Here is a 288,358-nt window from a genome sequence, read left to right as displayed (position 1 = left end):
TTTCTAATGGCATTTTCATTACAGATAACTGTTGTGTTCCAGATTAGATTAGATTAATTTTTCGTTCCATAGATCCGTACTCAGGAGATCCTCGTGGATGTGGAACATGTCAATATTTTTTTTTTTAAGCTGAAATAACAATACTAATAGTATGAATATATACAATACATCATTTGTTTCTACTAAAAAAATTCGTCAGTGGAGTAGAAGCAGTTGGTCACTAGTAAGTCTTCAGGCTCCTTTTAAACTGATCTTTATTTGTAACTAAATTTTTTATGTTTGCTGGAAAATTATTGAAGATAAGTGTTCCTGAGTAGTGGACACCTTTTTGAACTAAAGTAAGTGTTTTAAGTCCCTATGCAGATCATTTTTGTTCCTGGTATTGTATGTATGAACTGAGCTGTTTGTTGGAAAGAGATATATATTATTTAGGACAAATTTCATTGAGGAGTATACTGAGAGGCAGAAGTTAGTATACCCAGTTCTTTGAAGAGGTTTCTACAGGACATCCGTGAATTTGCTCCACAAATAATACGTATTAGACGCTTTTGGACACTGAAAACTATTGTTTGACTTGAAGAGTTACCTCAAAATATTATACCGTATGGCATTAAGGAATGAAAGTAGGCAAAGTATGCAAGCTTTTTCATTTTTATGTCGCCTATATCAGCTAACACTCGAATTGCAAATACAGATTTGTTAAGGCGTTTCTGCAGTTCTGTGGTGTGCTCCTCCCAACTGAATTTATTATCAAGTTGCAATCCCAGGAATTTAAGACTGTCAACCTCTTCTGTCTGCTCTTCTTCATACTTTATGCATATGCTGGGTGGAAACCTCTTACAAGTTCTGAATTGCATATAGTGAGTCTTTTCGAAGTTTAATGTCAGTGAGATGGCTTCAAACCATTTATTAATATCCATGAAAATATCATTAGCAGATCTTTATAGAACTACACTCGACATACTATTTATTGCAATACTTGTGTCATCTGCAAACAAAATGAACTCTGCTTCTGGCAGTGTAACTGATGAGAGATCATTAATGTACACAAGAAAAAGCAATGGCCCTAAGATGGATCCTTGTGGGACACCACATATAATTTCTTCCCGTTCTGATGACGACTGATGACTTAATTCACTAGACTCTTGCACTGACACCCTTTGTTTCCTGTTAGCGAGGTATGACTTGAGCCATTTTGCAGCACTGCCCGTGACACCATAGAATTCTAATTTATTTAAAAGGATGTTGTGGTTCACACATGCCTTTGACAAATCACAGAAAATACCTGGTGCTTGTAATTTGTTATTTAATGAATTAAGTACATTTTCACTGAAGGTGTAAATAGCCTTCTCGATATCAGAGCCCTTCAGAAATCCAAACTGTGTTCTTGATAATATGTTATTTGTGGTCAGATGGTTGAGATACTGCCTGTACATTACTTTTTCTAAAAAATTTGAGAATGCTGGCAAAAGTGAAATCGGTCTGTAGTTTGATGGTATCTTTTTATCCCCTTTCCTGAATAGAGGCTTAATATCTGCTTTTTTTAGCCAGTCAGGAAATGTCGCAGTTATAATTGACTGGTTACACAAGTAACTTGGAGTTGTACTAAACTCACAAGAACATGCCTTAATTAACTTAATTAACTCCAGTGGCAGTGCTCCTATTATTTGATGAATTCAAGCTTAGATGGTATATGAGCGGAACACCGTCTACATCTACATATATACTCCGCTAGCCACCAAGCGGGGTGTGGCGGAGGGCACAATTCGCGCCAAAGTCATATCCCCCCCCACCTCTCTGTTCCGCTCGCGGATCGTGCGATTGAAAATCGACTGTCTGAACGCCTCAGTACGAGCTTTAATTTCCCTTATCTTCAAATGGTGATCATTGGGCGATTTGAAAGCTGGTGGTAATAATATATGCTCTACATCCTCGGCGAAGATCGGATTTCGGAATTTAGTGAGCAGCTCCGTCCGTTTAGCGCGTCGTCTATCTGCAAGTGTGTCCCACTTCAAGCTTTCTATGAGATTTGTAACGCTCTCGCGATGGCTAAATGTACCAGTCAAGAATCTTGCCGCTCTTCTTTGGACCTTTTCAAGCTCTTGAATCGGACCCAACTGGTAAGGGTCCTATAGAGACGAACAATACTCTAAGACTAGACGAACTAACGTATTGTAAGCAATTTCCTTTGCTGAACGACTGCATCGCTTCAGGATTCTACAAATAAATCGCAATCTAGAGTTCGCTTTGCCCATTACTTGTGTAATCTGATCATTCCATTTGAGATCCTTTCGAATAGTCACACCCAGATGCTTGACGGATGTTAGGTCTACCGCTTGTACTTGTACATTAATGGGGATTTTCGCCTTGTTATACGCAGTAGGTTACACTTACTAATATTAAGTCATTACACCACACATTTATTTTCTACAAATCCTCGTTGATTTATTCACAACTTTCGTCTGATACTACCAGATCGTTTACGTAAAAAAAAAAAAAAAAAAAAAAAAAAAAAAAAAAAAAAAAAAAAAAAAAAGGCGTGTGACGATGAGCTCCCGTCGCATAGACCGCTCGCCTGGTGCAAGTCTTTCGATTTGACGCCACTTTGGCGACCTGCGCATCGATGGGGATGAAATGATAATGATTAGGGCAACACCCAGTCCCTGAGCGGATAAAACGTCCGACCCAGCCGCGAATCGAACCCTGGCCCTTGGGATTGACAATCTGTCAAAAAATGGCTCTGAGCACTATGTGGGACTTAACATCTTAGGTCATCAGTCCCCTAGAACTTAGAACTACTTAAACCTAACCAACCTAAAAACATTACACACATCCATGCCTGAGGCAGGATTCGAACCTGCGACCGTAGCGTGCTGACCACTCAGCTACCAGGGGTGGACGGTAAAATGTATAAAGCAGCGGACCTATTACGCTACCATGGGGTACACCTGAAGTTACGCTCGTTTCTGTTGAAGTCACCCCATTCAGGACGACATATTGCTCTCTCTCTGTTAGAAAACTTTCTATCCAATCTCATATATCATCGGACAGACTGTAAGCGCGCACTTTTTGGACCAAGCGACAGTGCGGAACTGAGTCGAACGCCTTTCGAAAGTCGAGAAATATGATATGGCATCAACCTGTGAGACGGTATCTAGAGCCTGTTGTATATCGTGCACAAAGAGGGCCAGCTGTGTCTCACGTGACCACTGTTTCCTAAAACCGTGCTGGTTTCTGCAGATGAGCTTATCAGAGTCTAGAAAGGCCATTATGTCTGAATACAAAATATGTTCCATGATTCTACAACAAATCGAGTCAGTGAAATTGTCCAGAAATTATGTGCATCCGATTTTCTACCCTTTTAATAGATTGCTATGGCCTGGGCCTTCTTCCAGTCCCGTGGAACATTCCACTGTTCCAATGATCTCTGATAGATGATGCATAAGTATGGTGCTATATTTGTAGCATAGTCAACAGATAATCTTACGGGGATACCGTCTGGGCCAGAAGCCTTCCTGTCGTCTAAGGATCTTAACTGTTTTACAATATCCAGATACCACTACATATTGTACTGCTGACTGTGAACTGTGGCAGATTAGTGTGGACTTAGCATGATTCACTGAAAGATCATATTTTACCCCCCACTAAATGTAAGTACCAAGCACATGAAAATTGTGACAGAGAGTACATAAGCAAATAATAAAAAAATGTTACAAAATTAAGTCCTGCATCATCCAAAGTATGCAGGTTAACTTTTGCTCATGTTAAGCAACATTAAGAAACAGACTACTCCATTAAAAAATCAGTTACATTCAGCAGGTGTCATCAGACCGATACAGTTTAAAGTTTTTTAGAATGTTTTTAATGATTGCTCATTGTATTGTATTAAATAAATGTGTGTGCTTTTACTGGATAACCTGGAGCTATATATTGTATGTGTGAAAACTGATGTTTTTATCTTTTATATTGATTATGATGCTGCAGTCAGTTTCAAAATATTTTCTCTTTGGTGTGAAAACTTTTTCATAATATAGAGATTAAAATGCGAAAGATTTGTATTTCATCATATGGTTGTAACTGGTCCTCCACCTGTAGTCTCCACAACGTACTGTTTGAAGTGTGTATTTCACAAGCAGGTTGACATGTGCTTAGTGATGAATCACTTCCTACACTATCCAACACATTTGCCACAAATTCTACTCTGTGAATAGTTCTTTTGAGAACTGTGGCCAATTCTTTCTGGCTTGAATGGTATACTGTCTCATAGGTTGCTGTCTAGTGGTATTTTTCTAAGTAAGATAACACCTGTTTGAAAATTTTTCACTATATATATTAATTTGAATTCCTAGTACTACATTCTGATAAACTTAATGTGTAATCCTTCAGGTTGGACAAAGTTCAGTTCCAAAGTTGACACACTAAAAACAATTATATATTGATTTTTGAGGTAGTGCAAACAGTGGAAATAAAACAGGAAATTTATTATAAAACAAAAGCAGTTTTCAAACACATTCCTCACAGTATTGCTCATTCAAGACTTCCTATTGTCTGTAATCTTTATCAGTGATGACTAGTTCTGTATCTAAAAATATTTTGTTCAGGGCACTCCATCACCCTAAAAATTTTGGCCAATCTGTATAAGGGTCTTTATTTTAACTTCAGACAAATATCTCAAAAACTGACACATTGTATGAAAAAAAACCTTATAGGCAACAAGTCAATATTAGCAAAGGGGACATCTGTTTGTGCTACAACTGAATACCTCCTAGGCACCCCCTCCTGCATGGGTAGGAGTCAACTTCACATTTTCAAATGAGAGCCCCCCATTTTTATTGCATATTCAGATTCTATGCCAAAAAATACATACTGTTTACTCAAACCACTGTTTCCCAATCATGGAAAATGGCACTGTATTTGACAACTATCAAGTGTGCCTGTTTTGCAAATATCAACTTACGCATTTGATTCTACAGTTCATTTACAATATGAATGTGAACCTTTGTGTTTTACTGGTTGATATTTATGTTTGAAATGTACTTTAGTGTTGCAAAATTTGATTGTACAGTAAGACATGGTAAATTTCTGGTTAGAATCTACATCTATTGTGATCCAAGGACAACAATGTGCATGCAATGGGTTTGTGTTTCCATTGGGAAGTATGATATTAGTGAGTTGCCTTGTTCCTCGCCACTGGAGTGCTTGTATTTGGTGAGTCCCCTTACCCCTCACCACTGGGGTGCTTCATTTTGGTGCATTTCCATGGCAGGTGCACCTGTAACGATCACTTCATGGGCATTTTATCTTATTACAATGGTTGTGGTTTGTGTTGTGCCAGTAGTTGTGTAGCAGCCAGTGTGAGAGTTATGGGAGCTGGATGGAAACACGCACAAAATCAGCCATCCTGATGGTGGGGTTCAAGGGCAGCAATGAAAAAACAAGCATTGTGATGGTTTGAGAACTCACTGCAAAACTATGTTACCATACAGCTACCTTATATGCCAGAACTGCCAATGGCTAGCCATATTATTTGTACTGTACAATCACATTTCCAACATGCAAGTAATGTTTGAGCATCAAAATCAACTGTTATAACACTAAGCTTTACATTTATATCATAAATGAACTATAGAATCAAATATGTTAGTTATTAATTGTAAAAACAGGTATACTTGAAATTTGTCAACTACAGTGTCATCTGTCATGAGTGGGAAACAATGGTTTGAGTAAACGATATGTATTTTTTGACACAGAATCTGAACATGCAACAAAAATGAGGGGGGGTCTCCCATTTGAAAATACAATGTTGATCCTACCCATGCATGGGGGCTGTTTAGGAGGTATCCAGTTTTAGCATACACTGATGTCTCCTTAACTAATATTAACTTTTCACCTACAACACTTTTTTGTACAGTGTTTTGTTTATTTTGAGTATTTAGTTATCTCAAGTTAAAACAAACACCAGGTACAAGACAGTCATTTCTATATCCTGCTGACTTCTTTGAGAGCTCGGCATCATGACAGCAAACATAGCTTAGATTTTATCCAAGTTATGTATAATACACTCCTGGAAATTAAAATAAGAACACCGTGAATTCATTGTCCCAGGAAGGGGTAACTTTATTGACACATTCCTGGGGTCAGATACATCACATGATCACACTGACAGAACCACAGGCACATAGACACAGGCAACAGAGCATGCACAATGTCGGCACTAGTACAGTGTATATCCACCTTTCGCAGCAATGCAGGCTGCTATTCTCCCATGGAGACGATCGTAGAGATGCTGGATGTAGTCCTGTGGAACGGCTTGCCATGCCATTTCCACCTGGCGCCTCAGTTGGACCAGCGTTCGTGCTGGACGTGCAGACCGCGTGAGACGACGCTTCATCCAGTCCCAAACATGCTCAATGGGGGACAGATCCGGAGATCTTGCTGGCCAGGGTAGTTGACTTACACCTTCTAGAGCACGTTGGGTGGCACGGGATACATGCGGACGTGCATTGTCCTGTTGGAACAGCAAGTTCCCTTGCCGGTCTAGGAATGGTAGAACCATGGGTTCGATGACGGTTTGGATGTACCGTGCACTATTCAGTGTCCCCTCGACGATCACCAGTGGTGTACGGCCAGTGTAGGAGATTGCTCCCCACACCATGATGCCGGGTATTGGCCCTGTGTGCTTCGGTCGTATGCAGTCCTGATTGTGGCGCTCACCTACACGGCGCCAAACACGCATACGACCATCATTGGCACCAAGGCAGAAGCGACTCTCATCGCTGAAGACGACACGTCTCCATTCGTCCCTCCATTCACGCCTGTCGCGACACCACTGGAGGCGGGCTGCACGATGTTGGGGCGTGAGCGGAAGACGGCCTAACGGTGTGCGGGACCGTAGCCCAGCTTCATGGAGATGGTTGCGAATGGTCCTCGCCGATACCCCAGGAGCAACAGTGTCCCTAATTTGCTGGGAAGTGGCGGTGCGGTCCCCTACGGCACTGCGTAGGATCCTACGGTCTTGGCGTGCATCCGTGCGTCGCTGCGGTCCGGTCCCAGGTCGACGGGCACGTGCACCTTCCGCCGACCACTGGCGACAACATCGATGTACTGTGGAGACCTCACGCCCCACGTGTTGAGCAATTCGGCGGTACGGCCACCCGGCCTCCCGCATGCCCACTATACGCCCTCGCTCAAAGTCCGTCAACTGCACATACGGTTCATGTCCACGGTGTCGCGGCATGCTACCAGTGTTAAAGACTGTGATGGAGCTCCGTATGCCACGGCAAACTGGTTGACACTGACGGCGGCGGTGCACAAATGCTGCGCAGCTAGCGCCATTCGACGGCCAACACCGCGGTTCCTGGTGTGTCCGCTGTGCCGTGCGTGTGATCATTGCTTGTACAGCCCTCTCGCAGTGTCCGGAGCAAGTATGGTGGGTCTGACACACCGGTGTCAATGTGTTCTTTTTTCCATTTCCAGGAGTGTATGTATTGACAAGTCATCAATGTCACAATTTTTATGACTGTATGAGACATTTAATGTGACAGCACAGACTTGATTTTGTATTAAACACAATGAAGGTGTGTAATCAGTATTCAATTAAGGTGCGTTTTATGGGACTCAAAAGTCAGCAGAGGCTATTTATATTTTCGACACAATCATGGATAACTGAAGACAATTGCTTTAATGTCTCTGTATAGTATTACCAAGGAATAAACCATCATGAGAGACACTTTTACATTTAAACAGACCTGACCAATTTGTTGAAGGGACCTTATATGTTGTGCAGGTTCATTATTAGGTGGTCGTAAATCTGGAAGGGGTCAACTTCTGGCTGGACCAGATGCAGCTAGGGCCTAATCATCACTTATGATCAGGATTTTCAAAGTGCTAGCGTATCATTGGATAAAACAGACAGTAATTGTCGAATTATTCTCTGACGATTTTGCCATAGAGTTCTAAACAGTGCATAATGAAATAGTAGATCACAGGTAATTTTTTTCTTTTCTTTTAGTAGTTGCATACCTTTATGTGGTATTCTACAGCAATTTCACTGTGGCATTTAATCAATTATCAGTCCGTCACCTCTGTAATTGGACAGATAATATCAGTAAATAACTGATAAACAATCAAGCTAATTTATTAATAAGACAGGAAAGAGTAGGCTGATTATACAATAGAACAAAGTTAACTTAAGTTTGTGCTTCTCAGTTTAGTAAACATTAAGTAATCTGTGTAACAAGTCATTTATCAGTGGAAAAATTTCTTAATGGTTGAAATATACTGCAGTTAAGCCTTTGTTTAAGAAAGAAGATAAAGAAGTACCATCAAATCTATCCAATGTCACCTATGCAAGCATTCTCATATTTCTAAAGAGCCCTGATAGTGAGAAAGCTATCTGCACCTACAATGAACTTAATTCATCTGACAATAAATTAAAGGCTGCTGGTATATTCCGTGAAGAGCATGTGGGGTATCAGACCAATTGTGTGATTGGATTGAAGAGTTCCTAGATAACAGAACGCAGCATGTCATTCTCAATGGAGAGAAGTCTTCCGGAGTAAGAGTGATTTCAGGTGTGCCGCAGGGGAGTGTCGTAGGACCATTGCTATTTACAGTATACATAAATGACCTTGTGGATGACATCGGAAGTTCACTGAGGCTTTTTGCAGATGATGCTGTGGTATATCGAGAGGTTGTAACATTGGAAAATTGTACTGAAATGCAGGAGGATCTGCAGCGAATTGACACATGGTGCAGGGAATGGCAATTGAATCTCAATGTAGACAAGTGTAATGTGTTGCGAAGACATAGAAAGATAGATCCCTTATCATTTAGGTACAACATAGCAGGTCAGCAACTGGAAGTAGTTAATTTCATAAATTATCTGGGAGTACGCATTAGGAGTGATTTAAAATGGAATGATCATATAAAGTTGATTGTTGGTAAAGCAGATGCCAGACTGAGATTCATTGGAAGAATCCTAAGGAAATGCAATCCGAAAACAAAGGAAGTAGGCTACAGTACGCTTGTTCACCCACTGCTTGAATACTGCTCAGCAGTGTGGGATCCGTATCAGATAGGGTTGATAGAAGAGATAGAGAAGATCCAATGGAGAGCAGCGCGCTTCATTACAGGATCATTTAGTAATCGCGAAAGCATTACGGAGATGACAGATAAACTCCAGTGGAATACTCTGCAGGAGAGACGCTCAGTAGCTCAGTACGGGCTTTTGTTGAAGTTTCGAGAACATACCTTCACCGAAGAGTCAAGCAGTATATTGCTTCCTCCTACGTATATCTCCCGAAGAGACCATGAGGATAAAATCAGAGAGATTAGAGCCCACACAGAAGCATACCGACAATCCTTCTTTCCACGACCAATATGAGACTGGAATAGAAGGGAGAACCGATAGAGGTACCCAAGGTACCCTCCGCCACACACCGTCAGGTGGCTTGCGGAGTATGGATGTAGATGTAGATGTAGAACCACCAAAAACATCTGACACTGTAATTCACAATATACTTTTAAGTAGATTTGAATATTATAGTGTCTCAGTAAACCCAGCAAAATGGTTCAAATACAGTATCTCTGACAGGAAAAAAAGGTTTAATTAGGAAAGACATATGTCTTATACTATCAGGCATCAAGCAACTGGAAACTAATTACACTTGGCGTTCAACAAGCTTCCATGTCAGGGCTCTTACTTTTTTTGTAAATAATAATGACTTTTCATTAGAGAAAAAGATCATATGGCACTGATGGCCAGGAGTCTCCAGCTGGGAAAGTTAGACTGCTAAGTTGCAAGTCTTTTCAGTTGTTGCCATTCTGGGTGACTAGCATGATTACGATGTTGAAATGAGAATGAGGGCAACACAATATCCAGATATCCAGTCCCCAAACGGAGAAAATCTCTGACCACTCTGCGAATCTAACCTAGGCTTGCTGTATGACAGTCAGATGCACTTTCAACTCAGATAATGGGGCAGACTACCTTTCATTAGTAACATTACCAGATTCCAAGTTTGTTTTGTTTGCAGATGATACAAACATAGGAATAAATAGCAAATAAAATGTAGTCATAGAAAGATTGGTTAATGAAATTGTTATGGAGATCAATAAATGTTTCCTAGGCAATTCTTCGCCCCGAAACTTTTAGAGAACACACTACATGCAGTTCAGAACTTGTAAGAAGTTTCCCACCAGTATATACGTAAAATACAATGACAAACAGATAGAAATAGTGGACAGTGTTAAATTCTTGGTATTACAGCTTGATAATAAACTTAGCTGGGAGCAGTACACCACAGAACTTCTGAAGCATCTAAAAAAATCTATATTTGCAATGTAAATGTTTTCAGATGCTTGGGGTGCAAAAAAGCAAAAGCTGGCATACTATGCTTAGTTTCATTCCATAATGTCATATGGAATTGTTTACCTGGTTTAAAAACATGTATTAACAATTGTTTGTGGCATGAACTTTAGAACATCCTACAGACCATTTTTTAAGGAACTAGGGATGTTAAATACTGCTGCACAATATATTTATTCATCAATGAAAATTGTCATTGAAAACGTATCTATTTTTCAAACAAACAGTTCAGTTCATGGAATCAGAACCAAAAATAAGAATAATCTTCAGAAACATTTAAAGTCACTTACTTTGGTGGAAAAAGGTGGCCATTATCAGAAACACAGATTTTCCATAACTTGCCAGCAGCCATACAATTTTTAACTACATGTAACTTTCAGTTTAAGAGGAGCCTAAGGAATTTCTTGGTGGCGTGGCCACCCACTACAACACTGATGAATTTCTTACCAAAACCAACTGGCATGTGCTTGTGTGTTACTAATAATATTAAATTAATGTGAGTATTAGTACATACTGACTTCTGTACACATTCAGTGCCATAATACAATTATTGTAAATAACCATTGTAAAATGATTTTTATATTTAGTGTTTATTACTCCATAAATGAAAATAAGTTTACAATTTTTTTGACTTATTCCACATTCATGACAATCTCTCCAGTTTTAATCTGTGGAAGGTACATTAGCATATTTCTTTTTCATTCTATATATTTATTGTGTATTCTTGTTTTTCTGACATTTTCTAAATTCTGAAGGAACCCCTCACTATGGATCAGTTGGAACAAAAAGTACATCTAATTTAATCTAACAAAACACAGACAACAAAGGAGTCTGTTAGTACTAAATTGACTTCAAAATTGGAACTGACCAGGATTTTTTTTATATTATAGAAAATTACAGTACAGCTCTGTTCATAATTAAACAATGAAAGATAAACAATGAAAGATAAACACATTTTATGTTTCAGCTTTAGACAAACTAAATATAGACGTTTTCTTAGACAGAAAAAAGAACTTATTGATAGAAATGTAGCCAAATTCAGACATAAGATGTAGAGTCTCATTATTATTAATAGTGTAATGGTTAAGCTGCCACTGTTTATGACAAGGAACAAAACCTCAGAGTTTTACAAACTCTTTCCACAATATATATCAAGTATTCTTAAATAAATATAATACAGAACAATAGTATTTTTATTTGACTTACCACATACTCAGAGACAACTGCTCTCAGTTTATTCCCTAAGAAAAACAGAAGAAAGACTATTAAATAATGTACTCAAATACATAACTGTGTGAATGAAATGTGTCAGTCCATATTGAAGGACATATTGTAGTATGCAACTGTTATTATCATTTTCAAAATATCAGCACTACAGAAATACAAGACTGACTTTAGGTTCAGTATATAGTTCTAAAGGTAATTCACCAAGAAGGATTTACTGCAATATACAGTTATTGTTATTATCAGTTCCAAAATGTCAACACTACAGAATTACATGGGTGACTTTAGGTTCAGTATATAGTTGTAGAGGTGATATTTGATCATTTCCAAACTGCACACTTTATTAGTTAAGACAGGGAAACTAGGTTCTTTCAATCAGCTGCTCTGAAGTCAGTTGAGGCAAAGACTGGTATTGTTGTTGTGCTCTTGAAACAAAAGATTTGTTTCATGCACCTCTCCATGCTAGTCTATCCAGTGAAACCCACTTCATAGCTGCAGAACTAAAGCAACCTACTTCCATTTCAGTGTGCTGACTGTAGCAGAGCCTTGGTCTCCCTCTATAATTTTTACCCCCAGCCCCATTTCCAAATTAACTATTCATCGATGCCTTAGGGTGTGTCATATTAACCAATCCTTTCTTGTAGTCACATTATGCCATAAATTTCTTTTCACAAAATTAAATTCATTATCTTCTCGTTCATATTCTGCTCTGCCCATCTAATTTTTAGCATTATTCTGCAGCAACACACCTCAAAAGCATCTATTCTCTTCTTTTCAGGACTGTTTATCATCCATGTTTCTCTTCCTATGGGGGCTAGAGTCCAGATAAGCACTTCTAACAGAGGTTTCCTGATTCTTAAACTTGTGTTTTAATGTTCACAAATTTCTCATTTTTAAAAATACTATTTTTTTTGCTACTCGCAGCCTACATTTTGTATCCTCTCTACTTTGGCCATCATCAGTTATTGTGTTTCCAGAATAGCAAGACTTGTCTACTACTTCTGGTCTCATTTACTATCTAATTTCCTTAGTGACACCTGATTTAATTCGACTACATTCCATTGCTTTTTTTGACATTCATCTTATAACCTCTCTGTAAGACACTAACCATGCCATCCAACTGGTCTACAAAATTATTTGATGTCTCTGACAGAACTGCAATATAATAAGCAAATGCATAAGTTTTTATATCTTCTCCTGAGCATTAGTTTCTTTTACTTCTTGATAAAAGTATAAATTAAAGATCACTGAGCATAGTCAACAGCACTGTCTCACTCCTTCCCCAGAGACTGCTTCCCTTTCATGCCCTTCAACTCTTTGACTCTGGTTAGTGTACAAGTTGCATATATATATCTCTTTGCTCCCTGTACTTGTTCTCCTCCTCCTACTATCATAATTTCAAAGATGGTATTCTAGTCAACACTGTCAAAAACATGCTCAAATTTGCTAATGGTATAAGCCAAATGTAGTTTTTCCTTCCTTCTGTCTATTTCCTAAAATAAGTCATAGTCTCAGAATTTCCTCACATGTACCTACTTTTCTTTGAAATCCAAACTGGTCTTTCCTGAGGTCAGCTTCTACCAGTTTTCTCATTCACCTGCAAATAATTCATGTCAGCAATTTACAACCATGATTCATCAGATAGGTAATTCAATAATATTCACATTTGGTATCACGTGCCTCCTCTGGAACTGGAATTATTACATTCCTCTTGAAGTGTTTGTCTTTCACCTCTCTCATGTATCTTGAGTACCAAATTTGATGGTTAAATCCTGTTATGTTCTTTCAAGGACCTCAGTAATTCTGAGGCAATGTGGTTTACTCCAGTGGCCTTATTTCAGTGTCATTCAGTGCTCTGTCAAATTCTTCTCACAGTATTGTATCTCTCACATAATCTTTATGTACTTCCTTTTTTATTTCCATAATATTGCCTTTAAGTTTGTTTCCTTTGTATATCCCTTCTATATATTCCTTCCAGCTTACAGCCATCCCGTCTTTGCTTAACACTGGCTTACCAATTGAGGTCTTAATACTGATACAGGCCATTCTCTTTTCATCAAATGGTTATTTAATTTGCTTATATGTGGTAGCTATGTTACCCACAGGCATGTCTGCTTCTCCATGTTCCTCTAGTTATTCCTGCTTTGCCATTTTTTACTTTCAGCTAATGTCATTGTTTACATGTGTGTATTCCCATTTACCTTCTTCATTTATTACATTCCTTTTCCCAGTACATCTTCTATTATTTCTCTTCTCTCTGTTTTCCTTCTTTCAAATACCAGTTCACCACCACAGTGAAATTTTGCTCTCCCTTAACAATTGTCAAAGATTATAGTTACAGATATTTCTTTAGACTGTGCCTGTGTCAGAGAAACAAAGTTGATGATTTCCTGGTCCTATTGCATGATCTACTACTGCTGCTTTATCCATCTTGCCAATGTGACATTTATTGTTGTGTTCCTTAAGGTGGGTGTTAATGCTTATTTATAGTTGATTTGTACACTTGGACACAATTTAAAGGGATTGTATATGCTTATGCAAGCAGCAAAGGAAGGCCCTTTCCAACGTTCAAATATTCACACTTCTTTCTTGTTGGTTTAAGTACTGTATCAATACTGTGTTTTCTGAGGACTTTTATGATGCGATATGCAAAATTTTTTGTAAATGGTCAGATAACTTTCCCTTAGCTTGATTATGTTTCATTAGAAGCACTAGAGTTTTTAGGATATGCTACCCTGTATATCTCTTTTTTAGAGTAGCCGTTTCTTCTGAAGGCAGTAGCCCAGTCCACTAATGTTTTAATCACCACTCTTTTCTCATTGGAGCAGCAGTTAGGATTTTTGCAAAGGCCTTTCAAACAATGAAGAAGAAACCCTCATGTTGACTACTGTATGTGGATGATACTTTTGTTATATCTGAATTTCTAAATTTTCTACATAATAATAATTCTATAGTGCAAAGTTCACTTTGGAATAAAAAAAAGATGATTAAATTTCATTTTCAGATGTACAAGCAATTAGAAAGTGTAACAGATCTTTATAATAAAAAGTATACAGCAAGCCCACTCACATGGAATGATACTGCACAAGAATTCCAGTCACCATCCCAAGCAGAAAAGAAGAGTGACCAAAACATTAGTGAACCAGGCTAAAAGATTCTGTGAACTGCACTACTTGGTGGATGACCTTGGTCATGTAAGGACTGTCTGCAGAAGAAATGGCTACTCTGACAAACAGATAAATATGGCACCACACCCTAAAAGGTCTAGAGCTCCTAATGAAAAATAACCAACTAAAGGGAAATGCTGCCTTCCATTTGTAAAAACTCTCATACATCACAACAAGAAAGTACTCAGTAAACATGGTGTTTATACAATGTTTAAACTAACAAAAAAGTATCACAAATATTTGAACACTACAAAGAACCTACATTTGCCACTTGCCACAGCAGGGGTATATAAAATCCCTTGCATTTGCGGCCAAGCATACAGAGGAATTACAAAGAAGCATTAACACCCACCTTAAGAAACACAAAAGCATATGTCACCTTGGTGAGATGGATAAATCAGCTACAGGATATCATGCACTAGGACTGGGAAACCATCAAATTCTTTTCTCTGACACTGGGGTTTTGGCAAGATCTAATAATTACTATGCCAGGAAGTACACAGGGCTGTAGAAATTAAAAAGTACTGGAGCAGTTTCAACAGAAAAGAAGAACTGACATTATGCTAGTTGTGGCACATGGTGTTAAATAAAACAAAGAGCACCAACTCTTCCAAACTACAAGCACTGTGCTTGTTAGCGCAGCTCTCTGATCATAGACAGCTGTCTGATGGTGTCATGAACCAACTTCTGCATGGATACATATAAAGAGCCAACTCTGTTGGGCTTGCTTGAGTTTGTAACAGCTTTCTGAGTTGTTAAGGCCTCTGATGATGTCTCCGGCAGTGGAATACAAAACATTATCCAGAGAATTAGGCTCTTGACCATACCCTTATGCTCAAAAATTTAATACCACCAGATAGTTGACAATCATAACATAGAAAATATGGCAAATGTTCCGGTACTAATGTTTATAGAGGCTGAATGTGACAGCTCTAAAGGAAATTCTTCAAACTTTCTTCAGTCATTCCTTCTACACAATCATTATCTTTATTCATAACTTACTCTGGTGGTTCCAAGGACCCGGCAAACAGAAACATACAACAAGGGAAACAAAAGACTTATAAGCACTTTCCTTGGATGGGTAAATTCTAATTAGCTTTCAAATGTGGACCTTTAGTTCATAATAATAATTTCATGACCATTTATGACAGAATGCAGATAATTAGGCCAATGCACCATTACAAGTCAACTGGCTCTCCATGTTCACTTGGGTTTAGTCAGTTTGTAACACCACTTGCAACCATAATTGTCATTAACATTGATGGTATGGCAATCATGTGTAATGGTGAATGGATTACTGTAGTATATGATGTACATCACTGTTAGTTTATACAGCACTACTTTATATTTCCTTACAAAAACAGTTGGTGTATTAACCTTCAACTTATGCTCTTGGGTGGACACATCATCTGACTTACTCTTTTCACAAGTAAAGGTATGGACTTATTTAAAATACATTAACCAGCAGTCTGAGGTTGTTAGTAGAAGAATAACATCACCTAATACCTAACTGTACAATTTGTTGGGTTATGCATCAGATTTCTCTAAACAAAGATTCTGAATCCACATAATATGTCAACTGATCTGTTTAGTCGTCATCTATTTCACAATCATTTTTATGATGAAACTAACATTTCAGTTTGTAGTTAAAGTAATTTTTCAAAATGTGCTGAATGGTGTTGATAAAATTATCATGGTCAATAGTTAATTTTGGTGCAAGAACCATTGTAATGGTTGCAAGTCTGGTAGGGAACAAAAACAAATGTTTGTATGGTAAGCAATTTACCTTACTTCTCAACATAATCTCCTTTGATGGATATACACTTGGTCCACCTGTCCTCCAGTTTTTTCATCCCACTGGAAAAATAGGCTTTGTCAAACTTTGTAAAGTACTCATTGACTGCAACTATCACTTCCTCGTTTGATGAAAATTTCATCCCAGAAAGCCCAAGATTCAAGTTAGTGAATGGGAAGAAGTTATTTGGGGCTCCATCTTGTGAACAGAGTGGATCATGAACCAATTCAAAACCCAGTTCATGCACTGTCACCATTGTTGCCACTGTCGTGTGGTGTGATGCAACATCCTGGTGAAAGATTACTTTTTTCATTTCAATCTTGGTCTTTTTTCAGCCACTGCAGGTATCAAAAGATTCAACAACGAAGCACAGTATGATCTACTTATGGTTTCACCTTTTACCAAGTAATTTTTGGAGATCATTCCTTGAGAAACCAAAAAACAGAGGTCATCATCTTACCAGCTGAAATAATGGTCTTTGTCTTCGTTGGTGTACTTTCACCAGCTTTTGTCCATGGTTCTACTGCCATTTGGACTCCAGTGTGTAATTACGGACCCAGATTTCATCGCAGCCACAAATTGGTAGAGGCAAAAGTTCTACAGATTGCCATTAAACATAGCCAGACATTGTACTGAAATGAATGTGCCAGAGCACTTTTGGTTGACTGTGAGCAGTCGTGGCACCCATCTTGCACACAGCTTCATCATAGCCAATTCTCTGTGCACGATATTGTGCCCAGACTAAGATGAGATGTCTAAAATCCCAACAATCTTACTAATTTTTATTCAGCAGTCTTACATTATTATATTATGGATTTTGGCAATGGTTTCCTTTGTGGTGACTGAAGCACATTATACAATATTGCAATGCCTGTGTTATCCTGATGATGATGGAAAGGCCCTAGGCACAGTGGTGACATCAGTAATGAAACATATCAAATGAAGTTGCAACTGCGAATAAGGATTACCATCAGCTGTATAATGGAATGAAAACAATGAAAGTTTGTGCCGGGTTAGGACTCGAACCTGGATTTCCTGCTTATCGTGAGCGGTTACAGACACATGGTGGGTGACATATGGAAATCTGGGTCTGACCATGAGTCATGCATGGATAGCCAAATGGTAAGGCAACCACTTGCAATAAGTGGGAAATCCGGGTTCGAGTTCTGGTCCAGCACAAATTTTTGTTGTCATCATTCCATTCTACAGCTGATGGTAGTCCTTATTTGCAATTGCGAATTCATTTGGTATGAAGCACATTATGGTCACCAAAAACATTGGTACACTAAATAGCCAGGGTGCTGTCTAGTAAAATACTTGGAACTTGGTGAGAGGAATTTTTTCTGGGGGTGATCAACATTTCAAACACTGAAACAGTGTACATGTACTCTTGATCTACAGTCACACAAATGCCAATGAAGTATGAAGTGATATGCTTCATAATTATTGCTGTGTGGAATTGAAGCCTGTTTGATTCATATCTCATTCATGAACAGGCTGAAGGAATCTGAAGTATTGTACCATCAAATGTTAAAAAGTCATTGACATAACATGTACCCTGTGACAAAGTACATCACCATGTTGGTAAAATCTTGCTGTTATAACCACCATAAAATTAAAATTAAAAAAAAAAAAAAACAATGTGCATTAACAAAGGATCTTGAATATAGAGGTATATGATTGTGAAAACTAATCATCATGCAAAGGCAGGAAGGGAAAAATGGGCATGTACAGATACAGTTTTATTATTAAAGACTCTCAGGTGGTGCATCAATTCTAGAGACACATTGCCAACTTCAAAAGAAAATCTGAAAACTAAAAGGGATATTGTATTATTGTCGCCATTCTTCTGTTGATGACCTTTAATACAATATATGAAGGCTACTGACAGGAAAGTGAAATATTTGTGCACACATATACATATTGCCATCACAATATGACAAGCAGATGGGAAGAATAGTAAGGCAATATTATGTTAAAGCCATTTGTCCTGTAACATAAATGAAAAACACACATATTAATAACAAAGTTTCAAACTGGTAATTGTATGGATTGTTAACTGACGTTTTTAATTTCCTGAACTGGCTCATTCTTGGTGCAAGCAACTGTAGTTTGTGCCACTTTTCTATGTAGGTGGATGTGCATGCACATTATAACACTTCATTTATCAATATTGATGGTGAGGGAAGGAAGATGTTGAAACCTGGGGCTAGGACATACCCTACTTATCTCTAAAAATACTGATGTTCCCAACTGGCAGACAACTGACCGTGAACAATGTTCCATGCCCTCACTTCATAACACCCTGTAGAGAGATTTGAAATTTAATCCATGTGCACAGCCTAATGATCTAGAACTGTACACTAGCCTGCCTCTTTTCCATGTCAGACAAATTTTGGAGATGAAATTTGTCTTTTCCACCCGCATTAAAACTCTCTATCTCTGGGCAGAGTGGCACAGCACAAGTTCGCCATAGTAAATGAAGCTTAATAATCAAATGTGATAAAAAAAATACAGGCACCAACCTGTAAAGAAAATACAGACACCAAACCAGAAAAATGGGCATATTCATTGCTATAATCATGGTTCAGCATGAGCAGAGAAACCTGAAAGTTAGAGCACAATCTTAACAGTTGAATGTCAGAGTTACTTTCTTAGTGTCCTGAATGTGTATTTGTGCTTAATAGGTTCCCAAATTGACAAATCTCCGAAACCAATATTGAATGTTCATGAGAGAATGGTACATCCTACAAAGTTAAGTAGTATTACTGTAAGACAAGGTAAGTCAAATGAGAACAACAGTACTGTGGAAAACACAATCTGCTAATTTAATGAGTAAAGTGTGACTAAAAGAGAAAACTGACTAAAAGAGAAAACTGCTTTCAGTGTGTTACATTTAGATGCAACAATCAGACAACTCACAGAGCTACCAAATTCCAGGAACTCCATCCACACAAATTATTACAGTTGTTAGCACCCAAATCAGACATTGGACTGAAATATAAACAGCTTTTCTGTAAAAAGGGAGTATTAAGAAGATTTATCTGCTCATCTCAATATGACAGAGTGTTAAGTAATGTAATACAATCTAGTGCAGGCACTTCTATTTGACACCAAGTTAATTCACAGTATTGCAGTCCAATACTTTCCTATAATAATGCTGACTGGAAAATGCAAACAATAATATGAAGCTGTACCAAAATCTAACATCCATACTTTAAACCCATTTCTATAAATACTTTCATTCTTTAAATAATTGCAAGATATTTTAATGAATGGATTTATGCCTGCAATATAAAAAGGGAGTTTTTCTCTGACATACGGTTTTATACTTTTATTAAGCTTTATATGTAGGAAATACATGTTAGCCCTAAGTATAGATATTAATGGCTGCTCAACAGCTAAATTAAGCTTATATGCAATTTCAGAAATCTGCACCTACATCTACATGAATGGTTTGCAGTTCACACATATGTGCCTGGCAGAGAATTCATTCACCCATCTTCACAATATTTCTCTACTGTTCCACACTTTAACAGTGCGCTGGAAGAACAAATACTTAATTTTTTCTGTGTGAACTCCGATTTCTCTTATTTTATTGTGATTATCACTTCTGCCTTGCTAGGTGAGTTTCGCCAAAAATTTGTACATTCAGAGGAAAATTTTTGTGGTTGAAATTTCATGAAATCATCCTACTGCAATGAAAAATGCCTTTGCTTTAATGACTGCCACACCCCACTCATGTATCCCATGTGTGATACTCCCTCCTCTGTTGTGTAACACAAAAGAAGACGCCTTTTTTTGAACATTTTTAATGTCCTCCATCAATTCTATGTGGTAAGGGTCCCACATCACACAGCAGTACTCCAGAAGAGGATGCACAAGTGAAGTTTATGCAGAAGAATTCTCGCGTCTTGTAACAGTGTGGCCAATAAAACGCTGTCTATTGTTTGTCTTTGAACAACATTACCTATGTGACTCTTTCTATTTAAGCTGTTTGTAATTGTAATTCCTTGATACTGGTGCCCTTCTAATTCATATTCCAATTGGATTTGGTCCTTTTACGACTTTACAAGATTGTAAATGACAGCGTCATCTGCAAATAGTCTAGAGTGTTGCTAAGACTATCTATAAACAATTTATTCAGATAAGGAACAGCAGAGGGCCTATAAAACTTCCTTGGGGAACACCAGATATCAGTCCTGTTTTACTAGATGATTTTTTATTGACTACTATGAATTGGACAGAAAATTAAAAATCCAGTCCCACAACTAAGACAATATCACATGGACACATAATTTGATTAGAAGCCAGTTGTGAGGAATAGTGTCAAAAGCCTGTTAAAAACCTAAAAATATGGACTTATCTGAGATCCTCTGTTGATAGCAATAATTAATTCATGTGAATAAGGAGCTAGCTGTGTTTCACAAAAGGAACCTGACGTGGATCTGAATTTGGTGGAGTTAGATGGTATAGAAAACGCAAAAGAGGTACTAACCAGCGGTACCTATTATAGTGATGAAGGTGATGATGTTTCAGGTGATGTTGTGACGCCGAAAGTTGTTAAGGAGGGTAATAAGGACGGTGTAGCATTAGTCTTGTCAGCTATTGATGAATTTGTGTGTGTGTCGGCTGATATTGGTGAATTACTTTTGAAGGAAGGTAGTAATGATGTTTTATGTGATGAAGTTACGAAAGTTGAAGCTGCTAGAATTGATACTTCAGAGAGGTAGGAGTAATGCCATGCACATATTGTCTATAAGGAGAGTATACAGAAGGTTTCTCATTCAGAAATGGTGACTGAGAGATGGTCATGTCATGCCTTATGTAAGAAGAAGAAACGTCTACCAGCATATGTCAGAATTCAACTGTAGCAGGGTTGTGGCCTATTGAGACTGCATTTTATCGTTCTTCAATATCTGCTCATGTTGTTTTGTAATTTATGTCTGTTTCCCAAAGGGAAGTGCTTAATTGGCCCCCTCAACTAGCCCCTGAGAGAACAGACATATTGTGTATCCAGCCATGCAGCACTGTACAGTTAGGCGACATACCTTGTGTCAGGAAATGGACTATCCAGGTGGACTGTGTATGATGTATCGACTGCAATGGACTGATAGCACTGCCACCATTGTTGCAGTTATCTTTGATGTAGAAGCAGCTAGAGGATAGCTGACAGTGATGCACCCAGTGACAACACAGGACACAGAAATGGCACCATGTGTCTTCTCAGATGAGCTCCATTTCTATGTAATCCATTGTGATGGATTTATCCATGTGCAGAACTTTTAAGGGGAATGAAAACTGCCAGACTACATTTATAATCAATATACATGCACAGCACCTGACATAACAATGTGGCATGCCACTTGGTGCACAACGTGATCATAGGGCTGTATGCATTGCTTGTGTACATTCAATACTAAAGTACGGTACCATTTTCTGGGGAAATGCACACCAGGCCAAAACAGTTTTCAGGAAACAAAAGGCAATTATAAGAATAATGAAACAAGTGAGCAGCAGAAAATCACGCAAACCTTTCTTTAAAGATCCAAAGATCTTACCCCTTCCCTGCATTTATATCCTGGAAGCAGCCATGCATGTCAAAAAAAAAGTATGCTGAGAAAAGAAAAGCTTTTTCCTCAAAACAAAAGTGTCCATGATTACATTACTAGGTCAGACAGTGAATACATGTCAGTCATTGGAACACTACATTATGCCAAAAAGGAGTATATCATGAAGGGAAAAAACTATACAACAGATTACCAAGACCTATAAAATCTCTTCCTGAACTACAGAGCTTTAAAAAGTCTGTGACAGCCTACCTTCTGAAAAACTGCTACTATTCAATGTCACAGAATCTTATGCAAGAAATAATGGGTTTTGTATCTTTAATTGTAGAAATAAGTTATAAATATACAGTGTTTAATAACATTTGTAACTATTAGCTGCATAGATCAAATTTGTTATAAAAATTTAAATGATATACCGTATGTTTGATGTTTGTAAAACCAATAGGCAAAAAGGTTTCTGTCCAATAAACTTTGTACTATATATGTACTCAGAAAGAGATTTACATGGACAAACAAATAAATAAATAATGAAGAGTGCATTTTTTCCATGTCCACTTGTTTTTATAATTACAGTTTTAGCACCTTTCACAGCAACAGTTCAGTTACTCGGCATCAGATGCCAGAGGAGTTTCGCCCATATTTACTACTTGGCTTAGTTCCATACTGGTTTTCTTTAGGTGTTGAATGATAAAGCAATGGAAAGATAATATTTTCTCTTCATACTCTTGTGGCTTTTTCTGGGATATTTTGGTTCTGGTTTGAATGCTACGTCTACAATGTTTCATAAACCTGCAGCACCAACCAACTCCACCATTAAAGTCTGTTAAGTTCCACTGCAGCACTAGCTTACAGGCATGTATTTGAATCATTTTTGTATTAATTCCAATGCCTTTTGTCAGTGTCCTTGAACCCACTTCACTACATCATCTTCTAGTTTTGCCCATTTTACATTCAATCATCTATTTGCACATTTAGTCTTCCTCATTTTTTTCAGTTTTTCTTTACTAGCTGGCCAATCGCTAATGGTTTTTTCTGCTGGTGGAGGGCTGAAATGCCACTCAGTTGCTCTGTTTCCATATTCTTCTGCATATGTTATTACTTTTAATTTATAGACTGCATCACATGAATATCTTTTATTTCATTATGAAACCATCTACTAACAAAAATATTGTACTGTTACCAATAACATAGATCACTTTCAATTAAAGTGCACTGGCACCACAGACTGCCATGATGCATTATAGACTAGACAGCATTCTGTGTTTATGATGGCAGGACAGGAGGGAGACAATGTTAGCAAGCTTATGAATCCCCACAACTCATGTTCATCGCATCAGTGCACTTCTGTTGCCAGCTGTATCCATTGTTGTCAGATAGAGATGGGTTTCTGCAGCATGAGTGTATGACCAATTTAAAACAGGTGGGAATTTTATATCAAACACTGGACATTTCTATATTTATTTCAAGTATAAGACTTAACTGAATTTTGAAGGCAATTTTTCTGAGAAAAAAATGCGCATTACAGTCTGCAAAATACAGTAGTTTAGCATATGATAGTGCCAATGCACCTAGCTGCAGCACAGATTTGTTTATATGTAATGGAAAGTAATTATGAGTGACAATACAATTGGCCTTGGTGAACAGGAAATAACTCGTAGATATGCAGTCAATCAGGCATTGGGGAAGGTTGTGCTCAGTGACAGCAAGGCCATGGGAATTGGAGATTTTAGTGTAGTGGGATGTGGCATACCATCTGTGATGAGGAGGATGCAAGGAAGATCATGCTGGTTTTCTGGAATGGGGTCACTCTGGCAGTACTTATAGGTGTACATGTTTGACAGCTGCTGAAGACCATTAGCCAGGTTCATATTCACAGTGATGGAGCCTTTGTTGGCAGGTAAGATTGTTTCGTCAGGATCAGTTTTTAGGTGATGAATTGTACTTATTTCTAATGATGTGATGCTGTTTTCCTTGTTGAGGGATTTGGTGAATAATGGTGAGACACGGTTTGAGGTTAGGAACTTCTGGAAAGTTACCAGAGAATGATTCAGTAGAAGTAGGGGTGGATAACAGTTAGATGGAGCAGTATACTGAGTAAGGGAAGGTTCAGCAGCATTGGTTTTAGGTCGAGTCTGATTGTTAAGGTTGGAGAAAAAAACATGATTTCACTGTAGGACAAAATGGGAAGGATATGCAATTAAAAAGCCCAGCATGACTGAATTTTGGGGTGGACCAAGCAGTGAGGGCTTTGGAAAGGACTGATACCGCAGAGGGATACGCTATAATTATAATGCTGATTCAAAGTCACAGTGGGTCATATACAGAAATTATCATTGTTTTACTTGGATATAATGTGCATAAAAGTTTTGTTTTTGGTAATATTAATACTAACGTGGATAATTCTAAAGTTAGCCTTCAGTTACATACTTTGAGATGATCAGTTTCTACTGGCTGAACAGTATATCATCAGGGCAGAAAGGATACTTACATCATGTTATCTCAACCATTTAGCTGAGAGGGTGTGTGTTTGAATGTTGTGAAACCTATGCTGTCAGATCATGGTGGCATATATCTGAATCTAATTGGGCTTCATAATGACCATGGGCAAACAACACAATCCTAGGCTATGAGGTAGATAAATGATACGGACAATAAAATCTTCATTCAGATTTATTAATATGTGTAAGTATTTCACTGCTATGGAAAAATCATGCAAATACTGAAGCATTTAATTGTTTCCTAGATCTTTAATTAATGCTGTCCACTGAAGCCAAAATTAAATCAGTTGCATGGCAAGAAGCAAAAGATATCTGTTGTCCACTTGTTTACACCCTACTTTCATAATCCAAAGATTTCACTAAGTAATTAATTCCTTTTGTTGCTGCTTGGCAGGGCAATGTTATGCTTAGAAATAAAAGATCAAAAATTTTGATGTTTTACAGTATTCAGTAAGTTAGTTAACAAGTTCTAATCCTACAAGGCAATCATCAGACAATAACTGTCACCATCAAAGAGGATACAGTACTCATGAATAACTTTGAAAATGATAATACATGTGGAGGCTGAGATGTTAGAACGGAGTGAATGTTGTCGTTGATAGTGCAGTTGTAATATAATTGAAAGAACTGTGCTAAACAGTAAGAAATAAATGTGATGTGAACATATCAGAAAACAGTAATACTGGTTCAGATATGTAGAATATGTACCATACACATATATTGTACTACAACACAGTTCAACACAATTTTTTATTACATGAGCAGTCAACATCCAAACATTAGTTCAAAATATAGACTGACAGTAAACACACGAACTTGCTACATATTGATGTTGACATCAGTTAACAAAGAGGTTGTCTCAAAGCATACAGAGAAACTGCAACAGCCAACATAACAGCCTGCCTTCTTGCTCTCAATAGCCAATGGTACACAAATGTGCAACTTTCCATTTAAGATGACAGGCAGTCTGGCTGGAATGACTGAAGTTAGCAGTCACATGCATGTGAGGTGTGCTAGTCTGTGTGAATGTATGTGCATTTCTCTTTCTGAAGAAAGCTTTGGCTGAGAGCTTATATGTGCCTGTCTGCAACTCAACGTGTCATCTTTACTGTGAGTAGCAATTTGTCTTTTGCATAATGTTGTTCATATTACAACCTGAACTTTCCATTATTTGAGTCAGCTTTCTATTTACAATGCTAACAACCTCATTTCTGTTCCATAGTACAAATAATATTTCCAAGCAGAGTTAGAGACCATGACATTTATTACCTCCACAAATGCCAATAGCACAGTTCCAACTGACCACATCTTACAGAAAAGAAAACCACAAATTGAAAATTATACCCCTCCTGTATTGTCTTTCTGCTCTTCCTTTCAATGTTTCCAGAAAGTGGAGTGGTGCACTATCTCTTACCAAGCACAGATTATCAGAGTATGTAGCCAAAACATTGAAATTCTGCAACTATAAAACATCATACCTTGTGAGGGACACCATAGCACAGTAAACTTCTATCACCAAGAATAAGACTCAGTTACTAGACAACATGTTGTATACTTGTCTTGACTTACAATACATTTCATATTTGCATATCAGGCGGAGGAACAGGAGCTACATTGGCTGAACATGAACATAGCTGTAAGCTGCAGAATTCTATCTCCATATGTCCTGAACATCCACAGTACCAGGTTCTCCATGTGTTAAACATAGGGAGGAAACGGAATGTGTTGCAAGTGCTGGAGGTTGATGAAAATCTGCCATGCAGTTTTTGTTTAATGTTAAATAATAAACTCAGATTAGTGCTTCCCCTCTCTTAAACTTCATTTAAGCTCTAAATATCTCTAATTCTGTCAGCAATGTCTTTTCTTTCCCTTTTACTCTAGTTTACCTCACACCTTATTATAAATTTTATTGCTACTGTTAATGTATTTCAAACTGTTATGTAGTCTGTTGCCTGATAATATAGACATATTTCCTATAGTAAATAGCAATCCTTGATGATTACTGACATGCAGTTTAGCTTATGTATTTCCAGCTGTATTACAGTTGTTAAGATATTCTCTACTTTACTTCTGTATTACCTTTCTTATATAATACTTTTTCAAGCTATTCTCTGGTACTCAAGAGCATGTATCTTATCCTTATCTCATTTCGATTCTTAGTTTACTTTAAATTTTTAGATATTCTGTTATTTTACTATTCCTTTTGTTGACTGTAAATCTTCATAGTTTCAAATTTAAATATCATTTATGAAATACCTATAAGAGTTACAAAGTTAAAGAGTTACACACAGGTGTAGTGTGATTTTTCCTCATGTTTTCCTCATGTTGTCCTCCCTTCCTTTCACCTCAGCCTACTGACCATACACAGGTTTTTCAGTTTTTAGTCATAATGTTTTCTGGTATGTTCCCTTCTAAACTATTTACTGTTTAGTTTATGTATTTTGGATTATGTTATAGCTGCACTGTGAGAGACACATATGCTTGGAAATATTTCTGTCAAAAACCCTCTACCCCAAGTATATAACAGATATTGCTGGTATCAACAAACTGAGCACCTCAAGAAAAGGATGTCTATAGTTTCTCTAAGTTTATCCTCAAAAGTGAGTTGGGTACCATCAGTCATCCCCCAATTTTAGTTACAAGTAGGATATCTAGAGGAAGCACATTTCCTGACTGCTTGCCTCTGTACCAAAAAGAAGACAGACATAATAATCTTGGTAGCTGTAGAACATCCAGGTGGCATTTTTCTTAGTTTGAAAATTACACTTAGTTTTTGAAAAGTTCTCCTTCTAGAAACAACTTTTTCTGTTTCTTAGCGTTTATTCTTTTTTAACTCCATTGCTACCTGTTATCATAGGTTTTCATTAACAAAACCATTTAATGGATACTTCTGGCATCACACTCATTGAGAACTGTAAATGATGCAGTTTTATAAATAATAAAATAAGGTTACTCTTAGGTATCAACACATGTAGGATTAAAGAAGGAAAATATAGTGTTGCAGAAGATAGTTCTTAAAAACCAAATTTAGGAGATAGAAACTCACAAAAAACCTACAGCCCTACTGCAATATTAAAAACTGTTGAAGCTACAAGTAAAAGAACTAACTAAATTATATCTGTTAAACAAAGCTCTATTATTGGTGTTAAAAAGGACTATCTAGAGTTAACCCACACCACTCTAATGAACAAGAGTAAAACATCTGACTGGTACTGCTACTACTGCTACACATATAACTACTAAATCTAGTACCTAGAACACAATGGCCTGTAAAAAACTCAGGCTGAACTTTAAAAAGACTCAGTTCTCAAATGAAAATATACAAAGGTGTCCTGTTTACAGAAGATGTCAATGTTAGTAGTGAAGGACAGATTTATCATAAATGATATGTTAATAAGACAATAGTTCTGTGCACTCAGTCCTTAGTTATGGAATCACATTTTAAGATTCAGCTGACCAAAACTAGGGCAAAATTTCTTAACTGTATCACACAGGAAAAGAAAAAAAACTGTACAATTAATGCAGCTCAAAGAAAATATATATTACAGAACAGTAGATGTTAATTGCATCATGTGACTACATTACCTAATCTGTTGTGGACATAAAAATGTGTTTCTTACAATAATCACTGTCTCCATTATAATATGAACAGAGGCACATTTAGATTCCACAAAATTATAAAGAAAAAACTTAATTCAATATAAAACAATCTGTCCATAGTACACAGTAAAGCATTTAATAAAATCTATTATTTGAAAGTTTGGCCTATATCTTCAAAGTATAATTCATATTGTTGGTATCCCTACTGCCCTAGATCTGGGATGGATAATACCAAATTCCTGTCACCTTTCAAATTTCAACATTACTTTCATATTTCGATGGTTCCCATTTCAATGTTTCAAATAGAAATATGTGACCGCGAAGGGAATGTAATGGAAGGTTGTGAATATCATCATGGTTGTTGAATGTGTGTGTGTGTGTGTGTGTGTGTGTGTGTGTGTGTGTGTGTGTGTGTGTGTGTACATGTACGTGAGTGGAAATGTGTAGTGACTAATTATGAGATACAAGCGAACAATATAACATAGTTAGGGAATTATTTGTTGGATTGTTTGCAAGTATGTATGTAAGGAGCAAAACGTTGCCCACAATATATAATTATTTTTGAAAGTAGACTGCACAAGCAATCATGTGCAATAATATGTGAATTACTTACTCTTTAATTATGTTTCACCTTTGTACGGTACCAACCAGCCCAAAATGACAAACATTTTCGATTAAATTTCTTAGACGAAAAAAATGACTAAAATCGAAACGCGTGAGAGAACTTTTAAGAAGAAAATAGGAAGAATAAGTGAATACCAAGTAATCATAATAGTGCTGGGGAAAACAAGACTGGATGGATTTCATGAATGCATTAATAACTGTATTAACTTGTGTTACATTTTAAGCTTGAACTTCAAAAATGACAAGAAACTACGTTGTCTATCACTTAGGTGCAGTGTAAAGATATTTCCCAAAAAAATATTATTGTGTGTTAAGGTGATTAAATTACTAAAATTCAAAACGTGAGCAAGTGTAGATGAGCTACCAGCACCACTCGTAAATAAAGCCATTTCATAAGTCGCAAAGTCCTTAGTACATAAGTTACTGATACTTATCATCCTGAGATGAAGTCTTCCAAACTTTACAAAATTCAGAAATAATACTGTTATTCGAAAGCAGAAACAGATAAAACATTGAAAAACACTGACTCATACTATTTTCCCAACATTCTCCACAGTACCTATGTGTTAGACTGATAAAACGATGCATCGCAAAATTCTTCAGTGACTGTAAGTTACTGAACCGTAATCTTCATGGTTACTGAGTATGTCGAACTGTGTGAGAAAACAGTATCAGATAACACTTACGAAAACTATATAAACCAAGTAAAAAGAGAAGTAGTAGCATACTGATGTCTCAAAAGCCCTCAGTGCTGTTAATTGGTTGTGGAAGTCACATCAACTCATTCTAATCACAAAGTCAGATTGGTACCTGATAACAATTATGCACCTTAGAGATGGTTGTGTTAATGGTCTGATGCAACGGAAACAAAAACAGTGTACCATGTGCCTCTTTGCTCAACAACAGCACATTCTAACCATAAAGCGAGACTTGTGTTTGATCATGATCATCTGCATTACTGAGACATGGAATGATACAGTGAAAGTTGGGAGATTAATCCAATATAACAGTGTACTTGGTACTTTGCTGCTTTTCACTTACACACACATACAAATGTATTTTGATGATACGAGCAAAACATTACAGGTTCTTATCGAAATCGTAATTAAAATGCAGACATATGCACAGCACTCGATACAAAACCAATGCACACAATCTGAATTCAGGGTATGTGAATCTCACTAAAATCATGTTTGTCAGTACACTGCCAATTTACATGAAAGAGTGGTAGAGGAAACATAGTTTGGATCAGAAATATAAAAAACATTTAGTACATTGGTACACACATTTTAATACCTTGAAAGTGCTATACTAGTCCCTTATGGATTTTGGCGGGCACATTTATATTTTATTGTATCTGCGTTTTATCTCTTCTGTGTCTGCTTCATACACTCTCACCTAAAACGGTATCTTGCCAGAAAAAACATGGCAGAGATATGGTCATGAAACTTTGTAAATGAAATGGTCTGGAGTGTGTGTGTGTGTGTGTATATGGGTGAGTGATTTTTTAAAGTTTTGTAGAGTGATGCTCAAATATCTTTGTTAGAGTAACTGTAATAATGTCATTAGATACAAAACACAAGATCGCAAAAAACAAGAATGGGATGTGTCCTTTGGTTAGTAACCGTCTCAGCATTCCTCTTAATTTAGGAAAGGTTCAGGAAAGCTAAATCTGCATGGCCAAATTGAGATTTGAATCCCACTCCTTCTCTTTCTGAAAGTTTGTGGCAGCAATTTATTCATGACATAAATTATTAACGATCCCTGTATGAATTCTAAAATATTTTCAAAACAGATGACAAAAACTTGGATGTATGTGATGTATATATATAATAAATTCACGTATCACCAGTCAGATTTTAGTATTTAGGAATACTGGGTTTATGAGACAGATTACAAGTTCCTTTACAAATTTCAAGATGGAGGACCGAAACTTTGCAGAACCAATGCAAGTGTGTCGCTTTTATCCCACGTCTACTTTAAAGGGTATGAAGTTAAGATATACAAGAAGGAACATTCTATCAAGCCACCTACCGTTACGCATGAATACGATAGTAGTCCGTGACATTATATTTTTCGGCGGAAACTAAGGCGATGGTATCACTTGTTCTCTCTAGCGTTTGGCGCCAAATTACAAATTGAAAAAAGAAGCTACTCTTCCTAAGAACTTTGAGGGTAACGGTAATGCAGACGATGTCACTTACATCACCGACAGCACGTTTCGAAGATTAGGGAGGCAATGGTCCATTTCATACACATCCTTTTAAATCCTATAAAGAACGAAACAGCAGAGACATTCCTAACTGAACAGAGTGCGCACAACATAAGGAAACGGTATACAAATCTGTCTGAACCACCATCGCTGCTCTGCACTGGGGAACGCCAGAAATCACTTCTGTTTTACTCGACGACTTTCCGTCAATTACTACGAACTGTGACGTCTCTGACAGGAAATCACAAATCTAGTCACATAGCTGAGACGATATTCCATAAGCACACAGTTTGACTACGAGCCGCTTGTGTGGTACAGTGTCAAAAGCCCTCCGGAAATCCAGAAATACGGAATCGATCTGAGATCCCTTGTCAGTAGCACTCAACACTTCATGTGAATAAAGAGCTAGTTGTGTTTCACAGGATCGATGTTTTCTAAACCAATGTTGACTGTGTGTCAATAGACCGTTTTCTTCGTGGTAATTCATAATGTTGGAACACAATATATCTTCTAAAATCCTGCTGCATAGCGACGTTAACGATAAGGGTCTGTAATTTAGTGGATTACTCCTACTCCCTTTCTTGAATATAGGTGTGACCTGTGCAACTTTATAGTCTTTAGGAACGGAACTTTCGTCGAGCGAACGGTTGTACATGATTGTTAAGTATGGAGCAAATCCAGCAACATACTCCGAAAGGAACCTAACTGGTATACAGTTTGGACCAGAAGACTTGCTTTTATTAAGTGATTTAAGTTGCTTCACTACTCCGAGGATATTTACTTCTACGTTACTCATGTTGACAGCTGTTCTCGATTCGAATTCTGGAATACTTACTTCGCCTTCTTTAGTGAAGGCATTTCGGAAGACTGTGTTTAGTAACTCTGCTTTTGCAGCACTGTCTTCGATAGTATCTCCATTGCTATCGCGCAGAGAAGGCATTGATTGTTTCTTGCCGCTAACATACTTGACTTACGACAAGAATCTCTTTGGATTTTCTGCCAGGCTTCGAGACAAAGTTTCGTTGCGTAAACTGTTATAAGCATCTCGCATTGAAGTCCGCGTTAAATTTCGAGCTTCTGTAAAAGATCGCCAATCTTGGGAATTTTGCGTCTGTTTCAATTTGGCATGTTTGTTTCGTTGTTTCTGCAACAGTGTTCTAACCCGTTTTGTGTACCAAGGAGGATCAGCTCCGTCGTTTGTTAATTTATTTGGTATCAGTCTCTCAAGTGCTGTCAATACTATTTCTTTGAATTTAAGCCACATCTGGTCTACACTTATATTATTAATTTGGAATGAGTGGAGATTGTCTCTTAGAAAGGCGTCAAGTGAATTTTTATCTGATTTTTTTGAGTAGGTACAGTTTTCGCACATTTTTATAGGATATGGGGATTACAATATTCAGTCTCGCTACGACAACTCTGTGTTCACTAATCCCTGAATCAGTTTTGATGCTCGTTATTAACTCAGGATTATTTGTTGCTAAGAGGTCAAGTGTGTTTTCACAACCGTTTATATTCGCTCGAAATAATTTTCAGATAATGCTTTTAGCACAATTTCGTGTGATATTTTATGCGTACCTCCGGAATTAAATACATATTTTCGCCAACATATCGAGGGTAAATTAAAGTCACCACCAACTGTTATCACATGAGTCGGGTACGTGTTTGAAATCAAACTCAAGTTTTCTTTGAACCTTTCAGCAACTGTATCATCTGTATTGGGAGGTCGGTAAAAGGATCCAATTATTGTTTTATTACGGTTGCCAACAATGATCTCTGCCCATACTAACTCACAGGAAGTATCTACTTCAATTTCGCAACAATAAACTACTTCTGACAGCAACAAACACACCACCGCCAATCGTGTTTAGCACACCGTTAGGTTCTTCGCAAAAATTTCGGCTGAGCTTATATCCGGCTTTAGCCAGCTTTCAGTGCCTATACCGATTTGAGCATCAGTGCTTTCTATTAGCGCTTGGAGCTCTGGTACTTTCCCAACACAGCTACTACAATTTACCACTGTTATACCAATGGTTCCTGTATCTACGTTCTTCCTGTGTTCAGCCTGCACCCTTTGTGACTGAAGCCCTTCTTGTGTTTTCCCGAGACCCTCTAACCTAAAAATTCGCCCAGTTCACCCCACACAGCCCCTACCCGTGTAGCCACCTCCTGCGTATAGTCGACACCTGACCTATTCAGCGGAACCCGAAACCCAACCACCTTTTGGCGCAAGTCGAGGAATCTGCAGCCTAAACGGTCGGAGAACCGTCTGAGCCTCTGATTCAGACCCTCCACTCGGCTCTGTAGCAGAGGTCCGCAATCAGTCCTGTCGACTATGCTGCAAATGGTCAGCTCTGCTTTCATCTTGCAAGCAAGACTGGCAGCCTTTACCAGTTCTGTTAGCCGCTCGAAACCAGAGAGAATCTCTTCTGATCCAAAGTGACACACATCATTGATACCGACGTGAGCAACCACCTGCAGTTGGCTGGAGCCTATGTTCTTCATGGCATCCTTTGGGATGGGATCCTTTCCTCATCTGGAATGACTCCACCCGGTATGTACACAGAGTGTACATTGGTTTTTTTACCCTTGTCAGCCAAGTCCATAAGGGGCCCCATAACGTGCCTAACATTGAAGCTCCCAGCTACCAACAATCCCACCCCCTGCGATTGCCCAGATCTTGCAGGCTGAGTGGTTTCCTCCGAAACAGGACAGGCGACAGCACCGGGCTCAGTGACAGTGTCAGCCACACACAGAACCTGGAACCTGTTGGTCAGACAAACCGAGGAGGCCTTACGTGTGGCTGCCTGGGAAGTCTTCCGCCACCTGCTTCGCCCTGGGGCGACCTCCGACTCGACCACAGGTGAAGGGTCAGCTTCAGTGCAAGCAGTAACTGGGTTGGCCACCGGTGAGGACCGATCAGAGGACTCTGACGTGCTGGACGTCCGTTGGATCCCCACGGCTGTCCCACAACAGTGGTGCCCATCCATTGCAGCCTCAAGCTGTGTAACCGAAGCCATCACAGCCTGAAGCTAAGAGTGAAGTGTCACCAACTCGGCTTGCATCCGCACACAACAATCGCAGTCCCTGTCCATACTAAATATGGTGGAAAGCTGAACAACGTAATAATTAGTAAATGAAATCAAATTAAGTAGCGTCTTATCAAAAACCAATTACAAGTTCAACACAATTTCAAATAGGAGCTATTGGAAACTAACAGAAATTTCCAGACAGGTAAATTGCTAAGTCATTAAAGAAACTCGGCTCATCTGCAAGTACTACATATTCCATGCTAAAAGGCATGCACGATGGACGAATTATGGCTTAACATTAGATAAACAATTCTAAAAATGTATAGCATTTTACTCACCGCCAAATTCTGCAACTGAAGATATAACAATATATTCCAAGTAACCTTAATTTGTTATACATTACTTAAATGTACAGAACGCGAAATATGTGCAAACGTTGCAGAAAATACAACCTCATGACGAACAACAATAAATAGTGTAGAAAACTGCTTATGGAGGTCTCTAGTGCACATTCCTTCATGTGATTCTAAAATCAGTCACTAGACTAAAGTACCAAAGAAAAAGTATTACGTGTGATAAGGTACACTACCTCCTAGATACAACAACAGAAGGATGGGCGAACTGGTAGCAGCCGACGTGAGAGATCAGTTTGAGTACAGCAGAAATGTAGGATCCGAACCTACGAATTGTTTTAGAAGATAAGCTGAAGCAAGACAAACGTACCTACAATTACAGGAACTCGTGAGAAAATGCTCGTTCTACAACTTGTCTTAGAAGACTGGTTTATTTCATTCACAAATTTATAACAAAAGTTTGTGATAACTTGGCTCGAATACACTGTTAGAAACTATGAAGTTATCAGGAATAAATTACAGCGACCAGAAGGTCTTCAATTTTTAAAGACCAGACTGCAGTTCAAAGGGTCGAATGACATGAAGGGGAAGCAGGGCTAAGAAGGGAGTAAGACACGGTTGTAGTCTAACCGTGACATTGTTCATTGTGTACCTTAAGGAAATAGTTAACAAAGCACGGAGAAATTTAGAAAGGTACTTAAAGTACAGGTAGAAAAAAAACTTCAAGATTTCCCGATGATGCTGCAATTCTGTCAGAGGCGGCAAACTTGTCTGAAGGCCTGTTGAACAGAATGGATAGTGTCTTTATGAAAAGAGGCTATAAAATAAAGAATATGAGAAGTAAAAAAAGATGATGGAATTTCACTGAGTTAAGTCAGTTGATGATGAGGGAAGTACGAATACTAATACTGACGCTGACAGAAGTACGATGACAAGTAGAAGAGTTCTGCTATCTTTGAACAAGGTAAGAAGATATGAGATGTAGACTAGAGAGAGTATTTTTTCAGAGGAATGCTGAAGAATGGGTGGGTATGTTGGATTACTAATCAAGAGATTCTGAGTTGAATCCGGAGGAAAAGATATTAGTAGCACTAGTTAACTAAAAGAGTGAGGTGGGTTGGATACTTGGTACGAGTCACACTGAGGCATCAGAGAATAGCTAATTTGGTGATGGAAGGAAATGTGAGGGATCAAAATCGGAGACGGAGTCCAGCACTTTATAACAGTGGCCAGCTTTTACTAGTTATGCGTAGATGAATGACCTGCACAAGGTAGACGAGTATTAGGACTGTACATGAAACAACAGTACACGAGGACGGTTGACAACAGTATCAGTAACCTCTGTACAGATGTTACTGTTCAGTGCCTTGCCGTGTTACATGCGTTTTGTGATCGTAAGTTGTACGTCACTGCAGTGCTTGTCAATCGATTAGCTAAAGCAGCACCATAACTGATGAAAATCCTTCTCCTGTATCTGATCCTCCTTTCATGAGTAACTGGCTGTTGTTAAAACATTCATACTGAACAATTTCCTCATATCTTACGCAGTAACGTTTAGTAATTTCGCGAATCGGAGTCTACTACTAATACGCTGTTTGTCACGGAAATTGCAAAGACACACGACATACTGGCATGAAATGAAGTGTTCCACATTCTATGCAGATGATTAGCAGAACGGCTGGCAACTGATGGACCGCAGTCGGTATTCATAAAGCGGAAGGCTGAAAACTGTGCCAGGAATAAATGTTTTAAAATCTAAATTCAAGAGGTCGTTGTCTCTCGTTGCGCGTGCCGTTAAGTCCTTTCACAATAGCAATAGTACTACTGAACAGAAGGCGCAACAGCTTTTTAGAGTAGACTCGTAACTCTGTCTTACACTAGCATGATGACATGTCTAAACTCAACAACGCTGCCAGGCGGCTGTCTGTCGACTAGTCAATTGTATGTTGCCTTATTGCTATGACACATCTAGCGGAGAGCAGATCACAGCATGCTTGAGCATATTTCTATGTGGCGTACGGGTGCTCGAGCATACCAAGATTCGAACTGATGTCGCAGATAAATTTCAACATTGCTAACGTTGAAATAAAGTAAAGTAAATTACTCGCAGAAAAAAAAAAAAATCTGTGCGTGCATTCTCGAGCATCGCCTTTGATGCGCTAGGAGACCAGGATTCATTGTTTACTTTCCTTCAAAGTCAGCAATGTTTCAGTTTGTTTGGCAGCGAAAACTACGCTGCTAGGATCCCCGCCAGGTGTGTTTGCACCCTTGTCGCCGAAAGCGTGTGTTGCAATGTGGATACTAGCAGGCCGGGGGCCTGGAGAGGCCGGAGAGGATGACATTCATCGACGAGACCTCATGCGACGCGGACGTTCGTTTGGCTCTTTTATTGACGTGTACTAATAATATTTTATGCATCAATAAATAAGTATCCAAAATAGCCTAATGTCGACAGTGAAAATAGAAAGTTTCTGACTGCCTGAGCCAAACAGTAATATTTTACACTGCCTGATAACGCCAAAACAGTTCCAGTTTACCTCACATGCAACAAAGCCTCGCCCTTGTTAAAAATACTAATTTAATGCTATACTACAAAACAGATCCTCACAAGTTCCACAAAAACTTTCCTCCTGACAGTGTAGGGCGTGAAGATAAACTTCAAGCATATTTAAAATCTCAGAAAAATTGCAAGACCATTCTAGCTTGGTGCAGGAGCGATCAAGAAAGCACCGCAGGATGCGAGCTGAAAGTTTAATGAGAACCAGAAAGCATTTTCAGACTTTGACATAGTAAAAAAATGTTATGTTGGAGGTGACCACTGCACTTCATGGGGAAAAAGAAAACATTGTCACCCCTATGCAAGGTGTTCCGTTGTCTGCAAGAAACAATACAAGAAGAACATTAAATTTGGCTGCTGTCAACAAAAGCAACTTGCTCGAACTTTTACAAAAGACAAATGCTAGCCCATTGCTTTACAAGAATATATGACATTGTTGTTAATGAAGCATATCAGTTTTTGTGCGATTTTTTGATATTAAAGATAAGGTACTTAAGGATGAATTGCTAGGATGGCTCTGAGCACTATGGGACTTAACTTCTAAGGTCATCAGTCGTCTAGAACTTAGAACTACTTAAACCTAAGAAAATCACACACATCGATGGCCGAGACACGATTCGAACCTGCGACCGTAGCGGTCGCGCGGTTCCAGGCTGTAGCGCCTAGAACCGCTCTGCCACTTCGGCCGGCCAATTGCTAGGATTATTGTGGTTTCAGGCAAGGCTCACGAAGAAGACTTGATAAAGACTTTTTATGAATTCATTATAAAATTAAACATTAGTTATGGTAAATTTACTTTCCCTACAACTGACATTGCCTTGGCGACGATGGGCAAAGGAAAACGCTTGGTAGAGAATATCAGGGATAGGAATTCTTACCAGTGCATAAACGATCAGACAGTGCTTTGTGGCAAACTCGGTATTACGGTGGATGGGGTAATGGACAGCTTGGTCAAGTTGGTCAACTTTATGAGTTCTCGTTTTGCTCGTCAGCACAGACATTTCAGTGGGTTCCTGTCTGAATGTGATTCGGATTATTCTCACTTACTGTAACACAAAAAGGTTCATTGGCTAAGGGCCGAGCGGTTCTAGGCGCTAGTCTGGAACCGTGCGACCGCTACGGTCGCAGGTTCGAATCCTGCCTCGGGCATGGATGTGTGTGATGTCCTTAGGTTAGTTAGGTTTAAGTAGTTCTAAGTTCTAGGGGACTGATGACCTCAGAAGTTAAGTCCCATAGTGTTCAGAGCCATTTGAACCGATTTTTTTCATTAGCTAAGCAAAGGACAAGCAGTACGACGTTCCTGGAACATAAAATAACAATGAATCTCAATCTTCGAAAACTTATGAAACACAATAAGCAAGTGAATATCCGCAATCCATAGCAAACGAGGGCAATATGCTGGATGTGGCTTTCCTGAAAGACATTCTCCAATATTTAAATGCACTAACTATCGATATATATGGAAACGGGAAGTAAATATGTGATCTTATACAAAGTGCGCCTGCTTTCCGTCACACAATAAATATCGTTGAAAACGATGTGAAAATCAAGAATATACTGATTTTGTCACAATACTTAAACACAAGAGGAAGATTTACTAAATAGACAGTGCAGTAGTTTTAACTTTTATAACAGATCTAGGCAGGAAAGTTTGAGGAGTCCAATACTTTGCAGAAATAGGGAAGCTTAAAATCGCCACATGGTGTTTCTTAGTCAGCACGTTGGACTGATGTGCCTACAAAGTTGTTCTATTTCCCAAAGCATTCGCTTCACTTCACTTCACTTGGACAAAGATATTTCCAAGAAAATGTACAAAACTGTATATAGTAAAGAGTTTGGGAGCAAACATCTTTCCCGAAGTATGAAAATTGCAAAAGACTGACTACTTACATTGCTTCTATGTCTGGCTCTACCGGTATTTGAAACAATGTTTTGGAAAATAAATTGGATTCAAAGTTGACGAACGTCCATTGTGAAGACACTCTTCACATGAGTTGCTCTCCTAGAGAACGGAACTATAAAAACTAATAAAAAATTGGCCCAAGACAGCAAATGGAAGTTTTCATACTAATTTGTAAATCAATCCTATCTTATTTTTAAAAGTAAAAATAAAAACTAAAAACCTATCTGTACCTATAATATGAGTTTCTGTAAGGAAATCATAACCTTCTTAAAAACGAAAATTTGTCAGTATTTTATTTCTCGTTATTCTCGGAAAGTTGATAGAATTTCACAAAAGCGTGCGGATTCCTCTAAAATTTACTTGTTATCCCATGTATTAACCCCGAGTAAGGAGGCGTAGTGGTTAGCTCACGATGGCTCAGATGTCCATCCTGCCATCCAGATTTAGGTTTTCCTTGTTTTCCCTAAATCATGTGAGGCAAATGCAAGAATAATACCTCTGCAAGGGCCAGAATGGTTTGTGCCCCTTCTCTAATGCCTCGCTGTCAACGGGACGTTACATTCTAATCTTCCTTCTTCCCCCCTGCCTGAATTTACATTCAGAGCAGCGGTACGATGTAGACAGGCGTAACGTCAGTAATATTCTGTATATAAGGTCAGATTACGCAACGCTTTACTCATTCAGATGTCGCAGTGGAATGTTGTTTGTTTGTGTAAAGACTGTGACTGTGATATAGCTCGTATAAGAAGAAGAAATGTCTATTTGTACCAATATATGTTGGTAGAATAGTGACGTATCGAGAATAGGGTTTATCGTTCTGCGATATTGCTCCTCGTACTGGCCGAGATCTCGCGACCGTCTTGTGATCGTGGAATCATTGGGTTCAGGAGGGCCAACTTCAACAACATGTAGGATTTCAACAGCCTACGCGATTAGTAGTAGTTGTTGTTATTTTAGTAGTGCCCACGTATCGTTGAGCGTTAATTGAAGCACTGTGTTCCAGAAAGTCAAAGAGCAGAGGGCCATCACAGTCAAAGAGAAAGGTCATCATGAGTTTTACGGAGCGGGTGTAACTGTTATTTCTACGACGATGCAGAAGTTTCTCTGGGAAGCCCTTACACATACAGTTCCGATCTCTCCCCATGCGATTTCCATATTTTTGGAGCTTTGAGCCTTGAATAAAGACAGTCATAAACGTCGAAGAGGTGTACATCTGAGTACAATCATCGTTCCCTAGGCAACTGTAAACATTTTTCCCCATGAAGGTACTGACCGTCTTGTCTAACAGCGGGATAAATGTAGGAGTAGTTTCGGTGATTACTTTTGGATTAATAATACCCCCGCCCCCCGCTTCCCTACTTCCCTCAGCTACAGAACTGACGATTTCTTGATGCCTCAGTACGTGTCCCGTCAACTGATTCCTTCTTTTAGTCAGGTTGTGCCATAAATTTCGTTTCTCCCTGGTGTCACTGCTGCGAGTGGCGCGTCATAACTCCTCTACAACCTAGCAACGCATGTTGCACGCCACAGCCTAAATGCCAAGCTGAGCCGGCCGCTGTGGCCGAGCGGTTCTAGGCGATTCAGTCCAGAACCGCGCTGTTGCTACGGTCGAAGTTTCGAATCCTGCCTCGGGCATGGATGTGTGTGATGTCCTTAGGTTAGTTAGATTTAAGTAGTTCTAAGTCCAGGGGACTGATGACATCAGATGTTAAGTCCCATAGTGCTTAGAGCCTTTTGAACCATTTTTGAATATATGTCTATTTGCATTAAGCACCTCCACAGCAGTGACATACATGTCACTTAATACGATGGAATCAGAAATCTGTCATATAACATAGTATGAAGGTTGTCATGTATGTTACTGCTGTCAAATCTTAGACAGTGACAATTCTTGATAACATTTGACATAGCTGTCATATAGTGTAAAGATGGAACTGGCAGGTCAAAGGGACTACAATACCTGTCTTTTGGTATTTCTAAGATCATATATAGACATCTGCGACATTTATTCATACGTATAAATTACTGTTTTACGACAATTGGCATATGAAGGATTAGTATACAAAAGATATAAAATTGCAAAGTAATCCAACATATCACGTCAAATTAGACAACTTTACATGTAGGATTTAGACTCCAAATCAAACTTATTTACTTAAACCATTTTTGAAATTTTGCATGTACATCTTATTGCATAACTCTCTTTGTTCATTAAGTACGCTGTCCAGTTGTTTTATCATATGGCTGTATATATCAGTTTGTCCTAGAATATTTAATAACCTGTCTTTGATCATGGAGAATGGTGATGTTTTTGTCAGTGTCATTAGCTGAAAGTTTGTGTTCTCTTCAATGAGCGCTGAATGCTGAGTGACTGGTTGCACTAACATTAATTTATTCGCCAAATCTAGTTTTGGAGTTCCTCCCTGTTTGTCCAACATAAAATTGAAAACATTTACTACATGTTGTTTGTTTGGTTCTTATCCATCTCGTGTATAAGACGTGATCTTACATTGCTCTCCGCTCTGAAGCCAGTTTACGGCCTCGATATTCCAAACAAAAGACTTATTTTGTCAGAAATGTGACCCCAGTATGGTAATATTATCTACGTATCTTTTTGTACTTGCTTCCTCTTTTCTAATAATATCTGATTTCTATTGATCTGATTTCTATTCTTACTACGTTCTTTCTGTTTTTCCTCTATAATATCATAACTAATATTGGGTCATAGCCATTGTATGATGCTACCTTCTCCCGTGTGTGTAATTCAGTATTAACATTTGCCTAGTCTGAAGGGTATTCGATTAACTTGTTAATCGCTGTGTGGAAATACACTGAAAAGCCAAAGAAACTAGTACACCTGTCAAATATCGTGTAGGGCTCTTGCGAGCACGTAGAAGTGCCTCAATACGACGTGGCAGGGACTCGACTAATGTCTGAAGTAGTGCTGGAGGAAACTGACACCATGAATTCTGTAGGGCTATCCATAAATCCGTAAGAGTACGAAGGATGGAGATCTCTTTTGAATAGCACCTTGCAAGGCATCCCAGATATTCCTAATAATGTTCATGTCTGGGGAGTTTGGTGGCCAGCGGAAGTGTTTAAACTCAGAAGAGTGTTCCTGGAGCCACTCTGTAGCAATTCCGGAGGAGTGGAGTGTTGCATTGTACTGCAGAACTGCCGAAGTCCGTCGGAATGCACAATGGACATGAATTGATGCAGGTGATCAGACGGGATGCTTACGTACGTGTCATCTGTCAGAGTCGTACCTAGACGCATCAGGGGTCCCAAATCACTCCAATTGCACACGCCCCACACCATTACAGAGTCTCTAACAGCTGGAACAGTCCCCTGTTGACATGAAGGGTCCACGGATTCGTGAGGCTGTCTCCACACCCGTACATGTCCATCCGCTCAATACAATTTGAAACTAGACTCGTTCGACCAGGCAACATCTTTGCAATCATCAACAGTCCAATGACGGTGTTGACGGGCCCAGGCGAAGTGTAAAGCTTCATGACGTGCAGTCATCAAGGGCACACGAGTGGGTCTGAAAGGCGTTTCGTTGAATGGTTTGCACGCTGACACTTGATGGCCCAGCACTGATCTCTGCAGCAATTTGCGGAAGGGCTGCACTTCTGTCACGTCGAACGATTCTCTTCAGACGTCGTTGGTCTCGTTCTTGTAGGATCTTTTTCTGGCTGCAGCGATGTCGGAGATTTGATGTTTTACAGGATTTCTGATATCCACGATACACTCTGAAATGCTCCTACGGGAAAATCCCTTCATGGCTACCTCGGAGATAATGTGTCCCACCACTCGTGCGCCAACTACAACACAGAGTTCAAACTCACTTAAATCTTGATAACCTGCTATTGTAGCAGCAGTAACCGATCTAACAACTGCGACAGACACTTTTTGTCTTATATAGGCGTCGGCGACCGCAGCGCCGTATTCTGCCTGTTTGCATATCTCTGTATTTGAATACGCATACCTATACCAGTTTCTCTGGCGCTGCAGTATATGACTATTTATGTACTTGTGGATGGCAAGAACTCCTGCGGATTCTGCAATCAGATGTGGTGAGTTTCCGGAATATGTTTGAAAAGTGGCTACCTCTCTCTTTTAACTGACAGGTCCAACAACTAAATACTCTCATTTTATTTATGTTCTGCGATAAAACTGATGTTCGTATGTAACTGATTAAATTGTTGGTGACATGTATTACCTCCGTCAAGAGTGCCATCGAACAAGAATGTATCATCTAGGTAATGGCTATAGTGTATGTCTTCCCTAGTTAGGTCATCGGAATTTAAAGAAATTGTTTTCGATAGGATCTAAATTAGATGACCACATTGAATCAGTTTTATCTACGAACAGCTTAATCTTCAGTGAACACACATATGAATAAAAAGAAGGTCTAGCTATGGGGAAGTGCCTGTCAGGGACAATTGAAAATATGTTAGGTGGTTATAATCAAAGTGCAGTTACTCACAAATGTCTAGTGTTGGTTGTAACTGTAGTACGGCAGCAAAACTTGGTAGTTATTCTAAAGCGTTAATGAGGAACTGCTTTACACTTGAAAATAATTATTGTAAATTTGGACATCAGGTACATATCTGGCGCTGTGAATGCGAGAAAGACATACAGGTATAGAAACGTTTCCATATGTAATGATTTAGGAAAGGGACGTGGGTAGAAAAGGCCAAACAAGTGAGAAACGCAGAATGTTGATTTTATTATTAACCACCACTTACATAATTTATTCAGTGAACACTGGAGACGTCGACGAGATGCTGTACAGTGACAAATTTGCACCTGCTGGCCAAAATGATAACTAATTTTTTTCTGGTGTAAATCGTTTCCGGATTAGCATATCAACCACTTTCGCCGTTATGCAGATGATACGCAAGCGTTTTCCGGTGATATTCTTGGCGAAGCTAATACATGTTACCCAAGATTTAATCAGTTACAAGAGAATATCAGCTTCACCATAGAATTTGAGGAAAATGGGAGTATTAACTTTTTGGGCCTGACAGTTAAAAGAGACGTATTCCGGAAACCTACCATAACTGACTGCATCATTCACAGCAGTTCTCGTCATCCACGATCCAATAAATAGGCATATTTCCGTTGAGTAATCGATAGGTTAATCAAATACATTTTAAATGAGATGAATATCAGCGCCGAATTACGTACATACACTGGAACGTAGCATCACTACAGTTGCGCTCTGCCAAAACTACGGTTCAGTGGTTCTGGCACAGGTATATAAATGGCGTAGTAAATGGTAGGATTCCTGTAGTATTGGTAGCATGGGTAGGGAAAGACACACAAATGAATGTGTAAGAGAAAAAATGGGAACCGATGACATCTCATTTTTTGTTCGGTTGTTGGTTTTGCACGTAATTAGAACCATACATGATTTAGTGATAGTTTGTTGTGTATTTTATGTCCTTACACAATATAATTTGCATTTGATGAGTAATGGTTTAGGAAAGGGGCGTGCGTAGAAAAGGCCAAACAAGTGAGAAACTCAGAACGTTGATTTTATTATTAACCGCCGCTTGTTTAATTTGTTCAATGAGCACTGCAGACGTCGACGAGATGCTGTACAGCGACACATTTGCACCTGCTGGCTAAAATGATAACTAATTTTTTTCCTGGCCTAAATCGGTTCCGGATCGAGTTAAGTCGGGTGATGCTGAGGGTATTAGATTAGGAAATGAGACGCTTAAAGTAGTGAAGGAGTTTTGCTATTTGGGGAGCAAAATAACTGATGACGGTGGAAGTAGAGAGGATATAAAGTGTAGACTGGCAATGGCAAGGAAAGCGTTTCTGAAGAAGAGAAACTTGTTAACATCGAGTATAGATTTAAGTGTCAAGAAGTCGTTTCTGAAAGTATTTGTATGGATTGTAGCCATGTATGGAAGTGAAACAAGGACCATAAATAGTTTAGACAAGAAGAGAATAGAAGCTTTCGAAATGTGGTGCTACAGAAGAATGATGAAGATTAGATGGGTAGATCACATAACTAATGGTTCAAATGGTTCTGAGCACTATGGGACTTAACATCTGTGGTCCTCAGTCCTCTAGAACTTAGAACTACTTAAACCTAACTAAACTAAGGACATCACACACATCCATGCCCGAGGCAGGATTCGAACCTGCGACCGTAGCAGTCGCGCGGTTCCGGACTGAGCGCCTGAACCGCTAGACCATCACGGCCGGCGCCATAACTAATGAGGAGGTATTGAATAGAATTGGGGAGAAGAGGAGTTTGTGGCACAACTTGACTAGAAGAAGGGATCGTTTGGCAGGACATGCTCTGAGGCATCAAGGGATCACCAATTTAGTATTGGAGGGCAGCGTGGAGGGTTAAAAAAAATGGTTCAAATGGCTCTGAGCACTATGGGACTCAACTGCTGAGGTCATTAGTCTCCTAGAACTTAGAACTAGTTAAACTTAACTAACCTAAGAACATCACAAACATCCATGCCCGAGGCAGGATTCGAACCTGCGACCGTAGCGGTCTTGCGGTTCCAGGCTGCAGCGCCGGCGGGTAAAAACCGTAGAGGGAGACCGAGAGATGAATACACCAAGCAGATTCAGAAGGATGTAGGCTGCAGTAGGTACTGGGAGATGAAGAAGCTTGCACAGGATAGAGTAGCATGGAGAGCTGCATCAAACCAGTCTCAGGACTGAAGACCACAACAACAACAAGTAATAAAAATTAGGTGATGGCGTAACTTCTGCAATAGCGAATTTTGACATAAGTTTAAGAAATTTTATTGTTTTCCCTCTGTAACTAGAGTGATACTGTGTAGTTGCACTGCAGCTGTAATATTAGATCTAACAGACCTTGGACGAGGATTATTCGCCAAGGAATAGGAGACAGTTGTCACAAATATAGTGTCGTGTTATGTGAGCATACGAGATTAAAGTAGAAAGTTCATCTGCTAAATGTTTTACTGTAAGAGTAAGCAATTTTAGTTATCTATAGACACAGGACTGCATTAAAGAGGACTGAGACCGGTCTGTGCCTCAAAGGTGACAGCTGCGCTTAATATGCGTCTAGAGAATCGTATCAACGAAACGCGTGAGACAATACTGCAGAAAGCATAAATTCATGGTAGTGCTGCTGTCAGACCTCTTAAAACCACGTGAACGAAATGAGAATACTTCAGCAGCGCTAGAAGAATGAATCTTAGTATGCTGACCAATGAAAATACGCTATAGAAGAAAAAGAAGACGTACCACGAAGGAATTATCCGAGTGGGATTGAAATCAGTAGATGTGATGTACATATACAGACAAACAAATAATTACAATTTGAGAAAAAAATTGGATGATTTATTCAAGGGAAAGCGCTGCACAAATCGCACAAGTGAATAATGTGTTGGTCTACTTCTGGCCCTTATGCAAGCTAGTTATTCGGCTTGGCCTTGATTGATAGAGTCGTTGGATGTCTCGCTATGTGCAGGCAGGTATTACCTTGCTGAAATGTAAGCTCAGAATGGCATGCAATGAAGGGCAACAAACAGTGCATAGAATATCTTCGATGTACTGCTGTACTGTAACTGTGCCGCAGATCACAAGCAAATTGGTCCTGTTATGAAAAGCGGACTATCACTTTTTGTTGTCGGGCCATATGGCAGATTTGTACCCCACTGCTCTCCTGGGCATCTCCAGACACGTCTTCGCGCTGATCAGGGCTCAGATCTAAATGAGACTCCTCACTGAAGACAATTGTATTCCAGTCAATGAGATTCCACGCCGAAGATGGTCTGGAGACGCCATGGACAGCTGTGGGATCCAAGCTAACTCTCTCTCACTATACAGTCTGCCAACCAGGAGTGATGGGCTGGGGTGCCATTTCTTTTCTTACCAAGATCCTTTGGTTATCATCAGCGGCACCTTAACAGCGCAGCAGTACTTTGGAGATATTCTACTCCACGTTTTGTTGACCTTCATCACAAAGCATCGTGGACTTGCATTTCAGCAAGATAATGCTCGCCTGCAAACGGAGAGAGTTGCTTCTGCCCGTCTTCATGCTTTACAAACTCTCCCTGGGCCGGGAAGGTCACCAGATCTCTCCCCAATTGAGAAAGTTTGGGGTATTATGGGCAGGGGCCGCCAACCAGCTCGGGCTTTTAACGATCTAATCCGATAATCGGACGGAATTTGGAACGACATTCCCCAGGAGGACATCCCACAACTCTGTCAATTACTGCCAAGACGAATAGCTGCTTGTATAATGGCCAGAAGTGGAGCACCATGTTACTGACTTCCTCAATTTTTTTCGACTGAACATATCACACATTTTTTTCTAAAATTGCATTCGTTTGTCTTTCTTTTCATGCACATCACATTTACCGATTTCCGTCCCAATCAGATAATTTCTTGGTGGTGGGTGTTTTCTTTTTCTTTCTTTCGGTCTCAAAATGGATTTCATTTCGTCTAGCAACTATTCCTCAACACAGGACGGGTTTGGATATTATTTTGGGTGGCTGTTCATTCAGTATCACAAGATTTGTCACATAAGCGATTAATATGCCCACGACTGAAATTATTGGAGATTTGATAGTTGATTGTGAGGATGACACAATACACGTTTTCTGGACTGCAGAACTATAACTTTTGAATATGAACAGGCCATTGCGGTGTCTAGTGTAACAGTAATGACTGGCCTAACACCGTCATCTCTAAAGTAATTCGGCTAGTTCCTTTCCGAGCCGGGGTAAAAGAATCACATGACGTATACCTAAAATGTGTGCAATTCGAGCCACAGGACAATTCCGGTTGTTCTGTCCGCCAAAGAGGGTTCTACAAAATATAATGTGGGTGTTAATATTGTCTTCTGTAACCACTGTATATGCATATAAGTGTAATCACTAAGAGATAACTACGTAACTTTCAGTTTTGACACATCCATTTTACTTATTGTAAATTACACAGCAGGCACGGGTTATAAAAATGACATATCTTTGTAACGTAAACCTACTGTGTTTCACTTTCAATAAGGACTCTAAAGTTGGTTTGCTGAAATCGAATACGGTGCAGTTACATTTTATTCATTACGCGCATCAGAAAAAATTTTAAGTTCCTGTACCATAACACAACACCTTGCAGTAGGCTGAACCAAATTTAGTCGTTCTTGACGACTACAGTATTGCCGCAAAAACGGCCCCATAATGGGAGAAAATTCATTCTTAGTGTAGTCGATATTACCATTGTCAGTAGCAAGACTCCATGTTTTCCGATAACACTCTAGCTGAATTTCAGTGTAAGTCTTTAAGTTTTTACCAATTTAGCAAACAAATGGCTCTTAAATGCAGTTATTCCATCAGTTTCTAGACTCTGCAAATTGCATTTACGGTGATAGTTGCACAATGTCGGGAGATCCATTGTACCCATCCTTTATAAAGCAGTCTACAACAATATGTTATTCTATTATTCGTGAATCATTTCGTTTTCTACTGCCTGTGTGAGCCCCATGTCCTGCTAATGGTCGCATCAATCTGTTACACAGTGGGCATTCAGGCTGCTATTTGCTGGGTCTATAGTAAGGAGGATCTGTGTAATGAACATTAAACATAAACTTCTCGGTTCTAGTGTAAAATATATAGCCAATATAGCCTTCTGTAACATGCTCCACACACATTACTGTACGTCTGTGGAAACAATGATACATCTAGTGTAATCCAGATGTTCTTTCGTTATTTTGTTTAGACTTTACAAAATTGAATTGTTTTTATTCCTATTAGCTGTTAGAAGAATACTCGGTTTGAACAAATTTTGTGGCTTTATACTATAATCGCATTTTTCAATCAATATTCCGTTCAAAAAGCCTTTCGCCAATTTAATACCGGCAGCATTTTAATTACTTTTGCCGATCCTGTGTCACCTGCTGTGTACATGCTTTTCAGTTACCGTACCAAGCAGTAGCGACTACCAACTAGTGTTTGTATTTCGCTGAAAATACGAATACTTGAAAGGTTATCGGTATTTATGATATATGCGATCGTCGCCAGAATTTTCTAACAGTATCGTATTACTCTCAAGAGCCAAAGAAACCAGTACATCTGCCTAATATCGTGTAGGGCCCCCGCGAACACGAAGAAGAGCACGTGGCATGGACTTGACTAAAGTCTGAAGTAGTGTTTGAGGGAAATGACACCATGAAAAGTGCAGGGCCATCCATAAATCCGAAAGAGTACGAGGGGGTGGAGGTCTCTTTTGAACAGCACGTTGCAAGCCACCCCAGATATGCTCAACAATGTCTGGGGAGTTTGGTGGCCAGCGGAAATGCTTAAACTCAGAAGAATGTTCCTGGAGCCACTCTGTAGCAATTCTGGGCGTGTGGAGCGTCGCATTGTCCTACTGGTATTGACCAAGTTCGTCGGAATGCACAGAGTCGGATGCAAGTGATCAGACAGGATGATTATGTACATGTTACCTGTCAGAGTCGTATTTAGACATATCAGAGGTCCCATATCACTCCAACTGCTCACGTCCCACACCATTACAGGGCACCCACCAGCTTGAAGAGTCTTCTGATGACATGCAAGGTCCATGGATTCGTGAGGTTATCTCCATACCTGTACAAGCCAATCCACTTGATACAACTTGAAACAAGACTTTTCCGACCAGGTAACATGTTTCTAGTCATCAACAGTCCAATGTCGGTGTTGACAGGCCCAGGCAGGGTGTGAAGCTTTGTGTCGTACAGTCATCAAGGGTATATGAGTGGGCCTTCAGCTTCGAAAGCCCATATCAATAATGTTTCATTGAATGGTTTGCACACTGAAGCTTGTTGATGGCCCAGCACTGAAATCTGCAGCAATTTGCGGAAGGGTTACATTTCTGTCACTTTGAACGACTCTCTTCAGTCGTCATTGGTCCCATTCTTGCTGCAGCTTTTTCTGGCTGCAGCAATGCCGGAGATTTGATGTTTCACCATATTCCTGATATTCACAGTACACTCGTGAAATGGTCACATGGGAATATCCGTACTTCATCGCTACCTCGGAGACGCTGTGTCCCATCGCTTATGCATAGACTATAATACCACGTTCAAACTCACTTAAATCTAGATAAATTACCATTGTAGCAGCAGTAAGCTATCTAACAGCTGCGCGAGGCACTTGTTGTTTTATATAGACATTGCCGACTACAGCGCCGTATTCTGCCTGTTCACATGTCACTGTATGGTTCAAATGGCTCTGAGTACTATGGGACTTAACAGCTATGGTCATCAGTCCCGTAGAACTTACAACTACTTAAACCTAACTAACCTAAGGACATCACACAACACCCAGTCATCACGTATCTGGATATGCATGCCTATACCAGTTTCTTTGGCGCTTCACTGTATTATATTGGATATTTACTTACACTTTCCCTCAAAAGTTCTGTTGCTATCTAAAACTAAACTAAACGCCGCCCAGACAGGCCATGAACGCCCGATGGTACTGATCGGCCGCCATGTCATTCTCAGCCCACAGGCTTCACTGGATGCCGATATGGAGGGGCATGTAGTCAGCACATAGCTACTGTGTTTTTTATATCCCCCTTTTTTCGCCCTTTTTATGTATGAGTTCCCATTTTTATATTTTTTGAAAAGCCAGTCGGCTGAAGCGTGGCGGACTGTGCCACTGCAAGCCCTCCCCTACCCATATGAGGCAGGGCGGTGAAATTACAATAAAGGAAAAGAAGAAAATCAGCACACGGTTCTCCCGGCCATATGTCAGTTTACCAGACCGTCAGTTGCTACCTACATGAGGTTATTTTGTGTTATGTAACCTGCTACAAAGAAAAACAGAACACTAACGATTTTAAGTGAAGTATCGTGGCTTGCATGATTAAGTTATGTAGACTGATTTATTCTAAGCAAATTATAAGACATATGCGGTTAATCTAAGTAAAAATCAGTATCAGTAGCGTATTTTCACACCAGAAACTAAAGAACTTCTACAATTGTCCTTGACAAGTATTCTAGCATGGCTGATGGAAGCGGCAGGAAATGCATTTCCCATTTACTGTCGCCCCCATCAGCCACCGTACCGCGTGTCAACTTAGTTTGTGCGTACAACACATATAGGCTTTTTTGCTGCCATTTTACGCTTTGGAAATTCATAAACTGCTAAATATTCAGAAAGCATTCTTTTTCACTAACATTTCTGTCATGATACATAAATATGTTGTATTTTTAAATTACAGTAATCGATATATGTTTCATGTTAGTCTTAACATAAGGAAACGTGTTATCTTGTGTAGTTATAGTGCTCTGTCTCCTAGTACTATAACACCAACATATAAGTGTACAAACTCTAGATAGAAATTCTGCTTTTTAGTTCTCATTTCTCTAATTTCCATCTAACAATTTTACACTTTTTTTTAATAGTAATGACCTGCACATTCTATTAGATTTATAGGCACTATGTGTGGATTAATGGCTGTGGTCTTTTCTATGTGTAAGGGTTCAATGGTAAGACAGGGAGCTGGCATTCTCCATCTCTCCATCGTGCCTGCAGTCAATGCCATTTTGTGTTACATGTAAAACAAATAAATGCCTTTTGTGTTGCTATAATCCAGTCAGCTGCTCTATATAAAAGGGGATACGCCTAGCAAAATTAAAGTTCCTGATTTGCTTCTAAAACGTCTTTCTCCACTTAGAGACACTCACTCTTAAGATTTTCATATTGAAAATCACTCTATCAATATACTGAGTCAAGTGGTATGGAGCACACCTTGGCAGTAGAGCCTGATAGTTCAATGAAATCTCGTTGTCCCTGGGCCAGTGAATACTAAAGGACACCTAGCGTTGGCGAACATTTTGCCTCTAATAAAAGTTGTTCTCCATGATGTGATCTATCGCACCTGTAAGTTTGATGCAAAGTCTTTGAAACACCCTGTGCATTTTGTATCTCCTCTTTTAACATGTACCTGTTTCAAGTACAACCTATTTACAATAGATCTATGGAAACAAAAATTTACCGGTACAGTACAGAATCATACTGGTACATACTTCACAAATATGAAACAGTTCACCGTTTCCTATAATTTCTGAGAATGCGTATCGGTTTGAATAGAAATTTTAAATTTCGTGCTGTAGGCCCTAATCTCCCTTAGTGAAAGGAATACTGCCAGCATCCCTACAGTATGAATATAACATGTGTATTGATTCCTCCAAGATCGCATTGATACGAAATAGAGATGATCCAAACAAAATAAGTGCGCTTTGCCACAGGTCCATTTATGAAGCGCGAATGTCGTGGAGATTCTCGCCCATCCTGAGTGCCAGGCATTACAAGTAAAGGGTTGTGTATTTTTGGGTTTTTCTGAAGTAGGAGGATCTTGAATAACTTTCAGCTGGGTATTCAACTGACTGAATGGCTGACAATTATTCAAGACCATTGAGCATCATAGCGTGGCTTCTTGTTAAAATTCTGAATGTGTCTGTTCCTAGAAGAGTCAACCAATAAGCACCAGTTACGACTGGAGCAGCAAAGGTGAGCTGGGGTGGGGGAGGGGGGATTTTGGGGGGAAATGGCTGATCAAGTACTTTCAACCAGAGACCATAAAGCAGTTTGCAGGGTTTGGGCGTCATTATAGATAAGACACAGATATATGCCATCTTGTCCGAGTATGTTGTATTACTTCCATCGTATTTTTTATTTAGATAGCATTTACTTTCATTAAATTCCGGCAGAGACATAAAATTTTGCCATAATCTATACAAATATCAGTAGTATATCTGTGCGCCAGAGATAAGGAGCTGTTATAAGTGTCCATAGATGGTATTGCTTTTTACTGCGGCACTGGTTCCGGCCTAAAATTTCAGGAAAAAAGGCGCGCTGTGCAATTGTGTGTAAGTGGAATTATATGATCTTTTCTCGTTTAGTCGACGTACTGCGGTTTTGTGGAACAGCGAGACTCACAAGCCGTAACAGTAAGGTTTTATTTCCTTCTTGTTAAACCTTTTTCAATTCACAAATTTTTCAAAATTCATAAAGAATTCCACTTGAATAAACAGCGGCTAAAAATGTGTGATGATCCTTAAACCTAAAGACGTTCTATGTTTAAATTACAATAACTAATGCAATTTTTTCGTGTTAGTGTTGCAGCAAAAAAGTTACTATTAGTTTTAGTGTTCTTTTGTCTAGTATTCTAGTAGTGTCACACAACTGAGTTTTCATCTGACTAATTTTCACCCAACATTTTTCAGCCGTGTTTATTAACTTTAATTTGTGCTGTTGCATTAGAGATAGGCCTATAGATTTTTCTTTTTTTTTTTTTGGTGGAAGCACATTATGCAGTGTGTGGATAGATGTAGCCGTTACGATGTGTAAGGATTTCAGATATAGGGTGAGAAACTAGCGTTCTCCAAACAGCTTGCAGTTAATAGCATTTTATGTATGGTGTTAGACAAACGCGGCATTCTGTCAGTTTCGTCTCTTTGCAACCATTGCAATGCTGTATTTCACTTGCACTTTCAACCTAATACGAGTTCCAGTACTGAGTAAAAGCACAAAGGCTTCGCAAAATCTTCGCTTTATAGTTTGTTGCGTTCATTGTGATTTTTGTAACCTCATGATCAACTTCAATACTACGTGAAAGTTTTCAGCTAAGCAGTTACTTTTCGCGACGCTTGTAACTGCTCGAGAAATGGTACCGGTACTCAGTCCGTCACTTTAGCGCCTAAGTTTTGATCCTTCTACTTGACTGCACTTAGACACAGATATCTGTTGGACCACTTCTCAGAATCTCTATCCCTACAAGATATAGCGTTTCAGTGACCTTTTTCAATCGTTTTTCCTCCATATTTTGTGAGGTATTCCTACCTTTATTGTCTAACATTATTTCATTCTAGCACAAAAAGAGTTTTGTGCAAGACTTAAAATTGTTATCTTCTTTGAGTACAAGCACATCTTAAATAATGAGAACAGTACTTACTGTGAAATGTTGAGTAGTGCTCTGCTGTATATTCACATAATTAAACTGGCTGTAGAATTTGTTACTTAGGAGTTGCAAATTACATTGCCTGACAAAAAAGTGAAGCAACCAGAAGACATGCTCGGATGTCAATGTAACTTTGCACACATGCACAGTGTGTATATAAATGATTAAGAGTTGTAATTTTTTGTGACACGTAGCTCAGCTACAAGAGCGCGTTAGTGCTGTTTTCATTTAAAATTGTTTCCAACCGTGGTGGGGTGTATAAAAGACGTAAAGAGTTTTGATGTCTAACCGTAGCTAAAAAACACATGGAGATGCCTCATAATTATCTGAGACAGCATCAGTAGCACTTGACATTGTTTGTAAGAGACCACAGTGTGCGTCTCCATTTGGCTGGCTGATCGAATTATGCAATATCCACGTTTGTAGGACATTTGGATTTAGAGTGGCCTGATGTTGGACTCCCTGGGAACATGTTGCAAGGATTCTCATTTCCAAGTTTCTGGTTGATCAGTGTGACCAGCACAAGCTAGGATTGACATTTTATGTACCAAGCACACTCAAACCGTTCACATCTGTGCTGGCCACTGCAGATCAAGTGATGAACCCCCTACAACATCCTGTGTTACCCTGCAGCATGAAAGTGAGCCTAGTTGGATCAGGAGTAGGGAATTACCTTCCAATGTGTAGGCTTCTCTTAGCACTACAACACAAACAGCTGTGTTGGGAGTGGTGCCATGACTGGAATCCACGGACTGCTGATGAACAGTATCACATTGTGTTCAGCGATGAATCACTGTTCTGCATTACCCCAGATGACTATTGTCTGTGAGTATGGCAGCGACCTGAGGAGAGCTCCTATTCTTATAATGTTTGGATGTCACTCTTGGTGGCATGGTTGTGGTAGCAATTGGGTGTGACTTCAGGTCATGGTTGTAGTGACTGAGAAGTCTCAATGGTACAACAGTATTTTACAAATTTCCTGTATCCTCAAGAGTTAGCTCTCATGTGAAAGTATAGTGATGCATTTTTCAACAGAACAGTCCTCTTGCATACATGGCACCTGTTTCCATGAAACGTCTACCTGATGTTGTTTTATTCCTGTGGCTGCTATTATATCCACATCTGTCCCCAACAGAGTATATGTGGGACCAGGTAAGACATCAGCTCTGCTAATAATATCCAGGGTATGAATTTCCAGTTGTTGGCAAATTTGCCTAAGAGAGGATGCAATGGCCAACGTAATCAGTGAATGCATCCATGCCAAGCATCTTACTGATAAGTGGGCTCATACAGTCATGTTCTTGGCTAATTTGATTCGATTTTGTAATCACTGTAATATGATCACATACACTCTATTTTCATTCCACCTCCCATTCTGGAAGCATACCTCATTTGTTTAACAGTTGGATAGCGGCTTACTTTGTTTGCCTGTGAAGTGTAGTGTTCGTGTTTATGAAAGCTCTTATGTGTAATGTGAAAAGTTCTCTTAGGCAGCAATTGGTTTTATGAGAAAATATCACTCTGTGTGGTATATGAAACTGAAAATAGCCTAAGTATCCGTGTTTCTCACCTTCTGAGATGCAAACTTACTTATTTCTTTCTTTTTTAGTTGCATGGATCCTTGCTGTGAGGTTTAGCTATGATGTAGAACGTTTCAGATAATTTCAGTACTAATCACATGTAAATGGTCATGAGGCTTTCAATCTAAACCTTATGTAAACAGATACTTGAACTTCAAGTGTTCAGTTGATAATACAGATCACAGTAGCAGAATTGGTTACACAAATTATAGGGCTTACATTCTAATTCACACACAAAGGTCGCTGTCAAAAAAGGATATACCGGGGCTATACAGTTATTTCTTATAGGAATGTTTAAAATTAAACACATTGCATTAAGTATTACATGTTTTCAAAAATATCATATAAAGAATAGAAAGAACTATTCAAAAGATAAAATTTTACATGTTTTTTGAATTTAGTGTTATTTAACATGAACTGGAAGTTTGTTGTATACTTTTCTGCTTGAATAATGTCCCCATTTCTATACCATGCTAAGACATTTATTTTGTTTCAAGATCATGTTTACTTCTTGTATCATGCTCATGATATTCATAGTTTGTTCTGTAAATTGTATGATTATTATTCACTAAGCACATGAGTGGAGCAATGTACAGGCATAATAGCATGGTGAGGATCTCCAGTTTCTTGAATAAATTTCTGCAAGAGGATCTAGGGTACACTCTACCCATATTTCTGATTACTCTCTTCTGTGCAATAAGACTTTATTTACTCCTGACTCGTCTGCCCAGGACATGATGCGACATGTCATAAGTGAATGAAAACATCCAAACTATGAAACTTGGATTGTTTTCAAGTCACAAGCAGATTAAAGTGAGCTGCTGAATTCATTCCTTTATGTAGATTCATGTGATGAACTGACCGAATTAGAGAACTGTTAATGTGCAATCCCAGGAATTTGGAAGACTCAACTCTCAATATTTCTTTGTCACCACATTTTATTTCAGTAGTTTGCAGTTCTTTGTTTGTAGTTTGAAACTGAATGGAATGACTCTTGTTAACATAGAGGGACAGATCATTTGCAGTGAACCAATCTAAAGTTTCTTAGAATATAGTGGTTGCAGAGCTCTCTGGAGTTTCGTTTGGTACTTTGTCTGTCATAATGGTTGTGTCTTCTGCCAATAGGGTGAGGTGTGCTTTTTGTGTCATGGCAGATCATTGATAGAATTTAAGAAAAGGGGGGGGGGAGGGGGGGACCAAACTCTGAGCCCTGTAGTATTCCACATTTCACTGTGCTCCTGTCAGAGCATTCAGGTGCCACTGCAGAATTATCCAGTACTACCTTCCACCTTCCGTCATCTAGATATGATTCAAACCACATCTCTACTTTACCATGTAAGTTATAATGCCTTTGTAAGTAGAATTCTGTGATCTACACTACTGAATACTTTATTTAGACAGATCACACAAGATTTGAAGTGGTGTCATTTTATTGTTTGTGGACTTGAGGATTTGGTTGACAAATGAGAAAATGGCATGTTCAGCTGAATTACCCTATTGGAGCCGACTGATTTTTTATAAGGATGTTATGTTTATTAAAATGATCAATGATTCTCTTGGACATAAGTTTCTCTAGGATTTTAGAAGGACTTGCTATCAGTGAAACTGGCCAGTAGTTGGAAACTTCAACTTTATCACCTTTTTTGAATGGTGGTTTAACAATTGCATATTTGAGTCTTTTAGGGACACTCCCTTGATTTGTAGTCTCATTAAATATGTGACAGAGAACTTTAAGAATAAATTTGCAGCAGTGCTTCATTACTTTCATACAGAATTATCCACACCAGTAAAATTATTATTGTTCATTTGGCTTATTACCTTCTCAGTCTCATCTATTGTAATGTAGGGTATATGTGTCTGACTAATTTTGTTCTGCACTGCATTTTAACAAAGGTTGATGGTTTCAACCACAGATCTTTTAGAACCAATTTGATCCTCTACTGTCAAGAATGGTTGAGCAAGCCTAAAAATGTTGATCAACACAGTAATTCTTTTTATCTATATATTGTTTGGAACACACATTTAGGATTGCCACAGGTTCTGGAAATTAGGGAAATCAGGGAATATGAGGGAATTTCAAATATGTCAGGGAAATCAGGGATATTTGAGAAATACACTGGAAAAATCTTTTTTTTGTCTCTGTAGATGAAATGGTTTGTGGTTGCATCATCACTGGTTGGGTGCAGCTGAGCACATGCTTCACTTCCCTACCACTCCCCTCATCTTGCAGTCAGCGCTGTCACCACTAGCCTAGCAGCTGCTGATGAGAGGCTGGGAGGCATGAGAAGTGGTTTGTTGGATCTGATTCTCAGAGACTGTGGACGCAATGGCTGGAGACAGCAGTGGTGTGTGCATGAGTTGTGTCTGTGTGATTGTGTGTGTTCTCTCATTTCCTGACCATGGCTATAGCTGAAAATTTAGTTGTGCGAGTGTGATTGTCTTTCCTACATGCCTGTCTACAGCTCAGCAATCATCTTTATGGTGAGTTGCTACCTTTCCTCATTATTATTGATTCTTGTAGTATTTGCTCAAGTTATCTGTTGCATGGATTGATCACCGTGGTCACATTTCATCAACATGCTGCCTGTGACTCCTGAATAGCTGACCAAACGACTGGGTTTCCACCCCAAGCCAAAATCACAGGCCATTTCTGCGGATATCTCTAACAGATCGGGACTGCCGATCTGAAGCCCTTTGTTTCCCACTATTGTGCAGGTCTCGTCTATCAGATCTATATTCACTGAACTGCCTGCAGAATGGTTCTGTTGCTGGGTGGTGTTATGCAGTGGATTTTCGTGTTTTATCCATGAATCAAGGACTGCAGTGCTCCTGGGAAGGCCAAAGGTCACAGATGTTGGATTTCAGAAACTGCAACTGTCTCACTGCAAGTATGTTGTATAGTGTGATGTTTTATAAACTTTTTATTTATTCTGGTACATTTTGACTCTTGGAAAGTAGTTTATTAGCAGAAAGTATGGATGATAAGAAGAAGAAAATTGTGGCAGTTCCTGGTGGTTTGTACTGACTGTAATGAATATAGTAGAATCAAAATATTATAGGCGGTCACATATATTGTTGACTTACACAACTCCTCCTCATCTTGTACATTTCTTTCAAGAGGCCTATCTCTTTCTGAGTTTATTTCTGATATTGGTGAAGGTATTTTAACCTTGTTTGTGACTGCAAGGGAATGTGTATTTTAGCCACCAAATGCATGTTTTTTTTTTTTTTTTTTTGAATAAAATAACGTGAGTGGTCTTAATGAAACACGTACACCATTTGACATACCTTCTCCTTCTAAAATCAGTTCATTAAAAAAGATTTTGATGTTAGTACTTAAGATTTTTTGCTCACATTAGGAAACACTGTCTGCTTGCAATTTTTTTTAGTTTTTTTCTTGTTTGGCACTAATGTGGCAACCTTGACATTATTACTCCACCTCAACCCATTGTATTCCTAGTGTGAGAAGCTGCTAAGCTGTATTTGTATACCTGCATCGTTTCAATCCCTTCCTTCAGATGATGTTCAGTAATACATAATAAATAGGTATTGTTTATTGCAGTGTTGTCATTAATGCAATTAACTGGTCCAGTTTGTTTGTTGGACTCTGTTGCGAAATACAAAGTATGCTACTTCCTAAACTCTTTGCTATGATGTCACTGTAAATTACAATTAGAGGTCATAGGTAATGTATCGGCTGGTTTATGACTTACGTTGGTACTGGAAACGAGGCCATGTACCAAACATTCTGTAAAGTTTTGCATTTACTGGTTCTTGTGCTTCTTCTGCTTGCCTTATTATTGCTGAACATGGTGGAGACTCACGGCTGAAGATTGTAGGGGACTAATACTAACGAAAGGTCTTGAGCCACTGATGGAAGGTCAACAGCATGTGAAGTTTCTGACACTGCTGCTTATGAATGCAGGGAGACAGTATTAGTATGTTTGATGGCTATGTTTTAAGATTACAAGATCACTGTTGCTGCAGTTGAAGTTTGTGGTAGTGTTCCTGTTGATTCTTGAACTGTTTGCACAGGCTGTAAAGTTACTTACTGATATAAAATTGTAGGATCCAAATAAGGTTTCCAGAACACTTTTTGGTATCAGAATCCTTCAGAGAATCTGCAATGAAGTCACTGCAAGCTATTAACTGCTTGCTGCTGTCTGACCTATAGAACAGTAAGGAATCCAGATACTTCATAAACCATTCATAATGTCCCACTGCTGGTCTATATATAGTTAGTCAAAAGTGAACTACTTTTCGCTATTAATTCACAAGCACAAACTTCTATGTGCTGTTCACTACAAAAACTATATGTTTCAGTGGCTTTGAACTTATGTTCTCTCTTAACATATGTTACAACTTCTTGTTTTCCCATATTAATTCTGCATGTATAAGCTGCTTTTATATGTGACTTGTCTAACACTGTGGTCATGTGGTGCTCAGATATGCAGGGAAAGTCTATCTTTTAAGTCTAAGTTTTCCAAACAGACAAGAAGCTCTTCTACTTAATTACTGAACCCACTAATATTTTGATGAAATAAATTAACCTTAATTTTCTGTGCAGTCTTAAGCATTTTGTGCAGCTCTTCTGTTATTTTGGCTTCTTTCAAAACAAGGTAACTGAATCCTGATTCTAAACTAAAAAAGATGGCTATCTGACACCAGTAACTACCAAGGGATCCAGGATTATGTAACGGTGCCCCCCCCCCTCCCCCCATATATTATTGCAAGAAGCTCAGCTATTCTACGTTTCCCTCTGCTGTTCAGACATAAACTCTGTCTAGTCTAGTACATCCCCGTCTCCCAATTGCAGTAACAAGCAGTGCTCCAAGAACTGCCTTTAGTTTGGAAACAGTTCCAACAAGTGAAAATGGAGTATCAAAACTAATTAAAAAGCTGAAACACAAATTGGCAACCTTTGTAAATGAAGTACTAGTTTTACTTCTAATTAAAATAAGTCACTAGCTGTAATTACCTTGATAACCATTCCTAATTTGTTACATTTTGTAGGAGAGTTTCCTACATATTAAAAATTTCAAAAGTAATTCATTCTTTAAACGTAGGAACATGTACAAATTTTAGACCACCACTACATATTCATTACATTACAAATGGCTCTGAGCACTATCGGACTTAACCGCTGGGGTCATCAGTCTCATTACATTACAGTTTCAACAAACTGGAATGGTTTGTATTCAAATCATTTCATGTGGTTGCATCTGTACTGTTTTCATCCTCATTAATACATTTATATCATTTCAGTTCATATAATTCACTGCATGTGTGCCCCTGGTGGCAAGGGTAAGCTATGTTCCTATACTGACTCTGATAACCCTGTGATGGTATTCTCACATACCTCATGGCAAAAAATCTGGTAGTAATGTTAAGAAATCATTGATGGAAACATCTGTGCTAAGTCTATGCCAAGTCTGAGACAGGCAAGGAGGCATGCTCCCACAGCTTAATGGCTAAAAAAGTGCTCATGACCAGGGAGAAATCTGGGTTTGAGTCTGCTCATGACCAGGAAGACCTCTGCGTTTGAATCCTGTCTTGGCACGAGTTTTCAGTTCTTCTTACATATCAAAAACTCTAGTTCAGAATATGTGACTGGTTTGCAATCACTTTATTTTGTGTGACTGCATCTTCACTGATTTCATTCCTATCAAGTCATTAATTTCATTTCTGTGAATTTAACACATTTCACAAAAGGAAAGAGTCTAACAGTCAGGAAAAAAAGTTTTCTTTATTCTGCTATATGACATAAGATAACAGTAAAGCAAATTAAAATTCCACACTCTTCAACAATCTAACAAATTTTTTTAAGCCTAATGTAGGCTCAGTCTATGAGAAGTTACCTTTGTGCGATATAAGGCCAATATTTTGACAACAGACTGAATTGGCATTGCCAGTTGTTATGGTCTGATTACATCATGTTGGACCAGTCATACTTCATACATGCTGATGTCCTTGATTTCTTAAATGCAATGTGACAGCAGTATAGAAGTTATATTGTAGTATTACTCATCACACTGCAATTGGCTTACAGTCACTCGGAGCAGCCACCTGAGTATTTCTACAGCCATCTGTGTTTGATACTTGTACCATGGTCATTACCTTGACTGCCTGTTAAACACTTGTAAATCAGATCCTGCATCTTACTTATATATGCTCTCAGTCATCGGTAATAAGTGACTGAAATTTCGATGAACCCTATCATGTAACCTTCTGCCAGGCTGGATCACATACATTATGGAAAAGCATTATGCTGGTGCATATTTCTGTTACCTACAGAAACTGGGTTGCTCCCAAGTAGTGCAAATGATGACCTGACTCTGAAAGGAATATATATATATCAGAGTCCTTGTCTGCGCCCGGTATTATAGTACTGCAAAATAGAACTGTGGAGAACTGTATTAACCAGCAGCTGGACATATGACAATCTGACAAGTCAGCTTTCATGGAGTTCAGAATGGTGATTGGACATTTGATGGATTTGTAACAAAGAGTAATGTAAGATCTAAAACTGAATGACAACCATCAACATGCTAAAAGAATGGTGAAAACTAACACTGTAAATCAATTGGATAGATAAAATGACATGGTAATAATGATATTGGGAGTAGTTTACTAAGAAACATGAGGTGGCCAGTGCTGCTTCAGAGTACTACATTAGAATAGATATTTGTATAATGAAATAATAAGCAATAAGTTGTATAAAGGAAATTTAATTTCTTTACCAGTTTTGGGCATATACCGCCCTTCTTCAGACTGTTACACCTATCGCATTATTTGTGAGTGTGAATGATAAAGTGCTTACAGCAAAAATGACATGGTCCAAAAAATGTATGCAGGTGTGATAAATAATACATACTAAATCTGTTAACACAATAGCAGCTTTCAGATGCCTTCATGTAGTTCACAGTGTCTGTGAACTACAGATGCCTAGATTATTTGATGAATGTGTCTTGGTAGAAAAATAGCTACTTGGAGAAATGCCACTATTCACCTGCTGCTGCCTTTGCTTACTTTAAAAAATGTATTTATGTAATTTTACACAGTTGACTATTTGCTGCCTTTTTTTGCTGGCAAATCGGTGTCTATCTTATATAAATATTGAATTTACGCAGACTTCACACTGCTGTGTCCAGATATTCTGACATATTACTGATGGATTGATAATGAGATATTCTTTTGCTTTAATTTTAAATACTGAACTCTAAAAAGAGATGTGTAGTTTATACGGAAATTATTTCTACATCTACTATTTTCATTTTGAATGTTTGAGTTTTTCCTCAATTCACACTTAACTATTAACCACGTACCAGTAGGATGTATACCCATTGACACATAAGTGTAAGAAACTGTAGACCCCTGAAGAGGCTTCTGCAAGATTTTCAGTTAACACAGTATTCTTACTGTTTGCTTCTGTAGAGCAAATACTTGTTTTGCATTAGTTGCAGTGCTCCAGAAGATTATGTCATAGAACAGAACAGAATGAAAGTGTATAAAGTGTGCTAGCAGTCCTGTCTACAGGTCAACGCAGTGAGAGAGATTTATGAGTATAAAGTAGGTGGAACTGTGGGTCGTGGTAATCTTATTCACATGCTGGTGTCAGACCTAGTTTGTTATCCATCTGGATGCTGACTAGCTTCAAACATAGAGTCTGATCTAGAGGATGCGCAGTGATCTGTGCTTTTGGTACTTGTAAGTCACTGTCTTCAGTTTCAAGTTGCACAATAAGAGTTTTTGTGAGATTTATTATTAATAAGTGCCACTGAACCAGTTGTAAGACTGTTCCATTGTTCTTCTGGTTATGTGTTGTAGTGGTGTGCTTGGGCCCTTTATCAATATACTTGCGTTATAATGGAGAAGTCCAGTTTTTCAAGAGTCCTCCAGTATCCCAATGATTCACTTACGTAGAGTGAGAACAGGAGCAGGCAGAGCACTGAAGCTCAATATTATTCCTGACATATCATTTGCTCACGCAAGCCTCTTGTTTTCTATTATTCAGGTTTGACTCCATCCATGCAGGATTTTGTGATCTAGACAACCAAAGGCCTTATGAAGTTCAAAAAAAATCCTTGCCCAATAATTTTTATTGTTTGGATCTATTATAATTGTGTTTATGATATGATTCATAGCCTGCACAATAGGTAAGCCTTTACAGAAGTCAAGCTGAACTATTGTCAAAGGGTTATTCTCAGGAAGATAGTTCAGTATTCTTTTGTAAGCCAGTTTTCCAAAAAACTTTGACAACACAGAAAGTAGGGAGAATGGTCTATAATTAGAGGTAGTCACTTACCCACACATTGTATGTCACTTTTACTACTGCTTACTTCAATCTTTCACCAAATAATCATTTACTCACGGACTGGTTACAAAGGTAACTCAAATGTGGCACTACCAAGTCAACATACCATTTTAGTTCTTTAGCTGAGATACCATGGTACCCAGAGGAGTTCCCATTTTTTACTGACCTAATGATGAGTTAGGAAAGCTCATGTATAATGGTCAAGGATATGTTGTCCGTCTCAGTAAGTTTACTGCATTTGTTTTCAGTGCACCACTTTAACCCACGTTTTCAGCTACTGTTAGTTAGAATACATTGAATTTGGTAGCCAATGATTTGACTTTCTTATCATTTGTCTTGTTGATATTGTCATTTGGGATTTTAGTATAATTTTCCACACCTAGTTTATACATTTCATCTCTATTAATACTCCAAATTTTCATGACATTGGTTGCATAATTTCGTCTTTTTCTGGCATAGTGCGTGGTTTTCACATTTTTGATGATGTGACGAAGATTTTTGAACAAATGCTTCTAATGCATTTTTGAGTCTCTTGCATTAAATAAGTCTCTGTGCTCCTAGTATAAGATAATTCAATCCAATATATTAGCCATCTGTTTTCTTGGCTGGCACTATAAATGTCACTGACCAGTGTTAAACAAAAACTTGATTCATATAGTTTTTTGTTTTTCTAATGATTGTTGCAACAAAGTCTATGGTTATCTGGCATATTTGTCTTTCAGAAACTTTTACCTAAAAAAGGCTTAGAGAAAATATTGTAAATCACAGGGACTCGACACACACCACTCTGGTTACACAAAATGCTTCTGAATATTAGTCACTCAAGTAACCTTGTACCAGAACTATTAACATGTAGACCATACCATGGGTTGTGTGACCATGTGACAAGTGACACATTAGTCACACCACTGTTTGATTACTCTTTTGAGCTACTCTTGAAGCTCTGCATTTATGTGTTCAACAGATCATTTCAGCCATGGCTTATTAGCTTGCTAAAAGAATGAAATAATCTTCACTTTTCTGTTAGGAGCATTCCCAGCAATATGCCTAATATCATCCTTAACTGTTCAGTTGAAGTTATGGTCAAAACTGTTGTTGGCACCCTCAGTAACCACCACACAATATGTTTCACCTAGAGCTTTTCCCAGGAAATTTAAATGCAAAACGCAAAATGACGTCATGGAGTCCAGCACCTGGGATGAGCATGTCTGCCACAGTAATTTACTTTCAAAATGAGAAAAATCATTGCATAGAATGTTACATGAAAAATGTTTAAGTGCAATATGAATGGTAAAGGAACATATTGAACATCAGCAGTGTAGATTGGTATAAAACAAACTGGAAGCTGGCAACATAGAATTTACATACTTACCATAAAGCACAAAACAAGTTTCTCCCTTTCCATGCATGGCATGCAAGGTTTTTATTTAGTGGGGATATACATGGACCAACTCACCACAGTCATGAGTTAAAAGAACATACACATGTGCCACTCCTATTAAAAAGCATCTTGGTACTGAACAAAATGAAAGCTAGCAAATGCTTACAGTCCATACTGTCATAAACTATCAATTAATACACAGCAGCAATAGCACTAAAGCAACACATTAAACGTGTGATCAGTGTAAAACCTGCTAACTAAAAGCCGACAACTAACCAAGGCTTACATAAGATTAGACCTAACACAAATTTTACATCAAGAAAGATGGATAAATTTTAAATTAGTGAGGACACAGATAATGATGCACAACAATGTGCCATAGTCATAGAACAAAAAATGAAAAATATGCAAACTTCTATGAAAAGAGGACATTTTACAGCTATGTAAAATAAACTGTGTAGACCTTGCAGACCTCACTACAGGAGAATAATTCAAATTGAGAATGGATGAGATAGTAGTTCCATGTTCTTCTTCCCATCAAAAAATGACAGCACGTTTGTCACTCGGGTTTACCAGTTTGCTTCCCCCTTCATGTACGCCACTTCATGCTCTGTGCATTCTGTACTCATTCACTGTGGTGCTCAGGGTCACTGCACAAAGTGTAAGTGTCCTGGTGTTCATTGCATATTTCTTTACACAGGCAGCCATCTGTAGCACTATCTGGTGCTACTTTGCCATTGACTTAGGTTTTACCACAACTAGCCTGACTGCTGATTTCTAAAGAGTTATATGATACTTGTTTTTTCTATGTGTAAAAGCTATTATTAGCTCTGGTCCAGTATAACACCTGGTGATGGGCATATAAGAGCCTGAAACTGGCCATGTTTTAGATAAAAAAAAACTTTCAACTGAAGTGGCATTTTCAAACTCTGCTTCCTGCTGTTGTTGTCCTGTTTATTCTTGGTGACTCACTGCTGACAATTTCAGCCAGTCAGTCAGCTTCTGCTGGTTCTTAAGTCATTCCTGGCCTTGTTAGATTCCTGTTAATATAGTTGTCTTAACATTTTGGTTTGTTGCCCTTGAAATAACAATCTAACTTCACACTGTTTTCTGTAATCTCCCTTTCTCTGTGTTGCATTCTATTCCATAACTTCAACCCCATGTTTGATAGCACCGTATGTAACACACATAACCAGCGCTATTGCGCCAGAGCAAGTTCTCTCAGTAGCTATGTTGCATGAAACTCCTGTACTTGTTCCTTGGCTAATTTATGTAAATGGCAAAACTGTGCTGCAATCAGTCATTACATGGCATTAATGTTACATATTATAGGTAATAATATATGCATCAATTGGTTTTGCAAAGAAATTCGTAACAGGAGTAAAGGAGAAAGTCAACAATAAGTCCTCTAAGCTTCACTTTAACTATACATTATTATTGTCAAAAGTATGTATGGTTTCTGACAAGTTAGTTGAAAATGAGTATTTCTGAATAATGGACACTTCTCTGAGCAAAATTGTTCCTCAGCATTATGACATTAATTTGATAGGCTTCTCAAAGAAGTATTATGTAGAATGCATATACTGAAGGTTAGGAGTTCATTGAGAAGCGAAATCCCAAAGCCCAGCTATAGTTGGGAAAACAGTACTGCCTGTACCATTAATAAGAAACACAATATATTCTGTATCTTAAGGGTTTGCAGAATGTTTTAATTGTATAGTTTATCATGAATACATTTTGGAGATCAAAACCAGAGCAATACTGCCCCTATATATTGGAACATCTGCAGTAAACATATGGAGCTTACCTGATGCCACTTGCGTATGTTGTTAAGAGGGGCATTCAATAAGTAATGCAACACATATTTTTCTCAGGCAATTTTCGTTGAAAAAATGTGGAATTTGTTGTGGGACACCATGGATTATTCCTGCTTCAGCCACTGCAGTTTCAAGAAGTTCTGGTAGGTGGCACTGCTATATGTAGTATTGAAAGTGACACCTGTAGCAGAGGTGTGTTCCTAGCAGAGAGCTGGCATTCAGTTTCTTTTGGTGGAAAACCAGAGCATCACAGATATTAATAAGCTCTTGCAGAATGTCTATGGAGATGTGCCTGTGAACAAAAGCACGGGTGGGGTACATGGTTAATCATTGGGCAAGGTGTCTGTCATCTTCGCAACAAGGTCACGCGAACCTGTCCAGCCTTCCTCATGCCAAACAGCTGGACGCAGCTGTGACTCCTCCAATGATGGAATGTGCGGACATTCCCATTCCAGGTGATCAATGGATCCCAGTCAAATACCCAGCTGCACAACTCTGTTGGTAGTGCTGTCACATTCATCCACCAGTTGGGGCACACAAAGGTATTTGGCCACTGTGTTCCTTGTTGCCTAACAGAAAACCAGCAAGAGCAACAAAGGACAAGCTTCGCAGAACTGCTTGTACATTAAGAGGCTGACTGTGATAATTTTTTGGTAAACACTGTCACAGTCATTGATACATGTGTTCATCATATGGAACCAAAAACAAAACTGCAGTTAATGGAGTGATACCACACCAATGCTTCTCTGAAGAAAATGCCGGTAAAGTCATGGTGAAAGTCTTCTGGGACTCTGATCAGGTTATTCTATTGGATGTCCTCCTTCATGGTACAATAATCAACTCAGAAGTTCATTGCACTACACTCAGGAAATTGAAGAAACGATGTCAGTGTGTTCATCACCACAAAAATGTAAATGAACTACTCCTACTTCATGATGATGTAAGGCCTGACAACGGTCTGCACAAGTGAGTGGAGCTCACAAAACTGCATTGCACTGACTGTCACACCTTCAGACTTCCGTATTTTTGGCCCAATGAAGAATGCAGCAAGTGGGAAGCAGTACAGTGATGATGGGGGTCACTGATGCAGCAAGATGTTCACTCCAACATCAATCAGTAGAGTGGTACTATGTGGCCACATGTGCTCTATCAGTAGGGTGTCATTTGGCAGTCATGTTCAACAGAGATTATATTGAAAAATGGGGCTTTGTAGGCAAACAAGTGGGGAACAATATGGTGAACTGGAATCTTGAACAAAACCGTTCTGCTCTCAGAAAAAAAAGTGTTGCATTACTTACTGAATGTCCTTCGTATTTGCAGTTCTTCATACTTTCTTTCATTGTAGCTTGAATGTCAAAGTAAAGTGGACAGTTGAAGTATCTTTTGTTTCCCATTTTATAATCATACAGATATTACCTATCTTAATGAATCTTTGATAATTATGTATGTTAAATGGGTGACAGCATTCCTGATCTTATCTAACTGTTTGACTGTTAATCCAAAGGTGTCAGGATTTCCATTCCTTCAATATTAGTGACAAAATTTAGGTTGGTATAGATATATTGAATAAAACTTATATTTCAGGTACACTTTCTGCTCTGCTTCTCCAGTAGCACATTCCTGTCTGTGTGACTAAATGCTTTCAAATAAACAGTGTATTATTGATATGTCTCCAAATTCAGTGCCATTTTTTTCTTGAGTTGTTTGTTTCACATACAAAACATTGTTATTAAAGGCTTTACCTTACAAGAATCCTACTAGCTGTTCGGTGCAAGTATTGTCAGAGGTAATTCTGAGCTTTACACTTACCAATTTTCATATACACAGTCCAGTCACATTAACGTAACCACTTTCTATGTTCAGCATGAATGTGAGAAAACCACTAACAGATGACAGGGGCAGCATTAGCAGCAGAGGGAATATAATGTGTATTGGGGGATGCAGATAATAGTGCACAAGCTTTCGGGCCTAGGATGGAAGCAGTTCCCAATGGTTAAATTTGTAAACTGTTTGTGTGCCACAGTGGTTGATATATACAGTTCATGGCAAAATGGCACTATCCAAAACTGGTACCGAGACATCTGTGGTACACCAGGGACTATAGATGACGAGGGTGAATGACAGTTGTGAATATGTGTATGGGCGAATACACATGGGACAGATTTTGAACAGTTGACCATCCAGATGAACCCAGGGGCTACCAGCAGCATGTGCAAACAACTATTCAGCAAACATTGCTGCATATGAGCCTCCACAGCAGACTCCTGGGCCTCCACAGTGGACACCTGGTTGATGCACCTATGCCGACTGGCCGCTGTGGTTAAAGAGTTCTGTGCATGCAAAATGGAACCTTCCAAAACTGTTGCTGAGGAATTTGTGCTGCACTACGATCCATAGATGACAGTGGTGAATGATAGCTGCAGATATGTGTACAGGCAAATAGATGTGTAGCTGTTGCACAATTGATCACCCAGATAAATGAAGGGGCTAACAACAGTTTGTGGTTCAAGATTATTGAGCGAATGTTGCTATCTGTGGGCCTCCACAGCAGGCACCGGGTTCATGTATCCATGCTGACTGCTGTTCACTGGAGATGGATGCTGGCATTTGCATGTTGGTACCACAGATGGATGTCCACTGAGTTCTAATGGGGGGGGGGGGGGGGGGCATTTTCAGACGAATCATGTTTTATACTCTATCAGACAGATGGCAGTCGCCTATACAGCATGAAACATCTAAAATCAAACACCCTGCTACATTCGTTAAATGGTTCCCACTGGAAGGGGAAGCATTATGGTCTGGGCAATGCTTTTGTGCCATTTACTGAGTGATCTCATTATTCTGAAGTCACAGGGGATCACCGAAAGTATGCATCTGCCCTTGGGGACTGCATCCACTGCTAAATGCATTTTGTTTTTCCTTGGCAGTATGGCATCTACCAGCAGGGCAATTCAATGTGTCACACAGCTCACAGTGGTTTGAAGAGCATCAAAATGTGTTTACCATAGTCCCCTGACTACCAAACTCCCAGGATTTAGACTGAATCCAGGAAATGTGGGACCACCTCGATTGGGCTGTTCGTGCCATGGATCTTCAACCAAAAAATGTAGTGCAGCTGTCCACAGCAATGCAGTCTGGATGACTTGACACCCTTGTCAGTATCTTTCAGAACCCCAGTGACTCTCTTCCTGCATCTCCTGCAGTGGCCTGCATTGCTACGGGTGGTTATTTAGACTTTTGACAGGTATTGACTGGACAGTGTATTTTACACTCTACATTCAGAAAAGAAATATCTTTGAAGTGAATGTCATCATTGAGGTCAGCTCTTAAAAAATAGTAGTTTTGCTGTCCCACGTTTTACACATATGTCATGTCTTCCCTTGTAATTTTTATGCAGAAGTAAAATACTATGTTTTAAGAATGAAGCTTCATACATAATGAAATGGGTCCTTATTCCATCTAAACTAGAACCATTCTATTCTTTGTCTTAGCCAGAGTCTTGTATAACTACGTCATCTGAATGGTTTCTGTTTCTCCTAGGGTTTCCATATCTGGCACATTCTGTGCACCTTTCATGTTTCATAACTCTCTTTATTGTGTCATCTATTTTCTTTCAGATATGAAACCTTTAGTTAGTTACGTTCCCCTGCAACAGTTTAGGTGCCTTATTAGCTTATAAGCTGTTTGTTGTTATACATGTGCATCCTTCCATATTTTACTTGTAAATGTACACCATGTGGAATTTTTGAAAATGTTGGCACCATTGCACTATAACTGGTGGCAAAATTGCATTTGGCCCATATACTTCCAGAATTTCACTGTGAATTTGTGTACAATGTAGGCTTTTGCCCACGAGAATCATTCTGTCCCACATATTTTAACTTTGGAGTACAGTTCCTGGTGCCACATAATTTCAATTGCATGCTGCAATGCATCTTGTTATCCAGACTGTAATAGAAGTAAGTACTCCTTTCTAACAATTCCCCACTCCTGTTGGGTAATAGTCTTACCTAGGGATGACATGTATACCATATATTCTAAAGTCCTTATATATTTGTAATTACTGTGTTGAGAGCATGACGAGTTTTCCTGCCTTCCTGATTTTGTATCTCTGTTATTTACATAACTGTTTTCATGCAAATGCCTGGATGGTCACCACTAGAAGTTCATGGCTCACTACCTGTCCCATAGCTGTGAAAGTATACCTATAAGTAATGAAATGTTTGTGTATATATGAGTTATGTTTTTGTTTTAATCTGAATACTTCACCATGCCCAATTCATATATGAGTGAATACAACAGCTGCTACAACAGCAAATACTACTACTACTACTGCTACTGCTACAAAATACAGTAAAATATGTTGATGACACAGTGTACATCACATCATGTAATGATGTGAATACTATGACACAAATAAATAACCCCATGATGGAAAAGACAGATCAAATGATTAGAGAAAAATGTGTTATTATGAAGCACCAAAAAAATCTGAACACATCGTCTTTTGCCATATAAATACTGAGAACGGACAAAATTACCTCAAAAACATTTATCTTGACATAAAATAATACTGGAAGTACCACAAAGGAAAGCCTGACATTAAGTTAGCAACAGTGTTGTACTACCTAAGTAAACTGAAAAATTGTCTGTGGATATCATGCCTTTCTCCATACCCATGTATTCTACAGAATACTACTTTGAGAACTGGAGCAATGAAAGTTCATCTGTGGCATCAGAAAGGCTCAAGATATGTTTTGTGTTTTAGTAGCTCAAATTCTTGTAGACAAGACGTTGCTGAGGACAACTCCCTTACAGCCTTCAGTCTACAAACTCAGAGTACTGATACATCCCAACCAGTCTGTTCACATGTATGAAATTAGGTTAGATGCTCGTTCATGTGAAACCAGGAATAGAAACTTACTCCCCATGCCAGGTTTAGTAAAGCATTTTTGATTTTTTTAACACGACAACATGTTTTTCAGCCAGTTACTGCATGGAAAAGGGAACTGCATGATGGAAAATTAAAAACAGTGGTAGTGTTTGGTTAAAAGGAAAATTGTTAATGGTAGTATTTTGTAATGAGTACTACTCCATTTTACTGATATTTCTGACTATGTCCCACAACACCTAAAAGAACGTTTTGTAGTTAAAAGAAACCCATTTGGACTATCCACAGTTATCATTTAAAACAGATGATATGTCTTAATAGATATTTAATGAAGAGCAGATGTTAAGAGTGCATAAATATTGAATAATAATACAGCCTGAGGAAAACTGTGGGTGACAGTAGTAGAAGTAGTCGTAGTAGTAGTAATTTCATTCAACCATAGTTCACTTTTAGAAAGGTGCTGGATGTGTCATAGTATTGGAATTTAAGAACAAATAAAGTAACACAATTCATATGTAGTGGCTTTTACATGACCTACATGCAGATAATGGTCTGAATGGTGATAAGACCCTACATCTACATCTACATCTAGCTCTACATCTGCATCTATACTCTGCAAACCACTGTGAAGGGCAAGGTAGAGGGTATGTGCCATTGTACTAGTTGTTAGGGCTTTCTCCTTTTCCATTCATGTGTGGATTGATGATGGAAAATTGGTTGTTTAAATGTCTTAATGTGTAGTACAATTAGTATAATCCTATCTTTGTGATCAGTGTGGGAGTGATATGAGCGTGAGTCAAATGAAAACCTTAAATTTGTAACAGCAAATCGAAATTTCGAGCCGTTATCCTGTAAGTTGGTAAGCGTGCTACAAACAGCATGCAGTATGGCCTGTAGGTGGCAGCATAATGCAGATGCACACATACCATCACAGTATCAGTATAAAGATGGCCGCCCAACTTGCGACTTGCACCAGGGAAGAACAGCATTCTGCTGTTCTGTTTCTGCATAGTGAAGGTGTGAAACCTATTGAAATTCATCGACAAATGAAGGTTCGGTATGGTGATGCATGTTTGTCACAGCAGCAAGTCAATGAATGGGGTAGGAAGTTCGCAAATGGTGTGACTTCAGTGGAAGATGCTGTTCGTCCAGGTCAGGCACGAGTTGTGACTCCACAGAACATTGCAGCAGTTGAAGCCATAGTGAAGGAAACCCACCGAGTGACACTGAATGACATTGCAGCATGTTTACAGATTAGTCATGGGTCAGCACATTACATTGTGCATGATATGCTCCAGTTTCACAAAGTGTCTGCAAGATGGGTGCCACTGCACTTGACTCCTGAAATGAGAGAACGACGTGTTGATGCTTGTGAAGAACTTCTTCGACACTTTGAACGAGAAGGTGATGGCTTCCTTGAAAGAATCGTTACTGGGGACGAGACCTGGGTTCACTTCCACCAACCAGAAACGAAGAGAGTGAGCAAGAAATGGTGCCATTCCTCATCACCAAGTGATTTCCATATGTTTGGACCACTCAAAGACACAATTGGGAAAAAGAAGTTCCATTGTGATGAAGATGTATGCCACACAGTGCATGAGTGATTGCACGGACTACCAAAAGAATTTTTTTCTAAAGGAAATTATACACTTCGTAAGTGCTGGAGGACTTGCATTGAACATGGGGGAGATTATGTTGAAAAGTGGTACACCTTTGTACCACTTCTGCACAATAAATAATATTAAAAAAAAATTAAGGATTTTCATTTGACTAACCCTTGTATGAAGCAGGTTTTAATGTATTACTAGATTAAACACTTATTGGCTATAAAAACTTTCTACATAGGTTTTCATGGGATATTTCATGTCTATCTTCAAGTGCCTGCCAGCTCAGTTCTTTCAGCATCATCGTGACACTCTCCCATGGGTCAAACAATGCTGTGACCATTTGTGCTGCTCTTCTTTGTATGTGTTGCCCAAGTGTAGTATGTATTTATTTGGCAACAGACTGCCTATTTCTTTAAAAACTTTTATGAACATCATACATTTGACAATAAATATCAGAGTGCACCTGATTGTTAAAAAACTGTCCAGTCAGTGAGATACTATAGTTCTTCCACAAAGAAGAAGGAACTTCCTGGTTGAAACAATTTAAATATATATGTGTATGCTTTTAAAGAGAACGGGGTAATACACATAATCTGTATGGCTGTGCAACTGTTCCTGGTTAATACACCTGCTAATTTATAAGGGAAAGGTTATACCTTTTGATAAATTGAGAGACATGTAAATGATTTTCCCTATTAATTAGTGTCTTCTCCAATTTACGTCATTGATGGTACCATATATGTTATTGAGATGGATGTTTACTGATATCATTAGAACCTTAATAGCAAATGGAGATTTGGTAGGTGTTCAAATGTCTGATTGTAGACCGTTACTTTGTCTACATATGTAATGTCATGAATGAACACTATAATTAGCATTACACTTATGATCTAAAGTAATACACTGAAATGCTTCCTGCAAACTACTCACCTGGAAAGTATGAGGACGGCCCATAAATTCTAGTGTCTGTAGTTAAGTTTCTTCTTGACAATGTCCAGTGAAAGCACTTGTAAGTCTCCTCTGGATGTGATAAAAGTTAGTTGGTAAGTGTTAGGGAATTTCAGTGGTTGTTAGGGTTAAAAGGAATGTTGGAATAACATTGCTAGTGGTGACAAGAATGTGTCATTTCAATCCTTTGCTACAGCAGGTCCTACTGGATTTATTAAATTTCATCAAGATTGTATGTCTTATTGATTCTTTGTTAGACAGTTCAAAAATCTCAAATGTTCAATACAAAATGAAGTAAATGTAGGCAGATTACATTTATAAAGAAGACTTTCATTCCTTAGCTGAACAAGTCTCAGATAGTCACTATTATGATCTCTACCTCTTTATTTCATCTGTTGCTATTTATAACACTGAAACCATTTGGTTTCTCATCCAGTTCAGCATGTGCTGCAAGAGCTAGCAGCGTCTATCCCCCTTATGTGAAAGTAAATGTTCTGTATACTGTGCAATATTGGATCATAACTTGTTTTTATGCTTGGTTGGATTTAGCCATGTTGAAAATAATCTAAATAACCCTAACATTGTGAACAATTACAGGGAACTGATTGACAGTTTGTGAGTATTGAAATTTTATTTTCTGTATATTTAATTAACATGTAATACAAAACTAGGACATAATAAATCAGAAAATTCTAAATGCAATCTAACTGAGCAAAGCAATCATTTTACTGTGTTGTCTAAGTTTTGAAATGTAATCTTAATTGTCTACTAAAAAAAGAAACAAAAAGGAACCAAACATTTTAAAACTACCCTAAGATGACAAAAGTCATGGGATACCTCCCGATACCATGTGGGATCTACTTTTGCCAAGTGTAGTGTAGCAACATGACACAGGATGGAGTCAACAAGTTTTGGGACTCCTTTGAAGAAATATGGAACCATGCTCTCTCCATGGTGGTCCATAATTACAAAAGTGTTGCTGGTGCAGTAGTTTGTGCATGAGCTGACCTCTCTATTATCTCCCATAAATATTCACTGGAATCCATGTTGGGCGATATGGGGGGCCAAATCATTTGCGTGAAGTACTGAGCATGTTCTTCAAGCCATGACTCATTGTGATGTGGTGACATAATGCATTGTCACTTATAAAACTTCTGCTTTCGTTTTGGAACATGAAGTCCATGAATAGCAGCAGATGGTGTCCAAGTAGCCTAACATTACCATTTCCAGTCACTGATTGGTTTAGTTCCACTAGACACAATTAGAAAGCCACCACCTTCTCCCACAGTGCCTGGTTCACAACTTGGGCCCATGGCTTTGTTGGGTGTCTGCCACACTAGAGCCCTACTATCAGCTCTTACTAGCTGAAATTGGGATTCATCTAAATGTTCAAATGTGTATGAATTCCTAAGGGACCAAACTGCTTAGGACATCAGTCCCTAGACTTACACACAACTTAAACTAACTTATGCAGTGAACAACACACAGTCCCATGCCCGAGGGAGGACCCGAACCTCCGGCGGGTTGGGCCGCGTAGTCTGTGACATGATGCCACAAACCGTGTGGCCACTCAGTGCGGCTGGGATTCATCTGACCAGGCTACAGTTCTGCAGTCATCTAGAGTCAATCTTATACAGTCACAAGCTGAAGAGATGCACTGCAGGTGATGTCATGATATTATCAAATGTATGTGCATCAGTTGTCTTGTGCCATAGGCCACTAACAGCAAATTTCACTGCACTGTCCTAAAGATATGTTGACCACACAGCACACATTGATTTCTGTGGTTTTTCATGCAGTGCTACTTGCCTGATAACAGACAAAACTCTAAGAATATGCCATTGCTCTTGATTGATAAGTGGAGGCTGTCAACCACTCTGTTGTTTGTGGTGATAGGTGAGGCCTGAAACTTGCTTGTTGTGACACTGCGGACATTGGAATATTATGTAAATTCCCTAAAGATATCTGAAATAGATTGTCTCATATGTATACATGCAACTATCATTCCACGTTCTAAGTCTGTTAATTCCCATAATCCCATCAGAAACATTTTCACATGTATCATCTGACCCCTGCCAATGCACTGCTTTTATATACCTTGTTGGTGCAATACTTCTACCACCTTTATACTCACACCAAAAAAGGCTTGCATCATCCCGGTTCCCAGAACTCCTAAAGATGAATGTTGACTGTGGATATTGTATCACAGACACAGTCCCTTTGACTGTTCAGAGATGGCATTAAACCCGCCCAAAGAAGTAAACAACCATGCATGAGCAGTGCCTATTAGATGGAGGGGTCTGACAGCCGATCAGTTCCAGTCATTCCACCAGGAAGGAGGTGCACGGCTCGTGTTGTCTGTAGTTCACCCATGCCTAGATGGTCAATACCATGGTTCTATCTTGTCCGCATTGTTACTTTGTGCCAAGAAGGGCTTTCAACAATGTAAGTGTCCAGGTGTCTCGGAGTGAACCAAAGCGATGTTGTTCAGACATGGAGGAGATACAGAGAGACAGGAACTGTTGATGTCATACATTGCTCAGGCTTCCCAAGGGCTACTACTGCAGTGGATGACTGCTACCTATGGATTATGGCTCAGAGGAACCCTGACATCAACGCCACCCCATTGAATAATGCTTTTTGTGCAGCCACAAACTGTCATGTTATGACTCAAACTGTGCACAATAGGCTGAATGATGTTCAACTTCACTCCCATGTCCATGGCGAGGTCCATCCTTGCAACCACAACACAATGCAGCGTGGTACAGATAGGCTCAACAACATGCCGATTGGACCGCTCAGGGTTGGCATCATGTTATCTTCACGAATGAGTGTCGCATATGCCTTCAACCAGACAATCGTCGGAGAAGTGTTTGGAGGCTACCCAGTCAGGCTGAATACCCTAGAGACACTGTCCAGCGAGTGCATCAGGGTGGATGTTTCCTGCTGTTTTGGGATGGCACTATGTGGGGCCGACGTACACTGCTGGTGGTCATGGAAGGTGCCGTAATGGCTGTATGATATGTGAATGCCGTCCTCTGACTGATAGTGCAACCATATTGGCAGCATATTGGCGAGAAATTGGTCTTCATGGATGACAATTCATGCCCCCATCATGCACTTCTTGTGAATGACTTCCTTCAGGATAATGACATCGATTGACTAAAGTGGCCAGCATGTTTTCCAGGCATGAACCCCATCATACATGCCTGGAATATATTGAAAAGGGTTTTTATGGATGACGTGCCCCACCAGCCACTCTGAGGAATTTACCCTGAATCACCGTCGAGAAGTGAGTCAATTTGGACCAACATGGCCTTGATGAACTTGTGGATAGTATGCCACAATGAATACAAGTATGCATCAATGCAAGAGGTCGTGCTATTTGGTATTAGAGGTACCGGTGTGTACAGCAGTCTGGACTACCACCTCTGAAGGCCTCACTGTATGGTGGTACAATATGCAGTGTGTTGTTCTCATGAGCAATAAAAAGGGTGGAAATGATTTTATATTGATCTCTATTCCAATTATCTGTACAGGTTCCAGAACTCTCGGAACCGAGGTAATGCAAAACTTTTTTTTATGTGTGTATGTGTATATCACTATCACATAACTTTAGTCTGCTTAGTGTAAATTGCTTTTAAGTACATGTAAGGAACTTTTTCCTTATTTTCATGTTAACGTGTAACATATAAAGCTGGTCATGTCACTGCACTCTTAGTCTATGCTTCCTTCACTGCCACACATATATATGGAAATATTTATCTTCGATATCAGTTAGCCTTTATTATCATATTTTTAGTAGTTGTAGCTTAATGAATCTGAAGTAATCCTGAAGTCACCATCTGTTAATGTTGTGGAGTAGCCTTCCTAAATGCCCTACACATGTTGATGTCTCCCAGGTCTTCTGTACAATGTAGGAGCAGGACTTTTCTTCTGTGATAGTACTTTAGAACTCCACACTGTTGTGGAGTTTTGCTTTTGCTGTTTCCAGCAGTACTGGAATTGGTACATCTATCATGTTTTTGAACAACTGTGATATGATTATTGAATTCTGATATACATCTCTGTTGTCCTGCAATTACACGGAAGGGTATGTTGTGTGCCATATTCTCTCTGTATTTAATAGGAATTTCAGTAAGTTTCATTACAGTAGATTTTTTTTATCATAAATTTGCAGACCATAGAGTTTTGCATTTGTACTTTGACTGGTATAAAAAGTATGAAATATTCGGCTTGGAAGCAAAATTTCATGACTGCCAACTTCTGGAGCTGTCTGGTATGTACATACATACATCTGAAGTTCAGTACATTACTCTTTTGTGGCTCAGACATCAGGGTTGTCCTATGACATGTGATACATGTATGGAATCTTTTATATTTCGAACTTTCAAAGACTCAGACAAACATCTCAATTATCCAAACGAAATCAAATTTCGCTGGATGGGAGGAATGCAAGTGGATTTGCACTGTTTAGTATGTGTCCAGCATATGTAAACAGATGTGCTATTGTATACCATATTTGTGTCACATAACAAGCATCTGTGTGCAATATGTATATGGGCATGGCCTTCTGGACAAGACGCTGTGTGTTATTAAATATTTAAGATGTGACAAACGTTTATAACATGCTGAGCTTTAACCACTTGACATCTTGTGCATGAGGTCCAGAGTAAAATGAACATGTTTTATTAGCAAAAATGTTTAAGACCTGAAGATTACAGTTAAGAGTGTTGAAACTGGTTGCCTTGAGCAAAAAAATATATATTTTTATGTTATGGCTTTTGAATGGTTTTTGACATTTAAAACTGATTGTCCTCCAGTACTCTCATAACGAAAAAATTCAATCAAAATCTGATTAGCCATGACATAAGGTACCATCTAAGTAAGGTCTGGAAACATGTCCTTCAACTGATTAATGAACAGCAGTAGTCTATATCAGAAGTTGATCACTGAATAAAGGATGTTTAACAACAAGAAGGATCTAGGAAATCAGTGAGTAAAGGTCTGAATGACCAGTATGAATGAGCAAAATTTAACAATTACTTCTACACTGCCGTAACAGTGTGTGGAGGAAGTGGATGCAACTGAGAAGTATAAAACTGATGCTTCCCAGGCCACTGGTATCACTCCTCCATTGTGTCTCTTAAAGAAAACTTAATCTGTTCTCGAAGTTTTGTGCATGTGTGGCTCAATGAACTTCCATATTTTTGAGAGCTTGCATAAAGTGATCTTATGTATGGCAATATCTGAGTGCAAGTGATTTCTTTAAAATTATGGCTTACATTTCCAAATATATGAAGATCATATAACACCTTGAATTGCTTTTCAAATTCTTACAGGTATTTGTCATCATGTGGAATTGTTTTTAAGGACATTTTTATTCCCGAGTGTGAAATTGTCTTCTTTCTATCTGTAATGATGAAAGAGGATGCATATAGTCATCTTTCAAATGTAGTTTTGTGTCTGTTGATGTCACAGATTAGCTAAACCAATAAACTTTGCTTTTAACTTCATTGGGCATCTAATGTACTAGTTGTGATGTTAACCTTTAAATACTTCTTGAAGATAGAAATACATTATTACTAGTTCCACAGCTTGCTATCACAATCGATACATCAACAGTAAAAATCTTACCATTTTTCACAGCTTATCCAGACTATTGTTATATATGAAGACATCTACACTCATGTTCAGAAAAAACAGAGCACCTGGAAGAACTAGAGATAGGACATTCATATTCATGGGACGTGTACACTAGTATGTTCTGCAGAAATGATTATCGTTTCAATCACCTTGATTCAGCATGTGTCCTGTTGCATAGGCACCGGATCCGCCATGGGGCCTGACAACTTGTTCCATGCATGATGGCATTGATGCCTATGGTGATGTGGCATAGTTAACCATGCTGCATTCATTTGGTTCCAAAGTTCACCGGTGGTGGTCAGCGTTGGGTCACAGTGCTGTACCCGGCTTTTAATAATGTTCCACACATTTTTGAAAGGCGGCAAGTCTGATGGTCTGGTGGGACAGGGTAAAAAAGGCTGACGCACTGTGACATCAAGAAGGCAGATGTTCTTGCAGCAGCCTGTGTTCATGCATTGTCTTGTTGAAAAATGGAGTCTGGGGTGTTGTGCAGAAAGGGTAAGGCTATGGTTTACAGGATGTCATTCATTTAGGTCGCACTGGGCACAGTGTTAAGAACATGCACTACGTGTGATTTGTGGTTATACCTAGTAGCACCTCACACCATAAGGCCTTGATTTGGTGCTGTATATCTTGAGCAAATGCAGTCACTGTGATTCTGGTCCCATTGTCTGCCGCATATCAAAATGTGGAATGAACAGAACCTGGATTGGTCCAGAAACACTATATGACACCATTCCTGCCCCAGTGAGGTTTTTCCATACACCATTGGCATCTAGCATATTTCTGCATATTAGTCAAAGGTGGACAATGCGCATGTAACCCAAGCCTTAATAAACTGTAACGTGCTCTCACCCCTAATAATATACGATGTGTTACAGCCTTCTGCTGTTGCCCCAGAGATGAAGAGGATGCGTATCTCTTCCACTGCCATTTCAATGAGGTGTCAGTTTCCTTGGGGGATGGTCTGGGTGGTGCCACCTGATCCATCTCATCATGTTGTACTGCCTTCTGTTAACCATTCTCCAAAACCCTGTTGCACTGCTGAAACACTTCATCTCACAGGAGCAGCAGTTTCCCTGATGGATGCATCACATTTTCTCATGTCAATAATACACCCTCTTTTAGACTCACTGACGAGACAGCATGGGTCATGCATGCATCTGTGAGGCATCCTGCACATGGCGAGAACCATGGTGGCATATGGATTACCCAAGGCATTAAAGTTTCATGTAAAACAAAAAGAGAATTGTAGGTGTCAGCCAGATTGTCTAACAATACTGAAATGATGAGGCATTATAAAGTGTACTCTAAGATATTAAGGGAAGTGATAAATAATTCAAAAAGCGTCTACTTAAAAGAGGAAATTGATAAATCTGATGAGAAAATGAAAATCGTATGGGAATATGTGAAAGGTGAGACTGGGAAAAGATCTAAACGAAGACAAATTATGTTCTTTTTTCCCGTAGTACAAATGTTACCAATGAAATGAATCAAAAAATGGGTGAACACGAGATTCTAAATGTTGAGTCCACCATATTCTTGGATCTGCATATAGACAGCAAACATAAGTGGCACTACCATCACATTCGAGATCTGTGCAAACATTTGCCTTGAGAATTATAGCAGACAGGAGGGAGATGACCATAATAAAAACAGCATACTTTGGTTATTTACATCAACTTATGGCCTATGGTGTAATATTCTCGGCAAATCAACCAATAGCAAGAAAAACATTCCATGCACAGAAGTGACCCCTAAGAATTATGTCTGGAGTACATTCCAGACACTCAATCAGAAATCTATTTAGAGATCTTCAAATATTTACAACATCTGATCTATATATTTTTCCCCGATGTGCTTTGTTTGAAAAAATAGCAACTTACCTAAAGCTAATAGTTTGTACCATAATTGTAACAGCAGAAGGAAACTTGATATTCATAATGATCTAACAACAAAGAGCGTGCTGCTAATGAGGGTTTTATACAGTGGTACACAGATTTCTAATGCCCTTCCACCAATAATTAAAGAACTGGTTGGAAACATACCCAAGTGTAAAGAAAAGCTGAATCTGTTCCTTCTAGATGGATATTATTATAGTATAGACAAATTTCTAAGCAAAACTGCATAATACCTACTGAGTATGCTTTAATCTATCTTAGTGGCCTTATGGTCTAATCATCATTCTTTGTCTATCTTACGTAATTTAAAACTGAAATATATGTATATCTGTATATTCATACAGAAGTCAAGTATGATAACTCATATGTAAGATTATGTGTTAGCTTATCTGTTCCCCCATCACCTCCCTCACCCCAATACCTTTAAATACAGCTTGCCATCATCATCAATTATAATGTGCTACATATGCATAGGATATTAATAATAACAATGAAATTTGTAAAATGTTTTAATAGAATAATAATTTTTACATTGGAGCTTAATACATACCTTAAGCATAACTTCCAAAAAATTACACTTAAGAGAAATATGCTTGAAAAACATTTGTTGAAAAATCTAAGAGGTATGTGTGTCACAAAATTGCTTCAAGAAGTTTCATAGCATTAAACTCTCATCAATCTGACATCACCACAATCTAAACAATAGAAAATCTTAACTGTGTGCTCACCATTGCCAGTATTTGAGATGGCACTGTAGGCATTACACAGGTCTACAGACAATGTCTATAGGATTATTTACTGGGGGAATCCAATTCCCTTCAGTTCTCTCTGCCTATGTTTCAGAGGGTCAGTCTTTCAGTTATATCTTTCTAAGTGGACCGTCGTTCCCTCTCCTTATTGCCTATTCAACTTCCTGTTGTTTCCCCATAGCAAGTAGTTGTGATCGTGATTTTTATTGGTCCCATACATTAACTTTTGTACAGGTTTGAACTTATAATATAGGATATGTCATTTTGCTTGTATCTATACTATATAATATAATAGGCTAGACAGTAATAACACACAATTGCGTGCAAAGTATGTGCATAAAGCTAAATGATTTACATCAGAGTTATAAATATGTTTTTATGAATGTTACATTGTACATGAATAGTTTTTATTCTAGTTAAGCTCCTTACACTAATTTGTAATTATAGTATCTCAATATCGTACACGACGTGTGTTATTCACAGTATGAACTTTTCCTCACTGTCTGGTCATATACTTTTGCTTTGTGTCATTCTTCTTCTTTCAAAAACATTATTAGGGTTGCCAGTAAAATCTTCTCAGTTTTGAGGTTTTGTAAGTCCCTTGGAGGTGCTTGTATTAATTTTATACAAGCATATTGAGGCCCTTTTTCTAAAATCTGAAGTCTGTGTGAAATGGACTGCAATTGTTTCTTGTTCCTTGTGTTATGAAGATGAACAACCAGGTCTTTGAAACAGTTGCAATAAGATTCTTTTTGCTTCTTTTTCAGTATAATTGGAATGGCTTTCTTCTGTATTGTGGATAGTCTTTTCAGTCAAGTGATGGTTGCGTTCTGCCATGCTGTGATATCATATTGCACGAATGGTTCAAAATGTCCGTGATAGACAATGCACAAGAGGTCTTGTTGTGTATATTGAGTCAGTTGTTTCATTATAAATATCACTGAGCTTAGCTTGTTGGATACCCTATTTTTTCTGCTACTTCCAGTTTAGCTCACGGTCTGATCTTGAGTGTAAAACTTCAACTGAGGTTACTCCTTCCTGTTCCTTTTCACTTAGAAAAACGTCTATGTGTCCTTCCTTTTGTTTAATGTTGAAAACCATGCACATAGTTTTTTTTTTCAAATTAATAATTAACTCACAGTCTATGTGCTATGTTGTTGACGTGACATGAAAGTGCTTTCTCAAGTGCTTCACTGTTGTTGGAAACATTCAGCACAATCATATTATCTACATAGAGTAACTTATTTTTATTTTCGTACATTTGTACATTATTTACAAATAAATTGAAGAGGATAGGTCCTATATCAGATTCTTGACGTACATTATACTTAATGCCGCTAACTTCTGATGTACTGGTATTTGAGTTGTTCATGGTTACATATACACTACTGGCCATTAAAATTGCTACACCACAAAGATGACGTGCTACAGACATGAAATTTAACTGACAGGAAGAAGATGCTGTGATATGCAAATGATTAGCTTATCAGAGCACTCACACGAGGTTGGCGCCGGTGGGGGACACCTACAACGTGCTGACATGAGGAAAGTTTCCAACCGATTTCTCATACACAAACAGCAGTTCACCGGAGTTGCCTGGTGAAACGTTGTTGTGATGCCTCCTGTAAGGAGGAGAAATGCGTACCATCACATTTCCGACTTTGATAAAGGTCGGATTGAGGGCCTATCACGGTTGCGGTTTATCGTATCGTGACATTGCTGCTCGCGTCGGTCGAGATCCAGTGACTGTTACAGAATACGGAATCAGTGAGTTCAGGAGGGTAATACGGAACACCGTGCTGGATCCCAACGGCCTCGTATCACTAGCAGCCGAGATGACTGGCATCTTATCCGCATGGCTGTAACGGATCGTGCAGCCACGTCTCGATCCCTGAGTCAACAGACGGGGATGTTTGCAGGACAACAACCATCTGCGTGAACAGTTCAACGACGTTTGCAGCAGCATGGACTATCAGCTCGGAGACCATGGCTGCAGTTACCCTTGATGCTGCATCACAGACAGGAACGCCTGCAATGGTGTACTCAACGACGAACCTGGGTGTACGAATGGCAAAACGTCATTTTTTCGGATGAATCCAGGTTCGGTTTACAGCATCATGATAGTCGCATCTGTGTTTGGCGACATCACGGTGAACGCACACTGGAAGCGTGTATTCCTTATCGCCATACTGGCGCACCACGTGGTGTGATGGTATGGGGTGCCATTGGTTACATGTCTTGGTCACCTCTTGTTTGCATTGATGGCACTTTGAACAGTGGATGTTACATTTCAGATGTGTTACGACCCATGGCTCTACCCTTCATTCGATCCATGCAAAACTGTACATTTCAGCAGGAATATGCACAACCACATGTTGCAGGTCCTGTAGGGGCCTTTCTGGATACAGAAATGTTCGACTGCTGCCCTGGCCAGCACATTCTCCATATCTCTCACCAATTGAGAACGTCTTGTTAATGGTGGCCGAGCAACTGGCTCATCACAACACGCCAGTCACTACTCTTGATGAGCTGTGGTATCGTGTTGAAGCTGCATGGGCAGCTGTATCTGCACATGCCATCCAAACTCTGTTTGACTCAATGCCCAGGCGTATCGAGGCCGTTATTACGGCCAGAGGTGGTTGTTCTGGGTACTGATTTCTCAGGATCTATGCACCCAAATTGCGTGAAAATGTAATCACATGTCAGTCCTAGTATAATTTATTTGTCCAATGAATACCCGTTTATCAACTGCATTTCTTCTTTGTGTAGTAATTTTAATTGACAGTAGCATAGCTTCCACTTTGTTACTGAGATATGATGTTATCCTACTTGCAGCTTGTCCATGAAACTACATGATTAATTATGTCGAAAGATTTGGATAAGTCAAGAAAAACAAAGACAGTTGTCTAAGGCCTGTACAATAAACTCTGTTTATGGTTCAGTTAGACTTGCACCAGGTTAGCGGTCTACCCGACGGGAGGCCCTCGTTATTACTGTTCTTGGTGATTTCCCTTTCTGGTATCCATGCTGTGCTGAAGTTAGAATAATATGCTTTTACAGATAAGCAGTTAGTCAGTTGAGCATAAGCATTTGTAATATTTTGAGAAACCTTGATACTAAAGATACTGCTCTGTAATTGTTAGGATCATCATCTTTTCCCTTTTTGTATACTGGCACTGCTTTAATTAATTTAAGTTGATCAGGAATTATTCCTTCTTGGAATAGCAGTTGATAGTATCCAACAGTGAAGTAATTATTTCTACTGTCTCCTGCTTGATCAGGTAGTCTGATACTTCATCATGTCCAGCACAGATATTTCCCTTACCATTTTTTACAATCTTCGTCACTTCTTCTTTAGATAACAGTTTCAGGAACATTGAGTGGCTTGGCTTAACTTTCACTGTGGCCTGATGACTTCCTTGGTTATTGCTTGCATGCTTTAGATTTTCCACTGTTTCTATGCAACTATTATGCTGAATGTTGGCAGTTTCTGTTTGTCTGTAATGACTTAATTATTCACTTTCATTTGTTTTCTGCATGTATTTTTCATGGCTCCTGAGAGTTAATTATATCCCAGGCAGTTTTCAGTATATTTGTTGATTTTGAAATAATTTCGTTTATTGATTTGGGTTTCCCTTATGTTATCAGCTTCTGTACTTCCTCTGATGATGTTTGTAGGTTTCAGTACTTTCCCTCTGTTTCATCGCTTTAAGGTAGCCTTCAGCCCTTTTATTTCTTTTATGATCCACTGCTTGTTCTGGAGGATTTTTCTTTCCATCTTGGTTTTTGGAAATGCTATAGTGAAGTAATGTTTTAAGGTTTCTTAAAGAGAACTGTATTTTTCATCTGTTCCTTAAGCTTGAAGAATGTTTGTCCAGTGTTCATTTCTCAATATTGCTTTAAAAATGTTGATGTTTTGTTGGCTGGAAAACGTAATATCTCTTTCTATGTTTTTGTCTTCTGTTTGTGAGTGTAGATTTCCATATACTTCACATAGTTCTCCAAAATGATGAAAAAGTCCTGTTTATAGAACCCTTGTCGTATATTCATTGCTGTCTATATTAGTGATAATATCAATAATTGACTCAGTTTCTAAAGTTATTCTTGTAGGTTCCATTACAGTTGCTTTCATGTTGTACTGTATTAGCATCTCCACAAATTTTTCTCTCTTTGTAATTTCATAACCTTTTCTTTATCCATGGCCAAATTTTTGTATATATCATTCATACTGCTAAGTAATTCTCAGCTGTTTTAACAAATATTGCTACTAATCCACTATTATGCAGATTTCTGCAGAAATAGTTTGCAATAATATGATCGTTTATAGTAGACGTGCATATTTCATTTTCATTTATTCCACGTTCACTTATATACATTATAACTGGGTATGTTTCATTTATGAGTACTTCTACTTCCAACTTTTTTATTGCTCATGTATTGTATATTTTGATGCTGGGATTCCAAGCATAATTTCTTTTTCCGTAATGATAAAGCTGTCATTCTCTGTTTTTTCCTTTGCACAACTGCTTCTTGCTGCTGCTCATCAGATGGTTGGTTTTGTTTTTTGGACTTAGTGCCAGTAACATATGCTCTTGTTCTGCAGAGGATTCTTTAGTTTCATTTATTGTCTTCATTTCTATTGAGGAAAATGTTACAATTGCACTCCGCCTTATTAGGCCTAGCTATATCTTACTGCTCTTCATCACTGGGTTTGTCTATTACATTAATTTGCAGTGATATTGTTTGTTCTTCTGCAACAGAGTTTGGATTTTGGTTTGGTTTCTGCATTTATACTAAGAAGATCTCATAGTTCAGACCTTTATTCTCAGATAAATGGTTGATAGCTCTTTAGGCTTCCACAGATATGTTTGTTACTCTTGATGATGAAGATTTCTCTGTCTCACTTATCAGTTGCACTTTCAGTCTGCTACACAAAGCTATTTTTCCTTTTAACACCATTGCACCAATATGGGTCAATGTGTTATATAACTGCAAATGTTTGGCTATGGAACAGCCACCAGTTTCAGTATGAAATATTGTCCTAATTACTGCAAATGTGTTTGAAGTGTGAACTTTTTAATCAAGTATCTGCCTAATAAGTCACAGATTTAACCACATACCTATATTAACAAGAAATACAATACTCCATCAGCACATCCTATGTGGCAATTTAATGGTGAAGTTTCTTTACATATAATATACAACTTCAGTGTTTGAACATTAAGTTATGTTTAACGTGCCAGTATAAAATGAGATAATTTTTTTGTATTTCTGTGAAATTCTTCAAATGGACAGTGAAGTAATTTGCAAATTTTATAGTTAAAAGTTGTATTATGAAGTGAAAAATAGTATTTCCTATCTTTCCATTCAGTTTAACAGATAGCACTTTTTTTTATTGAAGCTAGAACATTACAATGGGTCTAGTTCTTTCTGATTTTATTAAAAGCTTTTAAAGATTCCAGGAATTACTGTGCCTTCTTCCTTATTTTAAGTCTTCAGCACTAGAATAAGATTTAGAAATTCATTTCTGTTACAGAGGAATGTCTCCTTAGTACTCACGTAAAAATCAAAAAGACCAATTTTTGTGGTCACTACAGTCCAATTTCTTTATGAAGATCTTACCAAGAGCCCAAGGATAGACAACTAATGTATTGGGGGAGGGAGGGGCAAATGATTTGTTCCTTGTGTGAGTTAATATTCTGTCAACCACAGCAGCCGACTGGGCATACTCAGTGACAGGCCAGATGTGTCGATAGCCACAGTCTCCAAGAAATGTTTATTTCTTATGTAGGTAGTGGTGTGGTTTGTGGTGTCATTGCCACTTTTGTGAAGAAAACTGAGATATCAGTGAAATAAATAAGAGCACATGTGAATGTGCTGTCACTCATAGGATGTTACCATTTCCCAAAAAAGTATTTTTGTTTGGCGCAGTTGGATATCTCAGCAATGTTTATGATACAAGGTACCTCCACAACAATTTCTCCTTAAAGATTGCCAGTAGGATTTTCAAAATGGGATGTTAGATTTGACTATAGAAACCAAATGCTGTCACTCTGCAGAAATTAAATAAATGAAACATAAAAACTGAAAATGCTGTGCAGGACATAGGCAACCAGGAAATTTATGAAGTATGGTGAAATGGCACTAATAAACATTTCCAAAAATAAAATCTGTTTTTTTGTTATTACATATGCATGCCATATGATAGATAATTATGAAATTTTTTCAAATGTTATTCGTAATGTTAACAAAGCTTGTTTCATTTAAAAAGCTTTAAGCAATGCTTTTCAGCACATCCTTGATTAAGAATGTGCTTGTGATTTACCTTTACCTATAGGTCAACGCAGAAAGAGAGCATAGTGTGAGTACGAGGTCTGTGAGAAAAATTGCCGTAACACCTTTGTGTTAGAAAAAGCTGAATATTTTGGCAGCTAGTTAATACTGAATTTATTTGGATTCAGTGACAGACAAATGAAATGAGAATTATTAATTATAAAGTTATGGCTAATTCCTATGTCACAGTGTGCAAAAATATAAAATGGGACAAGGCTGTCAATAATGATGTGCAGGCTATTTTTTTGCAGTGTTTAACACCAGGGCACATTTGCTGTTTAATAAGAAGGGGAAAGCTTGTTATGTGAAGTATGGTCTGCTGCCATTGTTAGTAAGTCAATGGAAAATGAGATAGATAGCTGAGTTCCGTGCTCAGCAGCTATTGCAACATCAGAATACGAACCAGTTTTCCCTTTCCCATTTTGCTGACTCAGTTTTCCCTTTCCCATTTTGCTGACTGTTATATGGAGCATTGTTAGCAAAATCTGGAGAAATGATTCACTAGTCAGTCATGGTTCAACCATTAAATCAATTGGTTGTATGCTCCCATGTTTTTTACGTAGCTAAAGAGATTTAAAACTGACTTACATGTCGAAATTATTTTCTAAAATTCTCAGAGACTTACCCTTCTTTCTAAAACCATAAATGAAAAAATTTTTGAACGCATTTGTAAAATATTGTCTCAGTTTACAAGGTTGCTGCAACTAGAGGGGAACTGCTGGTTTCAGCCCAACCTGCATTGTCACTATATTGCCAATCACTTAATTTCCCTGATGGCATCATACAGCATTGCCAGATTTCCCCCAAATCTGTTCCCCACTCCTCTGATCTGTCAGTTTAACTAGGTAAGTTGTGCTAAGCTTAGAATCCAAGGCGGTGGGGTTAGTTCACGTGTTCTAAGATTAAAATGGAGTAAAATAAAAAAAAAAAAAATCCAATAGGGTGGATGGACTAGACCACTTGAATTGAGTTCAGAATGGGAAGGAATTTAAAAAATCACATTTTAAACTGGCAATAAATTCAAAAGCCACATTGGGTCCCCTCGAACCCACTTTTGTTAAGTTTAAAACTTAAAAAAAATGTCCAAAATTACTTGAGAGGCACTTGTCTTCAGTTTGAAATGGTGGAAAATTTAAATATCCCAGTTGTTTCAAGTTTAAAATGGCAAGCTGGCTCACTGGAACAGTCTGGGTCTGCATAGATGTCAAATTTACCCCCAACTGGTGGAACTATGCCACTAATACTAAATTTAAAAATGCAGTGTCACATCCCAGTGCCACGGCCTGCGTGGATGCCATTATGCGTAGACATCTGCTACCTCTGTGTGTGTGTGTGTGTGTGTGTGTGTGTGTGTGTGTGTGTGAGTGAGTGTGAGTGTGTGTGCAGACAATAGATATAGGAGGGTACAAGATGATATAGACAAAATTTTTTGTAGCATGATGAGTGGCAGCTAGCACTAAATGTAGAAAAAGGTAAGTTAATGCAGATGAGTGGGAAAAACAATCCTGTAATGTATGAACTTAACATTAATATGTGCTACTTGACAGAGTCAGGTGACTTGTCTATCTAGGCATAGTGCTGCAAAATGATATGAAATATAACAAACAGGTAAGAATTGTAAGTTTATTGGGAGAGTTGTAGGTAACCGTAGTTCATATGTAAGGGAGACTGCATATAGAACACTAGTGTGACACTTTCTCTAGTGCTGCTTGAGTGTTTGGGATCCCCACCAGGACAAATTAAAGGAAGACATCAAAGCTTTTCAAAAGTGGACTGCTACATTTGTTACCAGTAGGATCAATCAACGCATAAGTGTTACAAAGCTACTCAAATGGGGATTCCTGGAGAGATGGTGACATGCTTTCCAAGGAACGATATTGAGAAAATTTAGAGAATCGTCATATGAACCAGACTGTAGAATGATCTTACTGCTGCCAACATACATTTTGTGCAAGGTCCAGCTGTTTTGCCTTGCTCTGTTTGAGAGTGGAGCAGGGAGGGAAAGGATAGTAGTAGTACAATGTACCCTCTGCCCTGCACTGTATCATGACTTGCAAAGTATGTATGCAGGTGTAAATGCAGAAGTATTCAAATCCAAGTTGAAAGCTTTCCTTGTGGCACATTCCTTCTATTCTACACAGGACAAGGGTGCCCATATTATAGTTGTAAGGGGGGCAGCTAGGCCTGGGAGTATGGATATTTTCAAAATTTGGAAGACAAATGGCAACTTGTAAGTAGCCACAAAAAAGTTTCATTTCCAATCTTCTTAAAAGCCTGTGTGATACCAACTTTTAAATCATTTTCTTGAAATGAAAAATACATGACTAACACTATCCTTTTTTCTTTCTCTGAGAGCTGGGAGGAAGGGAGAGAGTATGGCCACCTCTTGCACTCAGGTATGGGGCCTCCCTGGGACAGGAGTTTCTCACAGAAATTCAGAACTTTATTCTGTAATGTGCTATTTACCATATTCATCTACCCTCTCACAATTATTTTTCATGTTTAATTAATTGTTGAATTAATTTGTTAAAAAAAATTTATTCAGCATTCTGTAAATTATGTAGTGACGTATTTCAATACCAGTTAGCTTTTGCTCTCATGGTTTCACAAAGCCTTATAAATAAATAACCTCAAGTGGCAAAATTGTCACAATGGGTCATGGTGTAGAGAATGGTTTGTATTATACAAAGACCTAGTGGTGTGAAAACATTTTATCTGTAGAGAGAAATCTGCCACACCAGCTTACAAATTGTACTCACAGGCTGTGTGTGATCTCGTAATTGCAGTCAATTACAAGATATTGTTTTCATGAGCTGGGGACTGGAAGCACTGATACTCTATGGGCATGCTGGTGCAGGTTGCAAAGACAGCACAAAGCTTTATATAAAATAATAATAATACTAAATAAAAAACTGAAAAATAAAAAAACAGTAGTAAGGTGCGCTGCCCTCTGATGAGATGCATGGCTGTGGAGGTTGAACAGTTGTTAGTGGATGACCTTTGGGAAACCAACAGCACCTCAGTTGTAAAATGCTTACCTAGGCAAGTGGAGCTCTGTCTGTGTGGACAAATGATTCCCTAGCAGCAGTGGGACCACAATGTATCACAATAACAACATGTTTGAGATAATGTCCCCATTCTATATACAAAAAGGTGTAGAGAGAATTGCTGGGGCTCCTAAGTTTATCAACAGATTACAGAGAGGTATCCTGCTAATAGATGCAGTGATGTCCAGTGAAGTGCCCAAATTAATTCAAAGCATAAAACTTGGAGAATATCCTATAGTTACTGAAATACACAAGACCCTTAATTACATAAAAGGGGTTGAATCAAGTAATGACCTCATGTATATGGACCCCAATGAACTTTTAGTGGAATGGCGAAGCAAAGATTCAATCGAGATGAGAAGCATGTTGAAACAGGTAGATGATGAATTAGCAGAAACACCTACTTTCATATTCACCTTTAATTCACCCACGTTATATGAATATATAAAGGCTGGTTTCATAAGTCTTAGAGTCCCTCCATATATCCCGAAACTGATGTTCTGCTTTCAATACCAGTGTATTGGGCACACACTCTGAGCATGCAAACGGAAGCGAACCTGTGAAAGATGTGCTTTAGATCTTCATGATCCAGGGTCACCATACATCCTGCCACTGTGCTGTGTTAGTTGCTCAGGTGCTCATTCAGGCTGGTCAAAGAAATATACTCTCTATGTACAGGAACAGAAGATTCAGCAGCTTTGGATCACAAGGCAGCTACTGCACATGGAGGCAAATTAGAATCTCAAGACCATGCAACCTCATTCTCTGCCATCATATAGCAATCAGTTGTCAAGGCAGATACCTTGATCAAAATGCCCAATGCAGATACTAGCTCATTCATCCATAATTGTAGCTGCAACTGCAAACGCATTGCTGCACTTATTAGCTTGGCTTACAAACCAGTGTTGTTGAGGAAGTCTGGTCACAAGATATCTACATCTACTTCTTCACCACCTTTCCCACAGAAAGGAAAGGGAGTAAGCAGAAAGACCAGACCTAAAAAGCAAGATGTCAAACCCTCACACCACAGATCTTCAGTAACATCTGATGGGGAAGAAACATGTTTGGATAATATATGAAGCCCATCTTGCCCCTCCTCACAATATTTTTAACTCCACTCCTATACTTCAGCACTCAGTAAAAGTTAAGCTCAATGGTTAAAATGGCTCCCATCCTTCAGAAGAATGTGAACAGTTGTAGGGCTCATTTGGAGGAATGAAAACTCCTACTACAGAAAAAGCCTACGTGTATGTGCCTCCAAGGGATGCACTTACATGCCACAGATAATGTTGTGTTGCTAGGCTTTAACCATAACAGGAAGGATGACATAAAGGGTGAATGAGCAAAGTGTGATGTAGCTGTGTTCATCAACAAAGTACACCACTACTCTTCACTCATCATCTCATCACTAAGTTACAAGTAACTGCGCCGGCCGTTGTGGCCGTGTGGTTCTAGGCGCTTCAGTCTGGTACCACGTGACCGCTACGGTCGCAGGTTCGAATCCTGCCTTGGGCATGGATGTGTGTGTGCTGTCCTTAGGTTAGTTAGGTTTAAGTAGTTCTAAGTTCTAGGGGACTGATGACCACAGATTTTGAGTCCCATAGTGCTCAGAGCCATTTTGAACAAGTAACTGCAGTACCATTATATGCTCTTCTAGTATGCTCTATGTACATACCAGCACATGAACCCCTTACAGCACAGCATTTACTGATCTCAGGAAACAGCTCCCCTGCCCAGTTCTGTTACTAGGTGACACTAATGCACACATTGTACTCTTCGGCTCTTCTACTGTCTGCCACAAGGGTTGAGTAATTGAGAAGCTGCTCCTGTTAGTGCCCATATGCATACTTAATACTGGGGAAATGATGCACTACTGCATGGCCATTGGGTCATTGTCAGCTATAAATCCCTCCCTGTGTCCTCTTGCCTTGCAGGCAAGGGCCAGGGATTTACACTCGAGTGACCATCTTGCCATCTGGCTTAATGTAGGTGAGTCTACAGCAGCTGAATGAAGGCCACTTAAATGGATATTCAGCAGAGCAAACTGGCCACTATAAAACTAAAATGGCTGTATTCCAACTTTATGGTAGCACCCAGGAGCTGATGGATCAAATCACAAATGTGATGTACCATGCTGATGGCTCCTCCACTTCTATGTCTTCTAGCCAGCCTAGAAGAAAAATGATCGCTTAGAGCAATGTGGAATGTTGGGTAGCCATTAAAGGCAGGTGAGCTGTATATCACAGCTTCCAGAATTGGCCAAATGCAGATAATCTTGCAACCTTCCGGCAGGTGAGTGCTAAAGCTTAACAAATCATCAAGGAGAGAAAATGGAGTGCATCGAAAGAGTTTTTCACAACCCTTAATAATTCCACACCAGCAACAAAGGTATGGGAGTCAGTTCAGAAGATATCAGAGAATGAAAGTCCAGGTCCAATATCTGCCATATTAAACAATGGTATCCTCCAAACAGAATACAGGGATATAGCACAGACAATGGGTAAACACATTTGTGATTTTACTCCCACCTCCAACATAAATAATTGATTCCTTCACCATAGGGAACACATGGAGAAACAAAGACTAGACTTCTTGTTTAACAACTCAGAGCAATATAATTACACCTTCTCTATGTGTGAACTGCAGTCTGCACTAACTGTTGAACATGATGCTGCTCCAGAACCTGATAGGCTCTGCTATGCCATGCTACAACATTTGAACATGGAGGTGCAATAAGTACTCCAAAGCCTATTCAGAAAAATTTGGGATGAAGCCTACTGTTCAGATCCACAGTGGGAACCGAGTCTGATATCACTTCTCAATTCAGGGATGTCAATCTTTTCCCATAACAGAACTTCAGATGAGGTCACAATTTTGAATTTTAGGATCTCAGTGTGGTTCTTGGGTATCACCTTTGATCAGATATTAACAAAGCTGTCACACCCCCATGATCTGAATTTCAGATATATGAAGGCATTAAACATCTTGAAATCACCTAAAGATGGAAATGTGGTCACTGCTGAAATATTGTGGCCATTGGGCACTGACGTCAACTGTGTGAACTAGTTTGTCATCTTAAAATGTCTTAGTAGTACTAGCTGTGGTGGCGGGCAGGGGGAGGGGGGGGGTTGCAGATAAGTTATAAGTTCAGTCTGCTCATACTCTACAGAATCTGTCTCCATACATGATTTGACTGTGGCAGCATGGTGTATGGATTAGCTAGACCTTCCTATTTAAACATGTTGACTGCTGTCTACCATGCAGGCATTAGACTGGCCACAGGAACATACCAAACAAGTCCCTTGCCTAGTCACTGTGCAGAGTCTGGTGAACATGTACACAAGACAGGTCTACCTGCAGACATTCTATTGTTGGTATTGGGGCTAAACACTCCATACAATGAAGGTTTACCAGTTGTCAAACAACTAAGCCTTTTTATATCTATTAAGAGGAATATCTGAAGCAGCTTGGTGTAGTAGATATACGAGGGTCATCCAGAAAGTAAGTTCCTTTGGTTATATAAAACAAATGTGTACAGATACAGAAAAAATATTTATTGTACAAAAATCTACGACTGTTAAACTACTTTCCTACAAAGCTTCCAAAATTTTGTGGGCACTTGTCATAGCGTGGCACAAGTTTTTGTATGCCTTCTTCATAGAAGGTTGCCACCTGTGTATTCAACCATGTGGTAACATGTTCTTTCAGCTCGTCATCATCATTGAAGTGTTGACCACCAAGGACAGATTTTAGGTGTAAGAAGAGATGAAAGTCACTAGGAGCGAGGTCTGGTCTGTACGGAGGATGATCAAATGCAGCCCAGTGGAACTCCCATAAGAGTTTTTTGGGCACATTCATCATGTGAGATCGGGCATTATCATGGAAATAAACAACACCTTTTGACAGTAATCCTCGGCGCTTATTCTGTATTGCACGGCGCAATTTCTAAATGGTCTCGCAGTAACAATGTGCACTCATTGTTTGGCCTCGTGGTGAGAAATCAATCAGCAAAATGCCTTTTCTATCCCAAAAAATGGTGCACATGACTTTTAAGGCTTAACCTTCGTTGGGGATGAAGTGTGCCTCCATTCCACTGATTGCCGTTTTGTTTCAGGGGTTGTCGTACGATACCCAAGTTACATCCCCCATGACTATCTGAGAAAGAAAACCATCGCCTTCTTCATTATAGTGTGACAAAAACCAAAGTGCTCTGCCCATCCATTGTTTTTTGTGTTGTTCAGTAAGAATTTTGAGTACCCAACATGAGCGAAGTTTTCAAAATTTCAGTTTTTCAGTAACAGTTTCATGAATTATTGATCGTGAGATTTGCAGAACTCGCATAGCAAGGGCACTAAGTGTAAACTTATGGTTGTGCTTAATCTTCTCTTCAATTGTGTGATCCAGTTCATCAGTAACCACAGACAGGTGTCCACTTCATTTTTCATCATGCAATTGATCACATCCTTCATTGAACACTCTGATCCATCTTCTAATCATTGAATTACTCATAGCATTTTGTCCGTAAACTTCACAGATTTGCTGATGAACTTCATTTGGTTTAACTTTCTTTGCATTTAGAAAGCCGGCCGAAGTGGCCTTGCGGTTAAAGGCGCTGCAGTCTGGAACCGCAAGACCGCTACGGTCGCAGGTTCGAATCCTGCCTCGGGCATGGATGTGTGTGATGTCCTTAGGTTAGTTAGGTTTAACTAGTTCTAAGTTCTAGGGCACTAATGACCTCAGAAGTTGAGTCCCATAGTGCTCAGAGCCATTTTTGCATTTAGAAAATGAATCACAGATCTGATTTCACACTCGGCAGCATTTTCAATTACAGCTGACATTATAAAGAAGCACTACAAAGCACATGTCAGCAGCAGCAATCTAAAAATGGCATACATGTCTTCTCCTTGAGTCAGAGTAGCTGCCGTGCATGCTCAGAACTGTGATCATAGTGCTGCCGTGTATAGAAATAGAAACAGAACTTACTATGTGGATGGCCCTCATACCAGTCCTTAAATAGGCACGGAGCAAATACCCTCACTGGACACTTGCCATGCTATCACACAACTTGAACATGGCAGAGTGTAAGATCTAGACCCCCAATAGCTTTAAAACAGCTTTCAACAACATTTTGTCAGACTATCTTGAATACATGACAGATTTTACTGATGGATGTAAACAATGGACAGTGTCGGGTGCTCTGTTATCTTCCCTCATCATGTGATTAAAATTAACAGACCAAGCCACTTTTCAGCTGTGTGCAGCCAAGAAGGCACTTGAGCAGATGAGACTTCTTGGTGGAGATGAGTTTCTTGTTTGCAGAGACTCTCTTACTGCTCTACAGGATATTTAGAATGTTGTTGTTGTTGTTGTTGTGGTCTTCAGTCCTGAGACTGGTTTGATGCAGCTCTCCATGCTACTCTATCCTGTGCAAGCCTCTTCATCTCCCAGTACCTACTGCAGCCTACATCCTTTTGAATCTGCTTAGTGTATTCATCTCTTGGTCTCCCTCTACGATTTTTACCCTCCACGCTGCCCTCCAGTACTAAATTGGTGATCCCTTGATACCTCAGAACATGTCCTACCAACCAATCCCTTCTTCTAGTCAAGTTGTGCCACAAACTCCTCCCAAATTCTATTCAATACCTCCTCATTAGTTATGTGATCTACCAATCTAATCTTCAGCATTCTTCTGTAGCACCACATTTCGAAAGCTTCTATTCTCTTCTTGTCTAAACTATTTATCGTCGCATGTTTCACTTCCATATATGGCTACACTCCATACAAATACTTTCAGAAATGACTTCCTGACACTTAAATCAATATTCGTTGTTAGCAAATTTCTCTTCAGAAACGCTTTCCTTCCCATTGCCAGTCTACATTTTATATCCTCTCTACTTCGAGAATCATCAGTTATTTTGTTCCCCTAATAGCAAAACCCCTTTACTACTTTAAGTGTCTCATTTCCTAATCTAATTCCCGCAGCATCACCTGACTTAATTCGACTACATTCCATTATCCTCATTTTGCTTTTGTTGATGTTATCTTATATCCTCCTTTCAAGATGCTATCCATTCCGTTCAACTGCTCCTCCAAGTCATTTGCTGTCTCTGACAGAATTACAATATCGTTGGTGAACCTCAAAGTTTTTATTTCTTCTCCATGGATTTTAATACCTACTCCGAACTTTTCTTTCATTTCCTACAAACTTCTTGCAAAAGCAGAAGGAAGAGTTGGCCTTCTGCTGTGTACTTGGACACATTGAAATCAAGGGGAATGAGAGAGCTGACAGAGCAGCTAAAGCAGCCTGCCAGGAAAACATCACAGTTCACCATAATGTCCACCCCCCATTAGGCTATCATGTCATGTCAAGGAGAGTAATGGCTGAGTGGGAAAGACAGTAGCTAGAAGTGGCCAACAAGCTGTGGTTGATCACACTAGCGATTCAACCATGATGCATCTTCCTTTTAGTGAAGGGGTGGAGCAGTCCACATTTTGCATTGTATCATACACTACCAAATGAAAAATTCTTATCTCTTGTGGCAGAAAGATCTGCTGGAATACAGTGTTTGTATGGTGAATCATGTTCTAACTTTGTATTCTTCTTATACTGATAAAAGGGACACCATTAGTCTACCAATGACTTACGCTCAATATTAGGTGATGACACGACAATAATGAGAAAGCTGTTGACATTTTGTATGGCATCAGGACTTCTGCCCAGTTTAATTGGATGAAGATTTTAACTTGTGTTTTGGTGACGGGTTCATTCTACTAGCCTCACAATCAACCAGGCATCTTCATACCATCGACTGTAATATTGTAATAATACTATTTACTTATGACAATGGTATGAACAGATGGAGAATGTATGTGAAAATTTTTATGACTGTGGCTGCCGTTATATGGTCTTTGCTTTTTGTCTTAACAAGAGTGACTACTTGTACAACACTAACACATTTGTGAGGCGGGATACAGATGATGCTTTGACAACTATTTGACAGTCTTACATGTTAAGTAGAGTGTGAGCTAAATGAATACAGCCTAAAGTGATCACCAGTACCTTCATTCCTAAGTTTATGAATAATGAGGTAGCCTCTAGCTGGATCTATGCTTCTTTGCTTCAGCTGTATCAAACAGTGCACTGAAACCATTAGACACCTCATTAAATCTGTGACTACTACAAGAAATATCACAAGAGCTATGAAGGGACTGTCATTACACTACAGTAAATTTACTGTACTCAGTGCAAGATCTAGTCATCATATCTTTTCCTGCTTGGTCTACATTCAGTCACATTGCAGATAAGTTAAAAACTTTTCAAATTGTGGTCTGTTATTGTGAATTTGTTGATAGTTTCTGTATTTTGGTACTTCATTTGTATTGTATTTTATTTCATGTGGCATACAAAACAAGGAAATAAGAAGGAAGGAAGGAAGATTATAGTTCAGTATCCCACTGACTGGGAAATAAGAAATTAGTAGCTGTCACTATTAACTGTGTTGGGCATTGAACAAAGCAATCATTTAATTGTGTTATTTGAGCATCTGAAATGAAGAACTGTTTTACTTATATGAACATATAACAGATGAAGTTGAGCTATACCCTTGTGTTCTTAACATGCTTGCTTCACTGCAGTGCATGCACATGCAGTTATTTGCAATTAAATGCAGCTGGCATGTTTTATCATATTTTATGTATCTGAAGGTTAATGAAGTTAGAATTATCCTCACTTCTTCAGGGTTCCCCAGTGTATGCATTGGAGCAATCTTACCTTACATGTGTAACTTCCTGTTGTTTTAAATCTGTGTGCCAGACTGGGACTTGAACCTGAGACCTTTGTGTTTCTTGGACAGGTGCTCTACTGACTGAGCTACGCAGGCACAGCTCATAACCCACCCTCACAGCTTTACTTTTGCCAGAACCTCATTGCCTACCATCCAAATTTTGCAGACGTTCTCATGCATACCTTGTGGGTAATTTTAAAACTGGGGCAGCCACAGCTAAAGTAGTTGTACATAACTGATTGACAATTCATACAGTACAGCAGGTAAATACAGATGATTTCCCTAACCTTCTCAGTATCCAGATGGCAGCCTTCGCACATGCTCCAACAATACACAGGACGCCTTGCAGCTTGTGTAATCAGCTGCTGCAATTATTATTATGTTGGTGACAAAAACACATAAGAATTCATCATTGATGATAGTTTTTATCAATTGAGGAGGACTGAGAACTTTGCCTAGTCACGCCAACTAGTACTCTGTGGCATTCCCTAATTCCCTATACCATATGACATACCATTTATATACAGCAGAAGATGCAACTTGAAGTTCAGCAGAAGATGCAACTTAAAGTTGCGAAACCAGTTGTGTGGGTCTTTAATCAACATGAATAAATACAGCTACAGTGGGTTAAGAGACTTTTCATTTAGTTTTGTATTTTAATAGCTTTAAGACCTGTATTTAAACACCTGTTGTGCTGTATGAATTGTCAGTCAATTATGTATACCTTGTGGTACTAGCATTCTTGGAAGAAAGGACAGTGAGGAGACATAGCTTACCCACATCCTGGAGGACTGTTTCAGAATGTTGCAGAAGAATTTTGCTGAAATTTGGAGGAAAGGAGATGAGTTACTGGTGGAAGTAAAACTGTGAGGGCGGGTTGTGTGTGATTCTCAGATAGTGCAGTCAGTAGAGCACTTGCCCACAAAAGGCAAAGGACTCAGTTTTGGATCCCAGTCCAGCACGCAGTTGTAATTTTTCAGGACATTTCAAATGAACACACAATCCACTGCATAGTGAAAATTCATTCTGCAAACAGTCCCCCAGGTTGTGGCTAAGCCATGTCCTTGCAGTATCTTTCCTTGCAGGAGTGCTAGTCTCTCAAGTATTTCAGGAGAACTTTTCTGTAGTTTGGAAGGTAGGAGATGAGTTACTCATCATCGTCATCATCATTTAAGACTGATTATGCCTTTCAGCGTTCAGTCTGAGGCATAGTCCCCCTTATAAAATTCCTCCATGAACCCCTATTCAATGCTAACATTGGTGCCTCTTCCCATGTTAAGCCTATTACTTCAAAATCATTCTTAACCGAATCCAGGTACCTTCTCCTTGGTCTGCCCCGACTCCTCCTACCCTCTATTGCTGAACCCATGAGTCTTTTGGGTAACCTTGCTTCTCCCATGCGTGTAACATGACCCCACCATCTAAGCCTGTTCGTCCTGACTGCTACATCTATAGAGTTCACTCCCAGTTTTTCTTTGATTTCCTCATTGTGGACACCCTCCTGCCATTGTTCCCATCTACTAGTACCTGCAATCATCCTAGCTACTTTCATATCCGTTACCTCAACCTTATTGATAAGGTACCCTGAATCCACCCAGCTTTCGCTCCCATACAACAAAGTTGGTCGAAAGACTGAACAGTGCACAGATAACTTAGTCTTGGTACTGACTTCCTTCTTGCAGAAGAGAGTAGATCGTAGCTGAGCACTCACTGCATTAGCTTTGCTACACCTCGCTTCCAGTTCTTTCACTATGTTGCCATCCTGTGAGAATATGTATCCTAAGTACTTGAAACTGTCCACCTGTTCTAACTTTGTTCCTCCTATTTGGCACTCAATCCGTTTATATCTCTTTCCCACTGACATTACTTTCGTTTTGGAGATGCTAATCTTCATACCATAGTCCTTACATTTCTGATCTAGCTCTGAAATATTACTTTGCAAACTTTCAATCGAATCTGCCATCACAACTAAGTCATCCGCATATGCAAGACTGCTTATTTTGTGTTCACACATCTTAATCTCACCCAGCCAGTCTATTGTTTTCAACATATGATCCATATATAATACGAACAACAGTGGAGACAGGTTGCAGCCTTGTCTTGCCCCTGAAACTACTCTGAACCATGAACTCAATTTACCGTCAACTCTAACTGCTGCCTGACTATCCATGTAAAGACCTTTAATTGCTTGCAAAAGTTTGCCTCCTATTCCATAATCTCGTAGAACAGACAATAACTTCCTCCTAGGAACCCGGTCATATGCCTTTTCTAGATCTATAAAGCATAGATACAATTCCCTGTTCCATTCATAACACTTCTCCATTATTTGCCGTAAGCTAAAGATCTGGTCCTGACAACCTCTAAGAGGCCTAAACCCACACTGATTTTCATCCAATTGGTCCTCAACTAATACTCGCACTTTCCTTTCAACAATACCTGAGAAGATTTTACCCACAATGCTGATTAAAGAGATACCTCTGTAGTTGTTACAATCTTTTCTGTTTCCATGTTTAAAGATTGGTGTGATTACTGCTTTTGTCCAGTCTGATGGAACCTGTCCCGACTCCCAGGCAATTTCAATTATCCTGTGTAGCCATTTAAGACCTGACATTCCACTGTATTTGATGAGTTCTGACTTAATTTCATCCACCGCAGCTGCTTTATTGCACTGCAATCTATTGACCATTTTCACCACTTCCTCAAATGTGATCCTATTTCCATCCTATTTCCTATCCCATTGTACATCGAAATCTGAAACATAACTGATCGTATTTTCACCTACATTGAGCAACTCTTCAAAATATTCCCTCCATCTGTCCAAGGAATCCACAGGATTCACAAGCAGTTTTCCTGACCTGTCCAAAATACTTGTCATTTCCTTCTTACCTCCCTTTCGAAGACTGCTAATTACACTCCAGAATGGTTTTCCAGCAGCTTGACCCAAAGTCTCCAACCTGTTTCCAAAGTCTTCCCAAGATTTCTTCTTGGATGCTGCAATTATCTGTTTGGCTTTGTTTCTTTCTTCAACATAACTTTCTCTGTCTACCTGAGTTCTAGTATGTAGCCATTTTTGATACGCCTTCTTTTTCCTTTTACAGGCTGCCTTGACTGTGTCGTTCCACCAAGCTGTTTGCTTCATCCTTGCTTTACACACTACTGTTCCAAGACATTCTTTGGCCACTTCTAGTACTGTGTCCCTGTACCTTGTCCATTCCTTTTCCAATGACTGTAATTGACTACATTCACTAACTGGTACCTTTCTGAGATCATTGTTATGTACTTGTGCCTGATTTCCTTATCCTGAAGTTTCTCCACTCTTATCCTCCTACATATGGACCTGACCTCCTACACTTTCGGTCTCACAATACCAATTTCGCTGCAGATTAAATAATGATCAGTGTCATCAAAGAATCCCCTGAATACACGTGTGTCCCTCACAGCCTTCCTGAATTCCTGATCTGTTATTATATAGTCAATGACAGATCTGGTTCCCCTGCCTTCCCAAGTATACCGGTGAATGTTCTTATGTTTAAAAAAGGAGTTTGTGATTACTAAGCCCGTACTGGCACAGAAATCCAAGAGTTGTTTCCCGTTCCTGTTGGCCTCCATATCCTCTCCAAATTTACCCATAACTTTTTCATACACTTCTGTTCGATTTCCAATCCTGGCATTAAAATCACCCATGAGCAGAACACTGTCCTTGTCCTTTACTCTAACAACTACATCACTGAGTGCATCATAAAAACTATCCATCTTATCTTGATCTGTCCCTTCACAATGCGAATATACTGACACAATCCTAATTTTCTTGCTAGACACTGTCAAATCTATCCACATCAGTCGTTCGTTTACATACCTTATTGCAACTACGCTGGGTTCCATTTCTTTCCTGATGTAAAACCCTACACCCCATTGTGCTATTCCTGCTTTGACTCCTGACAGGTAGACCTTGTATTCTCCCACTTCCTCTTCTTTCTCACACCTTACCCGAATGTCACTAACAGCTAAAACATCCAGCCCCATCTTACTTGCAGCCTCTGCCAGCTCTTCCTTCTTCCCAGAGTAGCCCCCATTGATATTAATAGCTCCCCATCTCATTACCATTTGTTTGCCGAGTCGTATCTTAGGAGTGCCTGGTTTGTCAGTTAGAGGTGGGACTCCGTCACCTCCAAAGGTCCGAGGCATTTTGCTCTGATTGTTGCCAGCATCATATTTAAAGTACCGGGGAAGCAGGTTGCTAGCCTTACTTGCCCCGAGTCCCATTGAGTTTTTTACCCCTAACGGTTGAGGGACTAACCGGTGGATTTGGTAGTCATTGCCGTATGAGCACAGAGGTGACCACAACTCAGAATATGTCCGAGATGCTCAGCCTTATTCCAAAGTAACTGTTATCCGACTGTCGGGACCACTTACTTGGCCACTCATACGTTGCCCGTGGTTCATGAACTAGGACATGACTACAGGAACCCACACCATGAACCACTGAGATGAGTTACTAGGAGAAGTAAACCTGTAAGGGTGGGTTGTGAAATACACTTGGAGAGTGTGGTCAGTAGAGTAGTTGCCCATGAAAGGCAAAGGTCTCAGGTTGAATCCCCTTCTGGTGTACTAGTTTTAATCTGCCAGTAAGTTTCAAATCAGTGCACACTACACTGCAGAGTGAAAACTTGTTCTGATTACTTTACATATGTTTATGTCCCACAGGTCTTCTACACACTGAAGTGATAGTCTAGCACTTGTCTCCTATGCTAGCACTCCGGGAATACAAACTGCTCATTGTTGCTTTTTTCAGCAGTACCATATGTGTTACATCAATTTTGTTGACGTTTGTCATGTGATTATCGATTTGTTGTCTATACATTTGTGACTTGCAGTAGATGGAAGAGTGGATTATGGGGTGTAACTGACTGACAGTTGATACAACTTTCACTAACTTAAATATCAGTAAATTCTTTTGTTATGAAGTTCCAGAAGTTAGAGGTTTCCATTAGCACTTTTTTTTTGATATGAACATAAAAAAAATGACCAGATGCAAAGCCAAGTTTTGTGAATGCAAACATGCAGTTTTTTCTAATAGATATGTGCCACTGCATTTCAGTGCAGTAATTTAAAATGACTCTTACTGCTCAGCCATCCATCAGCAAGTGGTGTATGTATAGGATCTTATATTTCTCCAGCTTACAGAGAATCAATAAACATTTACACTTTTCATGAGGAGTTAAAAAAATTTTGCTGGATGGAGGAACATGTATTCAACCTGGTGTTATTTCAAATGAATGAAATCCAACTTTTAAATTTTATGGATACATTTACGAAGTTTGATTAGCCATGACTCATTGTAGCAATGAAGACCTAGGATCATATCCTACAACTGTTTAATGAAAAGTAGAGGTTAAGAATGAAGTTCATTGATAAAAAAAATCTTAAGCAAGAAGATGGATTTAGCAAGACTGTGGGTTATGCTCTGTGCTACTGTAAGCCAAGAGCTGTACCATTGTGCAGAACTTAATATGACCTTTTGTACTACTATCTGAGGGGCAGATGTGGACTCTGACCACAATTTATTGGTTATGAACTATAGATTAAAACTAATAATAAATAAGTGTCATGTGGCTAGGGCCTCCTGTCGGGCAGACCGTTCGCCAGGTGCGAGTCTTTCAATTTGACGCCACTTAGGTGACTTGCACATCGATGGGGATGAAATGATGATGATTAGGACAACACAACACCCTGTCCCTGAGCAGAGAAAATCTCCGACCTAGCCGGGAATCAAACCCGGGCCCTTAGGACTGACATTCCGTTGCGCTGACCACTCAGCTACCAGGGGCGGACAGATTAAAACTGAAGCAACTGCAAAAAGGTGGGAATTTAAGGAGATGGGATCTGGATAAACTGAAAGAACCAGATGTAGAGAGATTGAGAGAGAGCATTAGGAAACGATTGACAAGAACTGGGGAAAGAAATACACTAGAAGAAGACTGGGTAACTTTGAGGGATGAAATAGTGAATGCAGCAGAGGATCAATTAGGTATAAAGACGAGGGCTAGTAGAAATCCTTGGATAACAGAAGAAATATTGAATTTAATTGATGAAAGGAGAAAATATAAAAATGCAGTAAATGAAGCAGGCAGAAAGGAATACAAATGTCTCAAAAATGAGATTGATAGGAAATATAAAATGGCTAAGCAGGGATGGCTAGAGGACAAATGTAAGGATGTAGAGGCATATATCACTAGGGGTAAGATAGATACTGCCTACAGGAAAATTAGAGAGACCTTTGGAGAAAAGAGAACCACTTGTATGAATATCAAGAGCTCAGATGGAGACCCACTTCTAAGCAAAGAAAGGAAAGCAGAAAGATAGAAGGAGTATATAGAGGGTCTATACAAGGGCGATGTATTTGAGGACAATATTATGGAAATGGAAGAGCATGTAGATGAAGATGAAATTGGAGATACGATACTGCGTGAAGAGTTTGACAGAGCACTGAAAGATCTAAGTTTGACAGAGCACTGAAAGATCTAAGTCGAAACAAGGCCCCGGGGATAGACGACATTCCATTAGCTCTACTGATAGCCTTGGGAGACCCAGCCCTGACAAAATTCTACCATCTGGTGAGCAAGATGTATGAGACAGGTGAAATACCCTCAGACTTCAAGAAGAATCCCAAAGAAAGCATGTGTTGACAGATGTGAAAATTACCGAACTATCAGTTTAATAAGTCACGGTTGCAAAATACTTACACGAATTCTTTACAGACAAATGCAAAAACTGGTAGAAGCCGACCTCAGGGAAGATCACTTTGGATTCCGTAGAAATGTTGGAGCACATGTGGCAATACTGACCCTACGACTTGTCTTAGAAGATAGATTAAGGAAAGACAAACCTACGTTTCTAGCATTTGTAGACTTAGAGAAAGCTTTTGACAATGTTGACCGGAATACTCTCTTTCAAATTCTGAAGGTGGTAGGGGTAAAATACAGGGAATGAAAAGCTATCTAAAATTTGTACAGAAACCAGATGGCAGTTATAAGAGTTGAGGGGCATGAAAGGGAAGCAGTGGTTGGGAAGGGAGTGAGACGGGGCTGTAGCTTATCCCTGATGGTATTCAATCTGTAAATTGAGCAAGCAGTAAAGGAAACAAAAGAAAAATTCGGAGGAGGAATTAAAATCCATGGAGAAGAAATAAAAACTTTGAGGTTCGCCGATTACATTGTAGTTCTGTCAGAGACAGCAAACGACTTGGAAGAGCAGCTGAACAGAATGGACAGTGTCTTGAAAGGAGGCTATAAAATGAACATCAAATGAGAGTTGGTTGCGGGCTGACCATGGCAAGTACCTGTCTGCGAAACCAAGGAAGTGCGCCCTCAACTTTGTAAATGGATGAACCAGTTTACTATCATGTGGAAAAAGACAGTAAAAGAAAAGCAATATTACATAACAGTTATTTATTATGTACATGCTAATATATATTAAATACAAATCATAAGAGACTAAGGATTTAATTTTTTGTATATTTATTGGACTTGGTTTTTTTAGCCATTATGTTTAACGACATTGCATATTTATAGGATCATGAGAAATATTACCTCTCTCAGCTGCTTTTTAACATAAAATAATAAAAAAAGTATGTTCATATGTGTAAACAGCAAAATTTGTCTTGCAGTTTTTCTCGGGTTTTGATTCTTGTGGGTTATTGCCCTGTATCTAGAACTTAATTTTTAATATAAGTAAAAAAAAGTCTACAAATCTCAGGCTGTTGGAAAATCTCAGCACAGTTATACAGTATCACATCTCCTAGCTTTTATATGTCAAATTCCTTAATAATGTTGTGAGTATCTATGTTATCGAAAATGTCCTCTTCTATCGATATTATGGTCATGTTAGACAGTCTTTCACTACACATTGTTGAGTGTACATACTTCTCTATTAATTTTAATTTTGAAAAGGGATCTTTCTGTGCTTGCTACTGTGGCTAGCATCATTATTAAAATTCACAACGAAATTGCGAGATTACAGCAAATGGCTGTTAAATTATTTAAAACTATAAATTCGAGAATTTTTGTTCTGTCATTGTCGAAACATTTAGAAAGGGACTGACATGACAGTTCCTTCACACAGCTCCTCAACATCTATGTCTGACAGACCATCGTTCATAGAAAATCTTTCATTTAAATGATTACAAATCATAAGCAGGCTTTTATCTCGAACATCCTGAGTTTAAACAGAAAACTTAGTACACTGTTGTGACTAAATAACAAATCAAAGCTTTCTGTTACTGCCATTAGAGCCTGGTCTAAAATGTAAAAGTATAGATTAATATTGAAAGAGGTTTTCGAGTCCATTTGTGGTGCCTGATCTTCATATTCCTGACCAAAAGTTTTCGGAGTTTTTTAGTACATTAGGTCTCTGTAAGTTTCAAACTCTAATTTTGCAGCAATTTCTGTGGCATTATTTATAACTATTGCAAATTTTTATCATTTCAACAGCTGATCAAAAAGTTCTTTTAATCTGTTAAAGCATCTAAAGCGACTTGCGTATTCACGCAATAGACCGAAAAAGTTTACTAACAAAGGTTACATTTGTCAGTATACTTTGCCACACTTAACTTGAGCAAATAAATGAAAATGTACATATTTTGTCTCCTAGAGACTGCGTGTCGTATTTTGTTTTTTTGGTCAAAAGTAGAAGAGTTCGTTATTTCATGTAAAGCAACATAAATGTCTGGTAAATTATTGTACAAAGATCTTAGGGCATCTATTCTAGTTTTCCACCTTGTTCCAGACAATAGTTTTAAAGTTATAATAGAAATTTGTTTGTTTATTAAATCCCATACTTCTTGCCATTTCCTAAATGTCTTTCATAATAATAAGTTGAAAACCTTAAATTTCAAGTGTCACGCGCATAATTATGCTTCCTGATTTGTTTGGGTGAGTTTTCTATCAAATACCGTACCACTTCGGAATTTAAAATCGTAGGCCAAAGTCGAGGATCATGTTTTGTAATACATGGTATCGATCTTGGTACCCTTGGAGACAGTGGTCTTGGCGGTTGCGTTTCTACTCTTACACAAGCCGCAGACATCATTGACTTCTAACTTACCATCTTCGTCAGTAGTCAGGAAAACTGCGATATTAAAAACAGTTTTTCTCTTTACTTTCTAAGTAATCCAGTGCGCTGAAGTTGATAGGACGAGTAAAGCATGGCCCAGTATCAAGTGACGCAAAATATTCTGGTTCACTTAGGAAAAAACACTCTAGCTCTTATTGAAAATTTAATACAGAGATATAAATTATGTATTAGATGTATTATTAGTGAGTATTTTAAGAAAGACAAAGAAAACGGACAGTCGCGACCGCTCTCATACACGTAAGCATGACTGACCTAGATAGATGTTGTGGCAGTGGGGTTGGACCTGTATTTGAGGGACCCGGGTTCCATTCCCAGGCTAGCCACCAAATTTGGGTTTCCCATGGTTTTCTCTACCATTTTAAGCAAATGTTGGCATGAGTCAGTGAAATGGCAGTACACACTCCCTTCTCTTCCAGTAAACAAAATTCCGTTTCTAATTACTTTAGCTGTGGACTGGACATAAAACGTTTTTCCTTCCTTCGTTCCGTATACGTGAACTGGATAGCTTTTAACAATTGAAATGCGAGAAACGAGCTCTCAGTACTAAACAGAGCTCTTTTTACTCTCTGAAATGACTTTGTCCCCTTAAAGGAACTGTGTAGGATACACAAGCTTGCATTTGCAGCTTCTTACATAAATCGTTATATCTCTTTCAAGTTCTATTTTCATGAATATTTTACTATACAAGGTATATATCGTAAGCAACATTGGTGTAAATATTCATCGTTATAGGGTTTCAAATTCAAAATATAAAAAATACTTAGTTAATAGATATTAAGTATAAAAATTAGTCCTCTTTAGGTACCATTTTCTCAAAAAGTCCGAAAGTTATTTTTATGAAACTTTGCACATGGTTTTTGTGGGATATTCCTGAAAAGTGTGGAAAGAAATGTGTATTTAGCTCAAACATTTCATCTTTTATAATATTTATCATTTGATAAAGAAATAATTTGAAAATTTCTATCGTGTTTCACTCACAGACGCCTTATAGTACCTAAGCAATGAACTTCGGTGTTAGGCATTAGAGTACGCAGTACAGCGTGTAGGCTGATTTGTAAGAGATAAAGTGTGTTACTAACTCTTTAAATTCAGTTGAAAGCTTTTAGGAATAAAGCTTTTAGACAGAAATCTTTTTCGTTGCTATGTAAATGACTTGATGAATCTGAATAATTGAGGAATTAAAACAACCTCAAACACAAAGGGAACAATGGTTTCAGGCTTTGATCATAGAGTACACGTAAGAAGCTGATTTATCCCCAACACTTGCACACGAAAGGTCAGCCGAAATCATCAGGGGAGAAGTGAGATGCAGAGGTACAGTAGCTAAGCCGTCAGGTGGGGAAAGAACGTAGAAGCACAAGTGGTTAGATGTTTCCTGCTGAGCACTACCAACTAACAGGCACGCGTTACAGATGAACCGTTATGGTTTAAATTTCAGTCGGTAATACAGATTTGAAATGTCCAGTGTAGAGCCTGTCATTTTCAAGTATGTTTCTCATTCTTAGCGAGGAATGTGAAATTAAGTTGAGGCTCTTGTGCAACACAGAAGATAGGAGAAAAACAGACACTACTCATCGCTGAGGCCGGTAACAATTTTAAACACAAGATAGTCGACTTGAAGTGTGCCGAATGGAGTCGACATGCAGAGTTGGTTCAAGGGGATTTTGAAGCCCCGTGCGATAATTTCAGGCGCCCCTCCCCTCCTCGTCGCACACACAGATAAAACTTTATAGTATTTTGTTCGCATTATCTTCCCTCAAAAATGTCTTACTTTCGCCTATCCCGTTGTCCTATTCTGACAGTTTTTTATACGAATACGCCCCAGTACATGAAACGGAAGTGAAATGTTTGTAGAGTAACACATTTGGAGTCATTCAAAATTATGATGCGCTCCGAGATAAAGCGATATCCCCTGAGAAGTACATACGAACATGATACTGAAATAATACCTCTAACAATGGATTTGCACGGGAAAGTGGGCGACGTTTGTTGGCGAATTTCACCTTCTCGTCTGATTCTTGATAAGTTTTAAAAAGAGAGTTTCGAGACCAATGAGAATGCTTTTGTTAATATATTTCACAAAATTTTCGATTGATACGGTAAATAAGAAACTCAGCTTGTTGAAATCTTCAGTGTACTCAAGGGCACAAAAATCTACCACGTCACCACCATAATAATATTGGGTTGGTGCATAAGTTCGTAGCGTTTTTTCATAAGTCTAATAAACAAAGCAACTACTGATAACAGAGACCTCAATCATCAATAACATATTCTCCTGCATTATTTAAAACAGTCTGCCAACGTTGTAGTAACTTTTCGACTCCTTGACTATAGAAACCACATGGTTTCGATGAGAAGAACTCGTCGAGCTATGTTCAGAGCTCGTTTTCTTTCGGAAAGGAAGTTGCTTGAAGGTTGTTCGATAGAGAGCGGAATAGGGAAAAACAGAAGGACCTAGATTAAGTGGTGGTGGTGGTTGTTGGATGTTTAAGGGGGACTAAACAGCGAAGGTCATCAGTCCCCCACTAGATTAAGTGAATAATATGGATGTGCAATGACTTCTCAGTTCCTGTAGAGTGTTTTTTTGTCAGCCTAGCAGAATGAGGACGGGCGTTATCGTGGAGTAGCGTCACTTCACGTACGTTTCCTGGACGTTGTTCTTGGATTGCCTGTGCAAGACGTCTCTGTTACTGACAATAAATGTCAACAGTGATGGTTAAACCTTGGGGAAGCAGTTCGTATTACACCACACCGTCGCTGTTCCAACAGATGCATAACATTATCTTTTGTGGATGCGCACAAGTCTTTGTACAGGGAGTTGCTGCTTTGTTTGGGTTCGACCATTTCTTTCTTTTCCTTGTATTAACATAAACACACAATGGTTCAAATGGCTCTGAGCACTATGGGACTTAACATCTGTGGTCATCAGTCCCCTAGAACTTAGAACTACTTAAACCTAACTAACCTAAGGACATCACACACATCCATGCCCGAGGCAGGATTCGAACCTGCGACCGTAGCAGTCGCGCGGTTCCGGTTCAAAAATGGTTCAAATGGCTCTGAGCACTATGGGACTTAACTACTGTGGTCATCAGTCCCCTAGAACTTAGAACTACTTAAACCTAACTAACCTAAGGACATCACACATATCCATGCCCGAGGCAGGATTCGAACCTGCGACCGTAGCAGTTGCGCGGTTCCGGACTGCGCGCCTAGAACCGCTAGACCACCGCGGCCGGCTAAACACACAATTTCTCGTCACCCGTAGCGATAAAGGATTTGAGTGGTTAGTTTTGTTTACGAGCCAGCTGATGCCACTCACTGATTCTTGTGATTTTGGCTTAGAACATGCGGTGCCCATGTACTGGATTTTGTAACCTTTCTCATTGAATGTAAATGTCACACGATGGTGGAATGATCAGAGTTCATCGCACTTCCTCGTTGTCGAGTAAACTGAAGTGGGTCATTGTGGATTAATGCGTTTAAAATATCTTCGTCAAACACCGAATATCTTGCTGAATGTGGAGAGTCACTAACGTGAAAACAATCCTCCTTAAAGCCAGAAAACCATTTTCTTGCCGATCTGTGTCCAATAGCATTATCCTCATACAAGGCGCAAATGTTTCTGGCCCCCTCCGATGCTGTCAACCCTGAACTAAAACAGAAGAATATGCTGTAAATGTTTCGAATTCATCATTCGGCACTCCATTTTCGAACGTCCACCATTCTACTCACTATCTCCAAATGACAATATGCAAACTAAAAGATCAACAGTCAACTACAAATAAAAAATGACAATTGATATATAAACCCATAGGAACCGGAATACTGACATGAAAAACAAAAACGCTACAAACGTATGGACCGTCCTAATAATTGTAGCAAATCTATTAGTTGTTTGTAAAGAAATGTACAGGAAACTTCTTTGCAGTAGTGCCCTTCATATGAAGAATACAAAAAAACTAATTGCTGAGTAGAACGTGTATTTTCAAAAAATGAATTTAGGTTCTATGATGCGACAGATAATCTGAATTTTATGAAACCAGAATTGCTAATCCGATCCAGTTTAGATCTCTCTTCTTCAAAATTTTGCAACTGCGTGACATGTATCTGCCATTGTGGTTATCGTAGTTGAAATGTTGTACGTTATGAAAATACGAATTGTTCAGTGGAGAAATGTATGTGTGGGACTTCCGTGAGGAAAAATTCGACGGCGAACGATTCCTAAAAGCATCACGCTGTCGCAGAATGTGGAAACTTTGAGAGGCGGAATTATTTGTCCAAGGTTACTACATATGTTTTTTCGGCCTCTCATACAGTGCTGCCATAAGGCGCAATGAACCAGCAATTAAAGTATAAATTGCGCACAAAGTAAAATGTTTTGTGAAAGCACTTTACAGATCATTCGTATTTGGTGTATTACTTGTACGCTAATAATTTACTTTTCATCTAACATACACACAACACAACAAGACTTCACCATACTGGTATACAGATTTCTGAAGTAGCTAGCAGTTGCAAATGTAAAACAGTATCCTGATTTTTACCTACATGCATCAGAACTAAGAGGCTGAAGCTGATACTCCTCTAGGCAAGCAATTACACTGCACGAGTCACCACAAAGCCATTCTATTAATTAGTAAATAACTAACCAATCATAAAAGAATCTAACAAACTAACAAGTGCAATGTATTATCCCAGTTTTCGATAGTAAAAAATCGTCTCATCAGTACCAAACATATAATAAAACAGTAAACTGCCCTTGTTTTTACGTTTAATTGAGAAAAATCACATCAGAGATCTCTATAACATAAACAGAAGAAGGTTCATTAGTTTCTAGAGTTTTTAACTATCTGAAGGTTTGTTAGCATAGGTACCACAAGAAAACTATTAAACCAAAACTGAGCAAGACATTGCTTCGAGATTAACTTAAGAGGCAGTGTTTGTTTATTCAAATTTTGATGGTTGCAAGCTGGGATCTAAAATGAGCGGCCCCTTTAAAACCTGTTCAGAGAGGTTTCCATATAACCAAATATTGTGATTAAGTCTCATGTAATCACAGTAGGAAAATACGATCTGATAGTTGTGGCTGGCTATCGAAACTGTGTGTAGTGTAAAAGCGTAAAACAGGCGACTAGAGGCTCCAGTGTCAGAACCTTTCAGAACCCTTCATGCCCATTGCGTCGAAACTCACGAAAGTGTCAGATTTTATTCCAGTCGTTGCATCAAGGCCTACATTACAACAGCTTTCATTTAATTTCATACTCCTTGTTACAAAGGACCTCATTTGAGGGTGACTGTCTCAGTTCATCAGTCATCCCTAACACATGCAGCTCATTGGTTGTAACATGTAGGATCGCAAAGCAATGTTACTACCGTGTGATATTTATAGCACAGAAGGTGATCAGTGCTAGGCGCATGCACCTGTGATTTAGCAGCACTGGAAGACAAAAATGAAGCATTACCAACAAATGGATGCTAACGGAAGTATGAAGCTACAATTGGTAGGTCCCTGGCATTGGAAGCAATGGCAAAGTAGAGGACAATCAATGCAAAGTGGTCTGTAATGAACCGATATGCGACAAAACCGAACCAAGGGCCCATTGGACAGCTATTCTTGTGCCAACTATACATGTGTATTGAAATACTGCATTTTTCTCAACTTCATATAATTTAATTTTACCAATGACTCATAATGCTGCCACGCGAATTATGACATTTCTAAATATTTCATTTCATAAAATGGAGCCGACAGTCGGTAAGGCGCCTGTGTGCGCTTCAATCATTCACCCTGACGAGAGCTGGTGTGGTGCAAATCATTCCAGAAAGTTTGGCTTTCAGGAACAAAAAATAACTTACGTACAAGAATATGTATACAATTATCTCAGAGGAAGGGTTCAACATTGGAATGGCTAGAAAGGAATAATTCAAATTATGCCTGGGACTGGAAAAAAGTATTACATTGTGTCACATTGCACACGAAGATCGATTCGTACAAAATGCCCTCTTATTTATTGTTGGGCTAAAAGGAAGTGCAGATTATGATTCTGGGATGAATGCCAGACACTACGAGGATTGGTTTAGGAGCGCTCTCGAAAAATTACCAAACAGATCTCCGATTGTTATGTATCAGTCTCCATACCACACAGTGCTAAAGCCCGTATCACGAAATCCATCTGTGAAATGGAGAAAGAATTCTGTTGTTAAACAGATGGAATGCGACAACGTAGAACTTCCATCTGTCCCTTCAGATGAGGAATTTACTAAAGTAGTCCTACTGGAACACGCGCGACCACACTTACCTTGTGGAAGGTACAGTATATTACGCTCAGTGGACAAGAAAATTAAACTTTTGTGGTTGCCTGTGCAACACTGTGAATTCAACGCTACTGGACTTTTGTATCAAGAACAAAATAGTAGTGAACAGGCGCTTATCTTGCGTTGCAACTAATGCAACTTATTTGTATGACCGCTCAGCCTCGCACACATTCCAGCTACTAACCGTAACTGCTTTACAAACTTTTAACTGAAAAACATGCGGATTAGAAGGGGGAAGACTGGGTTTAACGTCCCACCGACATCGAGGTCATTAGAGATATTCATTAGTAATGGCATACCACGCAATCAACGTAAGTTCAAGCGCTACAACCTTGCTTTCTCCGCTGCAATAGCTGCAACAGTAAGATCAATCACAATGTCTTGCGTTTGACATTACAGTGATAAAACGGCTAGTCAGAAAATAATGAAAATTCGCTTGCAAATAGAAAAACGTTGTATCTTTCAACCTCGCAAAGGAAGTTTTCTTCTACTTACGATTTGTTCTCAATGAGTCCTCGAAGTTGACATTCACAAAAAATGCTAAAAAGGACTCGTTCTCTTGAATATTACAGCTAATGTCGCCACCTTTTCAACTGAAATATAATATTCATACATCAACCGAAAGTAGACATTCCGGAAAGGTAGCTACAACACATTGATGTTCGTCATGTGATGTAACCAGAATATGAGTTCAGTGGATAACAGTTATTTGTATATGGCATGCTGAACTTTATATCATAAGCAATTCCCAGTCTGCTAAGTCGAGGCCGGCCGAAGTGGCCGTGCGGTTAAAGGCGCTGCAGTCTGGAACCGCAAGACCGCTACGGTCGCAGGTTCGAATCCTGCCTCGGGCATGGATGTTTGTGATGTCCTTAGGTTAGTTAGGTTTAACTAGTTCTAAGTTCTAGGGGACTAATGACCTCAGAAGTTGAGTCCCATAGTGCTCAGAGCCATTTGAACCATTTTTTTTGCTAAGTCGAAAATGCGTGACAGTCTAGTTGTGCACCTAGGAAAGTTAAGTGTGATGCTTCATTATGATCCCTCATTTAGTGACACTTTCAGTAACATCTGACTGATTAAGTTTAAATAATTCAACTATTAAAAATGAATATGTCTGTCATCAGATATTCGTACAGCAATATTGTTACTGCCTTGCGGTTGTATTTCATGTCAGAGTATTTGTAACAGATCATTGAAGTGTTTGTATGATTGTGGTTCAAGACCGTTTGAGGAAAGCTTGGACCTTTGTAAAGATGGCCATGTAGTGCCACTTCTGATTATCTCCTCATCATGATACCCTTTTTCTATACCTGAGCATCCTCAGTATTGATGTTGGTCTCTCTTTTATTTATTTATTTATTTATTGTTCCCTGGGACCAATTTAAGGAGAAGTCTCCACGGTTATGGAACGAGTCAATACATGAAATTATAACACGATAGTAGAAACAGATAAAAGGAAATATAAGAAACAAATTCAAACGACAAGTCGTAAATTTAAATAAAGAAAATCAACAATGTAACACTGGAATTTGCTTAATTTTTCAGCTCTTCCAGGAGCTCCTCGACAGAATAGAAGGAGTGAGCCATGAGGAAACTCTTCAGTTTAGACTTAAAAGTGTTTGGGCTACTGCAAAAATTTTTGAGTTCTTGTGGTAGTTTATTGAAAATCGATCCAGCAGAATACTGCACTCCTTTCTGCACAAGATTCAAGGAAGCGTATTCGACATACAGATTTGATTTCTGCCTAGTATTAACTGAGTGAAAGCTGCTAACTCTTGGGAATAAGCTAATATTGCTAACAACAAACGACATTAAAGAAAATATATACTGTGAGGGCAATGTCAGACTGTTGAATAGGGGTCGACAAGAGGTTCTCGAACTTACACCACATATAGCTCGAACAGCCCGTTTTTGAGCCAAAAATACCCCTTTCGCATCAGAAGAATTGCCCCAAAAAATAATACCATACTACATAAGCGTATGAACGTATGCGAAGTAGACTACTTTTCGTGTTGAACTGTCACTTATTTCAGATACTGTTCTAATGGTAAATAAAGCAGCATTTAGTTTCTGAACAGGATCCTGAACATGTTCTTTCCACAACAGCTTACTATCTATCCGAACGCCTAGGAACTTGAACTGTTCCGTCTCGCTTATGATATGCCCATTCTGTCTCATCAAAATATCGGTTCTTGTTGAATTGTGAGTTAGAAACTGTAAAAACTGAGTCTTACTGTTATTTAACATCAAATTATTTTCCACAAGCCACGAAATTATTACACGAACTATATTATTTGATACTGTTTTAATATTACACAAAAGATCCTTCACTACAAAGCTGGTGTCATCAGGAAACAGAAATATTTTTGAATCACATGTAATACTAGAAGGCATATCATTTGTATAAATGAGAAACAGCAATGGCCCCAGCACCGACCCTTGGGGAACGCCCCAATTAACAGTGCCCCATTGGGACTGAACATCACTACCACTCTCAATATTGCGGAAAATTACCTTCTGCTTTCTGTTCTTAAAGTAAGAGGCGAACCAATTGTAAGCTACTCCCCTTACTCCATAATGGTCCAACTTCTGCAGTAATATTTTGTGGTCAAAAGCCTTCGTTAAATCAAACAAAACACCTAGCGTTCACAACCTTTTATTTAATCCGTCCAAAACCTCAAAGAGAAAAGAGAATATAACATTTTCAGTTGTTAAACCATTTCTAAAAACAAAACTGTACATTTGACAGCAAATTATGTGAATTTTAATGCTCCAGTAACCTTGTATATACAACCTTCTCGATAACTTTAGCAAACACCAATGGCATAGAAATAGGTCTAAAATTGTCAACATTATCCCTGTCTCCCTTTTTATAAAGTGGTTTCACTACCAAGTACTTTAATCGGTCAGGAAACTGACCACTCCTAAAGGAAAAGTTACAGATATGGCTAAGTACTGGGCTAACATACAAAGAACAATACTTCAGTATTCTGCTAGATACCCTGTCGTATCCATGAGTGTCCTTGGTCTTTAGTGATTTAATTATTAAGTCAATTTCCCTCTTGTCAGTATCATGAAGGAGCATTTCAGGTAACAGTCTCAGAACACTTTTTTCTAAGAGCGCTGTGTGATTCCCTGTTGGGAATAGGTTTCTATTTAGTTCACCTGCTACATTCAGAAAGTAATAATTAAATACTGTACATATATGCGACTTATCAGTAACACGGACATTCCCACTATGCACTGATTCTATATTCTCGACCTGTCTCTGCAGACCAGCCACTTCCTTTACGACTGACCATATGGTTTAAAAAGAAAGATGATGAAACTTACCAAACAAAAGCGCTGGCAGGTCGATAGACACACAAACAAACACAAACATACACACAAAATTCTAGCTTTCGCAACCAATGGTTGCCTCGTCAGGAAAGAGGGAAGGAGAAGGAAAGACAAAAGGATATGGGTTTTAAGGGAGAGGGTAAGGAGTCATTCCAATCCCGGGAGCGGAAAGACTTACCTTAGGGGGACAAAAGGACAGGTATACACTCGCACACACACACATATCCATCCACACATACACAGACACAAGCAGAAATGTCTTTCCGCTCCCGGGATTGGAATGACTCCTTACCCTCTCCCTTAAAACCCATATCCTTTTGTCTTTCCTTCTCCTTCCCTCTTTCCTGACGAGGCAACCATTGGTTGCGAAAGCTAGAATTTTGTGTGTATGTTTGTGTTTGTTTGTGTGTCTATCGACCTGCCAGCGCTTTTGTTTGGTAAGTTTCATCATCTTTCTTTTTAGATATATTTTTCCCACGTGGAATGTTTCCCTCTATTATATTGACCATATGGTTTTAATTTTATCCTGAGACTTAGCTATTCTATCTGCATACCACATATTTTTTGCCTTCCTAATAACATTTTTAAGCACCTTACAATACTGTTTGTAATGGGCTCTGTTAAGAATATTTCCATCTAAATATATAATCATATTCTAAATCAACATCCACCTGATGACAATGACACTTGTTTTTAGGAAATTAGTGTGATGTCCAAATTTTCAGTGACAGCATTAAACAGTACAGAAATAAGTGAAGGTTTAGTATATCACAACTGAGAATCACTGTGCCAAACACATCACTGAAAAGCAAATGTTAAGCACTCGTATAGATTCATTTATCAAAAAATGTGTTCCAGTACATCATTATTCGGAGACACAAACACCTACTCTTCCCCACCACCCCCATCTCCACCATTTCTTCTCCCCTCCCTCACTCCCCCACATACTCACACACTGTACTGAACTTCCACAAAACCTTATGTCATAATTACTTCACCATCTTTTGATACATCACCATTAGGAAGTGCTACTGCAATGCATTAGTTGCATTAGTTACAGGTTATGGCAACCTATTAATAAGTACATGTATGTTGCCAGTTTGCAGTGTTTATTTTTTTGCATGGACAATTAGCCTAATCTTTGCCAAGTGACCTGAAGTGTCTTAGTTGTAATGTCATTTCTTATACACTTAATTTCTTTCTGCATCATCTTCTTTTGATTTCTGGTTTCAGTAGCATCTCATTGGTATTTGGAAAATTTTAACTCTCAGTGGCAGTAGCAGTTCACAACACAACAATTGCCTATTGTGTGTTCACTGAGAGGATCCTCATTGTCTTCCTGCTACGATTCTGCCATCAATACTCAATTTGATAGTGCTTGATTGATAATAAATTCCACCTCTTGCAGTGACCAAGTAAATCACACTCCTTATCTCTTTATTGCTTTCAATGAAGCCCATCTTTTGTTAATTAGATTTCTTGACAACCTGATCTTAATGTATCCCTTGATTTGTTTGTGAGTTTGTTGAACTGCCAAAGTGGTGCCTCTGAATTCTTTCTTTTTCTTCTTTGAATGTCCAGTAAGTGATTGCTAGATGCTTTGACTGAACTTCAAATGTCTTTATGGAACAGAATGAAAGTAGAGTTCCCCATTTATGAATATTTGTTATCACTCACCTAATTGGTGGAGATCATCTTTATGTAGTAAACTTGAAAACTAAAATACAGGTGATTAAACCTCATAGACTTCAAGAGTCTAAAATACATGAGCATATGGCAATAATGCTAGGCTCATATTATGAATGATTGCTTGAAATTTACAGATGTGAGGCTATATAACTATAGATCAATAGCAATTGTCTACATATGACTAGGCTAGAAGATGTGTTCTATTTTACGTATTGGATATTTAGGCACATATTTCTACCCTTGGTATTTAGAAAAGCCCACCAAGAAATTTCTGGAAACTCAGATCTTAATATACTGAGAAAAATCATTAACTAAATAATTATTGTATTATTAGTATACATGTTTGGAAACAGACAAATCGGGACTACAGATCTAGGATACTGTATTTTTAAAAGGATGACATTTCAGTGTTGAAACGTTCTCATAGTCTTATGATAACAATAATTTTGAGTAAAGGCTACTTTTTAATTATGCAGTTTTCAGAGCACTGACGGTCATATAACAAATAATTATTAGCATGGGCAAATTTTCAGGTATACATGACTTTTAGAAATTTTAAATTTTAAGTATTTGGTTAAGTAAATTGTTTCTACATGAACTATTTTCACTGTTGTGATCAGTAACCAGCAAATTGTACACTGAGTGATAAGGTGTTGAAAATTGTAGCTATAAAAGGAATTTTGACATTACATAGATTAGGTATTTGAAAGAGAACAGCAAGGAAAAAAATATTATCTATATTAGAAGTGGTGTCATAGCTAGTGGAGCTATTCCTCTTCGTATGTTTCATGCAATACCAACATCAGGAAACCCGTTACACAGTGTCTGTATAGTTGTACCCTTTTTCATCTTTGTGAGCCAAATAGAGCTCCATGATCACTAATTTGTTTTGCTATTTCAGTGGGGCATGCCTCTTTTGCCCTGGTGACTATATCTCTTGTGTAGGAGCAGATTAAATTTTAATAACATATGACAATTTTTACTTAAAGTTGTATTTCCCTCAGAACTCATACACACCTAGTAGAGCTTGGACTGTGTCCTTTGCATTGCTGTCATATACTTGTCCTAAGATGCAACAATGTTAGGGTGACCAGATGCAGACATATTACAAAGAGGACAAACAGCTTCAAAAAGGAGGACAAATTTATAAAAAAGAGGACACGCAGAAACATATGTTCAAATTTAATAAATGATATAATTATATGATGTAACACACATTTCTTAACTTTTATTGGTACTTCCCTGAACATCCAGTTTCTTGTAGAAGTGTAGGCTTGCTTAGCAAATAGTTGTAAAAAATACAGAGGAGAATTATTTTTAGTTATACTGGACCATCAACAGACCTTTAACAGATTCAAGTATTAACCTATTCCTGTCATCTGTCTATTGTGTCGTAATGAGTGAGAATACTAATTCTGCATGTACATTGTGCCCTGGTATACTGAAAATGTACTTGGCATGTTTAATAATTCTGAGTGACAATCAACAGACTTACATTCACAAAAATACTTGGCCCATTTTTTTTTACTACAAGATAACGCACTAAATTCAGGATCATTACTATTCTACTACACTCTTCCAAAAATTACAGAATTGATTAAAACGTTTTACATCTTAAATATCAAAAGCTTTACATTTATCTTGCAAATACAAAATGCTTTTTAACTGTTCCGTTCTGCTTAAAGAGAAAAAATAGCTTTTAATTTTCACTATGACAGGCTCCAAATCAACAGAAAGATTGTCAGCTCCATGCTGAGCTACGTTATGTAAAATGTGATCGATAAAACTGACGATCCTGCTGCCATCTGTAGACAAGGTATATAAGAAAAGAGCAGTAGAATGGGAATAATAGCAAACATAATTTTATTATGATCAACTTCGCGAAGAAAGTGGACGATGTAAAAATCCACTTGGACCTCGGACAAACAGATAAAAAGGAGGACATGCCAGGAATTATCCAGATGGCTGGTCACCCCAAAGAATGTTATTGTCTACTGGTCACCAGTCACCCGATAAGAAACAAATACCCTAGCAATTGGTAGCTGCAGGTGGTTTCAGGTGGATCCCAGGATCCTCATATGTGATGTGACATACAGACCTCAGAACACGTATCAAAGTTGTTATGCATGCTCATATATGTGTTATGCCTGGAGAAGGTGGGACAAAGGGTGGACATCAGCAAAAGGAAATGGAGTTTTCACCATGTTGATTATGAAAAGAATCTTCTTCACATGAATTTGCAGAATTTGCTAGTTGCATCATGCAACACTTCCACATGTGTGCCTGGAAAGGGAGAGTACCTGCCTTAACTACAAATGCATTTGATAACTGCATGGCAGATGTTTGTTGTAAATACCCAAATCATGGAATATTAGCTGGACACGACTTTAACCTAATGAGTATAGACTGGGATGTCTATGGATTCATTGTGGGATCTCTTAGCGTGGTTCTACGAAAAACTGATAATTCTGACCCAATATCACTGATGTACTTCATGCTCCAACCTCATTCTGCCACAAACAGATGCTTTGATATAGTACTGCAGCAGGGTGCATCTAGGCCCTGCTCACAACTGGTGTTTGTGTGTGAACAATGGGTGCAGCATGGGTTGCTTCATTGCGGAAATGGACATGTTACCAGCAGACGCCATTTGGAGCCTGCTAATACATTGGCAGGGTACTGTGAGAGCGGCTGCTACTGCGTTACCTGTAGCACGAGCTCTGCTGCCCATCATCTGGTCTGCTGCTGCTGCAATGCCTGCTGCCCTCTTGCCATGAACGCGCCACAAACTTTCGACCTGTGTACTGAATACTGCCACCTGGGTGGCCAAGTTCTGTATAAGGTGCTGTAGGTCGGTGTCCATTGCTGCGGCTGTTGGAGGTGTATGTCACTGCAGAGTGATAGTGGGGGGGGGGGGGGGGGGGAGGTCAAGGGGTCATAGGCAGCTGTGTATGTGCTTGGTGCTGTTGCCAGTGCATTATACACCTTATCTACCAGGTCTCCTACAGTGCCCAGTTGCATGTCAGTTTGCGCAGTCTGCATCTGAGCAGGGGGAGGCTGTGCACCTAAATAGTGCCCAACAGTTAATCTGGAACCATGTCTGACTGCACGAGGCTCTGCATGTGGCGCAGGAACTGTGAAGGCCTCCGGTTAGTGTGTTCTTCTTGGCACAAGAGTTGCTATACTTGCTGCTCGTCGAATGACAAAATCTGGCATATCAACTCTTCCTTAAGCTGCTTGTAGGAAGATTAAATCCACAGGGAAGTTATTACGTCCTGTACTTTGCCCGTGTAACTCTGTTCCCGCTGGCTCACGACATGTCCAAATTTCACGAGGTGGCATGTGATATTATTGCTTAGGAAAACCACCTCCTCTTGGCTAAACCACATGAATGGGTCACAGGGCCAAAAAGGGGAAGCTTAACCAATACACATCCAGTGCTGGGTGCCACTCCAGCAGTGGCAGAAGGGCCTTGCCTGCAGCTTGCTTTCCAGGAACTGATTACATGCCAACAGCTCCTCTAGTTGCCTTTGGAGATCCTCCATGGTCGCCATTGCCCTATTGCACTAAGATCTCAGGCAAAAGGGGACACATGAAAGTACCAAGACATATGCAAGGAAGGAAAGTACACAGAAAACGAATAAATATTTCAAGGCCCAAATGTTGTCCGTGCAGGACTACAGGCGAGCAGAGGAACATTTGAAAGTGAGCTCACTCACGATTCCTGGTCACTCACGCTGATGGAGTCTGTCACCAGGTGTTTTTGCCTGATTGTAATCATGTCAGGGTCACCACAGAAATGTGCAAAGAGTGGTTTTTCATTGCTTTCAAAACTGTCATACTTGAGCCAGCTTAATGCCATGCCCACGCACTAAGTCTAAGCTGTAACAATAATATATATATATATATATATATATATATATATATATATATATATATACACACTGAAAAACTCGTAATAATCACATTTAAATGTCTCCAAGGGTGACTGCATGCCCGTGGTGAATGGCTCGACCACTGATCCTGGAGGGTACACACTCCTCAGTGATCAAGCACACATGGCAGACTCGTGGCTGTGGAAGCACAATGGACACATGACCAACCGAGCATGTGAATGCATGTCTCACCGATACCATTTAATTCATGGGTGTAAGAAACACAGCAAACGAGCGGTGGCTGTCCAGTTTGCATGTGCAATGGTGCAGAGTATGCATTGTGCTCGACCCATGTGGACCATGACTCATGCAACAGAATAACAGTGTTGACGTCCATAAGGTATTGGTTGATAGCTCACACTGCTGTCTCTCTTTGTGTCTATGCACCCGTGGGGGCTGCATTGTTGCCGAACTACAGCCCAACGGTACTTCTTCTCAGGGGCACAAGCAGGCGAATGTCAGCCCATTAGGTGTGTTGTCTGTAATTGTTTTGCTGCCAGACACAGCAGTGGTGACAGCTGCCACATAGTCAAGCAGAATGTTCTTGATAGGTAACATTCCTGAAATTAACTGAATTTCAACAAGGCGATATAATCAGTCTGTGTTATGGAGAATGTCCCTGAAGAATTACTCAAAACATTGGTCATGAGACAACATCCCTGTATCATTACTGGTGTTAATAGCCCAAGGAAGGTGTGTGTCTCAGTTTTGGTTAGAAACAGAATATAGGATCAGACCTGGACTATGCATTGTATCAGGAGCCGTTGCTGATTGAATGGCATCTGCAGCAAAAACAATGTGCTGAATGATGGGCCATGAGTGAGACTGCTGATCATTGGAATACCTATCACACATCATTACCGTGCAGCCTTTCACCAACAGTATAGTGAAATAAACCACTAGAATAGCAGACGGTACAAGTCTATGTTTAGTAATAATGGAAGTTCCCTTCTTGGTGACAGTGACAATAAACACAAATATGGTGTTGACCATGAGAGCAAAAACTACCAGTCTGTCAGACAATGGTGTGCAGACCATATTCCATGCATTATGTGACAAATCATAGCCTAAAATGAAGACATATATGTGATATTAGAGGGAACAGAAAATAGTATAAGATAAATACAGAATACAGTGCCAGGAAAATGAATTCTTGTATGAGGACAACTGCATATTCTTCTTTCAGTTCCCAGTATGCTCTCCCAGATGACCATCAACAACTCTAGGTAACATAACCAAGGGAGTTGCCTCACACTGCATATGTGTGAGACTTGATAGGTTGCTAACTTGTCTGTTCTACAATATCTGTAATTTGTCTTGACTAGTTGTGCTAACATTAGGAGTACAGTGGAACATTGCCTCTGAAGATGACATCCAATGTCCTTGTGATTGAATTCATCCACAACTACAGATTGGCACTGCAGGTGTAGATGCAAAAATTAGTGACCATAGACATATGACCCTGTGATGTTAATCATACAGAATATACATGTGGTTATATTGGTCCATACATCACTTTTACAAGGATATTGGACATGTCTTGGAGCTGCAATTTAAGAGCCAGAACAATATCAGAATAAAACTTACCCTCTTGTATTCCCATAGCTTCACGGTGTTCATTTTCCATAAGTGTATAATCCAGAAAGGTTGTGGAGCCTTGCTGGTACAGCAGGAGTTGATTGATGCCATTTATCATTTTCCTCTAGTTTTTTATGTAATATGGATATTCTTATACCATATTTTCGTGAGTGTTTGTGTGATTACAGTAGCTGGTTTTCACAGGGCCAGCTATCTGTAATGGCAGAGTGGGAGAGCCTCCACAGGATGGCCACCTGTCCTCAAAGGCAGCTCCTATTTCGCTACGCTGCCACCAACAGTGCTACGAAGTGGGTCGACCAGGTCTTCTCCAAAAAGAATGCTGTTGAAGTCATTAGTAACTGGTGTGATGAAGAAGGGACATTTGAAAAGTTTATTCAGCGAATTCTTGCTAAGAACATCCCTAAGAGAGTTCAACCAGTTAAAAAGCGTCCTAGAGAGCTGGTTCAGTCTCCACCACCCGTCGCGCGCCAAAAAGCCTCCATGCCAAGAGCTGTACCACTCAATGGTTTGTTTCTTATTGTTAAGTATATATAATATTATATGCAGCAATTTATAACCTCTGTGGACTTAAATGTTACTGCAGTTTTCAATCTAGATTGTTGAGTAAATTTAACACCATTATATAAGCCAGGCAAAAATGAGGAAAATTATGTTATGTGCATTTATCTACACAGTTAATGTGTAGTAGCAACCTCCCAGGTGTAAAACTGTTCATATTGCAGAATAAATAGTATACTAGTTTTCAAGATGGGGATATGAGACAGTCTTATTTGTAATACATATGCTGAATTAAATAATGTTGGTCAGGTACACTATCCAGCTAAAATGTGTTTCTTGTGCAGAATCAGAATATCATTGTTTCATAAAATACAAGTCAAGTCACTGGTCTAGTATACAGGAGACGTGTCACCTTATAATAATATTTGATTGTTCATGGAATGCGAAATTTATCATCATATAACACCAGTATCTGAATTTAATTTTTTCTCTTGAGCAAATGGTCAAGTCATCATAAAAAATTACGTCAAGAGGTTAAAAGCATTTCTCTACCAGAATGCAACATAACTTTCTTTTTGTCTATTCCATTTCAAACTTTTGAAAATTTGTGTCTTTCAGCTTTCTGCATGTTTGCATTCCCCGATATTGTTGGGTCTGTGCAGAAAGATGAACTCTGTGTGTAGGAAGCATGAAACTTTCTTTGTTCGTAGTTTCATACCATTGGCACAAGTTACTTGGAAGAAATAGTTCAGGATTATTATTTGTAAAGAGAATTGTTTCATATACGTACAATGAGGAAGCAGTTAGTATATATAGGTTTCTTGACAGTGATCAAGAAGTTTCTCTTAGCCTGGTATTGCACATGTTTCTTATAACTTTTTGTGTCAGCTTAATATGCTTCTTATGTTGTTAGCAAGCAAAAAATTACATGATTTATCAAAAATGAATCATATCCACTCCTCTATGTTACCACAGATTTCTTCTTAATGACCCCATTTGTTCTGGAAATGCATTACATGTGAGGTACCTTGTTGTTTTCACTGCCCTGAGTGAAATGCAGAGAGTTCTGTTAGTTTTGACCGACCTGCACTCTTCTACAGATATCTGCCCAGACAGCAGTGTGTAGATCAAAGATGTGTTACCTTCAGGCTGTAATGAACCGTTGGCGAGGAACCAATGTTATGTTAATAACTGGTTCATTCACTATTTAGGAATATCATATCTATTTATTTAAACAGAATGTGAGAAACTGCAAGTTACAAACTTTATCCACCATCTTTTGAACAAGACACATATTATTAATATATTTACAAAACTTATCTTGTGACTTTAGTAACAGATATCGTGTTAAGGATTCTCAAAATATTCTAGTACATTATTGCTGCACAAAATTAAGTTTTGACTGTCTGCATCAGAACACACATCTGTCCATTATGACTGCCCCTTCTGATCTGATTAAGAATACAGGGTACTTCTCTGGCTCAATGTTATGTAAAAATCAACACCTGTTTCTTTCAAGCACTGTCTATAATGTGTGTGTTTTACAGAGTTTTTGTTGATATCAGGTAATGTAGCACACTTCGTAAACAAATTAGAAGTCTTTTGAATATTTTTGAACCTGCTTATAGTTATTAAAAAATCACAAAGAAGTCGATGCAATTTTTTTTTTTTTTTCGTCAAAATGCTTCCTCAAATTGAGATACCATGTAATCCAATGCTATACATTTGAAGGAGAGCAAATTTTTACCAGAATTGCATGACATGATGGCTGATGTACTAGGCCTATTTAATTCCACCTATCATGTAAATTAAAAGGATAAAAAATATGACAGCTTACATTTTAATTTTTATAATTTTTTTCCTAAGAAAAATGTTATTTTTTCTATAATTTAGTTGCTTCTGCAATAAAGCTTAGGTCTACAACATAAATATGGACTATTGCAAGCTACAGAAAAAAAATAGGGCACTGCTTTATAAACTTTAGGAAATATTTGTACCTGAATTCTGAAAAATACAACTTGCGAGAAATTGCGAATGAAGATAGAGTCCAATTAATGCCTCAGAACATTCATGAAGCATAGTCTTCATCCTGTAGCATTTCTTCATCTTCATGCTTCCTCTTAGCATTCCTTTCAACACTTTTTGCTTCTTTGATAAATTGAAGAGTGAATCTTTCAGCTTCATACACCTGTTGTCTGTCACACACAAGCAACTGATCTTCCACACTAGAGCCACATTTTATGCCTAAATTTCTCAGGACTTGCAACCTTCCTTTCACTCCATCATTGAAACATATCACAGCCTCTAGTACACCAACTTTTAATGTATTTAGTCCTACAAAAACATTCTTGGGTAATCTTTCCCATTTGCAGTGGTTGAAACTTTCATTTGTGTTCTGAGTGCCCCCATGAAGACATTTACTAAGCAAAACAGGGTCAATCATGTCTCTAAAAGTTGGTTTTATTTCATTCATAACAGGCTCAGGAAGATAATGCTTATGATAGTATATTTGACCACTTCCTTTTGCTTTCTGGTAACCACACCAAGAATCTGCTCCTTTATGGCAATGTCTGTGAGCAGGGTGGTCATGTGTGGACAACTTATGAAAGTCAGTGGCCTGGACAGCTTTTCTCATTGCTGTAACATCATTCAGAGGTGCAGTTCATCTACTGGCCAGTCCATAATAACTATGAAGAAAGTCTATTTTAGTTTCTGTCCGTCTGACTCGGCCAGACAGAGATTTTCCTTCAGATAGCAACTTTCCTTTCATTTCTCTTTGTAGCTTCCTCAATCTAGCACCCATACTCTTTTGCACATGTCCACAACACTCCAGTTTTGTTACTAAGGTATCACCATAAACACTGAACTCTTTAATTTTATTTAAATCTTTAGAGTCCCCATCACCTAGGTACTTTGTATATCTAATGTTATAAAGGAGCACCGACCCCCGAAATATTTTTAGAGCTCCATCACACTCCATACCTACACTGGAACCATCATAGTTCCTAGAACATTGATGTTCAATATGTCCTTCAGTGTTACAATGGCAGGTGTGGCACTACTTAGATAAGCACTCAACATCAACCACTTTTCCGTTCTCCAGAGAAGTAGCACTTACAACACCATTCAAGGAACGATGTCCTCGACATTGCCATGTCCCATCAAGTGCAACAGCAAGGTCCTGGTTCGACTAATATTTACAAAAAATGGCTCTGAGCACTATGGGACTTAACATGTATGGTCATCAGTCCCCTAGAACTTAGAACTACTTAAACCTAACTAACCTAAGGACAACACACAACACCCAGTCATCATGAGGCAGAGAAAATCCCTGACCCCGCCGGGAATTGAACCCGGGAACCCGGGTGTGGGAAGCGAGAACGCTACCGCACGACCACGACTAATATTTACAGTTTCTTCTACTGCATGCTTCATAGATGCTTTAGACACAACTGTCAAGGCACCTAAGAGTATTTTTATGTACTTGCTGAACCTACTGAGAGGAGGAGGAAGGTCCATCAAACCATAAAACGCTTGAGCAGCCTTTTTTCCTTTTCCTGTTGCATGCATTGCATACACTAATTTCAAATTAAGATCATATGAATTATGCGCAATGTTCTAAGTCATTTATGACGTAGATTTATTGCAGGATCTACACAGAACAACTAATTTTGACGCTAAACCCACCCTACTACTTTGTTGTTCAGTTATTTCCAGACAGCCTGGACCATCACATTGTTCACAGTTTGTCACTTCCTTCATCAAAGAAGATAAGATGCCCACATCAAAAACAATAAATCCACTACAATCTGCATTATTGTGAACACAAAAATTTTTGATCACCAGGAGGTGTGACATGTAGGAGTTTCTTTCCTGGAGAACTGATACATAGGCTACTTTCAACAGTGTGGCTTGCTTTGTTTGTGAACTGGTTACCACGGAATTTCCTTTTATTGAATTTCTTGATGTGTAGCATAGTTTGTATTTATTGCACACCAAAGGATAGGTACTTCCACAAATATATGTAGCACTTGGGCAACAAACATTCAGTTACTAGTGAACAAACTGCTTAAGCAAAACATAAGTAAATACTAGCACAGATAATCATTTACAGACAGTAGAAACCTGCACTGTTACCAACATATGCAATGTATCATATGTGTAATAACTGGAAACAGAAAGTTCACACTTCTTTTCGAAATAATACTGGTTTCTGTAACAGAAATAAAGGGGGCGTGGTGGCATACATGGCTGTAACTTTAAAATTTGGTATATATAGGTCATTTTTCATTTGAAACCCTGTAATGTATATATCAATGTAACCAGGAAAGACTATAGAATTTAATAAAATCATAAAAAATGTCAGTTTTTCCACCATTGATAAGCACCCTGTATCCTTAACACTTTGCAGAACCTGCATTAAAAAAAACATAACTCTCCACAATAGACACAGATCTGTCTTCCATGAGTATGAGTACCCTTTTCAGTAATGTGCATATAAATTGTGATATTACTGTCTGTGTATATCAAACGAAAGCGCTGGCAGGTTGATAGATACACAAACAAACACAAACTTACACACAAAATTCAAGCTTTCGCAACCAACGGTTGCTTCATCAGGAAAGAGGGAATGAGAGGGAAAGACAAAAGGATGTGGGTTTTAAGGGAGAGGGTAAGGAGTCATTCCAATTCCGGGAGCGGAAAGACTTACCTTAGGGGGAAAAAAGGACAGGTATACACTCGCACACACACACACACACACACACACACACACACACACACACACATAGCCATCCGCACATACACAGTCACAAGCAGACATTTGTAAACGCAAAGGAAGGTAGGAGGCGCATCTCGAAACTCTTTGCGTTTACAAATGTCTGCTTCTGACTGTGTATGTGCGGATGGATATGTGTATGTGTGCGAGTGTATACCTGTCCTTTTTTCCCCCTAAGGTAAGTCTTTCTGCTCCCGGGATTGGAATGACTCCTTACCCTCTCCCTTAAAACCCACATCCTTTTGTCTTTCCCTCTCCTTCCCTCTTTCCTGACGAAGCAACCATTGGTTGTGAAAGCTTGAATTTTGTGTGTATGTTTGTGTTTGTTTGTGTATCTATCAACCTGCCAGCGCTTTCATTTGGTAAGTCACATCATCTTTGTTTTTAGATATATTTTTCCCACGTGGAATGTTTCCCTCTATTATATTCGTGTCTGTGTATATCAATACATCTGTACCCCCCAACTACCCCTTCCAATCTGTTTAGGCAGCTACACTACGTTGCTTGGGATTAGGTCTAGGTGGGTCTTTGAAGACAACCCAAAGGGCTTCATCTGCCTTTTTGTTTAGTTTTTGTTTCTAGTGTAACATGTAATTGTGACTTTTGAAATTATTAGGTGATAGCTTGCTATTTAGAGATACGTATTACGGGGTGTTGATGAAGTTTAGTGCTCCATTGTTAAAATATTAATGAAAGAAAGGTAGCATTTTGTTGTGCAGCCCTCAAATGTTTCAGTCAGTTACTTGATAGACTAGAAATATGGCAGTTTTTCCCATGAGAATAATACCATCTCCTACTGGTACCTCACATCATTGATTACGTCATATGTGTAATGCTGCAACCTCTGCAGCACTGAGGAAAGAAACTTGGAACTAGATATGATGGGTACTAAAGCTGTAAATATCACACATCCCCTTCCTTCTGAGATTTCCAAAAATAGGGATGTTCTCAAAGACAACATTCAGTTTGGAAATAAATAAACTTAATGAATTTTGAATAAAGCTGAAAGTGAGTATCTCCCAGTAGCCATGCTATCCCATTAACCTGATATTCAGATTCAATTTTTTTTACAAATAAATTCATTTGTCATCATTAAGTAATGATCATTAATAATTCTGTAATAAGAACATGTCATTCTTTCTATAGCCCTTACACCATGAATAACTGAAAGTTGACACATCTTTCAGTACTGATAATAATCCCATCTTCTCAGCATCCCGTTAATGCATTATTAATAGTTATAAAATGTGAATTATTCTACTCGCATAAGTTGTGAGCAGTATATTGTTTCACTTAATGATGTGTGATTTTTATTAGAAATAGGTATATTATGAAAATACATTGTAAAAGAACTTTTGTTACAAGAATTGCTCTACGATCAGCACATTTCCTTCCTTTGAGTTACTTTTTAAAGAAAAACACTTGCCAGAATGAAATTATCACTCTGAAGCGGAGTGTGCGCTTATATGAAACTTCCTGGCAGGTTAAAACTGTGTGCCGGACCGAGACTCGAACTCGGGACCTTTGCCTTTCACGGGCAAGTGCTCTACCAACTGAGCTACCCAAGTACGACTCACGCCCTGTCCTCACAGCTTTACTTCTGCCAGTACCTCGCCTCCTACCTTCCAAACTTGGTCCGGCACACAGTTTTAATCTGCCAGGAAGTTTCATATAAGCACACACTCCGCTTCAGAGTGATAATCTCATTCTGGAAACATCCCCCAGGCTGTGGCTAAGCCATGTCTCCGCAATATCCTTTCTTTCAGGAGTGCTAGTTCTGCAAGTTTCGCAGGAGAGCTTCTGTAAAGTTTGGAAGGTAGGAGGCAAGGTACTGGCAGAAGTAAAGCTGTAAGGATGGGGCGTGAGTCGTGCTTGGGTAGCTCAGTTGGTAGAGCACTTGCCCGCGAAAGGCAAAGGTCCCGAGTTCGAGTCTCGGTCCGGCACACAGTTTTAATCTGCCAGGGAGTTTCAAAAACACTTGCGTTATTCAGATGTCTTTAAACTCTTATCACCACTTACATGTCGGTGCACTGCCATCTGTCACAAAATTCAACACTTCATTACAACCACATTGCTTCTCTCTACAGTATGAGTGTCTTACTCCTTGTCACTTATGTGTTATTGTTGTCATCAACATTGCCAGTGGATCTAATTTCATGTGTACTTAGTATACCTGTCTACCTGTCTACCAACAGTTATTCTTACAATGTATTCTGCCACTGAGTATGTTTCTCATAGTTAGATCTTTGCTTTGTTTTTCTATTACTTAAGTTAAGTGCATAACATTATTTTGTCTACTTTATCTCATGTGGGCTCATACCCAAATATTATCATCCCATGTTTATGTCCTCTGTGAGATTGTCATAATTTTATGTTGTGTTTCATCCATGTCAATAGTATGTGTCTACTTCATCATAACAGTTCGTTAACAGTTTTTAGAAACCACACCACCTATAAACATCCTTTTTCCCTTTCCCTAAATAATTGTACAATGGTTAAGTTGACAAATTTTGTTCAAAATGATTAAAGTGGAATAATTTTGCATAAAAGTTGAAACACAATTGTCCACATCAGGCACATGTCTGTCTCCCATGACTACCCCTATATATCTGATTAGCACTTTACTGAATGTATATTAAAACTGTAATATTACTGAACAGACCCAACAACATATCTGTACCCCATGATAAGACAGTACCACTCTTTCACTTTGGAGCCTGGTCTAGGCAGAGCTCCAAAAATACCCAAAGAGCTTAGTTTGCCTTGTCACTTAGCTTTTGGTTTTAGTTTGACATGCATTTCTGAGTTTCAAGATAAGTAGGTGATAACTTGTTATTTAGAGGTACCTAATCCAGGATGTTAAGCTAGTTTAATGCACCATTATTAAAATGTTAATGAAAGAAAGTTAGCATTTTAACACACAGCGTCAAAGTATCACGCAGTCATTCTGATAGACTACAATCCTGGCAGTCTTTCCTGTGAGGAAGATACCATCTGCTACACATACCTCACACCACTGATTATGTCATATGCATGATGTTGCAAAATCTGCTACCCTGAGGAAAAAATCTTGGTGCTGTATATGATGACTGCTAAAGCCTAAAATGTCACCCTAGCATTTCGCCAAAAGACAGTACCATTTCTTACAAATGCCACAGAGTAGCTATGGAACGCTATCTTTTTGTGTCTATACCAGCTACATTGGCTAAGACTATCATAGCAAATGCCAAGCTGTTTAATTTATTTTTCAGATAGTCTCTGTGTGACGTCAATGATATATTTATATCTGTGTTCATAAGTATTTAACAAGTTGTGCTTAGTTCAATTCCTTACTTCTGAGCACAGAGTGGATACCACTTATTTTTTCTTAAACTACCCTAGCTGTTTTTCTGAAATATTTAGTTATGGGCTATTTTATTGTTTTGTAGGGTCTTTATGACATTTTCAGAAATTTCTTCTGCATTTTAGTTTACTATCAATGCTTGTGTCATCAGCAAATAAAACTGAATGACTATATTTATGGGTAAGTCATGTGCATAACAAAAAGAGAGAGACTGGGCCTAAATTGAGCCTTCTGGTTCCTCCCTGTAAAACAGTTCTCCATTTCGAGTAATAATTTCCTTTACTAGATATTATTGCAACCATTTGCTTTCTCTCTGTCATATATTACCTACACCACTGTAAGACATTAACCACAATTCCATATTTCATCATTTTATGTAACAGTAATAACTTTTCTGCATAGTCGAGCAGTTTCAATAAGTCACAAAAGATTCTTGTAAATTTCTGTCGTTTATCTAAAGTGAAACTAAGAAATTCATTGATGGCATAAACTGTACTTTTGTCTGTTTTAAAGTTTTGAATTTGAATTGCAATGATTGTACTAAATATTTTGAAAACACATAAAGAAGGGAAACTGAATGATAATTGCCCATATTTTCTTGGGAGTCTTTTTAAATATTGGTTTCACTTCTGGGTATTTTGGAAGGTCTGGAAAGTAGTCTTCTTCACATGGCTGACTAACTATTTTGGCCTGAGGTTGTGCTAGCACATTTGAAGTTGTTTTAACAACTTTCATTTTTAGGGATTAATATAACTTTTTCTACATATTGTTCTGTTGCTTTAACAACTTTAATTAGACTCCTCAGTCTTGTTCTGACTTGAGCCAAACAAATGTAGGGGACAGTGTTATACCTTGAGAGTAGTGTATCTAAGAGTACAGGATGTTTCTTGGTCAGTGTTTCAATTTAGTGATTAATTTTACAATCAAATGAAGGAATTCACGATATAGACTGCCATAAGCAGTTTCTGACTTTTTAACAATTTTTGTTGTGAAACATGAGATTGTGTTTTGTGCAGTATTTCAAAATATTGTTAGTTCTCCACATTTAAGTACTATGTAACATATAGAAGTTATTGGCAAGATGTTAATTCTTCAGTTACAGAATTTTGTTGTGAGTAAAATTCCATAAAATTTTAAAACTAGTTATATAGTTATTCATGTTAAAGACATACTTTGTCAGCTGTGTAACATGTTTTACCTTGAAATAGAAGAAAGTCTTCTATCCTAGAACTTGTGGTATTTGGAAATGAACATTCTTTCTTTAATGTCTTCTGCTTCAAAATTTATTTGGCTTGTAGTTTGTCTTTGATTTCATTTACTGATTATGGATATGTAGTAGAATAATAATATATTTCAGACATGACACAGAGTCATGCAAGAGACTTGCAGCCATACTGAAATGTATGGAAATTAAAACAAAGTGCTGGTAGGTCACCAGTAACGCTTAACTCATGTTAGTGGAATTTATTTATTACATTACACATTCACATGTAGCTCATCATTAATTTGTTGTCAAAAAATATATTATGAAAGATCTGTAAGCACATGGTAATCCACATCTAGACAGAATACAGAAATATATGTCAAACACTTGTACATGGTCACAGCCAGTCACGGAATATTTTAGGGAATTGGTTTAAAAAATTTATTTCAAAGGTCCAGTCAAATCTTTACAAGTTTTCTCCTAGAGCAACTTACACTGTGCCGACGTGACACAAGTTGCCTGTCTTTCAAAACCGAGGCAGTTCTGTCCAGTTAAAGCTGCTGTGAAGAGATGTCCTGAGGACTCTGCTGAAACTGCTAGCCAATTCACACCATTGATTTTACCCAATAGTGTGTGTGGGATACAGGTTAGGTGTGTGGACGCTGGAGTGTTCTGCGGTTGAGAACACAGTTGCCTCTTTCTCTCGTAATCCAGACCTCGAGCAGAATAGATGTCTTTTTGGAAGGCAGAGCCTCTGGCTCTGCTTTTTATGAATGGCCACCAACATAAATTAACATGAACTGGTTCGTCTTCCATTGCCCATTGCAATTAATTGATCAACCTCCTAGACTGGCCTAGACCTGGTAACTTCTGACCCTAGACGCACCCCTTGCACATATATCCTCTTTATTGTACCTAATTTCCTGTTTTGTCATTTAACGGCAGCCCTGGATGCCCACTCTCAAATCCTGGCCGCTCGACCTCCTACACACTGTCATCACGAGGCGTATGTAACAACCTTCTGCCCCCTTCCCTGCCCGTATACATTAAAATTGGTGACCAGAAGTGGGATCATATGCATTAACACACTATAGTGTAGGTAGAACAAATGATACGTACCAAGTAACAAACTTGATGGAATAATTTAAGCAGAGACAATGTGGCAAATACAAAATTGAAGTTATTATTTACTAGCACCAAGTGAACAAGAACAATATCAGTACATATCTGAAGGAAATACTGCCAAAAATTAAAATTAACAACTGAACACAAAAGATAGCTTGCCAGCCAGTGAAACTGCATAAGCACATAGAAGAAATTTTAATTTTTATTTAGATTTATTCATTACATTTGACTGCAAAATGCTGTGATTAATTCCAAAGAAATCAAGGAAACAACCATATGATGGTGCATGACAACCAACAAATAAATAAGGAAAGTAACTAAAATGGTAAATACACTGTTATGTAATCCATTACCAGATGGTGTTAAAGACAAATGACCAAGTACAAGCTGTAAAAATATTTGTGTAAAAATACTTTACAGAGTAATAAAACTGATAAAACAACGTGACTCTGCTAAAATATAAATGAACACAGTTATGTGTTACTTCCCCATATGCATGAAGATGTGTGTTAAAGGGGTGTTAAAAAAAGAAATGAGCCGGAGATATAATTACAGAAACCAGTATCTGTATGTTAGAAGTATTGCCCCTGGCTGTTTAGACGCTTGTCCCACTGTGACACAAGGCAGTGAATGGCTGTCCCATAAAATTTCCAGGGCTTCAATGTTACCCAGTTCTGCACATACAGCTGGAAGTCGTCGTCCAAGGTGAATTGTTTGCCCCTCAGAGCCTTTTAAAGGGGATAAAAAATGGCCTAATCATATTGAGAGAGGTCCAGATTGTATGGAGGGTGGCTCCCCATTTCAATTTCTGCAGAAGTGCCGTGACTGTGTTGGCCATATGATGCTTTTCATTGTCATGGAGCTGACTGACCAAACAGGTGAGACTGGCTGGTCATTTTGATTTGATCCCTTGGCAAAGGGTGGTCAAGGTTTGCGAGTAACGCTGAGCATTCACTGTTGACCTGTGCTGCAGGAAGTGAATCGGAAGGGGACCATCTTAGTCAAAGAAGAATATCAGCAGTACCTTTCCTGAACTTGTGCGAATGGCGATGTCAAGCTGTACGTGCAGAACTGGTTAACATCGTGGACCTGGGAATTTTATGCACAGCCATTCACTTCCTTGTGTCACAGTGGGACAAGTGTCTCAACAGCCAGGGTCAATACTTCTAACATACAGGTACTGTTTCTGTAATTATGCCTCTGTCTCATTTCTTTTTGAACTCCCCTTCTCCCCTTTTAGAATGTCAGAAACAGTATCATCTATACAAATGCATACCAAAAGGAATACTAATAACAAAAGATGCAATAAAGTAGAAAAATAGAAAAAGTATCGTAGACATTATTATTAAAAAATTACAATGGTATTAAAAATGTTATTTTATTTGTAATAGAAAGAAAAGATGAATAAAAATAAAATGTTTATTATCTAATAATTGTTAAATAATTAAGCATGAAAGGAGATGGATTAATGAACCACCAAATTGTTAAAAATATTTAAAAACCAGTGTCTGCACTTGCCACTCATTGATGACATCGAGACTGGATTAGTGATGCATATTTATTTCCAACTCTTCAAGAATTGTTGCAGACCGGCAGTGGTTGAACCTGGGACTCCAGATGGCCAAGCCAAAGCTGGGACCCACCGCTCCGTATTTTGTCAGGAGGCCGAGCAAGTTCAATAGTGTCAAGGGGCAGTGTAGAGGGATAAAGTGGTATTCGGAAGTATTACTTTATTCAGCTAGTTTACAGAAGCATAATTTCAGTGCGCCCCCTGCACTCTGTTCCACGAGTCTGACCATCTCAGCGCTCCTGGACTGCAGACACTGCTGCTGCGGTCATCAAGGCTGCCCGACAATGGAAGTCAGCCGTGCTTGCCCGGCCCCCGCCCGCCGAGGCGTAGCTACTGGTGCCACTCTACTGCTTGCGATTCTGGAGACTGTTACAGTCCCTGGTCCCCACCGTCCTCCACCCTGTTTGGCCTGCTCTGTCTGACCGTGGGACGAAGGTGGTTGTACTGGTCGCCCATGGCCCTTGGTCACTGCTGCTCCCAGGACAGGACTGCACTCGAACCTGTGCCCTCCTGACGCCATACTGCAACTTACCGCTAGTGGTGCTTGCTGGATGGGAACAACCACTGCTTTCCCTAATGCTGTTTCAGCACTGCAGCACCTCTCGCAGCGTACGCCTTGCCTGGATCCCAGTACACCAGGTGGGAAGCGAACGTGGCCCGTCCTGGACCCGCTGCAGACCGCTGTCACTGCCCTCCTTCAGGCACACTGTGCAATCTCCAAGTACGCGGCTGCCATTCTGCCCCACCCTGGTGTTGTGTCCCCAGAGGTGAATACAGCCCGAACAAGTACATAGAAAAAAGTACAGATTTACACAGAATATTTACAACATCGCTGCCAGACTGGCCCCTATAAGCATAGACTAGCATAGGTCCGTTCCAACTCTCGGCTGACCTGGCACACCCCTCTCAAGCTAAAAGTGCCTGACTATTTATATTGCTTTTCCCCTTGCTTCTGACATAGTGTCAGAGAGAGACGGAAACTATGGCAGGGGTAAATTCCCATATGTCAGCCAGTTACACATCGCCACTCCCGGCTCTGGCCAACTGCCTCATCTCATACATTAGAATAACTTAAAGCAATGCTGCAGTTTCCTGCTTCACTGTTGCTCCACTCTAAACAAATCATACGTGCAATGTGCTTTTACAGCTCCGCGCGAAGTTTACTCTGCCTACTCGCTGCCGACTATTACCACACACTGCCAGCAGCCCCAGACTTCATCACCCAACTGCGCCTTTACTGAATTTAAAAAAAAATTACCCTTTCCTACAACTAAGAGTAATACTAGCACAGCACACCTCCCTCCTTTCGACAAGATTCATCCCTAATCGAAATATAACTGCCGTGGCCTGTGGCTGCGTAAACATACCTTGTTCACAAAACTTATATGCTACAGACTAAAACTAACAAGAACATAAAAACATTAATGCTACACCTATACACTGTTTACACTGGTTACCCATGCTATAGGCAACTGATGTGTTAGCACCTCCTCTACTGGTGCACAAAGCTATACTCAAGAAAAATAGAAAAACAGTACAGCTTGTTGCTGAAATGCTCACTGTCATTATTCTGTCAGTGCAATGCTGTTGTAACGTTTGAACAGGTTCCAATACTTTATTAATCGTGACAGATCCTTCCTGTGCATTAATAAAGGAATGCAATGTTTCCAAAAACTCTGGATTTAACGTGTAGTTTAAATATGTCAGATTCTGCATTGGTAATATCTCCAGAACCCCTTCTGTATAAAACAACATGCTCTGTAACAAATTTAAAGCTGTTTCACCCACACGTGATGCTGGAAGACAGAAATCCTTCCCCACAATTTCACAAACCATACCATTTATAATTATTCCACTCTCCCCCCAGTTATAACCTCCTTATTTTATCCGCTCTCTGATTGGTATAACAAGTGACCATCACCCATATCGGCATAAATACCAAATATGACCAATGTCTCCCTACCTTCTGGAAGTAGGAATGTGTCAATAATACCTCTTTCTTATTATCTGAACCGTTCGTAATCTCCAGGAACAATCCAACTTCGCACGTACTACTATCCAAAAAAACTGGTTGATTAGGGCAATTCATCACTGGTCCTTGCGTACAATGCTCCAACCCCGCCAGTGGTAGTACTCCGTGAGCTTCTCTGTTCGCCGAAATAAAAAGTACGTCTTGCGTCCTAATCTGCACCCATTTCCCAATCTCCTTCCATTTCGCAGGGTATGGATGAATAGTGTAACACTCATAACGTGAATCAACTCCGACTACTGGAAAATTGGCAGTGAGGTAAACTCACACCCCTATCAAATTCTCTGAAAATAGTCTCCGCTATACAATGACAAAACTAAAAGAACAAACAAGAAAAACGCAACTATTATCTGGCCCACCAAAACGCAAAAAAACACAAGTTATCCCTTGATACAAAAACACAAAATGTAAACATGCCATACATTATTACACATATAATAATTTACTCCCTCTGTGACCATAACCCATACGGAACATTATGCGTCTGCTGTTGTCCCTCTGCCGTGACTTTCTTTTTCCGTTTTCTTTGCCTAGCCTCTGCAACTGGGTCACTTCTTTGTATTTGAGATAATCTGTCCAACATTCCTTTAAAAGGCATTACTGTACTTATGTGGATAACGGATGTTTTTGTTGGCAGCTACACGTTAACATTTACAGGCGAAGTCATCTCCATGACCTGGTATGGTCCGTGGTACTTTGTCAAGTATTTTTTTTTCTTTCCCTTGGGTGTATATGGATTTGTGATCAGTACCCATTGACCTACCCTGTACTGTGTTAAAGGTCACAATCGCTTATTCTGTTCTTGCTACCCTTCCAACGCTTTCGTATTGGCCTTCTTTACCCTCTTCCAGACTTTCTGTGTCTGTGCATATTTCCTCACTGTGTCTCCTTTAGCTCCCGATTCCAGACATAGAACGTCAAATGGTGATGTCATCTTTCTTCCATAGACCACCTCGAACACTGACATTCTGACCCGCAAATGCATCTTGGTGTTATAATTCAGTACCACATATGAAAGATAAATGTCCCAGTCATCATGGTTTCCATTCACATAATAACTTATGAAAATGTATTATGTACTCCCTCCATTCTCCCATTTGCCTGCAGATGAAATGGACTGGTCCATAATTTTTTAATCCTCAGTAACCGACACAACTGTGTCATTAATTCGGACATGAAGTTAGTTCCCTAATCCGTAATTACGGTATCAGGCACCCCAAACTTCAATAACCAGTTATTGACTAAAGCTTGTGCTACTGTACTTGCCTGTTGGCCTGGTATTGTGACCATGGCTAGAAACTGTGAAAAGTGATCAATTATAGTTAAAACGTAATGATTCCCTGCCGGTGTTTTGTTGTATGGCTCACAGATATCTAGCCTGATAAACTCGAAAGGTTTCGAAGCCTCTGGTAACCATTGCAATGGAATTCTTGTACACATCACATCCGCTCGCTGCGCACACGGTACACAGTTTGCTATGTATTGTTCCACATCCCTTCTCTGAGTAAGCCACCAAAATTGTTGTGCTACTCGTCTTTCCATTGCTTGATGACCCTCATGCCTGGAAGCTCATGATCATGGGCCTGTTTTAAGACTTCCTCTCTCAAATTCTTTGGTACCACTACCCGTGGTCCACACCTGGTAACTCTACACAACAAATTTCCCTCCACAATGAAATGTGATTGAGTTCTAAAACCCTGGCATTCCTCATCCTCTGCTTGTGCCCTTTGCCATTCCGCGACACTCTTACCCATTACTTCTAATGCGTCTAACTTGCGACTTAATGCATCTGCATTCCGGTGTTTCCTCCCTGTCTTGTGAATTACTTCAAAGTCAAACTCACTTAATTGTAGAGCCCACTGTGTTAACCAACTAGAAGGATCCTTGAGTCCCAGTAACCATCTCAATGCTGCGTGATCTGTCACGACCTTAAACTTCCTACCATAAAGTTAACAACGAAAATATGTTATTCCATATATTACAGCTAACATATCCTTTTCCATTGTGGAATAATTCCACTCTGCCCTATTTAACTGTCTCAAAGCATACGCCACCAGACGCTCCTGTCCCTTTACCTTTTGCGCCAGAACAAATCCTACTGCGCCATTTGGAGCATCACATGATGGGATGAAGTCTTCTTCAAAATTCGGAAACACCAACACCGGACCAGATATTAATCTCATTTTTAATTCATCGAAAACTTGCTAGCTTTCCTCCGTCCATTGAAATTTAACCCCTTTCTTTAAAAGCTTTGTTAACGGCTCGCCTATTTTAGCAAAATCCTTTACAAATTTATGGTAATATGAACATAACCCAATATAACCAATAAATGCGGTGTCGGAAAATTTTGAACTGCCTTTGTCAACTGAGGAATGGTTTGACCCCTTGTTCACTGATTACATGACCTAAAAATTTGACCTGCGTCTGCGCAAAATTACATTTTTTAAAACTTAATGTTAACCACGCTGACCACAAGCTTCTAAGTACTTCTCTTAAATGTGATACATGTTCTGTTATATCCTTCAAAAATACTATAATGTCATCTAGGTAAACCATACATGTCTTTGGTTTAAATCCCCTTAAAATCCCATCTAATAATTGCTGAAAAGTGGCCAGTGCATTCTTCAACCCAAACGGCATACGTATATACTGATAGTGTCCCCCAGGAACAGTAACAGCTGTCTTTACCCTATCCTCTGGCACAACTTCCAACTGGTGGTATCCAGTTCATAAATCCAGCATCGTAAAATACTTATGTTGTCCCTGATTATCCAGTGTCTGTAATATTCGGAATCGGATATGAGTCTGAAATGGTTTTCACATTCAGAAACCTATAATCACAACAAAACCTATATTTCCTTGTACCATCCACCGACTTTTTAGGTACGAGAACTACATTGCTTGAATACGGACTATCGCTATGCTTTATGATTCCATCTCGTAGTTGTTGTTCTATAAACTCCTCTAGTAGCGGTTGCATATGACGTACTACCCTATATGGTTTCCTAAACATTGGTGTATTATCCTCCGTTGGTATGTGATGCTTCGTAATCGGTGTTGCCGGTAACCTACCCTCCATTCTGAATAAATTGCTAAATGTCAATAACAATTCCTCCAACGCGACCCTGTTGTCTCTCTGCAAATTCTGTAATTTTCCCCTCAGTTGCACTGCATCGACATTTTGCTTATGGCTTGCCTCTAAATCCACCCTATCAAGGTCATCTTCATCAAAAACCTCCAATGTGGCCAATAACAACCCTTTCAACAAACTAAAGTCCACTCTGCCAAAGTTATCTATACTTACAGGAACCCTATGATCTCCTTCCACATAACTTGCGTGAGCTAAACTCCTCCACACAAAACATTATCCAACTCCTCATTACTCAAGAGTGGCTCCACTATGTGCAACGTCTCCTTTGGTAAGTCCACATTTATTGAAACCCAGACTACCTTCCCTGTACCTGCTGGTACGTTATCCTGTTGATTGACCTTTAATGAATCCATTCGCAGTTTAGCTGGCATTACCTTCACGTTAAGTGCGCCTTGTGACATTCATCCATTTGCAACCATTTCCCCTATGCAAAACATTGTTCCGCAGAGTTCCACTGTTTGTTGCCAAAGATCTCTCTTCACACGATGTTTGTCAAGGAAGTTCAGTCTGAGAATCACTGAATACCCTTCACTCACACATGGTAACACCTCTACTCGCTCACTAAACTTAGTTCCTGCGATAAGAAATGGAAGTACCGTTGTACCCAATGACTCCACTTTATTATCCCTCACCCCACGTAACCTATAATGTGGTGGCCCAAGCCTTCTCCTACAAACCAGGTCTAGACTAATAACAGACACGTGTGTCCCCTTGTCAACCAGAAACCTCTGTTCCCTTCCATTCAGCAAGCCTAATAAGCAGCATTCCGTCTGTGCACCTACAAGCGCATTACCTAATTTCACTGGGACCATCCTCCAACTGTTGAAGCAATCCCGTTCTCGTTTATCTGCTGCTGTTGCTGAGGTTCCCCCCTACTTTTACTCCTGCAGTTCACTGACCGGTGACCCATTTTCCCACATGAGTAATACCGCAACTGATGCTTACACTGCCTCCTAATGTGCCCTACCTGGCCACAACCAAAACACTTAATTTCCGCTGCCAGGACTTTATGCTCCACCCTTTGCTTCATCACATAATCTACCTCCTCTGAGCATGTGGGAATCCTTAGAGCCGCCACAAGATCGCTGAGATTCTCCATTCTCACCTGACATGACATCTCCTTCGGTACTCCCTGCACAAACACATCCAACGCCCTGTTCTTGGCCTCCTGTAACAGCACTCTATCCGTCTCCCCATTAGGTAAAAGTTCGAATGATTGTACATCCCGCTTTCGAATCCTGTCTGAGAAAACCTCCACAGTCTCATTTCTTCTCATAACCAACACATTTAATTTTTCCTAAAATAACCTGGTACTATTCTGTTTTTGGTACCTCTGGTATAACCCAGCTTCAAGCTCTGCAAACGTCCCCACATTGTTCAACGTTTCATGGCACAGTACGTACGACTTGGCATCCCCTATTAACCGTAACTTCACCACTCTCAACATTACAACATCCGACCATCCATTGGCCTCAGCCATTGTGATAATGTCATTAAGGAATAGCGACACATCCTCCATTGTTTTACCCGAAAAGGGGTTAATCAATGCCGCGATTGCCGGGTCAGATGCTCTATGACACTCCCTGACCTGCAATTTACTTTCACTGGATGTCCCTTCCCCTGCTTGCAATGCCTCAAACCTCCCTCCTAATTCTTCATATTTTTCTTTGTCCCTTATCCTTGTCTCCGACAATACTCGAATTTGCTCAGTTAGAATGGCTACAGCTTCCACTGTAGTCACTGCCGCAGCCTCCGCTGCTTGTAGCTCTACTGTAAGTATTAATTCCACTCTGCTACTCTTAAAACTTACTTCTTGCAGCGAATCATTGCCCATCTACTTTCTGAACAATTGTGCGCCAAATGTCCAAATCTGTTAGAAATAAAACAACTCTTTGGGACCCACTTTGTGCACGGTAATCCGTGAACTAACAGGTTACAAAAATTACATTGCTTAGATGCTATGTCATCATGTCCCACATTTCCCCTGAATTCAGATAATTCTACAGGCTCCTCCGGCCTTACAAAAGACACCTTCAAGAAGTCCATCCTAATTAACACTTAACCCCTTAAAACATAAAAGAATGTCACATAAACAATAAATCAAACATCACTCACCCATCCCCTTCGTACTCGTGTGCAGTGACAGTCCTGCTTTTCTCCCTATACTTGTATGGACGAACACTTCCCCGACAACAAGACATAACAACAAGTGTACAACCACCCATCACGAATGCAACCAAATACCTCAACTACCCCTCTACACAGACACACCTCAATGCTACTTGCTCGACATAAGTCGGAGTGGAAATCCGGTACCAGCGTTGTAACCAGCACCACTTCTGACTCCACTGCTGCGGACTGGCGGTGGTCGAACCTGGGACTCCAGATGGCCAAGCTGCAGCTGGGACTCACTGCGCTGTATTTTGTCAGGAGACCGAGCAAGTTCATAGCATCAGGGGGCAGTGCAGAATGATACAGCGGTATTCAGAAGTATTGCTTTATTCGGCTAGTTCACAGAAGCATATTATCAGTGCGTCACCCGCCTGCTGCCTGCTGTTCCACGAGTCCAGCTGTCTCAGCACTCCTGGACTGCCGACACTGTTGCTGTGGTCATCAAGGACACCCGGCGATGGAAGTCAACTGCACTCGCCTGGTCGCCATCTGCCGAGGCGTAGCAACTGGTGCCACTCTACTGCCTGCGATTCCGGAGACTGTTAACAGTCCCTGGTCCCCACTGCCCTCTGCCCCATTTGTCCTGCTCTGTCCGACCATCGGACGTAGGTGGTTGTACTGGTCACCCGTGGCCCTCGGTCAGGACCAGTCTCGAACTTGCGCCCTCCTGGACGGCGTGCCGCAACTTGCCTCTAGTGGTGCTTGCTGGATGGCAACAACCACCGCTGTCCCTAACACTGTTTCAGCATTGCAGCACCTCTTGCAGCGTATGCCTTGCCTGGACCTCAGTACACCAGGTGGGAAGCGAACGTGGCCCGTCCTGGACCCGCTGCAGATCGCTGTCACTGCCCTCCTTCAGGCAAATCGTGCAATGTCCAAGTACCCGTCTGCCGTTCCGTTCCATCCTGGTGTTGTGTCCCCGGAGGTGGAAAACAGCTCCAACAAGTACATAGAAACAAAGTGCAGGTTTACACAAAGTATTTACAGCATCGTTGCCAGACTGGTCCCTGTTAGCATAGACCAGCACAGGTCCGACCCGACTCTCGACTGACCTGGCACACCTCTCTCAAGCTAAAAGTGCCTGACTGTTTATACTGCTTTTCCTGCTTTTCCCCTCGCTTCTGATGTAATTTCAGAGAGAGACAGAAACTATGGCAGGGGTAAATTCTCATACATCAGCCAGTTACACATTGCCACTCCCGGCTCTGGCCAACTGTCTCACCTCATACATCGGCATAACTTAAAGCAACGCTACAGTTCCCTGACTCTCTGTTGCTCCACTCCAAATAAACCATACGTGCAATATGCTGCTACAGCTCCCCGCCATATTTACTCTGCGTGGCCTACTGGCTGCCGACTATTACCACACACTGCCAGCGGCCCCCGACTTCATCGCCCAACCTCACCTTTTCTGAATTAAAAAAAAAAAAAATTCTCATTTCTTATGACTAAGACTAATACTAGTCTATTTCTATGTTTTTTTAATGTCTTCAGTTTTTGCTTTTTGCTTTGATACTTTTACAATCTTCCTACACAATTTTATTTGATTTAACATAGTTCATAAACTCAGGACGCTTATCGAATTTCAGCTAAGCATGTACTTCTTTCTCTCTATTAGTGGTAGTCTCCTTTAGTTTGCTTGTTGCCTTTCTTTGACAAACTATGGGTGGAAATTTTTAATTGAATATATATTAAATCTTTTTAAAACTTACCAAAACGTATTGAACTTGAGCTCTCATTCAATGACCAATCTGCCCCATTTGCTCTAGAACAGAATTAGTGTGTGTTGTTTCTTATGAACTGTCTTTTTATGAAATATCTTCTTCCACTTTCTATATTTATATTTAATAACTTGATAAGTCATCTGAAATTCCTAGGTTGAAAGAAAATTTAACAGTGTCATTTAATATATAATTTGTTGAAATATTGTCTATATGTGTCGATGTTCACTCATATATGCTAGTAAAATCAATTAAATTTGGTCCAAGGTGAGATTTTAGAATTAAATCAATGAACTTAATTGTCATGTTTGTTTTAATTGCTTTATCTATATTAAAATCAGCAGCAATTGCATTTTTTTCCTCTTTTCTTTTGTGAGTTTATGTAGTGGACACTGGAATTTCTCTGAAAATAATTTTGTTGCGTCACTACAGGGAATCTTATATACTGAGATACTAATAATATTCCATTTTTCTAGCTCTATACAGCTGCTTTAAAATATGATTTACATACATTAAAATTATCTCTTTTTTTATACTCTAACAAGTTCTTGGCCAACATGTAAAAGCCTCATGCATTCAGGTTTTCCTACAAAGCTGCTAGTAACCCAAAAGTTTTCTAATTATTTTAAACTGTGATAGAATGTTTTGTAAGCCAGTGTTTGTTTAGGGAAAGTATTTTGATATTCTTTCCTTCCAAAAGGATAATTTGCATTTTGTCAATTTTTACGGTTTTTGCTCTATGGATACTCTGCTCGCAAGCTGTTCCCATGCATTAATAATGAAGACTTATGCTAATTTACAGTTTTGACCACAGCTTTCCTAAATTCCTTTTCTTTTTTGCTGTGGTTTTTAATTTATTACCTTCATCACTGTCTGTTAGTTTCCCTTGATTCACGTAACTTTGCGTACATCATTAAACATTTTGTTAAAAAGGTACAGGATGTAACCAACTGCGATGCAACCCATCATGTTGAATATAGTCCTCTCTGATAAACTTATTTGATTCTACAAATATTGCTCCTTTTTCCTCACACTGATCAAAGATATTGCAGTTTATTTTGTCTATGTATTTTTCACTTGCCGATATCCTGTGTGATATGCCACTCAGTATAATTCTTGAATGAGGATGAATACTTTTTGGCAATTAAATCACTTTCCGTGTTTTATTGACCAGCTTCTCTTCTCTGCTACTTCGTTGTGTATTGGTGTGCATAGACACTTCTGTAGTTTTTGCTGTTGAAAAAGATTTTGAGTTTTGCCTAGTATACAAACTATTCTTGAAAAGTTTACTTGATGCATTCATATTCCTTTCACTGCCACTGAAATAATGAGTTGAAAGAAATAAAACCGGCTCTTACAGTGCTGCAAATTTTTCGTAATAATTTGACATTTTGTGTATGCATTTTCTTACTTAACAAAAAACGAAATTATTTAACTAATCATTTTCTTCATTTCTAGGAAAAATCAAAGTGAAACGTCAGAAATCAGATTTTATGGTAACTCACATAGAACTTTTATGATTGTGTATTAACAAATCATTTTTTCCTTTCTAGGAGAAACCAAATCGAAACGTCGGAAACCAGACATTATGGTAAGTCTCATAGAACTTTTATGATTGTATATTAAATATTCAAAAGTGTGTTTGTGAAGTACTGTGACTGAAGTTCCCTAAAACTGTATTCTTTTTCATGACATCTTAAGTGTTAAAAAGTATGAAAACCTTTATTTACATTTGTTTGACTATGGCTTATGAACAAGAACAAACTAGCATCCCAGTGGACTCAAACTGTGTTTATAAAACTGCTTAATACATTAAAAAACTATCTTACGATATATCACTATTTCCAGATAAAATGGGATATTGACGGGAGACAAGCCTGAGGGGTCCCATCAGTGATGAGTTCATTCATTTCGTATAGACTGTAATGTGTCAAAGCAACCACTCTATTCAAGAATTTGTTGTTCTCTCCATAATTTTTGTTTCATATTATGGTCTCAATGTCATTAAAATACGAATTTTTCAGGTACCCCTTTACTGTCTTGTCTCGTTCCTTGCCTTCTGATATATTTATGACAAAAGTGTCGCATCTAAGGTAATGTCTCACCCATTTTGCATGTTCCTTCTGTCTATTCCATTTATTACTGTTTTGCTGGTCTTTAATTTGTGTAGTATTAGTAGATGTTTTATTTTATTATTTTCCATTCAGAATTTTCTGGCAAATTTTCTACCACAACAATATTTATGTTTCTTCCAGTTAGGTTTTGTTTTGTTTCCCTAGTGTCCATGTTTCCTGTTCGAAGATAAATGTACTCCATAGCTGAAAAATAATAGCCTCATCTTTGTCTTCCTGAAGGTTTCCTTAATATTTTTCCTACACCATTACTTCAGTTGTCTTTTTATTTATTTTCAATTTTATCTTTATTACTGAATCCACAGGGCACATGAAACATTTTGTTTCTTTTCTTTTCCATATCTATAACTGGCACAATTCCAACAGCAGATCTGCTACAATGTATATTTTCAGTAATGAATTTAAACTGTTTTGTTTTCACTTCTGCAGGGGGTAATTCTCACCATGTCCATAGCATTTGATAAGTTTCATGCATCCCCTGGTTTGTGCTAAATGATGGGCACCTCAAGTATAGGTGTGAAAATCAAGGGTTCCAGATACGGGTACTGGTGAGTGCCACCAGTCATCTGTAACCATGAGCTCTGTGCACACTTCAGCAAGCACTGTGGGGCTTGGCAGTGGAATGTAATGTGTCACAAGGAGAAATGATCTTAGCTTGAGTGCTTGAACTGTTAGGATGGTATGCCTTTGCCACAGGCGGCACATGTGTAAGCATATTTCTTTGCCGCCAACCAGCATCTGTGACCCGCATGCCCAGTACCACCGCGGCAGAGCATATAAGACCATGCTTGGCATCCTTTTGTCAGTCTTGTGACTCGCTCTGAGGATGGCCGGATGATACACAGCCAAAATCTCAGTGGATAAAATGTTATTTGCGTGGCTGTATGCCCGAAGTTTAATGGACTAGGCTGGTACAAGTCTCCACATATCTGTATATTAAAAATAAATAAATAAAAGCTGGATCTCATGGAGTGCTGTGAGCTGATGTAGTTGAGATGAAACAGTGAATAACAGGCAACCTTTAGGGAATCTACTGCAACCCACTTTTTGAGGCTTATAGAGGCAAGTGGAGTGGACTCTTATTCTGCAGCTGTTCATGGGACCAAAATGGTTCATAATTCTCAAAGCCATAAATACTCTAGTGAGTCAGATGAACTGTATCTACCACCTAATCTTCCAAGAGAACTTGACAGGGTAGTCTTGAAGAGCAGTCACCAAGATTGATTAAAAGAGTGAGAAGTAACAGGTAAAATTGTACTAAAATGTATTTATTATCATGAAAAGGGAAGAAGCAACATTCAACAAGATATCAGCCATTTTTCTATATTCAGAAAGTGCTAGAGCGTATAACATATGACTGCTATCAGTGAAATGGCTTAGAAATGGGGCACTAATTATTTTAACTTCAGCAAAGATGATTTTCCCTGCAGCAACATTATGATCACTGATGCTGTTGCCTGCTGGAGAAATGATCTGATGAAGGAGCAACGTACCTCAAGCACATAATGAAATGGGTCAATAGGGAGCTTGAAGAAACTGCTTCCTGTAAGGTACCTTTTGACCTGTAGTACCTGCTGAAGTAGATTAAAGCAGGCTTCTTCTGTCTAAAACTGCTGCTATTTGTACAAAACCTCCTGGGGTGTTTTGATATGATCAAACAGCATATGCATGTAATGCAAGGCAATTTATAGCACATGTGCTAAGGCAGTCCACAAAGCAGGAGTCACATACATGCTTCCAGTATTTTGCATTAAATGCTCTGCTGGTCAAGTAGAATAGAAACAGAATGGTCAAATACTTCAATAGAAAAAGAAGCTGTAAGTGTAAGAGGTGAAGTAACCAGGACAGTGAATTGCAGTGAGGCAAAAATTATATAGGTCAGTGAGTTCATCAACATTTATGACATGATTTTCCTTAGTGTTTAAGTAGCTGTCACTAAAGACAAGGTGAGATGTCCACTTCGATGCAGTTCAGCAGTGCAAGTGTACATGTAAGTGTACTTCCAGAGCAACCATTACCTGCCTTCTGTCAACAAACAGATAATTCACATTAAGTACTCAGGGCATTTAAGTGTAGGATACACCACAACAAAGAATGGCACAAGTACTGCAAGCAGCATGCCAAAGTGGCAGTTACCATCAACATACCACTGAAAATCTGACGCCAAACTCATATACAGTAACATAAAAGGGCAACTCAAAAAACACCATACCATCCCACATTCATGTAAACTGATAAGGCAGAAAAGGGGTCATCTAAAGAAGTAATGGAGTATGAAGTCTGTTAATAGGAACCAACAATATCTTCTCTTAACCCTCAAATGTTAAACATCTGCAGTCCTGCACATGGCTCAGGTTAATGAGTGTGTTAATCCTGTACTGTGGGATTCAGCCTCCGCAAAAGTATAGTCTCCATGGAAGAGGGCTAAAGGTGGTGTGACCATATTCATCAGGGACAACTGTAACTAGTCACTTTTCCTCCTTAAATCAATCTTCCAGGAAATTGCTGCAATTGTGCAGGTGTCATGTAAGTTTAGTTCCAGAGGCATTCAAGTATCTCATTTCACTGATTCCACATCTATTCTTCTTTTGTTGAGACTTAAATGCATATAATGTGCTATAGGATACACCACCATTTGTCCCTAGAGTCATACTGTTGAAATCCTCATGTCTTTTGAAACACACTTTTTGCCAAAAAACTGCAACACATGAAGGGGTAGAAAATCAAGAAATCTTAGCTATAGTACACATACAATAGATAAGGAAGTATACATGACTACATTTGCAGCTGACTTGGGAGTTTGCAGTGTGCAAAATTTAGTTCACTGCCACCTCTGGCAACAACAATGGCTCTACCTCAGCTAGGTATTGAGTGTTGCTGATCTTGTGAAGCACACTTCTCCTACTGCAAACTGTAAAACATGCCCAGTAGATACGGACTCTAAAATGAATACCTTAAGAGCTATGGGGATTAGTTCTGTAGAACAGATGTGTTTCACTATGTTGAAGATGAACAGGTGCTCATAGCTCTAAAGGTATGCATTTTACAGCTGATGTTTACTAGATATTTTTTATTCTTTTGGTCCATACTACAACCGCTGAAAGTTGTCTACCCGACAATCTTAGCAACAGGAGTAGTGATACATACATTCCATTGTAGAATGATTTTTGCGTATAGCTTTCAACTTGGTCATTGCTGGACCATGTTCTGTAATTACTTTTCTTAGCCAGACAGTTCCCTGCTCCACCCACTGATCAGTAACCTGATCTGCAATGTAAAAATCTTTGTACAAATTCCCTATGTCCTCTCTCACCTGGTTAAGGCCAGCACTCATCACTTCGCTTCATAGTACTTGTGACCTGGTACCCTGTTCCTAATTTGTCCTGTACCATCTGGGCGACACTCCTCCGATGGCTACTACATAGCAGTGAGACTCTTTTCTTCCAACTCCTTAGGGTACCAACCTATACTTAGTTTCTTTGCTAGATATCTGCTGCACCCTACATCTGGCTGAGGCTTTTCCACTCCTACTTCAAGCCATAAGTCAAATTTGAAGAAAAAAAAAGAAGATCTGTAAACTCAATTGTAGATGTAGAAGATGAAGAGCTGTTTCTTTTTTCCCATTCCTTGTTGCTTTTGCCCAGTCCATCTATTTATTTCCCCTTCAGCCTATCTACTTCAAATGTCATGTGTTCTAATTCAGACTAAAGGGCACAAGTCTTTGCCTCCTGTTCAGAGAGTCTCTTGTCTTTTTTACAAAGGCTACAGTCCCATGGTAACTTAAAAAAATGTGCACCAGGCCCCAATAACCAATACCTGATTATATGGGCACTAAAAAACTCAACATTCACCACACAAACAATTCTGTCATTGATTAGTTAGTTATTCATAATGAATTTTATGATGTGACATGTGTCATCAGAACAAACGTAGAACACTTATATACAACTAAACAAAAAATAATAATGTTTGAAAGGGTGTGTGCTATCTATTTACAATTTTTTGAAATCACTTGTTATTTATACTCAGGAATTTCTCTATGGTATAGAATGAGTTGTTTAGGAGAAAGCTCTTTAAACCACACTTGAAAACACTTCTGCTATCTATTAGATATTTTATTTCTGCATTTTGATCTCTTTCTGTGTCAAAGGTAGAGTCAATAAATGAAACCTGCATGGATAGCGGGAAACGTTAGTGCGACTGCTTCTGGAATCAGTTTAATGCAGTTTCCCAAATCCCGCTAGGTGAACACTGGGTTGTTTTACACATTCCATCTCAGATACATTCTGCACAAACATTTAGGATGCTTTCTTACACTTGCATACAGAATTTGCTATGTACTAAAATAGACTGAGTTTACTGCTTCTGTCCTGGGAGCAGGAGTGATATGTGAATAGGATACTGATAACCTCCACTGTTTGATCTCCTTAAACACTCCATCATTATCAGCATTAAGTCACTGCCTAAATGTCATCTTGTGATACGGTTTTACTCACTTTGATTTTTATTTCTCCTCAGTGTTACCAGTCCTATTGATTAAGAAGTATCACCCTATTATTTATATTTGTATCAGGTCACTCCCACCAACACTAACAGGAGGTGTTAACTGTCATCAGGCTGTTATCAGTTAGCCAACAACCCTGTAGATCTTGTGGTGTAACACTATTAACTCTTGAACGGGTGCACCAATTTTCATAACATGAGCGGGCACATGGCATATTTTGTAAACATGTAAAGAATAGCTGTCTTTATATTATCATGGTAAATATGTATGTGCATATTCACAGTTTAATTGATGTTTAATTAATCAATAATAAAATATAGTTATATTATATGAGCTAAATCACTGTTTAATTAAACAATAGTAAAATAAACTTTCACTGTCTCACTCTGTTGCTGTGTACAAGTGTTACCACAATGTAGTGACCCACTCAGAACATTAAACAGCACAGTTGCATCAGATCCCAGCCAAATGTTTATTCAATTACTAATTACCTCACAGACAACTGTCTCATTTTGGGATTGTGCTGCTAGCTTTGAATCTACATCATATTCTTGCATGAATCGTAAATTTTTTCTCTCTACCACACTTTTTATTTTATATTACTGCTGCTCACTTCAATGTCTGATAACACAATGTATCACAGTGTTAACTGAAGCAGTAATGAAGGAATAGGTACGGGCTTGCAGTTTTAAAACAACAATAGAATGGTACAAGGCAATGTTATTTGTGGTTGGTGCATTATATACACAAGTGTGTCCTTCAGTGTTTTCCAGATAGTAGTGACATATGTAGTTAGTTTAGTCAACATATTTCACATTCTCTTCCCACTGTACAAACTCCCATGAGTCAGTCATCATCAGGACTGTTACTGTTCAGCCTAGCAAGCATAAATATTATGGATATGACAAAAATATTCATTGTTTTTGCCCGCTTTTGTGTGACTCCATTCCCACCCACATCACCATCTCCTTAAATCCCCCAGAGGTGAAATGTCATGATAACTGTCACCAGAAGACCTAGGAACACTGAAAACTAGACATTAATTGTTGACGCTGGTTGCTTAAAATTATGTTAACAAGTCAACTCTTTCTTATCCCTCCTCTCCTCCTAGGGATGTTAGGAATATGTTTTTCACCTCTCACCAATACTTTTTCAAGGTAGTTTTTCATATTTGTAGCAAATTAGGTTGGTATTGGTCCAGGTATTCCAGTGTTAACCAAATGTGACACTAGTTTCCTACATGCACCACAAATAAGAGAGGAGCTCAGGTTGTCATAGTCATACAATACTTTTTCTTAAATTGTAAGCTATATGTGTATTAAATTTGGCTGAAGTATCTGCTGTGTTTCATAGCTGAATCATATATTTTTAAAGGGGCTATCAAAAAATCTTGAAAAATTCTTGACCTGATGACTTATTACTTCAGATTTTTATGTGATACTGTAATTAACACTCTGATGGACATAGGCCATATATTTCTTTAATATATTTAATAGGTAAATATATCTATCAGATATTAAGGGGAAACTTTTACCAAAAATCTCAAGACTTTCTTGGCCTGTAGGCAGTATCTATCTTACTCCTAGTGATATGCGCCTCTACATCCTTACATTTGTCCTCTAGCCATCCCTGCTTAGCCATTTTGCACTTCCTGTCAATCTCATTTTTGACATGTTTGTATTCGTTTATGACTGCTTCATTTACTGTATTTTTATATTTTCTCCTTTCATCAATTAAATTCAGTATTTCTTCTGTTACCCAAGGATTTCTACAAGCCCTCGACTTTTTACCTACTTGATCCCTTGCTGACTTCACTACTTCATCCCTCAGAGCTACCTATTCATCTTCTAACATATTTCTTTCCCCCATTCGTGACAATTGTTCCCTTATGCTCTCCCTGAAACTCTGTACAACCTCTGGTTTAGTCAGTTTATCCAGGGCCCATCTCCTTAAATTCCCACCTTTTTGCAGTTTCTTCAGTTTTAATCTACAGTTCGTAAGCAATACATTGTTGTCAGAGTCAACATCTACCCCTGGAAATGTCTTACAATTTAAAATCTGGCTCCTAAATCTCTGTCTTACCATTATATAATCTATCTGATACCTTCTAGTATCTCCAGGATTCTTCCATGCATACAACCTTCTTTTACGATCCTTGAACCAAGTGTTAGCTATGATTAAGTTATGCTCTGTGCAAAATTCTACCAGACGGCTTCCTCTTTCATCTCTTACCCCCAATCCATATTCACCTACTATGTTTCCTTCTCTCCATTTTCCTACTCTTGAATTCCAGTCACCCATGAATTTTCGTCTCCCTTCACTACCTGAATAATTTCTTTTATCTCATCATACATTTCATCAATGTCTTCATCATCTGCAAGGCTTGTTGGCATATAAACTTATACTACTGTAGTAGGTGTGGGCTTCGTGTCTATCTTGGACACAATAATGAGTCCACTATGCTGTTTGTAGTAGCTTACCCACACTCCTATTTTTTATTCATTATTAAACCTACTCCTTCATTACCCTTATTTGATTTTGTATTTATAGCCCCAGTATTCACCTGACCAAAAGTCTTGTTCCTCCTGCCATCCAACTTCACTAGTTCCCACTGTATCTAACTTTAACCTATCCATTTCCCTTATTTAATTTTCAAACCTACCTGCCCAATTAAGGGATCTGACATTCCACGCTCCGATCCATATAACGCCAGTTTTCTTTCTCCTGATAACGACGTCCTCTTGAGTAGTCCCCGCCCAGAGATCCAAATGGGGGACTATTTTACCTCCAGAATATTTTAACCAAGAGGACGCCATCATCATTTAACCATACAGTAAAGCTGCATGCCCTTGGGAAAAATTACTGCTGTAGTTTCCCCTTGCTTTGAGCCGTTCGCAGTACCAGTACAGCAAGGCCGTTTTGGTTAGTGTTACAAGGCCAGATCAGTCAATCATTCAGACTGTTGCCCCTGCAACTACTGAAAAGGCTGCTGCCCCTCTTCAGGAACCACAGGTTTGTCTGGTCTCTCAACAGATACCCTTCCATTGTGGTTGCATCTACGGTACGGCCATCTGTATCGCTGAGGCACACAAACCTCCCCACTAATGGCAAGGTCCATTATTCGTGGGGGGGGGGGGGACATTTTTAATATATGTGGTATATTAAAGGGAAACTTTGTTACCAAGAATCTTGAAAGGTTCTTGACAGATGTACTTTAAATTTTTACCCAACGCTCTAATGGACATTCAGGCAGACATTGGGTATATATTTCTTCAAAAAACATTGCACATGCTTTCTGTTAAAACTGACTGCGAGAAAGAAAATGCTGTGGCGTGCTGTGAAACTTTTAATTTTCGATTTCTTTCTCACATTCAGTTCCAACTATGATAGGAGGGCATGTAAACAATTAGGCAAATTGTTTCTCCCATGTTACATATATATTGTCAAACAGAGACACAAAAATGTGCTGTCTGTTTTCTTCTTCATCATTGGCATTACAGAAAACAGAAAAGTTGTATTTATGGTTTTTGGTTAATGACTGAAATGCTACTATGGAATCCGAATGGGCTGAAACTTTGTAATATTATCCATTCACAGATTAAAACAATGCAAAATATTGTCACTGAAGCTATTATCCTCACAGATCCAGCAGCTGGCGAGGTATCTGTCATACGTCATATTCCAATGATCCCAACCAATTTAGCTACTCACTTTAAGTGATTTCAGTTCCCAGTGAAGGTTTTGTTAGCAGTAACAATAAACAGGACAAAAGGTAAGACACAGAAGTATGAGTACAGAAGAATAGGTGGATTGAGGGGGATTGGAGATAGCGAGGGGAGAGGAGTGGATGCACAGAGAGGGGAGAGGAGAAGATGCATAGAGAGGGGGGAGAAGAGGAGGAGACAAAGAGAGTGGGGAGGAGGAGGTGGGCTCGGGGAACGGGGGGAAGACTCTGGGATGTGTATCCAATTCCTATACATATTTAGCATTTACGAAGCATTGCCAGGTTCATTAGTAACTTTACATGGACATATTTATTGGAATTTTCATGTTATATAAAGCAAGTGTTACTGTCAGAAATGAAACTGAATTCCTAATGTTATATTTTGTTGATGTAATTAATCATTAAAGACTGGAAACTGACACCTTTAAAAAATAAATGTAAAAGATACTGAAATTGCACACTGATTTCCATTCAGATTAGCATTATCTTGATTGCATACAATATAACACACATATTTCAACATTTCACAATACTAATGCATTGTTCTACAGTAGTAATTAGTGTCTGACAGTCCATTCACTCATACTGGTTGTCATTCTTAACAGTACACTTCAACTTTTGTAGAAAGTTAAGTGTTAATCAGGCAGATAACACTGCAGATTTTCCAAATCCTTGCTGTACTAGACTTAATTGGAATCTTTCCTGATTGATGAGCTCATTTCTTTGGCACAGTCAATAGGTAATATTGGAGGCCCTGGTGACTAGTGTGACTAATCAGTCCACTGATTGTTGTAGAAGCTACGAGGGTCAGTCAAAAAGTAATGCCTCCTATTTTTTTTTCTACGTTTAATTGTCAGGAAATTTAAATGCAATTACATAGGTTGAAAACCACAACATTGAGGATCATTTTGTCATTTTTCAATGTAATCTCCGCCCATCTCTACAGTTTTGGTCCATCTTTGAACAGGGGCATGTATCCCAGCACGGTAAAAATCACAGCTCTGCTTCCTAAGCCATTGACGCACGGATGTTTTGACGGCCTCCTCATCTTCAAAATGAATCCCACGATGAGCTTCTTTTAGTGGCCCGAACAGATGGAAGTCTGATGGTGCCAGGTCAGGGCTGTATGGGGGATGAGGCAAAACTTCCCATCCAATTTTGACAATCTCGTCAGAGGTGTGACGACTGGTGTGTGGTCTTGCATTGTCATGCAAAAGAAGAACATCTGCCATTGATTTTGTTGGGCGAACTCGCTGAAGACGTGCTTTAAGTTTGTTGAGGGTTGTGACGTATTGAACAGAATTTATTGTGCATCCCTGCTCCAAAAAATCAACCAGAATCACACCCTATGTATCCCAGAAAACTGTTGCCATAACTTTCCCTGCCAATCGCACAGTTTTGAATTTTTTCTTCCTCGGCGAGCTTGTGTGACGCCACTCCATTGACTGCCTCTTTGATTCGGGTTCAAAAAAATGCACCCATGTTTCGTCCCCGGTCACAATTTTTTTCAGAAACTCATCTCCCTCCAAACGGAAGCACTGCAAGTGTTGGGAGGCTATTGTTTTCCTTGCCTCTTTATTCTGATCGGTTAACATTCTTGGAACCCACCGTGCACAAACTTTTGAGTACCCCAATTGTTTAATAATCGTGATCACACTGCCTTTACTAAGAGAAATAATGCGACACACTTCATCTGCAGTCACCCGACGGTCACCACGAATGATGTCATCAACTTGCTGAATGTTGTGTGGAGTCACTGCACTCACCGGCCTGCCGCTCCGCTTTTCGTCAGTCAACGGTGTTTGCCCTTCAGCTTCCTTACAACGACAAACCCATCGTCTAACAGTGCTGACATCCACTGTCACAACACCATACACCTTCTTCAGTCTTTCATGAATGCGTATGGGCGTTTCACCTTCTGCATTCAAGAATTCAATCACACAACGCTGTCTCAAACGAACATCGATGTCGGCCATCTTACAAACTTCTGCTGTGCTGCCACCTGTTGACACAGAAAGTTACTACTGCAGTGGATTGCAGAAGAAGGTTTGAGGAATGGCGCCAAATTCAAATTTTTCACTTAACTTAATTTCTTTAAGTAGAAAAAAAATGGGAGGCATTACTTTTTGACCGACCCTCGTATAATATAACCCTTTCTTATGTTATCATAAACAGAATATGAAAAAGTGCTGACAGAGAATTTTACCTTCCCCTGTGTTCCACTACTTGGAGTCCCTTCAGAAATTCTGGTCTTCATGTAGTATGGATATCACCATGACATATTTCAGTAGCAGCAATCTCTCTAATGAAAAATTTACCTGGCTTAGAATTTCTAAGAATCACCTGCATGATGTCAGGTACAGTAAATGGTCTGTCCTCTTTCCTTTTTATAATTCCAAAACCTCTGTTTCAATGTAACAAACTGTGGCCTTTAACTATAAATTAATGTGGAATTTCCCAGAGTAGGTTAGATATGACAGAAATATACTGAGACTGTGATGTTATCCTGAGCTGAATAGTATTCTTAGAACAGATGAAGTTCAGTGTATCTTGTGGTATAGCCTTGGAAGATCTCATTGTACTACTAATAATTAGTAAATCCTATCACAAACCTATAATAAAATGTGTGTGGATAACAAAACAACACTGTACAACTGTGAAAACAATTACAGTATACTGTTGTTTTGCAAACACTGCTGGTAACTCTACTTTTGGGTATGACTAGAAAGTAAATGATATGCAGCATGGTCAATGCTGTTATCTAAGCTTTATTTTCAAAGGAGAATAAGTCATGTCTGGTGCCACACTCTACTTTCAAAATGGCATGTGTCATTGACTGATGCCCCTGTAAAAATCACATTATTTTTCGGAATACTAAAGAATGTACACTAACTGACAGACTGATAACCTCTTTATTGTCAGTTTGTGTGGTTACAAATGTAATACCTTAAGGAACAGCAAACTCAAAATCACCATATTACTGACTGATGCCTTTTTACAAGTATACAGTCCAGTTTGGTAAGCTATATGAGAATTATGACACTTTGCAAAAAAGTTTAATGAAATGTTATGATAACATATTAACCTTTTTGTCTCTTATCCCCAGCCCCATCTCTAGGAGTGCTAGGGGTGTCCTGGTCCATAGTCATTTTGTCCAGGTTCAGAAATGCCACATCAAGTTTAACTGAAATTTCTTCAATCCTCATCACCACTTTCACATCCTAATTTCCACAATGGGGATGGTAAAATGCAAGCCACAGGTGCTCCAGGTTTGGCTGAAATTGGTCCAATCATTCCATAGTTTGATTCTATATGACACCTCTGCTCATGACAATTTTCATGACATTCTTGCTACAATGTCCCAGAAAGAAACCACAACTTACTACAAACTGAGGTTTGAAATGCATTAAGTTATCTGAAATTGCAACTGAGGTGCAAGAAACAGTTTGGAAGATGTCTTATATTCACTTCTCGGGCATGAACAAAAAATTTCATCAATTTACAAACAAACTTTCTCCACTATATGACAGATATGGTCCTGTGAAGGCCAGAAAAGTAAGAGAGAAACCTGAGTCTTGGCTAACTGAAAAACTGAAAAAGCTCATGAATCTCAGAGGGGTCACATATTGGGTATACAAACTGCACTCCATGCCTGAAAATCATGTTGCTTACAAGTATAAGCAGAGCCGAGTCAGTCAAGCAGTGAGGAATGCAAAACTCAGGCATGCCCATACATTAACCAACAACAGAAATAGACCAGCTGGCCTGTGACAAAACCTGTGTGGTCTTATTGTAGGTAAAGTAAAAGCTGCAACTGATCCAATTGTCCCAGGTGAAGAGCTGAACAGGTACTTTGCATTAATTACAACCACAATTCCACCACAACTGTGACAGAGGGGTATGCAACTGTATCCTGGAAAAATTCTGACTAAAGCATGCTGCTTGTAATACCATCAAATGGCTACTGTGCATATCAGATGAGCATCTGTCGTACACAATGGCATTACAGTCCAAATGTTGAAGCCTATTATTGACCCATTACTGTCCACTATTAGAGATATCTTCAACTACACCTTAGACACAAGTGTTTCCTTGGGCCTCTACATAAAGGATACTTAAGTCCCTATCTAAAAAGGACAGTGCCACAGCACCCTCTGATTACTAATCTATTTCCAAAACTCCTGCACTGTCCAAAGCCTTAGAAAATATAGTTTATGTCCAGCTAAAAAACTACCAAATACAAACAGCCTATGAGATGAATAACAATTGGGTTTTCCTAAACATCACAGCACAACATCTGCCTTACTAAAGGTGAGAAACTATCTGAAGCTTGACATGAATGCACAAAAGGGACTATCATGCACTTCCTAGACTTCACTGAAACCTTGGACACTGCTGACTTTAACATTTTACTTGACAAATACAGCAGCCTAAGTTTCTCATTGAGTGTAGTTCAATGGTTTCGCTCATACCTGATGTTTTGCCAGCAATGAGTTATGTCCATCATCTTGAAGTCACAATGCAGGTAGCAAGTATCAGGCATCTCGCAGGGTTTGGTACTGGGTCCTATACTTGTCTCATTGTATGTCAGTGATGTGTCATCATTTTTATCATACTGCAAATACCACATGTGCGATGCTGACCTCCAGGTATACCTAAGTGAAAAACCAACAAATCTGAAGAAAGCTGTAAAGAATTTCAATACTGATATACATGCACCATCTAAACGTGTGCATGATATAGGACAAAAGTCAACCCATCCAAAATCCAAGCGTTATGGTTGGCCATTCTAGAGTCATTAGCCCAAAATATGGGGAATCCCTACCATCCTTAACGCTGAATGGAACACATATCAACTTCTCTCCCTCAGAAAAGAGTCTAGGAGCAATAATACATCAAAATCTAAAGTGTACTGACCGCATATCTACATCTATGTCTACATCTGTACTCTGCAAACCACAGTGAGACACATGGCAGAGATTATGTCCCACTGTAACAGTTATTACAGTGTTTTTCTGTTCCATTCATGTATGGAGTTTGGGAAGAATGATTGTTTGAATGCCTCTGTGCATGCAGTAATTATTCTGATCTTATCCTCACAATCCCCATCTGAGCGATGCGTAGGAGGTTGTAGCTTATTCTTAGGTTAATCATTTAATGCTGCTTCTTGAAACTTTTTTAACAGATTTTCTCAGTATAGTTTATGTCTGTCTTCAAGAGTCTTCCAGTTCAGTTCCTTCAGTATCTCTGTGACACTCTCACATGGATTAAACAATCATGACCATTTGCACTGCCGTTCTCTGTATACATTTTATACCTCCTGTCAGTCCTATGAGCCACAGTTTCCACACACTTGGGTAATATTCTAGAACAGGTTGCATGAGTGATTCGTAAGCACACTCCTTTGTACATTGATTGCACTTCCCCAATATTCTACCAATATACCAAAGTCTACCACCTGCTTTACCTACAACTGAATGTATGTGATCATTCCATTTCATATCCCTCCAAAACATTACGCCCAATAATTTATATGAGTTGGTAGATTTCAGCTCTGACTCATTAATATTATAGTCATAGGATAATACATTTTTTCATTTTGTGGTGTTCACAATCTTACATTTCTGAACATTTAGAGCAAGCTGCCAATCTTTGCACCACTTTAAAATCTTATCAAGGCTTGACTGATTATTTATGCACTTTCTTTCAGATAGTACATCATTATAGATAACGGCATCACCTTCAAGCCTGATTTTACTATTAATATTGCCTGCAAGGTTGTTAACATACAACATCAACAGCAAGTTTCTGAACACACTTCCCTGGGAGACAACCAAAGTTACCTCTACATGTGACAATGACTCTCCATCGAAGATAACATGCTATGACCTCCCTACCAAAAAATTGTCAATCCAGTTATTCAAAGTTGCAAAGCGACAGTAAAAGATAATCAGGACAAGAAGCCATACTATGCTACATTATCACTCTGGTATGCTGGTTTTAAAGAAGCAGTTGATAATAATATGCAGTTTGTCTCCTACTTTCATTTTTGATAGTGACTTTGTAAATATGTCTACTAGTTGAAGTTCTGATCTGACATAAGACCAAGAACTGAACTATTGTCTTCCTACCCCATATGTTCATACTTTTGACAATAAGCTTAGGTGTGGTACTGAGTCAAATGCTTCTCAGAAATCAAGAAATACTGCATCTACCTGGTTGCCTGATTCAAAGCTTTAAGTATGTTATGTGAGAAAAGTACACGTTGGTTTTCACATCATCGATGCTTTTGAAATACCAGCTGGTTGGTATTGAAAAAATCATTCTGTTTAAGTTACCTCATTATGCTTGAGCTTAGAATATGTTCTAAGATTATACAATAAATCAATGTCAAGAATATTGGATGATGGTTTTGTGGATGAGTAATCTACCCTTCTTGTAGATAGGTGTGAGTTGTGCCTTTTTCCAAGAGGATGGGTAATCTACCCTTCTTGTAGATAGGTGTGAGTTGTGCCTTTTTTCAAGAGTGGGGCATGGTTTTTGTTTCAGAGATCTATGATATTTTATAGTTAGAAGAGGGGCTAACTCAGCCGCAAATTTAGTATAGAATCTCACAGGGATTCCATCAGGACCTGGGCTTTGTTCAGTTTGAATGATTTCAGCTGTTTCTCAACACCACTGAAACTAATACTTTTCCATTTATGTCTCCAATAGTACAAGGATTAAATTGGGGCAGTTCTCCTGGGTTTTCCTTTGTAAAGAAACATTTGAAAATGGAGTTAAGCATTTCAGCTTTTGGTTTGCTGCCCTCAATTTCAGTTCCTGTCTCATTTGCTAGGGATTGGGCCCTAACTCTGGTGCCACTAACAGCCTTTACACATGACCAGAATTTCTTTGGCTTGTGTGAAAGCTCACTTGAAAATATTTTACTATGTTTGTCATTGAAGCCATTATGCACTGCTCACTTGACAGCCAAACTCATTTCATTCAGCATCTCCCTCTCAATAGCCTTATGCTTTGTTTTGCACCTATATGCAGTAATCTCTGAGTCTTTAGATGTTTCTTTATGGTGACAGTATACCATGGAGGTTCCCTCCCATTATGAACTGGGTACATATCCACCCAGTCATGACCAAGTATTCTCTTTAACTTGAGCCAGAGTTCCTCTACATGCTCCTCCCCTGTGCTGAAAGTTTCAAGTTCCTCATTGACATGTGACACCAATGTTTTTTTTTAAATCTAATTTAGTGAACATGTATATATTTCTGATTGGTTTAGTTCTCCTTTGTGCTTTGGTGATCATTGATGCCACAGTTGCATCATGGTCACTGATACCAGTTTCAATGTAAACATATCTAAGAGCTCAGGTCTGTTTGTTGCCATTAGATCCAATATATATCCATTATAAGATACGACAAGACATAACTGCAGTTTGCAAGAAGGCATTGACAGCTCTCCATGCTCGGCAAAAATATAATAAGCTCTTCCCTTTTGACCTAAAAAAGAAACTTGTAAAACTCTTATACTTTCAAATATTGATTACAGGTCTTTCTCAGAATAACTCATGGTGCCTGGAACAGGTTATTAACAGATGTGTTATTTATATCTGTGATGTTCAAGTCTTTGATCATATTACACCATCGTACAGATAGCTATCCAGGCTGTGTGCAGATGGGGACAGAAATTTCCAGACACTCTGTCTTCCCTGCTTTCTTACTAATTAGGCTGTCCCTCATATATCTCATCAACCTTGACACTCTTATCTGAAGAACATTCCTATCAGAGCAAAGTCCTATTTGTGCCAATCCATTGTTCACCCACTTTCTTGAAGTCCTTCTCAGCAGCAGGAACTTGAGTGTGGAATAGCCTCCAGCATTATAATAGAGAATCAGATAGTATCTCCAGCTTCAGAAGTCAGTTAATCACACATCTACCAAAGTGACAATAATAATACCATTGTTCCTGTATCCACCTGTTACCTTTATTCATCCTTTCCCAGTACTCTTAGCAGGTACAGACTCCTTAAATTTCCTTTCTCCAGGATTCGCTGTATCAGAAAGCATCTATTTTGTACACCAATAATTCTTTTTATATTTGCCACTGTTGTTGTTATTATTAATGTCATTATTATGAAATAATAATAATAATAATAATAATAATAATTATTATTATTATTATTAATGCTGTTATCATTAGTAGCGGCAGCAGCAGCAATAGTAGATGTGCTACCAGTATTAACTATATTAGTTTGTAGTCAGCATTATCTACTCACATTGTCACTATAGTGACTTAAATCATTTTATATTTGTCATATTAAAATTGTTATTTCTTAGGTAACTATGATGTAAAAAAGATACTGTATGTGTGGAAGCCTGTTCTGTTGTAAGAGAGAGCCTAATGACTCTTTTCATATCAGCTTAAATAAATAAAATACATGTCACTGCTTCCTACCACCATGTCCATCTGCAGCATTTAAATATCACTGTGATTGTAACCAATTAACGTAGCATCCTGAAAAACTCCAACACTAATATATTCATTTTTCAATTATTTTTACATATAATATTTTGACTCCCACCACACCCTTAATATTAGAGGTGTCATACTCCTGTATTAATTGTCTATTGGCACTAAATCATATGTGTAGCATATTTTATTGAAATTTCTTCAGGAATTCTAAAGCTTATATGGAACACAGACACATACACTTCATTCTGAGGCTAAAGCTCATTCTTTTCTGTTTATAATTGCTCATATTGTACTGCTGCTTATTTGGATACTAACAATTTATTCCTTTTGACAGAATGTGGCATATATCAAGATGCTGCGTGTGGGCTATTGGTGTAAGTTACAAGGTGTGGAGGAGGAAAAGAGGTATGAGCAAGTGGCAAGAGTGCTGAAGAAGGGAGAGACAGGAAATAAGATGGTGGAAGTGAATGTGAAGAAGCCAGACATGAAGGAACATCAGCTGGAGGGAGAGGAGAAGAAGCCGTTTGAGGAGCATGAGGTCAAGGTGGAGAAGGTGAAGGAAAAGGAGGTGGAGGAAAAGGAGGTGGAGGAGCTCGAAACAGAGAATCAGTTGGAGCAAGAGGAGCTAGAGAAGGACAAATTGAAAAAGAAGTTGTTTGAGGATGATGAGGGAAAGGTGAAGAAAGTGAAGGAAAAGAAACTGGAGGAGAAGGAGGTGAAGGAGTTGGAGGCAGAGGTCAATTAGTCAATTGTGACTTGGCCAAGGGGACTAAAGTAACCATTCAGGATTATTTTAAACATTAAAGTCCAGATCATCAGACATTAGATTTATTATGATAAATGGCCACCCATTCATTGAATAATGTAATACTTCACTATGCAAATTTTTAAAAAACTATGGACCAGATCAGTGGATGCACTGCAGCTTCCAGCAAAAATCTTAAATAATGACAAATGATGTGCAGAGTTTGGGATCCAAATAGAAGGTAAGCCACAGGCATTATGTATTTCAACTATAGCTTATAGCAAAAGGATTTACATTAACAGAATTACAAATGTTCTTAGGTGTGATGTTTTGTTGTCAGAGTGGCAGTAACTTGTAACAGGTTCATAGATCACTGCTTTTATTATTTTGGTATGGGAGCACATGACTACTTCGGACACTTCATGCCTTATTACAAAAAAGAACTGAAGTAAATTGGGATAAAGTGTGTCTAAGCTGTAAACATTACCAAAGATACAATCAAAGTTATTCAAAGTTGCAAAGCGACAGTGAAAGATAATCAGGACAAGAAGCCATACTATGCTACATTATCACTCTGGTATGCTGATTTTAAAGAAGCAGTTGATAATAATATGCAGTTTGTCTCCTACTTTCATTTTTGATAGTGACTTTGTAAATACGTCTACTAGTTGAAGTTCTGATCTGACATAAGACCACATAAGACTCACTTTCATGAGTAGAGTGATATTTTGTGTCAATTATTTGGCATTTTATGATACTTATTCATTTTCATCAATCATAAATTACTTTCATTGTCCATAAAGAGTTGAATGTTGCTTCATGTTTTCACACCTGGCTTCTAGAACTGTATGCAAACCCATGTTATTTTATCAGCTGCCTCACACACTACAACACAACCTGCTTTGGAGGGAATCTGGCTAGTAGAATTTTATCTGTGAGGCAACTAGGTAACAAGTCCACTAGACAATACACTCACATGGACATTTTTTCTGAAGGCCATACAGCCATCACTCATTGTTCTAATAGTTTCTAGGCATGTTGAGGGGAAAATTACATTTATTTAAAAAAGACAATGATTAATTTTAAAATTAATGTATTTTTTACCTTGTTGTTCATACATCAGTACCATTATCCTCCAAAAATTCAGAGTGTGACTGTACACCAAATTTGAGATTATTACTGCTTTACTTTTTACCTTTCATCTTGTATTTTGAAGGTTCTTTAGTATGTGTATAAAAGCAGGCCAGTGTTCAGATCCATGGTTGTTAAGAAAATTGCTACCCTGTCTGTTTGAAACATACCATCTCATCTTACAGTAACTGTAATAACCAACTGATCTACTGCCCGATAAAAGGATATTTTTCAGTTGTCTTCTAAATCTGTGTAAGCCAGTGTACAATGCATGTTGGAAGGTAGTTTGTAATAGTATAAGCTGTTTTCTTTTCTATTCCATTCACTTGTTGAGTTAGGCAAAAGTGTAATCCTACGTGCCTCTGTGTACACCCTAATTTCTTTCATAATTTTCTTTAGATCCCTATCCGAGACATGTAATGGTGTCAGCAGGATGGTCACAAACTCTTCCTCAAATACGGGTTCGCTACACTTATCCATCATGTCTTTTGTCCTGCGATCTCCATTTAAGTTTCTTCAGCTTCTTTGGTACAATTTCATTTTGGTTATGCCATTCTGTTACTATCTTAGTAGTGAGACTCTTCATTTATTTGATGTCTATGGTCAGACTTATTAGATAAGGACCCCACCTTTAGGCTTGCACTGAACTATCCCAGAACCCTTCCAGCAAATCTGACTCTTCAGATTAATTCCCTAATTCTGTTTTTACATTATTATCTCATTTCATATTGCTTCTCAATGTCATTCCTAAATACTTATATGGTATGATATGCACAAGATGTTCACCACTTTACTTGTAATTATATACTATCTGGTTCTTTCTCTTCCTTACATATATTATCTTATGTTCCACCATTTATTACACTAAGTGAAAATTTTATCCAAATCTCTCGGCATTTCCTTGCAGTTGCCTAATGATGACCCTTTCCTTTAGACAGCAGTGTTGTCAGTGAAATATCTCATGGTGCTGCTGACTCTCATAAATTAAAGATGCAGTTACACTTTCTAGGGACACACCTACTGTTATTTTCATTTCTGTAGAAGATTCACCATCGAGTATAATGTATTGACTCTTGTTAGACAAATATTCATCAAGAAAATCACATACATATGACTATACTGTGTGTGATCATATTTTGGTTATTAGTTTATGATAGGATATGTTGCTGAAAACCTTTCTGAAATCTGGGAAGATCATGTCTACCTGTTCACATGTATCTGTATTTGAAAGTTATTGAGTATTCATTAGCTAGGCAATTGTCCTAAGTGTAACTGTGAAATGTAATCAACAAGGGAAACACATGGATTATAACTGTTTTCTTTAAACTTCTCTAAGAGGTGTCTAATGTAGCCCTCTTGCCGAATTAATAGTTCCTTACTGCCACAGTTTTGTCAGATTTCCAGTTCAACAAAGTATTTGGGATCAACTGTGATACTGAAATGAATCTTGTGTTTGAAATCAGAAACCTTAATAAAATGAACAAATTTTTAATTGCAACACCAGGGAGAGTGCTTTGGCCCATAAAGACTTTTCCTTAATGTGCAATATTAATTTGTATTATTGCTACTGAAACACTGAGGTTGTTTCATAAAATCTCTTCTTATAGCTTCCCATTAATAAATGCACTTTTGATATCAAAGTGCTACATATGCATGTCATACACTTCATCAAAAGTTAAAATGATACAAACTGATTCACAGCTAACAACAGATGAAAAAATGTATCTGTAATCTAATTCAGAGTTTCTAGAAATTGTGCTGCATACTTTACAGGATATTTTATTTCATCTCATTTCAACGCAGTAATTGTGTGACTTGAAAAATTGATTTTGACCTATCTGAGAATTTATTTCACACAAAAATTAGCTGTTCACTCTGTTACTATTCAGGGTGAGTCACTAACTATTGCTGCCAAGAATAACCCAGAAAGTATGATAGGAGCTGAAAAGTTTGTGGGACAAACGTTTCATGGCACAACGGGGGACATAATATGACATTGGTTTTGTGTTGCTAGGTGGAGCCACTTCAGACGTATGAAGGTCAACTTTGATTTTTTAAATGGGATGCTATAGTTTGGTACTTATTTTCTCATAGCTGCTATCGAAATGACTACAATGATGTGTAACAGTAAGGTCTTTGGAGATCAACGAAGGTCAAAAAGGTTGCATGAACGTCCATTTACAGAAGGTGTTTGAAGTGATGACCATTGATGTCAATGCAGTGCCGCTATCTTCTTTTCATGGATTGAGTGGTATTCCTTAACACATCGGCACTTATCGAAGCACATGCGCTGACAATTTGCTCTCGCATATCTTCATGCGTAGTTGGAACGTCTTTATAAACAATGTCTTTTACGAATCCCCACAAGAAAAAAAATCCAGAGGTGTCAAGTCTGGTGAATGAGCCAGCCACATCACATCTCCTCTGTGTCCAATCCAATGATTTAGGAATTGTCTCTGTAATGAGGTTACATTCATACAACCTCATCAACTCATTTCTAGCCATCAGTGAAAAATGTGCTGCACATCCATAGTGTTGATACCACATTCTGTCCCTTCTTCCTAAAGGTATTTCTACCAATAACAGACCTAATGTTTCTTGCAGGAATGTGGTGTACTTCCTACCATTAAGATTTCTATTGATGAAATATGGGCCTATAATTCTGTCCTCCAGAATCCCACACCATACACTGACCGACCACGGTTTTTGGTGTGCAACTTGCCGCAGCTAGCATGGATTTTCAGTTGCCCAATAATGCATGCTACGCAAATTAACGTTTCCATGGATCTTGAATGTAACCTCATCAGTAAATAAAATCAAATTAATAAATGCGTCATCCCTCTGAATCTGAAATTGAGCCCATTGGCAGAATTCAGTGCGATGCATACAATTCATACCAGTTAATTCTTGCTGGAGACTGATATGGTAAGGATGATATTTATGGTGATGCAGAACACGAGCAACACTACTCTGCCTCATGCCAGATTCCCTTGCAATTTGATGTGAACTATTACAAGGATCTTGAACTACAGTGGCAAGAGTACCAATTTCTGTTTTCTCATTAGTAACTTTCCTTTGCCAGATATGCTGTCGATGCGTTAAAGATCCAGTTGTTCTCAATTTACATTACGCATATTTAAATGTATGACGTGTAGGGTGAGTACACTGAGGATATCATTCAGCATATAAGTCTCTAGCTCTCACTGAATTTCATTGGCATTCTCTGTAACTGAGAAGCATATCGACTTGTTCTTCAAAGGAATACATCATTCACATTTGATTGATTCGACGGTACTAGTCTTACCATTCCTATTAGTGTTGTATTGTGAAACTATCAAATGGTGTTTACATGTCAATGGCATGTTAGATGGATACATCATATTTGGTGAATATTTACTATTTGCACTATATATGAGAAAGAATTCTCAGAGCATGTGCTTCAATAAGTGCTGAAGTGATAAGAAATACCATTCAATCCATGATGAAGATTGCAGCAATGCATTGATACCAGTGCTCATCACTTTGAACACCTTCTGCAAATGGACGTTCATGCCACCTTTTTGACCATCATTGACCATCAAAGACCTTACTATTACACGTCATTGGACTCATCTTGATAGCTGCTATCAGAAAATAAGTACCAAATTATAGCATTCCAAATAAAAAAAAAAACAAAGTTGACCTTCATATATCATACTCCACCTAGCACCAAAAAACCAGCGTCATATTATGGCCCCTGTTGTCCCATGCAACATTTGCCCCACAAACTTTTCAGCTACTATCATACTTTCGGAATTATTCTAGGTGGCAATAGTTAGTGACTCACCCTGTATACTCACTGTGTTAAATATCTTAAAGTGGATCTTTGTTGGTGCCTGACAGTCTATTTGAAAGTAGTTTTGTTTATTTGTATCTTTCCTGGCATCTCCAGAGATTAAACTATGAGTCAGTGGGAATCACAGTGAAAATTACTTACTTTTGTCGCAAGTGTATAAACTACGAGATTTGCTAATACTTAAAATTCAAAGGGTTTGTAAATCAGTGGTCTGCATTCCTTTAAACCAGCAGAATACCTGTTAATGAGACATCATATTGGTGGCCCAAATATTTGTCAGGAATATGTTTGAAGTTAGATGAAACGTTTCCTCTGCATCAGAGCATGAACTGTACTGGTACCTCCTGGAGAATAAAATGTACATTCAAGCCCATACCTTCGGCTTGTCAACTACGAGATTTAAAAACTCCCCAATCTCCTACTCGATTCACAAAACTGCCAGAATGTCTCTTCCACTCTTCTAAACATTGCAGAAGTTCTCCAGTACATCTCTTGGATGAAGGATATTGTGGAGACTGGGTTAGCAACTGAGTAGGGTTTTATTCAGACTTAAAATTACACTCTGCAGGATAGCACTCATCCAGAAAGTTACGCAGCAAGACTTCCATGGAGCTTTGAATATTAGGAACATGATTGAGCAGGGGCAGATGGAAGCTCTGAGTTGGGCTATGAAGTGTTTTTGAATGACTGTGGTGGAAAGAGAGTTTACAGTGGAATATAAAAGTATCATGTAGAGCTTTTATTTGTCTCATCTTTCGTATGTTGTTTTTGTTTTCATTTCCCATTATGTTTTCATTTCTGCTGCATAGTTTACAGGATACTTTATTTCATCTCACTCCAACACAGTAATGGTATGATTTGAAAAAGTGATTTTGACCTTTCTGACAGTTCATTAGCCTTTACTCTTCTCAAAATGATAAATTTTGTTCATAATTCAGCTACATTACACTTATATACATTTAACTGAAGCAGGCATTACTATTTTTCAGACTTCAATGCAGAATACATGGAGCAAGAGGACTTTTTGACATACACTAAGTTGGTGATGCAAAAATGTTTATTGTTACCAGCAGTAGTTTAATATATTAACTTTAAAAGTTTAATTTTTTATCACGTTTTTTGATAATATACTACATTAAATCTGAACTTTCAAGGAATTTAGTCTAATTATAATGACTCTTCACAATTACTTCAAGTTATATGCTACCCAAAGTAAGTTTGTTGATACATGTGTCATATAAACTATTCGTACAGCATGTTCAATAAATCTTCCTACAGCATGTACCTTCAGCAGTAGTGATAGGAATTTTTCATTGTATGTCATCTTGCACAGTGCTGCAATGTTCTATAATAGTTGCTGAAGGAACTTTGATGTGATGTCAGTGGCAATTATGTGATAATGTAAGACACATGTCAAATATCAAATTTTATAATATATTTTGTTATACACAGCTTTATTTCTAGTAGCATTTATTCATTTAATTATACTATTTTAGTAAGTAAAAAAATTGGTTTATAAATGTTATTGTAATAGTTTTAGCGAGTAAAGAATCATAGTTCATGTAACTTCCTTACCAATGTAATTGTATGAGTCTTCCTTGGGATGAGATTATAAAATATTGTATTGTACATGTCCTTACTTCTCATAGAATTTATTCATTTATGTACCAGAATACCATTTTAGTTAACAATTAAGTACATTTCCAAGTGTTGTGACAATAACTTTAGCAAATAAAGAAGTGAAGTTTTTATGTTTTTCTTACTATTGCAATGCTATAAATGTATCATGGGCTGAGACTCCTTAGAAAAAGTGCCTTGTCCTTGTCCTATGTGAAGGTGATACAGTAAAGAGTCACATGCCATTGTGGAATATACAGTAACACCTGACTTGCTGTGTGTTACCTGCTTTAAGAAAGACAGCAATGAAATGTTCTCTGTAAATTCTTGGAAAAGGCAGGCAAAATTCCTTTCTTGGTGCCCAATGAAACATTTGACTTTATGGAAACAAAGACCATCACAAACATATGCTGTATTCCTCATCCCCTTATTGTCATATTTAGTGTACAGATATCAGCAATTAAAATCCAAACGTCTGTCTCATCTGCCATGCAAATGCAATAATCTACTGTTTTGCCTGAAATGACACTTCAAGCAACTCATGTTCACTGTATCAGAAGGCATATAAAACCTGAGGAAATGCCTAAACGTGGTTTTAGATGCCCAGGTGAAATTTTGCAAACTGACATGATGGGAGATAATTGCCAGTAATTTGGTATCTAGTGAGAAATATGGATGAGCAATATCAACATCCATCATTTATGGAATAACATTTTATTTCTGACCAGTAGCACAAAATGTAAGAAACTGCTGCTGCAGAAGGTTCTGTACAAGTGTACAATGGGCCAAATTGTAAGAAACTGTCTGTATATACAAGGACTGGGGTGCCCTATCCATGTGAAAATGGAACAGGAAGTTTAAGAATTAAAATAATAATTTACTATGCAATTGGATGTGCCCTAGAGATAGTGAATTAGCCACTAATCATTCATAATGACCAATTAAATTATAGAAAAAAGTCCAAAACTGGGAAAGGAGTAGAAGTGAGAAGTTTTTCATGCTGGTTCAAGAGCTGAGAGTGCATTGCAGCCACAATCCATGCTCTGCTCACATTCCCCATCCAATACATGAGACTTCTCCACTCACTCTATTGGCTACATCACCATGCAGGAAAGCTTATCCTGTCAATATCCTTATTAGTGAAACACTTCTAGCCTGAATTACTAGTTGAATTTGTTATAAGAGTACATGCGAGGGAGTGCCAAGGACTGGCTGTGAAATCAAGTGTTAAGAAAAATTTTCAAATTGTTAGTAAATTATCCCAGTACTCCATAGTCTGACAGTGGCTTAGAAATCCTTTCACTTTCCATAGAAGTGGTGACTACAATATTTGTAGCTCATCACAAGCTTCCATGGACAGATAGATTACCTGGATGAGGGCCGTTAATAATAAGGGTTACATGCAATTATATTTCTCAGAATTTTTCAGAAGGTGATGCATAATTGGCAACAAGGGTAATGTAGTTCGTATTAATATGCAGGCCTTTATGGTAATATATGATGTGGTTGGAGTGAGGTAGCTTAAGCGGATCAAGGGTTGGCTAGGCGGTTGGGTCATGGGCAAGATGGTGCCTCATATAGCAGCAGGCTAGCTCAAGAGATGACCACAGAGTTCTTCTGCAATATTTGTACAACTAGTATGAGCCTAGAGCACTGGTTGCTAGGCTAAAATATTCCTTAGCATATAAGGGGCGCAGTAGCCTCAGCTACGAGCTGCACAGGAGTTACATTTAGTTATCAGTTGTAACAACAATAAGTATCAAAACCTAAATAACTAACCATAGATATTAGTAATTAAGTATGACAGTTTATGTCTTAAAATTCAAAGTTTTTCAAAATTTGATGGAAATAATAGGTATCTGACACATTTTTCCTTCAGAGTGAACCATGGTGAAAAATTCCCAATAATTTACCATACCCAGTGCACTGTAGGCTCAGTACAAAACTAAACTAGACAAATTAGAGATAATTGACTTAAAATGCTGAAGCGTGATAAGTTTCTATTAAAGTGTTCAGCAAGATTGAAGTATAATCTGTTTTTGAAATAAATCCAAAAAGTCACCCTTCATGTTGGGTGTATTTCAAATGCACCATTTAGAAGGTGGTTTCCAATCTTTCCACGGCAAGTCCTTGCTGAATTAACTTAACATTAGACCAAGTAAAGATAATAAAATGCTTTTAGTATCTTACAACAATCTCTGACACTGGATTCCTCCACCCTTTATTGCTAGTATAGTCATTTCCCTTAAAACTACAATTATAGTCATTACATAAATGTATAAGGGTTTTATACATTGACCATTTTGGCACACACTCTTCTATTCATGTGTTGTTTTCTAACAGTTCTGATAACATTATAAGAACTTTGACATCACTACATTTCCTACAAGAATGTTTAATTTGGGATTGCATTCACACACAAACTAAATTGCTATGAAAACAATGTTCCTATGCAGCTGTTAAAGTTCCACAAAACCTCATGTCAATAAGGAAGATTCAACATATGAAATGGTATAGCTATTAGTGAAAGTAATAACAAATTTAATCTCTTCTCTTTCCTTTGTTTTCTTTCAAACTTTAAGCAGAACATACCTTACAATTAAAAACTCTTATTATTTTGAATACAACAGGCAAACTCACATCTTGTTGGGGGTAGGTATACAATACTCCTGAGTTCATCCAGTATTTGATTCCCAACAGAAGTAATCAAGATTGGTGTGTGTGTGGGACGGAGGGGGGGGGGGGGGGGGATGATAGGACACATTTACATTTCTCTCATTGATGTTGTAAAATACACAAACCTCGACAAATGAGTATAAACATCTGTTATTGTATTAAACAAGCACAATTTTTTTAAACAGCTGGGTGTCGTAAAGTGACAAAATAGTGAAGTTGTACTTTCCTCATATCCCAGTGTGCATATGCACAGCACACAAATATGGATTTTCGAAATTCATGCTGCCTCAGTGAAAAATCTGCAGCTGTCCACTTTGTCCTTAAATGTAAGGCAGATGAATGGAATAGTACTACCCAGCTAGTGAAGCTTATTCATGATTTCATCCATATTGATGACTCATCATTACAGTAGACAAGACTCAAATATAAACAAAAGGGGAGGAAAAAATTATCTTGTGTGACCTTCCCTCATACATCACATCAGGAGCAGTAAATAATTAAAAAAAACATTTAAATAATAGGCTGGTGTCAGGTAAGTTGATGTGATATGAGTAAATGACGAAAGTAACTTGTAGAACACCATTGTGGCAGTTACAGAAGTCGGTACGGTTTAGAAGTTACTGCGCATGGACAAGGTGGTGTGGAAGCTTCAGGTAATAAGAGCGTGATTTCAGTTGTGGACTCTATTTGGGGAAATTATATTAGAACGTGTCTGATTCCAAGCCTGAATACAACAATGGAGGTCAGCTAGGGACATTGTCAAGTGCCTCTGACGATCCCTACTGACAATTAGAAAATTATGGATCTTCCAGGTGTTATGCATATGTAAAGCACTACAGATGACGGGGGAACTGCTTATTATTACAGTAGACAAGACTCCAATATAAAAGTATTTTACTGCATCCCGCCTGGAATTTGTGTACAGCCTTTTTATTCACTACAGAAGTCGAGAAATATTGCAGCTAACACCATGGAGCATGGCTTCCAAACACAATAAACGTGACAACTGTATATGTGCCTTAATGGAAAATGGAATCGCTAAAGTACTTTATCGTTTCTCTGTGGGAAAAGAAAATCTGAGTTGTACATGGCAGAGCTACTGTAATACATTCAGGAGAACACAGCCATGCTATATTTTAGGTGTGTACATTTATACTTAATCCTGAACAAATTAGTCAAAAAAAAAAAACATTTTCTTTGCCAGAAGTCGAAAAAGAATAAATTACGTGCTCCAGTAATGGTGCACAGGGGTGCAACACAGCACACCACACAAACACAGAGCTATGAACTGTGCACTGCAGTTGATGTGATCTTCAATAGTTTGACAAGATGGACATATGAGAATTATCTTTGTGAACTCCCAGGCTGCTAAAAGTTGATTCTGCCAGCCAATTAGAGAACAATTTTTGGAGGCGTCCCACATTCATCTGGCAATATATTGGCCCACACTTCACATAATCAACCTAACAAAATGTAACTTCCAATACACATTTTGTTTTATGTCAGTTAAGCCAATCGACACTAAAAAATATAAACCTTGAAAGTAATGCAAAAGAAATCCATTAATATCAGCAGGAGTGAAGTTCTGTAAACAAAGTGTTATGGATGGCATAGGAGATAAATAAGCCTTTTGTAAAGTTTATTTCATGTTTATTCACTTCAGGCAGTGTTAATGTGGAATTTTTGTTGGTATGCAGTATGATTTTCTCAATGATTCTGAATTTTTTCCTGTTGCAGATTTCTAATTTTCAGTTTCAACCTAACATTATGGAAATGTGAATAAATTTCTTTTGTGAATATTTTCTAGCTTTCTTTCATAAAGTATTGGATATCCTGAATAACCCTGCAGTGGTCGCGTGGGATATTGTTTCATAATAGGTCAGGTGGCATCTTGCAGATGTCAACTGAATTTTTGCGGTAAGAAAGTATATTTCGTTCCATCTGTCAAAATTTATAAGGGAACAGTACTAATTAAGTAGAATGAGAGAGGTGTGCACATTCTGACCAATGGAATACATTTTATTTTTCTGATTTTTAGGTATAAATATACATGACAAAGCTGTTGATTGTCACATTACGCAGTTTTCAGTCTCGTTCATCACAAAGGTGATGAACCATTATAACACACTTTTCAGAAAATTGATAGTCGTTATATGAAAGCATTCATACTTAATGAACTGTACAGCCTGTAACAGAAATATCGCATTCAATGAGCCGTACAATTTGCAGTAAGCGCACACTTTTCGTGCATGTTCTAAACAGAGGAACTTTTTACACCTGTGGCATCTATACTTGGGATAGGCCTACCATTTTTTTGAACGACCGCATACGCAGCTTCTCCGTCTTTTTGAGCCTCAGTCGTCTTTATGTGGGTTGGACAGCACCTTCATCTGCAAAAAAGACTCTGAATGTGTTGTCTGAGATCTCTTGACAATGATGAATGCTGAGAACGTCGACACAAATAATCGTCAACAAGATTACGCGCCATAAGTTTTAGAAACTAAGAGTGCCTGGTGCTAGCATCAGTATTATTTGCATGGTATATTATTTGTGCATTAATTGTTCTAATGTTCAACACGCTATAACAAATCATCATAGGCCATCTATTGGTCATTCTGGATACGCTATAAGTACTATGCAGCTGGTAGACAGTATCGACTCCTGATTTTATATCGTCGTAAGGGGTTACCATTTCTAGCTTTTTCTCATCACCAGCTGTAGCAGCAATTGCATTATCATGCTGCATTGTGAAGAGTATCAGAACTGCCTTGTTTTTCTTAGCGACATATGACGTAAGAGTTCAGTGTGTTTGAAAACCAGTGTTGTTCCCACCTTCTCGTTCTTTGTTTGCGTAAACTCTGGGGGAACTTCAAATACATTCGTCCTCGTAGTTCCAACCAGAGTAAGATTCTTCTGAAGTAAGTCATCAGCTAATTGTAAGGAAGTATACCAATTGTCTGTGGTTAGATCACGCCTAGTTCCTGATAGCACAAAGGCAGGGGTGTATAAGAGAGGGAACGCGGGTGACGCTGGCCCCCACTTTTTTTCCTAGTGCTACACCGCCCCCTTACTGTTTTATAAGGAGAATATTTTTTTATTACAGTAATTCTCTTTCATCGTCTCTCTAAATTTAATTGTCATCAATTCTAAGTTATAACTCAGAGAACATATTAGGTATGAAGTCAACTGACCACTGGAGCATTGCTGGGCACCTTAAAGACTCCGCTTCATTTCTGACAGTTCTGGGCTGGCTGATTTGGTGAAGGCAACTACACTACTGGCCATTAAAATTGCTACACCAAGAAGAAATGCAGATGATAAACGCGTATTCATTGGACAAATATATTATACTACAACTGACATGTGATTACATTTTCACGCAATTTAGGTGCATAGATCCTGTGTCAAACAGGGCTTGGATGGCATGTACAGGTACAGCTGCCCATGCAGCTTCAACATGATACCACAATTCATCAAGAGTAGTCACTGGCGTATTGTGATGAGTCAGTTGCTCGGCCACCATTGACCAGACGTTTTCAGTTGGTGAGAGATCTGGAGAATGTGCTGGCCAGGGCAGCAGTCGAACATTTTCTGTATCCAGAAAGGCCCATACAGGACCTGCAACATGCGGTCGTCCATTATCCTACTGAAATGTAGGGTTTCGCAGGGATCAAATGAAGGGTAGAGCCACGGGTCATAACACATCTGAAATGTAATGTCCACTGCTCAAAGTGCCGTCAATGCGAACAAGAGGTGACCGAGACGTGTAACCAATGGCACCCCACAGCATCACGCCGGGTGTTACGCCAGTATGGCGATGACGAATACACACTTCCCATGTGCGTTCACCGCGGTGTCGCCAAACACGGCTGTGACAATCATGATGCTGTAAACAGAATCTGGATTCATCTGAAAAAATGACTTTTTGCCATTCGTGCACCCAGGTTCGTCATTGAGTACACCATCGCAGGCGCTCCTGTCTGTGATGCCGCGTCAAGGGTAACCGCAGCCATGGTCTCCGAGCTGATAGTCCATGCTGCTGCATATGTCGTCCAACTGTTCGTGCAGATAGTTGTTGTCTTGCAAACGTCCCCATCTGTTGATTCAGGGATCGAGACGTGGCTGCACGATCTGTTACAGCCATGCGGACAAGATGCCTGTCATTTCGACTGCTAGTGATACGAGGCCGTTGGTATCCAGCTCGGCGTTCCATATTACCCTCCTGAACCCACCGATTCCATATTCTGCTAACTGTCATTGGATCTCGACCAACGCGAGCAGCAATCTCGCGATACGATAAACCGCAATCGCGATAGGCTACAATCCGACCTTTATCAAAGTCGGAAACGTGATGGTACGCATTTCTCCTCCTAAACAAGATTATCACTGTCACTATCGGAGTCTGCGTCTTTCCCAGTGATGGATTTTCTTCTCTTGTTTCCACACTGTCTTCTTCTAGAATGCTATAAACACCGAAGTCATCATCTAGTTGATCATCTTGCTCCTATAGCTGCAGTACAATTTCCCTGTCACATGCATTTGTCAGACTGAAGTAGGTCTTCTCTGAGGTCATATAGGATCTAAAGATAAGTAAACACCTACTTTAGTAGATTAAATTAAAAAAATATTTACTGTTAGTAACTGCAAAGGTCACAGGCATCTGCTAGACTCCAGCAATGCAGCTTCGGAAATAATCTCTTCCCTCCAAAACTGTACTCCAATTAGCGCAATGTTGATGAGCTTAATATGTTTGTATTTAGTTAACTGCAAGGTAGATGGCACCACAAGTCCGCCAGTATCTCTGATGAACAATAGTGAGTGTGCCTGGCGTCTGTGAGACGCCGCGCAATCACCCCAGGGTTCATACGATGATGTAAATTCAGATTGTTGATGCAAACAATTGGCATCCATATCCACAATAAGAGCGTAAAAAGATTTATTTTTCAAATACTGTTGAAATATACTTGCTGCTCAGATACCAAAGTAACCTACTGTAAAAATACCAAAACTATCAATTAGTAGAATGAGTTTTGTGTACTGCTTATCTGAGGTCATCAGTCCCCTAGAACTTAGAACTACTTAAACCTAACTAACCTAAGGCCATCACACACATCTATGCCCGAGGCAGGATTTGAACCTACAGGTGGGACATGTTTTCAAACTCACCTAGCCAGTGACATAAAAAAAAGGCAAGTTTGGAATTTTGCCCTGTCATGGAAAAATTTCTGCAGATGTCCATGGTTGCACTCAAGCAGTAGTGTTATAGTGCGGTAAGAAAGATTATCTGAAAGAATAAAGCATTCATAATGGAGCCGTTATTTGTGCGGTGGTGTAGTGTATTAACACTTAGGCAGGCATCGCACTAGGAATGAGCTTATGCTACAACCCTAACTGAAAGATGTGACTTGTAAAGCCTTAGAAATTTCCAGCTCAGTGGTTAGATTGACAAATTTCTTGAAACACTCATAACGGTGTACCAAGATGGCTGCTACCATCCTGATATGTTGGGTACTGGATTAACAACCAGACCATCTTGTAAGAGTACTAACTGCATGTTTTCTGGGTGATGGTATTCTGAATGTTTGCAACAAGTGATGTTGCACAGTGGATAGCACAGTTGCATCACTCTGCATCAGTATGGTTAGGGGTTCCAAACAGTGTCATCAGGATAATTCCACCAGCATTAAACCAAGCTCATTTTGTTCATGTATATCGAACATCATCAGTGATGTTACACAACCACTCCTGAATGTTAAGAATTATCTGAGCTATATTCTACAGGGAATAGAGGGGTCCTACTTGACCAGAACATTTCAGAATAGGTGCACAGTATAACAGTTGCCTGGTCTCTTGTTATAGTTTAAATTCTTCTTGTTGGAAGATGTTTAGGTTAACTCCAGAGAAAATCAGCGCATAAGGTAAGACATAAAATATATTATTCAGGCATTTGAAAAATACCCCTGAAGCAGAAGGCTGTATATGGAATAGTTGCACTCTCAAGGCAGCAATCACTAGGAAAGTTAAAATGCCGCACTGCGTGCTGGTATAAAAGTGTAACAATGGTTTCAGTCAATTATCACAAAGTTATTGCTTATAACAGTGTGCATTACATTCTAATATAAAAAATGTATTCAAAAGACATTTATAGTTGCTTTACAGTTCTTTACATTTTATTTGATAATAGTTACAGGTATTCAATGTAGTACAAATTTTGTGGTAGCATAAGAGAAATTTTAAAGCTGTCAAGAGTTATTGAAAAGCTATTTTCATGAAAAATGTGTACAATATTTCAGATTTCATAATAATTTTCCTTCTCAAAATTAAACATGATATACAGTACACATAACATATAACAAAACTCTTAATTTTAAATGCATCTGCACATGACCATCATTTATGGAATATACAACTCTTGCCATTTGGCGATGACGAATACACACTTCCCATGTGCGTTCACCGCGGTGTCGCCAAACACGGCTGTGACAATCATGATGCTGTAAACAGAATCTGGATTCATCTGAAAAAATGACTTTTTGCCATTCGTGCACCCAGGTTCGTCGTTGAGTACACCATCGCAGGCGCTCCTGTCTGTGATGCCGCGTCAAGGGTAACCGCAGCCATGGTCTCCGAGCTGATAGTCCATGCTGCTGCATATGTCGTCCAACTGTTCGTGCAGATAGTTGTTGTCTTGCAAACGTCCCCATCTGTTGATTCAGGGATCGAGACGTGGCTGCACGATCTGTTACAGCCATGCGGACAAGATGCCTGTCATTTCGACTGCTAGTGATACGAGGCCGTTGGTATCCAGCTCGGCGTTCCATATTACCCTCCTGAACCCACCGATTCCATATTCTGCTAACTGTCATTGGATCTCGACCAACGCGAGCAGCAATCTCGCGATACGATAAACCGCAATCGCGATAGGCTACAATCCGACCTTTATCAAAGTCGGAAACGTGATGGTACGCATTTCTCCTCCTAAACAAGATTATCACTGTCACTATCGGAGTCTGCGTCTTTCCCAGTGATGGATTTTCTTCTCTTGTTTCCACACTGTCTTCTTCTACAATGCTATAAACACCGAAGTCATCATCTAGTTGATCATCTTGCTCCTATAGCTGCAGTACAATTTCCCTGTCACATGCATTTGTCAGACTGAAGTAGGTCTTCTCTGAGGTCATATAGGATCTAAAGATAAGTAAACACCTACTTTAGTAGATTAAATTAAAAAATATTTACTGTTAGTAACTGCAAAGGTCACAGGCATCTGCTAGGCTCCAGCAATGCAGCTTCGGAAATAATCTCTTCCCTCCAAAACTGTACTCCAATTAGCGCAATGTTGATGAGCTTAATATGTTTGCATTTAGTTAACTGCAAGGTAGATGGCACCACAAGTCCGCCAGTATCTCTGATGAACAATAGTGAGTGTGCCTGGCGTCTGTGAGACTCCGCGCAATCACCCCAGGGTTCATACGATGATGTAAATTCAGATTGTTGATGCAAACAATTGGCATCCATATCCACAATAAGAGCGTAAAAAGATTTATTTTTCAAATACTGTTGAAATATACTTGCTGCTCAGATACCAAAGTAACCTACTGAAAAAATACCAAAACTATCAATTAGTAGAATGAGTTTTGTGTACTGCTTATCTGAGGTCATCAGTCCCCCAGAACTTAGAACTACTTAAACCTAACTAACCTAAGGCCATCACACACATCTATGCCCGAGGCAGGATTTGAACCTACAGGTGGGACATGTTTTCAAACTCACCTAGCCAGTGACATAAAAAAAAGGCAAGTTTGGAATTTTGCCCTGTCATGGAAAAATTTCTGCAGATGTCCATGGTTGCACTCAAGCAGTAGTGTTATAGTGCGGTAAGAAAGATTATCTGAAAGAATAAAGCATTCATAATGGAGCCGTTATTTGTGCGGTGGTGTAGTGTATTAACACTTAGGCAGGCATCGCACTAGGAATGAGCTTATGCTACAACCCTAACTGAAAGATGTGACTTGTAAAGCCTTAGAAATTTCCAGCTCAGTGGTTAGATTGACAAATTTCTTGAAACACTCATAACGGTGTACCAAGATGGCTGCTACCATCCTGATATGTTGGGTACTGGATTAACAACCAGACCATCTTGTAAGAGTACTAACTGCATGTTTTCTGGGTGATGGTATTCTGAATGTTTGCAACAAGTGATGTTGCACAGTGGATAGCACAGTTGCATCACTCTGCATCAGTATGGTTAGGGGTTCCAAACAGTGTCATGAGGATAACTCCACCAGCATTAAACCAAGCTCATTTTGTTCATGTATATCGAACATCATCAGTGATGTTACACAACCACTCCTGAATGTTAAGAATTATCTGAGCTATATTCTACAGGGAATAGAGGGGTCCTACTTGACCAGAACATTTCAGAATAGGTGCACAGTATAATAGTTGCCTGGTCTCTTGTTATAGTTTAAATTCTTCTTGTTGGAAGATGTTTAGGTTAACTCCAGAGAAAATCAGCGCATAAGGTAAGACATAAAATATATTATTCAGGCATTTGAAAAATACCCCTGAAGCAGAAGGCTGTATATGGAATAGTTGCACTCTCAAGGCAGCAATCACTAGGAAAGTTAAAATGCCGCACTGCGTGCTGGTATAAAAGTGTAACGATGTGAAGCCTTTCCTGCCAAAGAACAGTAATGTGGCAGTGTATAATCAAAGAGGGAGTACTCTTAAACTCATCTCATTTGTGACAGAGAAGAACATTACTACTCTGCAGAGCTTCTGGAAGAAAGAGTGAGTGCAACTATGGCTCAGTGGTAGCCTCGGAATGGGAACAGATATGAATTAAATCTGTCTGTTTGGGGTCTTGTGGGAAGGAGAGAGAAGAGGGATGGCAGTGAGTTGAGGATTGTGTGTGTGTGTGTGGGGGGGGGGGGGGGGGAGGAGGAGAGAACTACCATACTGGTGGTGCTGAAAAGTACAAGTATATACATTCCTGGGGCCACTCTTGTAAGGTGAGACACAGCATCTGCTCTTTTCAGTGAAACATAGCAGTGTCCAACAACAAGACATCAACACTGGCACCAGTATGCGTGAGATGCAGGATCAGGTTTGGTAAACGGAGACACGTGTATCCAAACCTGGGATGTGAATTCAGCATTATGCACTCAAGAGATGGGTGTCAGAACCCAGTCTCTGGTATTTACACCACAACTTCTCTGGGAATTAGTCTCTTCCAGCTTACCGAGATCAATATGTCAGAAACTATATGATGTAAAACTAAACAGAACTGGTGATAGAACAATGTCAATGGAGTGGAAATAGAGTTAACAGATGGGGAGCAGTAAAAACTTCACCGGAATGCAGATGAGTACAGTTAAAAATTAATGCAGAGTGGACAACTGCAGTCTTGTTCTCTAAGCAGCTAAAGTAACCATACCATTGACTACAATATTCTTGACCAGTCCAGACTCAGTGTAGGAGCAGGTCAGTTTGCTTATAATGCTCAGCTAGTAACTAATAGTTCCATCAATACCGCTTGAAATAATTCAAGTTACACTGACCCAAGGCAGCATCAAGTAATGTAGTGATGGCTAGTTGTCACTCATGTAGCAGGAATGAGTACGCATTCCATATTCTGTGGGGTCGGCCATATGTCAGTGTGGAAAATAATATCAGTTGTTCTGGACAGTGAAGGTGAAACGATTATGTGCTATTTGTGGGTGTAACCATGAAGATACGAAATGAACAGAGGTCCCACATTATAAATGTCAGGTGAGTAGAAAGTGAGCAATAACCACACTAAGTAAATTGCAGGCTAGTCACCTTAGACTGTAATGGCAGCTACATTAAAGAACAAGTTCATGGGTCATGACATCTTCACTGGTGGCTTAAGAGAAGGACATATTATGCAGCTAAGTGGTACTTAGTTTGCTGAATGTCAGTGCAAAACTTCTTTAAAGCTGTCCATTGTAGTCCAGTCAGTGAAGGAAAATTAGGGGGAAAAGTTCATGTAGTTGCAAATTTTTGTACAGTAGTAAGCGATAGTACCACAAAAAACATACTAATAATGCCAAACAGGGGGGTATGGGTGTGAGGCTAAGGGCCATTAAAAGATCAGTTTTTATGCATTTCTTGAATAATTCAAAAACTGCTGCTTCCACTGAAAATGCTCTCCGCGCAAAATGAAACGACATTAAATTTTCTTCAAAAATATCCTAGTGGTCTTTCCTCTAAGACTGCAGCAGCTGAATACATCACAGATTATTAAAAATAATGTTTTAATGGTGTAAAATTAATGTTAATTGTTGAATGGCGTGGATAAAAAAAAAATTAAATGTGCATACATCTAAGTGCACTAGCTTCTAATTAAGGGATAACGTATTGGTTCAAATGGCTCTGAGCACTATGGGACTTAACATCTGAGGTCATCAGTCCCCTAGAACTTAGAACTACTTAAACCTAACTAACCTAAGAACATCACACACATCCATGCCCCGAGGCAGGATTCAAACCTGCGACCGTAGCGGTCGCGCGGTTCCAGACTGTAGCACCTAGAACCGCTTGGCCACCCCGGCCGGCTATAACGTGTTGGGGATATAATAGGATGGATGGGGTGGATGAGAGATGTGTGAGGCTGCTGTATTATGGTCATGCACTTTCATCCCTCACAGATCTGCAAACCAAGGCCTGAGCAGCCGATTCCTCACCTATCATAGCACTCCTAATAACACAGGCTGGCGCATCCGCCATTTTGTTTACCGACCAATGCTAAACACAGCACGTAGCTTATGCGAACTGTATTGTTTTGTTCAAGTTTTCTGAAATATTTTAGAAGTGGCCTCCATGGAGCCTTAGATCATGCTATTTTGAACTTTCATTTTACTCATGTTTGCATCGGTATGTGCATCGCACAACACGGCACTTCTAAACAAATGAAGGCTTGCTTTGTTAAGTTTCTAGGACACACAAGAACTCACTTAAGACTCACACACTACACAGTTCCTTCTCCAAAGTAAAGCACAAGTTACGTGTAAATATGGAAAATGCCTAAAGTTGACAATGGGCTGACTATCTGTACTGTTAATTTCAACCTTCTGCATTTTTCCAGATAAATATGAAGTAAACCATTTGTGCACTGTCCCACTCATACCACAATACTTAAGCTTACGTAGAATAATTTCATAATTCACACAGTTAAGAACCTTTCAGAGATCAGAAAAAATCCCAATAGGTGGTGTTCGGTTATTCAGAGCATTTAATATTTGATCAGTGAAAGCATATATAGCATTTTGTGTTGGAAGCCATTTTGAAAACCAAGCTGACATTTTGTTAGTACTTCATTTTTACAAATATATGAAGATACTCTTGAATACATTACTTTTTCAGGAATTTTGGCTAAAGTTGTCAGAGCAGAGATTGGATGATAGTTGTTAGCAGCAGACATATCCTCCTTTTTATGCAATGATTTAACAATAGCATATTCCAGTCTATTTGGAAAAATGTTCTTTTTCAGTTAGCTACTACATATGTGGCTGAGAATCCTATTTATCTCTTGGAAACAAGCTTTTAGTACTCTGTTGGAATTGCCATCAGTTCCAGGTGAGCTTTTACTTTTGAGAGAATTTTTAATTTTCCTAATTTAAGTAGGAGAGGTTGGTTGAATTTCAGTTTTATCAAATTGCGTAGGTACTGCCTCCTCCAAACACAGCCTTGCATTTGGTAATGAACAGCTGGATCCTATTTTCCCTACAACAGTTAAAAACTGATTATTAAAAATATTTTCTGCTTCTGACTTTTTGTTTACAAACTTTTCATTGAGTTTGACATAAATACAGTCTTACTGTGCTCTCAGTTGTCCTGTTTCCCTTTTAACAATATTCCAGATTGTTTTAATTTTGCTATCAGAGGTGCTAATCTCAGACATAATGCACATACTTCTGGATATTTTAATAACTTTTCTGAATACAGTGTGAATACAATATTTCTTTCTGGATCATTATTCCTTCTAGCTAAAAGATCCATTTCCCTTTTCTGTTTACAAGATATTATTATTCATTTAGTAATCCAAGGCTTATTAGATGGTTTCTTACAGTTACGTTTCAGTGTTTTCTTAGGGAAACTGCTTTCAAATATACTCACAAAAGTATCATGAATCCGTTTAAATTTTAAATTAGCATTAGGTTCCCTGTACACCTCATCCCAGTCTAACTGTTGGAAGCTTTCCCTAAAATTTGCAGTTGTTAAATCATTAACTGAATGCACTATTTTGGAGTACTGTTTTGCATTACTGTGTGGAGCTATGTAATATACTGTAACTAGCTGTGCATTATGATCAGAAAGACCATTCTTAACATTAGAAATTTTTATTTGGTTAACTATCAGACTCTTTCAGAAAATCTTCACTGAAATCCCCAGAAACCATTTCCTTCCCTCTGTCTGACAGATAGCACAACAAAGAATGTAAATTTTTCAGTAATAGCTGAAAATTTCCCAGTGTGGAGCTTTACACAGCCACAACGATAAAATTAACATTATTTAATTTAAGCTCTCAGGCACATGCTGCTATATGTTGCTCTACACATAATTTTTCAGTTTCCTCATTTTGTCACACGATGACAAATTGTAACATATATGGCAACTCCTCCTCCTTCCATAGTGTCTACTTACAAGTGCTCAAAGCTTATATCCACCTACATCTACTTCTTGCATATCTGTCACTACATGATGTCTAGACAGGCATAGTGCGTCTATTTCTAAATATTCTATACAAACAAGAAGCTCATTTTTTTAATCACCTGATATTGTGCTATGATATACTGACACAATTTTTAATGTACTTTTATGAGAATTTTGTGATTTTTGACATCTCTAGTACCTGCCTGTCAGAGCTTCTCAGTAAACTTAATTTTTGCTCAATGTTGAAACAGTGGACACTGATCTTAGTCTAAGAAAGATGACTTATCATCACCTATCTACCTCCCCAGCCCCATGATTTAATTAAAAAACACAGATCATATGAAACATTGATTCACAATACAGCTGTTCCACCATCCTGGAGCACCAACAGTCCTTTGTAAGCTTTAATCTCTCATGATATGCCTGTGGCTGCTGTCATCATGCTGACATTCCACCTTATTTTCTGCTTTAGGCCCTGGTCCTTCCATGAAACTTCATTTTGTTGGACCAAAAGCTGTTTATTTATTGGGCTAATAGCTAATGGTTTCAGTCAATTATCACAAAGTTATTGCTTATAACAGTGTGCATTACATTCTAATATAAAAAATGTATTCAAAAGACATTTATAGTTGCTTTACAGTTCTTTACATTTTATTTGATAATAGTTACAGGTATTCAATGTAGTACAAATTTTGTGGTAGCATAAGAGAAATTTTAAAGCTGTCAAGAGTTATTGAAAAGCTATTTTCATGAAAAAAAGTGTACAATATTTCAGATTTCATAATAATTTTCCTTCTCAAAATTAAACATGATATACAGTACACATAACATATAATAAAACTCTTAATTTTAAATGCATCTGCACATGACCATCATTTATGGAATATACAACTCTTGCGATTTTCTGCTTCTTATACACTGAGGCAGATCCAAAGGACCCATTTCGTTGCTTTGTTTCAGACAGATGTTTTGCAATGACTTTGCATCTTACACTCAAATAATAACTTATTTTTTTGTGTTTTACACTGCAACAGTGCTCATGTACACATAATTCTCCTTCTACAAGGAATTCCTCAGAGTCTTGAAAAAGAATTTCAGCTTCTTTACATAACCTGTAAATGCCAGATGATGGCTCCTTAAGTCCTCCTAAATCTGAGTTTTGTATGATATGTGATATTTTCATTTATTTTAGGCATTTCTGGATCTTTAACACAATTAGTAGCACCAATGCGGGATTCACATATTTTCTGCTTCAAAGTAGCACTCATAGTAGCTCCAGCAATATAATACATATCATTTTCAACTGGAGTTGTCAAGTAACCTGTAACCTGTAGCTATTTCAGCTTCTATATCTTCGGTATCATTCTCTTCTTAAGTGGCAAACATTATGGGATCATTTTGTCGACATTCCCCATATTTAGTACACTTATTGAGACTATTCTCCACACACCGTTGGGTGGCTTGCGGAGTATAAATGTAGATGTAGATATATAATAATCCAGTAAATAAATATCACTGTCCAAAGCATGATTTATGTTTTGCACATGGGAAACAAATTGTGACACACAAATCATGTTTATTATTCTCCTCAACTGTAAAGCAGATGGTTTTATTCCAGCCTTTTTCCTTATTTTTGAAAACACATTTTCTAAGGCATTCTGGGGAAGTCGTCCAGGTACAAGGAATTCATATCCCATACTCAATAGTTCCTTTCCCAGATTAATAGCACTGATTGTTGATAATATGACACCTGTTTTCACAGGCTTCCAACCTTTGCCGAATTCCATGTCCTGGAAGATATTCACAACACTTTCAAGCAACTCAAACTTCCTCTCGTTATTCCTTAGAGTATTGGACCTTTTACGGTACCTGGCAGACATTATGTCAAACCATTCATTCATCACTTGTATCCACCACGCAGTGGTTAGAGCATCCTTGTGCATTTTTCTGAGACATACTGCTTTTTCCAAAACTGCAGCAGTTTTCGACAGAAAACAACTGAACTGCAGTTGTAACATTGATTTTGGTACAATGTGAAGGAAACGAATGTTCCTCGTCTATGTAGTGCAGAGACCTTAATCCATCCTTTGAACTGTTTTCTATTTCACATAATTCTTTCATAAACGATGATGGAACAATTTTGGATGGCAAATCATGTTCTTTACAAATATCTTCTGGTAAAGTTAGGACATGAGATGTGAAAGAAGAACGAATATTCTTTAATAAATGTGGTGGATCTGAAAGAACATGTATTGTTTCCTTATCATCTGCTGTGAAAGAAGTATTTTTGTCCCTTCTATTAACGTTCACACCTAAAGCATTGCACAATTCCTTGTAGATGTCCGCATCTGAGACTACTGTTTTAACTTTTAACCCTACAGCTGTAGCAGCCTGGACAGTGGACAATACACGTCTTTATATCTGACCCATTAGTAGATGTACCAGTTATTTTGTAGGCCACAATCTGCTTCCATGGCGTTTTTAATCCTCAGAGAAGAACACCTGTGTAATGGTTTCCTGTTACTTCTTTAGCATCTAATGTTACATTTCCTACAAACTTCTTGCTTATGTTATCAAAATCCTTTGTACCACTAATTTCCATCTCATCAATGCTCATACAGCACATTCTACTATTTTCATCCACTGCTTCAACTTAGTTTTGCAGAAGTGTCATCAGTGAATTAATAACACCAAAATCTACCTTTATACCCTAAATTCTCCCATTCAGAGTGCTGCATGATGATGGATATTTAGTGTCTCTCAAATAATTATATCCTGTCTTCCCCAACTGGAAACCTCATTTGAGTCCTTTTGTAATACCTGCATCAGACCACTGTTTAATAGCATTTGCATTTTTTCTTGTATTGGAAATTTGTTCCTCTGAGAGAAATGAGAGGCTTCCCTTGTCTTCTTCCACTTCTTTTTTTAACTTTTGATGCTCTGCCTCCAATTCTGCTACTATTCGCTTTAATGCAGCCACTGATTCTGTTTCTGCAGCCTAGAAATACAAAAGAAAATGCATACATACAAAAAAATTGTATCACAATATCAAACAAAACATCACTTTATAATAATACTATTACACATGTTATACTGAAATAGTAACTAAGCGATGTTGAAATATACAAGAATGTTACAAATCACTTGAACACTTCAATAAAAATATATTTTTGTCTAAAACATACTTCATTCACGTCCAATCAATTTAGGTTATAACTACACCTGTATTTAACACTGCATTATAATTTTTTAACATTTTAATCTGTTAAAAATTGTTACATCACTATTTTGCAATTCTTTCTTTTCAAATTTACTATATGTGGTCACTGCCTAAGGAGCAAATTTTAGTAAAGTGGAATGTATATATCAATTTATTTCAGTTGTGAAGATGAGACAAGAACATACAGCTGTTTCTTCATTTGAAGGCAGTATTGCAGTAATGTTAATAGATTGCTTCACACTGCAAGCATCTGGAATATTTTGGGTTTGACTGCGAGCTCAAGTCTGCCCTCCGCAGCTGGAGCTAGCAGTCATGTGTGTGAGCTGGGTGAATGTGTGTGCGTGTGTTTTCTATGCTGGACAAAGGCCTTATGGCCTAAAGCTAGCATGCAAATAGTCTTTTGTATATGTCTGTCACAGCTCAACATCTCATACATTTATCTAGCAAACTGTCATTCCTATATATTGCACACTACATTTTGCTTAGAAGAAGTGGGACTCATTGTTGTGGGTAAATGACATGTCAAAAAAATACAATGTCTTATAAAGAAAAACGTATTATTTTTCATTTTGTTTTTCAAAAGTAGAGTGTCATGAAGACATTTTTGAAAGTCTTTGTAAGCAGAGTACTTTTAGACAGGTTTTCATGCACAAATGGTACTTTGTACAGTCACCAATCACACGGCAATTCCCATCACCAGAAACACACACACAAAACCAGAGTATTCATGAGTATATTAATGAATTACATTAATTTTATCTGTGAAAAGAACAATAAGTAAGGAAATGTATTATGAACTAATTTTGTTGAATCAAAGAAAAGCTATCTTGTGGTGGGGTAATACCATCATGAATTTTCAAAGGAGGAGTGCAAAAAATGAAAAAATAGCCATTTAGGAACACTCACAAAAGAAACCAGCTTTATCCTATTTCCCCAACCATACACATTTAAAAACATTATTTGGTTCAAACAATAAATTGTTGTTGATCTTCTTGTGTATGTATGTAAGTTTGGTACTAAGAATATTTTGTTAAACGTTTTGCAACACAAAATCAGTAAAAGTTACGTATTGGAACCCTATTGGATTTTTCAAAATGGTGCAGATGTAAAGGTTATTCTTACAAACCAGCCAGTTGTGCTACCACTGCCTTCATGTGGCTTTCACATTCGCTGGCTTTGCCATCTCACAATCAAACTGTTGCCTCCAAACCTAACCTAAATCTCAGGCTGCACTACAGATCAGTCAGTTACCACAACATGGATTTGAAGGGGTCCAATATCAGATTTTAGCCAAAATGTCTGACTATCGTACCTATTGCACCTGCTTATTATTATTATCATACATAATCTTAAACAGCAGAAATAACACCTGTTCATTATATTCACACAGGTTTCCTTCATTCAGAATTTAAATTGATTATTGACTGTTTCATGTCTTTGGTTTTAACTGTTGTTGCATATTTATTCATCATATTAGATCACTTTTTATCCCTAGTTATACATTTATCTAGCAAATTTTATACATTTATCTAGCGACAAAAAGTGATCTAATATGATGAATAAATATGCAATAACAGTTAAAACCCAAGACATGAAACACACAATAATCAAAATTTAACTTCTGTATGAAGTGAATCTCTGTGAATATAATGATCAGGTGTTATTTGTGCGTTTTAATTTAGGTATAATAATAATAATAATGGTAATAAGCAGGTGCAATAGGTATAATAGTCAAATTTTGTGTTTCAAAATGTTTAACTGCTTATTCATTTATCTTGATTAAAGGAGAGATTGATTTATAGGACACATTTTGAGACATCAAGGGATCACCAATTTAGTATTGGAGGGAAGTGTGGGGATAAAAACTATAGTGGGAGACCAAGAGATGAGTAGAGTAGGCAGGTTCAAAAGGATGTAGGTTGCAGTAGTTATTCTGAGATGAAGAGGCTTGCACAGGATAGAGTGGCGTAGAGAGCTGCATCAAACCAGTGTACAGACTGACGACCACAACAACAACAACAACAACAACAACATACATTTACCAAAATAAAAAATTACAAGTATTTATGAGAATGAAGTTTATATGAGTGACTGGATGAGGGTCACATTTGAATGGAGTTGGATATGGAAAAATACATTAAATTTTTTTCTTCCACTACTTAAATACAGAGTAATTAAATATCCTGAATAATGATAAAAAGAAAACATGCACAATACAACTGCACTTACTTTAGATGTTGATGCTGTTGAAGTTCTGTTCAAAAGTATCCCTGGTTTTGGCAAGCCAATTCCTTTCTTACGCTTATTGGACAGATTTTGCGGAGGATTAAGGACATCAAAAACTGTTGAAACTGCTGTTAATTTTAGTCTTTTCCAGCCATATTGTCTGTGAGGCTCAAACTGAGACTCTTCAATGTGTGCCTGTAATTTGTTGTTTGTTGAATTTTTCTTTAATTCTTGTAACTAAGAACTATAAATAAAATTTTACTGTTGTTTTTATCGTGATAAAAAACTCTTAGAGAGAGGATAACTGAAATACTTAAGCTAAACACAGAAATTAACAACTCTGAAGACACTGCACTAAAGACTGCTTATGCATACATAATTAACACAAGAAAATGTGGAAGTATACAAAGGAACAATCTCACAAGAAAATCAAAACACAAGTTTGACACTTATCAGTGCTTTCAAACTCTATTTAAGTAATTTGTTTTTGTGTATGTGCATGTGCATGTGTGTGTGTGTGTGTGTGTGTGTGTGTGTGTGTGTGTGTGTGTGTGTGTGTGTAAAAAAATTATATAGGTCAGCATTTACAAGTAATATAAATCAAGTATATAAATAAAGATTTTGACCAGCTGATTCTGCTAAACTTTCAGTACTATGTTTCAAACTGAAATATATGACTAGACAAGTTCTGGTACATACATTGTTGTAGGATGAGCTCAATACCACACAGCTGAGTATTTTCTGAGCTCATTTATTTTCCTCTCATAGTGATGTAAACTTGTGTATGTTTCTGTATATTAGCTTTTCTTGAATGATATGAGGTACTTATTTCAGGCAATACCAAATGCCCATCTCAAGATAGACCACTACATACTACAGGCCTACTAACCCTACAGACCCAGCAACAAACATTACTGCAGAGGCACTGTCATTATCGAAGTTCGTCATTGTGACTTCCGGGGGGCGATCTGATATCGATGACATTATTGAAATACAAGCCTAGGTCACTTAAAACTGTTTAGATGACCGGTTTCAGCCGAATTAAACTGAGTATAGCTTTTGACGTGACCTAGGCACTATCAACCCAAGGGCTTAATGTTTTACATTATGTGTTCCTATTGTGAAACGCCAATGGTGGAACTGGCGAGCTTTCTCAACTTTAAAAATAGCAGGTAGTTCTGAAGTATTATGATTACTATTATGATACAGATCCGATGAAGGCTTAATTCTGCAAAAAACGGTCATCTAAATAAAAGTCTTAAGCGATTGTGGCTTGTATTTGATTAATGACTGTCAATATACTACAAGACGCACATACTATACTCTAAATACTGTATGTTAAGAAATGTTTTTCTGTGTTATGATGTTTTGGGGATGCTAACTCCCCACATGCAGAATTTCTGTTAAGAGGCAGTACTTTCAAAATAGCTAAACAGAAACATACATTCAAATATCACATACGACTTTTACTATTAAATATTGCTTCAGGTCATAATAAATATTATTTACTTGCAATACATAACTTGCGCTCCATCTGGGTTCCCAGTTTTCGCGACACCAGTTAACAGTCCATTTTTTTCTTCTCTCTGAATCTTCTGGGAAACGAACGATTCTAAATCCACTTCTAGAATGGTTAAAAGAGTTTATGGCAGCACAACAATCCATAATTTCCATCCTAAAGTGCCGTGACGCAAATCCTATAGCACCGAAGAACATTTACATTTCAGAGCTCTGGGAAACAAAAAGGTTGAATGCGCCAGCTTGTACTTACAGGAGCCTTAGTCTACCCCACTATGTTACAAAAACAACTACAAGGTATTTTACAAAGTTATACTAATCCATTCACACCATGTTTTATGAATCACTGGCGACACAGTACCAGACATGCTCTGGGGGATGTTTACTTTCCACAAAGTGTGTTAACGCTACATGGAATAGAAGTATGTGTTATTAATAGTAGAAAAGCAAGAAACACATATTCATAGAATCTACCTAAATCTCTGCAAACTGTTCCACACTGTTTGAGAGGAAATTGATTCTTAGTAATCCAGTATGGGAGCTGTGGTTCTATGGTCAGTGGATTGTCTCAGTATAGCTGACTCTACAAGTGCCAGGATTTCCTGAATGGAAGGTGTTTGTGTAGTGTACCAGTAACACAGTTAATGGTCAGAGAAGTGCAGTAACTTTCTGGTCAGTCATTAATTCACCTCCAAGTGACTATAACACAGTAACACAGCTTTACAATTTACTGCCAATAATAGACAATAGAGAGATGCTACATTTACCAATCCAATCCTTTTCCATCCAACACTATATAGGTCACTGACAACATGACACAAATGAAATACTTCTCAGCCGTTGTTTATAGCAAACATATTTCACATAACACTCACTTAACAACTGCAAATAAGTACTCAATAAACTGCAAGTAACACCGCTACACACTGTTCAGCCAGAACATTATGATCACATTCTATCGATATAAACCTGTCAAGGTGATAGCAGTGTCATCTGGTGAGGAATGACTGCTAGTTGGACACATGTACGTTGCATGTAGTATCAGTGTGCATGCTGTCTGTGTGTAGACTGTGGAAGGCATGCGATCTATCTGAGTTTGACAGAGGGCAAATTGTGATGGCCTAGAAGCTCAGCACAAGCATTTCAGAAACTGCACTATTTGCCAGCTGCTCAAGGAGTTCTGTGGTGAGTGTCGTCAACCCATGGTGAAACCACAGTGAAACCACATACATATGTCATGGGATTGGGCAGCCACTCCACATAACAAATATTAGATGTTTTAAGGTTGGCAGACTGGTAAAACAGGACAGGTGGCAAACTGTGGTAGAACTAACATCAGACTTTAATGCTGGGCAGAGTACAATTGTGCACTGAGCACTGGGCTTCTGCAGCTGATGACCCATGCATGTGCCAATGTTAACATCATGCCAGCAGCAGTTATGACTGAAATGGGCACATAACCGTCAGTACTGGATGCTGCCACAGTGTCAGTACTGTAGGGTCTGATGAATCTTCATACCTTCTTCATCATGCTGATGGAAGGGCTTGAATCCATCGTCGTATAGGGTAACAGCCCCTTGACAGCTGTACTGTGGGACAGAGACAGGCTGGCAGCAGCTCCATTATACTCTGGGGAACACTCACATGGGTCCAATGGAGCTCGTGCAAGGCACCATGACAGCCAAGTATTATTGTACAATGGTTGCAGACCATGTACTCCCCTTCATGACCATCAAGTTTCTAGATGCCAGTGGCATTTTTCACTGAGATAATGAGCCATGTCACAAGTGTAGGGGTGTGATGGTGTGGTTTGAGGAACACAGTGGAGAGTTCCAGTTGATGTACTGGCTCCCCAACTCACCAGTTGTGCACCCGATCGAACAAATCTGGGATGTGATTGAACATTGTGTCAGAGTTCATTGCCAGTCTCCCCAGAATTTACCAAAATTAGGTGACATGCATGTACAGAGGCAGTGCCAACTCCCTCCAGTGACCTACCGAGGCCTTATTACTTCCATGACCTGATGCGTCGAAGTTGTTATCCATGCTAATGGTGGACATGCTGGCTATTAGGTAGGTGATCATAATTTTCTGGCTGATCAGTGTATAAACATGAGTTCAGTCAATTCGACCACTTACATAAGAAAGCTGGACAGGATATGGTGGGAATGAATAGACTGTTTAAAATAAAAAAATAATGTGAGAAGTTCCCTTTCCCAGAAGACAACTACAACTGCTCTACAGAATGACTAAGAATCAAATTTCCCTCCAGTAGTGTAGAAAAGTGAGGGGAGATTTACATAGATTCAGTCATTATGTATTTCTTAATCTTATTAGTTATTCATATCTGTATTCTGTGTTGCATCAAAGCACTTTGTATAAAATAATGTCCCCACCGGTGTGTCTATCCAGTGTGATACATGTGATTCATAAGACAAGCTGTGAAAGAGTTGGTATAACTTTGTGTAACACCCTATAGTTGCTTCTTTTAACATAGTAGGGTAGAGAGTGGGGACTCACCTAATCACTCTTTAGCTTGGAGATCTAAGAGCGAGAGAAGTGTGAGTCTGCAATCTGTTAACCTATGCTCTCTCATCTATCCTCCACCACTCATTCCCCTCCAGCATGTCATACCCCAATATTCAATTTATCACTTAATATGGATCTACTGTACTGAGATGAGGTGCACACATTTACTATTTGTCCTTAACCCGTTTCATTTAACAAAAAAACATCAATTTTATACACAGTCTGTCAATCTACCATCCACACTGCATCTACCCTCCGCCATCCACTCCCCTCCAGAATGTCATACCACCAAAAACCCAATTTATTGCTTAATACGGCTCTCCTCTACTCAGTTTGTCCTTTACTCATTTAATTTAACAATAAACATTAATCTTATACTATTCAAACACTGTTTTAACACTACAATTTCTCCTACCCCTGCAAAGCAGAAACTAACACTCCTAAGGAAAAAATGAATATAATCTTATTTATAGGAAAATTAATGTTGTTCAATTTTGTACTGGGAAACATTTTCGCTAGAAGCTGTTGTTTTTGACTTATTGAAGTAAAACTGTAAAAACTGACCTTTCAATGCCCCCTCCCCCATCCCTGCATTGACACCTCATGGTTAGGATTTTTAATGTGTAGTTCAGGGCCTTTTCTCCTACCATTATACAAAAATTTATGAGTAGACGAATCTTTTAATGTACTTGAGCTTTTTTGGTCTTTGTTAACTGGGCTGTTGTAGGATTGGTTAGTGATGAGTATAAGAGAAAGTTGTGTTACATGACGATGATGCAGGTGGAGCATCTAAGAGCGATACAGAAATAAACCTAGAGGACAAAAGCGAAGTTGAATATGTTGGATGTTGTGGGCAGGGAATTGCACCAGTTAATACCACTGTCTTAAAACTACAAGAAATAACAAATAATAGTGCGAATTTTTACTGAGAGTATTTTGTTGGTGCCAGAAATTCATCATTTATGCCAGTGTTGCCAGTAATTATAAATCAGAAGAACCTATACAGAGTACTTCAAGTTGGATAGGTGTTCAGGGGTTTAATTATGCACACTCTTCTCTATTGGAATAACAGAGAAGGGATGGTGGTCATGAAACCTGGGGCTCGTGAGAATGTCATTTACAGTGCATGAAAACACGTTGAAAATACACTGCCAAAAAAACTAAAGGATTACTTTTTTGAAACCCCAACATTTTCCTCCACTGCAACACAAGTTCGAATATCCCTAAAAGGTGCCTACAACCATTCTATGTAATGGGGCAAAAGCATAGCGCCCTGTGACACCGCCCTCAGGCTCAGCACACTTCAAACATCAAGGGTCGACACATGCAAGGAAAATACTTTGGCTCAGAAGTTCATGTGAGATATAAGGTGGGTTAATGATAGTAGCAGGGTAATGGTGGCACGAGAACATTTTGTTTGCGCAGGTTGCATACAGTCAGGAGAAAGCATATATTCAGGGGGCAAGCATACGTTCAGAGGCCAAGCTGTTGTTATGCTAATTGATTTATGGCACCCTGTGGGTTGATTTATAATGCCCTGGGGATAATCTGTCCTTCTGAGAAACACCCCCTCCATTCCCCTCCCCTCTTGCTCCTCCACCCTTCTTGGAAATCCCCTCGCTGATGATAGCACACTTTTGACATCAAATTAATTGATTGCTGAATCAGTCACTTACTCCCTCTTCTTATGCGAAATTCTACAGCACTTATCTCTTGTGTAGGTCAGGAGTTTAAACAGGAGACCAGGATGCTACATGCAGTCATAGGCCTTTTCGTGGTCTATAAATGCAAAAATGGCGAAGTGACAAGAGTTAAGTTGGAGGGAGAGGAGATGGGTGAGGCATAGGAGTTGGTCATTGGCAGAGAAGGAAAGTTGAAAGCCACATTAGGTGTTGGGGAGGAGGTGGTGTTGATGGAGGTGGCGATGAATCTGCCCAGTAGGGATGGATTCTAAGAGTTCGCTGAACACCGAGGTGAGACATATAGGGTGACAGGAAGAGGCATCAGATTGAGGCTTGTGAGGTTTGGGGAACATCAGGATATGGGAGGTTTTCCACAGGTCGGGGTAGAAGCTGGTGGCAAGGATTACATTGTAGAGATCGGTAAGGACTGCAAGGAGGGAGGGAGGGAGGGCAGTGTTTGAGGTGGCAGTAGGTAATGTGGTCATGGCCATGGGCAGTAACGCATTTAGTGCGGAGTATGAGGATGATGTCCTTTGTAGTGATGAGAGTGTTAAGTTCTGATGGTGATGTGTGGCCCAAGTACTGGAAGCTTGGAGCAAAGGGAGAAGTGTTCAATGAATCTGGTAAAAGGGAATAATCAAATTGGGGATCATCTGGAATGGAAAAGACTTCGTATAGGTGGGAGGCAAAGTCAGTCAAGTTAGGTTGTCATGAAAGGGAGGCTTATCATGGGGGAGAGGGTATTGCAGGGTAGGATGGTTTCCAGTAAGGTGTTGGAAAGCAGGCAAAACTTAGAAGAGTTTATTGGGAGTGTGGCATTGAGTTGTGTGCATGTCTATCACCAGGTATGGCATTTCGTTGCAGTAAACATATTGCGGATGTGTCATTGTAACTGCTGGTGGCGAGGGAGTGCATCCCGCTCATGAGTGTGGAGGAAGAATCAGTACTCAATGGGATCATGCCCTGTGGGGGCAGAGCTGGGCAGTGAGGGTGGATGGCTTTGGCAGGAATATGGGTGGGTATGGCGTCAGTCAAGGTCTGGTGGAGGTAGGTAGTGGTACGGGAGATTTCATTGGGAGATTGGCTGGTAAGGTTGTGGCATTCGACCTGAGTGTGTATGGAGTCCCAATAGGCATCCCAGTTGGCATGGGAGTATTCATGGAAACCTTTAGGGGGAACATCAGGTCGAGGGACAGGGCAGGGATGGCGAGCATCAGAGACAGTGAGGAGGTTGGGGGCGTCGTTGCTGCCAATGAGGTCAAGGACTTCTGCAGCGATGCTCCCAAAGAGGTTGGGAGTGATTAGGATTATGTTAGGAGTGGTGTTGGATTCGGGGTGGGTGTGTTGGGGGAGGGGAACCGTCTCCTTGGAGGGTGGTGATAAATTGATGCCACTGCTGGAGGTCGGCAGGAGCATGGCTGTTGATATTGAGGTCTGCGGCAACAAGTAACTGGAGAAGTTGCGATCAGTATGGGCCAGAAAATTATACGGCATGGGGGTGCGAGGGTAGATGTAGATGGTGGCACATGTGACAGGAAGGGTGGTAAAGAAGAGGCTGAGGGTGAGATTATTGAGGAGAAGTTGGAGCAGAAAAGGGAAGTGTTTAAGGTGGCTGATAGCAACCCCATCATCCATTAGGGGGTACGAATTATCAGTGCAGCGGAGGGTGTAAGAGGCTGTGGAGATGGAGAGACCGGGTTGGAGGAAAGTTTCATTTAGTATGAAGGCATACACGCAGTATTGATTGAGGGTGTGCAGGAAGAGGTGTTTGTGAGTTGGCGGGGAGTGTATACTATGGTAAAGGATACTATAATGTTGCCATGCCATGATAGGAGAGATTTAGTTGCGGTTGGTGAGTGGGATGAAGGTGAGGTGGGCTTGATTGTGGGAGTAGGTGGCATAGGTGGTGAAGTGAAAGACAGAATGGGCAGTGAGGGTGATTTGGGAAATGGTGTGGGAGCGTTGGAATGGGTGGATGTTTTGTAGCACAATGGTGAAGAAACGGATGATGTCCTCTGCAGTAGGATGAAGGTGGAGGGAGTTGTTTGGGTGGATGGGATCATCTACTGGACAGACAGGGATGGTGAGCTCTGGGGTGACATGAGGAGGCTTTGTTTTGCATTTATACAGATGGGACCAAGTCAGAGTTTGCTCAATGTTTTTGTTTTCAAATACTTCCTCTGTGGCAAAAAAATGATGAGCTGGCGAACCTTTGTTGCTATATGTTAAACAAACATATTGTATTCGACAGTAACCCAAAAGAAGTGTTAGTTACTACACATACTGAATGAAATGAATACTACTGTGAGATCGCCTGCATTGGATCATACAGACATAAGTCCATATCTAGATGCATATCAAACATCTAGCTCGGCTACTATAGCAAAGGAATTTTGTCTATCCCCAGATACATTTCATATTCCAGCCAGTACAATGGCTGCTCCCAAGTTTTGGCTGGAATGATCTGCAGTGTAAATAAAAAGGAATTGAAGTATAAGCCTTCTGTGGTTGACTAATAATGTTACTGGAGTTCTGAGTCGTTGTGTCTAAAGACAGCTAACTCTGTTCATCTGTGTTGAGCCCTCGTGTGAACAAATATATGCTCTACCACCGGTCGTTGGCTGCATTGCTCGAGCATCTAGTGTTCTAACACCACTGGAAGTAGGCCTTCTTATCTTTAAGGTATTTTGTTGTTACAACATGAGTGAATCTGTGACACACGTTAGAATATCGAAAACCAAGCTTCGTTCCTAATGACTATGCTAAAGGTTTAACTCATGCCGTCCTTGTTTCAAATCTCAATAAAGTCGATTTCGCTGAGTCTACCTAGTAGTGCTCTATGGACATATATTTTGTATATTCATGTCTGAAAGTAGAAAAACTTGCAGAAAGGTAGTATTACCGGGAACCAGGTGGGGTAGGCAGCTTTAGAAGTCCTGCCAGGGGACCAGGATCACCTGTGTTGGTCCCACGGAGGATTGCTTAAGGCGACTTCCAGAGCACAGGTGTAGATGAAAACGAGACAAGAGATTAATTTACAGCTGGTGTTCACACATATTTTGTTGAAAATAATGTCTCACATAAGTATGTGCTTCACATGCATTAGTCATTCAAGTCATTGCAGGCGCTACAGTCTGGAGCTGAGCGACCGCTACGGTCACAGGTTCAAATCCTGCCTCGGGCGTGGATGTGTGTGATGTCCTTAGGTTAGTTAGGTTTAATTAGTTCTAAGTTCTAGGCGACTGATGACCTCAGAATTTAAGTTGCATAGTGCTCAGAGCCATTTGAACCATTTGAACCAAGTCATTGCACTGTCTGGAATATTTATTTTGGACTTGTGGTTCTTGATCTCACAAGGAGATCCCCCAGCAATACGACTTTTGTAATTTTTTTCTTCTTATCGTATGTGAAATTCAGAACTGTAATATTGTTATCCTAAAGCAGAGCGAGGTATGTACCAAAAACTCTCGAGAAAATCGATTTTCCAGTTTTTCAAGGAACTTCAGCTTATTTAATTTTCTAAAATACAGGCAACTTATTAGGACAGCCAGCAAGGTTGACTCAGTAGTCTTGGAGAACTGAAATCGGATAATCTAAGGATCTTGCTATGGTCTCTTTTTTTCTTCATTTTATTTTTTCGTTACTTTCGAAGCTTACATAAATATAAAATTCGTCAAATCTGTGCTAATTTAAACGTATCTCACGATTATTTTTATGGAAAGTGCACATCTTCTTGTTTGTAATTACATATCGCACAAAAAATTCCAATATTCATTGCAAATATAAATTCTTAATTATCAGTAGTTTAGAACAAATTGTTAACAAAACTATTTAAAATATAGACATTTATACCTTTATTAACAATAATTTATAAAATGTTGATAAGTTATATTTGCAATTAAAACTGGAATTTTGCATGCAGTGTCTAATTAGAAACGTGAACACCTGCAATTCATTAAAATAATGATTAGATGTATGTTAATTAGCATTTCGTGAAATTTATATTTAAATGATTTACATATTCGTATCTGAAGAAAAACATGAAATGAAAAAAAAGGCATAGAAAGATTCGATCCAGCAATCCACTGATTACTATCCGATCCCCGTTCTCCAAAGCTAGTGAGTAACCTACGCTGCCTTTTTTTCTGCTCGTTCTGTCTATCAGTTTTTTTGTTATTATTCGTCATTAGGTCTGTGCGGATGTCACATGATGTATCATTAAATTCATCGTCGAAAATTTCACTCAGTTTTTCCTTTTTATTTTATTTTCTTTAAATCTATTATTACAGAGTGTGGCCAGCCACTTGCCCAAACACGCTGAGCTACCATGTCAACTCCTGTCGTGAAAAATTGACTTCATTTTCTGGAATCAAAGTTCCTCAAGATTCTTGGAAAACCTCAAAGTAGGTGTTCTCGAGAATTTTCGATAGTTGCATGGAACTATTACAGGTTATTGATATTTGAGTTCTGAAATTCACATACCATAAGTATAACAAAACTAAAACTGAAAGACGATTGGTGGGTGGCCTCCCTTACTTAGTTTAGAAGCCTCTGCCTTCTGTATAGTTTTGAGGCACAAGAGAAATTACGGGACGATTTTTTGCACGCGTTCTATTTAGTGACGAAGCGTCATTCACCAACAGCGGTAATGTAAACCGGCATAATATGCACTATTGGGCAACGGAATATCCACGATGGCTGCGACAAGTGGAACATCAGCGACCTTCGCGGGTTAATGTATGGTGTGGCATTATGGGAGGAAGGATAATTGGCCCCTATTTTATCGATAGCAATCTAAATGGTGCAATGTATGCTGATTTCCTACGTAATGCTCTACCGATGTTACTACAAGATGTTTCACTGCATGACAGAATGGCGATGTACTTCCAACATGATGGATGTCCGGCACATGCGGTTGAAGCGGTATTGAATAGCATATTTCATGACAGATGGATTGGTCGTTGAAGCATGTTCACCGGATCTGACGTCCCCAGATTTCTTTCTGTGGGGAAATTTGAAGGATATTTGCTATCGTGATCCATCGACAACGCCTGACAACTTGTGTCAGCGCATTGCTAATGCATGTGCCAACATTACGGAAGGAGAACTACTCGCTGTTGAGAGGAATGTCATTACACGTATTGCCACATGCACTGAGGTTGACGGACATCGTTTTGAGCATTTATTGCAGTAATGTGGTATTTATAGGTAATCACGCTGTAACAGCATGCGTTCTCAGAAACGAGAAGTTCACGGAGGTAAATGTATGACATTGGAACCACCGAAATAAGATGTTCAAACGTACCTGCGTTCTGTATTCTAATTTAAAAAACCTACCTGTTAGCAACTGTTCGTCTAAAATTGGGAGCCATGTGTTTGTGACTATTACAGCGCCATCTATCACAAAGCGAAAAAAGTGGTCCAACTAAAACATTCAGTTTTCTTTATGTACTACAAATATGTAATAAAAAATGGGGTTCCTATTGAAAAAAACGCAGTTGATATCCCGTTTGATCTATGGCAGCGCTATCTAGCAGGCCAACCATAGCGCCATCTGGTTTCCCCCTTCAAGCTAGACAAGTTTCGTTCTTTGTAGTTTTTTCGTTTGACGCTTATTTCGTGAGATACTTGGCCCGGTCACGATCAATGGACCACCCTGTATATAAGAGGAAATGTAAGACACGTTATTTGGTCTTAAGTGTGCCAAAGTGCAGTGCCACGCCTTTTCACACAGCAGTCTTCAATCGCACGTCACTCTATTTCGCTTTATAGAATTCAAACGTGTATATTTTTTAATGGTAGTCATCAAACCTACATTCAGGACAGTGGGAATTAAAATTTCCTGTGGTACTTTTCTTAAAAAAGAAAGAGAAAAAAAGCTCGGAGTAAATACTGGATGGGATTATTTGTGAGCGGGAGAGTAAGAACTCTTCAGAACATTTGGTACTCTTTATTGCCTATTAGCTAATAACTTTCTATTTTGTGTGACATAAAGTTAAATATAGGAAACATGAAATCAGCAAAGACGAGAGACAAGCAAGACATTACACATTTCTTCAGTCCTTAGGTCCCAGCATTATTTTCTCTATAATCTTGCTACAGCTTTAAACGTGGTCCTTTCCTTTCTGCGAAAGGATTTATTACCTCATCAAAGATTGTCAAATGTTTTGCTACATGAAAAATTAAAATGTCATTGCCTAACGTTGAAATAGCTGTTAATGCCAATAGTACCCAAGAGCGGTGCGGTTTCACGATGTGTTTACGTCTGTTTTGTCACTGCTAGATGAAATGAAATAGGCCTTTCTGATACTGTAGCAATAGTAAAAGCGCCAAACAAGCGAGGCTGTTTTGGCACAAACGGTCATTTCTATATGCGTCATTTTCGTAAATAACACCCCAAAATGTAATTCACGAGGTACCAATAACGAATTCCTATTAGGCCTATTACAAGCAAAAAGATTTATGTTAGGAAATAGTTTCACATTTCATTCATATGCTCCAGTTTTTCAAGCATGAGATCGATAAGTAGTGGTAGTACGAAATTTTTATTCAAATTTGGAATCGTCATATTCTTACATACGATTTGTGTGACGTCCCCGTTTCTTCTTCTTCCTCGTTCTAACAAATAATTTCGTCATCAGTAATGCTGTAACTATTCCTGCCATTGTCAAAACGTACTCTCCGGTTAACTTTACTAACCCTACCACATCACCAATTTAGTTATCCCGCATTTATTCTCCGGTTAGACGTTATTACGTGTTCGTACAACGCGTTTTTCGGGTCATTCCGAGAGTAGAGCTAAGGCTTAAGTGATTGCCAACCGGGGACTGTGAAACTCGCTCTTAGTAGTATAGCAATCTGGCACAAATTTTTTGTCGAAATATGTAATCTTCCTTGCTTGTTATTCCTATAAGTCGTTTATTTCCACTCTGGAGATCTGAATCTACGGATTTCGCTAATAATTATAACAACGATTATCATTCGCACACCCAATCAACCACATAAACAAACAGCGATTCGTGTTCACCCGTTCAAATTTATTCGGCTCAGCTTGTGTAGCCCCGTCCCCTTTACTCTGCTGGAAAGTTTTTTATTTTTTGATACGACAGGAATTCCACTGGGAGAGTCATCACGCACACCATGCACGCACTCAAAAATAAATCGACTTTGAATGTATTTTTTTCTCCAAGAATATGAATGTAGCTTCCCCTGAAATTGCCACTGCCGTCCGGGCTTTATACCCCTGTTTGCATATTTGCATGCCCCCCCCCCCCTCCCGCCGCAGATCCAGCAGTACACTGCGGCAGGAGCTCACGTATCGTGTAGATGTAGAACAGATAGCGGCTCTAAACATTAAAATACTTGTGCAGTGTTTATTGCCAGCACACCTACCTATTATTTGTAGAACAGCCGTGCTAGTGGACGATGAATGTTGCAACCACAGAAGAAAAAATTGAAATGATCATGATTTATGGACAGTGTAGGAGAAATGTTGAGGCTCCTGCTGCCTTGTGCGCCGTGCGTTTTCCAGAGAAAGTACACTCTCTTTCTTTCTTTGATAAGGTTATGACACCTTTATGTCTGATGCCAGCTGACAGACTGGCAAAAGGAAACGAAGCAAACGTGTTACATGAGAATCTAATGAAATAGCTGTACTAGCAGCAGCGCACGACAACCCACGGATAATCGCTTGGTAATTACACCACGATTCTGTTGTCTATAGGAAGTATTGTCACGATACTGGATTGTTATAAGTAGCATCCATACCACGTGTCACTACATCAAGAACTTAATGGCTCCAAGTTCCATAACCGGGTAGTGTTTTGTGAATGGGCATGTCAACAAATACGAGACCCACATTCTTTCCCGAGGTGCTGTTTTCCGTTGAGTCCACATTCACGAACCATGGTAGCTTTATCCACCATAACATGCATTACTTGAGTGTAGACAATCTCCGCCAACTTGATTGTCAGTGTCCTTGGTCGGCTAATGTATGGTGTGGCATCAAGGGGAAAAAACTCGTTGGTCCGTATTTTATCAATGACACGTTGAATGGACACAAATATCGCATTTTCTGGAACAGGAACTACTGGTAGTACTTCATGATGTTGCCTTGAACGTTTAACAGCGTACGTGATTTCGGTATGATGGTTGCCAGCACATTACACAACTGAAGCACCAGTGGTATGAGACCGTGTTTACGCTGGCTTGTGTATTGGTGGAGGTGGACCTATTAACTGACTCGCAAGGTCGACGGATTTGGGGATATTTAAAAGATATGTGTACCAGTAAGTGCCAACTTGCAATGAAGCCATGGTCGACCACATCCGAAACGCCTGTGCTGACATTACCGCAGATATGCTTATATCCTGTGTACGGTCATTTGAAAAGCGGTTCACTAATCGTTTGAAATTGGCGGTACTATGTTTGAACACTAACCCTAATTGGAAAAACAGGGAAGCTTCAGACAAAACGGATGTAGATTTTGCAGTAGAATCGTCACCTGCAATAAAAAATGGGGGTACCCATAGATGATTTCAAAGTTGCTTCCAGCCATCTGCACACAAGGTGGTGTGGCAGGTCGAGTGTGCTATCACTGGATGTCCTGCTCCAAAACAAACAAATTGGAATTATAACTTTTTTGATCCAATGTGTAATTTTAGAGATATTTCAATGTCTTCAGTTACAAAAACATCCTGTATGTAAGTAATGCAGCTGAGTCTGAAAATGGTCCCGGTGGAGGTTCGAGTCCTCCCTTGGGCATGGGTGTGTGTGTTTGTCCTTAGGATAATTTAGGTTAAGTAGTGTGTAAGCTTAGGGACTGATGACCTTAGCAGTTAAGTCCCATAAGACTTCAAACACATTTGAACATTTTTTGAGTCTGAAAAACAGTCCTGTAATGTTCGGATACAACATTAGTAGTGTACTGCCTGAGAATGTCACATCAATTACATATCTTGGGGTAACGTTCCAAAGCGTTATGAAATGAAAAAGAGCATGTGAGGATTGTAGTACGGAAGGCGAATGATGGACTTCGGTTTATTGGGGGAGTTTTAGTGAAGTGTGGTTCATCTGTAAAGGAGACCGCATGTAGGACGCCAGTGCGACCTGTTCTTGAGTACTGCTAGAATGTTTTGGTGGTGGACCAGGTTGGATTAAAGTACGACTTCAAAGAAATTTAGGGGTCGGCTGCTAGATGTTTCAGTTGTAGGTTCAAACAGCACACAAATATTATGGCAATACTTCATACTCAAATGGGAATCCCAGGAAAGAAGATGACTTTCTTTTCATAAAACACTGTTAAGAAATTTAAAGCACTGCTATATGAAGCTGACTGCAGAACGGTTCTACTGCCATCAACATACATTTAGAGCAAGGAGCACAAAGATAATATGGGCGAAATTAGAGCTATATTTGCGAGTGGAACAGGAGAGTAAGTGACTGTTAGTGGTACAATGTACCCTATGCCATGCACCGTATGGTGGCTTGTAGAGTATGTATGTAGATTCTGTATGTGGATGTAGATCCCATTCGTTATGTCTGCCACTAATAATATGGACTCATATACTGGCACTTTCACCTCTGGAGCATATTCACATGTGATCTTTCAGGTAATACCATTATAGACGGCTGTGAAGTAAGCTCGCTGGACAAAAAGATGGTGATTCCCAGGAGACATCAAGCTGATACCATGCAACACGTCCTCTAGTCTTGATAATAGTATTAGTAGGGAAAGAGTGGCACAGGTACATTCTGTTAGTGTGGGTTGCAGACATTCAGGGGCAAGCCTTCTGTCAGGGGAAAATTCGGTTGATTTATGACCTCTGGGCGTTGATTTATAACCCCTTGGACAAAATACGTTCTTCTGAGAACACTCCACCCCTCCCCCTCTCCTGCCCATCTGGGGAATCCACAACCCTCCCCCTCATTCTCGCTAATACAAGTACACATTTGATATCACGCTGGTCAGGGTGGCCGAGCGGTTCTAGGCGCTACAGTCCGGAATCGCGCCACCGCTACGGTCGCAGGTTCGAATCCTGCCTCAGGCATGGATGTGTGTGATGTTCTTAGGTTAGTTAGGTTTAAGTAGTTCTAAGTTCTAGGGGACTGATGACCTTAGAAGTTAAGTCCCATAGTGCTCAGATTCATTTGAACCGTTTTTGATATCAAATTAATTGACTGATTAGTTAAACTGATCAATTAATTACGCAATCCCCCTCCTGGGAAATCCCCCAGTCCTCCCCCTCTCTGACCCCTCTCCTCCCAGTCCTGCCTCCAGAAAAAAAAATGGAGGGAAACTTGCTCAGTCTGTGTTGAGCTGCCAGACTGGGAGGATCAATATAGTATTTATTTAAACAGTTTCACCCAGTTTATTTATTTATTCAAACAATTAGGAAAAATTTCCTACTATTTATTTATTTAAACGATTTGAGAGATGTGTTTCACACTTACCACCAAGTCATGCTGGAATGTCTTTTTATACTCAATAGAAATGTCTCATCAAATATACAGCGGTGTGTGCAGTATTGTTTTCTTAAACAATTTACAGGACATGTCCAATCAGCGCCTGCTTGTCTCACCGTCACCGTGGCTGGTGGCATGAGTTGGCGCAAGGCTTCGGTCGACTGGAAGTCGCAGATTAGCTTAGCCTGTGATAGCAGCTGGGTACAAAGTATTGTTCGACCTGTCAGCTCTCGCCCACAGCTGTGGGAACATGTCCCAGCAGCAGCGCTCTCTGTATGAATGACTAGCGAAGTGACCATTATGGTGGGTGAGCGGCGACAGTAGCAGATGATGTGTGTGCTGCGTGAGAAGATTCAATATGCCGGATATTTGCGCTGGACGATTATTCCCGCCATGCAAACTGATCGGTTGACTGTTTGGTGACACTCTCTCCAATCTCTAAGCATTTCATAGGGCCAGCAAGTGGATGCTGGGGATGGGCATGGAGCTGCCAATGCATGTGCGAGTCTCTCCTGACTGGTGCTCACGTGATGGCGCGGTTCCTTGGCCAGCGACGCAGCTGCAGATTCTTAGTCGGCAGGTGGTGCACTCCTCAAGATAATGAGTGTGTGTGGCTGGTAGGATTTTTTCTTCAGATATATTTAGGGCAAATCTTGTGGTGGAGGAGGGTATTTGTGTTGTCAGACATTGGTCCGTATAAGACCTCACATATATTTAGCACTACAGTCTATTTGTGGGAACATTAATTACTTGATTTGCAAAATGTTTTTGTGTGCTTCTCAAACGCTGAAAATATGTCATATTATAAAGAAGAATCATTTTAAGCTGGTGCTGAGTGTTTTAAGCGATATGCTTGCCTCCTGTAAATTGTTAAACAATTAATTTGATAAGGTAATGCAAATGGACTACTCCCCTCTATTTTTGATATCGAAACTGCGTCAGCCCTCCCTTTGTCACCAGCATTAGCCAATAGGTACACAGTAATCTGAGGAGAGATGAAAACCTCCATCTGTGTGTTTGGAGGCGTTGGGTACACTAAAACAGGAAGTAGCCGCTTGAGACAGAGAGAGGGAGAGAGAGATAGTGTGAGGTGCAGAGAGAGAGAGAGAGAGAGAGAGAGAGAGAGAGAGAGAGAGGCACAATGTGAGTCTGATATAAAAGGTATGTCAGCACATAATGATTTTGTTTGGAGGTGATGTGTGGTCCAGTGGCTGTTGCAGCGGAGCGAGCCAAGCTCATCGATCCGGCGGTGAGGCCACGACAGCGCTTTCGACACGTGCACACACCCCACAGTTCCGCTGGTAACGCAGATACTGCAATGGATGGTTCAAATGGCTCTGAGCACTATGGGACTTAACATCTGAGGTCATCAGTCCCCTAGAACTTAGAACTACTTAAACCTAACTAAACTAAGGACATCACACACATCCATGCCCGAGGCAGGATTCGAAGCTGCGACCGTAACAGTCGCGCGCTTCCGGACTGAAGCGCCTAGAACCGCTCGGCCACTGTAGCCGGCTGCAATGGATGCATAGTGCTTCCAGTCTTACGCCACAGTTGCAGCACACGTGTTTCTTTGGCAGAGGAATGTGACTACAATGTAAATACGTGTGGTGAGTGTTTTATGCTGAAGTTATTCCTTGAGGATCAGAAAAAAATACCACAGATTAAATATTCCACAGTAGTTCTTACCAGTTCCACCAGACATACATCTACATTTACATCTACGTGATTATTCTGCTATTCACAATAAAGTGCCTGGCAGAGGGTTCAGTGAATCACCTTCAAGCTGTCTCTCTACCGTTCCACTCTCGAACGGCGGTCGGGGAAATCGCGCACTTAAATTTTTCTGTGTGAGTCCTGATTTCTCTTATTTTATCGTGGTGATCATTTCCCCCTATGTAGGAGGGTGGCAACAGAATGTTTTCGACCCCCTGTTTAAAAAATCCACTTTGCCTAATCCGAGTCAGGAATGCTGTTGGCCATTCACTTCGAATTGATGGGAGCTTGAAATTTTGTTAAAAGGATCTCTCCACAACGAGAAAGTGCCTGATTACTGCTCCAACTCCCAAATCATATCTGTGGAACTCTAGCCCTCACTTCTACCTGACCGGCGGGATGTTCTTGGTATCAAATTGATAGGCTACTTAATTAAACGATCATGATAATCAGTTTTCACAGTGAGTAATTCTTTTCCAGCTGTCGGGTTACACTAGCCAGGTACCTCAAATGGGAATCCCTGGAGGGATGACGATATTCTTTTCGAAGAACACTAGTGAGAACCGACATTTGAAGCTGACTGTAGAAGGATTCCACCGCCGTCAACGCACCTTTCATATAAGGACCACGAAGATAAGATACGAGAAATGCGAGAGGAAACTCGACTGGAATAAGAAAGGGAATGACTCCGCCACACAATATATGATGGCTTGCGAAGTAAGCATACAGAATTAAATATAAATATAGTCTACCTATTAAGATGTCACTCCATTGAATTATAGACACACAAACCTCACAGAAGTATGTTGTCTTTTATTTATAGAGGAAACTATAAAAGATGATACGTCTGCTGCTGATTGTCTCGTGGTAAAAATCTTCGCATTAGCTCCTAATTTTCTCATTGCAGTTACTTGGCGAGACGCATGTGAGAGGTTGTAATGTTTGCCACAAGACATAGAAGAAGCAGTACAGAGCTCACCCCTCAACTCCTCTTTCGTCAGAGTATTCCTTAGTGCCGTGTTCCCACGAACCTTCCAGTCTTCGGTGTGTAGCATTTGAATCCACATGATTCCCACGAGTAAGAGATGTCCCCCATCAAGTCACAGACCACTGCTAATTCTCTCGAAATCCCATCACTTTCCGACAGTACTGCTCCATTAGTTAGAGGGCTGTCTTTTCCGCCACTCATCACTGACTAGGTAGAGAACTATCAAAGTGAGAAAAATTGTACACTAACGTACACCAGGAAATTCGCAAGCATGCAGAATACACGCAGACTGAACAAAGAAATTCAGAAGCATAACACCTACAATTCATCGGCATGGAATGATGGTCTATAAATATCACCCTGTACATGTCCTGATGTCCATTATCATGTTCCCATGACTACTACGTTAGAAGTACGAGAGTGTAACGGTGTCAGAGACTTCGTTGACAGCACAATTCCTCTCTCTGTCTCTCTCTCTCTCTCTCTCTCTCTCTCTCTCTTTCTCTCTCTAGTGTGGGAGGACCGTATCCCATAGACAATCTTTCACAAGAGAGGGCTCCTGTGTTGTTCTTTCATAAGCAGTCTGATACACTGTTTTTCTGCTGTAACACATGGAAGTAGCGCGTGACTACAGCTTTATACACCGCCATACATATCGTTTTTCCACCATGACTTTGACATCTGTGTCAAGTGCTAAACTGGCATTAACACGTTATGATCCATTGGCTCTCACAGAAAACTGGACACTGCATTGGGTCTATCAGCTGTTTGGTATAACTTACGTTTGATTTGTATACAGTTGCATGCTCTGTACTGGACTTAGAGCACTATCTATAGGCGATCAATGACAGCAATCTCCTCCATACCACAGTCAGAAAAAGATTTCCAGCGCACATTGATGAATCATGTCTACCAGACCGATGAAAAACCCATTTTGGCACCCTCCTGTAGATGAACAAAGATATATACGAAGTACTCCATGCCCCTGCCACATCTCGGACATAAATCGAGACTTCAGTTTCATAACTACAGTGATTCTAAGGTAGTAACAGGGGTTTGTGAGGTACTGCAATCTCTGTGTATATATTAGCTTGACCGATATTATGTGTGTTGAAGAGACTGTGTTCTGTTCACGTTGTTAGTGCTGCATTGCATGTAATTTCACATGTCAAACACTGCTGCTACACATTTTTATATTTCCTCATAAGGTGCCATAGCTTCTTGCATTTTTCGTTGCTGATGATAATTTTGTAGGACTGACGCCAGCGTAGCATGATTTCTAAACAGTTACGAGATGTGAGCAGTGAGAGCTCCAGAGAGCTGTTTACTGTCATGTATCACAAAGAATCTATGTTATTTTCCTTCCGTGTAGAAGGAAGTAGTTTTATCATATTAACGTTTCTCGCCATAGTGAGTGGACTTGCATGATGAATGTATGTTAGGTGTTCGAAATATATTTCCTGCAGTGGGGTAATAATAGCGTTGTATTCCACGCAGCTAATACATCGGAAACCACACTGCTTTCACGTTATAGCATGTTTAAATGCAGAACCGCCTATAGCCTTAGGAGTGTGTGTGTTTGTCCTACAATCATTTCTCTCTTTCCAACATCTTCCTCGTATGGAGTCCAAACACTACAACAATACTACAGAACTGACAGCAAGAATGGTTTACAAAAAACGTTTCAAACTCCTTCCGTCTGGAGAACGATCATGGATAAACTACACATTTCTTCATCTTCCTGATCGTCTGTTAGATCACCACAGCGCTCACAAATGAATCAGGCTCGTATTTACTATACATCAATAAAGGTTGCTTACCTCCTCAGCATGCATTCATCTAGAGAAATTGAGTGTAGCTGTATGAGTGACGTGAGTAAGATTGGTACATAACAGTCTTAACGAGACAGAAGTTACGGTATTGGAATGGGAATACTGGTCTATACCAGAGGTGTCAGTCAGCTGTGCAAGCTTGGAACACGTGTTATGCTCTTCCCAAAAGCAAGATATCAAAGTGTATTGATGACATGGAAGAGCTCGTTCTGTTCCTTCATGAGACGTCGAATGTAATGGGTACAGTATGCTCGAACTTCTGGTCAGTTCGAAATTAAATCGGAGACGATATTGCAGGGAGGATTGGTTAAAGACAGAGGGACAGTTACAAGATTCATAGAGAGACTATCTAGAGTTCTGCTCAGGATCCACGAGTGTGAGAATACATTGTGACTCTCATCCACATAGGAAGAGCTGGTCAGTCGTAATAAAATATTACGAATTTATAAGGTGTTTCGGTCAAGGATTGTAGTTTTTGCACCTCCTCTCTGTTGATGGCTATTTGCTACACTAAGAAACAATATTTTCGTTATGTGGTTTCTGCAGTGTAACAGGGTTTGTGATGTGTCCATATATGTGTAACCCTCGCAAAGTAATTGGGGGGAGGGGTGGTTTAGTAATGATACAGAAATCGAGAATCATGCTGCAATGTCATTGGCTGATAGCATCACGATGTGATGAGATATTTTGTTGACGTGACAAGTCATCGAGAGTGGTGGTTTGGAACTCCAGTAATTCGGTAACATGCATTTAAAGTATGGGAAACCTGGTAAAATTACGAAAACTGATAGAAAATACGTAAAAACGAGGTAAATACGAAAAAAATGAGGATCAATGGGGGTACTTAAATGTTCGCCTGGGCGTATGGAAATCATTCCATTCCTCCACCAGAACGATTGGCAGCTGATGGTCCATACTATGGGTTCTGTATGGGTTTAAGTCCAGCAGAATAGCCCCTGGTTCCACATGTGGTTATGCACTGTAAGCCATAAAAATGAAACACAGTGAAACATTTGGTAGTCATGATTGCCACCAAGGACACCGATCATATACCTGGGTACGATATGCCCATTCCAATGTAAGGAATCAATGCCCTTGGTCTCAAAAACGAGACACCAAGACCCTGCCACCCCATCACTGTGGAACATGAGTTTAAATGTAGAGGTCATCACCTTTGGAAAGCTGTTTGGAGACGCTCCACAATGCCGCAAACTCTTTTAGTTTCCGTATGTTGCGATGTCTTCCACATTCTTGTCAATAAGAAACATCGCCTCTGTCTTTTATTTCAACTATCCTCTGTGTTATGGGAGCAGCTTAATTTACACCATGCGGTGTTCAGCTTTCTGTGAAAGCCGATTCATTGAATCATGTTAATGCTCGTTTAGCAGTTGACCACAGACCTGAAAGTCATGGTGGAAAAACAAAATGTATGGCGATGCAGAAATCTGCAATCATACGTTGACTGAATGTTGTACAGCAGAAAAACAATGTATTAAACTGCTTATGAAAGAACAACACAGGAACTCTTGCTTGTGATTGATAGTCTGTGGGATATGGTCCACCTACAGTATGGGGGACAAAACTTTACACAGATCAGTACAAGCGACTTCGATTACTGGCCACCTGCTCCAATGGACCGATATGGGCATATTTAATAGGATCACCACATATGGTAGATATCAACACGAGGACGATATTTCTTTCAGATGTATCAGAAGAGAGAGACATGGTAATATCTTATCGAGTTCCCTGCCAGATGATGTTAGCAAACTTTTTATAGTCCGTAGTTTTACTCCGTTGGATGATATAAAAATAACGAGGAGAGAGAGAGAGAGAGAGAGAGAGAGAGAGCGTGTTGTCAGTGAAGTCTCTGACCCATTACACTGTCATATTTCTAACGTAATAATCATAGGAATAAGATAAAGGAGATCAGGACATGTACAGATTGATATTTATAGATCATCATTCAATATTGACCAATTTTAAGTATTATGTTTCTGAAATTCTCTGTGCAGTCCGCATATACTCTGCATCATTGTGAATTTCCTCCTGTACGTTAGTATGCTATTTTTATCGTTGTGATAGGTCTCTACACATCAGCCTTCTAACTAATGGAACAGTGCTGTCGGAACGTGGTGGAATTTCGAGAGAATCGGCAGGGGTCTGTGACTTTGCGGGGGACATCTGTTACCTGTGGAAATCATGTGGATTCAAATGCTATATCCGAAGACTTGAAGATTCTTGAGGATACGGCAGGTAAGCGATACTCTGACGAAAGGGGAGCCTTTTCCATGTCTTGTGGGCAAACATTGCAACCTCTCACATTCGCCTCGCCAAGTAACTGCGATGAGAAAATTTGGAGCTATTACGAAGATTTTTACCAAGAGACAATCAGCAGCAGAAGAATTGTCTTTTAGTTTTCTCTATAAATAAGAGACAACATACTTCTGTGAGGTTTGTGTGTCTATAAATGGATGGAGTGACATTTTAATACGTAGACTATATCTACATTTAACTCTGTATGCTTACTTCGCAAACCACCGTACGGTGTGTGGCGGAGGATATCATATACCACAACTAGTCATTCCCTTTCCTATTCCACTTGCAAATAGAGCGAGGGAAAAAGCCTGCCTATATGCCTCTATGTGACCGCTAATTTCTCGTATCTTATCTTCGTAGTCCTTATGCGAAATGTATGTTGGTGGTGGACTCCTTCTGCGGTTAATTTCAAATGTCGGTTCTCAACAGTGTTTCTCGAAAAGAACATCGTCTTCCCTACTCACCATGCAAAGTGACTATCATGATCATTTTGATATCAATGATGTGTCGTCGGTCGAATGTAGCGAGGACTAGAGAACCACAGGTATGGTACGGGAGTTGGATTGGTAATTAGACATTTTTTCGTTGCGGAGAGATCTTTTAACGAAATTTCAATCTCCCACCTACACCGGGAGAGATGACCATCGTAATAAAATCAGCTGCATTATCGTATTTTGAATGTGATATGTAGTATAAATCTGATATTTTCAACTGCTCTGTGCTGCTACCTGAGACACTTCGTATGTGACGATGCATTTGGTTTCTTTAAGAGAGTGCGAAAGTGAGGAAGCATCCTGTGACAGAGGTAGAGTATATTCTTAGCACTTCGATATGAATCAAAAATGAGTTTAATATTCTAGTAATGTGACGTAGGACATAAAAGATATTAAGCTGATTAGAACAGATTTTTCACGTGATGAGTTAATACTTAGACGTAATGCAGCCTACGTCATACTTTTGCAGGATTTTCGCAACAAGACGATACTTTAGCGATACGAAAACGCGTGTATGACCAGATTTCTTCTGTCTTTGAAAATAACTCGAATAAAAGTGAGAAATCTACATTTCACTTGAGAAATTCGAAGTGGATGGTCAACAACTTGCATGTCTCGGATTGGGGAAAGTGGATATTTGAAACCGGGGGAGGGGGCCTATGTCGGGTAGGAATTGGTTAGAACTACTATATGTGGCCAAGCCACACCTGCTTGTCTCGCAGTGCGCCGTTTCTGGCAACACGAATGGGCACGAGTCTTCGGTAGACCAGAAGTCACAGATTAGCTTAGCCTGTGACGAGTATTTGGGTACAAAGATTGCTCCAACCTGTCGACTCTTGCCCGTAGCTGCGGCGAGAGGTCCCGGTGGGAGCACTCTCTGGATGACTGACTAGCGTAATGACCAATATGCTGTGTGAGCGGCGACAGAAGCAGACGTGTGTTTTGCGTGAGAATATTCAGTATGCTGCGTGTTTGCGCTAGACAACTATTCCCCCAATGTAAATTGATCTGATGACTTGTTGGTGACACTCTCTCCGAGCTCTGAGCGTTCTGTGAGGCCAGCGTCTGGATGCCAGGGATCTGCGTGCATCTGCTGATGCATGTGTGGGTCTCTCCTGACTGGCGCCTACATGATGATGCAATGTCTCCTGTGCGGAGTGTTCTGTGAGGCCAGCTTGTGGATCTCGTGCTGCGTCATGGGCATGGCTACCGACAGTCAGAGGATGACATGTCCTTCAAAATCGCGAGTGTGTAGGATTTTTTCACCAGATTTGCTTACTGGAAATGTTGTGGTGGAGGAGGGTGTTTATGTTGTCAAACGTCGGTGCATACAAGACCTCGAATATATTTAGCGTTACGTTCTATTTAGGGCAGAAATTTAATTACTTGATTTGAAAACTGTGTGCGTGAGATTCTCAAACACTGAAAGTATGTTTTATGACAAAGATGAGTCATCGTAAGGTGTAGTAGTGGTTAGTGCTTTAAGCGATCTATTTGACTCCTGTAAATTGTTAAACAATTAATCTGACAGTGTAGTGCAAATGGACTCTTTGGCTCTATTTTATATCGAAACTGCTTGAGCCTCCCCTTTCTTCGCAGTATTAGCCAATAGACACACAGTACTCTGAGGAGAGATGAAAACCTCCACGTGTGTGTTTGAAGACGTTGATTCACACACAAACTTGAGAGAGAGAGAGAGAGAGAGAGAGAGAGAGAGAGAGAGAGCGACCAGCCACATGTACCAGTCCTAGTATCAACCAACAGGACACAAGGAAACACTGTCCCACACAGTGCGTATCCATTTACTTAATTAGTCAATCAATTTCATAGAGTGTGGGGACCTATTTCGAAGACATTCACAGCCGAGTATTTTCTGAAGGACTCGGGGTTTCCCAGGTATTCGCCACTTTGCTCAGGTCAAAGGAGGTTTTAGTATGGTGGCACATAACGGACACTACCTAATTCTTCTGGAATACTGTTTTTCCATCTGCTATAGGTTTCCATAGCACTGGAAGTGTGAGGACAAAAGGATATACTGCATGAGAGGTGGGGAGGGTGGGGGAACGTCTTTGCCTGTGTCAGTTTGCACATATTGGTTCACACAAAAACAGGAAGTAGCCACTTGAGACGCAGAAAGGGAGAAAGGGAGGGTGGGAGAGAGAGCGAGTCAGAGACAGAAGGTGATAGAGACATAGAGTGGCAGAACATGAGTCTAGTATCAAAGGGACCCTGTCACCTGATGCTTTTGTTGGGGACGGGGGGGGGGGGGGGGGAGGGGGGGGGGACTAGCGCAGTCCAGCAGCTGCTGCAGTGGTGTGAGCCCAGTGTATGAATTCGGTGGCAAAGCCATGATAGCAGTTTTCACGCGTGTGTACACCTCATGGTGCCGCTGGTGGTGCTGATACTACAAGGAACCCATAATGTTTCTGGTCTTAGGATGCAGTTGCAGCGCAAGTGTTTTTATCGGAGAAGAAAGAGACAGCAATGTAATTATGTGTGATGAGTGTTTTATATTGATGGTATTCCTTGCACAATCGAAAGAAAGTGCCAAAAGTTGTTTAAATATTCCACAAACTGCCTTGTATCCTGTAAATTGTTTAAATAAACAATATTCCACACACTGAAATCAATTTGATGAGATATTTTTATTGAGCACACAGAGACACTACAGCAATACTTGATAGTGAGTGTGAAACTGTTTCTAATTGTTTAAATAAATAAATAAACTGGTTGTAATTATTTAAATAAATACTATATTGATTCTCCCAGTCTGGCAGCTCAGCACAGATCACATGTGGGAGAGCGAAGGTTAAAAGTCGCATCTGGGCATCCTGATTTAGGCTTTACGTGGTTTCTCTAAGTCGCTGCAGGCAAATGCCAGAATTTTTCCTTTGAAAGGGAATGGGCGACTTTTTTTCTCATCCTTCCCTAATAAAGAGGGACAGACGACCTTCCTGTATGGTCCCCTCCCCCAAATTAACCAACCAGGAGGTGGAGAGGGTAATGAATTGATCAGTTTTATGGTTCAAATGGCTCTGAGCACTATGGGACTCAACTGCTGAGGTCATTAGTCCCCTAGAACTTAGAACTAGTTAAACCTAACTAACCTAAGGACATCACAAACATCCATGCCCGAGGCAGGATTCGAACCTGCGACCGTAGCGGTCTTGCGGTTCCAGACTGCAGCGCCTTTAACCGCACGGCCACTTCGGCCGGCTGATCAGTTTTATTAATTAGTAATTTAATTTACACTCGTGCTCATAAATTAAGGATAACTGCAGAATGTGTTGCCACACAACGTGGCACTACACAAAACTGGCACTAATAGCATAGGCACATAGGAAACACACGGGACACAGATCTGTAAGTCCACGGTATTCGTGATAAGTTGAGAAAAGCGTACCAAAAGACATGTGCTACAAAGCGCCACTGTTTCCTGCCCATGTATCCCGACATCAGTATGGGATATGATCACCATGCACACGTACACAGGCTGCACAATGGGTTGGCATGCTCTGGATCAGGTGGTCGAGCAGCTGCTGGGGTATAGCCTCCCATTCTTGCACCAGTGCCTGTCGGATCGCCTGAAGTGTCGTAGGGGTTTGAAGACCTGCAACGATACGTCGAGCGAGAGCATCTTAGACCTGCTCGATGGGGTTTAGATCTGGAGAACCGGCAGGCTACTCCATTCGCCTGATATCATCTGTTTCAAGGTACTCCTCCACGAAGGCAGCTCGGTGGGGCTGTGCGTTATCATCCATCAGGAGGAAGGTGGGACCCACTGAACCCCTGAAAAGGCGGAAATACTGGTGCAAAATGACGTCCTAATACACCTGACCTGTTACAGTTCCTCTGTCAATGACATGCAGGGATGTACGTGCACCAATCATAATCCCACCCCACACCATCAAACCACGACCTCCATATAGGTCCCTTTCAAGGACATTAAGGGGTTGGTATCTGGTTCCTAGTTCACGCCAGATGAAAACCCGGCGAGAATTTCTGTTCAGACTATACTTGGACTCGTCTGTGAACATAACCTGGGACCACTGTTTCAATGACCATGTTGTGTGTTCTTGACACCAGGCTTCATGGACTCTCCTGTGGCCAGGGGTCAGTGGAGTGCACCTTGCAGGTCTCTGGGCGAATAAACAATGTCTGTTCAGTCGTCTGTAGACTGTTTGTCTGCAGACAACTGTTCCAGTGGCTGTGGTAATGTCCCGAGAAAGGATACCTGCAGTACTCCGCGGCCATGTGCAGGCACTGATGGTAAGATATCAGTCTTCTTGTGGTGTTGTACACTGTGGATGTCCCGTACTGTAGCACCTGGACACGTTTCCTGTCTGCTGGAATCGTTGCTATAATCTTGAGATCACACTTTGTTGCACACGGAGGGCCTGTGCTATGACCTGCTGTGTTTGACTAGCCTCCAGTCGCCCTCGTATTCTACGCCTCGTAACATCATCAATATGTGTTTTTGAGCCATTTTCAACACACAGTCACCATTAGCAAGTCTGAAAACGTCTGCACACTTACTCACTGCACCGTACTCTGACATGCACCAACACACCTCTTCATATGTGGACTGCCGCTAGCGCAACCGTGCTACGACCGCAGGTCAAATGCACTGCATGATCATACCCTGAGGTGATTCAAACCCGCAAACCGTCCATCAGAGCGTTGTTTCACCATGTATCAGCATTATCCTTAATTTATGAGCATGAGTGCAGTAGAAAAAATGTGCTTGCATTGGCGAGGGGGCAGGTTCCTAAGAATGATGAATTTCACCAAGGGGGTGACAAAACAAACCACAGGGGCTCATAAATTAAATTAGTATAACAGTAGGTTAAGGGGATGGGGAGGGGTTATAAAACAATCATCTGAATGTATGTTTGCCCCTTAATGTATGCAAGCCACTCTAACAAAATGCACCCATGCCACCTTTGCCCTACAACTAACAGCCACAGTTCGATGGGGAAGAGAGAGTCCACCAGTTCCTTCAGGTACACCTTATTTCTCTGAAACCATTCTTTGGTGATTAGATCCTGCAGAGCTACGGAACTGTAAGGATACTGACGGCTATGTTTCAACTGCTGCTCCAAATAATCCCAGTTATTTCTATGGAATTAAGATCAGGTGATATACAGGATTGGTAGGGATGTGGTAGGGTGTCTAAGTGTTTGCCAATCTCTGAATGCACATGTGAAGCCCCGTAAACATGGCTGTTGCCATACTGGAAGACGAGAGTGTCCACAGCATACTCGTAGAAAGAAAAGGTGACACTTGCCCACTTAGAATGATGAAATAAATGTCTTGATTCATGCTCTCAGTAACCTGAACGGGTGCACCCAAATCATGGTACAAAGGTACACCCAAAGTATCACAGAACCACTTCTTGCCTGAACTACAGTCGCTTTGCATCATATGAAAAGAGGCAAAACTGCGACCCTTGAGACCTCACTACATGCCTCCTGAAAGCTACTGTCGAGTGTTGTTTCACACACTGAAGTCATGTATGTGCTGCTGTGAGCAATGGCCTTCTGTGAGACACTAGACTGCAAATGCCCAAAACATGTCTCTTCCTATGCCATTGTCAATCGGAAACTGGTTGAGATTGACCTGCACTGGTTGATAGTAACAATTCCTGTCGGGTTGTAGCTGATTGTCATTGACAAGGCGTGTCACTCATCTCCAGTCCCTATCAGTCACTATTCTTAAGGCGTGCTGCATTTCTGCATGTGGTACAGTATTCCTAGTAAGCATGCAGGACACTGCATCGATACGCTAACAAATCAGGCAACTTCAGTACTTTGTGATCTTTCTGACATGTCTCCACGCTGCCCATTTTACTGAGCTGAATCCATACAACCGACTGGCACATACACACCATTTTACTGACATGAGTAACAGTGGTTGGACAGAAACATAGGATACCCGCTACAAATGCACGCTTGATGCAAATGTAGATGCTAAACAAGCCTGCAGATTACAGTGTTGCTTTGGACAATGAACGGCATCCTCAATACGTTGCAAGTATTAGTCATGATCAGAACAGTGTTCTGGGTAATTGTGAGTGCCCTGTGTCGCAGGTAAGTGAATTCGAACGTGGGAAACTGCTGGTGCTCTATGAGGGTGCTTCCATAATGAATGTGGCTGAAGTGTTTGGAGTTTCAAGAGGCACCATGTCGAAGGTGTATAATAAACCCAGGGAAAATGGAAAAACATCATTCACTAAGTCACAACGTGGTGAGTCAAGTGGTCATGACAGATGGTGATGGAAGAGTATTTTGATAAAAAATAAGAGGATAATAGCTGCAAAAGTCACTGCAGAACTGGATGTCATATTCACGAACTATGTTATCACTAAATCAGCATGAAGGGAGTTCCAGAAATAGGGAATTGCAGGGAGAGCTGGAATTTCAAAATGACTCATCAGTGATGTAAATGCCACTAGCAGGAAAACATAGCACTGAAAGCATAATACCTGGACTACGGAGCACTGGAAGACATTATTTTCATTATATGAGTTTTGTCGTTGTCTGTTTCCCACTTCTATCCGAGTTTATGTCCCAAGAGTGAAATATGGAGGGATTTCGGTGTTGATATGGGCGGCCATATCGTGGTATTCCACGAGCCTCCACGGATGCTTTGCAGAGTCGCTTTACTGTCAAGGATTATGTGACCATTTTGGTTAATCAGGTCCATTCCACAGTATAATGTCTGTTCAACAATGATGACCCTGCTTTCCAAGACGACAGGCATCCTGCTACACGGCTTGCATCGTCCAGGACTGCTTCTGTCAGCACAGGGATAAATTGTTGGATCTTCCCTGGCCACCACAGTCATCAGATCTCAATATCATTGAGACTTTATGGTCTACTTTTGAGAGAAGGGTACGTGGTCGCTGTCGACCTCCATCGTTTTAATTGAACATGCCACTATTTTGCAGGAAGAATTATGTACGATTTTGTCGAAAACCATACTGAATCTGTGTTCATCCGTTTCGAGAAGACTGGAAGTGTTCTGAAGGTCAATGATTTTCCTAAATCATGTTAGATGTGCTAATGTTTTTGATGTGTTCATATTTTTGTCCACCCCTGTACATCAGCGATAGAGGGTAACGTGACCACCTGGTACCAGTTCTGAACTATCTACACGCCCCCTGAGCGACCGGTATGTTGTTTTAAAAGGCTGACCAATTCTTTGTCCGATGAGACGGTAATCATTATAAAAGAATTGTAATATTTGAGTACACGTTGGTTATCAAATGAAGAAGTAGAATGCCTCAGTCGTGTGACTCAACTGCGTTTTGGTGGTGGGAAAGGAACAGGTGTTTTGTTAATGAATTGCGCGTCTTCCGTGCTTTCATATATTTTTGGAATTTAAATGTGCAATGTTTTTCAGGGAGTAAATCTTCCACAGCTACAGCTGGCTCCTTTATGCATTATTCTCTCAGAGTAAGTTTCGAACCTAGGGGCCCCTTATAATAAAGACTTAGCCAGTGTAAAGAGGACACAAAGTATCGAAGTGGGTACCAAAATACAGTCTTGCATGGCATGATGATGAGCTTTTCATAATGAAGCTTTAGCCTTGAAACGAGGTATGACACAATAAATAAATAATAATAGAACTAAACTGTAGCTGTGGAAGATTTATTTCCTGAAATGTTGTTTTCAACTACAGACATGCTTTCTGTGTTAAAACAGAGAAGATTATGAGGAGTATCATATTTAAATCTGAGTTAGCGTATATAAGGTCCTGCAGTGTGTTGAAACTTTCAGAACCGAAAAACTAGCTGTCTCCAGTTTATGTTTGGAAAGAACAGTAGATATTAAACCTACTGGCACAACCAAACCCCACTCAGTATAGTGCAGGTAACTAAATCTAAAAATAGATACTCTTAAATGGGAGTTCACGCCTGACATACAAAAAAGAAAGAGCTTGATTTTTGGATTAAAAAAGTCTACAGCAGCATTTGAACCTCTAGTTGTATTAATCAGGAGCCGTCACTGGAGACTATAGAATCACATACAACATTCTCTCTGTTGAAACTACAGTGATAAACGACCTGAAGTTGGCAAGGTCTCCTTAGCCATTCTGCAGAATGGCGTGCACTTTTCTGCACGTTAAATATGTCCATGTACACCCACACTTAAGGCCCCACTCCACACTGTCTGTCCAAGGGAGTCTGAATATACATTATTCAATCATTTTGTTAAACATTGATACTCAACTCCTGTGGCAGGGGGAAGGAGTGTGTAGGGATCACCTGCTTGGAAATAGTAGAGGCAGTAGATTTTTAAAATGTTTATTGAGATTTCTTAATTCGTTGCTGCAAGCTTTGATGATGGGCAGACTGCCCACAGTCTATCCATGGCTACAGAACATGCTGTTGACCTGCTAAGGTTCTCACAATAAGGACTGCTGAATAAGGGATGCCTTCCTTCAGTGGACTTCGTTATCCATCCTTGGTATTTGGGGCTGCGTTAGAGGATCATGTGGTGTTTGTTTCAGAAGAAGGCACACTGAGGACGGAGTAGAGACACAACATTCTATTGTACGCCAGCACCTAGCCAGCTAACACGTTCCTCTTCCATCCTCCCAGGACATACTGTACCTTTGGTCTTAGTGGCCACTTCTCCATGCCGTGGTGGCTGGGCTAGCTTTGCGACGTCGATACTCGTACTCTGTTGACTTGTTACGGTTCTCATGGTAAGGAATGCTGAAATAGGGGCATCTTCCCGTGGCCTCTTTTAGCCATCCTTTGGGTAGCATGAGAGGCTCACTTGGTGACTCAGACAAGAGTGTGCACAAAACTCAATAGAGACACTACACTCTCTTCCACGCCAGCACCTGACCAGTTTACACGTTCCTCTTTTGCTTCCCAAGCCATCCTACACATTTTGAGCTTAGTGGCCATCTCTCCTCTGTAGGGGCCTCATTTGCATATCCATTTTCTTAAATAAAATCTTCAAGGTTATTGTTTTGAAAACTGGGGGACTTATAATTTACTTGACCATCCTGATCAGGACATCAACTCAGTTTCGTTCCTGCCATACTGTACAAATAAATTAACCCCAATTTTTCAAAACTGAACTGAAAGTCTTCTTCGCAGGCCATTCATTTGAATCTGTAGAGTGGTCTGGAGCCTTTGCTGCAATGTGTCGGTTATTTGCGCGTGGTGCCATATAGATCGTGTATTGATATTTCTAATAATAACTGCTACTTTTATTTCCAGCGTTCTGCTATGTTTTTACATGTAGAGGGTCAGATAATAAATGAGGGTACAAGAAGGGTTTAGATACTGGCATGTTACTCACAAGGCTCAACCCCTAAGATGAAACTAAATGCAGTGTGTAAGATTAAAGATTTTAAATGACGAATACTTACCCAAAGATCTTCCCCCTGAGTTTCGTACGATAGCAAATTTAGAACATCTGTATGCTTGGTGTTTCTGGAGGAACCAACGTCACCCCCTCCCCCAACCCTCCTAACACCCAGTCTTTAAAGAATCGAACTCGCATGTATAAAATGGCTCCGTTTTAATAAAAGCAAGTTTTTCACGCGTCTCAGTGTTTATGGCGTCTTGTCTCCCAAACTATGTGTTGTACGATGACATAATTTTCCTGTATATTCAATGATACATGTGCTGCTGTCTGCAAAATGTTTTGTGAATAGTTTGAGCAATAAGAAAACAATAAATGAAACGTCTTGTTGGTGATTTTTTACTGTATCAACAGTGAGAATGTAGTATGCGATAAGCATTCTTCCCTTCATTACTTGTGTGTGTGTGTGTGTGTGTGTGTGTGTGTGTGTGTGTGTGTGTGTGTGTGCACGCGCGCGCGCGCGTGTAGGGGGATGCTGTCAATGAGAAGTTTCCAAAAGGTTTGAAATTATGTCTAAAATTTGTTGGAGGTCACTAAGTAATCTCAGTCTCTAATACTGGATGAATATAGTTGTATTATTTGCGCACCATGAGCTACAATGCCTAGAGAAAAGAAGAATCAATACAGTTTCTAACTTTAATAATTATTGTGTTAAATCTTCCTCATGATGTTATACCTCTACTATGAAATCATTTTATGTTTTTCATTTTGATCAATAATTATATGAAATGCTGAAAATTAAGTATCTGTTGCCTCAGGAAGCAGTTAGATCTTTAATTTGCAATTAGGATTGGGTGACTGTTTAGGTACTTCATAATATAGATGGTAAATACACTCTAAGACAAAAAACATCGCACCACAAAGGAATTATCTGAATGAAACAGGAATCGGCAGATGTGATGTACATGTGCGTTCAAACAAATGAATACAATTTCAGAAATATTGGGTAATATATTCAAAAAATTAATAAACTCAGCAAGTTAAAATGCGTTGGTCCACCTCTGGCCCTCCTGCAAGCAGTTTTGCGGCTTGGCATTGACTGATAGAGGGCCGGCCGCGGTGGTCTCGCGGTTCTAGGCGCGCAGTCCGGAACCGCGCGACTGCTACGGTCGCAGGTTCGAATCCTGCCTAGGGTATGGATGTGTGTGATGTCCTTAGGTTAGTTAGGTTTAAGTAGTTCTAAGTTCTAGGGGACTGATGACCACAGCTGTTAAGTCCCATAGTGCTCAGAGCCATTTTTTTTGACTGATAGATACGTCGGATATCCTCTTGAGGGACACCGTGCCATACGCTGTCCAACTGAGGCAGAGGGTCAAAATCCTGAGCTTGTTAGAGGGCCCTGTCCATAATGCTCCAAAGTTTCTCAAGTGGGGAGAGATCGGCGCCCTTGGTGTCCAAGGTGGGGTTTGGTAAGCACGTAGACAAGCAATGGGAACTTTCACTGCGTGTGGACGGACATTATCTTACTGAAATGTAGACCCAGCATAGCCTGCCACCAAAGGCAACAAAAACGGGCGTAGAATCGCGTCGATATACCGCTGTGCTGTAAGGATGCTACGGATGACAACAGAAGGGGTCCTGCTATGAAAAGAAATGGCACCCCAGACCACCACTCCTGGTTGTCGGACCATATGACAGTCAGATTGGTATCCCACCACTGTCCAGAGCTTCTCCAGACACACCTTCGGCCTCATCTTATCGACGTCAATAGAACTCTCTTCAGTGATGAGTCTTACTCCTAATTGAGCCCCGATGACCAGTGAAGAGATGTCTGGAGACACCATGGACAGCAGTGGGGTACCAATCTGTTTGTCGCTCGTCATACAGCCCAACAGCAAGGAGTGATGGTCTGGGGTGCCAAACTTTTCATAGCAGGACCAATTTGGTTGTCATTGTGGCACCGTTGCAACACAGTGGTATGTCGATGATATTCTACACCCTGATTTGTTGTCCTTCATGGCAAGCCATCATGGGCTTACATTTCAGTGAGGTAGTGCCCGAATGCACGCATCGAGAGTTCTTACTGCTTGTCGTCATGTTTACCAAACCCTCCTTGGCCAGTAACGTGGCTGAATCTCTGACAAATTGAGAATGTGTGAAGAATTATGGGCAGAGCCCTCCAGCTTTCTCGGGATTCTGACGATCTAATGTGTCAATTGGACAGAATTTAGCAGTATATCCCTCAGGAGGAATCCAACAATTCTGTCAATAAATGTCAAGCCGAATAACTTCTTGCATAAAAACTAGTGGTGGACCAGCGCATTATTGACTTGCTCGATTTGTGGGATTATTTCTCTTGTATAAATCATTCAATTTTTCTGCAATTGTAATCATTTCTTTGTCTGTATATGTATATCGCATCTGCTAATTTCCTTATCATTCGGATAATTCCTTCGTGGTGCGTCGTTTATTTGTCTTTTAGGAGGTGGTAGTATAGGCTGGTTCCAACTGACATTCCACATAAAATGCCTCCAATATTTTTATTGGTTTCGGATATACTACTAGTTACATAGTTAAGTTTTATTTTCCTTGATGGTACTCAAGTTGCGGTGGATTTAGCTCTTGATTGTCAATATTTTTTTGAAGTTCAAGATGTAAAGTCATATTGAAGTTCAAGATGTAAAGTCGTACTTGAGTAGACATAACTGAATTTTTCAACTCTGATTGTGATTTGTTGACCTATTCTATTGTATCACTTAGGCATCCCACATGTAATTCGATATTCTGAGGACGCCGATATACTATCAGTTTGTAGGTTTTGTAAGGGAAACCCTCCTTCTGCTTGTAGAGAATACGTTAGGCTATTCACTAAGGGAAGTGTAACAGATCTATGAGTGTTTATACATGTTTCCGCGTGAGACTGGTGCAGTACCCAGCAGTCATATTTCTTATGAACGTGGAAAGTGAAAAGTGTGGATGAAATACAAGGCATTATTTAGCTGGATGATTGTAATCGTTCAACAAGGATAAGCAGAGGTGCTACATCTGTCAGTGTTCCACGTTCAAGATATTTACAGTGGACTCAGCAACTTCGAAAATGAGATGAAGTTAAATGACTGGAATTTTATCATTAGCTATTTGGTGTTCACTGATAAATCTACTGTCACTTTTACACAGTAACGCTGGTAACTTATTTTGGTGGTCAGTTAAAAGCTCACATTGTGGGTATCGCTAGCCGTGTCCATAGTATTTTTTGTAAAGTCCCACGTCCTCCATGGGGTTCTAAATGACAGGCACCTCAGGAAGCTCAGCAGTCGTCTGCTTGCTGCTGGCTTGGTGAACTCGAGTTTCTTGAGCCAGGGAATGGTGAGTGCTCCAAGTTCTCTGAAACTGTGAGATATGTGCATGTTTCAGCGCCCAGTGTGTGTCGGCAGAGGATCACTGTGTGTTACAGGGAACAGGGATCTTGGTTTAAGTGCCTTTATGGTGAGGATGATGCAAACCTCTATAAAAAACCTCAATTTCATGGTGTATTTGCACTGTTGTGACGCATGGCTGTTGAGCTGGAACAGTCGTTAATGACCAACCACTTGGAAACCTGCCACACTTTGGTTGTTCCAAGGCATGTGAAGCTTTGTCTTAGTGGATGCTTACTTCCTGAGCTGCTCATGGAACTTCCATCAAGCCTAAGTGACTTTTCTGTACTCCCTGCAGCTCGGGTTGTCTTTTGGGCAGTATTAACATCCAAATTTCCAAAGAGGCATCATGTGGCTCATTCACCTGTGATAACTGTGAATATAAGAGAAAACACTAACAGTAACAGAGCTCATCCTGTGATAGATAATGTGTTTACTGTTAAACACCTAGAAGGTTCCTTGAAAAAACTGTTGCCTTTATATATCCATAACGCTCTAAAGGAACTTGCAGGGCAGCTTAAATCTATCAACCACCTGAACGATTCTGCACCTGTGATCGAGGCACTGAAGGCTACCCAAGTGAACACGATATTAAAATGAGAAATTACTTTGGGAATCTGCTCTCAGTAGTGAGATGCAGATTGGTCTAAGTTGTTGCAAAGGAGTTTTGACGTACCAGGACATATTGGATATAGGTAACTCCAAAGGAAATTGGAACGTGAATGTGAAGCTTTGATGAAAAGAGTTGATGAGATGCAGAAGCCAACTTCTTTTATTCGGAAATTCAGTGTGCAGAATTGCCTGAATACGAGGGTTGGAACTTAAATAGTGGCAACACCTTTGTGAAGACACTATGCAGCGGAATCTACTATTGTCGTTGATAGCACACGTTGTTGACATACCTACCTTAACTCCGAGCAAATGAACTCGTCCGTCCCACGTCACCGGTGTGCGCGCAATCTAGGGAAACAGTCACTAGTGAGCGAGCGGTCTAACGTAACGGTGTCACTATGTTTTCGAAACAGGAACAACGGAATTGGATCAAGATTGAAGTGCCAGAGGTCATACTGTACGACACTGTGATCAAGGCTTTGTGAAAGAAGCGGTGACACTGTCTGCGCAACCCATCCATCATTTTGCACGACAGTGCGCAGGCGTATACAGCGCAGACTGTGGCTGCTGTGTTCGGTCGGTGGGACTGGGACATACAGCACCATCCACCATACTCCCTGGACTTAAGTTCTTGTGACATTGATTTGATTCCGAAGATGAAGGAACCACTTCGTGACATTCACTTCAGAACTCTTCCAGAGATTCGACGGGCAGTAGACCGCGCCATTCGCACCATCAACAGAACAGGCTCTGCCAACGGTATACTACGTCTTCTACATCGCTGGCAACGGTTCTACACAATGCTGGTGACTACTTTGAAGGACAGTAACAGGTGCAAACATGTAACTCTTTTGTATAGGTTGTGAATAAACAGTTGCCACTATTTAAGTTCCAACCCTTGTATATTACATCAGGCATTCTCCACCTCAAAGTTAGTCCTTGTGTACCTAATCATATGTGATGCTGTAAGTGTCAATGTTTCAATCACACCGCCATGGATTGTAAAGGTCAGTCTACACGTAGCTCCACTGCCTACGAACCAGGTATTCAATATATTGCGCTACCCATGTGTTCTAACTGCTCCCAACCCCATTCTGTTTGCAGCATGAAATATCCTGTCTTTGCAGAAGAGAAGACTGTCCAGGAAATTAAAGTCATCGAAAGCACATCTTATTCCGGTTTGAAGAAGGCGTTTAAGGTAATACCGCTACCTTGTTTCGTGAAGTTGTTTGTAACAGCATTGAAACAGCCTGTACAGAAGACTAGTGGTGGCGCCCATACTTTTACAGGGAAGTAGAGCACTTAATCTGCATCTGTTAATGCAAGCCTGCACCACCGTTGGCACAGCCTGTTCTGTTGATGTCTTCCCAACTTTCTACAAACGCTCTCGTCACCACACTGGTTTACATATTAGTCAGCGGCAATCTCTCTGCATGCTTTGAGCGTGAGAATACTGTCCCTCCCAAGTCGAGTTTTAAGTGCGACTGTCTTTTCCATTGCTATTAATAGTATCATGTCAGTTCTGTCCAATGTTCTTTCTTTGTTGGTAACTTTCTGTCTTTTGTTCCTCCTTCAGCCTTGGAATCTATAACTCGTCAGTGCCAACTCAATCTTCGATGGTTGGAAGGATGAGAAGAGAAAAGAAGTCTTAATTTCTCCACCGAAAAGTCTGTGGGCATTCTTTTTAAGCATTCACATGCAGCTTGAATATGGGTGCCTGAGTATCGGTATGCACGACCCTCTTATTTAAAAATGTTGAATATTGTGAACAAGTCAAGGAATTTAGCTGGCCACTGGGGCGGTTAGAATCAGTTCCATGCGGAGGCTTTGCGCTGTGGCTAGTGAGTCGATGCTTCACGTCAGGCAGTGACTCCTCGTGCAATGAAACACTCTTCATACCATACAAATCTGCACACCATTCGATTGCTCGGCCATCAGTGGAAATGCTTTGTCACACTCGACGCCAAGCGATAAGACCCTATGGGATTAGTGTGAATGATTGCTTTTAAGAGATAGGTATAGCTGGTTTAACGTTTTACATCAAGGTAGGAGCATATTTCCACTTTGGCTTCTAAAGAGGTTCAGTATTATTTTAGACTTGTCGGATTTTTTGAGAAAATTTGCGTTCTAGAATTTAAATTTCAGTATCCGTTTTTTTAACCTTTTAGATGGGCATCAAGGTTTTAACGTGGTGTACACTGATCTCTCCCATCAAGGTGATTCCCTTGGCTGTTTAGTCGTATTTACCGACTGTCTCTTGAGGAGTCGCCTTCCACATGACTATACTGCATTTTCAGCAGAACTCAATGTGATCTTGAAGGCACTGGAGCAGATTAAAATTGTTCAGAGCAAACCGTTTCTCAGTTGCTCCAACTCCCTTAGTGCCCTCCACTCTCTGCAGCACATTTATCTCGCAGAGAAAATGATGCATTTACCACATGAACAGCTGTACTTCGTTCAACATCCGACGAAGGTGGTATCGTTCTGCTGGAAATGAGCAGACCAATTCATCAAGGACGTTTGCAGGGAACATGACGTGACACAGTGTACCTCTACAGGCTGTGATGTCGTTGGTGAGTCAGTGATCCATACAGATGTGGCAGGAGGAGTGGTTGGCAGTGAGGGACAATAAGCTGCAGGTAGTGAAGCCTACTATCTGGTGTTTCTTATGTAGGTCACTCTGACGGGATGAAGTGGCCCTGACCCAACTCTGGAATTTGCATTATCCTCTCATACATGGTTTCCTCCACCGACGAAAGGAGCTTCCAAATCTGTGATGAACGTGGCTTGCAAATCGCTGTGTGCGTTAATTGACTGCATTTTATTTTGTGATACACAGGCAGAAACAAATTTAGGCTAGGATGTGCTCCCTATTTTACCTGATGACCAGATGAGTGTGGTCAAGCCTTTAAGATTTTTGGATGCGTCTAGACTCTGGGAAAAGCTTTCTGGCTTGAATAATTCGTGTGTTACAGCGCGTCTGACTCATCCCTTTTATTCCATTCAGTCAGCCATAGCTACATATTGTAGTCTTTTAATTATTTCCACTGCTTTTTCCCTTTTTACTGTGTGTAAGATGACTTTCCCTGTTTTGTGTGTGTGTGTGTGTTATCATTTGCAGTTCCATTTTGAACCTTTGCCATTTTTATCTATACTTACCTCATTCCATTTTAGTACTGGTGCTTAGAGATGTTGCTGTGTGTACCCACACCACCATATCATCATGAGAAACCCACATGTTTTAGTGGAGAGAGATTTACAAGAACACCTCTCTGAAAATATGTAACATGAGTACTGGGGCAAGAGGGTTCTGGCGCATAGTATCCTTATCCAAGATGGTGGCGATGACGTCATCCCCCCTCCCCTCCCCTCCCCTCACCTCCCCCAGAAAAATGACGGAAAGTTCAAATTCCAACAGGATAATGTATCACACCTCTAGTAAGCTAAGAAAATCGCGGGAAGATAGGTCACTTGGGCCACCCCCACTAACCTAAGTCACCTCTTCCTATGAACTGACGCACAAGTTTGAATTCTGGCGGTAAAGAAAGGTCAATTCGCGTATATCTACTAAGCTAAGAAAATGGCGCGAAAGAAAGGACACTTTGACTAACCTCAGTCACCCAACCGCCGCCTCCTCCTAGGGATTTGCGGGAAAAGGACTCGACCAGTGGTGGACATAAGTCTTTATTTTTTATGCACCAGTCTTCATTTAAACAATTTCATGTAGCGCAGCCATCCAGTGTGTTCACCACGAGATCTGGACTCTAATTGACCTAGTACACACTACCACCACCAGAGGGTGCTCTCATCTATGATGTAATCCAAGATTGTGGGGGAAAATGGCGACAGACAGTGTCTTCACCAAGAGATTTAGAGTTCAACTGACATAGTACACAGTACTGCAACCAGAGCACACTGTCATCTGTTCCGTGATGTAGCCCAAGATGGCGGTCTGGAGTGGGGGAAAATGGTGGGAAAAGGACTCTGCCTGTGCTGGATATGAGTCTTTATTTTGCAGGCAGTGTCTCCACCAAGAGATCTAGAGTCCAACTGACCTAGTACATAGTACTGAAACGAGAGGGTGCTGTCATCCCTCCTGTGATGTAATCCAAGATGGTGGTCTGGAGGGGAAAAATGGAGCAAAAATGACTCAGCCTGTGCTGGGCTGCTGGATATAGTAAGGAAGGAGTGTATTTATTTTGGCACAATTGATTTAGGGATGGAGTATATTTATCACACTGATACAAACACATGCTTGGGGTCACAATACACAGTCTGCAGATCTGTAAACTACCCCTAAATAACGCTCTGCAGACACGCAAACAACTCCTAATTTACCGAAATAATTTCAGTACAGATCTGCAAACTGCTCCTAAATAATGCAGCACTGTGATGTGTAGACACGCTCAGTACTCGTAAACTGTCCAAATAGCGCATATCACAGTATACAGAACTGCTAACAAAATAATGCAACAGACACAAGCAGACACCGCCAGCCACCCCCTACCCATTGGACAGCACACACTCCCTGAAGTCAGGATGCACCGGCAGCCCCGCGAAGTGATGAGTCTGTCAGCTGTCAAACCACACTCTGGCACCCTTTCAGGTCCTGCACACATGAGGTGGTGGCATCCCCTTCATACTCAACACCAGAGAAATTTCTCTCAAAATATATGTTCACCTAGGCACTGTTGATGACACGACCGGACAGGAGTGAAGACATATATACAAAGCGCGAAGAGCTTATTGCCGAGCAATGCTGCAGAAATCCGTTTCAGAATAGCACAAGCTGCTTTCTGCCTAGTGATTGTAACGGACCATGCATGATGTGTGGCTGACATATCGCCGCGCATACCATCGCAAGCACGTCTAGCAATGTTCTCAATGTTATACTGAAGCCACATGGCTATCTAAAATAATAACCAAGTCGAACTCTAGTAAATCGCAGTGTCCCAGAAATACCTAACATGCGTTTTTGTAGGAGTTTTCGTGATGTCTTAGCTTGTATGCACGGAAATTGTTTCCCTAACAGAACCTGTTTACGAAAAAAGCGCAGAATAACATCGAATGCACTTTTCCCAGCGGTCCTAACGTGATACCCTTCCTACTCTCAACATACGCAAACGTTCTCACCTCTATGTAGAGATTCCTATATCCCAGCACAAAGGATGTCTTGTGAATGAATCGAGCGTTATCATTGGCTATTATCGAATTTACTCGCCAAATTTCTGATGCTGCCTGTACTGAAGCACCATCCACCTTTTCTTTCTTTCTGCAAACGAGACTTCCAGACATAAAATTATTTTGCATAGAGCGCTAAATTGCACTGACAGTTAAACCCACAATGTTGCCTACAGATCATCAAATACATACGAGACTCACAAGAATTTTGGAAGCCTGGAACATATTTACCAGCGTAACTACAATTAAATACTATGACAGCTGCTACAGTCTGACACCAATTGATGTACAGGCAATGTCTCCTCTTGATGGCGGTGCTTCTGGAACAATTCTCAGTATCGATAGTGCACATAATTTTCCACGTAAAAAATCTGTTTCATACCATCGCAGTTATCGATGTGGCGAATCTATACATCCCTCACGATAGGACACACAGTTATCTTCTCCAGCCATGCCACAACACAAACCACAAGTGGCTCTGAGCACTATGGGACTTAACATCTGAGGTCGTCAGTCCCCTAGAATTTAGAACTACGTAAACCTAAGGACATCACACACATTCATGCCTGAGGCAGGATTCGAACCCGCGATGATAAGGGGTCACTCGGTTCGAGACTGAAGTGCCTCGAATCGCTCGCCCACGGCAGCTGGACATAAACCACAGTAACTTCACAATGCAATATATACACATTTTACACAACATAAGCCACAGCAACTCTACAGTGCAATATATAAACATTTTACGAAAACAGTGCAGTGACCTTTCATATCTGTACAGCCCCCGAAAAAAAAACTGATCGCCATATTGCACCTGACAACTAAACCTCACAAACTGTCATACAATTGTCAAATATGGAAAGACTCTTACTCAATTACACTGCTCTTACACTGAGGACAGGAGCTTGTATGTGAGAGCTTGAAACAACATTCAACCCACCAATATATCACCGTGTACCGTGTCAATGTAGTAAACATACAATTCATATCCTCCGCCAAACAAAATCATCCCTTTTACATCAGAAAGCCGTTAGTGGATTGAAGTTACTCTTAGAACTGTTCTACAAATTCAGCCTCGTTTCGCCCCTGGGCAAAAGCGCATTACTGTTCCTGGTCAGGACCTGCTTGCTTGCTTGCTCGCTTTTCTACACCCATTTCCAGACTCTGGGATTACAAGAACATATCTAATTTCGCATGGTTTGCTAGAATATCATACCATTTTCCCAGTACTTCTCGATATCAAGCACATATCAATATCGCTTGCATGGCAGTACCGCTCATGCGATATAATTCTGAAGATATGGACCGGAAATTATTACTCTAGAAACCCGAAACTTTAGCTAGGTGGGGCATGCTGTAAACCACTGACTAATTAGAAACCTATCACGTCTGTGAAGACCTTTACTCGGAAACTCCAAAAAACAAAAACAAAACAAAAAAATAGAGAAAACTGATACTTCTACTCTCGAATAATGATGTCAGTGATGTAGCAGATTCCGAATCATCCCTATAATTTACAAGGTCAACTAAGGTGTTTCTCATGTCTAGAGGACCTGCAAACGCGTCTTCCACATTCTATGTACACACGCCACAATCGATCTTCTCTCAACTAAATAAAGGCGCGAAATGTGCAGAAGCAGTCAGCCAAACAATTTACATGGGAGGGAATAACGGTCCATTGCAAATGCACTTCCATATTCAATCTTCTCAAATTGCCACACGATCAAGAAAGCTATCCAACACATACCAAGTGGTAGTTCGCTATTCGGTAGTCTAGAAGATAACAAGTTAATTCATCTACATTCCTACATTCCAACAGGCGTCTCCATTCTGACAGCTCCTACCGTTTATGGGAAACGTGAGTCACCCATCCTCAGGTCACGTGTGCTGCAGGCCGAGCATGCACGGGTAGAATCAATCATCCTAAGAAATCACTCAAATATATATTTTATTCCTGTACTTACAACTAAATGTTACAATCGCGGCCTCAGCTGAACGATATTTGACAATAAGCAAAGTATCAGAAAGACACCCTTTTGACGGCTGTGGCTCTGGAAATAGAAATATCAGTACCATTGCTATGACTTGACATACTTCTCCCTTTGGTATCACATTACTAGACGTCAAATCCATACCTTCCTTATGAATGGACATAGTCATTTCCTTTGCATATGTTGGAACACAAACACATACTTTATAAGCCTGATGCTCAAGGTGAACCTATTACGCATCGCCTACTACTAAGTAAAATACTTCGTCAATAACTGATTACCTACGATACAAAAAGTTTTTCTTCCGAGTGCTACCACTGCATCTTAGAAAGAGACCCGTAATCGGCCAGATGTTAAAAAACCCGATCGCAACAACTACTGTATGTTACTGTCACAAGCGGTCTTGGTTCTACAGGTACACACAAGTATCAATGTTAAAAGCTATACTGGCTTTATAAATGGAGGTACGACATTACCACTGAATGAGGTGGTTTTTCCGGACAAACACCGAGACGGTGATTGTAGGAATGTGTATTATCGGACCAGCACTCTGGTTACACGTAGCCCACGATACAACTTCGTGATAACATCACTGAATTTTGAAAGTGATTCGGCTAACGAACGTGATATGTGAGCGGTATTTGGGACTCCTTCACGCCGCCTCAAGCAGATACTTCTATAGGACTTGTAACGTATTCTGACTCCATGCCATGTCAGAGGCTCTGTGATATATCCACTGAGTTATAGGCGATGACTGATTGAGAAGAAGTAGTAGTAGATGATGTGCTGATTGAGGTCGTAAGAAAATGTATACTAGCTTTTCAGATGTCTAGTGTTACGCTATCCGCTAGAAATGATGTCCATTGTTTGGAATCAAGTCTTGCCATTCAAGCAGATACTTCCACGGATCACAGCCACAAGTGAATCGTATTTCTGGCATTCTCATGTCAAGAAACGAGTCACCTTTCTCGAATCTGGCTGCTGCAGTAAAATTCCAACGTGGTTTTAGCCCCCCCTACGCACCTTGCAACTGCTCCCATTTCTACAGCTTTCCCCATGTGATCGTTCCAATTTAAGTCGGAACTGAGCAGAAGTTAGAGGAAGCCATATCCATCACCTTCTGCAACCTGTGTAGAAACGGATCGACCTGAGTAAGTGGAATGGGACCGTGTTTCGACCATTCAGTGGAAATGTACGCAATGTGTTACGTCGCCAAACTAGATACAGATGCCACAATCCGAAGCAGATCCGCGTCCATTCAAATCTATCAGCCCAACATGCCATCATCGTTATTCTGTACCCTCCAACAGAGAAAAATTAACAACTATAGAAGGTCCACTAACTTAATCTGATATAGAACACACCTAGCAACCGTCGCTCACGCGATGACGCATAGCTGCGGTTCGGTCCAGGCATTCCTAACGAGACACCTCATCGGTCATGGAATTTACCTGTCAAACTGCTGCTGCTGCCTATGCAGAACGAGCCTATTAAGTACACAGCTTTTGATCCAGTGCAGAGGGCAGTTTAAGATTTCATCACCCGTACTGTAGGGTGATAACCGTATCCCACAGGCTATACTGTAAGTCACAAGAGACGCTCCCTGTGACCACATGTCGTTGTTTGAAACATTGTTTTCTAACACGCTTTGTACACTGCCATACGTTTTGTTTTCTGCAACGTCTTCCAGGTCTGTGTCAGGTCCTAATCTGACATAAAGACAGCTCCCAAGACCTAGTCCCCTCCGCTGGTGTACCAAACTTCGAACGCATAATACGTGTCCAGACGTAACGCATGGTTCGTCCATCCGCAAACCCTACTGCACATGTGACGTGCGGTGGATCCGCCTCCAAAGATAGGTCTGGATATATAGTCCACATGAGATCCACACTCGAATGCTAACTCGGATTTGGCATATTGTGGATTGGCAGCCCAACATCACTCCGGATATAACATGCAGTGGACCCACATTTGAACGCTAACACAGGTCTATTGCGGGTCCTTGGAGACTTCCATAACCCACGCATATACACAGGCACACAGAAAACAGTGCAAACGCTCTCCGAATGTGGAGGAGACTTGATACAGTCGAATATAGTTCTACATTACGGTTCCAGATCAGTGCATTTGGGCTAGGTGTTGGCACCTGTGCTACATTTACAAGCAGTTTTAGAACACAGAACACGAGGTTATGTCATGATTGCATGGATAGATCTGACATAAAGTCGATAGAATTGCGAGAAATGACGAGGGAATAGGTGTAAATTGACCGAATATACACCAAAATGCTGGAAAATTGACAAAGTACTTCTATATCTTCTGGTTCGCGCCGAACAATTTGTACATGGGAACAAGTATACGGCAACAAGAGGAATCCGAGAAAACGTCGACATCGAAACGAAGGGAATCAGGGAGGCAGAAATTTTTTCCATCGAGGCAGCATTATACTGTATGTCTGTTGAGGTACCCGTGATACACGCGAGTTGACTATTGTATTTGATGATTTTTAGGAAGACAGAGAACCATGCACCTCTAAGCTTGTTTGCATCTGCGTTAAAGGATAACAGAGTGTGGATGGAGTGATCGATTGAGATGGAGCTGTAACGATGTACGATTTAATGGTTGACTGATGCATTCTAGAGAAGGAGAAGTTGCTGCAGGTCAATTTTTCCACTGTTCTGTCCAGATGCATCAGTTGTGTCACATAGCCTGCGTTCTACTCGTATAGAGCCATGTGTTCTGTATGTGGTTTAAAGCACTGTCTACATGCGATCGTTAATGGTAAACCTGTCGGTCATCAGAGGACTTCCATCTCATGTGTGATGAAACTTGACATATTACTCTAAATGAACTTTGACTTACGCGATGTACTCCATACCCCCTGTCGCCTCGTGGGTGTAAAATCGAGACTTCAGCATCACAACTAAGTTAGCGATAGCTGCTTGTGAGGTGCTGCAGTTCCTCGCGTACACATTTGCCTGACAGATGTACTGTTTACAGAGTTAGTGACGGAATGACTTTCAATTTTCACACGTCGGACACTGCTGCTATGCGTTTATCTGTTTCCTTGTAGGAGGTATCCCCCGCTACTAACGATCATTTTATATAGGCCTGATGCAGGCATAGTATAATTTCTGAACTGTGACTGGATGTGAATAGTGGACGCTATATGTCTCCGGAAAGCTATACTGTGCTCGTATCATGCAGAGCAAATGTTTTACTGAAGTAGTTTTTTCGTTTTACGGTTCGATAACATAGTTTATCGTAGAGAAACCGGGAAGAACGGTGTATGTCATGCTCTTGAAATATATTTCTTACATTCGAATATTAACAGCGCTACATTCCATACAACTGATAGGCTGGAAACGCAGGCAATGTAACATTATAGCCCGTTTTAAGTGCAGGTACCGATCTTAGACTCTAGAACAATAGTTAAGAGTTGATAGGCTGGTTGATTTACGTAAAAATGCGTCGATCTCCATCCGTGTGGAGCTCCATCAGGCACAAAAATCATTTGTTTCTTGTTGTTCTTAACTGTCTGCTATTGCATCACGACACTTTGAAATCTGTTACTATACATAGATAAGGAGTGCTAAGCTCCTCGAGATGGGCGCATCTCAAGAAATCTCATGCACTTGGATGGGTGAGGACTCGGAAAGTTTTATTCATTGACGTGACGTCCAGTGTAGCTGTCTACTTCTGATCGGTTGCAGATTAATTCGGTAACGGTGCTGCAGGGCAGATTGGTCAATGACAGTGTGAGGAGGGTCTTTCACTCTCTAATTTTACACTAAGACAGCAAGAATGCCCTGCGACTGTCATACGCAGGGAGATAGATCATAAATTAAGCAATGCACTCAAGGTGTCAGAAATATGTAGAGCGCAGTCTGGTATACTTTGATGATTTATGCGTTCGAGAATTAACACTCAATAGACGTACTGCGCAGTCATCTATCTGCATTTTCAATGATGCCTGCAAAGTAGAGAAGAGGCGGTTTAGCTATAATACTGAAATTGGGGAAACATGCTGTCACATCATTGGCCGGTGTTGAAATTACTGTAAAATTGTTCGCACTATCAACTGTGATGGCTGTTATCGGAGTACATAGCTGGTGTCTTTTCCGTCCCATCCGTGGACTGGCATGCTGTTGGTTACCACATCATGATTGACTGACAGCACTTGTTTGAGTTGGGGAAAGAGTTTTGGTGGATGGACAGCACCTTCTGGGTTGTATTACACCCAAATTGTAATCGCTCACGTGAGTGCAATATGAGGAATCAGTCAAAATGGAACGCAGAGCCATCATCTATTCCGTCATTGTGACAGATGAGTTTAAATACAGTGGTCGTCAATCACTTTCGGATTGGAAACTCTCCACAAAGACGTGAAACTCTTCCAGTTTCCTTATGTTGTAACTGCCTTTTATTTAGATCCGTCCAGTGTATGGGATGTTATGGTAGCCGCCATAAGAAAATGATTTACAGTGTGAAATGTCTAGTTCTTTGCGAGAGGCCGTGGATCAGAGCGTCTTAATGTTAGTTAATGACCTGACGCAGACCTCGAAGTCGTGGCAGAAAAACAAAACGTATGGCAGTGTACAAAGCGTGTTAGAAAACAATGTTTCAAACAACGACATGTGGTCACAGGGTGCGCATCTTGCGAATTACAGTATAGCCTGCGGGATACGGTTATCACCCTACAGTATGGGTGATGAAATCTTAAGCTGCCCTCTGCACTGGATCAAAAGCTGTATACTTAATAGGATCTTTCTGCATAGGCAGCAGCAGAAGGTTGCCATGACCGATGGGGTATCCCGTTAGGAACGCTATTCTGTGGAGCATCGCGAAATCTCCCTCTCCGCACTGGGCCGCACCGCAGCTACACGTCATCGCGTGGTGCGTTCTATATCAGATTATGTTAGTGGACCGTCTAATGTTTTTAATTTTTCTCTGTTGGGGGGTAGAGAACAACGATGATGGCATGTTGGGCTGATAAATTTGAATGGACGCGGATCTGCTTCGGATTGTAGTACCTGTATTTAGTTTGGGGACGTACTACTTTGACTGCATTTCCACCGAATGGTCAAATTCAGGTCGTTCTGTTTCTACACGGGTTGCAGAAGGTGGTGGATATGACTTTCTCTGACTTCTGCTCAGTTCCGACTTAAATTGGAACGATCACATGCGGAAAGTTGTAGAAATGGGAGCGGATCTGCTTCGGATTGTAGTACCTTTATTTGGTTTGGGGACGTACCACATTGAGTGCATTTCCACCGAATCGTCAAATTCCGGTCGTTCTGTTTCTACACGGGTTGCAGAAGGTGGTGGATATGGCTTTCTCTGACTTCTGCTCAGTTCCGACTTAAATTGGAACGATCACATGCGGAAAGTTCTAGAAATGGGAGCAGTTGCAAGGTGCGTAGGGGGTGGCTAAAACCACGTTGGAATTTTACTGCAGCAGCCAGGTTCGAGAAAGGTGACTCGTTTCTTGACATGAGAATGCCAGAAATACGATTCACTTGTGGCTGTGATCCGTGCAAGTATCTGCTTGAATGGAAAGACTTGATTCCAAACAATGGACATCATTTCTAGCGGATAGCGTAACACCAGACATCTGAAAAGCTAGTGTACATTTTCTTACGACCTCAATCAGCACATCATCTACTATTACTGTTTGTGATCTTCTCAATCAGCCATCTCCTATAACTCAGTGGATATATCACAGAATCTCTGAAATGGCATTGAGTCAGAATACGTTACAAGTCCTATAGAAGTATCTACTTGGGGCGGCGTGAGGGAGTCGCAAATACCGCTAACATATCACGTTCAAGTCACCTATCTTCCCGCGATTTCCTTAGCTTAGTAGAGGTGTGATGCATTATCCTGCTGGAATTTGAACTTTTCGCCGTTTTTCTGGGTGAGGGGAGGGGGGTTAGGTTAGTAGAGGTTGCCCAATTGACCTATCTTCCCGCCAAAATTGAAACTTCCCACCAAAATCCGCCATCTTGAATACCGTCATCGCCGCTATTTTGAATGACGTTATCGCCGCCATCTTGGATGACGTCATCGCGGATATCTTGGGTAACGGTACTTCTCGCCAAAACCCCCCTTGCCCTAATACTAGTATGGCATATTAACTTACAGAGCTACAAAGATGGCTATATTCTTCCAGTGTGGTGACACTATATCTATATCTACAATTATCGGAAGATGGATCGGTAGGAATGGTCACGTTTGTAGGCCACCAAAATCCCCTGTCCTTACCCATTTCGATTTATGGCTCTGGGGGTGGTTGAAAGCGAGATGTTAAAAAAAAAAAAAAACACAATAAACGAAGTATGTGAACTTCTCTAAATCATCATCGAATTTAATCATCTGCTTTGCTTAACATTTTTTGTGAGGCATTTGTTTGGATTTCTGTCTAACAGCTGTTACACTGTAATCAATATAAATTGGACACGTTACACGCCAAGTTCTATTAAAAATAGTCTACGCTACAATATTTAGCATTCTACCTGAAATGCAACGAACTTCAGAGTTGGACAGCTAGGAGGCCACTTATCATGTGTACGAATCGCAAGTGGAGAAACCTGCCTCACTTTCTAAACTTACGTAAATGATTTAGTTAATAGAGAAGAAATATTTTGCAGTTTGCTAAGGACTTTCTTTTATTTGAGACGTTGCATCTGTTGACCAAAATACGTGTCATAGGTTGGGGGGGGGGGGGGGGGTTTGAGGACAAATTACGGAAACTCCTCAAGAAATGCATGCTTTAACATAAATGTAGACGCTAGCGACGCCTGCAGGTTGCACTATGGCATTTGTCCACAATCGGCATCTGCGCAACATTCTCAATGCTTTGCGTGTGTCTGTCATAGTCAGAACGGTGGTCTGTGTTGTTGTGAGTGCTTTATGTCGGAGCTAACTGGATTCGAACGTAGGTAAATCGTTGGTGCTCTTATGGTGAGCACTTCCATAACTAAGTTCGCAACTCGTGGTCTAGTCGCTTGCGTCGCTACCTCTGGATCACGGGGTCCCATGTTCGATTCCCGGCCGTGTTTGGGATTTTCTCTGCCCGGGAACTGGGCGTTTGTGCTGTTATCATCATTCCATCACCATTCGTGAAAATGGCTAGACAGGACTGTGTACAGAATGGGAATTTGTATGGGTGCTGATGACCGCGCAGTTGAGCGCCCCACAAACCAAACATCATCATCATCATCCTTAACTGAGGTAGCCGAAGTGACTGATGGTTCAAGAGCCACCATATCGAAGATTTATACCACATACTGGAAAGGGTAAAAACACCACCCGATAAGTCACAACACTGACGAAAATGAGTGTTGAGTGTTCGTGATTGACAGTAATGGAAGAGGATTGTGAGGAAAACTAAGAGGCCGACCCTTGCAAACTTACTGAATAACTGAATGCCTCTATTACGAACCCTGTCAGCACCAAAACAACGCTAACGGTGCTCCATAAGTAGGGAACTACAGGCCGAGATAGAATTCCAAAACCAGTCATCAGTGAAGCAAATACGTGTAACAGGGAAGCGTTCCGAGGGCATAAAACGTGGACTATAAACCAATAGAAGAAAGTCATTCGACCGGAGGAGTCTTTTTTCACACTGTTTACATCTTCTGGACGAGTTTACGTCCGAAGAGTGAACAATACCGGGAATTTGGTGATGACTTGGGCAGCCATACCATGGTATTCTATGGACACCTTGGTTACTCTACAAGGTCGCATTACTGCCAGGAATTATGTGTCCATTTTGACTATTCAGGTCTCTCCCACGCCACAATGTTCGTTCCCCAATCATAATGCTATGTTCTTAGACGATAGGGCCCCTCTTCACTGCCCTATTCGTCCACGAGACTCAGAGGGCCATAGACACAGGTGCCAGGTAGGTGCCGTGTTTCTTGACTTCCTCAAGACGTTCGATACAGTTTCCCACAGTCGTTTAATGAACAAAGTAAGAGCATATGGACTATCAGACCAATTGTGTGATTGGATTGAAGAGTTCCTAGGTATCAGAATGCAGCATGTCATTCTTAATGGAGAGAAGTCTTCCGAAGTAAGAATGATTTCAGGTGTGCCGCAGGGGAGTGTCGTGGGACCGTTGCTATTCACAATATACATAAATGACCTCGTGGAAGACATCGGAAGTTCACTGAGGCTTTTTGCGGATGATGCTGTGGTATATCGAGGGGTTGTAACAATGGAAAATTGTACTGAAATGCAGGAGGATCTGCAGCGAATTGACGCATGGTGCAGGGAATGGCAATTGAATCTCAATGTAGAAAAGTGTAATGTGCTGAGAATACATAGAAAGAGAGATCCCTTATCATTTAGCTACAATATAGCAGGTCAGCAACTGGAAGCAGTTAAGTCCATAAATTATCTGGGAGTACGCATTAGCAGTGATTTAAAATGGAATGATCATATAAAGTTGATAGTCGGTAAAGCAGATGCCAGACTGAGATTCATTGGAAGAATCCTAAGGAAATGCAATCCGAAAACAAAGGAAGTAGGTTACAGTACGCTTGTTCGCCCACTGCTTGAATACTGCTCAGCAGTGTGAGATCCGTACTAGATAGGGTTGATAGAAGAGATAGAGAAGATCCAACGGAGAGCAGCGCGCTTCATTAAAGGATCATTTAGTAATCGCGTAAGCGTTACGGAGATGATAGATAAACTCCTGTGGAAGGCTCTGCAGGAGAGACGCTCAGTAGCTCGGTACGGGCTTTTGTTGAAGTTTCGAGAACATACCTTCACCGAGGAGTCAAGCAGTATATTGCTCCCTCCTACGTATATCTCGCGAAGAGACCATGAGGATAAAATCAGAGAGATAAGAGCTCACACAGAGGCATACCGACAATCCTTTCCACGAACAATACGAGACTGGAATAGAAGGGAGAACCGATAGAGGTACTCAAGGTATCCTCCGCCACACACCGTCAGGTGGCTTGCGGAATATGGATGTAGATGTAGATCGTAGCGTCCAGTACCGATTTTTTTGAGCACGATGATGAATTGTTGCATCTCCCCCAGTCATAACCGTCATCAGATCTCAATAGTATTGATCGTGTTTGGTAAACTTGGAAGAGAAATGTGCGTGGTTGTTATCCACCTCCAGCACACTTACCTGTAGTTGTCACTATTTTGCAGGAAGAATGGTATAAGATTCTCTTGAAACCAAAAGGACCTGTACCTCTTCGTTTCGAGACAACTGGAAACTATTTCGAACGCTAGTAGTTTTCCTACACCGTATTAACTTCGTAATGTCTTAGTCTTTTGGTGTTTCTGTATTTTTGTGCACCCTCTATGTATACTTACAAGGGGAGAGCCTTAGGCACGACCAATCAGTTCGGCTCATATTTTGTACAGCGCTTGTGTGTACAGCCTAAAATGAAAGACTCTTAAGATATTTTGGCTCAACAGCCCTCCGTTTTTGAGAAAATCACCACTAAATACCATGACGCGCAATCAATTCAAAATTTACTGAATCGGTAAATTTTCACCATTACATATGTTGTCCACAAACACATATTTTCTTAGAAATCTAGAAAAGAAACTGTTACGACTGTCCCTCATATACTCAGGTGGAACTATGGATAAAATAATGCATTTAGATATACGTGTGTATATAAAATAACGCATTCGCACACGGCGCAAAATTGCATCACAGCGTCTGGAAAACTATTGCCTGCAGTTCTCCTGTGCTTGTAAGAGACTAGTGATTAATTTGGTTCTCAGTGTGTGGAAGAAATCAGTCGTATAACAGATTTGTTAAAAAAAAAGTTTACCTCACTTGCACCACCTGGGAACTTGACACATTGTAAACCCATAGCCGCTGAGAACAAGTTTTGTCTGATATCGGATTCCTAGAGTGGACAAGCAAATGCTGACCTGTATGATAACATCTTTATAATGATGAAAGTCAACCGACACGGACGGATTCAATAACGACGCACAACATAATTCATAACCAACTTCCAGTACCGATTTTTCAAGCAGGTATGCAGGTATGCGTGGTACGTATCAAAGCTAATTCTCTAATCTTTGGACCGATTTGTCTTGTTGCGCGAAGATCCCACTTATTAGACGTTCTTGGTCATGCGAGAGGATTTGCTTGGATTGTTTAAATGACAAGTACCATTCCTCTACTTGTTTCGAGGGAACTGAGGACATGAAACTGTGTTACTTAAAGAGCCGCTGTAAAGCGACTAGGATTAAATTTTCTATTCTGTACTAATGCAGGTCGTTTGGGAAATTTATTTGCTTACTTCTTCGTTATCTCTATTAATGTAGTTACTTTATTAACCCTACTATTACTACCAGTTTCGAAACGAAAAGAAACAGAAATGAAAAAAAAGTCTGCTAAACCCAAGTGGGATCGAGCAGGTGTTCTCTATTCCCCAGCTAGGAATCTTGTTCGCTACGTCAGCGCGGCTTATGTTTAGTGGTACTCTCACCTTACTCAACTTACATGTACGTAAGAAGCAGTCGTAAAAATTTCTTTAGTCGATTTCTGGGAAAATATTCGTTTGTGGACACTCGTGTATATATTCAATTATCTATCGATTCTGTCAATTTAGAGACGGTTGCGCGTCATGAACTTTAAGGATGGTTTTGTCAAAGGCAGGGTTGAGGGAGGACAGGGAAGGATATGTTGAGCCAGAACATTTCAGAGTCTTTCATTTTAGGTGCCGCTCAAACGACCTGTCAATAATGACCCAAATGGGTTGGGCATGTCTGAGGCCCTCCCTTTGTTAGTGTTCAATGAACCTGCTTGAAATTTCACACATTCAGAAACCATAATTTGCTTAATGTGCAATACTGTGGAATAAGTTTTAGAGTCAAAATGCATACTGTTTGAAGCTTGCCTTGTTTTCGTATTCCCAATAAAGCAAATCGTTTTTTGTCATAGGTTTCTTATACAGCGAAAACACAGAGCATCAATGTACATGATGTGTCGTTTTCAAAAGATTCATACAAAAAATTTTTGAGACATGACCAACAAGCACTCAGTCAGGGTACTTGAACCTTGTATCTGATATAACCTGTGCCTTCCCAAACAGTCACATAACAGAATGTCCATCATTTCTACATCTATTCTGAGGTCTAGTGTCTTCGCCGTATGTGTCTGATACAGTATAACCTTAACACGTCTCTGGATAGTGCACTTTATGAGGTAAATACTCGTGTATCTCACAATTTTTGCATGTTTCAGTCGTTTCGAAATGGCATTAGTGTAAATGGTTTAGTGATGATCAGAAAGTAGTGGAGAATACCGTTTGTTCAACTGCTCATGCTGCATATCCCCTCTTCCTCTTTTCTGCAAGATCTTGTCGTTAATGTGATTGACAAATCCTCGAACTCGTTTCTAGTCGGAATACTCACACCTTCATTATCCGTAACTGATCCAGTAGACATGTTTGCCTCTACCGCATCTTGCCCTAGATGAGATTCTTGAGTTTCAAAACATTCGTTCCATGACTTTTCTAACATCTCTTCGTCCTCTGACTCTAGATACGTGTAATACCTAAAGTCTTCACCATCAGTAGGTACGGGCGAAGACATGCACTCTGCCAGATCAGTGAACACTTGTTTTTCAGGAAAAGCGCTGCTGTGCCAGTTTTCGTAATAATACTGTTGATAACTATTGGATAATTCGTTAGAAGACCATAAAGTGGAACAGCTACAGTTCTTGTCCTGGCATATTCTAACAGGGGTCAAACTTATCAGGTCTTCATCAGTCTCTAAATTCTGTTCTCTAGTGTTGATGTCTTCCTGTAAGTAACAGTACTCATCTGTCTCTTTGTCTCCTGTAATTGCTTCCATTTTCACCTTCTCACTTTCCTTCTCTTTTATTTCCTCCGTTTCGACCTCATCCACTACCTGTGTATTCTCCACCTTCTCCTGCTGGAGATCATCATCTTCTTCTTCCACTTGATATTCCATTTCTCCTTCCTCTACCTCTTCCACTTCTTCTTCCTCTACCTTTTCCTCTAATGTGTCCTCCACCTCTTCCTCTTCATACATATCCTCCTTTTCCGCATTCACTTTTTCTTCCTCTATCTCTACCTCTCCAGCTACATCTCCCACTACCTGAAACCAATCATCTTCTAGCTCATCATAATGATTCTCCTCCACCAAATGATGTATCTCCTTCTCCTTCTTCTTCGCCTCCCGTATCACCCTCTTTTTGTTCCATGTTTTGGGAGCATTTACCTTAACAGGGGTCAAACTTATCAGGTCTTCATCAGTCTCTAAATTCTGTTCTCTAGTGTTGATGTCTTCCTGTAAGTAACAGTACTCATCTGTCTCTTTGTCTCCTGTAATTGCTTCCATTTTCACCTTCTCACTTTCCTTCTCTTTTATTTCCTCCGTGTCGACCTCATCCACTACCTGTGTATTCTCCACCTTCTCCTGCTGGAGATCATCATCTTCTTCTTCCACTTGATATTCCATTTCTCCTTCCTCTACCTCTTCCACTTCTTCTTCCTCTACCTTTTCCTCTAATGTGTCCTCCACCTCTTCCTCTTCATACATATCCTCCTTTTCCGCATTCACTTTTTCTTCCTCTATCTCTACCTCTCCAGCTACATCTCCCACTACCTGAAACCAATCATCTTCTAGCTCATCATAATGATTCTCCTCCACCAAATGATCTATCTCCTTCTCCTTCCTCTTCGCCTCCCGTATCACCCTCTTTTTGTTCCATGTTTTGGGAGGATTTACCTTACACATGTAATTATTAAGAATGGCTTGACGCAGTGGCTGTGTGCGGAGCTTTGTCAGTTGCTTCCTGGATTTTCGATTCTGCTTGAATCACCCCACCAGCATCCGACAGAATGGCACATCCTGCCAAGGGAAGTGAATTATTAGTATACATTTAAACAATAGCGTAATATGAATAAATTCAAACTCAAAAGAGACCGCTATAGACATGAAAATGAAAGGATATTGTTCTGTTTCTGTATATTTCTGCTGGCAATATGAAATATGCAGACTTATCGACAAGAGAAAATAAATGAAATATGAAGCATAACTACATTACAAGATTAAGTTGAATATTGAGACAAATATATGAAGTATGTACACTGATAAACGAAAGCCACCTGCGGTGTAGCAGTGATTCTGTATGGCATGGATTCGACAGGTCCTTGCAAGATTCCTTGAGATATGTGGAGCCAGATGTCTTCGCTCAGGTCACCCAATTCTCATAAATTACGAGTTCGAGTTCGTGGCCACAAAGCTGGTACTCGATGGTGTTCTATTGAGTTCACATACACGGAATTTTATGGTCACTACATCAATATGAGTTTACAATGAGCTCAAAAGTAGAACTGAATAAGGTGCATTTCAGTAAATTCAACAAGTTTCATTTTTAGAAACAGCACCACACTTAAAAAAATTTAATACTAGACAATCACCGAGGAAACCTAGAAGCAGTATAAGCAAAACAGTGCCTCAAAGACAAAGTAACATCTATGAGAGCGTCATAAGAGTCATGGTCTGGAATTTACTTTTATGTTCTCCGTACAGCAATACAGTATTAGTTTGGATAGTGATCATACACTACATAATCAAAACTATTTGGACACATATTAAGGGGCATTAATATGGGGTATGTCCTCCCTTCATCTTTATGACCGGACTTGAACTCCGTTGGCGATACTTTAAATGGGGTGTCGGAATGTTTGTGGAGGAATGGAAATCCATTCTTCCTCACAAGCCGATACCAGAGAAGGTAGTGATGTGATACGCTGGAGCCTGAAGCGAAGTCGATGATCTAACCCATCCTGAAGATGTTCCATTGGGTTCGTGTCAGGCCTCTGTGCAGGCCAGTTCAACTTAGGAAAGTTCTTATCTGCAAACCATTGGCTGCCAGATGGGGCTTTCTGACAGGTTGCGTTATTATACTGATACAAACAATCACTATCTCTGGACTTTTCATTTGTTATACACAGTACACACCACACAATGCTGTAACATGTGTTCATTGCCTTTCGTATGTACCATTTTCTTAAGGGGCCACACCCTAACTGTGAAAGAAAAAGAACCCACACTGTAACACCACCTCCTCTGTACATCACTGTTGGCACTACATATGACGCAGGTAACCTTCTCCAGGCATTCGCCAAATCCAGACCGTTCCATATGATTGACTCATCACACCAAATCACTCGTTTTCAGTCATCCACTACCCAGTGGCGTCGCACTTTACATCAACTCAAGCTTTTCTTAGCACTGACTACAGAGATGTGTAGCATAAGAGGGACTGCTCCAGCATTATACACTATTATTTTTAACTCCCTACACAAAGTCATTGCGTTAACTAGACTGCTGTTAGCACTTTGTAACTCCTGAGTGATTCCTTCCTCTGAGTTCATGCAAATTTTTGCAAACGCCCTCCACAATGCTAGGCACTTCATGTCCGTCCCTATATGAGATCTACCTGGGCTTGGTTCAACTGTGTGTGTTCCTTCGCATTTCCATTTCAGAGTCACATCACCAACAGTCGACTTAGGCAACAGTAGAAATGTTGAAATGTCCCTAATGGATTTGGTACTTAGGTGTCGTCTAGTGACTAGTGCGTATTGAACTCACTGTAATCTTCTGACCGACCCATTCTACTGTAGCTGCTACTTTACTGACAATGCAATACTTCCTGAAACGTTTTTTGCTTGTGGTTCCACCTCTTGTGACATCTAGTTCTCAGTGTCACAATACACACTAGTTTCCAAATACTGTTGATCACATAGAGTATGTTACAATTCGTGTCATAAACCTGCCTAAAAATGACTTATAAATAATATAGTCCAGATGGAGATAATCTATATCTCTGAAAGGAATTCATTATAATACTATCAAAACACTTATTAGGAAAAACTCCTACTGTGCACATCATAGCAGCTTTATCTTAAACTTTTTAACACGAGAATGACTGAATTTCTGCATTCCTAAAATGGTGGAAAGTGATCATATTAACCCTACAAAAAATATTTTCATTTTTGACGTGAACAAGAACCTTGTTTTAGTGTTTGTTAATCCATACCTTTTTTCTAGTAATGACAATAATTATTTAACACAATAATTAATAATTATTTATTTCAGCACCCCAAAACGTTATAAATTTATTGTTGCTAATGCTAACAAGTTCCCTACACTGTAGATTTTCATATATTAACTATTTGTATGATCTTCTAGATACGTTTAGTATATTTAGTCCACATTACTCTCGCATGTGCTCTACACATGGCTTTGTATCATTTTTCACCCAAGTCAATGGAATCTGCTAGACGCACTAAGCACAGGTGATTTTTGTTCACTGCTTTGTGTCACTTTACACACTTTTTGCTGGTCTTGTTGCCTTTGCAGAGGCTAATTTATCACTTCCTCCGCTTTATAGGTGGTTTGAGTCCTGTGTCCTCTTCCTTTGTCTAATATTCTTGCTGTTTCGTTCCCCTGGGTTCTTTTGCCAGCTGAAGGTAAAACCTTCTCCCTTTCCGTTTTCTTGTTCATAACTACGTTGTAGATGACCCATGCATTTATTACCGCCATGTCCGAGATGTTGTAGAAGACATGCACTGGCCCTCTCCTACATGCAACCTTTATAGTATATTTACAGGTCATTTGAGCAACCATGTCCACTTCATGCTTTGTTGCATTATAGAATGTTATAATTTCAGGTTTCTTCTTTCCCTCCTTGCTTACTGCTACTTGAACAGGCAGAGTACTCAGAAAAATGATATTTTTATTCTTATTTTCCTGGTGTACAGTCATGGTGTAGTCTGTGTTCCCACTATGGTGCAGGATGGTGAGGAGTGTATTTCAGCATTGGGCTTCCTTATTTCATTGGGGAGTTCACGGTGGATCTTTCGTTGTATCAACTAATGAAGTTTTCATTTCTTTGAGTTTCTCAGCAAGTTCAAGGGACGTAAAGAAGTTGTCTGTAGTCACATTTATTCCTTGATTTACAAATGGCTCCATGAGACGCAGAATAACATACTCTCTAAGCGGCTGCTTCTCTCCATGCATGTCCTCCTCGCCAAGGTATGGGAAAGCATTACATGTATATACTTCGTTGTTGCATCGATAACTAACCAGAATTTGAGACCATGTTTCTCTGTTTTGTTGGACATGAATTGAGTGAATGTGCAGCTTGTCTTGCTTGGTAATAGCTGTTCATCAATGGCTATATTTTCTCTAGGGCGGTAAGAACAAATACTGTTTTCAATTAACTTTCACCAAATTCCAGATACAAAAGCGAATTTGTTGGCTGCCAGGCGTTCAGCTAGGGTTGATTTTTCATCGAATTGAGAAATTTGAGAAGCTCCTGAAATCTTACCCCTGACATAATGATAGAAGTAGGACCCCAAGGGTGGGATCAGAGATCATCCACAGACTTAACTTTTGTACAAATGACACCCTGAGCATACATGATGGCTCCCAGTTTCTCCAGTTCCTCAAGTGACACAGTCCAGTCATTCTTTTCTAGCACTTTTCGAACAGTTGATTCTGTGTATTTCTTCATGAGATGTAGCATTGCCTCGTCAAAAATAAGACGGAAGGCACAGGTGACAGAGCCGTCTACTCGATGGGAAGTGTAAGCAATGGAACCTCGTCCCTCCTCCAAGACGTTCACAGCCAACCTTCTTCCACAAGATGAAAAACTGACACTCTCCCACACGGTTCTATCCGTAGCAACCAACCATCTTTGTAGTCGCTTCGAACTGTGCCTGCAGTGATAAAAAGGAGAAGACTGACGTGAAAGCATATGAATCTCTTCCACTAATCGCTCCTTGTTCACAATTTCTTCATCTTCACTTATCTCAGGTACATAATCATCATCTTCATCAGTGAAGTCAATTTCCGATTCAACTTCGTTATTCACGAAGATATGTAACACTTGATCTTCAGAATGACCACGCTGACGATACGTGTTCGAAAACGTTCGGCTATTATTCGAAAGGTACGATAGTAACTGTGGTAGATGGGAATTTACACTCACCAAGTTGCAAGCATGAGCAGCAACTGCTCTGTAAGACTGCTTACAACTGCCGCTTCATTGTTGGATAATTTAAATATATTCAGAACAGAAATCACAGTGGGGTCAAATTGATCCCTTCCACTGTTCTAGGTACACTATGTGAGCAAACGTATCTGGAAACCTGGCTGAAAATGACTGACAAGTTCATGGCGCCCACCGTCGGTAATGCTGGAATTCAATATGGTGTTGGCCCATCCTTACCCCTGATGACAGCTTCCACCCTCGCACTCATACGTTCAGTCAGGCATTGGAAGGTTTCTTGGAGAATGGCAGCCCAATCTTCACGGAGTGCTGCACCGAGGAGAGGTAACGATGACGGTCGGTGAGGCCTGGCACGAAGTCGGCGTTCCAGAGTATCCCAAAGGTGTTAAATAGGATTCAGGTCAGGACTCTGTGCAGACCAGTCCATTACAGGGATGTTATAGTCGTGTAACCACTCCGCCACACGCCGTGCATTATGAAAAAGTGTTCGATTGTGTTGAATGATGCAATCGCCATCCCCGAATTGCTCTTCAACAGTGGGATGCAAGAAGGTGCTTGAAACATCAATGTAGGCCTGTGCTGTAATAGTGCCACGCAAAACAACAAGGGGTGCAAGCCCCCTCCGTGAATCACACGACCACACTATAACACCACGCCTCCGAATTTTACTGTTGGCACTACACACGCTGGCAGATGAAGTTAATCGGGCATTCACCATACCCACTCCCTGCCATCGGATCCTCAAATTGTGTACCGTGATTCATCATTCTAGGCAACGTTTTCTCACTGTTCAGTCGTCCAATGTTTACGCTGCTTATACCAAGCGAGGCATCGTTTGGCATTTACCGGCGTGGTGTGCGGCTTATGAGCAGCCGCTCGGCCATGAAATCCAAGTTTTCTCACCTCCCGCCTTACTGTCGCAGTACTTGCAGTGGATCCTGATGCAGTTTGGAATTCCTGTGTGATGATGGTCTGGATAGATGTCTGCCTATTAGACAACTGCCGACGGTCTCTGTCGGTCAACAGACGAGGTCGACCGGTACGCTTTTGTGCTGTACGTGTCCCTTAACGTTTCCACTTCACTATAAAATCGGAAACAGTGGACCTAGGGATGTTTAGGAGTGTGGAAATCTTGTGTACAGACGTATGACAGAAGTGACACCCAGTCACCTGATCACGTTCGAAGTCCGTGAGTTCCGCGGAGCGCCCCATTCTGCTTTCTCACGATGTCTCATGACTACTGAGGTCGCTGATATGGAGTACATGGCAGTAGGTGCTAGCACAATGCAGCTGATATGAAAAACTTATGTTTTTGGGGGTGTCCGGATACTTTTGATCACATAGTATATATCGGATGAAATGTCGAAGAAGATATAAATATTTTGCAAATCCTAAGACATCATCGTAAAGAGCAGACAAAATTATCAAAAGCCATATTATTTTATTAACGAAGTATGTAACTGGATATTAAAATGAAGAAAAAAGTATGACAGGGGCAATTTTGACCACTTCCACCGTTTTAGTATTTGTTAGATAATCTGACTGGTAGCCACCTTAAGATAAGACGTCAATTATTCCTTAAAAGCCTAATTACCAAATTTCAAGGACCACCATGAAGTGAGATAGCTAGGAATTTAGAAGCTATGAATATAACGTAAGTCCCCAGAATCACTATCATAGCTATCTCAAAGACAAGATTTGACTTATTATAGTGCACTGTTGGGCACATAAGCAATCATTTTTCTTATGATGTGTATGTGAGTGGAACGGGAAGAAGCCCTAGTAAATGATACAAATGGAAGCACCCTTTGTCATCCAGTGTCTTGAAAAATATAGATGTAGAAGTAATAGGAGCTGTTTCTGCGGCTTTTATGTTATTCCTTGCCATGTGATAGTCACAACCCCTTCTAGTTTCGTAAATATGTTCGTCTTTGTTTAGATTATTCTTCTACTTGTATTTTAAAATTGCTTTTACAGGTTTAGAAATATATATTTGGGAAAGTACTGCATTTGAATTAAGCATTGATGAAATTTTTTGGTCAGCTTTTCGTTCATTTTTAAGAATTGTTGTTGATAGCTATGTTAATAAAGCATGATGAATACTGGCACCTTAATAATTTCGATTTCTTTAACTTTTTTAAATCTCAGCAATGAATTAAAGCACAGATTGTACAGTAACATTTTACAAAATTAAATAATACCTTTAGTTCAGCGTTATGGAATTTCAGTTCCAAAATACCTCTAAAATGTCTTTTTCATTGATTGATTATCACAAATTCGTTCCAGGTGTATCCAAAAACCCAAACCAGAGGTTTAAATTAGAGGTCGATATGATATTTACTTTGCCGGCCGTTGTGGCCGAACGGTTCCAGGCGCTTCAGAACGGAACCGCGCGACCGCTACGGTCGCAGTTTCGAATCCTGCCTCGGTCATGGATGTGTGTGATGTCGTTAGGTTAGTTAGGTTTAAGTAGTTCTAAGTTCTAGGGGACTGTGACCTCATATGTTAAGTCCCATAGTGCTCAGAGCCATTTGAACCATTTTGATATCTAGTTTTTGGATTGCAGCCAGATGACGCTGACAGCTTGCCAAAATGTTTCGAATGACAACCATTCAGCCATCTTCATATGAGTGTTTTGCACTGGAGATGGCTGGTGCACATAGCCATATTTACATCAGAAATTGGCACATGTGCGTAGATTTCCGCTGCATGTGCGCCCTCTGTCTAGTTTATCACTCTCTTCAAATGTCGCTCCATCTCAAGTCACAGGGCATGCCTTATGGTGATGTTACATGCACACCATCTGTCAGAATTCGTGCCCACGGAATTAAATTTCAGGAGTCAAGATAATGAAATTAATCGCCAATAGCCGTTTCATTGGGCATAAAATGTTTTCTTCTGTTGCATATTAAGGTACGGTAACTACTGGGTTTGCTACCTTATCCAGTTGAAAGCCACTGTCGTGGTTAATAAGACCTTCCACCAAATGTATTTCCACAGATTCTTCAATAACTTACTCCTAGACAGATCTCGTTGGGATGAAGATTCCCACGGCAGAATAATCTATAGACCATCCTGTGAAGATAGAATGTCCAGCTATGATTGAATCTGGATATTCCAGAATATAAAGACATTAAAAGCACTAGATATTTAAAAAACCTTCCAGAAATGTTAATAGTACATAAAAAATAGTTGCTTATGGTCGGGTTTGATCTGGGGACCAGTTGTATGACATTAAGCTATGCTAACCACGACGCCATGATTCATAAACCGCATCTCACAGCATTGTTCCCTCTTCTAGGGAAACAGTGACCCGCTGTTTCAGAAATTCTCATTCGAGCCGAGTACAGAACCCTGGATATAGATCTGGACAATGGTCCTCTACATGGCTGCACTGTTTGATCCTCACATTCTGTTCGGGTTATGTTACATCATCTTCACTATGATGACATGGCATAAACCGCATCTCACTGCACTGCTCCCTCTTCTAGGGAAACAGTGACCTTCTGTTTCAGAAATTCTCATTCGAGCCGAGTACAGAATCCTGGATGTAGATCTGGACAATGGCCCTCTGTATGGCTGTACTGTTTGATCCTCACATTCTGTTCGGGTTGTTAAGTTACATCATCTTCACTATGATGACATGAAAGGTAAGCCCTCCCATTGAAGTTCCACAATCGTTGAATGGGTCTTCACTTTCCAAGGCCATCCCATCGTCGATCTGCACCTTTGGAATGTAGTAGGGCCCCATAAAGTGGACATGGACATCTCTGAGCTTTTGTCTTCTTAATGAAGATACATACTCCTTGACTTCATTGTGGTGTCTGACAAGCCACGAAGGATACAATACAGCCCAGAGTAGCGCTTTAGTACCTTTTCTGATAGCCTCACTTTCCCCACAGATGTAAAAATCCATAGCAAGTCTCTCTCACTGTATCTCACTGGCCGGTGGTTGGAGTTATAGCACTCATTGTCTTTCTCCTAGCTGTAGAGTGCCCATATGCTAGTGAGTTGTCTTGCTTCATACATGTTGGTACGAGGTGTTTCACGCAGTCATTATTAGTGTCATCCAGTTGAAATGGTAACAGTGTATCCATTCCTGTTTTATCCTTGTGACTGTGGAGAAGAAAGAACAACGTGCAGCCTGTAGAATCTTGCCATATTCTATTGTATGTGAATACCACAACACGTGGTATTGTATTCCAATCTCTCTGTTCAACATCAGTGCACATCAATGTGCAAATCTTCCAATATCTTAAGAAACCATTCTGTGATGCCACTTGTCTGTGAATTATAGGCAGTTTTCATCGTGTGGGTGATGACGCAACGCGAAATTTCCTCTGATACTCGTCTCAACTGAATGATCAGAGACAATCATACAGGGTGCTCTGTGTTCCAAATGGTTTCTTCTACAAGGAACTTCGCAGTTTCTGGTCCTTCAGCAGTTGCCACAGCCTTGCTAACAGCATAGCAGGTGAGGCAGTCTGTGAAGACTATTATCCAACGATTTCCATTTGTATGCTTTGGGAACCTCACCAAAAGATCGATTCCATTTCTATAGAATGACACTGCTGCAGATAGGATTCGTACTAAGTGTAACACTTGCTTCCATTCTTGTCATTTCTTACAGTGACTCACATAGTATATTAATGTATCAGTGAAGTTCTGGCCAGAGATACCTGCGCCTAATTCTGTCCAGAAACTTCATGAATCTCAGGAGACCAGACATGGGAACACAATGTAAGTACTTCATGAAAACTAGCCCTAGATGAGATAGAATGATGAGCAACCACTTCTGCACCACTCAATCACAGTTCCTCTTACACAATGCTCTGTTTGGTAATTGGAATTCTCCTTTGTTAAGTTTCTCCTCCTTCAAGGCATCTATGGTTTTCAGCAGTTCTGGATCACAGTAGACTTGACGGGTCCTTTAAGTTAATGAGGCAACACAGAACACAGTGGTTCAACAGTGAATCGTTTGCCAAATAAATATTACCACAACTTATTGATGGCCTAAAAAACTGCAGGGCACTATTTGTTGGTTGAAGAGCAGTTTACCTAGGCCTTTGAGAGTATTCTGGAATGATAAGCTGTCAGCTTCTCGGCATCTTTCTGAATTTGTACTAGAACCTCCTCCATTCCATAGCCGCTTGTGTCACTGTGTAGTCCGGTCTCGGGATTCTCGTCATACAATGCTAGAATTGGAGAAGATGTTAGCTCCCCCATAAGGGTAAGGAAAGATCATTCTTGTATCTACTTTCTCGAAAATTTGACACCTCCCTACAGTAGTTCTTGAAAGGCGCATGACTTGGTACAGAAGACCTTCATAAATTGCCTGTAGTATGAGCACTTTCTGAGATGTCTTTTTACATCACGAATGTGCTGAGGAATTGGGAAACGTGTGATTATTCTTATTTCCTCTGGATCGCCATCCACTAGTTGCCCAAATATTTCTAATTCTTAGGCGACAAAGAGGATTCAGCTGGAGACTTGCAGTCCGAAGACGCTTCAACACAGCTGTCACGCATCTTTGATATTCTTTAAATGTCGTCAAAAAAACGACAAAGCCATCCAGGTAGTAAAGACACACCGTCCATTTAAGGTGTCAAAGAAGGTTTTCCATTACACGCTAGAAGGTGTCCGGTGCATTACACAGTCAAAATAGCAGATTTTTAAACAAAGAGGCCATCAAGTATTATCAGGCCAGTTTTTCCTGGTCAGCCTAATCAAACTCGATTAGACTGTCTGCATGTCCACAGCTGAGAGATACTTTGCTCCTTTCAAGCAGTCTAGGGTGTCATCATTGCAGGGCAATGGATAAACATCTTTCTTTGTGATTTTGTTCAGTCGTTAGTGGTCGACACAAACGTCATGTGCCGTCCTTCTTCACAATTACCACAGAGAAGGAGTAAGGACTCTCTGAAAGCTGAATGACGTCATCTTGGAGCATCTTCTCCACTTCCTCGGCGATTATTCGATGTACACCTTGCGGCACTCTATATGAGCGTTGACTAGTTAGTAGATGATTCCCACAGTTGATGCAGTGTTTTACCATGGGCCGTTCAGTCTATCTTTTCTCTCTCCAGATTTCAATGTACCCGAGAACTGATGCACAACGGTTGTCACTTGCCAGTGTTGTTCCTTGGTTGGGCCACGTCCTATTGACAGTCCCTCCCCTGCATTGTTTGTAGTGGTAGTCATGTATAGTTCATCATGGATGACACCAAGCTGCCTACCTGGACTAACATGATGGTCCCCACTTACATATAGCTAACTATATGTTGTTGTGTTCCAACGTCTTCCATTGTAAACTACTGCTCAGAGTAATTTTTGTTACGTGTCCCTGTTGGAATACTGTGATCATCCACAGTATACGACTACTTCTGACTCCTACAAGAAGTCTCATCTAAGAATATCACTGGTAACCACATTCTGTTAAAATGAGAAATTCGAAGAGCTGTGTTCCACCACTGATAGTTATTCATGCAATATATGTTCTCATGGACTGGACGTATTGATTGCAGTTTCAGAAAATTTGTATGCTTTCTTCACGAGAAGGAGATTCACAAGTTAAGCAAGTCAAAAATGCGTCAGTCCATATATGACTTTTATGTGACAGTCATTCAGCTGTGTTCCACCACTGATAGTTATTCATGCAATATATGTTCTCATGGACTGGACGTATTGATTGCAGTTTCAGAAAATTTGCATGCTTTCTTCACGAGAAGGAGATTCACAAGTTAAGCAAGTCAAAAATGCGTCAGTCCATATATGACTTTTATGTGACAGTCATTCAGCTTGGCACTGACTGATAGATTTTCTGTATGTCCTTCCGAGGGATATGGTGCCAAATTCTGTCCAGCTGTCGCGTTATATCATCATAATCTCAAGACGGTTGGAGGGTCCTGCCCATAATGCTCCAAATGTTCTCAGTTGGGCACAGAGCCAGCCACAATGCTGATCATAGTCGGGTTTGGCAAGGACGAAGGTTCGAGTCCTCCCTCGGGCATGGGTGCGTGTGTTGTTCCTAGCATAGGTTAGTTTAAATTAGTTTCAGTAGTGTGTAAGTCTAGGAACCGATGACCTCTGCAGTTTGGTCCCTTAAGAACTCACACACACACAAGCACGACGAGAAGCAGTAGAAACTCTCACCGTGAGCGGGGGGGGGGGGGGGGGGGGTGAATTATCTTGCTGAAATGAAAACCCATGATAGCTTGTCATGAAGGGCAACAAAATGGGGCATACAATACCATCGACGTACCACCGTACAGTAAGGGTGCCGCAGAATACAACAAAAGAAGTTTTGCTTTGAGAAGGGATGGCACCCAGACTATCACTCCTAATTGCTGGGCCATATGTTGGACAACTGTCAGGTTAGTGTACCACCTTTGTCCAGTGCGTCTTTGAGCACGTCATCCACCTGGAATGTCATTGACTGGAGAGGAATCGTCTTCAGTAAGGAGTCCTGCTTAGAACTGTGTCATAATGACCAGTGAAGACGTGCCTGAAGACGCCATATAGCTGAGTGGTGCCAACCTGACTGCCGCCCACCATGCGGCCTGACAACAAGGAGGGATGGTCTGGGGTGCCATTTCTTTTCATAGCGGGACTTCTTTGGTTGTCATCTGCGGCACCCTTACAGCACAACGGTACATATACGATATTTTTATGTCCCGATTTGTTGTTCAAATGTGTGTGAAATCTTATGGGACTTAACTGCTAAGGTCATCAGACCCTAAGCTTACATACTACTTAACCTAAATTATCCAAAGGACAAACACACACACCCATGCCCGAGGGAGGACTCGAACCTCTGCTGGGACCAGCCGCACAGTCCATGACTGCAGCGCCGCAGACCGCTCGGGTAATCCCGCACGGCCCGATTTCTTGCCCTCCTTGGCAAGCAATCCTGGGCTTACATTTCAGGACGATAATGCCCGCCCACTCACGGCAACAGTTTCTACTCACACATGCTTACCAAATACTACCTTCGCCAGATAGATCTCCAGCTCTCTCCCCAACTGAGAACTTTTGGAACATTGTGGGCAGAGCCCTCCAGTCAGCTTGGGATTTTGACGACCTAAGGCACCAATTGGACAGAACTTTGGCACTACATCTCCCCAGAAGGACATCTAACAATTCTATTAATCAGTGGCAAGCAGCATAACCACTTGCATAAGGGCCAGGGGTGGGCCAATGCATTACTGACTTGCTCAACATGTAAAGGTTGCTCAGCAAGTATATGGTAGAGGTCTATAATTGTGTGCATCTGTCATGCGGTCCTTGTTGAAAATGGGAATGCCATGCACTTCTTTCAATCGTTAGGTACCCTTTGTTTTGCAAGTGATCTACGATAAACTGCCGTTAGAAGCAAGTTCTTTCGCATAACCTTTGTAGAAACTTATAGACATGTCATCTGGTCCTAATACCTTTCCACTATGAAACAACCGTAGTTGCTTTTCAGTTTCATGATTAGTTATCTTAATAACTGCCGTTGTGACGTTTGTATGATGACTGAAAGGAGGGACTGTGTTACGATCTTTCATGGTGAAAGACTGAATTCGGTATTTCGGCTTTCTCTGTGTTATCTTCCATTTCAGTGCCGGTATGGTCTTTAAGTGAGTAAATAGATGATTCTGAACTGCTTACTGATTTCACGTAAGACCAAAACGTTTTAGAGTTTTTTACTAGATAGGTTGACAAAATTTTACTTTCAAAGTCGTTGAACAATTCTCTCATTGATCTCCTTGTGCTCATTTTCGTTTCTTTCAACTTTTGTTTGTCATCTAAGTTTTGACTTCCCTTGGATCTAAGATTAAGCTCTCTTTGCTTACAGAGCAGTTTTTTAACACGGCTATTAAACCACAGTGGGTCTTTCCTATCCCCTAAGACCTTGCTTGGAACATACTTGTCTAAGGTATATTGAATGATGGTTCTGAATTTATTTCCATTTGTGCTCCACATCTTCGTTCTCATTACTGAATATGTAATGTTGACTCTTCAGATACTCTGCAGCTTGTATCCTGTCACTCTTGCTAAGTAAAAGTTTCTTCCCAGCTCTCTTAACATTTCCTGTAATAGTTGTTGTCATAGTTGCCATCACACCCTTATCATCACTGATACATTTCTCTACATTAACTGTCCTTTGCTAGTTAATATAAAATTTGTAAAGGAGACAGATCAATGAATAATAACTCTGTTAAACAAAGAATAATAAAAAACCATGGGGATGATATAGATACTTAGTTTTCGAAAATAAGGTGAGAGATTTTCTGAACCTTAAAATAGCGAAGTATGGTGTCTAAACAGTTATGAGGACAATGTATTGTTCATTCATATTCATCTTACTGGAAAAATACAATAGATGTGTAGAAAATATTTCTATTAAAAAAGAAGATCAGAGAGGTATATCACTGAAATACCACTGAAAAAGGCTTGCAGCTTAGTTTCTAAAAACTTTAGATCACAACAGTGTGCTGTCAGTGATTTCTAATGGCATTTTCATTACAGATAACTGTTGTGTTCCAGATTAGATTAGATTAATTTTTCGTTCCATAGATCCGTACTCAGGAGATCCTCGTGGATGTGGAACATGTCAATATTTTTTTTTTTAAGCTGAAATAACAATACTAATAGTATGAATATATACAATACATCATTTGTTTCTACTAAAAAAATTCGTCAGTGGAGTAGAAGCAGTTGGTCACTAGTAAGTCTTTCAGGCTCCTTTTAAACTGATCTTTATTTGTAACTAAATTTTTTATGTTTGCTGGAAAATTATTGAAGATAAGTGTTCCTGAGTAGTGGACACCTTTTTGAACTAAAGTAAGTGTTTTAAGTCCCTATGCAGATCATTTTTGTTCCTGGTATTGTATGTATGAACTGAGCTGTTTGTTGGAAAGAGATATATATTATTTAGGACAAATTTCATTGAGGAGTATACTGAGAGGCAGAAGTTAGTATACCCAGTTCTTTGAAGAGGTTTCTACAGGACATCCGTGAATTTGCTCCACAAATAATACGTATTAGACGCTTTTGGACACTGAAAACTATTGTTTGACTTGAAGAGTTACCTCAAAATATTATACCGTATGACATTAAGGAATGAAAGTAGGCAAAGTATGCAAGCTTTTTCATTTTTATGTCGCCTATATCAGCTAACACTCGAATTGCAAATACAGATTTGTTAAGGCGTTTCTGCAGTTCTGTGGTGTGCTCCTCCCAACTGAATTTATTATCAAGTTGCAATCCCAGGAATTTAAGACTGTCAACCTCTTCTATCTGCTCTTCTTCATACTTTATGCATATGCTGGGTGGAAACCTCTTACAAGTTCTGAATTGCATATAGTGAGTCTTTTCGAAGTTTAATGTCAGTGAGATGGCTTCAAACCATTTATTAATATCCATGAAAATATCATTAGCAGATCTTTCTAGAACTACACTCGACATACTATTTATTGCAATACTTGTGTCATCTGCAAACAAAATGAACTCTGCTTCTGGCAGTGTAACTGATGAGAGATCATTAATGTACACAAGAAAAAGCAATGGCCCTAAGATGGATCCTTGTGGGACACCACATATAATTTCTTCCCGTTCTGATGACGACTGATGACTTAATTCACTAGACTCTTGCACTGACACCCTTTGTTTCCTGTTAGCGAGGTATGACTTGAGCCATTTTGCAGCACTGCCCGTGACACCATAGAATTCTAATTTATTTAAAAGGATGTTGTGGTTCACACATGCCTTTGACAAATCACAGAATATACCTGGTGCTTGTAATTTGTTATTTAATGAATTAAGTACATTTTCACTGAAGGTGTAAATAGCCTTCTCGATATCAGAGCCCTTCAGAAATCCAAACTGTGTTCTTGATAATATGTTATTTGTGGTCAGATGGTTGAGATACTGCCTGTACATTACTTTTTCTAAAAAATTTGAGAATGCTGGCAAAAGTGAAATCGGTCTGTAGTTTGATGGTATCTTTTTATCCCCTTTCCTGAATAGAGGCTTAATATCTGCTTTTTTTAGCCAGTCAGGAAATGTCCCAGTTATAATTGACTGGTTACACAAGTAACTTGGAGTTGTACTAAACTCACAAGAACATGCCTTAATTAACTTAATTAACTCCAGTGGCAGTGCTCCTATTATTTGATGAATTCAAGCTTAGATGGTGTATGAGCGGAACACCGTCTACATCTACATATATACTCCGCTAGCCACCAAGCGGGGTGTGGCGGAGGGCACAATTCGCGTCAAAGTCGTATCCCCCCCCCCCCCCCCCACCCACCTCTCTGTTCCGCTCGCGGATCGTGTGATTGAAAATCGACTGTCTGAACGCCTCAGTACGAGCTTTAATTTCCCTTATCTTCAAATGGTGATCATTGGGCGATTTGAAAGCTGGTGGTAATAATATATGCTCTACATCCTCGGCGAAGATCGGATTTCGGAATTTAGTGAGCAGCTCCGTCCGTTTAGCGCGTCGTCTATCTGCAAGTGTGTCCCACTTCAAGCTTTCTATGAGATTTGTAACGCTCTCGCGATGGCTAAATGTACCAGTCAAGAATCTTGCCGCTCTTCTTTGGACCTTTTCAAGCTCTTGAATCGGACCCAACTGGTAAGGGTCCTATAGAGACGAACAATACTCTAAGACTAGACGAACTAACGTATTGTAAGCAATTTCCTTTGCTGAACGACTGCATCGCTTCAGGATTCTACAAATAAATCGCAATCTAGAGTTCGCTTTGCCCATTACTTGTGTAATCTGATCATTCCATTTGAGATCCTTTCGAATAGTCACACCCAGATGCTTGACGGATGTTAGGTCTACCGCTTGTACTTGTACATTAATGGGGATTTTCGCCTTGTTATACGCAGTAGGTTACACTTACTAATATTAAGTCATTACACCACACATTTATTTTCTACAAATCCTCGTTGATTTATTCACAACTTTCGTCTGATACTACCAGATCGTTTACGTAAAAAAAAAAAAAAAAATAAATAAATAAATAAAAATAAAAATAAAAATAAAAAAAGGCGTGTGACGATGAGCTCCCGTCGCATAGACCGCTCGCCTGGTGCAAGTCTTTCGATTTGACGCCACTTTGGCGACCTGCGCATCGATGGGGATGAAATGATAATGATTAGGGCAACACCCAGTCCCTGAGCGGATAAAACGTCCGACCCAGCCGCGAATCGAACCCTGGCCCTTGGGATTGACAATCTGTCAAAAAATGGCTCTGAGCACTATGTGGGACTTAACATCTTAGGTCATCAGTCCCCTAGAACTTAGAACTAGTTAAACCTAACCAACCTAAAGACATTACACACATCCATGCCTGAGGCAGGATTCGAACCTGCGACCGTAGCGTGCTGACCACTCAGCTACCAGGGGTGGACGGTAAAATGTATAAAGCAGCGGACCTATTACTCTACCATGGGGTATACCTGAAGTTACGCTCGTTTCTGTTGAAGTCACCCCATTCAGGACGACATATTGCTCTCTCTCTGTTAGAAAACTTTCTATCCAATCTCATATATCATCGGACAGACTGTAAGCGCGCACTTTTTGGACCAAGCGACAGTGCGGAACTGAGTCGAACGCCTTTCGAAAGTCGAGAAATATGATATGGCATCAACCTGTGAGACGGTATCTAGAGCCTGTTGTATATCGTGCACAAAGAGGGCCAGCTGTGTCTCGCGTGACCACTGTTTCCTAAAACCGTGCTGGTTTCTGCAGATGAGCTTATCAGAGTCTAGAAAGGCCATTATGTCTGAATACAAAATATGTTCCATGATTCTACAACAAATCGAGTCAGTGAAATTGTCCAGAAATTATGTGCATCCGATTTTCTACCCTTTTAATAGATTGCTATGGCCTGGGCCTTCTTCCAGTCCCGTGGAACATTCCACTGTTCCAATGATCTCTGATAGATGATGCATAAGTATGGTGCTATATTTGTAGCATAGTCAACAGATAATCTTACGGGGATACCGTCTGGGCCAGAAGCCTTCCTGTCGTCTAAGGATCTTAACTGTTTTACAATATCCAGATACCACTACATATTGTACTGCTGACTGTGAACTGTGGCAGATTAGTGTGGACTTAGCATGATTCACTGAAAGATCATATTTAACCCCCCACTAAATGTAAGTACCAAGCACATGAAAATTGTGACTGAGAGTACATAAGCAAATAATAAAAAAATGTTACAAAATTAAGTCCTGCATCATCCAAAGTATGCAGGTTAACTTTTGCTCATGTTAAGCAACATTAAGAAACAGACTACTCCATTAAAAAATCAGTTACATTCAGCAGGTGTCATCAGACCGATACAGTTTAAAGTTTTTTAGAATGTTTTTAATGATTGCTCATTGTATTGTATTAAATAAATGTGTGTGCTTTTACTGGATAACCTGGAGCTATATATTGTATGTGTGAAAACTGATGTTTTTATCTTTTATATTGATTATGATGCTGCAGTCAGTTTCAAAATATTTTCTCTTTGGTGTGAAAACTTTTTCATAATATAGAGATTAAAATGCGAAATATTTGTATTTCATCATATGGTTGTAACTGGTCCTCCACCTGTAGTCTCCACAACGTACTGTTTGAAGTGTGTATTTCACAAGCAGGTTGACATGTGCTTAGTGATGAATCACTTCCTACACTATCCAACACATTTGCCACAAATTCTACTCTGTGAATAGTTCTTTTGAGAACTGTGGCCAATTCTTTCTGGCTTGAATGGTATACTGTCTCATAGGTTGCTGTCTATTGGTATTTTTCTAAGTAAGATAACACCTGTTTGAAAATTTTTCACTATATATATTAATTTGAATTCCTAGTACTACATTCTGATAAACTTAATGTGTAATCCTTCAGGTTGGACAAAGTTCAGTTCCAAAGTTGACACACTAAAAACAATTATATATTGATTTTTGAGGTAGTGCAAACAGTGGAAATAAAACAGGAAATTTATTATAAAACAAAAGCAGTTTTCAAACACATTCCTCACAGTATTGCTCATTCAAGACTTCCTATTGTCTGTAATCTTTATCAGTGATGACTAGTTCTGTATCTAAAAATATTTTGTTCAGGGCACTCCATCACCCTAAAAATTTTGGCCAATCTGTATAAGGGTCTTTATTTTAACTTCAGACAAATATCTCAAAAACTGACACATTGTATGAAAAAAAAACCTTATAGGCAACAAGTCAATATTAGCAAAGGGGACATCTGTTTGTGCTACAACTGAATACCTCCTAGGCACCCCCTCCTGCATGGGTAGGAGTCAACTTCACATTTTCAAATGAGAGCCCCCCATTTTTATTGCATATTCAGATTCTATGCCAAAAAATACATACTGTTTACTCAAACCACTGTTTCCCAATCATGGAAAATGGCACTGTATTTGACAACTATCAAGTGTGCCTGTTTTGCAAATATCAACTTACGCATTTGATTCTACAGTTCATTTACAATATGAATGTGAACCTTTGTGTTTTACTGGTTGATATTTATGTTTGAAATGTACTTTAGTGTTGCAAAATTTGATTGTACAGTAAGACATGGTAAATTTCTGGTTAGAATCTACATCTATTGTGATCCAAGGACAACAATGTGCATGCAATGGGTTTGTGTTTCCATTGGGAAGTATGATATTAGTGAGTTGCCTTGTTCCTCGCCACTGGAGTGCTTGTATTTGGTGAGTCCCCTTACCCCTCACCACTGGGGTGCTTCATTTTGGTGCATTTCCATGGCAGGTGCACCTGTAACGATCACTTCATGGGCATTTTATCTTATTATAATGGTTGTGGTTTGTGTTGTGCCAGTAGTTGTGTAGCAGCCAGTGTGAGAGTTATGGGAGCTGAATCTGAACATGCAACAAAAATGAGGGGGGGTCTCCCATTTGAAAATACAATGTTCATCCTACCCATGCATGGGGGCTGTTTAGGAGGTATCCAGTTTTAGCATACACTGATGTCTCCTTAACTAATATTAACTTTTCACCTACAACACTTTTTTGTACAGTGTTTTGTTTATTTTGAGTATTTAGTTATCTCAAGTTAAAACAAACACCAGGTACAAGACAGTCATTTCTATATCCTGCTGACTTCTTTGAGAGCTCGGCATCATGACAGCAAACATAGCTTAGATTTTATCCAAGTTATGTATAATACACTCCTGGAAATTAAAATAAGAACACCGTGAATTCATTGTCCCATGAAGGGGTAACTTTATTGACACATTCCTGGGGTCAGATACATCACATGATCACACTGACAGAACCACAGGCACATAGACACAGGCAACAGAGCATGCACAATGTCGGCACTAGTACAGTGTATATCCACCTTTCGCAGCAATGCAGGCTGCTATTCTCCCATGGAGACGATCGTAGAGATGCTGAATGTAGTCCTGTGGAACGGCTTGCCATGCCATTTCCACCTGGCGCCTCAGTTGGACCAGCGTTCGTGCTGGACGTGCAGACCGCGTGAGACGACGCTTCATCCAGTCCCAAACATGCTCAATGGGGGACAGATCCGGAGATCTTGCTGGCCAGGGTAGTTGACTTACACCTTCTAGAGCACGTTGGGTGGCACGGGATACATGCGGACGTGCATTGTCCTGTTGGAACAGAAAGGTCCCTTGCCGGTCTAGGAATGGTAGAACCATGGGTTCGATGACGGTTTGGATGTACCGTGCACTATTCAGTGTCCCCTCGACGATCACCAGTGGTGTACGGCCAGTGTAGGAGATTGCTCCCCACACCATGATGCCGGGTATTGGCCCTGTGTGCCTCGGTCGTATGCAGTCCTGATTGTGGCGCTCACCTACACGGCGCCAAACACGCATACGACCATCATTGGCACCAAGGCAGAAGCGACTCTCATCGCTGAAGACGACACGTCTCCATTCGTCCCTCCATTCACGCCTGTCGTGACACCACTGGAGGCGGGCTGCACGATGTTGGGGCGTGAGCGGAAGACGGCCTAACGGTGTGCGGGACCATAGCCCAGCTTCATGGAGATGGTTGCGAATGGTCCTCGCCAATACCCCAGGAGCAACAGTGTCCCTAATTTGCTGGGAAGTGGCGGTGCGGTCCCCTACGGCACTGCGTAGGATCCTACGGTCTTGGCGTGCATCCGTGCGTCGCTGCGGTCCGGTCCCAGGTCGACGGGCACGTGCACCTTCCGCCGACCACTGGCGACAACATCGATGTACTGTGGAGACCTCACGCCCCACGTGTTGAGCAATTCGGCGGTACGTCCACCCGGCCTCCCGCATGCCCACTATACGCCCTCGCTCAAAGTCCGTCAACTGCACATACGGTTCACGTCCACGGTGTCGCGGCATGCTACCAGTGTTAAAGACTGCGATGGAGCTCCGTATGCCACGGCAAACTGGTTGACACTGACGGCGGCGGTGCACAAATGCTGCGCAGCTAGCGCCATTCGACGGCCAACACCGCGGTTCCTGGTGTGTCCGCTGTGCCGTGCGTGTGATCATTGCTTGTACAGCCCTCTCGCAGTGTCCGGAGCAAGTATGGTGGGTCTGACACACCGGTGTCAATGTGTTCTTTTTTCCATTTCCAGGAGTGTATGTATTGACAAGTCATCAATGTCACAATTTTTATGACTGTATGAGACATTTAATGTGACAGCACAGACTTGATTTTGTATTAAGCACAATGAAGGTGTGTAATCAGTATTCAATTAAGGTGCGTTTTATGGGACTCAAAAGTCAGCAGAGGCTATTTATATTTTCGACACAATCATGGATAACTGAAGACAATTGCTTTAATGCCTCTGTATAGTATTACCAAGGAATAAACCATCATGAGAGACACTTTTACATTTAAACAGACCTGACCAATTTGTTGAAGGGACCTCATATGTTGTGCAGGTTCATTATTAGGTGGTCGTAAATCTGGAAGGGGTCAACTTCTGGCTGGACCAGATGCAGCTAGGGCCTAATCATCACTTATGATCAGGATTTTCAAAGTGCTAGCGTATCATTGGATAAAACAGACAGTAATTGTCGAATTATTCTCTGACGATTTTGCCATAGAGTTCTAAACAGTGCATAATGAAATAGTAGATCACAGGTAATTTTTTTCTTTTCTTTTAGTAGTTGCATACCTTTATGTGGTATTCTACAGCAATTTCACTGTGGCATTTAATCAATTATCAGTCCGTTACCTCTGTAATTGGACAGATAATATCAGTAAATAACTGATAAACAATCAAGCTAATTTATTAATAAGACAGGAAAGAGTAGGCTGATTATACAATAGAACAAAGTTAACTTAAGTTTGTGCTTCTCAGTTTAGTAAACATTAAGTAATCTGTGTAACAAGTCATTTATCAGTGGAAAAATTTCTTAATGGTTGAAATATACTGCAGTTAAGCCTTTGTTTAAGAAAGAAGATAAAGAAGTACCATCAAATCTATCCAATGTCACCTCTGCAAGCATTCTCATATTTCTAAAGAGCCCTGATAGTGAGAAAGCTATCTGCACCTACAATGAACTTAATTCATCTGACAATAAATTAAAGGCTGCTGGTATATTCCGTGAAGAGCATGTGGGGTATCAGACCAATTGTGTGATTGGATTGAAGAGTTCCTAGATAACAGAACGCAGCATGTCATTCTCAATGGAGAGAAGTCTTCCGGAGTAAGAGTGATTTCAGGTGTGCCGCAGGGGAGTGTCGTAGGACCATTGCTATTTACAGTATACATAAATGACCTTGTGGATGACATCGGAAGTTCACTGAGGCTTTTTGCAGATGATGCTGTGGTATATCGAGAGGTTGTAACATTGGAAAATTGTACTGAAATGCAGGAGGATCTGCAGCGAATTGACACATGGTGCAGGGAATGGCAATTGAATCTCAATGTAGACAAGTGTAATGTGTTGCGAAGACATAGAAAGATAGATCCCTTATCATTTAGGTACAACATAGCAGGTCAGCAACTGGAAGTAGTTAATTTCATAAATTATCTGGGAGTACGCATTAGGAGTGATTTAAAATGGAATGATCATATAAAGTTGATTGTTGGTAAAGCAGATGCCAGACTGAGATTCATTGGAAGAATCCTAAGGAAATGCAATCCGAAAACAAAGGAAGTAGGCTACAGTACGCTTGTTCACCCACTGCTTGAATACTGCTCAGCAGTGTGGGATCCGTATCAGATAGGGTTGATAGAAGAGATAGAGAAGATCCAATGGAGAGCAGCGCGCTTTGTTACAGGATCATTTAGTAATCGCGAAAGCATTACGGAGATGACAGATAAACTCCAGTGGAATACTCTGCAGGAGAGACGCTCAGTAGCTCAGTACGGGCTTTTGTTGAAGTTTCGAGAACATACCTTCACCGAAGAGTCAAGCAGTATATTGCTTCCTCCTACGTATATCTTCCGAAGAGACCATGAGAATAAAATCAGAGAGATTAGAGCCCACACAGAAGCATACCGACAATCCTTCTTTCCACGACCAATATGAGACTGGAATAGAAGGGAGAACCGATAGAGGTACCCAAGGTACCCTCCGCCACACACCGTCAGGTGGCTTGCGGAGTATGGATGTAGATGTAGATGTAGAACCACCAAAAACATCTGACACTGTAATTCACAATATACTTTTAAGTAGATTTGAATATTATAGTGTCTCAGTAAACCCAGCAAAATGGTTCAAATACAGTATCTCTGACAGGAAAAAAAGGTTTAATTAGGAAAGACATATGTCTTATACTATCAGGCATCAAGCAACTGGAAACTAATTACACTTGGCGTTCAACAAGCTTCCATGTCAGGGCTCTTACTTTTTTTGTAAATAATAATGACTTTTCATTAGAGAAAAAGATCATATGGCACTGATGGCCAGGAGTCTCCAGCTGGGAAAGTTAGACTGCTAAGTTGCAAGTCTTTTCAGTTGTAGCCATTCTGGGTGACTAGCATGATTACGATGTTGAAATGAGAATGAGGGCAACACAATATCCAGATATCCAGTCCCCAAACGGAGAAAATCTCTGACCACTCTGCGAATCTAACCTAGGCTTGCTGTATGACAGTCAGATGCACTTTCAACTCAGATAATGGGGCAGACTACCTTTCATTAGTAACATTACCAGATTCCAAGTTTGTTTTGTTTGCAGATGATACAAACATAGGAATAAATAGCAAATAAAATGTAGTCATAGAAAGATTGGTTAATGAAATTGTTATGGAGATCAATAAATGTTTCCTAGGCAATTCTTCGCCCCAAAACTTTTAGAGAACACACTACATGCAGTTCAGAACTTGTAAGAAGTTTCCCACCAGTATATACGTAAAATACAATGACAAACAGATAGAAATAGTGGACAGTGTTAAATTCTTGGTATTACAGCTTGATAATAAACTTAGCTGGGAGCAGTACACCACAGAACTTCTGAAGCATCTAAAAAAATCTATATTTGCAATGTAAATGTTTTCAGATGCTTGGGGTGCAAAAAAGCAAAAGCTGGCATACTATGCTTAGTTTCATTCCATAATGTCATATGGAATTGTTTACCTGGTTTAAAAACATGTATTAACAATTGTTTGTGGCATGAACTTTAGAACATCCTACAGACCATTTTTTAAGGAACTAGGGATGTTAAATACTGCTGCACAATATATTTATTCATCAATGAAAAATGTCATTGAAAACGTATCTATTTTTCAAACAAACAGTTCAGTTCATGGAATCAGAACCAAAAATAAGAATAATCTTCAGAAACATTTAAAGTCACTTACTTTGGTGGAAAAAGGTGGCCATTATCAGAAACACAGATTTTCCATAACTTGCCAGCAGCCATACAATTTTTAACTACATGTAACTTTCAGTTTAAGAGGAGCCTAAGGAATTTCTTGGTGGCGTGGCCACCCACTACAACACTGATGAATTTCTTACCAAAACCAACTGGCATGTGCTTGTGTGTTACTAATAATATTAAATTAATGTGAGTATTAGTACATACTGACTTCTGTACACATTCAGTGCCATAATACAATTATTGTAAATAACCATTGTAAAATGATTTTTATATTTAGTGTTTATTACTCCATAAATGAAAATAAGTTTACAATTTTTTTGACTTATTCCACATTCATGACAATCTCTCCAGTTTTAATCTGTGGAAGGTACATTAGCATATTTCTTTTTCATTCTATATATTTATTGTGTATTCTTGTTTTTCTGACATTTTCTAAATTCTGAAGGAACCCCTCACTATGGATCAGTTGGAACAAAAAGTACATCTAATTTAATCTAACAAAACACAGACAACAAAGGAGTCTGTTAGTACTAAATTGACTTCAAAATTGGAACTGACCAGGATTTTTTTTATATTATAGAAAATTACAGTACAGCTCTGTTCATAATTAAACAATGAAAGATAAACACATTTTATGTTTCAGCTTTAGACAAACTAAATATAGACGTTTTCTTAGACAGAAAAAAGAACTTATTGATAGAAATGTAGCCAAATTCAGACATAAGATGTAGAGTCTCATTATTATTAATAGTGTAATGGTTAAGCTGCCACTGTTTATGACAAGGAACAAAACCTCAGAGTTTTACAAACTCTTTCCACAATATATATCAAGTATTCTTAAATAAATATAATACAGAACAATAGTATTTTTATTTGACTTACCACATACTCAGAGACAACTGCTCTCAGTTTATTCCCTAAGAAAAACAGAAGAAAGACTATTAAATAATGTACTCAAATACATAACTGTGTGAATGAAATGTGTCAGTCCATATTGAAGGACATATTGTAGTATGCAACTGTTATTATCATTTTCAAAATATCAGCACTACAGAATTACAAGACTGACATTAGGTTCAGTATATAGTTCTAAAGGTAATTCACCAAGAAGGATTTACTGCAATATACAGTTATTGTTATTATCAGTTCCAAAATGTCAACACTACAGAATTACATGGGTGACTTTAGGTTCAGTATATAGTTGTAGAGGTGATATTTGATCATTTCCAAACTGCACACTTTATTAGTTAAGACAGGGAAACTAGGTTCTTTCAATCAGCTGCTCTGAAGTCAGTTGAGGCAAAGACTGGTATTGTTGTTGTGCTCTTGAAACAAAAGATTTGTTTCATGCACCTCTCCATGCTAGTCTATCCAGTGAAAGCCACTTCATAGCTGCAGAACTAAAGCAACCTACTTCCATTTCAGTGTGCTGACTGTAGCAGAGCCTTGGTCTCCCTCTATAATTTTTACCCCCAGCCCCATTTCCAAATTAACTATTCATCGATGCCTTAGGGTGTGTCATATTAACCAATCCTTTCTTGTAGTCACATTATGCCATAAATTTCTTTTCACAAAATTAAATTCATTATCTTCTCGTTCATATTATGCTCTGCCCATCTAATTTTTAGCATTATTCTGCAGCAACACACCTCAAAAGCATCTATTCTCTTCTTTTCAGGACTGTTTATCATCCATGTTTCTCTTCCTATGGGGGCTAGAGTCCAGATAAGCACTTCTAACAGAGGTTTCCTGATTCTTAAACTTGTGTTTTAATGTTCACAAATTTCTCATTTTTAAAAATACTATTTTTTTTGCTACTCGCAGCCTACATTTTGTATCCTCTCTACTTTGGCCATCATCAGTTATTGTGTTTCCAGAATAGCAAGACTTGTCTACTACTTCTGGTCTCATTTACTATCTAATTTCCTTAGTGACACCTGATTTAATTCGACTACATTCCATTGCTTTTTTTGACATTCATCTTATAACCTCTCTGTAAGACACTAACCATGCCATCCAACTGGTCTACAAAATTATTTGATGTCTCTGACAGAACTGCAATATAATAAGCAAATGCATAAGTTTTTATATCTTCTCCTGAGCATTAGTTTCTTTTACTTCTTGATAAAAGTATAAATTAAAGATCACTGAGCATAGTCAACAGCACTGTCTCACTCCTTCCCCAGAGACTGCTTCCCTTTCATGCCCTTCAACTCTTTGACTCTGGTTAGTGTACAAGTTGCATATATATATCTCTTTGCTCCCTGTACTTGTTCTCCTCCTCCTACTATCATAATTTCAAAGATGGTATTCTAGTCAACACTGTCAAAAACATGCTCAAATTTGCTAATGGTATAAGCCAAATGTAGTTTTTCCTTCCTTCTGTCTATTTCCTAAAATAAGTCATAGTCTCAGAATTTCCTCACATGTACCTACTTTTCTTTGAAATCCAAACTGGTCTTTCCTGAGGTCAGCTTCTACCAGTTTTCTCATTCACCTGCAAATAATTCATGTCAGCAATTTACAACCATGATTCATCAGATAGGTAATTCAATAATATTCACATTTGGTATCACGTGCCTCCTCTGGAACTGGAATTATTACATTCCTCTTGAAGTGTTTGTCTTTCACCTCTCTCATGTATCTTGAGTACCAAATTTGATGGTTAAATCCTGTTATGTTCTTTCAAGGACCTCAGTAATTCTGAGGCAATGTGGTTTACTCCAGTGGCCTTATTTCAGTGTCATTCAGTGCTCTGTCAAATTCTTCTCACAGTATTGTATCTCTCACATAATCTTCATGTACTTCCTTTTTTATTTCCATAATATTGCCTTTAAGTTTGTTTCCTTTGTATATCCCTTCTATATATTCCTTCCAGCTTACAGCCATCCCGTCTTTGCTTAACACTGGCTTACCAATTGAGGTCTTAATACTGATACAGGCCATTCTCTTTTCATCAAATGGTTATTTAATTTGCTTATATGTGGTAGCTATGTTACCCACAGGCATGTCTGCTTCTCCATGTTCCTCTAGTTATTCCTGCTTTGCCATTTTTTACTTTCAGCTAATGTCATTGTTTACATGTGTGTATTCCCATTTACCTTCTTCATTTATTACATTCCTTTTCCCAGTACATCTTCTATTATTTCTCTTCTCTCTGTTTTCCTTCTTTCAAATACCAGTTCACCACCACAGTGAAATTTTGCTCTCCCTTAACAATTGTCAAAGATTATAGTTACAGATATTTCTTTAGACTGTGCCTGTGTCAGAGAAACAAAGTTGATGATTTCCTGGTCCTATTGCATGATCTACTACTGCTGCTTTATCCATCTTGCCAATGTGACATTTATTGTTGTGTTCCTTAAGGTGGGTGTTAATGCTTATTTATAGTTGATTTGTACACTTGGACACAATTTAAAGGGATTGTATATGCTTATGCAAGCAGCAAAGGAAGGCCCTTTCCAACGTTCAAATATTCACACTTCTTTCTTGTTGGTTTAAGTACTGTATCAATACTGTGTTTTCTGAGGACTTTATGATGCGATATGCAAAATTTTTTGTAAATGGTCAGATAACTTTCCCTTCACTTGATTATGTTTCATTAGAAGCACTAGAGTTTTTAGGATATGCTACCCTGTATATCTCTTTTTTAGAGTAGCCATTTCTTCTGAAGGCAGTAGCCCAGTCCACTAATGTTTTAATCACCACTCTTTTCTCATTGGAGCAGCAGTTAGGATTTTTGCAAAGGCCTTTCAAACAATGAAGAAGAAACCCTCATGTTGACTACTGTATGTGGATGATACTTTTGTTATATCTGAATTTCTAAATTTTCTACATAATAATAATTCTATAGTGCAAAGTTCACTTTGGAATAAAAAAAAGATGATTAAATTTCATTTTCAGATGTACAAGCAATTAGAAAGTGTAACAGATCTTTATAATAAAAAGTATACAGCAAGCCCACTCACATGGAATGATACTGCACAAGAATTCCAGTCACCATCCCAAGCAGAAAAGAAGAGTGACCAAAACATTAGTGAACCAGGCTAAAAGATTCTGTGAACTGCACTACTTGGTGGATGACCTTGGTCATGTAAGGACTGTCTGCAGAAGAAATGGCTACTCTGACAAACAGATAAATATGGCACCACACCCTAAAAGGTCTAGAGCTCCTAATGAAAAATAACCAACTAAAGGGAAATGCTGCCTTCCATTTGTAAAAACTCTCATACATCACAACAAGAAAGTACTCAGTAAACATGGTATTTATACAATGTTTAAACTAACAAAAAAGTATCACAAATATTTGAACACTACAAAGAACCTACATTTGCCACTTGCCACAGCAGGGGTATATAAAATCCCTTGCATTTGCGGCCAAGCATACAGAGGAATTACAAAGAAGCATTAACACCCACCTTAAGAAACACAAAAGCATATGTCACCTTGGTGAGATGGATAAATCAGCTACAGGATATCATGCACTAGGACTGGGAAACCATCAAATTCTTTTCTCTGACACTGGGGTTTTGGCAAGATCTAATAATTACTATGCCAGGAAGTACACAGGGCTGTAGAAATTAAAAAGTACTGGAGCAGTTTCAACAGAAAAGAAGAACTGACATTATGCTAGTTGTGGCACATGGTGTTAAATAAAACAAAGAGCACCAACTCTTCCAAACTACAAGCACTGTGCTTGTTAGCGCAGCTCTCTGATCATAGACAGCTGTCTGATGGTGTCATGAACCAACTTTTGCATGGATACATATAAAGAGCCAACTCTGTTGGGCTTGCTTGAGTTTGTAACAGCTTTCTGAGTTGTTAAGGCCTCTGATGATGTCTCCGGCAGTGGAATACAAAACATTATCCAGAGAATTAGGCTCTTGACCATACCCTTATGCTCAAAAATTTAATACCACCAGATAGTTGACAATCATAACATAGAAAATATGGCAAATGTTCCGGTACTAATGTTTATAGAGGCTGAATGTGACAGCTCTAAAGGAAATTCTTCAAACTTTCTTCAGTCATTCCTTCTACACAATCATTATCTTTATTCATAACTTACTCTGGTGGTTCCAAGGACCCGGCAAACAGAAACATACAACAAGGGAAACAAAAGACTTATAAGCACTTTCCTTGGATGGGTAAATTCTAATTAGCTTTCAAATGTGGACTTTTAGTTCATAATAATAATTTCATGACCATTTATGACAGAATGCAGATAATTAGGCCAATGCACCATTACAAGTCAACTGGCTCTCCATGTTCACTTGGTTTTAGTCAGTTTGTAACACCACTTGCAACCATAATTGTCATTAACATTGATGGTATGGCAATCATGTGTAATGGTGAATGGATTACTGTAGTATATGATGTACATCACTGTTAGTTTATACAGCACTACTTTATATTTCCTTACAAAAACAGTTGGTGTATTAACCTTCAACTTATGCTCTTGGGTGGACACATCATCTGACTTACTCTTTTCACAAGTAAAGGTATGGACTTATTTAAAATACATTAACCAGCAGTCTGAGGTTGTTAGTAGAAGAATAACATCACCTAATACCTAACTGTACAATTTGTTGGGTTATGCATCAGATTTCTCTAAACAAAGATTCTGAATCCACATAATATGTCAACTGATCTGTTTAGTCGTCATCTATTTCACAATCATTTTTATGATGAAACTAACATTTCAGTTTGTAGTTAAAGTAATTTTTCAAAATGTGCTGAATGGTGTTGATAAAATTATCATGGTCAATAGTTAATTTTGGTGCAAGAACCATTGTAATGGTTGCAAGTCTGGTAGGGAACAAAAACAAATGTTTGTATGGTAAGCAATTTACCTTACTTCTCAACATAATCTCCTTTGATGGATATACACTTGGTCCACCTGTCCTCCAGTTTTTTCATCCCACTGGAAAAATAGGCTTTGTCAAACTTTGTAAAGTACTCATTGACTGCAACTATCACTTCCTCGTTTGATGAAAATTTCATCCCAGAAAGCCCAAGATTCAAGTTAGTGAATGGGAAGAAGTTATTTGGGGCTCCATCTTGTGAACAGAGTGGATCATGAACCAATTCAAAACCCAGTTCATGCACTGTCACCATTGTTGCCACTGTCGTGTGGTGTGATGCAACATCCTGGTGAAAGATTACTTTTTTCATTTCAATCTTGGTCTTTTTTCAGCCACTGCAGGTATCAAAAGATTCAACAACGAAGCACAGTATGATCTACTTATGGTTTCACCTTTTACCAAGTAATTTTTGGAGATCATTCCTTGAGAAACCAAAAAACAGAGGTCATCATCTTACCAGCTGAAATAATGGTCTTTGTCTTCGTTGGTGCACTTTCACCAGCTTGTGTCCATGGTTCTACTGCCATTTGGACTCCAGTGTGTAATTACGGACCCAGATTTCATCGCAGCCACAAATTGGTAGAGGCAAAAGTTCTACAGATTGCCATTAAACATAGCCAGACATTGTACTGAAATGAATGTGCCAGAGCACTTTTGGTTGACTGTGAGCAGTCGTGGCACCCATCTTGCACACAGCTTCATCATAGCCAATTCTCTGTGCACGATATTGTGCCCAGACTAAGATGAGATGTCTAAAATCCCAACAATCTTACTAATTTTTATTCAGCAGTCTTACATTATTATATTATGGATTTTGGCAATGGTTTCCTTTGTGGTGACTGAAGCACATTATACAATATTGCAATGCCTGTGTTATCCTGATGATGATGGAAAGGCCCTAGGCACAGTGGTGACATCAGTAATGAAACATATCAAATGAACTTGCAACTGCGAATAAGGATTACCATCAGCTGTAGAATGGAATGAAAACAATGAAAGTTTGTGCCGGGTTAGGACTCGAACCTGGATTTCCTGCTTATCGTGAGCGGTTACAGACACATGGTGGGTGACATATGGAAATCTGGGTCTGACCATGAGTCATGCATGGATAGCCAAATGGTAAGGCAACCACTTGCAATAAGTGGGAAATCCGGGTTCGAGTTCTGGTCCAGCACAAATTTTTGTTGTCATCATTCTATTCTACAGCTGATGGTAGTCCTTATTTGCAATTGCGAATTCATTTGGTATGAAGCACATTATGGTCACCAAAAACATTGGTACACTAAATAGCCAGGGTGCTGTCTAGTAAAATACTTGGAACTTGGTGAGAGGAATTTTTTCTGGGGGTGATCAACATTTCAAACACTGAAACAGTGTACATGTACTCTTGATCTACAGTCACACAAATGCCAATGAAGTATGAAGTGATATGCTTCATAATTATTGCTGTGTGGAATTGAAGCCTGTTTGATTCATATCTCATTCATGAACAGGCTGAAGGAATCTGAAGTATTGTACCATCAAATGTTAAAAAGTCATTGACATAACATGTACCCTGTGACAAAGTACATCACCATGTTGGTAAAATCTTGCTGTTATAACCACCATAAAATTAAAATTAAAAAAAAAAAAAAAACAATGTGCATTAACAAAGGATCTTGAATATAGAGGTATATGATTGTGAAAACTAATCATCATGCAAAGGCAGGAAGGGAAAAATGGGCATGTACAGATACAGTTTTATTATTAAAGACTCTCAGGTGGTGCATCAATTCTAGAGACACATTGCCAACTTCAAAAGAAAATCTGAAAACTAAAAGGGATATTGTATTATTGTCGCCATTCTTCTGTTGATGACCTTTAATACAATATATGAAGGCTACTGACAGGAAAGTGAAATATTTGTGCACACATATACATATTGCCATCACAATATGACAAGCAGATGGGAAGAATAGTAAGGCAATATTATGTTAAAGCCATTTGTCCTGTAACATAAATGAAAAACACACATATTAATAACAAAGTTTCAAACTGGTAATTGTATGGATTGTTAACTGACGTTTTTAATTTCCTGAACTGGCTCATTCTTGGTGCAAGCAATTGTAGTTTGTGCCACTTTTCTATGTAGGTGGATGTGCATGCACATTATAACACTTCATTTATCAATATTGATGGTGAGGGAAGGAAGATGTTGAAACCTGGGGCTAGGACATACCCTACTTATCTCTAAAAATACTGATGTTCCCAACTGGCAGACAACTGACCGTGAACAATGTTCCATGCCCTCACTTCATAACACCCTGTAGAGAGATTTGAAATTTAATCCATGTGCACAGCCTAATGATCTAGAACTGTACACTAGCCTGCCTCTTTTCCATGTCAGACAAATTTTGGAGATGAAATTTGTCTTTTCCACCCGCATTAAAACTCTCTATCTCTGGGCAGAGTGGCACAGCACAAGTTCGCCATAGTAAATGAAGCTTAATAATCAAATGTGATAAAAAAAATACAGGCACCAACCTGTAAAGAAAATACAGACACCAAACCAGAAAAATGGGCATATTCATTGCTATAATCATGGTTCAGCATGAGCAGAGAAACCTGAAAGTTAGAGCACAATCTTAACAGTTGAATGTCAGAGTTACTTTCTTAGTGTCCTGAATGTGTATTTGTGCTTAATAGGTTCCCAAATTGACAAATCTCCGAAACCAATATTGAATGTTCATGAGAGAATGGTACATCCTACAAAGTTAAGTAGTATTACTGTAAGACAAGGTAAGTCAAATGAGAACAACAGTACTGTGGAAAACACAATCTGCTAATTTAATGAGTAAAGTGTGACTAAAAGAGAAAACTGACTAAAAGAGAAAACTGCTTTCAGTGTGTTACATTTAGATGCAACAATCAGACAACTCACAGAGCTACCAGTTTCCAGGAACTCCATCCACACAAATTATTACAGTTGTTAGCACCCAAATCAGACATTGGACTGAAATATAAACAGCTTTTCTGTAAAAAGGGAGTATTAAGAAGATTTATCTGCTCATCTCAATATGACAGAGTGTTAAGTAATGTAATACAATCTAGTGCAGGCACTTCTATTTGACACCAAGTTAATTCACAGTATTGCAGTCCAATACTTTCCTATAATAATGCTGACTGGAAAATGCAAACAATACTATGAAGCTGTACCAAAATCTAACATCCATACTTTAAACCCATTTCTATAAATACTTTCATTCTTTAAATAATTGCAAGATATTTTAATGAATGGATTTATGCCTGCAATATAAAAAGGGAGTTTTTCTCTGACATACGGTTTTATACTTTTATTAAGCTTTATATGTAGGAAATACATGTTAGCCCTAAGTATAGATATTAATGGCTGCTCAACAGCTAAATTAAGCTTATATGCAATTTCAGAAATCTGCACCTACATCTACATGAATGGTTTGCAGTTCACACATATGTGCCTGGCAGAGAATTCATTCACCCATCTTCACAATATTTCTCTACTGTTCCACACTTTAACCGTGCGCTGGAAGAACAAATACTTAATTTTTTCTGTGTGAACTCTGATTTCTCTTATTTTATTGTGATTATCACTTCTGCCTTGCTAGGTGAGTTTCGCCAAAAATTTGTACATTCAGAGGAAAATTTTTGTGGTTGAAATTTCATGAAATCATCCTACTGCAATGAAAAATGCCTTTGCTTTAATGACTGCCACACCCCACTCATGTATCCCATGTGTGATACTCCCTCCTCTGTTGTGTAACACAAAAGAAGACGCCTTTTTTTGAACATTTTTAATGTCCTCCATCAATTCTATGTGGTAAGGGTCCCACATCACACAGCAGTACTCCAGAAGAGGATGCACAAGTGAAGTTTATGCAGAAGAATTCTCGCGTCTTGTAACAGTGTGGCCAATAAAACGCTGTCTATTGTTTGTCTTTGAACAACATTACCTATGTGACTCTTTCTATTTAAGCTGTTTGTAATTGTAATTCCTTGATACTGGTGTTTAGTTGAACTGCCAGCCTTTAGATTTGTGTGATTTATCATGTAACCAAAATTTAATGCATTCCTTTCAGTTTTTTTTATTATTTAGAATTAATTGCAACTTTTTGTACCATACATGTGCCCTTATAATTCATATTCCAATTGGATTTGGTCCTTTTACGACTTTACAAGATTGTAAATGACAGCGTCATCTGCAAATAGTCTAGAGTGTTGCTGAGACTATCTATAAACAATTTATTCAGATAAGGAACAGCAGAGGGCCTATAAAACTTCCTTGGGGAACACCAGATATCAGTCCTGTTTTACTAGATGATTTTTTATTGACTACTATGAATTGGACAGAAAATTAAAAATCCAGTCCCACAACTAAGACAATATCACATGGACACATAATTTGATTAGAAGCCAGTTGTGAGGAATAGTGTCAAAAGCCTGTTAAAAACCTAAAAATATGGACTTATCTGAGATCCTCTGTTGATAGCAATAATTAATTCATTTGAATAAGGAGCTAGCTGTGTTTCACAAAAGGAACCTGACGTGGATCTGAATTTGGTGGAGTTAGATGGTATAGAAAACGCAAAAGAGGTACTAACCAGCGGTACCTATTATAGTGATGAAGGTGATGATGTTTCAGGTGATGTTGTGACGCCGAAAGTTGTTAAGGAGGGTAATAAGGACGGTGTAGCATTAGTCTTGTCAGCTATTGATGAATTTGTGTGTGTGTCGGCTGATATTGGTGAATTACTTTTGAAGGAAGGTAGTAATGATGTTTTATGTGATGAAGTTACGAAAGTTGAAGCTGCTAGAATTGATACTTCAGAGAGGTAGGAGTAATGCCATGCACATATTGTCTATAAGGAGAGTATACAGAAGGTTTCTCATTCAGAAATGGTGACTGAGAGATGGTCATGTCATGCCTTATGTAAGAAGAAGAAACGTCTACCAGCATATGTCAGAATTCAACTGTAGCAGGGTTGTGGCCTATTGAGACTGCATTTTATCGTTCTTCAATATCTGCTCATGTTGTTTTGTAATTTATGTCTGTTTCCCAAAGGGAAGTGCTTAATTGGCCCCCTCAACTAGCCCCTGAGAGAACAGACATATTGTGTATCCAGCCATGCAGCACTGTACAGTTAGGCGACATACCTTGTGTCAGGAAATTGACTATCCAGGTGGACTGTGTATGATGTATCGACTGCAATGGACTGATAGCACTGCCACCATTGTTGCAGTTATCTTTGATGTAGAAGCAGCTAGAGGATAGCTGACAGTGATGCACCCAGTGACAACACAGGACACAGAAATGGCACCATGTGTCTTCTCAGATGAGCTCCATTTCTATGTAATCCATTGTGATGGATTATCCATGTGCAGAATTTTTAAGGGGAATGAAAACTGCCAGACTACATTTATAATCAATATACATGCACAGCACCTGACATAACAATGTGGCATGCCACTTGGTGCACAACGTGATCATAGGGCTGTATGCATTGCTTGTGTACATTCAATACTAAAGTACGGTACCATTTTCTGGGGAAATGCACACCAGGCCAAAACAGTTTTCAGGAAACAAAAGGCAATTATAAGAATAATGAAACAAGTGAGCAGCAGAAAATCACGCAAACCTTTCTTTAAAGATCCAAAGATCTTACCCCTTCCCTGCATTTATATCCTGGAAGCAGCCATGCATGTCAAAAAAAAAGTATGCTGAGAAAAGAAAAGCTTTTTCCTCAAAACAAAAGTGTCCATGATTACATTACTAGGTCAGACAGTGAATACATGTCAGTCATTGTAACACTACATTATGCCAAAAAGGAGTATATCATGAAGGGAAAAAACTATACAACAGATTACCAAGACCTATAAAATCTCTTCCTGAACTACAGAGCTTTAAAAAGTCTGTGACAGCCTACCTTCTGAAAAACTGCTACTATTCAATGTCACAGAATCTTATGCAAGAAATAATGTGTTTTGTATCTTTAATTGTAGAAATAAGTTATAAATATACAGTGTTTAATAACATTTGTAACTATTAGCTGCATAGATCAAATTTGTTATAAAAATTTAAATGATATACCGTATGTTTGATGTTTGTAAAACCAATAGGCAAAAAGGTTTCTGTCCAATAAACTTTGTACTATATATGTACTCAGAAAGAGATTTACATGGACAAACAAATAAATAAAGTATGAAGAGTGCATTTTTTCCATGTCCACTTGTTTTTATAATTACAGTTTTAGCACCTTTCACAGCAACAGTTCAGTTACTCGGCATCAGATGCCAGAGGAGTTTCGCCCATATTTACTACTTGGCTTAGTTCCATACTGGTTTTCTTTAGGTGTTGAATGATAAAGCAATGGAAAGATAATATTTTCTCTTCATACTCTTGTGGCTTTTTCTGGGATATTTTGGTTCTGGTTTGAATGCTACGTCTACAATGTTTCATAAACCTGCAGCACCAACCAACTCCACCATTAAAGTCTGTTAAGTTCCACTGCAGCACTAGCTTACAGGCATGTATTTGAATCATTTTTGTATTAATTCCAATGCCTTTTGTCAGTGTCCTTGAACCCACTTCACTACATCATCTTCTAGTTTTGCCCATTTTACATTCAATCATCTATTTGCACATTTAGTCTTCCTCATTTTTTTCAGTTTTTCTTTACTAGCTGGCCAATCGCTAATGGTTTTTTCTGCTGGCGGAGGGCTGAAATGCCACTCAGTTGCTCTGTTTCCATATTCTTCTGCATATGTTATTACTTTTAATTTATAGACTGCATCACATGAATATCTTTTATTTCATTATGAAACCATCTACTAACAAAAATATTGTACTGTTACCAATAACATAGATCACTTTCAATTAAAGTGCACTGGCACCACAGACTGCCATGATGCATTATAGACTAGACAGCATTCTGTGTTTATGATGGCAGGACAGGAGGGAGACAATGTTAGCAAGCTTATGAATCCCCACAACTCATGTTCATCGCATCAGTGCACTTCTGTTGCCAGCTGTATCCATTGTTGTCAGATAGAGATGGGTTTCTGCAGCATGAGTGTATGACCAATTTAAAACAGGTGGGAATTTTATATCAAACACTGGACATTTCTATATTTATTTCA

This window comes from Schistocerca americana, chromosome X (genome assembly GCF_021461395.2).
Source record: "Schistocerca americana isolate TAMUIC-IGC-003095 chromosome X, iqSchAmer2.1, whole genome shotgun sequence".
Taxonomy (NCBI): Eukaryota; Metazoa; Arthropoda; class Insecta; order Orthoptera; family Acrididae; genus Schistocerca; species Schistocerca americana.
This window is presented reverse-complemented; position numbering follows the sequence as displayed.